Genomic DNA, 260,000 nt, shown 5'->3' with positions numbered 1-260,000 from the left:
TTTCTGCAAATTGACAAGATGCACAGTTGCTACCCTGAATAAAAAGTTGATGCATTCACGAGATCTGTTATCTCGTCAAAACGTCAATTTTCTGAATTTTGTCATGTTGCCATCTCGTCAACTCGTCAATTTGCAGATAATTGTCGATTTGTCAAGTCACTAACTCGTCAATGCAATGTCCTTTCTACGTTTTCGTAGAAATGCTCATTTTCAAGTCATCATTTTATTAGATAATGCTGTGTTGTATTTAAGCCAGAATCCAGAGTGCTTTAGGTGGTCAGAGGTTATATTTACATGGGTGCATGCAAGTATATGATTAAACACTACAGCATCCTCTTCATTCTGCAAGGTTCTCATTTGAGCACTAGTCATATATTTGTATCCCACATAAAATAGTGTTAACCTTTAGTTAGATAAGCTGGAGGAGCTTTCTTAAGAAAAGATTTTAAGACAAAAGTTGAGACTGAAAAGATCATTTGCAAACATAATTGAGTGAATAAATGTAACCAAGTGAATAACTTGAGTAGTATATATCGTGCCACTTCACCCCCCCCCCCCCGAGGCCTCTACTGGGAGCCGAAGGCCCCCGTTTTTTCGGGGGCCCCATTTATTCGGGACCCTTCGCCACCTTGGACTGGAAGCCGATTCGGAGGCTCCCGTTTTTTTTTTTTGTGATTAAGCTACGGTCAAGCGGACTAAACAAAGGCTTTTATCGGGTGTATCTACACAAACAGTAGTCAAATTATATATATAATACAGTTATCTGTTTTTGTTTTTTTGTTTTTTTTTTGTTTTGAGCCGTTTCGAGGGGCTCCCGTTTTTGTGAATAAATTATTCCCTAAAGCCTCCACCAAATTGGAAAAGAGAAGTCGTAGTACCAAACCAGCAATAGTTGCAAGACCTACCAATGCAATTAATATTCAGAATGTAACTTCCTACACACAAACTGGAGGGAATGTATACACGTACACGCTTTAACCCTAGCGCTCCGTTGTAACAGAAGTCGTAGTACCAAACCAGCGATAGTTGCAAAACTTGCCCAAATGCAGTCATTAATATCCAGGATGTACTTTCCTACGTGAACTGTCACAAACAACTAACGTAACGGTCAAGCGGAACTCAACTAAAACGCTTATCGAGAGTGTTAGATGTATAGAAGATACCGTGCATCGGCGCCAAGGTCCTTCACGGTGAAAGAGATTTGAAGCTAAACGAGTTGTAACGCGACTAGATGATATGATATGATTTCAAACGGGATCGCTAGGATGATAGCATCCGACCACTTTCTCAAATACTGAGGTAGGCAAAGGCACCCTATTCGACATCACTGCAGTGCAGCCACGATGAACAAAGTTGTTTAGATAACAAGTGAAGAACAGAAACAAACCCCTTTTTCAAGTTCACAAACCAGAAATACCAAATCCACGGAAGACTCCGCACATCCCCAGTTGAACAACTTAACAATCAAGTTGAAAAAGAATCAATCATATATGAATGACCTTCTCCGAAGATCAGAAAATAACATTTCGTGTGCATATTGTGAATTGCATTTTCATTACCATCCAAATGATTTTTTTTTGTGAGTGGCTTATACTGACATGCATAAAAGCTGCATGGTACCATACTCGACTAATGGCTGCAAACATAACATGTCTCTAGCAAATATGATAGCACAGGGGAATGCAAATAAAAAAAAGAAAACATTACGTGTTGGACACAACATTTCTGAATTAAGATCAACAGTGTATAAATCACTAATTAGGTTTATCTGATGTTAGTCTGGGTGAAGGATATCCCGTGAAATGTGAATATCTACATGGCTTGCATAAAAGTGTCTTTTTTTCAATAGTTAAATGAAAAAAAACAATCCGACTCTGTGCTAGTTCTGTTCGCGTTCCATACGATGCTTTTCGATCGCATGTAGTTGCAAACATAACTCGCACCAGCTGTGGTCAGAATCAGAAAATATCTTGAAATGGAAAAAGGCGATCTTTCTGATTCTTCCACGCTCCTCGGTGATCTTGTAGAGGCCAGAAAACAGATAGCTGAGTTAAAGGAAAAACTTCATCTCTGCAAGCAAAAAGAGGTACAACCATCTGAATTAATTGACATTTTCGTATAACCCGTCCTAACAGTAACACTGTTACAATAACATGTTGCCTGGTACTAATATTAATTAGTACATAGTTGTCAATGTCCTAAGCCCACAATAATCATCGAATTTACAGTGATTTTCTTGCCTACAGAATAGGCCTTACTTAAAGGCGTAAATACCAGGCCTAACGTTAGTATAGTTTTCACGGTCATTAATTTGGCAGTAAGTATGTATATCATTGACATTTACAGAGCTTAGCCAAAGATAGCCCTAACTAAGGCTAAGTGATTGTGATGTCAATGACACCACAGTGATAGGCCTAGCCTAGGTGGTTTGAAAGTCTGTCGCATGGATGTGGCATGTAATGGTTAATGATGCATCAGAGGTACTAGGAGGTAATTACTAGGCTACATACAGTTCAATACAAAAACCTCATAGTTAAATACATACCTTAAAAGCCTTCCTCGAAAGTCAGGTCTGTTGGGTATGGTAAATTATTAAAGTAAGAAATATTGTTGCTTGTGGAAGATTCTGTGATAGCCACGGTCCTTTTATTGTGGCAACTGCTTGATGTGGATTTTTCTTATGGAACCCTAGGCAAAAATAATGCCATGATTAATGAGCTATGTAAAGAAGTGAACAAAATCTTTCCTCATCAACTTTGGAAGAATTCCCCCTAACAGTCCCTCCTCTTCATCCTATCTCCACATTCCACCCATGGATCAATGTGCATACTGTATATAGGTCCAATCATAACAACTCACATTATTCACCTTCATACATAATCCACAGCAAAATATTATATAGTGAAGTGGCTTGCATTCCTTGTTGCCATTATCGTTGAAAATTCTTATTCTATTTGTTGACTATAGCATGCTTTTAAGCAATGATATTTCATGTGGTTTGATTAGTTACAGAATTTCCATTTGCCAAATCCTGATGAAGGAATTGACAGAGAAGGATCAGATGATGACAAAAGAAAGGTGAATGAGTTATGTAATAAAGACATCAGAAGATACAGTAGGCAACTCATCCTTCCAGAGATTGGGGTCAAAGGTAATATCATTTCCTTTCACATTCCTCATAATTTTACTAATCATTCAAGGGTCATATAAAGGGAAGTGAAACAAGTGAGCCTTCACTAGTGCACATTATAAGACATATTTGTGATACAATGCAATTCATTTCCTTTCATATCCCAGATTGTCAATCCCAGAAACATATTTAGATGTCAACACAGTTATCAAGACAGTAAGATGAAATTAGATTGTTAAATTGCTTGAGAATCATCTTGATTTGACTGTACTGTTATTAAATATTCTGAAAACTAAAGTTGCATCAGGAATAAAGTTAGCTATTGAATGAAAGTGTTATCAAAAGCATGTTTGAAATTTACTTGCAAACATAATAACTCATGCCAACATAATAACTCATTCAAAAAGACTCATGTGTAATATATGTTATTATATGTTATTGAATAACTCATTCAAAAAGACTCATGTGTAATATATGTTAAGACTCATGTGTAATATAATTTATTTAATACCATATCATTTATCTTGCCAATGAAAGTTGTGACAATTTTTTTGAGAGTCTGGTGTTTGTATTTTCAGGTCAGTTGGCACTAATCAATAGTTCTGTACTCCTGGTGGGAGCTGGTGGCTTAGGATGTCCATCAGCAATTTACCTGGCTGCTGCAGGAGTGGGTAAGATATTTTTTAACATTTTCTTTGTGTAAGAATTATTTTTTTTTGTAAATATGGGAAACACTATGGAGCAATAACTACCTTCCTTCAAAAGTTGCAAGTATTGTAGCAAAAGCTAGGTAAGGCCAAAGAACTTCAAATACAGAGTGTTATTGTTGCAAAATCCTTGAATGAGAACAAAAGAGAGGACAAGGAAATATTTAAACGGAATGAGCCATGCCAGTTCACAGGTCCAAGCAGACAACGGTAAATTCCATTCTGTTTGATTTAATTGCATGCATCTTCCTCTCCCCCATTCACTCAGCTTACCCTAACACCAGTAAAGGAGAGAGAGAGAGGAGAATGTTCTGTGTCATATTTTTGTATATGTCCATGTGCCCAGCTAGAAGATAGAGTGGACCATGATGCAATCGGTAGGAAAAGACAAAGGTTGTAACTTTATACTGACAGAGAACGAATTGTTGATTGTATGCCCTCAGTGAATCGTAAAATCTCATAGTATGGACACATACATAGGTAAGATATCCATCACTAATATTACACATCCATAGTATTTACTTTGTTTGTCCCTTCAACCTACCTTTAGGGCATATTGGAGTCGTAGACTACGATGAAATTGAACTGGACAATCTCCATCGACAGGTTCTCCACACAGAGGAGAGGCTTGGCAAATCAAAATGCAAGTCAGTAGCGGACAGTATCCATTGGTAAGTGAAACACCAGCGCAACTGAAAAAAACAGCTTGAGCAGTTCTACAGCTTTTAAAGAAGACTACTAATATAGATACTTCAAAAGTTGTACCATAATAGTTAATTTCACATGGATTGTGGAACATACTGTACTGTACCATCGATGTAACTCTTATAACTTGCACCCTATGGGAAGACCCCGGGGGCACAAGTGGTTGTGGCACACTGAGGTGCCCCAGGAGAGATTGATTGAATTGTGCACACCTTGGTGTGTAGGTGTGACAAGTTACCAATGACCAGGGTTAAGTTGTAAAGTCATGTGCGAGGGCCTTGGCCCTGAACAAGACTGTAAACCTAAATATAAAAAATAACTGCATTTTGCATTAGGTTGTTACTCTCCATCATTCAGACCAAGGCCTATATGTTTCACAAATATTTGAATATCTCACCAACTAAACAAGAGATCTGTATAGTTTCTAGCACATTTTCATTTTGTTTTCATGTACCCAAACTTATCATTAATGATCAAGTATGGTATATAGGTAGACTGTAGTAAATTCAAGTTCAAGGCAAACAGGAGCTTTGACTGTGTTTGTAATTAAAGCTGTAGTCTGTAAGCATGGAAAAGAAACTGGTCTGTAGCTATTTTGAACCACAAATTCCTCAGAAGCAAGGAAAATGACAATATTACAGAATGATTCATAAAGAAATAGACATGTCTGTGGTACGATACTGGTATTTAAACAATTGAGAATCAACTACCAACATTTCTACATATTCTCATTCACATTTTTTCAAGGTGTTTCAGGTTTCTGTTTATTCATTCCAATTCTTCATTTTGTATAAACATTTTGTGAATATATGTTTGGGCAATACTTTGCAATAAAATAAGAATGAATTATCTCTAAAACCATTAATGATTGATATAATTTCAGTGATTTAAAGATGGACAAGTTTCAAATTACTTTACTAAATGTCACCCTCTTAATTAGTCCTTGGAATGATATTTGCTTATTTTTTCAGTGCTGATATCTGTCAAAAGAATATTTTCAAGTCATAAAGGTTCATAATACAGTTCATTGTCATACTCAACAGAAGTGATTGGATATTAACCAAAGTAGACACTGAAACAAATGGATGCACATTGAATCATGTCGACAAATGTCTTATACATTTGACAAGAAATTCTTACCATAATGTGTGCATTGTGAACATGTGTTTGTAGAAAACGTAATAAAAAACAAAAATAAAGATAAATTGCACCATTTTAGTGTTGAAACTTCAGGTTAACAATATTTTCATCAAAAAGATCTCCATAGTCTCTTCCAAATGACTGAAACATTTTCCTATTTTTTTGTTCACAGTTTAAATTCATCTATAGTATGCAAGCCTCATCATATTCAACTCGACCAGGAGAATGCCTTGCCTCTGATTAAGCAATATCCTTTTACTTCCTATAAAATGCTTTCTTGTTCTTTAAAAGGGCTGGTATAACAGTTATCAACTCTGTAAAATGACTTGTCATTGGTTTGAAGAAGTATCATGTACTTTTGAAGAGTTTGTTTCATGTCAGTTGTCTGTGAGTGTCTATGGCTAGGTTTGTATTTCACACAAGACATTTCTCAACTGTAGGCTTAATAAAAGATTTGTAAAAGATCACAGATTGTAGAAAGATTAAGAATAACAGAAACATTTTGTCGGGAGTAGAATTCCAGCCATTGACCTTACAGTAGTTTGTCCAGTGTTCTGACTTCATATGACCATCCAGACATGGCAAATCAATTCATTTTTATGGTAAAGGGTGTGAAGACTTGCGCAAAAAGAAACGTCTTATGCCTGTAATCTGACCTAGTTTCGAATGAGGTGTAACAGAAGTGTTAGACACCACCATTGGTCCCAGAAAATACACACACAGCTTGCTACCGTCAGTAATTAGACACTAGTGTAGACAGGAAATACAGCTGCGGTCAATACCCACAGCACAGTGTATAAACGATACAGTGATGGACATCTCGGGTCCAGCTAAAGATAACAAGGTATCACGTTTCATTACTGTCTGCATTTTGTAGTGACACGAACAAAACGTCACTTGCAAGCAACAGAAAGTTAACTTTTTCAGATGGCCGCACGCAGTTTGGGGCGAGTCTTCAATGCCTTTAGTTGTCAGAATAACTTGCTCACAGAAGTTACTGTACCTTAACTCTTACAAACATATGACATTGTCCTGGATTGCACAGACAATGTTGCAACCAGATACCTTCTGAATGATGCCTGCGTCTTAGCTGGTAAACCTCTTGTCTCAGCCAGTGCACTGAGATTTGAAGGTCAGGTGAGTTATAACGACAAAACGGTTAAGGAAGATGAAGAAGAAGAAGAATTAAAAACAGAATATAATTGTGTGTGTATGAGAAGAAGAAGCATTACTTTGTTTCATCCCAGAGGTAGCCCACTTTTAAACACATTCCTGCTATTCCACAGACATTCCCTGTTGAATGAAGAAGAGACTATATACACAACAAGGAATATTTCGTATTAACATTTTGTTTTGGTCAGTTTGAGTTGTGTATTAGTGTCTTTTGCAAATTACTGAGAAAGGACAAAGATTCTGGGAACAAAACTGCAAGGTGTGTAGGGAATTTTGGTAAGTTTTGCATAGCCTTGTGCTATATTATACCAGATGAATTATTCACTGAATACATTCCAAACATGCCCAAGGCTCTGCTTCAAATCTGTCATATTTAATAAACTGAATCGATTATGCCACAACGAAGCCATGTGTAACATTCTTAATTTCTTAGGCAAGTGTTCAAGATTTCAGTTGCTCGTTTCTCATATTTCCTCAGCTGACAGTTTACAACCACGAGGGAGGACCCTGCTATAGATGTTTGTTTCCTCGACCACCCCCGCCAGAGACGGTCACAAATTGCTCAGATGGTGGAGTGTTAGGTGTTGGTGAGTTGGGCACTGCAATTAATCCAAAAGTGTGGTCAAAGATGCATCATGGGGCATATCTACAGGAAATAATATTTGAAAATTACTATCTCTGGTGTGTGAGCATACTTTATCAAAACTGGAAATTTTCTTCTGTTTCTGTTTTTTGTTGTTGCATGTAGCTGAATGTTGCTATACCGCGTGGAGGTACAGTATTGAGTGGGATAGTAATGTTCTGTATGTGTCGGTTCGCAACTGTTCAAACATTTCTCTTTTCGAAACATCAAGAGGGAATTGTCACCTTTGAATTATTTACTTCATGGAAAGTTCATTTACAGTAACACAGAATTATAGTGACTGAGAACAAACAATGTGAAAATAAATTCCAAAACAATTGTTATTTAGAAGTGGTGATCTGTTGTATCTAAATACTTCTGAACATATGCCAATTGATTTTGTATGTCCCAATCTTTAAGCCCATTGTTTCCATGCAGTTGTTCAAAGGTGGTTTGAATTGAGCAAATCGTTTAGAAGGTTCAATGTTCTTTTTGTATGTTTAGTTTTCTGGAGAAAAAAAAACAAATATAAATTCTAAAGTCTTAAACATGTTGCAGTTAAATAAGATTTTTGTACACTAAAGTATTTTCATGATGTATATCTCAAGTCACCATAATGTAGATATGATGTTGGTTTTGTCAATGTTACACGTTACCAATGTTATAAGTCTAACTAATGAATGTGTCTTTGTTACCACAGTACCTGGCATTATGGGAAACCTTCAAGCCTTGGAAGCCATCAAGATAATCACTGGTTTGAAAGGTAAGATATACCAATGCATACTATACTGTACCTCATGGTTGACATACACACCTTACTAATGGGCAGAATCAACTGTTTACAGCGTTGTGCATTAACTTTGTATCAATGAGGTACCCTGATGGTCGGATGGATATGCAAATTATAATTGGCCTAATTATGTTTCTTATGATCTTTGTGCATCTTGAACTACATTTGAGAGTCCAGGTAAAGACAGCGATGATTTTGCTGAGTGTTTTCTGGCAATATGTTCAGTATCCTGAAATGGCTGATAGAATAAAAAAGGTGTTTAAGGAAGATGATTAATTTTCATCATATTGCATACAAAAATATATAATTTAAAGTGATTGAATAAAATTTAATATCTGTGGCAGTTTTTAGAGACACTCATTACTGTGAACATGTAAAGTTCATAAGGCAAGCATGGTGCAAAACTGATTTGTGGAGAGCAGACGACATGAAAGAAAACACTTAGGTTCATTGCTCTGTAGTTAACTTGTCCTTATTAGATGCACATGAATAGCAGGTCAGTTGACAGGAAAACTTAACCTTGGTGGCTATTAGTCTACATGTCCTTGCTATAGACTCACAGAGGGTGTTGCTGTACTCACAAAGGGTGTTGCTGTAGACTCATAAAGGGTGTTGCTGTAGACTCACACAGGGTGTTGCTGTAGACTCACAAAGGGTGTTGCTATAGACTCACAAAGGGTGTTGCGATAGACTCACAAAGGGTGTTGCTATAGACTCACAAAGGGTGTTGCTGTAGACACACAAAGGGTGTTGCTGTAGACTCACAAAGGGTGTTGCTGTACTCACAAAGGGTGTTGCTATAGACTCACAAAGGGTGTTGCTGTAGACTCACAAGGGTGTTGCTATAGACTCACAAAGATTGTTGCTATGGACTCACAAAGGGTGTTGCTATAAACTCACAAAGGGTGTTGCTATAGACTCACAAATGGTGTTTGTTGTACAAGGAAGAAAACACTCAGTGGTTGTTGCCTGATCTCATGTCCATTTCTTGCAGGACAAATTATTCATAGCCTTTAGAATGTAAAATTTTCAACTGTTTGAAGTGATCTTTTCAATGAATTGGAATTGAAGCATCAAAGATTTCTGAGGAAAGTTGGACGTTACTGCCTTTTTTTATACCTCAGTGTGTGGAAAACAAGCAAAAATTTGAATACATTGATTGTCCAAATAGTTCTCTGCATTAAACCTCCCTATCCTCTGCAGCATCTTACGTTCAAAAGTTATTATTGTTCGACGGTTTGTATGGAAGCTTCAGAAGCATCAAGTTACGAGCCAGGAAGAAAGATTGTTCCATCTGTGGTGAGACGCCTACAGTGACTGGACTAATAGATTATGAGAGTTTCTGTGGTGCAGGACCTTCAGATAAAGTAAGACAGATTTAATTTAGTAATGTCTATATTTTGTCCTGATATAATAATTACTATATTTACATGGTTTGAAGATGTCAATTGGGGAAAACTGCTTCATAGATATATCTTAAAAGTGTTTGCTCAGTCGATTTTGATCAATGTGTCCAATGATAATTGACACTATATATAGACGTACACAGTTTGATTTGTCAGGTTTTTAAATAAAGCTTTTAATAAAGTTTTCTAACCTGCTCTTTGCATTTGATTTAATAAATAATAAAAGTGTCTGGAGGAAAAAAATGTGGAAAAAAATCGATCAAATTTGATTCTGGCTACATTTAGTTTTCAGTTTTAGTGTTACCTTCTTGTATTGTATTATTTATGTTTTGATTCTTTAGTGAACTTTATTAGGTAATAGTGCCTTTGAATATGTTGTATGGAATTGTTGCATGTTATAAATACATTTTATTATGATTTTTATTATTGTTATTATTATTAAATTCATTAATTACTCACTCAGGTACCTCAATTGTTAGAAAAATCTATGAGTTTAATCAATTGTTATTGTAGTTTGAGCAAATACTCCAAAAATCATTGACCAGCACATAAAAACCAAAGTTACCTTAGATCAGCTTGTTGCAAAACATTTATACTTGTGACATTAACGTAACGATTGACTCTGCCAATATTTTATAACGTTGCTTCTACTAAACAGATTTTATCTCCAACTGGTGAAAGAAGAATGCATTCTAAACAATCTTGTGGAAGTTTCATTCAGTGTGTACTATTAAAGTAAAACACTGAAGGAAATTAACATCACTTTCATTGTTTGACACTGACGACAAAATATTTTGTGTTTCTTTACTTCTCATTCGTCGATTTTGACCTTGAAGAGGATAGGTTTCCAACTTTGACTGAATATGATGCGAAATCAACAACATACAAATAAACTTCTTTTTTTTTCATATTCATATCCCACATTTGAAAAACAAAGTAACTTTGTAACTTTGGAAGAAAAGCAAAACAAAAAACAAACAAATATATTATGGGTGCAAATTTCACAAGGGTGCTTAAGTATTCCTCTTTGTTTCGTCAAAAAAAATATATTCAGGACAATCCATTAAATATATAGTCTTAGTGAAGAATTACCAGCAGCGATTATTCTGTAGGCAACTAAAAAGTTTATACTATATTTTTCATATTATTAAGGTAGACTTTCTTATCATAAAACCTGACCAATAAATTTCTAAATAGAAACTGCACAGACTGTTTACTTTCATTGATGATGATTTCAAAATCCTCAATCTTTTTTCCAATTTTATAATTCTCTTCCACTTCATAGTGTATGCTACTACACATTCTTACCCCGGAGGAGAGGGTAACAGCCAAACAGCTCAAAGAGCATCTCGGAAGCAATTCTCCGCCTCTCCTGATAGATGTCAGACCTCCTGTTGAGTTTGACATTTGCCACCTTCCAAATTCGTGCAGTATCCTTTTTACCCTGTCTTGTTAAAATAAAAAAATCATTTTCAACTGTTGTTTTTTTTTTTTGGGGGGGGAGGGGGGGTCCAGTATAATAATGTAAAAGTAAATATTTAAATATAGGATTTTAACAACCTGACAAAATTATATAACAAAATGGCAATTTCATTGAATTTATTCGCCAATATTCTATTTGATATTAGGTTTCCATAGTGGAGGGCAAAAACGTTAGAATGTGGAAGAAGCAAGTTGGAAGAAACTAGTTGTTTGCAAAATATTCAGTGTTTATATGTAATAGTCAGCAAACTTTGAAAGCAGTTATGTTTCTATATGGAAATTTGTAACTAAGTAACTTTGTAACTAATTTAATTATATGTAACTAAGTTTTAAAGACAATTGCCTTTAACATTTTTTCAAATGTTATGGGTAAAGGTTGGTATGAATGGTGGTTACTCACTGTTTCAAAAAAAAAGTTTATAATAAGATTAAGTAATTAATTAAGTAACTGGTCAATACATGTTATATTTCACATTATTATGAATAACAAAGGATATTACATGGTTATTTCAAGAAATGTTCTTAATTTTTCCATCAGTTTACCTGTTATTTATTCACTGATATGATATTTGATAAGTTTTCCATAGCGGAATGTGGAATTATGAGACAATTTTTTGTTGTTGTACAATTCATGTTTATCTTTAACACACTCCTCAGATATTCCATTAAATACCATAAGAAAAGAGAGCACTGAATACGTGTCAGACGCAATACGACAGTCTGCTTCTTCCAAGGGATTAAAGGAATATATTCCAGGTTAGTCTCCTTTAAACTTAATATTTAAGTTCAACAACTACAAAGTACACATTTCCATGGTTGAAAACTATTTATTTCCACTTCACCATAACATAAACAAAGTGAACATATAACATTTGAATATACAATACAAATACATTCCATAGGAATCAAACAATTGATATATACAAATGATGTGAAGTGGGGGAGACCTGGCAGAAGCAGAGCTTATCAAAGCCAGGCCACCAACAAAAAACCCACACCCCCCCCACCAAAATACACCTAAACATTGGAAAAGAAGCTTGAAACTTTACACGTGCTTAATAATAATAATATCTTATTATCAGAAGTATTACGCTTCATTGTGAAAGAGTGGTCATAAGACTTAACATTGTCTTTAAGACCAGCCAGCGTTACTAAACAAATAGGTAAGTGATCGCTGACAACATCAGAAATAATAATACCTGATGAGCTATTATGTTTGTGATCATTAGTAAATATATTATCTATGAGTGTAGCAGATGTAGGAGATATCCTAGTTGGTTTAACAACGGTAGGTACCAGTGAAAACGAATTTAACATGTTGATAAAATCCGCTACATATTCGGGTGTATCAACCTCTAGCAAATTTATATTAAAATCGCCTAAAATGTAGCATGTTTTTGAACAAATACCAGCTGATTGTAATAAATGATTAAATGTAGAGTTGAATTGATTGATACTAAGGTGGTCGATATACAACCCCTACAATTACTGATTTTGTTTTAGAGAGCCATAATTTAATAAACATGGATTCAAAACAAGTAATATTGACATTGTCATTTTACATAACTGCTGATGTCATCATAAACAGAAAAGGTTAATAAATTATTGACATACATAGCCACTCCTCCACCGGTTGAATAATTTCGGTCCCGGTGAATAAAAGTACTTTCAACTTTCAATAGGTACCAGTGAAACTGGTATTCAAATTGAAACTGGTATTAAAATATTAATACTTTTAATAGGTACCAGTGAAACTTTCATAATAGCTCGTTGGTGAACAAAAGTATACCTGCGTATATCAAATAGCTCAACGGGACTAGTGGCATGCAGCCATGTTTCAGAAATAGCTATAACAGAAAAGTTGTGCTTGCATGAAAAAAGAAGTTGCAATAAAGCTTTCATCAGTTTTTACTTAGACTCCTAATATTTACATGGAGAAAGTTCAAATTTTCACTCAGATTACCTATTGAAAAAAAGTCAGCAGTTTTATCATTATCTATATATTTACTAGATAAATCCCTAGCAGCACCCAAACCAGAAGCAGGGTCAATGTTATATGAGTTGAGAAGGTCAGTTAATGATATATCTGTGTGATTAGTACTAAACATTAAACAAGAAATTCAGAAGAAAAAAAAAACTGTAACGATAATAACAAAAATCCAGTAAGTCCAGAGCCAAATAACACTATGCAAATGACTACAAACATACAGTAACTGAGAGATAAACAATTCAAGCGATGAGTCACGATTCCATATAACAGTATATTCCAGTACGTGTTATGCAACCGTGTTGAGTACTGTTTATAACTGAAACAATTTCAGTGACTAGTCACCATTCCATATAACAGTATAACCAAAGGACTACATTCCAGTGTGTTACGCAACTGTGTTGGGTACTGTTTATAAACAATGGATAGGTTAAAGTGGTATAACGTTGCGATCAGCGATATGGTGATGATAATAACAATTTCTGTAGGTCCGATATATTTTTTATTCGTTTAACGACACTTCTGCCGTCCCTATTAATGGAGACTGACACATTCCAGTCAATTGTCCAGGCACTAGATGTAGATTTGTGCTCCTAGGCTGCCTTTAACAGGGATTGATTGATATAAGTTAGATCCTCCTTGATGACTATTCCGGTGTGTTTTAATTTTCTACGACTGTATAGGAATTGTGATCTGATTTGATAAGAGTTAAACTTGATATGACCCCCCTCGGTCGTCCAACAGATTTTGCCCCGACTCTGTGACACCGATCGATGTGTTCTGTCTGAAGGTTTACTTGAAGTTTCTCCTTGGCCAGGGTCATTATTTTGTGACTGACGTTTTCTTCCAAGGTCTCAGTTATGCCGAACACTCTGACACAATTTCGTCAGAAGTATTGTTCTATTTCATTTACTTTATGCCGTAGAGTGTCATTTTCTGTTTGGTAAGTCGTCATGGTTGTTCTGAGTTGATCGTTCTCTAATTTAAGATTATCAGTTTTGTTTTCCAAATCAAAGAGAGTGCTTATCTTGGTTTCATACCCATCTTCATATCTTCATTGGGGGATGTCAGTGACTAATAGTTTGCTGTCAAATTTCATGAATAAGGAGAGGTTGAGTCAAACTTGTTAAACTTAAATATGTTGGTGAACTTTATGTTATTTCTAAATCTCATTCAAGTGATTAATTTAAATATAAGTAAATATTACTAACTGCTCTTCAAACACAAATCCTGCTTCCATCTTTCTTTACAGTTATCGTCATCTGTCGCCGTGGTAACGATTCACAGCTTGCCGTACAGAGTCTCGTGAATAAAGTCTCGACTGACCTTGTTCCATCATTTAAAGATGTAATCGGTGGTCTGACAGCATGGGCTCATCAGGTTGACCCTAATTTCCCACAATACTGAGAAACAAAATTCATACGTAGAAGAAATATTCTCAGAGAGGTCATCGTAATGGTCATCGTAGTAGCATTGCCTTCAAGTATGCTAGGAAGTCCAGCCGTGGTCACTCTTGCCGAAATTATCAACGGGCATTTTACTGCTACCCTCCGAGCACTTATCAATCATGAGACAATTCTGAACACTCCTTGGTGACTGGGAACGATTTGGACAGTCAGAATCGCCACAAGATTACTTTTGAAAAACTTTCAGCTGTTTTTAAGCAAGCTAAAATGTCTGATCAATATTAATGTCCTTTAAAAGTCCATAATACTTTTATGTAAGGGAGGTGTTGGGTCGATTGAACTTAATGAGTGAATGTGCAATATATTAGGGAGGTTTGGATATGAGATGGTGTGGGGTGTGGTAGCTTAGTTAACTGCTTGTTTAATTGAAAGTTCAGATATGTAACATCTGCATCTGAAAACTTGTGAAATGGTGAGATGTTTATACTTTCACTGAAACGTCTGTTATTATACAGCATGTTTAACCAAACAGTAGCCCTTGTTGGGAGGTTAGAGTTCCTCTTTCTATAGTCAACACAGAGAACATATCCAAGGATATAATACAGGTGTTGTAAAACAAGGTGATTGGAGACAACATTAATTTGTGCTCAATCCATAATCATCCTGTTTGTGGTATATTTCAGCTATGGTTGTAATTCAAATATAAAGATAAAATCTGTTTTTTGCCTTACTTCTTGCTTACAGTTTGCTCAAGCTTTTATAATCGATTTCCATACATTAACCTCCCTGCATGAGGAGGTCAGTGGAGGTCAGATGGGTTAATGTCCCTACATACACCCGGACTAAAGCCAGACAAAGATGATTAATGTGAGAACCTTCAAATGCACTTGTTACAAGTTGCTATACATGAAGCTATTTAATATCAAGTTAACTTATTATTTATGTTTTTTATACATTAAAAATGATGCACAATTAATTAGTACACATGTCTCTTCCTTAGTTTTGTGTTTAATGTGTTTAAGTGTTTAATTGAGAGTTGACACATTTCTTAATAAAAAAGAAGTTGGTAGGATTTTGGTATGGACTGTAGTGAAGTGTACCCAAAGACTGTACTTCACCTCATGTCCTGTCCATTGGGGGGGGGGGGGGGGGGTTAAGTGGGGTTAAATTTCACTGTCATAGTTGACTTTGATAGACATTGACGAGGTAATCTGTTGTAAGAAGTTGTAAATGGGTTGTTGTTGGCAAACTCTACATACCTCAATTAAAAGAGTAATGAAACTCTGGTTCATATCATATTCATAGACTTTGCAAAACCAGAGTAGCTCAAGTATGATCAGTTCATCATTGTTGTATTAGCTGTGCAGTACCACATTTTACCATGATTTGTATGTATGTGTGTATGTATGTATTTGTATGTATTTTAGATCCTCCTGCATGCAGGAACTCGCGAAGAAGCCTCATTGGCTAACCAAAGCTGCAAGCTGACCGAAGTCAGTCTCTTACATTCATATTTAACGTCCATGATTATGAATTGTCAATTGTCAACAACTCTGGAACTGGACGACATACATTAATCTTGGAGTGACTCGAACCGGGGACCTTATGATTGGAAGGCACCGGCGTTAACCACTGAGCTAACACTCCACACTTTTGGATTTATGGTGCTTTCATTGTTAGTTTAGATTAGTTTAGTTATGTTTAGTTTAGATTAGATTAGTTAAGAATAGTTAGTTTAGATTAGTTATGTTAAGTTTAGATTAGTTTGTTCAAAAGTGGATCTGGAGGGACAAAATGTTGCCATCAAAGGAACCCTAGTAGAATAAAACCTGAACATGGTCCCTTATATACTGTTGCAATTCTTAGGAAAACTGTCCAAAGCATTGTTAAAACCATTGTTATCAAAGTTTTTGGACAGTCTTGTAGACCTGAATTATATCTCTTTAGCAGCCTTCTTGCTTACTTGCTTTTTGGTTATGATGGCGAACTCTAGGTATAACCTTTGCAATCGTGCTGGCGTAGGTCTGTGTATGTGTGTGGCCAGCTTGTAAACAGGATATCTCAACAAACACAAGTTGAACCAATGTCATACTAGGTAGGTAGATTCCCCATGATTATAAATGTTCCCTAAATGTTTTGGTTCTCATCTCATGAAATTTATTGTCCAATTTAGTTCATACTTAGTATGGTGAGGTAACCACATAGTAAGTACATGGTCATTGCAACAAAAGTTTTTACTTCATTAATATTCATGGTGGGTGGGGCTTATTGTGAAATTGTCAAAAACATCATATAAACATGATATCTCAACAACCACAAGTTGAACCAATGTGATACTTGGTTGATAGATACCTGATGATGGTTAGATGTGCCCTGTTGTTCTTGGTTCTCATCTCATGAACATTAAAAAGTAGGCGGGGCTTAACGTAGAATTTGGTCCATACTGGTATGGTGATGTTGGTACATTATAAGCACATTTTCATGACGTCTCCAACTTTATGTAATTAGTATTCATCAAATTGCAAGAAATGGTTTTGAATCACAACACAAGAGCCAAATTTTCCTTGGTTCTAATCCTTTACATATTAGGTTTGTCACACTAAATTCATACAATCAACCGTGTTTTTTTGTGTGTGTATATCATAAGTATTAACCAGTGAACATAAAATTCTTAATCAGATATCTCTGAAATAGTACGTCTAATTAGCTTTAAACATGTACTTGGATACTACAATGTAAGTATATAGATAGATACATGCATATGAGATCATAAACTTTGACCTCATTAATATTCACTCCTGTAGCTGTTTTTATACTATGTCACTAAATAGACCTTGTTAACATGATAACTGATTCCTGGTACCTTCCTTTATATGTCACCGCATTATTCAATAGATAATCCCTCTTCATTATGGTGTGCACAAGTTCATGAATATTAACATGTATGGCTTAACAAACTGAATGTGTTTAGGCATCGAACCACTAAACGTTTTCGCTTTCACGTTTGGTATATATCAAGGTTGAAACATTGGAACCCAAACTGGGAGCTGAATTATACCTTCCCATACCATAATTTTGCTACATCTTTGGATAAAGCAACTCCAAGAATTTCCACTAAATCACTAAACAGCATGAGCCGCAGAACTTGAACATTATTAGGAAAATAACTGGAAAAATATGACACCAACCTGTAAAACATAGAGATAATATATGTTTAAGATAAGCTTTGTTCAACGTTAAACACAATGGTAGCAAATCCCTCTCCATTTCAACACTCACTTGTAGTGCCCCTCCCCGTCTCCCAACATACCTCCTTTGCATGCACACGCCCAAGAGAGTTGAACGAGTAAGAAAATTCATCTGATAACTAGAACTGCATTTGCCTGCAAATACGCAGTATTCTAGTGCGTATGGAGTGCTTGCAGTATCATAAAGAGCTTTTTGGTTGTATAGGGGATATATTTTGGGCGGTCAACACACCGGGGAGTATAGTCATATTGTAGGTACCTACAAAGTGAGGGCGCTTGTGAGCGCCGTGACAGGCTCAGGATAAATTAGCTACGCAGCTAACCTCTGAAACTGCAAATGTACAGAGACTAGAAACTTTAAAGGGTGTGAAGACTCGCGCAAAAAGAAACGTCTAATGCCGGTAATCTGACCTAGTTTCTAATGAGGTGTAACGGAAGTGTTAGACACCACCATCGATCCCAGAAAATACACACACAGCTTGCTACCGTCGGTAATTAGACCCTAGTGTACAGTCAGTACATACAGCTGCGGTCAATACCCACAGCACAGTGTACAACGATACAGCGATGGACATCTCAGGTCCAGCTAAAGATAACAAGTTATCACGTTTCATTACTGTCTGCATTTTGTAGCGACACGAACAAAACGTCACTTGCAAGCAACAGAAAGTTAACTTTTTCAGATGGCCGCACGCGGTTTGGGGCGAGTCTTCAATGCCTTTAAGTTTCAACGTCCAGTCATGTAGGTAGGTATCGTTCACTTGGCCAAGATTGTGCGCACACGCGCACTACAATAAAAAAAAGTCTTTCTCTTTAATAAACCTCAAAAGTCGCCTTTGGAAACAACTTTTTGCGCACATAAATGATATTTGTATCTTCCAGCGTTAAACATCTGCCTGCACACTGAACTGAAGGTACAAACGTATGGCTGTAGTTTGTTAAAGACCTTCTTTTGCAAATTGGATTCTCGTGTTTGGCCATTCAACGGTATATTTCTGTCCTTTGCACTTGTTAAATTCTTGCCAAATGACACAGAAATGCGAGCTCCATGGGTGGCTTGTCAAAAACAAAGATTATTTGAGAGAAAATCTACGAGTTGCATACCTCACAGCCAGACTGAGCAAACACTGATTTCAAAATAGAACTGCATTTGCCTGCAAATACGAAGTATTGTAGTGCGCGTGACTGCTTGCAATATTAGGAAGAACTTTTCGGTTGGTCATGCTGTTATTTTTTGGCGGGCAACACAAATATAGTCATGTGATAACCTTCAAAGTGAGGCTGCCTAGCCTGAGAGCGCCGTGACAGGCTCAGAATAAGTTGGCTACGCAGCTAGCCTCTGACACTGCAAATGTACAGAGACTATAAGAAACTTTAAGTTTCAACGTCCAGTCATGTAGGTATCGTTCACTTGGCCAGTAATGCCAATATTGTAGAGCGCAGGCGCACTACAATAATGAACAAATTTGTTATTAGCTATGCAAACTGGCAAACCGTTTTTGAAGTTAAACATGACCACATTCTTTTGTGAACCCTATACACTGAACAAAACTAGACTGGGAGTCCTGACTCCAGAATCATATATTTCTTACAGTGATAAAATTAATGTAAATGTAAAATTTTCCCCCTTTATTGTCCATTCTATACTAATTTTTAACACTTGAAAGATTACCACACGAAATTGAACCGCGTCACAAAACTGCGTTTTTCCCATTCCTATTTTGAACGCGCTATCATCGCATCGCGCGTTAACGCCGTTAAAACCCTGTGACACGTATAGACATTCTTGGAAATTCCAAATCTCGCCAATTAAGCCAAGTTTTCACACAAAACTGGACCAGGTCAGGCACAATATTGTACTGTGTAGCCTAGCTGTATTATACTTTTATACCCAGGCCTAACATAGCAGTTAGGTTCAGGTAAGCGGGGGTAGATCTAGGTATAGTATAAGCTAAGTTTATGCTCCTCATTTTCACCATGCATGTAACTCAGCACTGGGTACTGGTATTAAATATACATTTGACTTTTAACCATGTGACCGATGACCTCGGTTCCCATGGCAACCACATATTTTGGTAGTATTCGACAATACCATGATACCTGTGAAGGTTTTATGTCAATTTCATGTTTCCCATTGAGTTATAGCAAAAAATTTCACTAAATTTGAACTGACCTTTTGTTACGGGAGTCTGTAAGACAAAAGAGTTTACCCTGGGGCACCTTCCCACCAAGTTTGAAGAAAATCGGTCTAGTCGTTTAGGAGGAGTTTTAGACAAGAAATTGGACATGCACCACACCCACACGGATATGGCAAGCCATGTGCGACAAACACCGCATAATATATCCGCGTATTAATTCGAATATATACGCGTATTAATTCGAATATATATTTGTTGTACATGTGTAAAGTTTCGCTTTATGAAGCGATCTCGCGAGCCGCCAAAACATTTATCGTTGGTATATGTACACAGCAAGAGCGGAGATGTGTTTTCGTGTGTATTCTCATTAATCCGTGCATATATATTTGATTTAATCCCCATATGTATTCTATTTAAACGTGTATATATTCGAATTAATACGTGTATATATTCGAATTAATTTCGAGTTCTAATCACAAGTATTCATACCTCAGGGCTCATGTTCATACTTCATATAAGGTCAGAACTTGGTAATCAGACCGACATATTACACATTTTGGACCTTCATCATACCCACATACGGAGACCGTTGATCAATATCGTCCGAAAGAATAAGCGCCAATAATTTTGCCGGTTATATAACCATTACAAACTAGCGCTAGCAACCCATGTGCATTTTCAGCGACCAATGATGCCACTCGTGGAGAATTTTCACTGCACGCATATAATAGGCCTAGTGAAACTTGTTTGTGTGGAAATCTGGGCATGTAGTGAATAAGAGTAGCTAATTTATTCATTGTATCCTTTTCATAATGTGCGGAATTATTTATTCATTTACACACGCTGCATTACTGTTATTTGTTAAACCATAGGCCCCTATAGCGTATTTCGAAACGAGGTGGCCATTAATACATATATTTCTTGGTAATTCCTACCATCAACCATCACGGGGTTGCCCCCCCCCTTAAGAAATATCTTGCCCCCCTAACAATATAAGCTGGCTAAAATATTAGTGATATCGGGTATTCACGGATGAATAATTGAAGCGGCTGCCCTATACATACAACACAGATCTATATCTCCCATTGCAAGGTTTTGTTTCCTATCAAGTCGGCAGTGATTAACATAACACAGCTGAAAGGAAATATCGCATGAGATAATCAGTAACCATATATTGTAATACATAATGAAACCCTCGTCAGGTGTGACCTTAAAGTATCAATACTCCCCTTATATTGTACTCTGGCTTTGTTTGTTTTTGCCCCCCATAAAGTAACTCTCACGAAACCTTGAGATACGTGCACCAAGTTTGACCAGTGAGTTGTTATGGACCAACAACTCCCTGGTTTGACCTGTAAACACTATAAGTCACTGATTGCTGATATTTTAAATGGCGTATAATTGGTTGCTTGCCCTCAGCAATTGTGAATATAAACCAGACAGAAAACTGCAGTGCGGTTTCGATGATGCTACATGAATAAGTATATGAATGTGACACACTAGGCTGTAGAGTATAGCCAGGATGAAGAACATACTTCAATATAAGTAGTACAGCAAAAATCATTGAGATATGACAATCAATATTCACATTGGCAGCTCATGACCGAGATGATCACTTTTCCTTGTATTCAGCATCTACTGAAATTTTTATATGGCACTGAGTCGACAATAGCGAAATACTACGGAAATTCAACACTGACGGAAGCAAAGATATAATACCGATGATTCACAATGATATCGTCCACTCCAATCGCAACGTTGTATGTACCAAGTTTATTACATACATTATTACCACAGTCTGACCCCTGGTGACTCTAATTGACCCTTTGACCTCCTCTAAAACGATAGGCTTCTTGTACATTACGTGTATGATTGTACAGAGTGCACCCCTGGTGCTTTGAATCTGACAATTTATACACAGAATTGCCACTTTTTAAAGGCAAGCCAAGCATTAAATAAGAAATGAATGTGTATCAAGTGATATGGCAGATATGTATAAATTTAACAGAGATCAACACAAGAGAAAGATTCCACTTCACGACCAGTGTCGTCCCTTTGGGATTGATCAGCCGAAGTTAGGAATGATTGCGTATACACTGGCTTTGTATAACTGTCAATATATATATATATATATATATATATATATATATATATATATATATATATATATATATATATATATATATATATATATATATTAGCCTGAGATTTTATCATCAGATTTTAATATGACTGCTGTTATTATACACGGTATTATGAAAAATGATCCGACGATTGTGTTCAAAGTTGGCACTTTATTAAAGAGTACTGTTTGGATCGGGTATTCGATAACCGCAGAGGCTGCAAATACAAGAGAAGAAATCGTGGATTTTTCGTAGAAGCAGGCCAATGTCGAGAAGAAGAAGGCTGTATAACGAAATATGCCACACGTTAAGAGAAATAACCATTCGACTTTTGTGAAGGAAAGGTCTGGCTGTTGACTCAGGGTAATGCACACTATATCAATCGGTAGCGAATACAACACACCGAAAAATATGATGACGTCGGTCGCAACACCTCGCAAATTTAGTAATCGACTCAACGCCACAGCAACACCACAACAAATTGCATCGCCTATAGATATGAGTATACCGATAGTAAATAACCCTCGACTGCCCTGCATGTCAACTGACTGATGCGACGTCAAAATTCCAAAAGGGTTGGCAATTGTCGCGATTCCAATAACACAGAAAGTAGCCATTACTATATCAGCGCACGTCATTCTTTCATTTAGAATAATCCATCCCGAAATTCCACTTATGAAAATCAAGGTTGATTTAATCGTTGTTTCGACTGCAAAATTCACGAAATCGTAAGCGATGAGTTGCAGAGTAATTGCACTGCCCCCTAGTACACCACGAAAGAAAAGAAGCAACGGCTCTGTTTTAAATATTTCAGAAAGGGGTGTTCTATCGATGGCAAGACGTATGACGCTGGAGAACAGGACGACGATCTTGGTGATTAAACTGACTCCAAATGGATTACTGGACTCGTTTATCACTATAACGGCTAAAGTGTCTGCTATGGCAAGAAAAATGGCCGATAATAGAATAAAAATTTTACCGCGTTTTAATAGAACTACACTTTGGAATGTTTTCCACCAATGGTAAATCCCCCTTGGTGTCGTCTGCTTTTTCTCGCTGTAGCGATCCTCTTCTTCGTCATGGTTATCCTCACGAATAAAGCTCAAATCTAACTCTTCGTGACCGTCATTCATAAGATCGTCTAACAGCAATGACTCCTCCTCTTCTTTCTCCATGTTTTGATGGGTCGACAAAGAAATTAGAAACTTATTTCTATAGTAATTACCGTCCATGTAATGGAAACACTTTCATATACCCCCCAGAAAAAGATGAAAGAATACGGTATACGCAATATGATATCACACTATAAGTGTTCCCTTTGAACTTCGACGTTTGGTTTAGTCAACTTCAGAGACTATAGTTTAAAGCAATAATTTTTATCGCAAACAACATACTGTATGACAACCATCCCAGTTACTGTGTAACAGCGATTGTGGAAGTGTTTCGTATGGGTTATATATAAAAAGGTAGTTGATTTGAGCACCCTCATGAAAATAACGTTACAAATCGTAACTCAGTGAAGCGATAAAGGTAACAAATTTCTTTGCGGATTAGTATGGCGCGAGAAAGTGGAATATATTACGTACAGATATATATATGCTGTACTTGCGAAATACATACATTGTTAACTTAAAAAATAAATTGTAGACATATTTATATATATGTATACACATATATATTCCCTGAAAATTATATTTATATATTCTCCAGGCGTACAGAAAGTATTTTCTTAATGACAAATACGTATTCTGTGCAAAAATATATATTCTCTTACAGTAAATATTCTGTCAAAAATATATATTCTCTAACACACACACAAAAATTCTCTGCCAAGAATATATTTATTCTCTAAGAGAAAAAAATGTATTCTCTAAAGAAGTAAATATAACCTTTTCAAAAAGTATGTAAATTCTGTTACCGAAAAATATTTTTCTCTAACAAAATATATAAATTCTGTGACAGAAAATATATATATTCTATAGAAAAAAATGATTGTATGTGCAAAAATAAATTTTTATTCTTTGTAAGGAAAAAAATCTATTCTCTAACAACAAAGTTCTATTCTGTGCAAAAAATATATTCTGTAAAAAAAATATATATATGCTAAACAAAGTACGGTGCTCTGTGAGTGCCAACTGAGATGTTTTGTTGTTCAGTAACTTCAGTGACCAGCTTATTCATTATATTGCTGTTTTCTTCACAACCACTTTCTTTCCGTTCAAAAAACTATAGAGCCTTGTAGAAGTGCACTAAAAGAATTGAAAGACTGTGGTTATAGAAGAGCGAATGAAAGTGGATTCTATGCTAAGTCTTAGCCTAGTCGGTACGGTAAGTAGGCCTATGCTGTTTAGAGTACCGTAGTCTATCACACTACCAACTATCCTACTTACGCGCTATATCTGGGCGCCATGGTTGCAGTACTGCTGCTCAGTAGCGTAGGAAGGTACTTTTGAGTGGGGGGGGGGGCTGAAGACTGATGGCCGGCCTGGGGAGGGGTCTAAGGGGAGGGGGTTTTTGCATTTCCAGGTGGCCTCAGATGCAATTTGGTGCAATATAGCACACTTCAACACCCACTCCATTTTGTAAATAATTTTGCATTTTCACCTGGCCTTAGATGCAATTTGGTGCTCCAAATGAGATTTTTTTCTCATTTGGAAATGAAAAAGGGGTTTTCTGACTTGCGAAGCGGGGGGGGGGGGCGGAATGATACTTCCGCCCCCCATATTTTTCACTGGGGGCTGGCGCCCCCAGCCCCCCGGTTCCTACGCCCTTGCTGCTGCTATACGTATGTTATACGATATGTTAATGGGACTATTAAGCCGGCTAGATACAGTAGGCTTTGCTGTCGATCGTATATCGTCGTACTATAATGTGCAATGTGATGTCGCTAAACCACTAACTTTGAACTGCATTTCGGTTCTGAGCAAGGAAGTAGGGCCTACATTTGTGCTTGTGCACTTATGGCCAATATAATGAATAAGCTGGTCACTGAAGTTACTGAAAAACCAACATCTCAGTTGGCACTTACACAGCTCCGTACTTTGTATAGCATATATATTTTTCTTACAGAATATATTTTTCGTACAGAATATATTTTCCGCACAGAACAGAACTTTGTTGTTAGATAATATATATATTTCTTCTTACAAAGAATACGAATATATTTTTGCATAGAATAAAATTTATTCTGTAGAATATATATAATTTCTGTAACAGAATTTATATATTTTGTTAGAGAAAAATATTTTTCTGTACCAGAATTTCAGCATTTGAAAATACGCCCTGTAGTATATGGAACGCGAAAAGGGTAAACTTATTTCGTTGTCTAAACTAAGCTTGTTGTTGTCTAAAACTAAAGTTGTTGCTGCTGCTTTACCACGTTGTTTTGCCACGTTGTGGCTCAAACTCACGTTGATGTCTTAACTTCCGTTGTCTGAACATACGTCGTTGTCTAAACTTACGTTGTTGCCATCGGCGCTGCTAATAATTGCTCAACCGCGTAATGTAAACCAGAATGCAAAATGCATTGAGGTTTCGATGACTTCAATGCACTAGACTTCTGCTTGTTAGTATAAGCAGAACTAGCTGTTACAATAGAAATGGCCCGAACCACCATTTTGATACAATAACACAATGGTATGATAACCACAGGTCAGTCTACTGTACGTGGCTGTACACACCTCCACCAAAAACAATAGGGGTCTTGGAGGTCCAAGTCCATTTGGGGTAACTAGAGGACAAATTGTGAAAAATTTGTCAACACGATAACTCAAAAAGGGAAGGTTGGACGAATCTCATATTAAGTATGTAGTTGTGACACGTTCAGTAAAAGATTTTATTGCGGTCAAAGGTCATTTGGAGTCACCAGACGACAATTGTGAAAACCTTGTTTTATAAGCTACCGTATCTCCCACTGCCAGCCTATCAGAAAACGTGTGCGTTACGCCTCTTACGAATATAGGAGGCTGTACGGTAAACAACTTTCAAAATGTTACAGGCTATGCATATACGTTGTGAATGTCGGAAATGTAGTATAACGAGTTTCTAGGCAAAGAACCAGCATAACAATACTGCACTTTTAAACTGATTTTCATTGAACCCCTTTAACAATGTGTAGAGATACGCTGTGGATGTCGGAAATCAAGTAAAACGAGTATCTAGACAACATGCCGGCATAAAAATACTGCACTTTAAATCTATTTATTTGAGCTCCTTCAACGATGTGTAGAGATACGCTGTGGATGTCGGAAATCAAGTAAAACGAGTATCTAGACAACATGCCGGCATAAAAATACTGCACTTTTAAACCTGTTTATTTGAACCATGATGTATGGATACGTTGTGAATGTCGGCGATCAAGTAAAACGAGTGACAGCAATATTACTAAAGACAAAAGTTTTCGTCCCGATCGAATACCGATTGCGTTTATTGTATGACCTATACTTTTACTAGTGTAGTTGTATGGATGCGATCGAATCACTGCCTGTACTTTGTGAATGCTCTACACAATATATATGGCAAATGCCATCCAGTGCCATAGCTTTGTTGTTTTACAAAGGCGGCCGCCCGACCTTCATATCGCCTGCCCTGCCACTCTTTCCTTCTCGCCAACTCCGTATATAGTGCCTCCATGCTTTGACCTTGCAGCGATTTCATCAGCAACCCCAACTCTTCAAATAAATCCCCGTACGTTTATTAAAGGCATTGAAGACTGATAAAGTAAACTTTCCGTTGCTTGCAAGTGAAGTTTTCTGCTTGTCGCTACAAAATGCAGACAGTAATGAAACGTGATACCTTGTAATCTTTTGCTGTACCTGAGATGTCCATCGCTGTATCGTTTGTATACTGTGCTGTGGGTATTGACCGCAACTGTATGTACTGACTGTACATTTGTGTCTAATTACCGAAGGTAGCAAGCTGTGTGTGTATTTTCTGGAATCGATGGTGGTGTCTAACACTTCTTTTACACCTCCTTCGAAACTAGGTCAGATTACCGGCATTAGACGTTTTTTTTTGCGCGAGTCTCTACACCCTTTAAAATTGAACTCTCTTACTATACGGTGCCAAATAACGACTAGGCGAATTGTAGATTTAAGGTTACTGTGAGCAGGGAGCTGTAGCTCCCTGCTGTGAGGGAGCTCATTACTGTCATTGGCAAATATTATATAGGCACTTATGCCATAGCCGTGTGCAGTTACTGCATGGGTGACTTTTATTACACTTTTAGTGCTTGCATATAATAAGCTACACAACGTGTTATAGTTACCTTACATGGATTAAAGAAAGTGTTATTGACCTTGGAACGTGCATGTTAGGTTATTGAAAAATCTTATTTGTTACTTACAATATGCAGCTCTGAAAAGAACCTATGTTTATATAACCATTTCGCGATAGGTTATGAAAGAGAAACGTAGGCTATTAGTTTAGTCAGTCCGTCTCGGTATTGCTCGGTGGACATACGTGTAATCGGATACAGGTGTCATTTGATTGTTTAACTTTCACGCAGAAGTTTGAAACCCACCTTGTTAGTTCACAGCCAAGGATTTGCATAAAAAGGTACATATCACGGACAAGTGTCGCTTAAAGTCTGGAAAAGTGTTGGTACTAGTCGGGGTGCGATGGAATATGTAAGGATAATCCTCAAAGACAACCCCAACAAGTTCAAACGGCCTTCATATAGTGGGCATAACATCCGTCCGACCCCTTTACATCTTTCTTAGTCATACACCAGGACTAGGTCACCTGTTGACTTGGGCTTTGAGAAATTCCCTAAGTCAACCGCCACTACCCCCCCCCCCTCCCCACCCGACACCCTGACCCGAATCAAGAGTGCCAGTCAATCGAATGATCATCTTTTAATTTTACATATCTCATAATCCTTGAAGTGTCATTAAATAGCCATATTAATACCTTGACCCAGAGGGGACATTGGAAATAACATACAGTTTATTGCTAAGTCGTTTCACGTTTTATCTCGAAATTTCGATGATTGGTCTCGAGATATCTCTAGATATTAATTATAATCTTTAACTATTGACTTGAAGGCAAAAGTCCAGGTTTCTTGATTAGAAAACTAGAAATATCCAGAATGAGTCGACATTTCAATTATATTTGCGATCTCTCTTCTGGGCCACTACAATTAGGTCCCTGCACGTTGTAAACCCTCTTCTGAGGGAAGGCTCCAAACCTTTCTGCCCCTATACCCCCTTTTTGGGGGACAGCTTCCTACATATTCGCCTCTGGGAAGCTATGCTTAGCATTTCATATAGTCTCTGTACATTTGCAGTTTCAGAGGTTAGCTGCGTAGCCAACTTGTTCTGAGCCTGACACGGCGCTCACAAGCGCCCTCACTTTGTAGGTACCTACTATATGACTATACTCCCTGCAAGTTCTTTGTAGTACTGCAAGCACTTCACGCGCACTACAATACTGCGTAGTTGGTTGCAGGCAAATGCAGTTCTAGTCTATATAATATTTCCACAAGGCCCATGAGAAAAGAATGCAGGGATATATTATGCTACACATTCATTAGGATCAGTTTCAATCATGCCGTGTGCTGAAGAATCGTTTAAAGTAATATAGGGGTGAAACTGTGTCAGCTTCCATACAATTTCTCAACCACGTTTATTGTATCCCCTGTAGGCTTTGCAGCGTTCATGAAACCTTTCAGTACAAGTTTAACTTTCACTAACCTATAGGTTATGTATATAATCTATTAAGTCACAATAACTTACATATGGATATAGATTAAAATCGGTGCAGTCAGGTGTCTTTTGGTTGTTTAACCTTGAACTGCATTAAAAGGAGCATTGTGTAGTTTCATTGTGCTTTTGTTCTTTTAAGTGGGCGTCTAAAGGCCTCATCATGCATTCAATCTCTAATTCTCAACAATATAAATAGATATAAAGATATTTTGATAATATTGTGTCATAAATAAAGACACAAACATCACGTCTATGGTGCGCCTATAGTGTAAGTGCTGAAATCAACATATGTCAAATTAACTTGACTTACGTAATTTTCTCGTGCTCCTATTCAACGACCAGTGCATGTCACATGTTATCTTCTAACGCTCTGGTTGGAAGAAATCGACATATGTCAAATTAAAATTTGCATATGTCAGTTTCTCGTGTTCTTATAGGACGATCATATAGTGCTCTGATTAGCAGCAATCGACATAATTATGTCGAATGAAATTTGTCGTGTGCCAGTTTTCGGCCATGATTAAGTTATAAATGCATATTCATAATTAAATCAGTTGAAATTAGAATAGCTTAACGTTTTATGTTCATAAGGTTCTTTTCATCGAGATTTGCATAAATGCCAAACTTGGCAACCATGATCATGGAAGATCCAGCCACCCCCCCCCCAGCAGTATCTTGGTATGGATATGAATTGGTTGTGTAAGTATCACTATCTTTGCAACTCACATCAGTGGGTTGATTTAGGATAATGCTTAACTTTTCAGACGGTACATTCTAATTTTGGTATGGTTTACCTACATGGCGTTATGTTTTCAATTACATTGGGCGAAAGTGCTGCTGAATATTCGACTGAACGTGCTGCTGAAATTGGCAAGGGACCAACGTTGTTCACAACCCTCCTATTGGGAAGTCACTGTCTAACTTTAATAAACATGGTTCGTGTACCATCCGTCCATATGCGGATGAACAATATATAGGCTAAAACCAGAATATCATGTTGACATTTCCCACGAATTCTATGCAAAACTGAATCCGTGTTTTACTCACGGAAGTACTTCCGTGGTTGTCCTATAGCTGTATCAATCATTGATAATTCGGGTTCAGCAAATGCACCACAATCGTAACAGCTCGGGTAAAGTAAAATAGAGGGCGCTACCTTTAGTGAATTTCCTCAGCCGTCTCTATATACGGCTATGTGAAATTTAAATCATAAATCGTAATGATAATGATTTAAAGTTTGTTCATAGGGCGTCCGCGGTATAGCCGGATTTGAACCGCGGTGGATGCTGAAAGTTTTTCTCGGGTCTGTATTTCTTTGGCTTTCTACGGAAGCGTATCATGTAACCACACTCACATAAAACAGTGTCATATACACACAAAATAATATATAAAATGTTTCGAAATATCGAAAATGTTTGGGTAATTTCGAAAATCGAGGGGATGGGGGGGGGGGCAAAGGGGAGGCAAGTAAAACATTTCCTATTTTGGTGAAAACCTCAGAAGCCTGACCTAGTTCTTAAATCAGAAGTGGCCCCTTTTCCAATGATAAGTACCTCTTTTCTATTTATAATTAACTTTACAAGTGTCATGTGTTAGGTAAAAAAATATATTAATATAAATGGCCATTGTGTTGGTATATTAAAGACAAATGTCATTTTACAAAAGATACTGGAATTTGTTGTACAGAATGAACTGAGGATGAATATTATAGGGAAGTTTAAAGATGATTTTGTTCGGATTAGTTTGCAACTGAACACAAATCAAAGTCACATGTCTCACTGCTCTTCGCAGTTTGTGTCCCTCCCTCAGATTGAACCCCCCCCCCCCCGCTCACTCCACTCCGTTACAAGGCATGACGTGTCTTTGCTCCATAGTTCCTTCTCGATAAAACATAGTTATTAAATCGAACATATTTTTCAAGACTTACATAAGCTTCGGCGAAATACTACTCATAGTAACATTTCCCTGCATACTCGTAAAAATGGTCATGAATAGTATTAAGGTTTTTTCACACATTGTCACAAGAACACCTGCACGGGGTTCCACCTGACCCAACGTTTGTTATTATGTTGGTGTCAAAAATACCTGTTCAGTAAACTTAGACTTAAGCAGCTTAGGCAAAATGAGAGCTACCTCTGAGATTGAAAACTGCTTACAAATTTGTCAATTGATGTTGGGTTCAACTGTTTTACTCAACTTGGACCAAGGGCGTAGGAACCGGGGGGGCTGGGGGGGGGGGGCGCCAGCCCCCAGTGAAAAATGTGGAGGGGCGGAAGTATCATTCCGCCCCCCCGGTTCGCAGTTCAGAAAACCCCTTTTTCATTTCCAAATGAGAAAAAAAATCTCATTTGGAGCACCAAATTGCATCTAAGGCCAGGTGAAAATACAAAATTAAGTTTACAAAATGGAGTGGGTGTTGAAGTGTGCTATATTGCACCAAATTGCATCTGAGGCCACCTGGAAATGCAAAAAATTCCAAAGGGGAGGGGGACACCCCTTAGACCCCTCCCCCAGGCCGGCCAGCAGTCTTCAGCCCCCCCACTCAAAAGTACCTTCCTACGCCACTGACTTGGACAGAATCGTATAACAATGGCAAAGGCTCCAAGGACCGAACTGCAGAAGATTAGGTTTCTTGTAAGTATGGTTTGTAAATAGCACCCTCTTATTTCTTAATCGAACCGCTCATTTAGGGTTTTTTCAGTAGATATAGTTGACTTTGCATTTCTGAGATTTGTTGTTCATTTTTTGCAGCAAAGTCAATAGCGCATGCACGTAAAACGTTAGACCAACCATGATCACTTTACAGGAAATTCGGCTTTGTAATATTGTACTGCATGTCTGACACTGGTAACGACACAAAAGTACACAAAAGCTTAATCCCTCATGATAACGCAAGTAAACATGTCAGGTTAAATTGCCGTTGTCCGTAGAAAATGAACGTGAGTAATGGTGTACCTGTTTCATGGAAACACTAGCGATGTGTCGCAATACTCGTATTGGTAATATGTTGCTAGCATGCATACTACGATCAGTGGAATAGAAAACTGGAGGTGAATAAGATTTCAGTCTTAAAGTTCGACTTAATGGAATACATTTTGCTACAAATTCGGACCGTATGACAATTGCTGTCATGTAACTGATATAAAATTGCCTGATCAGTCAGCAAATATTACATTTGGACGATTATTTTCTGTGGGACGAAATTTCTTCGGAAGGGTTGGATATACATCCCTACGGTAACTTTGGGAGGTTGACTAGGCTGAAACAGATCGTGTCCTAACGTGAAACTCAAAGAACAAGACTGTTGTTCGATTTCCAAAGGATGGCATTGTTGTTCGAATGCATGGTGGTACCGACTTGCTTAGCTTAACAACGTCGTAACGCAATTTAGGGCTAGTGAATACGACCCTGAATCTTTATTTCAACTACATTAACTTCAGAATGCATGAAAACCTATCCAATTGGGTGAAGGCTACAAAATGCCTATCAACATGTTGTACATATTTCATCCTGATATAGTGTGCCTCAGATGAACAGAACTCAAGATTTAACTGTTTTCAAAACTAGCCTAGGCCAACTCTTATCTCAATAATTTTGAAAAGCAGTGACTAGGCCTAGCTAGCCCCTTCAGCAATATACAGAACAACCCAAAGAAAGGGATATCAGCAGCCTGGTTACAGTACACTAGTCTAGCCTAGACCCTAATGTTATGGGTTGGGATGTTCGTTGGTAAACTTTCAGCTGCTTTGTGCCATTTTGACAAAATCCTCATCCTCAGTGTTGTTATATCAATGATGTACATACTTTACAGTGTACATGAACAGTAGAAACTTGTATTTCACAAATTGTTTGACACATGTTCACATTTATATAATTAATAGAGGCTGTATAGCGTAGGCATACAATACCCCTTATTTCGTTGCAAATTTGGAATATTATTGGATTGCCTCTGTGCTGCTGTTAACACAATGCTTCCTTGGTGAAGGAATTAAGACCATACAACCCAAAACCTCTATTATAAATTTATGTTGTACCAGCTTGCATTCATAGCAAGTTGAGATCTTTGCCAAGCATCATTTTGAACTTTGTTTAACTCCCATCCTTGGATTAAGCATATTTGACAAACAGATATCACTCGACATCCACAACTGGAGAATTAGTGAAAAGCAAATGTATTCACAATGCCTCATGGGTAAGACCTTTTGTACTTTCTTCAATCAGTGTACCTGTGAAAGGTTGTTTACACTAGTTGATATTCATTTTTTTTTAAACAGGAGAAAACATTCATTAGCCTTTGTTTTGAATCAAATGTTGTTATTTTGAAATGTATTACAAAACACTAGGGATCCTATGTAGCTTATAGCCACTTTTTTACCGAAAGTGTTATTAAGCAATTAAGCTGGTCAAGAAATGACACAAATTTATGTCCAACAGAAAGCTTCATTTGTATCACTTTTGTCGAGATTTTTATCCATAATATTCAAGATAACTAGGAAAAAGCTTTTTTTTTTTTAAAGTTTGTCTTTGCCTTGAACATTTTGGACTTGTGTCTTTCAAATTAACAGTTGTTAGGTATGTTAGTTCAAAGTCATTACTTAAAGTTAAAGACTAACATTACTTTATATAACAAAAAGCTAAATGAGTGAAATGCAATATTCAAGATATTTGTTATGATTAACAAAACTTGTGCATGTATATATGCAGCAATGTATGTAGGCCTAGCATGCATGCTGTTGCTGGAAGTTGCACGTGTATATCATCTCTGTTGCCTCTTGCACTTGAGATAATTTAATTTGTTTCGGTCAATTTAAGTACAACATTGTTCTTTTTCTTTATACTGTACTGTGCTTAATATCATCAAAGAATTATATCACCCCAAATTATTTACTCCTGCTATATATTATCCTAACTACAAGAGAAGACTTATAAGTCAACCATAAACAGTACTTACCATACACTGCTAAACAGTTAACAGTAAACAGTACCAAACACTACTAAACAATAAACAGTGCTAAACACTTAAGACATCTTGTTAAGTGTTTGTTGGTCTTACTAACAGTTTTACACTCTGCACATAGTTGTATACTGTGTGTGCAGTTGAAATTGTCAAACAGGGTTTAGATTTACATGTAGGCCCACACTACCTTCAACAGACATAAAGTAATTTGCTAAGGTCCATTTTGATGTTGAATATACTGTATGCTTTGTATGCCATCACTTTACAATAAACAATCCAGACTAGAACTCAGTCACAACCCTGGCCCCTTGCTGTGACGTACATTTGTGGATTCAATGAGAGATAAATAATCTATTCTACCGTTTAGTTGGTTCAATTTAAATCAGAAAAAAAGGCACAGTTCTTTACCATAGTACATTCAGTACTTGTATCCTCACTAGTTGTGAATATATCTCCCTCCAAGTTGTGGATATTTCCTGGTATGAAACAGCTCTCAAACCTATCGCATAGTAATTCATAGTTAGTACTGTAATTAATAATGGACTGTATACTGTGCATACTGTACATGTAGTACAAATCACAGGTAGCACACTCTGACTGCATTCATACTTACATATCATGTTTCCAGTCACAAGTACAGTTACAATTACATACATGTACAAAGAGTTAATTAGTCAAAATACCAACACTTTCACTGACTTTTTGGAGTAGTTGGGACATGGATTTTACTTGAAGAGTTGAGACACTGAACTTTTTAATTTCAATTCAGTGCATACTGCACAGCCCTCTATGTATTAATTCACAGCACTGTACATGTAGTATTTAGTAGATTCTATACAATAAGCAGATGTAGGCTGGTAGCTCTATAAGCATGACAAGTATAAACTTGACAGTATTACACTGTATTCTGAGGTGTATGATTTACATGCTACACACTTTTCACACTATATCCAGCAAAAATGATATCAGAACTGTTATGATGTTGCACGGTTTAGCAGTATTTCTCTGTTGCCTATCTAGACAGCGTGTTGTATTCATGCGAGCAATGAGATACAAAATTACTGTACTGTTCAGAGTACTTGTCGAATAGAAAATCATAGTAACTTCCAAGGTAATTGTGCCGGGATTACAAAAAGATCATGTTGTTGGTCACTCTGTGTACAGCACAATACGTGTGGATCATAAAATAGTCTAATATTAAGAAACTGCTGTAAAGTTTGTCTCTAAGATTCCTTTTTTTTGATTTTTTGTTTAGTAATTCCATTGATTCAGACCCATCATCATTCAGGAAGTACAAGCAACCGGGGCAGCTAATCTCAACACTCGAAGAAGAGTCGCCAAACCTACCTCCAAGTACACATGCACCAGTCAAGTATGGAGAGCTGGTTATATTAGGGTAAGACTAGTTACCAAATGCACTCTCCCTTGTCACATCTACACTTTCCCAGGTCTACATCGAAGCATTTTTTTTTCCAGAGGAAATAGCATATTTTTACAAACTTATAACTCAATTCATGAATTGAGTAAACAAAAGAATCAGGTATATTTCTACAGCTTACATTTTTATAGTGTTGGTAGATGAAAGGGTACAATGAAAGTTCGGCAGTATCATGTTTACCTGTACACCAAGATGGACTACTGTGGTGTGGGTACCGTCGATGTGAAAATTTCCCTGGACAGAATATTGTAAACAAAATGGTACATTTATATTTTAAAATATCAATGAAATTATATGCTGCCGACAATTCATCTCATAGGAATTGGTGTTTTATTTGGTTGTCAGAAAATAAGTAAAACTGTAGCCTCTACCCATTGTACACAATTCAATGCAACTTACTCTACCCACCCACACTCAAATGTTTTATCTACCCACATGCTTTTATTCTGTATATTTCATGCCCTTTTCAATGCCTAAATTTGGTGCATGAAAGTCTTTGAATGTATCCTCATCGTTTGCAGGGGGGCTGTTATGCTAACTTTAAGAGCTCCATTGCTGAAAGTGAAGGCGATTGGCCAAAAGTTGAATACGTAGGAACAGGGATTAAAAGGATTAGAAATGTCAGTGCACTACAGGGAGTAGAAATATTTGTGACAATTGACTATGATCCATTTCAGGCCTCAAATTCAGGATATCTACTGGCTAAAAACCCAGTGGATTTTACGATCTGCCATTACAAAAAATGGCAGTTTGCATTTTTTTCTGCCAGTAGACATATTTATAAAAGTGCCAGTGGGAAATTGATTACAGCAAGAAAGTTTTTTTTTTTTTGTCTGCACTGGCACTGTTTAGCAGGTGACTAAAATTCTGAATTCATTGGCCTGCCAATATCTCTCCCCACTGGCATGTTTGTCTTCCATTTGAAATACAGATTTAACAAGGTTGTAAAGGTTGCAAGTGGTTCAACACACTTTGGTACAACATTTCACTGTTTACTACAAACGTCTTTCATGCAGTGTATTTGTTTCACTTTAAGGTAATTTCTTTGGTGTAGAACATTTGATAATGTTGTGAATTATATAAAGTTCAACCAATGTAATGGCATTGTCTGATAGTGCACAGAGCATATATGATGCTAATTACTAAATTGCTAATATATAAACCTTAATTTTTGGAGGACCAACTTGGCTGTTCAGAATGTCTACAGTATGTAAGTTGAAGCCCTGTTTGTCCTCTCTGACCTGGAAAATTCTTCCTTGAATGCAGCCCTGTCTATATTTAAGTAAAACCGAATTATTAGGTGTTATGTCCATTTGGCATCAACTACTGCATACAAAATACAGCTACTCCTTAAAGTTTGGCGCATAATTTTAAATGAAATTTAAATATTTATTACGGCACATATACTCCTTCAAGCTAACAATGTTTAAACTGATGGTGAAATCTGATAGTTCACTTTGTAGTAGCCACACAATAAGTAATAACCTAAATTGTGTGAAAAGAGACTAAATCCATGGGATTATTTGCTTCTTGTTACCTTGAGAGCATTTCAAATGTTAGCATTATCAACCCACTTATTGACAAAGATAAGTTCCATGGAAACAAATGAATACGTTGGTTTATAGTTTGTTGCCGTTGTTTTGTCCTTTTATCAAATCATATTGATCAACTCTTAAGAAATAGGATAGAACTGCTTAATGAAAAGAAAGAAAAAAACTGGTCTTTGTTGAATTATGCTGAAAGTACAGTATATATATACTGTACTTACAGCCTGCTGATTGTATAGTAAGATCTAATAAATTATAAAATATATGAATACAGCATTATATAAAGCATTTACTTGCTAGATTGTAGTGTTGTTAGAGTCTGAAAGGTTTGCTCTGTATCAGCTGTGTGTAATAACCCCAATGTTTTAGTATTATATTTAATCAGTGCTCATTGAATTGAATAAAAGCATTTACTTGCTAGATTGCAGTGTTGTTAGAGTCTGAAAGGTTTGCCCTATCTGCCGTGTGTTACACTAATGTTTTAGTATTATATTTAATCAGTGCTCATTGAATTGAATAAAAGCATTTACTTGCTAGATTGTAGTGTTATTAGAGTCTGAAAGGTTTGCTCTGTATCTGCTGTGTGTAATAACCCTAATGTTTTAATATTATGTTTAATCAGTGCTCATTGAATTGAATAAACCTCTGGCTCAGCAGGGAAATAATTTATCCAGCCGAGTGTGAGATGTTTGAGTTTGCTGGGCATTGCCCATGATAAGGATTTTCAGGTGTTCAATTAGCTCTCAGTCTTCTGTTTAGCAATCATATAAGAGTTTCCGGTTGTGGTTGTAATATTTGGAGAATGCTCGAGGTCAGAATTTCTAAATGGGTACTGTAGTTCCTTATCAGTGTTTTTGTCGGTATCTTTTGCAGTCACAGGAGTTAATTATAATATTGTGCAATGTACTTGGCAAAATGATCATTTCATTTCGACCTCTCAGTTTCTATAATACTGTATTGCCGCATAGTACTTTAGGGTCCAAATTGATTATTTCTCACTTGAAATTTGGCACCAAGTACCCCAGGTACCTGCCTAGCACTGCTGTCACCTAGCCCCAACTTAGCAACCAAATCTAAGAACTTTTCTATCAATTTTTTTAGACAGATTTGATATTGTGAAAGTGACTTTCACAATGTCAACAACTCAATGTTAACATGGAAGCTGCACCATCCGCACAATCAATCAGCAGTAAATAAAAGAGAAAAAAAAAATATTAAGAAGAGTCATGCTTGTCTTCATGTTCCCATTAAGTCCTTTCTTAAGAAAATTGGTAATATTGATCCAAGCAAACATTTTTGGCATGCAAACCTTCAAGCTGATATTTTTCACATTTCGAACTTATGAGAGCATGAGCTTGAACCGATCAACAATTTTCCACAACTATAACACTTAACTATAAGATCTAAAGCTTACATGTGATGGAACAATCGCAAACAGGTCTTTAGAAAAATGCTAAAACAGACCAGTTAGGAGAAGGAAAGTAACTTCATGTAGGAAAGGCCTTTGTGTATTCATAACCATGGCATGTTGTGTACTGTACTGTAACTCCTTTGTGTTTTATCTTCCGCAAAAATGACTTTTCCCTGTATTCGATGACCAGTGAATGCGTGCCTTTATTATCTCCCTTTGTTCACTACTGAATGAGACCTTAAACAGCTTCTGTAGTACTGAGCCCTATAATAGTACACATACTGTATACTCAATACATCGTATATTGTTACTATGAAGGCCCGGCTACAATGCCTCAAACAGGAAACATTTGGATGATGGTCAAATTGAGTGATGTTGCCAAGAGATCAACAGTGGACAGAAAAGGACACTATATGCATATTGACATGTTTCCTTGTTTTTGGTAAACAGATAAAATTTCATTTAAAGAGTGGGGACAAAGTTACATCTGAAACAAGAACGAACACTTGAAACGTATTCGAGTGTTTAACTCAGCCGATCAGACAATTGACACATGAGTAAAGGGATGCCACAGTGGGATATGAGTATTTTGTCTAAGTGACAGACAATTCAAGACTTACGTTTTCCCCGTGCAGGTTTGCGGTTGCAATTCAATACCACATGTGTTAGTGTTTCAAGAGCTTTGCATTTCAGTCAGCTAGGTCACTTCTTTGAAAGTGGCTGGAAAACAAGATTTAGCTTGCATGTATATAAGTTATGTCAACTCTTCTGTACAGGGAGAGCTGTCAGAGAGGCAGCTCCCTGCTCGGAAAAAGCTCAGTTGTCCGCTTATTTGCAAGGAGCCTGATTTGGTGTCGAGTAACATTTAAGTTTAAAATTGTTCCAAATCTATATGTTATCAATACCTGCATAGATGGTGTCAGATTTCATACTTTTCTGACCTTAGGAATAATAATTTCCAAAACCTTTGCAAGATAGAGATCTGTATAAAGTTGACAGTTCAGTGTCTGCTGATGTTATCATCTATCTGACCAGAAGAACTGTAAGAAGCTGTCAACACAGCGCTATCAACTTTCAACTTTACTGAGCTGTATTTTTATTTTGAAGTTATCATTTATAATCTGGTTAACCAAATCACCCTCCAAGGAGAGACAATGTACCCTGCAAACGTGCTCTGTAATTTTAGTCCACTAAACTTGCACCACCAGTTATGAATATTGTTTAGTGGGACACAGATTGTTTTGCAAGTGTGCTGCTATAAATTGTTTATGACTTGCTAAGAATTAGTGGTAAAATGGCTTGTAAGTTGATATAAACCACATTGGTTTGGTTGAGTGTGAATATATACATGAATGACTTGAAAAAATCAGAGCATTTTAAATACTTGATGATAATTCTTCCAGTGAGCTGCATTTTGTTTATGTACTTTTGTCCTCAGTTAATTTTAAAAATGAAACCCAAATTGTTTCTCTCCAGATATGCTGAGTTGTTGTAATACATTTCATTAAGTACCACCTGTGTAATAGCTGCTCCAAAAGATGCCAGCTTTGTGTATTATCATAACTGTATACTGACTCTAAGAAGCTATAGTTCACACATCAAATGTGTGCACCCTTCATAGATATATTCTGAATAGAGAGACATTGATAGGCAGAACATGCTTGAGTTTAATCCCATAACAAGCTTGCCATCTGGGGAATAGTTTATGTTTGTAATTTTCATTCCCTGGAGTGTTATTACTTTGGCTCTAGATATGCTTTTAATACCCAGCTTGTCAATTACTGTACAGTAGTTGTCACAGAGAAGTTCTCATTGAACAGTTAAAGGCTAGAACCAGTTGTAGCACTAATCACCGTGTACCTGAACTGGACAGTTATCCTGGACATTTGGACAGTTGATCTGGACAGTTATCCATTACACATTCTGTTCAAAAGAAAATACAAAGATAAGACGGCTGAGAACATGTCCTGTACAATATATTTCAAGCAAAATGAACATTTTTTTAGAGGCTAAGGAGATTGATTTACAAAGAAACTTGGAGGATGAAACAGACCCCACTCCAGCTTTTTGTGGTAAAGGTACAGTCTACAGACAAAGCAGGTCTGACTATACAGTTGTTTGTAACAATTTGTTGGTTTTGAGCACTATGGATGCTACATTTATCAGAACCACTCGTTTCAAGAGAACACAAACAATCAAATAAACAAACAACCCCTCTCCCCCCTCCCCCCCCAAAAAAAACGATGGAATATTCGTCTTTCACTGTAGAAAGATCTATTTTTAAGTTACATATATATACTCCTAAGGTCAATGAAGTGGACCTAATTAAGTTCATAATTACTAGGATGAAAATCACCCAATGTTTGTTTATGTTTGTGTGCAACAATGCCTCATAAATTCTAGCTCTGTTCTAAGTGGGCAATTAATTCCTTACTTTTCCCAACAAATTTGTACTGTTCCTGTACACTATTTACTGTGTGAATTGCCCTATCATTACAGGATGTGTGTTTTGATGTTGAAAGGCAACACTGGCATGTACAGTACAGTGCATCATGGAGGTAAAAACAGACTCCATGAGTGCATAGACTTAACTGTACAAACTGCCCATCTGGATTATATTGAAAATCAAAGGCCGGTCCATTGCACATGTATGGTAACTAGTGTGACATTGCTCAACACAATGTGCATAGATTTATGGTACAGTAATACAGTCCCGTCTCTGTGAATTTTTGCTTGGCTATGGTTACAGTCCACAACAGTCTTTCATTCTAGATCATTTGACATCAAAATAATTTTCCATTTGGTCATACCTTCTGAATTTCTATTTTTAAAGCTCCTAGCTACCAAAAAAACCCTGAAAGTTCAAAAACTGTGCAAGAACTTAATAGGCATATTGATGACCAGCACAAAATTTGTGTAATGTATGAATCATTAGGATTTTATAATATGATTACTATACAAAGAGATCTATGGAATGGAGATGAGACAAATATAAGATTGCTCTAGCTAGAGTTGTTTGTACTGTTGAAGATTTGACTATGCACATGTAGTACAAGAGTACAAATTCATTGTATTACCGTACAGCAGGAGTTCTTAATTAATTTTCTGCAAGGACCCCTTTAGAGTCAAAACACAGGTTTTAGTAAAGGGCTATAAGACAGAATCAATGTCTCATTTCTTTACATACATGAAAAGGTAGTTCTTCCTGTTTTCTTTTTTCCCCCGTAAATTATATTTATTTGTACTGTATGTCCTTGATCATTTCATCTGTCTGTGCCTTATTCATATTTATATTTTTACTCGGTAAAGGCAGGCAAAAAATTTTTTGTTGGGTCTGAGTCAGGTCGGTGCATTGTCTGCTTGGTCTGAATGACAGTCACGACAGTCAGTGGAAAAAGAGCGCTAACATTGCGGCCAAACGGTGAGCGTTGAAGTTTGAATATTAATGACCCATTGTTTGATTTTCGAGCATATTTGCGACCAGTAAGTCTGTAAACCTAGTTTTAAAGAGGTCTGTCTGCATAACCGATTTGTTAAAGATTGGTGTAGACTTGATTTCGTGGATTGAAAAATTAAAATCTATGGCAGGTTGGATTTGGCCGACGCGATGCCTAATATTTAGATTCCCCGCTGTACATGTTGTATCAATTTTCATCTGTATGTACCTGTAGTTTGCAGACATGTACGCTAAACTTTTTCTTTTTAACCCATGGTCTGCCTCATGACTTTAGCATAATTTAATACCATGTACTGCTGTGTAATGTTTATGTACAGAAAGCTATCATCTTTATTACAGATAATCAGTTTGATTGTCCGGTACTGTTGCTTTGTCCTGGCCTAGCTGATAGAGCTTCTGTGCTTTGTGCATGTATACAGTGCAGTGCAGTTTTGATACAGGACTGCTGTAGTGTAGAGAAGGACACACAAACATTATTGATTTGTATACTAGTGAGACTGACCATGGCACCCTATTGCCTTTTGCATTCTTTCTCAATGCCATGCCTATAGTTTATATATCAACAGAGGCAATTCATCGGAAGCCAGTGCCGTGCAGTGTACAATTAACTAGTACAATGACTAAACTGGAATAATTGAAATTTTGACATTGATGGACCCATAGGCTACCCTGACCTGTTACCATTTTCTGTATACAGTTAGTTCATTCAACAATAAGCAGTTTGTTACAGCTTCCCCCCCTTCCTAATTCCCTTAGGTCTTATTTATGTTTTCATATAATTTAGGAATTGCTGATAAAGTTGATAGACAGGTCTAAGAAAGAATCCTGCCTTGTCTGATTTAAGATCTTCCAGGCTACACAAGTAAAGTTCAGAGTTGCACTATTATTATGGGCCTAGAGTTCCCCAATTTTAGCCACTCACTAAAAAATGCAAGTGCTTAAAAATCTAGCTTTCTCCTCCACACATTAGTTACTGTATTGCTTTGAACTTTTTTATTTTCCTATTGTATACTGGCAATTTTTTTTTATTGTTTTTATTTTGTCCCCTTCTAAATATTAGCAAACAGCAAAATTAATCCAATAAGTTTGCATCACGCCAGAGAATGGCCTAAATTTTAAGGCCTGTTATTACTGCACTTGTAACAACACTGGAGAATAAGTTTTAGCATCGGATCTGTCGAGGCTAGGAGCGGTGAACCAGCCTTGATCCACGTGGTCCCAAGTGGAAAAGAGGCCACAGAGCACAGGGTCCCCAAGTAGCCCAGTTTCAGTTTCAGTTAATATATTTCGCATATACATAGACATCATACAGGTGTGGTGTGCGTTTGATATTGTGTGCAGAAGTCTCTTGCTTACAGTAGTGGAAACAGTTTTAAATCTACAATATTTTAACTGGGCCTAAAGCAATGTCAAACCAAGTTTGTGCTCTTGTTATTGATTTTCTCAGCCGATGGTAACACCTATGCTCACAGTATTAATATAGCGTACTCATACAGTACAGTAATTCATCGGTGATTAGCCGTACCACTTACAGTTTCACAGCTGTTACAGTACTAGGTTAAACTGCTGTTCTGTATCCCTGCAGTGGTTTCTGAGTCACAGGCTCACAGCCTATTTTATATGGCATTACTCATGGACTGGCAGCAACTTGCGATATCTCCAGTTTAGGGAAATGTCACTTGGAAATGCTTCTTAGTCATTCAACTTCTAATTGAAAGAGGATTCCTTCGGGTTCCCACACATGTATCTCAGACCTTACAATTCATTTCCCTTTAGAGAGCTAAATCACTTGTCAACAATATAAAACACAATTCTCACACATACATCAGGTGAGGAGGAATAAAAGAAGAGTGAACCATTTCCTTGTAGTTTGATAGACTTGAGGTTTTTCTTTGTACCTCTTAATGGGTTCTTTATCCAACCTGTTGATTGATCATGCAGAACCATTAAAATTCTGATAAGAGAAGTGATCATCATCGGTGAGAGGATGTAATCCCTTAGTTCAATGACATTTCCTGTTGATGTTAGATCTGAATCATAGTACTAGGAGAATCAATTTACATATAAGATCAACCATCTTATAAAAGGAACAGTAAGGTGATCAGCAGAGCGATATTTACTTTTTGAGTTGTTGTTTCCAGCCATGGTGTGATGTAGAAGAAGGAAATTTCATGGTGTTTACTATAACACAATAGCATGAATATCCCTGTAGGACTTCCACGTGTTAGGTACTTACTAGATAATACTTACTTTGTTCTGACATCACCAGAGAGCGTGGGTAATGTCGTATAAAGGATATACTGTGCTGCTTAAAGTTTCTGCAGCAGTTTTGAGTGTTAATTATGACGCGATTGGTTATAAACATTTACGTCCCCATTAATCGGGGTTTTCCCATATTCTGCACCAATTTTGCAATGGGACACCAGATAAATTATTCATTGGTTTGGAGATTGTCTGGAGATTTCTCTGATTGGTAGGTGGATTTACTTATGGCTGATGTGCAGATTTAAGTCCTTCCAAGGACGTGGATGTAAGCTCAAAACTTACTTTACATGCAGGTCTAGTGACAACTCATCACTGTTGTTGGACTTGTCATGTGAAAAGTGATAGAAATCATTCCAGAGTGATGTCATGAAAACATTGACAACTGACCAAACCTAGTATATATCCTATCATTGTATCCATTGTACATGAGTATGCATTAATAAATGGACTACAACATGCAGCTTTGTTTTGTGGCCAAACCACAATAGCAAGTAATTTATCTATAGAGCGTTCTGAATTTCATAGGTACCTCAAACTTCATTGGATAGATGAATGTACGTCAGGCCTCACTTACCTGTCTCCTCACAACAACTGTACGCTCGCTCTATACTGTGTCTAGAGTGACTTGGTGACCTTTGACACCAACCTCCTCTGTTGACCGGTGTCCTCAGATCAACCCACCTCCTCATTAGACTTACCACCCAGAGTGTCTAAATTGTGGCCTCTATAGAGCTGTCAAGATCTTGGCCGTCGTGTTGGATAGATATCTATACTCTTGTGAAGTTGTCAGGACAGGTGTTTAAATTAACAGAAATTACAGAGTTGAGAGAGAGACTTGAGTCAAGGAAGTAATCATGGTACTCAGGGGTATGTGTACTAGAGAGAAGGATGAATGAGGGTGGTGAGTGGGAGAGGGGGTGTGTGTAGAAAGTTATGGTATAGGTAGGGTTGAGCCATCAGTGAACATGCATCAAGTTTTAGTAAACATTGAAAGTAAAGTGTATAAATTTTAATTTTAATTATCTGCCTATTTGAATTTGTTCCTCTCTTTTATTTAATTTTGTAGTTATAATGGATGCCTGCCGTCTGGTAATAGGGGACGGAGGAGAAGTAGGTTCATCCTGTACAAGAAAGAAGTCCCCAACGGGGTCAAACCGGATAAACGTTATGAAATTAGCGCACCGAGATCCGCTCAGGTAAGTCATATACGATCAGCTGTATATATGTGTAGAAGGACTGACAGACCTGTGATACAGTACATATTATATTATACAGTAATACAGTTTTTAGAAAGTGCCTTGCTAAGTTGCTCAATAAATAGATCAAATTATACCGTTCTATGAAACTTCCTTCAGTATTTTCAGTATCATCTCCCCATGCCTAACCTCCACTCCCCCCCTGGCCCCCCTCCCTACCCATCTTCACCACTTCAGATCGTGTATTAGAGCATTAGTGGAATTTCAGTAATATCCTTTGCAGGCTCATTGGCTCTTTCATCGCTGTTTACCTAACTATCAACTGAGCTAGCTTGAAGGTTGCTTGTATTGCCTCTGTACTTCAGTATTTGCCATTAATTACTGAATTTGGCTTCGGTTTCCTATTAACCTGTGTCCTCACAACATCAGCACTCTCAATCAACTCTCTAGAGTAAACTGATAACCTTCTTAACATTGCACACCCTTAACGATTGGTGGCTGTGGTACTTGTCAATAGCTCCCCCCCCCCCCAATTGTCATTCAACCACTTAGTTCCTATACTCACTTTTCTCTAATGGACTTTGTTACGTGCTATTTGCTATATTAATGTTTCTGGAAAGTACTTTGCCAAGAGTTCTAGTATCTCTTGGTAATCATGCCCAGATTTTCAGGAGGGTCAAATTCAGCAATTAAAAAATGTTCCAGTCAATACAAAATGCTCTGAGAATGGAATTAAATGTAAAATTTGACGTACATGGCTAACCGTTCTGCGTGGTCATTCTAGCTTGATAAGAAGTACTTCAAAATGACCTAAATGTTTCCTCCTGACATGTTTTAACGCATTATGCACCTGCTGCAGATAATACGAAACGGGGGGGGGGGAATGTTTTTTGTTCTGTACTTTTTAATTTCTTGCACACTTTGAAATGAAAGTTGAATAGTCACACCGATGAACACTGCATTGTTAATGTAAACATGAATCCAGTCCAAACTTGATCAAACTCAAAATACAGTAGAAAGCTGTTTTTATTAGAGGTTTAATGTGTCTGCGATGTGAGGCTCTGAAATAGGTGAAGGAACACAAGTACATGGCTAGTCTATGTAATTGGCACATTAGACATATATTTGTGCATATAAGTTATAGTGCTTAGATGTACCAAGGCCTAGCCTCTGTGTCAGCATATATCCACTTGGGTATGAGGTTGTGTACAGTAGTTTCATCTACATTATAGACTAATAACCCGGTAAAAACTTCAGGTTAGCCAAGAGGAAAGTACTAGATCTAGCATCTTGATGGGACAGTAGTTCAGATTATTTTACATTCATGAGTGAAAAACAGATCGATTTGGTGGTTAAGTGCGGAGGCGTTATCACTCCAGTAAGGAAAAGTAATCAACAGAATATGAACGGACGAGGATGTCGACTAAACGAGAGGAAACTTTGGCAGACGTCACGGCTCTTTTAATCTTCATCAATGTCTGATAATATTGGTGACTGCACAGTTGTAATCAACTCCTAGGTTACAGTATATTGTATTAGGGGCTTAAGTCACTACTTGAACCACATTTGCAGGAGTTGCAATGCCATGTTGTGTTTATTTCTTGACGATATACTCATCGCGTCTAATATACATATATATTGTAGCTAGTAGCAGGTACAAAACCTAGTCAGTTGGAATTTTGAGAATTTCACACCTTCACAGAAGGCCAATGGATTAATGGTTCCTGTATTGCCATTGTAACGGTATATTACAGAGTTTGTTTCTACTGAAAGGAATGTCAAGTTGGCATAACATTATCTGTGTGTACATGTTGAATGTTTTCTAGAGTTTTGAGTGCAGTAGAAAACTCATGTGCATCTTTATCATTAATAAAAGAAATCAAAGTTCTGGTCGTTCACATTTAGAAATGAATTTTCATTCAAATGGCCGGCAGGTGACACCAGTTCCCAGTAGCTGTCAGTTAGTTTTTCACTTTGACTAAATACTTTAAACATACTTAGAACTGCTCTTTGCCTTACTACATCATTCCTTCTAGTCTCATTCTTTGCCTTTCTGCCCTCCCTACTAATGTCCTTCCCCCCTAACTGCCCCCGAGCCTCCCTTCCCATTGCCTCCTCTCCCTAGCCCCCCACTCCTTTCACCTCACTCCCCTTCCTTCTCACCTCCCTCTCCTTCCCTTCTCTTCTCTTCTTCCTTCCCTCTCCTTCCTTCCTTCTCCTCTCTCCTCCCTCCCCTCCTCTCAGGAGTTCAGGCTGATACATCATGAAATTGTTGTATAGAAAAGTGAGGAATAGAAAAGGTTGGAACTGGTAGCCTGGTTAATAAATTCCAACATATGCAAAGACACAGTGCAAAGTTGTGACGTGTAGTAACTAGTTATGTTGGTCACATATTACACCACATAATTAGGGGATATTACCATAGGAATGTAATTAAAATCTCACATTCTACTTCTAGCTGCTAAATTGCAAGCAAACAATTCTACCACCAACAACATAATAACCCAAAATACCCTGGCCTTTGTTAATGACAATTAATAGCTTCCCTGTGATTTTTCATTCACCCTTTCTGAGAAAAAGCAACATGTGCACTAAACAGCAATGACAGCTGAATATGCATCAATTGTTTTAAAGTACGGCAACATTTATGGTATATGATTGACAGGAGCTGGGAGACCATCTAAGTACTGTGGAGCTACATTTCATAAAAATAACGCAGGGTTTTGGTGACTTAAGCCCAACAACAACAAAAAATCTGTTTTGGATCTTTGCATCTATCTTTTAAACATTAAAAGGAAAGTTCAGCTAGCTCAGTTTCAACTATGGCATTTTGGTTTATTGATTAATTATTAATAATAATAATAATTAAGTGCTGTACAGTTGTGATGAGATAACACAACATTTGAAAACAGCTACCCATAAAGGCAACAGGAAATTGAGTAGTCTGAGCCTAGTTTCTTTTGTTTCCCTAAGTACAGTATGTTCCTGGTTTCGCTTAGAATACGTCACAAATCTCATATTTTGTCTCATTGTATGCAAATTGTCTCGACAGTATATGACGTCCTTTAAGGTATTAAATAATTGTAATTTATGTAGGCAAACAGTCTAAGTTGAAACAGATGATTACAGTGTGGGATTGTTCGCTTCATATCAGAGCCGAGACGGTCAAGGAATGATGGTTAGTTTTTGAGTACCACGGATGAGATGTGGAATGAAGCTGTAATTGGCCCGTTTCATGACTTCATAGATAACTTTGGATGCACAAAGTTTTGAGGGAAACAGATGATTTCCTGTTTTAAGGCTTTCTTTTAATATTTTCCCAATCTGGTCACTAATAAATAAAGCATGTTTCTTGTTACATCTTTTAGCTTTTAAGTTCTTCATATTCATCTTACTGAATATGCAACTGAAAGTGACCCGACCGTCATCTTGACAGTTAGATATTGAAAACACACCATAATACTATATGGCCTATACTGAGCAACCTGAACTCATGTTTTAATGTTAAAACAGAAGCAAAAGATCCAGACTAAGTTAGCGTTGGATGGTCTCCCGTTCCAGCACCTGCACAGGTTTTTTTGGCGGGAGATATTAAGTTTGTTAAAAGATTTGTACTCCCCTCTGAGTTGCATCATTCTGATACTTGATGTTAAACTGTACTGTAACTGTTCAAAGACAACATATATTAGCAAACGAAAAGTTTTGATCAATATATTTCTCGGTTTATTTATCCTTTAGGTAACGAAAGATAATGAGAAGCACACAATAGCATACACCTTGTCTAGACACCAGACCTTCATCGAAGAATATACCACAGACTTCAAGACTGATATGTTTCAGGTGAGTACAGTATTTCAGAGCAGCTTTTTTGTGCTTTTGGCCACAGGTCGTCACTTGTGACAATTTCACCAAATGTTTGTAGATTTACTGAAAGTATTAATACAATTTCCCAGATCGTGTTCATTCATTTCAACTTTTGACTGGCAAGTAAGAAATGATTTTATTCCAGTGTAGTTACTTTTGTCGCCAAGATGGTTTTCATATTTAATAGTACTATTCATCAGTATTTTTGACACTTAAAAGTAAAAACTGGAATATTCCAAATTTGTTATTTGTTTGTAATTTGAAAAGAAACGTGTGGAATGGAGGTATATTGAAAGCTGTTGTCATGGAGATTTAGTATGAAATAGTATACCAGTACTCAACAAAAGCAGCTGCTTTAATAGAGGAAAGGAGCAGAGTAAGGGATGAATGGATTTGTATATCAGCAACAGACATGACAACAAGTCTGTCTTCTATCTTGGCTGCAAGATTCCTCCATCTTTACCGTGTGATGCAGTTTCCATTCTTTCCTAAGAGACCTGAAATAGCGACATTTAGTTAACATTAATGAACGTCATAAGACTCGTTCTCATTTGACAACGCAAGGAGAATGTGATACCTCAAGAGTGATCAAATGTGAGTATTGTGAAAGCGAAATCTAGATCGAATCCTGCAGTTGTGATCTCCCTTTTGGTAGGATCCTGACCCTGCAAGAGTAATCAAGATTTTGCAGTGTTGAATGCTGGGGTCAATCACGTGACCCTGTGTCACTTCTGCACGAACACAGACTGGTGTGAGTCTAAAAGGCAGGTGCATTGTATAACTTTAATAACCTAGTACTTGATTTGTAACCAATCATTTTGACCTTTAGTTCGCAACTGCATGATACTGTAATCTTTCAGTCCGTGTTGATCCACCAACGGTTCTCAAACGTGGACCTGTCTGGGGTCAGCTTTGTAACTGTACCTCCCTGAGGGAAAACAAGTTCTTGATCTGCCTTGCATTCTCAGATATATGCGAACTAGCTCACAAGATCTGCTATAGCTTTCGTCGTAGATCAAGAGGCACAGAGTCCTTTACAGTCTCTAATTTAATTTACACTCCAGGTATTATCATTCATCTTGTTGATATCCCCTGACCTGGGCATTGTGTTCTTCCTTCGTGATGAAGTACAGTTGTGAACTTTTGCTCTTTGGAAAGGCATCTTCCAGTCATTTTCACTGTCCATTCACTTCATCAAGTTATGCCTATAGGATATAAGCTAATGTAGCCTCTGCTCTTAGGTGTTACTTTGCAATACGTTGTTACTTCCTCTGTATGCATCATTTGATTAACTTTACTCCTCACTTACCTGTCTCCATCACCTACACACACCTATCTACCTCAGCCTATTAACTGATAACGTTCTTTCAGAGCGCCCCCAATGACCCATGTCCTCCTCCTTTCCAAATCTACCATTTAGAAGCCTATCACATGTGTTTCTATTGGAATTTTGCCCTAACGTCATAAATTTACACCTCTGGCAATCACTTTGAGTAACAAGTTTTACGGGACAAGAGAATGATCGTTACTTGTTTAGAAAATGAAACTGTATTCTATGCAAGTAAAACCTGAAATGGAAAGTTATTTGGTATTTACATCTGAAAGAGGTCTTGCTCCCGCACTAATATGGAATTGTCGTAGGGCAAACATTACAAAGTCGCTGACTCTTAAAATGACTACATCTAGCCAATTCTGCAATCAAGATGCAGTCTAAGTACAATTTCTTGTAGCTGCGAAGCCTACCTTCAGAAATCTTCAAATCCTACAAACACGAGGGGGTCATCTCTCCTAAAGATTATTTTGTCAAGCATCATTTAGCCACGTACTGGAGAACTATCAATGCAGGGTTAATTTAAAAGAAATTGTCTGTTGTGTGATTAGGACCAGTACATATGTCCTGGAATATCTTGGGATTCAGCCTATTGTTGCAGAGACCTACATACTGCACTTGACTGCAATGTTTACACTGTTTCCGTGATGTCATTGTCTATCCCATTGTTGGTACTTACAATGTTAAAGGAGCTATTCGGTTGAGGTTTATTAGCATTAGAATATGTAGTATGTAGCTTACTGTTTTGATGTTAATATCTTAAAGTATTCTATTGATTGAACTTGTGCATTTTCTGAGATGATTTTTGCTTCTCATGACAAATACTAAGTCCTGTTTAAACTAAAAACAATGACAGTTGACCCTGCCAAGATGTGGTCAACATGTTGGCATTATTAATCACACAGTTAAGTAAAGATTCAGTGGAATAGAACAATGTTTTTGTCTTGTGACTCGTAAAGTAGTTAAAGTTAAAACTACATCAGCGAAAGAACATCAAGTTTTGGCAGGGCTTTGCAATAGGATGAATGCTATTAAACATCTGCTTCACTTTGTTGGTGCTGCTATTTTGTGTATGTTGTTTATGGTTGATGGTGTGAGCCTCTCTGGTCAATCTGATCTCATCTCTTATCCCCTCTCCCTCCCCATCCAATCTCATCTCTAATCCCTCTCCCCATCCAATCTTATATCTTTATCCACTCTCCCTCCCAGTCTAATCTCGTCTCTTTATCCAATCTCCCTCATCTAATCTCATCTCTTATACCCTATCCCTCCCCATCCAATCTCATCTCTAATCCCTCTCCCCATCCAATCACATTACTTTATCTCCTCTCCCTCCCAATCTTATCTTGTCTCATTATCCCCTCTCCCTCCTCATCTAATCTCATCTCTCGTCTCTTATCCCCTATTCCTCCCTATCTAACGTCATCTCCTATCCCCTCTCCCTCCCCATCCAATCTGTGTGACCATAATTCTTTATACACATACTGAACAGCAGAACAGTACATTTTACCATCTATTTCATTTGGAATCATTTTCTCTAAGTTATCAGTGTGGTTCCAGCCACCTAACCCCATAACACTGCCTACTGTAAGTAGTGACAGCCTTTGAAACTAGACAAGTTATACTGTTGACATTTTGATGCAAAAAAAAAAAAAAATGGTAAACTGCAGATGTAACTGAGCTTCTAAATGTAAGTTCTTGTTCACCTCTCCCTTCTTGTTGCTCGCAAAATTTACGATATATTTGATGAAAATGTTAAAAAAAAAAAAAAAAAAAACCCAAGCTATCATTAGCATTTCCATTAAATGTTTTTAAAGCACAAGTAAAGTTTGATGATAAAGTGCAGAAATGAAGTCCTGTTCTGCTTCTTTGCCGAGAGAAATGAGGAGAGTAGATTTACGAGGAGTCTGGATAATATAAACAGCGTAAAATTGAGATTCCAGCTCAGCAGGAATGATAAAACATTCGTTGTCTTCATTCTTGAGCAGATAATGAATGCACTCGTAATTTAAAAGCAGTATTTATGCGTTCATTGAAAGTCAAGGAAAAAGGAAAAAAAGAGAAGAAGAAGACATATAAACAGCCTAAGCAGGGGTTAAGAATGTCAGGTACAGTATTATATAAGGACACACTCAGTAATTCAAATGAATAGAAAACTTGAAAATGAGTTAAAATTCAAAGTTAATGTTTCAAAAAATATTGCAGTACAGTACTGTACCTAGTCCTGGACTTAATATGTTAAGGACTGACAAGAAAAGATAAATGTTCTCCCTCTGAATTCTTCCCCGTCCCTCGCCTCCTTCATTTTAACAATTGTTAAGACATTTGAATTGATGAAAGTGTATAGACACTCAATGATTTTCATTAAATGTTAGATCTTACAACAACAACAACAATAACCAAATTTATTCAAACAATCTGAAAACTTGTATTTTTAAGTGGAAAATCTACTCGTAGATGGATAATATGTTTTGAGTCGATAGTTTTGAATATTTTATTACATTTTGAGAGATGCTGTCTGATGTCTGTCATGTTGTAAAATTACCTTCTAATTTCTAAAGAATTGTTATCTTTGCCATTTGATAATGGGAGCTTATCTTATATGAAGTATATATCATGCCATTTGAAAAACTGCATCTCTGACACTCGATATCCTCCAGAGAGCCTGAGATGCTGAGAGCTCTCAAAATGGAACTTGAAAATAGCACAACTGCAAAAATGGCAATTTGTGAAGGCACTGTAGTTCTATAGCGGTTAAAGGCTATCAAAGAAGTGAATTTGCTACTGTAATATACAGTACTGTAGTAGCAAATGTTGAAGGATCTCAGTATCATCCCCAAATATGCTATGTAAGAAAGACATAATGGTCACTAGTGTTTGGACTTTAAACAAGCATTTGACTATCACCCTCAGATAATTTCCCTTCATTGAATCATTTAATTGGCAATTAAGCCCTACTGAATATTTAGGAATCTTTTAGAGGGGGTTCTGTACGATAGGCATTTGCTCATCTGTTGTGAAATTAGGTAAGTCAATAGATCCAGTATGTAACGGTTGTAGTGTAATTCTCTCAGAGACGCTCTGGTTGGTCGTGCGCTAAGAAGAGTGGTTGTAGACTGGACATTACTGGTAATGGGGTTGGAACCTTACGCCAAATGTCTCTAGATTAGAGACTGTGAGATCTGTGTTATAGCTGTGTTCAGTCTGATAAGTGTGTGGCTTGCATTAAGGTTGTAAATTTGTCGAACCAGGTAACATTGGAGAATTTTAAACTTTGCTGTATAAATACATGGCCATAATCTTTCTGCCTCATGCCTTACGCCCTCCTCCCTTACCATCAACCCCCTGCAAAACAGATTAAATTTGTCTAAGTGAGAACCAATTTCATCATGACACAGCTCTGCCTCACAAATTTACTCATTCAGGGAAGCCTCCACAACAGTACATTTAAGTACCGTGAAGATATGTCTTGAATCAGGAAAGAATGAACATGAGATGACATTTTGATTGAATAATGAACTCTGGCAGCAAACTCCTGTGATCAAGGGAAGTTTCAGCTGGGCACAGTATAGTGTAATAATATTTAGTGGTTTGATAAAGGTTTCTAAGCATTTGAGGACAGCTACAGTACATGTATGTGGATCGGCAAGAAGTGAAAAGTGAGAAATGTACCATGATTAAATTGTTTCTTAAATTCTATGAGAATGTCATGATGTAGAAATGTTAAGATCAAAAGATGTTTGTTATTCATACAGTACAGTAGCTGTGCGCAGGGCATTTACGATATTCATATTCGGAACCGTCGGATGTTGAAAGCATTGAATCAATTTAGTCAGTCTTAAAGTATAGTATATGGTTATGTGTTATGATATTGAGATATGTACAGGGTATGCAGACTTTCTATAGAGTACTATAGCCTACATGTTAGCATAGTAGAGGTTACATGGAGGTACCAGAGAGGATGAAGAACCTCAACACTGCATGCAGAGTACTACACGTATTTAATCCTGCCACCATAATACATTATATATGTGATAATACTCTTAGTAAATGAAGTACATTGTTAATTTATTAGACCCTGAGGGAAGGTGTCACCAAGGTTGTTTTGATAAGGTTTGCAGCAGGATGATGAATGAAGGTATATATATTGACTATAGACATGCTACGGTAGCAATAACTCAGCGTGGATGAGTCTAGAGCTACATTTAGCATTGTTACAAATTGGTGGTATACATGTACGTACATTACATGTAAACTCTACTGATAAAGGGGCCGGGAAGGAAAGCTAGCTGAAATGATCAGAAAACAGGAAAAACTACAGGTATTGGTCTACAGCATTGAGAAGTCCCTCTTTTAACTGGTCAGCAGTTCAGACCAAAACACAGCATGCTCAAGTGTTACATGCCACAATTCAGTTGATGTTTATGCAGAGAGAAAAACACTGTAGTTTATTGTCGTGGCCTTCTCTATTCCCCTCCCTCCCTCCCTCCCCCACCCTCCTCCCCCACTGGGGGTTTGTCATACATGACCAATGTAAACTTGTTTCCGAGACGTGGGCACCAAGATTTTAGCTTGTTGTGCACACATAGAGTTTTTTGCATCTATCTGCACCGAAGAAATATTTGCTTAGGGCTCCAATCAAGATATTTGTGAAACAAGTTTGTATTTGAGTGACTCTGATGGAAGTCAAAATATCTACCTTGCATTCTCACTCAGCTGTCCCCTCGTAACCAAAGCAACCTTGATTTATTAAGACTGTTAGTTTAGGGAATTATTTTCCGAAAACTTACATTTGAAATGTAATCAGACATTTCTTTTTAGTCAAATACATAGTTTGAGATTTGCGAAGTGTTTTGCAGATTTTACAAAAAAAAACAAGCTTTCTTTCTTCCTTTCCTTTGTTCATTTCACTTTGTTCATTTCTTTGCATTGCCCTAAATTTCCTCCTCTCTCCCCTGAATGGGAAATGTACAGAACTGTAAATAAGATGATGTTTTCAGTAGATTGGCAGGGAATTCTAATACACCTTAGCAAGGGATGGAAAATGCTTCCCTCGAGGTTGGAAGGAATATTGTTTTCAATTTTACTTGATTAGATGTTTGGAAAGAATCTCCAGAGAGAAAGTTAAACAGACGTTCAGTTCAGTATGAATCGGAGGCACCTTTCTGTTTTTGGTTTGTGATCGAAACTTCAAAAATGTTACAGTTCTCCTACTGTAAATCCATTGTCATGCTTTCACTAAGAAAATATTTGACAAGTAGCAGTTGTAGCAAAACATTTGGGAAATTAATATCATTCATCTTGAGGGTGTAATTGTTGATAAAGTTTGCTTGCTTTGATTGCAGGGATCAAACAAAATGTTAATTTACTCCCTGCCCCTCTTACCTGTCTCTCCTATACATACGCACTCTGATCTACAGTGAGCTATTTCGCTGAGGCGCTGACTTAGGTTGTCCAGTATATACTGTACATACAGTATAGCAGTAATGGTCTGATCTTGTTGGCCTGAAGCATGTTACAGTAGATGCCACGCTGAAAAGTATTATCAATTAGAATTAGAAAACTGAGATACAGAGCCATGTGTGCCCAGTGTGTTGATGTTAGTAAACTGTGCATGGATTAATAATTGCTCAGAAATAACACAGTGTAAACAGGGTGTGTATATGTGTGTATTGTGTCAGTGATTGACTGACATCAATAGCAATTCATAGTATGCATTTGTAGTTTAGTAAATGTTTCCTAAAGTGGAACTTGGACTAAACACTACAGTACAGAATTAAACTATATATACACAGTTATTGTGGCAATACTTAACAAAAGTGAGATTTTCTTTCATACGAGTGATTCAGCATTTTTTGCTGCATGAGATTACTGATCTATTATATAGCCTTTGAGGCCCTTGACTGTGTGTATGGTACGTGTACTGTAAACCTGTACTGTGCAGCGCATGCAATGAGTTGTTATATTTGTCACCTGCTTATATACTGATTTACACAGTCATGCTATGGAAGAGATGATGTATACATACACCCGGCTGTTACAGTATTATAGAGTATATATACTGTACATGTTTGTGAGAGAAATTGTCCATCCACTCATTAAGTCAAAATGTGATGTTGATGTGGAAGGCAGGAGGTTATGGACACTTACAGCCAGTGAAGATTAATTAATATAGCACTAACACAGCACATGATTAGGAGAAGATGTGCATCTATATAGCCCCATTTGTGTACAAGTTTGTATTTGGGCTTTAAGCTGGAGAAATGATCTTTCCAGAGTTTTGCCTCGGTCGTCTGGGAGATATCAATCATATTCAGTCACTATAGTCTACCCTGTACAGGTATAGCTATGGACATAGGAACACTAATTAAGACAGCATTAATTAACACAGTGTGAGTGAGGTATACTAGTAGTTCTATCTGACACAGTTGCCTTATAGTCTAACATGTTCATGCATTCATGCATTTGGCTGGAGAATGGTCTGTAACAGTTGTTACAGTACTGTGTGTGGGTCAAGTGGGAAAGATCACCCTATAGAATATAAAGCTAAGCATGAACACAGTGGCAAAAGCACTGATTCAGTGAAGGTTGTATGAAATGGTCTGTAACAGTACCACAGTATAGTTGTGAGAGAGCTATCTGTGACATGTCACTATATAAAGTAAACTGTAGTTATTATGTATATATATATACAGTATATAGCCAAACTGTACTAATGTATGAGACGTTGAGTCACAGCTATCAGCATATCACTGTATATACCCTGTGTTACTGAGATATCACTATATGTACCCTGTGTTACTGAGATATCACTATATATACCCTGTGTTACTGAGATATCACTATATATACCCTGTGTTACTGAGATATCACTATATACTATACCCTGTGTTACTGAGATATCACTATCATTAATTAATATAATACCGCTACACATGGAATTCATGATTTATCACCATCCCAGCCAGCCAACAACAAACAGTGGGTCATTGCACATTAGATGGATGAATCTGTCACTAGTGAACAGAACACATCAGTGCGATACTTTATAAGAATAATGATCACATTTGCTAAGGTACTTCAGACAGCACTTGAGGGGGGTGTATAATCAAGGGTGAAAAAAAAGAGTGGATGAGGTGGGTATCATGCCCTCCCCAGTGAAAGTCATTTCTCACTATCAATCCGATACCAAAATGGTGTAATTATAAAAGAATGCTGTCATATCGACCCTAACATAACTCTCTCCTCTTCCTCTTCTGGATGTTTCTCTAGATTGGGAGATCTACGGAACCCATCATTGACTTCATCGTCATGGATACGGTTCCAGGTGCTAAATGCCAGGAAGATACTGTTATATCAGAGAGTACAATATCCAGGTTTGCCTGTAGGATTTTAGTGGATCGTGATCCGCCATACAATGCACGGATTTATGCAGCAGGGTTCAACTCAACAAGTAATATATTTCTAGGGGTAAGTTTAATAAAAAAAGAAAAAAAAATGACACTTTCTTATCAAATATGTATGAGTGACATTATAGATACGTTATAAAAGAAATCTTTCCCCAATCTGGTAATGATCATCAATTTTATTGTGATTTAAAATATTTTACAAATACTTTATAAAATTGATTTATTGTCAAATGTTTTGGTTTGTTGAGAGGGAAGAATGGGGATGAGGCATTGGGGGATTACACTAATCTCATGAAATGATTCTAACTATAATATTTCCAAGGGCTGTACAGCGTTTGCGATCAAGGGCTATAACCTATAACATACCTTAATAATACTGAACGAGTTTTAAACTAAATAGCTCTCTGCAATATTTTAGTCATTTTTAGATTTTAGTTTACCAAACTTAAGTATCAGTTATGAGGTGTAGAATCATCTTAACAACTTAAGTATGATATAAATTCATGTATAGTTTAACAAACTTAATCTTTTGTAACTCTTGCACAAAACACGGGCATTTATACCATTAAAGCCAACTATATTTCTGGCCTTTCTTTTTGGCCCTTTTCTTACTATGAGAAATGGCTACACACTTAAGGTAAGCAATTAAGATAACAATTTATTGACCTTGTGATTATTTATATCTTGTCTGTTTATAAAACATCTGTTGCCATTTGATGCATTAAACTGTCTATTAGAATTCAAAAGTGATTTGCTAGCCTCAGATGCATTCATTAAAGTCTGCTGCAGGATCTGCCTTGTATTAAACTGAGTTAATTAGTGGGTTGACATAATTAACCTAAATTAAATCTAACTGTTGATACCCTTCTATCATTTGAAGTTGATATTGACCTGTGTATCGTCTGCTATGAGAATCGCTGCATAACTGAGTTAATTAATAGTGACTTTGACAAAATTAACTTTAGTACTTTATTCAAATGTTGAAACCTGTCCATCATTATTGTAATTAGATTACATACTAGTATGTAAAATCCCTGCGTAGACAGAGACATGAGTTGTGAATACAAACGCTTCCTGCAGTTTTATTTGGAGCTAATATTGTAATTCACATCCCGACTCCCTCTCCCCAATATGCTTCTCTCAGTAATAACAGACTCGGCCATGTTCCTTCCTCCCAGATTTGACGATTTCTGATCATATTTTTGCATCCTCTCTCTCCGTTTTAAATGTTACCACAGGAAAAGGCATGCAAGTGGAGGACAGAACAAGGTATGGATGGGCTCACAACAAATGGAGTCTTACTAATGAGACCCAAAGGGGGTTTCCAGGCAACCTCTACCCCAGGGGTTTGGAGGGAAGTGTCAGTTTGTGGTAATGTCTACTGGCTGAGAGAAACCAGGTCATCTCCCCAGAGAGGGAAATTGGTAAGAGACGCTTTTGATTGAATTTTTAAAATCATTGTAAAAGATAGTGACATACCAAAGAATATTTTCATAATTTGTCACATGCCTTGGTAGAAAGAAGATTTTAAAAGAAGTCAAGAATTGGTCTAATTGCCTCTATATAAGTGTATGCATAAAAATGAAGCTAAATACATTTGTCTACAATTGAAGAATATGGGTACCATTACATTTTATTGTTGATTTTGGGAGTTTTTCTGTGGCTGCAAGTAAACAGTATGGTTCCTTTCAAAACCCCCAAAGGAAATGAGTTTACCAGAAAACCACAAGAATGCAAGTAAAACAGCTTCCATGCTGTGAATATCATGATTGTGGCGGGAATAGTATAATGTAAAGGTGCCTTGAACATTTATAATTTGTTAAGCAGTCTGTCCATAATGAACAAGCCAGTATAAAGTGTGGCTTTGATGGGGTTTTTTTCTTTTCCAAAAACTAAAAATATGAATAGCTGTTAAGGTACTGCAAAGTAGCTTTTTGTATTGATATTCAAACAATATTTATATTTTTTGATATCAAAACTCATCTTTACTTTTGTGATACTCACTTCCCTGTCTCCTCACAATAAGGGCAATCCTGCTCTGCCATGTCGTGAGCATTTGGTAACTTTGTAGCACAGTCCTCTTCCTGTAACCGGCCCGTTCGGGTATATACCTCCCTCCTTCACATTCTACCATCCAAAGTGTGTGGAACTTTTCAGAAGTATTTTTTTTTAGTATATTAAGTATAATTCCATTGGAAAACTACACCTGGCGTGGCCCATCAGAACGCATCTGAATTCGCAGTGTGTATACATTGTGAATAACTGTGTAGGTACTTAAATGTTGCTTTTTGTGTAATAGTACTGGTACAGTTTTTAAACTGTTTTATACCAAATCCCACAACAAAATAGTTCATTAGCTGACATATTAAAAAAGTTTCATATCAGACAAAGTATAACAATCCCAAATTTTGTTCATTTTTCAGTTGGTTGGTCTTCATGTATTTAATACTAATATGGAAAATTGTTAAGACTTGTTGAACCAACTGGAATCATTAATATACTTGCTGAGATATATTGCATGTACTCATATATTTGATCCAGTACATGCATATGACATTCATATGTATGTTCAATTTATCAGTACTTATTCCTGTCAGTGTGATTGGCCAGTTTCTTATACATACCAATGGCGATATTTACCTGCCCACTTACGGTACATAAATACTTACATACACACTCTGATCTACTATAGGCTACAAACTGGTAACATTCTTGCATAGCCCCCCCCCCCAGGACCCTCTCTCAGGTCACACTGCCATCTTTGCCCTGGCATCTACCATCTAGAGAGCATTTCCATTAAATAATACTCGTGGCATGGCAGCAGATCAGTGGTTCAGAGTTCATTCACATTTTGTACAGATTTGGTTGTGGTAATTTAGTATAAATCTTGGGTAACATTTAAAGAGAGGAAAGTGTACCATTTCCCGTGCCCAACCAAACAAGTTATGAAACACGCACAGACTTGTATGATTTGCAGTTTACATCCTTGGGTGCTTCATTGAATCCATCCCTATATCTGATAAGATCACTAAAATCAGGAAAAAGTAAATATTTCATTAAACTACAACGTACTGTACTTTTGTGGTCTCTCGAGAGTAAATGTACATGTTATCAATATAATTGATTATTACTGTGATGTCAGAAGTTACAGCCTGTTACAGTATTGATTCTGTAGCTTTAAAAGAAAAGGAAAAAAAAAAAAACCTTAAGTACTATGTTTAATACAAATATACTATAGTACAGTATGTAACATGCAGTGGCAGTGAATATTAAGACAATAGACAACACTGTTAAGTAGTTGCTGAAGGCTAAACCCTATGTAGTTAGTTCCTTGTGGTGGTCCCTAACACTTTCTCTTTCTGTAGTTAAGTGTTCATTAACCCAGTCAATTGTCCAAGTCAGTCTGTGTGGTAAATTCTATGTGTGAAGTTCATTAACAGTATTGCACTAACTTGAATATAGATGGGCTTAAGTACATAACTTCCGGTTTGGAATGACCTTGGCAAACAAATAAACAAAAAAAGGCCTGAAAGAAGATTGACATTACATATTATCCTGGGTATTATTTGATCATTCGACCATGCAAATACTTTTAACCATATCCCAACTGTTAATGATTACTGTATCTAGTGCTCAAGAGTAAGTCTACGCAAACAGCTGTGTGGTAGTCACATCAAAATGTTAACCAGTCACTATATAGGCTCTGTGGTCGGAGAAAGGAAATTATATTGCGTGGCATATTGGTGTGATTAAAGTCTGTGGTCTGGAATGAGGGAGGAAACATGATAAGGGATAAATAAATGTAATGAGATTAAAAAAGGAAAAATAAGACCCAGATAGGTTTTAATTGTGAACTTACAACCTGGGGTACCTGCATCAGTACTGGCATCCAAGTTTATAGAACCATGATGTTCAATAGAAAACATGCATGAAAAAACACAATGAAAGAAGACAGTAAAGAAAGTAAACATAGTGATAAAGGTATACATGTGAAATGTTCATGACCTGTTTTAAGTGTAATTTGGCAAAATGTTTCCCTTACTGTACCTAACCCAGTCTCCCAACCCTGGCGACCCCCAAGCACTACTATTGCAGGTTTCCTCGTCTCTTGATTAGCTGATCAATGTAGCTATTGCTAGAGGTTGTAGGTTACTACCTAAAAGCATATTGACATCATACAGACTTATTGTGAATCAACTTGGACTAGAGAAAGAAGACCCTTGTTCCACTAAAAACCATGAATTATTATAAAAATAAATACCATGTTTTTACTGTAAGTCCGCTCCTACTCTATTCTGCCCGTTTGTCCACACGCAGTTCCGGCTGTGATCTGTAGATATGACAGTCGTCCATAGTAACTACATGTAATTTATCTCACCTTTATTCCAGGGGACACCTGTGTGTGTGGTATTAACCCATCTAAGTAAAGTGAAAGAGAAACTGAAAGGAACTATTATAAGAAAAATATTGATCAAAGAAAGTTTATATTGTAGATGGACAAGTTTCAATATATTGTTTATTACACTGTAGATAGTCACATCAACTCTGTTGATGTTTTGTGCTTCAAAGGGAATACTATGTTTAGGGATCCAATAATTTGCTAGGCTAGGTATGCTATAATGGTCACACTGACAGGAATCCCCTGGTCACAAAGATTTGAGAAGGGGAGGGGGAAAGGAGTTTGCAGTGGGGTTGAAAATTGTTGCCTATAGAACCATGGCCACGCCAGAGTGGGTTTCATGGCTCTGAACTACTTGTGGGGCCAGTATGTCACTGAAATTTAGTAACATGAAGCAATGCTAAGCATGCTTTTGCTTCACTGGGTACAGCAAACCATAGTAGTTTGTATAACAAACTACTATGATGTACCAAGTGGGGCAATGCTTGCTGTGGCTTCACTTGGTATGCCAGGGTGGTTTGTGTTTGTATAACAAACTAACTATATGCTGTATACCTTTCTTTGTTTGTTATGTTATGATCAACAAAATTGATTAGCTTCTAGAACTGCTATGTTCTATATAACCCTAAATTATTCCTTGCATAATGTATTTGCTTATTCAGCTGTGGTGATGCTATGTTTACTTTTAATGTTGTCAGCTTTCATTTTAAAACCTAAACATCTTTCCATCTTCTGAAATAATGTATGACATCACTATTGTTAAATCCATTTCGGGCTCCTCTGGAAGCAGTGCTTCTGCACTGAGCAGGACTACCATCATTAAAGATAACAATAATAAAAAATAAAATAATAATAATAGAAAATAAAATTGCAAGTTTGTTTCATCAGATACAATCAACATTTCAGACAATAAATAGCTTGAAGGAATGAGTTTGGAGGAAGATTGGTTTTGGTTTGAACTTAAAGAGGGGTTTGACAACCAGAAAACCCTTGAAAATTAACCATGTTGTAGTTAGACACTGTACAGTTGTCACTGCAATAATACTGCATGCATGTATAGCATAATTCAAGTAACAAAGATATACATATTTAAAGGTTAATTTGTGAACAGGTAGTAAAACCTTAAAACTGTGAGAATTGCAATACAAACATTAGAAGAACATTTGATGTATATAGTTATACATACAACAGAACTTACAGAAGCATGACAATCGCTATAAGACTGATATTTGAGTACAAAGGGCACATTTTTAACTAAATAATGCATGTGGTCCTGTTGAGACACAAAAATATATATTCTTTGAAACTATTCACACCCTGTATAGAATTGATGGCAAGACACCCTCCCTCCCTCCCCCATACTCTTTAATGATAGGTATCATTAAATGGTGGTTTGGGATGGAAAGTGACCACTCTTAGGGTTTGGTATTTGTGATGGCATGTCCAGTTTGGACTAATTAGTCTCAAATGACCACCAGATTGAGCATAAGGTCAAGTATTGCCATAAATCATGATATATTTATTAGTTTCAATAGTTTTGTGGCTAACCATGTGGAAGATATAAACCTTTAATTTATAGTGTTGATACTTTTCCCAGGAATTCTGCTAGATCAACCAAAAAGTGGTCACACAGTGCTAAACTTTCACCTCCATTTTGTCCTACCAGCCACACATTTATAGGTTCTGGAAACCTTACTGCAACCTTAAATAGTTTTATTATCATATTATAAGCATGTTTGAGTAGTTTGTCATGGAGGAGGTTTTACTGATGTATTCATTTCACATGGTTTAGGCCCTAACAGTCCTTTGGAATTCTGGCCTTTAAAAACTCTTTACCAGATAGCTAGAAGCAGAGATAAGTACTTTTATCATTCAGTGATTAAGAAAAACGGTGAGGGGTAGTCGGGTCAAGGTGTCAGGAAGGACCTTTAAGAATCTGGAAGATTTGGTATGAAAATAGTGCAATTACACTGTTATACACAATTGTGGCTGCTTTCGTAAAGTATCAACTTCTGTATGCTAACAGTAAGAGTTAGGAACTAGTGTGATGATGATAATGATGATGAAATGAAGAGACATACACTCTGTAATGAGATCTAAGTGCATGTGGCCATCAATCTTGATGAGATGAGAGGTCATGGCAACATCTACGGCCAAACAAAAGTCACAATATCATAGATATATATATACCAGTGGTCCGCAAACATTTAGGCCAACAAGTAAGGCCCTTCCATGAGGACTTAGCCACAACTGACCAGATGTCCACCCCTCAAAATCATAGCTCTGCATGCATGCATGCATGTAACTGGGATTTATGGACTTGAAGTTAATAAAAATATAACTTTATCAATCTCTTCTGGACAAGCTCAGAAAACCATAGATAAAAGTTTCCAAGGTCTCGAAAAATCCAGTGATACACCAAAAAATTTGCACGACCAAAGTTTTGAGCCCCCCCCCCTGCAGTTTGTGGATGGTGGATATACTATTTTGAGATAAACAGTTTGCTTTAAATATGCACTATTGCATGTATCGATGAGTCAGTTGTCACTGTGATGCTTTAACATACAAAAGGCCCGATATATTAAAAAGGAAAACTCTGACAGTTTTGATGTACTTGTCTTTGGTCAAATGACATTGATGAAGTGTAGTCTCATCTTATCTCATGTGTTTCATTTTAGTTTTATTAACGACTCATGTTAAGGGAAGAAACTGTGCAGCAGATGTGGTTGTTATGTTATAATGTGTAACAGGTCTACACAGAATGATTTATACAGTAGGTGTTATCAATCATGGCTGCTATAATTGATTGAGTGGTGTTGCAGGGAATGGTTTAGTGTTCAAATTTGATGTAGCAGTTATTGAAGTCTCTGAATTCTCTTTTGAAATACTATGGATCCTGTTTGCCAAAAAAATGCTGACAACATTGTTGGATTTGTAAAGAAATTTGACCATTTTGTAGATAGCAGTTTGCATAGCATATTGTATACATAGCATTTTGTATAGCATTTTTGCGATGCGATACTGGCTAAATTTTACCCGGTGTTGTAATAAGACTAATGGCAGTATTTTTTCCTGAGTTGAGTTAAATGACCTAACAGCAGTTGGTCCCAGAAACAAACTGCAAAAGAAAAACACAATAATGGTATGAATAGCTTGTACTCTTTCCATGAGCACCTATTTTGTGTTGCTGACCCTCACCACATCCCCAGCCTACCCTCTCTCCATCCAAGACTACCCTCTCTCCATTCCAGCCTGCCCTCTCTCCATCCCAGCCTGCCCTCTCTCCATCCCAGCCTACCCTCTCTCCATTCCAGCCTGCCTTCTCTTCATCCCAGCCTGCCCTCTCTCAATACCAGCCTACCCTCTCGCCATCCAAGACTACCCTCTCTCTATTCCAGCCTGCCCTCTCTCCACCCCAGCCTGCCCTCTCTCCATCACAGCCTGCCCTCTCTCCATTCCAGCCTACCCTCTCTCTATTCCAGCCTATCCTCTCTCCATTCCAGCCTGCCCTCTCTCCATCCCAGCCTACCTTCTCTTCAACCCAGCCTACCTTCTCTCCATCCTAGCCTGCCCTCTCTCCATTCTAGCCTGCCCTCTCTTCACCCCAGCCTGCCCTCTCTCCATCACAGCCTGCCCTCTCTCCATCCCAGCCTACCCTCTCTCTATTCCAGGCTACCCTCTCTCCATCACAGCCTGCCCTCTCTCCATCCCAGCCTGCCCTCTCTCCATTCCAGCCCATCCTCTCTCCAACCCAGCCTATCCTCTCCCTATCCCAGCCTACCTTGTCTCCATTCCAGCCTACCCCTCCATCAAAAGGAAACTAAGGAAGTCTAATTAGGTTATGAGAAGTTGCAAGTTAATTCTGTAGGGTTTAAGATCATTCCGAAGCATGCAATTTTAGACAGGTTGTTTCTAATTACAAAGGCAGGAGAATTTCTGTTCTTTACTGTAATTTATGGCTCTATTCCATGTTGTTAAGGATGGCGTAATGTGCTCTGCATCATGAAATGTGATTACTCAATGTATTAAAGGAATGTGCTATATGTTATTGATGAGATTACATTCTACTGAAGAATGAGTCACATCTAACAACGTTTGGGGAAAAACATTGGCAAGAATCTCGACTCTTTTGAGACTCTTCAATGCGATGACTCAATTCAACTCTGGTTGAAAGATGTGAGTCAGTAACATTATCGATGGTCTTTAGCGATGAAATCATCCGCCAAGAAATCATCCGCCAATTGAAGCGAAATAGCAGGCCAAAAAAAAACAATGGATTGTTCAGCAATAAAGTGTTAACGGACTTCAAATGTGATGATTGCAGCATATATCAAGGTAGATGAGAGAGTGTACAGTTTATAGTATCTTAACATGGATTATTGGTGTCAAAATGAATGACTCTGCATTATAATTAGACAGTTTAGAGGTGTTCACTATATTTCCTGTCAACAGTGAAATACCCGAGAGTATTTTATTTGTTGAATTACTGTCACAACAGCTGCTTAGAACCTTGCAGTAAGTGTGTATGTATAGATCCAAACAAACATGGATAAACCCAGCTAGACTGGGAAGGCTTTCTTAGCAAAGATTCAGCACTGGCTTATTGTATGTAGCCGCCTCTGTGTAAAAGATTTTGGGCAGGTCAGCCTCAGTTTCGCAGAATTAGTTATTAACTTAATTAATATGGAGGGATGTCAAGCATATTCATTTAAAACTGACTGTTAATTTATAGAATGTAACAGCAGTGGTTTGTCATTAATGTATATAAATTACTGTTATTCAACCTCGTTGGGCTGGAAGAAACACATGGCATAATGGATGTAGGTCAGTGCACAATTGAGTAAAACTTACAGTATACAGTATGTGATTCTAGAAGAGGGAAGTAGGATATGGTCATGTTAGTATTAATTAAATGCAACTTGCTGCTTTCAGTGTGTCTCTCTGTTTCAAACCATCTGTTTACATAACAGCTGCTGAATCATATGATAGGTGGTTCTTGTTGCCATGTGTACATTGTTGCTGGTAACAAATCTAACAGTCAGTAGCTTATATCATGTCATTATGTTGTTATCTGGGTATCAAAAGTTGAATTATTTGGTGGATTAAAATTGGCATGAAGTGAGTATTAACATGCATGTTGTAGCATCAGCAGTAAAGAACTCTTGTTGAACTCTCTTTGATGAAACTTGGCTAATAACATTTAAAAACAGAATTTAAATAAAAAATGTGATAAAATAATTTTCCTTGACATACAGACATGTTGTAAATTATGTTAATATTGTGACAATATGTGTGTTTGTATCTGTGACAATGTCTGTGTTTGTATTTGTCAGGTTTGTATTCACTTACTATTAACTACTTTGGCTTTTGTCAAACTGTTGCTTTAAATTTTGTATATATATGGAAAAAGACAAACCTGGAATATGTCAGATTGAAGTCTCAATCCAGCTCCCAGAGACCCAGACATTCTAAGTGTATAGATTGGCATCCTTCAAGATAATGCAGCCTAATGATTACAGCACATGTGGGCAATTATAACCTGTCAATTTCGGTTAAAACCACTGAAGTGTTATGTAGTATAAAATCTATCTTCCACACTGGTGCGGCCTAACTACTTTAAAACCAAACTGTGTGATTGGCTGACTGATATCACTATTCAGCACCTAATCTGATTTTGGTTATAATTGTACAGAAAACTGTCCAAAATTCTAAGGAAAGATTTGCCTCCTTCAATCAATTATCAATTATCAACCAATTATAACAGCATATATTACAGCATGTGGGGTGTTAATTGCTAGGTGAACATACTTATTGGGTCAATGTCGATTTATTGGTTAAAACCACCTTAATAAGCGTTTATATTATATTCCAGTAATTCCACACTGGGTGATGACTAACTGCTCTAAAACCGAACTCTGTGATTGGCTGACTGATATTACTGTTCAGCTCCCAATCTGATTTTGGGTTTATTGTACAGAAAACTCTCCTCTATTCTAAGGACAGATTTGACTCCTTCAGTGGGAGGTAGCCAAAATTATAACACCATGCTGACTATTGTATCCTGTGAGGTCAATGTCAAACTAGGTCTATGTATTTAGCTCTTTGAGATGATTTTGATAAATTTTCTTTTTTGCTGTTTGATACTAGAATGTCATGACGATGAATTCCATTAACTTGTTGTTTTTGAGTTGATTGGTCTCAATTGATGTTGGAAATAATGATACTATGTGTGAATGTATTTCAATTTTCCATTTATTGTTTTGTATACATGTAGAATGTCTTATATGAATTAATCTCAGTGTGAAAAATACTTACAATTAAATCCCAATCTTATTTTGACTTTTTGAGTAAAACTTAGAAAGGTTTTGGTCAAGTTATTATTCATCTGGCAACCAGACTCAACCAGCTGCTTAATTGATACATCCACTTCTTCCCATCTTTCCCCTCGGTATACTATTGGTACCACTACTGTAGTTTACATATATAGGAAATATTCCATTTTATGTCATTTTAAGCAGCATATTTGAACAGCTGTTGAAAGTTTGATATGAATATTTACAAATCTCTGTGCATTTTTTTCCTTCTCTTGACTTGCCAGGTCGAGAGTGAAAACAATATACTTGAGGATGGTACTCTAATAGATCTTTGTGGAGCGTCTCTTCTTTGGCGGTCAGCATCTGGACTCAGACATACACCTGTAAGTCAAGTCTTCATTTGCCAAGTCTATATCTCTTCGTAGTGCATCCTGAGGAAACTGCCGATGCAGATAAACACATCTTCATATGTGTGGTATGGTAGATTATTATGTTTAAATGGCTGGTTATGCAAGGTTTGTGTATTCTATACAAGTCACTGAGATTATGCCAAACTGGGTATGTGTTCAAATTCAATGACAAATAGTAGTGAAGAAAGGCCATTGGTGAGGGAACTAGCACCTGGGGAGGAGGGGGGAGAGGGGTTGGAGAGATGATGTGGAACTGGGGGAGGGGGGGGGGTTTGTAGGGTCAAGCTCAGGTTTTCTCCAGCATGTCATGAAGGAGGTCTAGATCAGCTAAAGGAAAGTTGGTGGATTTTCATCTATGAGCAAGCCACAAGTTCCTTCTTCCAAGTTGTAAGGAATATTCCAAATTCTGTAAAAGTTAGTCAGAGCTCCTTGGAGTGAAGCATAAGCCGTAAAAGAATGTGGTTTTCTCCACAGCGTACATACATGCATGCATGCATCCCTGCTTTATACTCCAGTACAGTAACTGCCTTGCAGATTCACTATCACGTTATTAAACAGATGATTTTATTTTGATATTTCAGACGCAAGAGCTGCTAGATCAACTGAGAAAAGACATCAACAGAGCAAGACCACAGTGCCCTATAGGATTCAATACATTGGTACTACCTAGGAACAGAAATGTAGGCAGGGTAGGTACCTCTCTATCTTTTGAGTAAAGATACTTCCTAGATCGCCGGAAATGACCCTTTCCTGGCCTTGCTAATTTGCAGATAAACGAAGAATAAATAGGTGTCATCGCCAACAAAATGTGACAAATGTCAATAAGTAGATGAGAGCGCAATAAAAAAGTAAATAATCGGGAATAAGTGAAAAGTGGTAAAACGCTGAAAAGGGCGCCAGCAGTCCATTTGAGTCCGTCAGCGGGGGGCATCTAATGCCCCCCCCCTGACTGTATGGACGCTCCGCCACTGCATGTGGAGTAATTGCGACTTCAAAGTTGATGTGTCTATTGTAGTAGACAGGGATGAATGCTCTTCAGTGGTGTGACTTGACAGGAAAATAAAAAGTTGATCTTGTAAAGGATTAAAAGATTAACATTGGTTGTTTTCAAAAGGTCGTTCTAACCATTTACCATATTTGCCTTGGGCTAAAAACTTATCACTGTGCTTTCAGTGACATTTAAGTTGGCCTCCTGGAGTGTTGCTAATGGACTGAATACCAGTGTCCATGGCCCACATGGATCAGGTCTGTAAAGTAAAAAGTAGAGGGATTTGGTCTGTAGAATATAAAGTAGAGGGACTAGGTCTGTAAAATATAAAGTAGAGGGACTAGGTCTGTAAAATATAAAGTAGAGGGACTAGGTCTGTAAAATATAAAGTAGAAGGGACTAGGTCTGTAAAATATAAAGCAGAGGGACTAGGTCTGTTAAACATAAAGTAGAGGGACTAGGTCTGTAATGTATAAAGTAGAGGGACAAGGTCTGTACAATATAAAGTAGAGGGACTAGGTCTGTAAAATATGAAGTAGAGGGACTAGGTCTGTAAAATATAAAGTAGAGGGACTAGGTCTGTTAAATATGAAGTAGAGGGACTAGGTCTGTAATGTATAAAGTAGAGGGACTAGGTCTGTAAACTATAAAGTAGAGGGACTAGGTCTGTAAAATATGAAGTAGAGGGACTAGGTCTGTAAAATATAAAGTAGAGGGACTAGGTCTGTAAAATATAAAGTAGAGGGACTAGGTCTGTAAAATATGAAGTAGAGGGACTAGGTCTGTAAAATATAAAGTAGAGGGACTAGGTCTGTAAAATATAAAGTAGAGGGACTAGGTCTGTAAAATATAAAGTAGAGGAAAGACAAACAGTGGTGAACAAGTCTGGTTGGTTTCGTTCTTTGTATCTCAAAAGGCTGATCCAATAAGATACTTAGCAGGTGCAGATCCAGGATATTAAAAAAGAAGGGGTTGCAGCGGTGGGGTCCTTGAAGCCAACCTCCCAAGTAGTAAGTCTTCTCCCAGAAAAGGAACTTTAGATGTGAAATGGTGTAATCTTAGGCATGCAAGCAAGGTTGGGCTTTATATAACTACTTATATTTTGATATAGGTGGTTGAAAGGAGAGGGGCTGGGGGTGGGGGATGGGGGGGACACCGCCCCAGGATCTGTGCCTGCTTAGTTAGTCATCAGGATTGTTCACTCTATTCTTTCTGAATTCCTTCCAGTGCGTATTTAAGATACAATTTTTATCATGGAATAGAGGTGTGCAATATTGCTGTGTCCCTTCATTAGAAGTAAAATTAGATGGTTAATTCTCTAAACCTTTAATTGACTAATTTGTATTTAACAAGAAGAAATTGAATTACAATTACATGGAAGAATAGTTCCTGTTGAGGTACATTTAATAAGTAGCCGTAAGTGAATCGCATTAGTTTATTCATCATCAAAGTACCGTGGTCTTCTCTCACTCACAGCTGCTCAGTGAGAACTCGAAACAGCCTTACGCATACCTGAAATGCGGTCACGTCCACGGGTTTCATGAGTGGAACAGTAAGGACCAAGAGGGAAAGGAAGAGAGGATGTGTCCGATGTGCAGAGAAGTTGGACCGTATGAACCCCTCATTATGGGCAATGAGGCTAGTTTCTGTGTCGACTCTGAACCCCCAACTCATGCTTTCTGTCCGTGCGGTCACATGTGTTCAGACAAAACTGCAAAGTAAGTCGTAGATGTATCTACTTGTTATAGGCTGTGATATTCGTAACAGTTAGGGTATAGCCCCCTATAGTTCCTTATGAAACTGAGAGTACCTGTATAAAATGGTAAACAACAAATTAAAAATAATAAGACAAAAAGGGGTGCTGCCCTGGAAAACTTTGTTATGATCACCAAAATCTGTAGTTGTTGGACTTAATTTTTTGGTAAGTTGCTTTTAACATCTATTGAATAAGATAGCTGACCAGTAGATATTGTGTTCTTTTAATGATTTTCAGGTGATGGATTGCATATATCTTGCAAACATTCCCATATTGAACTTTTTGTTGATTATGTTTTGATTCCTGGATCTCTCATGAGATATTTGTTTTGTCTCCAGTAGTGGAGTTTCCATTATCCAGGATATGTGGTTATATCTTACAGGGTTCTGTTATTACACTAAACCTTTAAACTGGTTGAAGGGATAGCATAAATAAGAATAAAATGTATTAGCTGCCTGTGCTCCTATGGTAGGTGGGGTCGGGGGTGGGAAGGGGTCAATTGTTTTTTTTGTGGCTGGAAATAATTTAAAGAAACTGAGTGGGTGTTCATGGTAACGGTCACATAATAACTTGAATACTAAAATATATTGCTAGTGGGATTAGTGTTTCAATTTATAACCTTACTACTGCTAGCAAAATCAGTGTTTGTTGTGCCTCATTCTAAACTTTAAATGTTTTTGATTGGAGAGAAAAACTAAGATTTACACAGAAGGAAATTAATTAATTTACAAATAATTTGGGCAAAAAGATGTTACTTAGATTGTTGTTGTTGTAGACAAAATATACCTGCATGTTAGAAACAGTTTTCATTTACTTTTTTTGGATGTTGTCTGCTCTAACATTTGAGTCGTTATTTCGTTCCTCTCATAGGTACTGGTCGCAGGTTCCGCTACCCCATGGCACCCATGCGTTCCAAGCAGCATGCCCATTCTGTGCTACACCATTATGTGGCGACCAGGGCTATGTGAGGCTGATATTTCAAGACCCTTTAGACTAATGGTTGTTTACTTAATGACCTGTGGCTGCTGTTGACCTCGCTGGGGACTTTCCAAGAAACACCATTCTGTAATTCAAGTGGGACTTGAATAATCTGATGAGGTGTCGATACAAGGAGACAAGGGCTGTTCTAAGAATCACCACACCACACTCAGGTTTTGGCTTGGATAGGGGCTAAGTTGGACTTGAGTGTAAAAATCTGATGAGGAACAAAGGAGACAGGCCTGTGTATTATTCCAAGAAAGACCTCAAGATCCTCGGGTATATACTAGAAGACATACCAAGTATGTGTAAAGTCACACTTGAGTGTAAATCTTATGAGGTATGAACGAGACGCACACCTTGGTGTTGTTTCAAGCAGGGACACACAATAAATTGATCATGTACTTGAAGATGTACCAAGTTAGATGGGAGTGTAAATCTGATGAGGTTGAAATGAACTGAACCTGGGTGTTTATTTCAAGTACAAACTCACAGCACTCAAGTATGTACTTGGTGATGTACCAGGTTGGACTTGAGTGTAAATCTGATCAGGTTTGAAAGTGACAGATTTGGGGATTATTTCAAGAAACACCACTCATAGTGAAGCTAAGTCAACCCTGAGTGTAAAATGTGATGAGGTAACACCTCATCAGGTCTTTGGTATCATTTAAAATGGTGTCAAATTTGACTCCACTTCAGATTACGGTGTATGTCTGAAATATGAACACCAACGTTTACACCACACCCTGTTATAGTACCGATATAAAGATGGACCGATGCAACAGATCAACATGAGTGTCAATTAGCATATGTGTCCCTTCCTACTTGAGTACCAATTGAAGGCCAAACAGTATTCTATGAATTATCTCTTCCATCGTTTCCACCTACGAGGCTGCACCATAAACGTTAGATTATATTAAAAAAAAAAAAACAAAGAGAAGATGCAGGTATAATTACTCATTATAAAAGGATTTACATATCCTAGCAAAAAAAAGTCATTTAAATGTAGTATTCATTTTTCCTGTGTTAGTACACTACAGAATGGATCAATTGGAGCCTACACAGTGAAATCAAAAAATGATAATCTCCAAGTCAATTTTGTGATTCCTAAAGCCACATATGTCATATATTAATCTCTTTTCAAATTATGAAGTTCATGTTGTAAAGTTAAAATCTGAGAGCAAGCATTATTAATGGATCTCTGTAAAGCACATATCTTTTAACATGTGGCTTGGCTATAAATAAATGTTAAACCAAGATTGTAAAACGATATTTATTCTAATGTTATGAATGTAAATGCTTAATTAATAGCTACTGCTGACCCAATCTAACTGACATTAGTGTGTCTACATTGCATTTGTCTGTGCTATAATTACACACAGTTCTAACACCTAATATGACACAATATCTCATTACTTATACTCTTGTGTCATAGTTATCATCATAAAAGAGTCACAAAATAGCGATCATTGCAGATTGAAGAGAATATTTTGGAGGGTGAACAAAAGGTCTTATGGTCATCTTTTGAATATTAATTTGCAATTGTGATAAATATGTTGTAAACAGCCAGTGTGCCATATGTTTAGATGCTAGCTGTCTCATGGTCAGAATCAAAAGGATTAAAAAATGAACAACAGGACACTAAACTTAAAAACAAATATTTTCAGGGTTTAAAATGACACCCATATTTGCCAAACTATCCCCCTCCCCCCTTCCTGATTGTGGTAGTCATTGACAAAGATTTTTAACAATGTGTGTCACCCTACATTGTTGCCCTTTTCATGGTGTTTTGGGGCTTGCATATTTGTCACACTTTGGTACCTGTCATGGAGGTATGAAATCAATATTCACCTAAAAGCTAATGAATTTACTTTCAACAACATCTTCTTTCTACTGCATATACACTAATACCCATCACTGGCTTTTATCGAGAAGACCTTCACATCAGCCCCCTCTTTCTCAAGCGTTTATTATTATTAGCAAAGAAAGGAGTGCCTGTCAGACGTATGTGGGTGCTCTTACGACATGGCAGGTTGCAACCAAATGTGATGACGTTATATAAACAAAGATGATTCAAATATAGCCATGATTCAGATGATAAGGTTTAACTCTAATAATAAATTCGTACTGCCATAAGATATTTGATTTTGAAAAGCCTTATTTCTAACAATGGTTGTTTTCTTTATCCTGGTCTGGTTTGTCATGAAAATGTTTAGACAAGGATTTGATGGACTTGAGGGATTACTTAAAGAGAGATTTAAATGATTTATTTATTTATTTTATTTTAACTTTAATACCTCTCACCTTTTTTTAAAGTTCTATCAAGTTTTCTTTTTGCTGGTAATTTCTACATGTCATACATTTGAATGTAGACAGTGGTTAGATTGTTCCTTACTCACCTGTCTACACACTACTGTTGCACTATCTGTATTGCAGATGATACTCTGCTCTGTACATTAAGTGCAGTAAAGATGGTTTCAAGTAGTCCTTGGTTTCAAGCCCTTGGTTTAGAGTCATCGCTGTCCTTTGGAAGTTAGACTCTGAAACTGACCAGGTACGAACATATGAGAAGTTTTTTGACTTAGTATGACATATGCAAAGTGCTTGACGTCGTACCAAGCTGTCCATATAAGAACAAAACCATAGATGGCCCAGTTTGATGTATTGTTTTCACAGGATACCAAACCTGCAATCAGGAAGGATATCATCGGACTGTCACATTATGTACATGTGGTCTGAGTATTCGTTGCTCGAGTAGCACACAAGAGTTTTACAAACTTTAACAAAATTGAGTGGAAGAAATGATTCCTATTAAACTGAACTGTTTTGCTTGGTTTTTATTTTATTTTTTTAATGTAAAATTTATCATTCTTCAGAGCCTGTTACTCAGTTTGAGTTAATTATTTTTTAAAGAAAAATTGGGTAGTTATGTATTCAAATCCATGTCTTGAAGTGTACAATACTTAAAAAAAAAAGAGAGAAAAGAAAACCAATTGGCTATTTAAAATTTGAATTTAGAAGTTATTATAAAAAAAAAAATGTTTGTTGATTGATAGTATTTATTATTCTCAGTATGTTAATTTCATTGAAATAATTTCTCCAGTCTTTGTAGCAATTCTTCTTCTATCTTACAGAGTTTTTATTGGTGAGCATTGGTTTGAATTTTGTCTGTGAATATGACTTATTGTACAGAGCTACGAAAGAAATAAAAAAAAAAGAACAAATATCTGTATAGTTTCAAAGTGGTGAAGTCAAGCAGTTTGGGTAGCCACGGTTACTAAAATGTTGAGTGGCGGTTTGGAGGTATATTATTGGTTGTACAGTTATTAATAGGCTTTTGTAATACTGATGTAAAATATGAAACAAAATAGCAGTAAATATTTGTCATCTGTGCTAACTATTATAAGTAACAGAGAAACTGTATTGTCACCTCTGTGAGTGTTCAAAGAGGAAATGAAATGGCTGAATTACTGTTGGTTTATAGAGTAGAGTTAGTTGTTGAGTAGAGTTTGGCTGTGTGTAGACATTTTCTCCTTTGTCTCAAACTGTTGATGAAGGTTGTATGTTTTGGGGTCAATCTGTTTATGATCATATTTACTTTGTTTCCCTCTTCCCTCTATAAAAGTGTCATTTGAACAAAAAAGTGTTTGATGTTTTGCTAAATATGTAAGAGAATAGACAAAAAAAAGTGCTTTCTTTTTCCAGTCAGCACAATTCAAAATTTGGCAGGGCAAGGCTGCAGAGCAAAAATAGGAAATTGATTTAGTCCTTAAAAAATCGAAACTAATTAATTTTCTTAAACCTGTTGAGTGATGCATGTTTCAGTAGAAATTTTACTTTGGCGAAACTCGGATGTTATAAAGTAAAATGAATAAAAAAAACCCAGAAGAAACCTATATTTCACAGTTGGAAAGTTTTTTGGTCAAAAGCAACGTTATGGGTTGTTTGTTTTTCCTGTCAGTGTTGAAGAGGCCTGTCTGTTTCTTACTTAAAACAACAAAGTAGAATTGTGTTGGTCGATGTTGGAGAGGTCTGTCCGTTTCTTTGCAATGTTGAAGCAGCCACTCTGTGTCTGCTGAATACTGTAGAACTCCATAACGTGAATAGATTTTCAACATATTCTGATGTCAATCATACCAAGGTTTATTCAAGTGTGATGCCTGCCTCTGAGGAATTCCATAAATATTTTGTTACTTTTATTGTAAGTTGGTCAGATTATATCTTAGTGAAAACTCAACCTATACCCCCCCCCCCCCACACACACACCTTGTCCCTATCCTCTCATTCCTGATGTTATTGATGTAACACTAATGTAAATGTAGCTGTATGAACAACAACTGGTGTAATATCTATTAAATGTTTTACTCCTTACATTAATTACTGTAATTTATATAAGCCAATATTTTCATTTGTTTGTATTTCTTTATTGTTTTAAGTTAATTATTTTTGTTTTTGCAATTTTCTCATTCTGTCTTCTCAATAAGGCCTAAAGTGACCTTAGTGTAAGCTTTGACTTCTCTTGGTTTAATTATTTTGTGGTTTGTGTGTGTCCTGTTCCTGGCATTCACATAAAACTTGCAAACATCAACTCTATGTATTTCTTGTCTTCTCTACTCTAACAGACTTATTTACACATTTTATCATATTTGAGAGATGTTGATGGGTATTCAATACCTGTCTAGTAAAATATTATCCTTAAAGGGTGTGAACACTCGCACACAAAGAAACGTCTCATGCCGGTAATCTGATCTACTTTCCAATGAGGTGTAACAAAAGTGTTAGACACCACCATTGATCCCAGAAAATACACACACGGCTTGCTACCGTCGGTAATTAGACACTAGTGTACAGTCAATACATACAGCTACGGTCAATACCCACAACACAGTGTACATAACAGCAGGGACATCTCAGGTCTAGATAAAAGATAACAAGGCATGCGGTTTGGGGGGAGTCTTCAATGCCTTGAAATGTCTTCATGAAATCCCCAACTGTCAGTAAACAATGTCTTTATCTATTTTTAACAATTCCTTGTAAAGAATGTTATTACCCTCCCCCTCTGTTGCACGTGGAAATGCAGACCATCCAAATGCATCTTGCAAGGAATACTAGGAGGTTGCCTCCAAAAGACCACACTAGTAAAGAGCCTTGAGCATCCAACCCTAATACACATTTCACAGCATACGTAGATTCCTGTTGTCAAATCCACAGACCTATTTAGAACACTTCAATCTTTTGAACACTTCAGAAATGACAAAGAAGGAAGTAGATGTGGATTTTAACAGCTCTGATAGTCGTCTATTTTGATCATATACATTATAAGCTTTCAGTAGTCTTGGTACTAATTTTATATACAGATAGGGTATATTATTATAAAATGTGAATAGAATGTCTAGTGCAGAGATGGACCTATTTTTAATATTTTAATAACAATAGCTAGCAACATTACAATACTTTCTAATGTCACATTAAAAGTTTTCTTTGCAATTCTTCATTCAATACATTTTAATTTATCAGTTTTATGAACCTTGAATAAATAAATGTCAAAACAGTATCAATATTTATTTGATCGAAAGTAACTAATCAATTAGATCTAACATGAAAATTTGGCTGCCGGTTTTAAAGATATAAATTTTTTCCTTCATACCATTTTGAAAGTTTATATAAATGCAGTGGGATTTCACTTCTACTGCAAACACCATTTCCTTGAGTAAATGCATACCTCACTCATGTATCCTCAAACATTTCTACAAGACAAACATAAATAACATGGATCATAGATGAGGGTAAAGCTATTATGCCCTGTCCTCCCAGTCCACGGATACCTGATACATACATGAAATGGTACAGCTATAAAACATTAATCCAAGAGATATACGGTCTGACTTTCATTTTGTATACCTGTACCACCACCATCCCTTAGACATCTTACACCATTCATAACTGCATCATTATCTATATATATAAACAATGCTTCACACTAGGAGTCTTCCTCTAAATTTCAATGTCAGTTAGCAATGATTGTGTTAAACTTTAGTTTATAATGCAATTCATCTCTATTAGCAGTATCTTCAAAAACTGTTTAATAGTTTTGGGGCAGATGGAAGCAGTTTTAGATAGACATTCTAAGCACACAATAAATTTTGCCAAGAAATCAGGGCAATGGCATCTGTAGTTGTTGACAAAAATAACCGCAAATTCTTGACTCGACTGTTTAAATTGCATCGTCATAAATTACTATCACATATTAACTGTGCTCCGCAATTTCATTAAATTTTTTACTTTATCCTTTTCTGTTTCACTTTTCTGACATGGCTGTCGAAGACATTCTGAATTTTGCCACCGAGAAATTCATCTGATTTTGGTAAGCAATGCAAAATTGTACTTTTTTGTATCCCCCCCCCCCTGCAGTTTGCTCTTGGATAAGTTCCTGCAAATGAGATGATCTTCTCTTTTACAATGAGGAACAGGCACATAGGAATCTAGTCGTTGTTACAAAACAAATCAAAATCTTTGAATAAAGAATAAGATGACAAAATAGACGTTGTTTTTTTGCTTCATCATCATTTGCTTTGTGAAACTTGACACGACAAATGGCATTCAACATTTCATAACAAAGTAACTTATAGAAATATTTTCATTTTGCCTACTCTGTTGTTCATTAAAATCACTAAGGTTACATTTCACTACTGCAACCTTGAATGTGACATTGACAAGCATCGCCCATACGAAATCCAACAAAAAAGGTGGACAATGTCTTTAGTTTTTTGAGCTAACAAATAAAAGCGAACTACGGTTTTTAATGGTGAACAGATAATTTATACATTCTCAGCTACTAGAAAGTCAAGCTATAAATATCCATGCCATCTTTACAGGGGGATGGGGGGGGGGTTGCACTTTATAGCTGCACATTGTGTCAAATTTGCCCACATCCTGGTGGTATCACATTCACAGGGCCAAGGAAAGATCAGTTAATACCTGAAAAACATGATATGTTTAATTTTAGTCCAGAAAGTCTCAGTGGTCTACAAATCAAAGAACAATATTATTACATTAAAAGTCAAGGACAGAATATTATTTATTCCTTGCTTAAACTGTTAACAAGTCACTAAATAAGTGTAATCAAATGGTTGTACACCAATGTCATCAGTGTGGCTTCCCTTATTTTAGCACACTGACGATTGCTAGAAGCATTCAAAATTACCTTCCTTAGAGGCTCTTATTATTCCCAGTCACTGAGCAGCATCAGTAACTGCTTTTACAGTGGCAGTTAAAAAAACATGTTTAACTTTGTGAAGGTGTGACCACTATTTGACTTTCTAGCATATAATACTAGCATATAATACTAGCAAATTAATACAGGTAATACTGATGACTGGTTACCAAAGCATCTGTGACCACTGCATGGCTTGCTTGGAGTGTTGCCACAGTAACACCCAACACAGAATGCAGCTATAGAAGTAGAAATATCTGAATATTAGCTTCATATTGCTTCGTTAAGTCTTAAAGTCTCTTTATAACAACAACTTCTGTCCAATGTTTTATATTAAAAATAGGCTAAGCCTATGTATATCTGGTACAAAATAGTTGCGAGTCTAGGCTAAGAAACTGATATTTATTTAGAGAGGCCATTGAGACCTCCTTTTAGGTTGAAAACATGTGTCATGAGATATAAAGAGCAGATGTGGGATGCATTTTGTGGTCAGCAGTTCTCAATAGGCAACTGTCTACACTAGGCCATATCCAGCCCACAACAGATTTTAATCCGGCCCACGAAAAACAGCCGATTGACGATACAGGCCCTTACTACGTTAGGCTGGAGCCCCCTACCTGCATATTCTGCACAATGCTCAATGCAGGTAGGTAGGTTGGTTACTTTTCTCTGACCCTTTACTACAACAAATATTTATCTCTGGTCATTGTAGAAAGTTCATTGATAACCCCTGAACTTGATGATACCTTGTAAAACCACAGTCAGTATTAACTTCAGAGAATGACTGGTGAGTGTTCAAACCCCAAACCCCATTTCATACACAAATGAACGCTTTCCTCATCTGTAGCACTACTGAAGCTCACGAAAACCATCTCGATAATGCTTCCTAAATAGGCAAAGCAACATGAAAACTTTCTGCTGGGTATATGAGAAAAAAGGAAATTTTTTGGAGAAAATATATATTACAAAGACATTTGGGAAGTTTTAATCTTGTCAAATTGAATTCCTTCAATCCTACAGTCGTATTTTACCCACTCATATTTTTACGTGCAGTAAAATAATCTACACCTGAGGTGATTGAAAGGCGATATCAAAAGTTTGCAACGTTATGTTGTATGTCCAAAATAGGTGTTTATTCACAGAATATAATAAGAACCAATGTGGAGGTTCATATCTGAAAGTTAAACTGTTTCCTCTTTCATAGGCACACGATTACTAACAATCAAAGAGCATTACATACACTGCTGTTGTAAAGTGCAACAATGAAACCACCACTGCCTGGGAATTTCTTATAGCCTGGAGAAATGTTGCCGACAAGGTCATTGTTGAAAATACCAGTGTTGAAAATACTGTGAACGTAGACAAATGTTTCCTGATTTCAAATGATGGAAAGTGCAATGCTATTTCAGATGCATGAGAGGAAAAGTCTACTCTTCCAATAAACAGAAGCTTATGAACCCTTTGTTTTAATCAGGTTTATGCTGCCTATATAATTAGCTGTGAAGATCCTCTAATGTCTTCTACACCAAGTTCTTGGTGTCAAATGAATTTTGGCAATTTTGAGAAACTATTTTGTTTTTGTTTTTAAACCAGGAACTGACTCATGACAATTCCATAGATAGCTCTTCCAGGATTTCACTCTCAGTTTCAGAGACTCTGTGAAAAACATGGCAGCTTGAAGAACACTCCAAATGAAATGGGTACCATGACAACATGAACCTTATCAATAAGAAGGCTGCAAAGCTCTTGAAGTTTATAATCAAGAAACGTACTACAACCTCAGACTCTCTTTGAAGGAGATTACAGCATGCATCTTGGAGAGCACCACCAAGTGGCTATCCTCAAAGCAGGTCCCTTATTGATAAGAAGGTTACTTTGATCTTGTAGAGCAATCACCACACCAGCTACCCTCATTGCAGGACAATATAAATAAGGTGGCACTGCTTGGATCTTGAAGAACATCACCATACCAGCTACCCTCATTGCAGGACAATATTAATAAAGTGGAACTGCTTGGATCTTGAAGAACATCACCACATCAGCAACCCTCATTGCAGGAAAATATTAATAAGGTGGCATGACTTGGATCTTGAAGCCCTTCTTCAACTTCAATACCAACACTGTAGAGACCCGTTTCATAAGATAGCTGCTTGGTTCCCAACCAGCATCACAAAGCTGAGTACCTTAGATGCCATACTCACGAGTCATGAAAAATAAGTTGCGTACAAAACTTGTAGCTACAAGAGAAGACTGAATACCCGTTGCAAAGTACATGCATCTTCAAGGTCTGTAAGTCTGTCACGAGTCCAGGCCGAACAGTTCCACGACGAGAGGACTCAGGTCTGTCTCACGAACCTGGACCTCCATAAGTTCACTGAGGTGCAGTACCGACATGTCTCTCAAAGTGGTTAGCTTGGACATAAGGTTTGCAAAGAGTAGGGGTTTGTCTGGGTGGAAATGTTTGGTTGCTGAGTACAGTGTTGAAATTAAGAGTGTCTGCATACTTTCTGCTAAGTCACGATTCTTGAGGTCTGAACGATCTGCGAGTGGAAGACAAAAACGGTTTAAAATGTCAACCAGGGACATTTAATATCACATTGCCTGTAATTTGGAAGAACAGCTTCTACAGTCACCAATGGCCAACATAAAATATAATAGGCTGTTGGTACAACATAGAAGATCAGAAAACCAACAGGCTAAGAGATTCTGTGCCACATTTGCTATATGAACATTTTTAAAATATAACAGTACTTTACGTACAAAAATTTGCCTCCAGCAAGGATTAACAAAATCAAAGAAATTGTGACACTTTTGGAAAAGAGAACCAGAAGGAGAGCCCTCCCAGCAGTTACTTGCTTTTAAATACATTACATATGCAGCACAAGAGTACTTTGCAAGCTAACTCTGGCTAAAGTTCATACTGTATGTACCCTAAGCCGACCTTTGACCTGCACCTAAAGCAGCAAGGAGGTTCTACCACATATGGGGAAGTCAAATCAGCATAAGTTTCACATCTTCATTGAGACCTGACCTTTAGAAATTTTATAAGGTTTGACTTCTGCAAACCTTAAATGAGCTTTCACCTGCACCAAATTGTGGAGGATTTTACTTATCATTTGGGTAATCTACCATGCATATATAATCTCTTTTTAGAAGGCGAAGTTCTCAAAGATAAAGTACTTTGATGTTTTGACCATTTGGACCCCAAATGACCTTTGACCTTCACAAAAAAAACAATAAGGTTCTTGTATTCATTATAGGGCAGCCACATGCAAGATATGAGAGCCAATAAAGTTTCCTATCTGGAGATATGGTGATTACAAAGATATCAAGTATAAGCTCCTTTGATATTCAGGTTCTGGAGAATGGATACAGGATTTTTGAGATTTTCACATTTTGTACTCTGCTGACCCAAATGACAATTGACCTCCACCCAAAACAATAGGATTCTTGTACTAATTATGGCAAAGTGATTTGCCACATATGAGAACTGCAGAGGTCACCTATCTTGAGATATTTTATTTACAAGCTGGGGCGTCACATACACACACACGCACACACACCCACATGCCAACTTGATTGCATAGGTTAACTTGCCTGCCTAAGGCAAGTTACCAAAAATGTGGGGCTGTAAGGGGAGGCAAGGAAACATAAAAATTGACAGAAACCTTGCAAAATGGTACATATTTTGCTCAATTTCCTTATACCCTGCATAGAGAGAAATCATCATGATAGAAAACGTATAACATTGATAAACAAGGATCGGAATGGCAAAAGCTTTATACCTGGTGCAATAATCGCAGCAGCGGTGAGGAGTGCAAACTCTGCTTTGTTTAGGCCACACGCCTTCGTAGACCTCATGAACTGGAACGCTGGTTCTGGAAGAGCTGAAAACCCCATATAGTACATCATATTGATGTCAAACTTATCGCCATTGAAAGGATTCTCCAAGTAACCCTTCTCGAGTTCAAAGGACTCGGTGCACCGCAAGAGCAGCGCGTCGACTATGCTCGACTTGATCAGCACGGCCTGATCGTCGCACGTCAGGTCCGTGAAGCCTGGAATATTCTTGGCAAAGTGGATGGTCTGTTTCACGACCGTAGCGAACATATCCATGGCTAGGTGTAGCATCTCTTTGTGGACTGGCTCGCAGTGTTCTGGAAGTTTGATATCTTTATTGCTATTGCCACCAGAGGCACAGCCTTTGGTCAGGTACTCTGTTACTTTATGGATGGATGGTAAGCATGTCGTCCCTCCCTTATGATTTTCAGATGGGTCGGGTGTAGTGGTAATAACCTCGTCTTCCTTCTTGGGGCTGGGTTCTAGAGTCTCTTGGGTATTTTTCTCGACCTTACTGTCGTCAGTTATTGAATTAGGATGTCTGACACTCGAAGCTTGGGTCCAGTAGTTCACAAACTTCTCTGGGATACCCCTCTGATGACACAAAAAAAAGGGACAGGAAGATATAAGAAAGGATTTATAATTACATTTATTCCATTCACGGTACCACTCTATATTTTTGAAAGAGCAAAGAGAATTTATTGCATATCAAATGCACTAGATTTTCACAAAATTTGAGGGTACATATGGCAGTATGTGAAACAAAGCAATGTCGTAGGCAAGATATGGCATTTGATTAAATTGATTTTCTTATAACCATAACCATTCTTCAATTCCATTTGCAGAGTATCTGACATTTCTATTACCTATTTTGAGCTAGCAAATCAGCTCTGCCAACAACCACACCTTTAATAACTGTTATTAGTGAATGATTTACATGAAATTGTTTATTCACTGTGAAATATTTTCACAACTTATTGCCAAAGCCATCTAGTGGATATCACAGAGAATAAGGCCAATTTTGAGTCCATTTGAGATAATCTGTTTATACCTTGAGCAAATTTTGAGACCATTTGAGAAAACCTGTGGACCCCTTGAAGCTCAGAGAGTGAAAACAGACAAGGGCCAAATGAGTTTGTTTTTAAAGCACCCGACATAAGTGTATGAACTCTTTGAAGTAGATTCATTTTCTTGGCTGACTGTGTGTTCTTTAGAAGGTTTACTTAAGACCTATTGTATATTGACCCCTTCATGAAACTGAATTTGACCAGATGTATGTTCACCCAAAAAAATGATAGCATCGGTAAACTCACAGATATATTGTAGCTTTAACTTTGGAGTTATAATGTTTATGTGGATTTCAGACTTTGACACCTATTGATCTCACATGACCTTTGACCTCTTCAGAAAACACTAGGGTTCTTGTACATGCTAAGCATGCAGTTCATCCAAGTTTTACTTTTGGTGTTATCAAGTTTACAAGTTTAGACCTTGACATCTATTGTCACCTCAAATGACCTTTGACCACCAATAACGGAAGCAGCCTAGAACATTTTAACGAACACCTACATACCAACTATGAGGTACACAAAAGCTAAAATTTGTGAACTTGACCACAAATGACCTTTGACCTCTAAAAGAACTGCTGAAAGTGTAGTATTCATTGAGGGGCTCCTACCTCCTGACCATGACATTCACCAATGCCACACAGATGTTCTGTAAGCTTACAAACAAGGTTTCCACATACTTTGATCACTGGTGACCTCAAAGTGTCTTTGACATCACTCAATAACATGACATGTTAACTTTATGCAAGCTATGCTTGGTGAGTTTATATCATGTTTACAAACCAGGGTGTCACATATACACACATATACCCCAACTAACGCTATCACCATCGCATATATATATTCCTTGTGCCATCGGCAAGAAAAAAAAACACAACATTAGAAATAAAGGATTGACATGAGAGAGGAAGAAGTCAAGTGCTCGTCTAGATATTTGTGGAAACACAATCAGGTCATGTCATACTTAGACCATCTCTGTGTACCATCTCTGTAAATTGAACAACACTCTTCAAGGTCATACAGTAAATGTATATTTAATCCTCTGAGTGAGACAGGAAGGCAAATTCATTAAAACTCTGTCAATCTTGTTAATACTACTTAAGGACGCCATGTCAGATTAAACAAAGAGCGCATATGCTTCTTTATCTTACTACTTCAATATCCATGTATTTATAATTCATGGGCATTTCCAGGGTGAACAAACTTTTCAGAACCTGACATATATTTACATGAAGTTATGAAATCAGAGGCTGAGTGAGATCTGATCTTGACTACGTGTGTGCAGGTGGCTTTATACACTCTGAGCTCTTGTTACAACAAGCACTGATAAAAAAATAATTAAAAAAAACACTTCTTTTATCATGATGGTGTTCCCAGTTCAGATATGCCATGAAATGTCTTAAAAGTTTGTTGATTCAAAACAAACTTCTGTTTGGGGTTGACAAACTTTTCAAAGCACAGATCAAAGAAGCTAGCTGCCCAATATACTTAAACTTAATATATATATGTAAGCCAATTTCCTCACAAATTAATTTTGTGAAATCAAACGAAAGTGATTGCAGAAGATTAAACTCGACAGAACACTGTTATTTAGTTTAAAGGGATAACAACAGTAGCTGAGAATGATCAAATACACAACACAGAGTCTGTTAATTGAAGAACATTAATTTAACAACCAGCTTTAATAGCTTACTCCCTTGTTGAGATATGAAACATTATATTTTTATTCACTTTATTTGGATGAGTGCATTGCACACTAGTCAGTGATGTCATTCATAGACTAAACCAACAGCTGGTTTTGTTTTTTTATAAAACTGACACGATTATATCTCGCCTCGGAATATAATTCAAACGTGTGACAAGTTATTATGGATGATCGAGTGACTTCATCAAAACTAATTGGTGATTTCAATTACGTAGTGGTTCCTCATTGCATCCGTGAAAAATACTGAATTCAGCCTGTTGTCCAATGTCCATGTATAACATCACAAATTATTGCACAATGTACTCATCTGAATAAATTGCAAATTTTTGTAATATCTCAGCAAAGGAATGAAATACCAAGTTGGACAAATGCATTTCTTTCTTACTTTGCTCTGTGATATAAATTTTATATAACTAACCCTTTATTTTATATACCATTATTTGATATAACAATACAATTTGTTATCCCTTTAACTACTCTGACAATGATCAATGATGATATATCAAAATGAAACATGAAGATCGAGTAATTATTGAAACCTCATCAATCCTCAACAGTTCAATGTCTGGTCAGGTTTTCATTTCTTATTAATTAATCACATAAAAATAAAATAAAACTGTTAGCAAACTGCTTATCCACTAGAGAGCCTGTGTAGGAGAATGTGTAAAAGTAAGTTGCCCTGACGTTTCGATCCTAGCAGAATCTTCTTCAAAGGCTAAATGACAAGTAACAATAGGGTCATTCCATATCAAATCACCAAATTTTGGGGTATGTTGTAGTTTTACAAAAAAACGTTTTTGCTTGTTTTGATGTTCCATGTGTTTTGAGCCTGGATATTGTACTGTACTTCAAGGTCATTCAATTTAATACTGTGCATTTTTTAATTTCATATAAAATAACTACTATTTCCAATGTACTTGTCTGCTCCTGGTTGAATTCATTTAATTAGAAGACTTATAAAATGAATTTCAACCAGTACATACATGTATGTACAGTACATACACTGTACTGCAAAAACGTTTTTTTGTAAAAATCCCAAACTTTGAAATTTTTTGTACAAACAGGGTGGTACTATATCTCTTCCAGAAAAAATTATCAGATTTTTTCAACATGACGCGTTTTGAGTTATTGGCTGTCAAAGACGACCTCTTTTGTACATTGGTGCAACTTAACAACTTCATAAATTTATATTGAGAACAGCTAGAACCCTGAAATTTGTTTAGGTGTAAGAACTTTATACTTATAATTAAAGTATAAAACCCTGACAGCTATAACATGGTTACTTTGGTAAAAAATTGGCATCAAAACCCCTACCTCATGCTGAATCGCAGCATGAAATAGCAACTTTAGAGTTGCACAACTTGCAAACATCTTATAGGAAAGCATTGTAATCATTATTTTGTAATGTTTGTACCAGACATAATAACTTCTGAAAGAATCAAGTACCCTGAAGCAATGGTTTAGGAGCAATTCATCACTAAAAATAGCACATTTTTTAGTGAAAAGTACAAAAATCGAATATTTTGACACTTTTAAGTTGACCTAACTCCACAAGACAATATTTTTGTAGCCTAATTTTTTAATTTTCTGTTCTCTGGGATAGACTCTATAGGCATCTGTAATAGAAAGGTAGTAGAATGTTTAATTGCTGAGAAATGAGACCTCAAAAGTCAAGAAAATGCCAAAATGCCATGGTGGCGACAAATTGCGGAATTTCAAAGTGTGATAAATCGGTCAATTGTAAAGCAATGCAACTGAAATTTTCAGAATATGCTTATTTCATGATGGTCCAATCATACAAAAAATGAGAATTTTTGGAGAGGGTGCAGCAACAGCCATCCGTGATTTGACACGGAATGACCCAATAGCAGAAGGGACAAAAAACACGCACAGAAGACAGACAGGTTAATGAGCAGGGTGAACACAAAGTGATAGATGTAAGGGGATAATTAATCACATATTAACAAAGCAACGCAAACTTTTCTTTCAGAAACCAAGACGTGTGGTTCTTTATTTGAAATACAAGTTGACTTGTCAAGCTATAGAAATACACTTGTAATACGAGTTTGGCATCAAAACAAAAATCATTGGCAAAATTGAACAAACTGAACTCAGAGACCTGCTTCCAACTTGTAAGAAAGTCAACTTGGGTTCTTTGAAAACCCAGACATGTTAGTCTAATGATGCTGAGCGAGTGACCAAGTAAACTTCTTACCGTGATATTTCGGAAGAGATCTTTCGAGGCAGAGTAGCCTTTCTCCAGTCTGTCTAAGAGTTCAGACTGGTCGACAGAAAGAGGGGCCAGAGGTGAATTCCACTGAGGACTTTGGGAGACAACTTTTGGACTACGCGGTCTTTTCTTTTTCCTCTTCATCCTAACCAGAGGTTTTCTTGTTTGTAATCTCTTTGGGTCCCAAACTCCTGTGTACAAAAGTGATGTTATTTATAATATCATAGAAAGAAAATCAAGAACAAAGCAGTAAAAAAAAATGGTTCAAATAGTGGTGGACAATTGGAAGCACTATCTTCATCCTTCTGAAATTAAGAAATGTAAAAAAATAACCACTGAACTTTAAAAAAATTTTGTCAAACATTCTTGGTAAATACATCACCAAGTTATTCCTTTTGAAACAGAAACTGAGCTCCTCAGTTTAGAAGATGTAAACAAACAATACAATTTAAGAGTATGGTGTAGTTAACCAGATTAATTAATTTGAAGTAACTAATTGCATTTAATTGATTAATCTTCAACTGAAAGCACACTAGACCATACTATTGTTCACATAGAAACAATATATTCCTTCATAATTCTCAACCAAATTGATCAGCAAAGCATTTAAACGTCTTCAGAATTAGGAAAGCTCCATGGCTACTGTCTTTTTGATTGTAATCCAATTGAGTACTGTAATGGTTCGTGCTGATACGTCATGTTATATCTATCATGCTTGTCTTTGAGGTACTGTAATGGATAACCAACAAGTACACATGTCTGTTCAGTTTTTCTACCTGTTTAACTACGACTTAAAACATTTTATTTTAAGGATGCAAAGTGAACTTTGAGAAACAATTCATAACTTTTCCACCCAAGCATGTAAATCGTACAATTCTGTAAATTTCCTTTGAAAGGCAGAGGTGGGGTGGGATGGGGTAGGGTGGGGTGGGCTGGGGTGGGGTGGGATGGGGATTCACATGACATTGGATTAATGTACTGCACATTACAATTCCTTAATGAACATCTAGCTGAATTTCTAAGATTTATCTTTGTTTGTTTTATACATTATTTAGTCTTCTTATATCTTCCAAGTTCGCCTACTTAATATCTGGAATACATACCACCAAATTTAAGCTCTTCAACATCACAGACACAAAGGAGTGCCAGCATATTGCTATTTCAAGAATACTATTATTTACTGGTTATTTTCTGCAAAACTTACAAAACCTCCCTAGTAGCCATCAAAACTTCAAATCGCTTATCAATTTTCACAAAACGATATTTCATCAGTCGAGTACTCACTTTCGATATTCATGCCACACTCCAGACATCTCTTCATCCGACACGCTGGACAGTGCCTCCTGGTGTAGAGGTCCATGTCACATTTGCCACCCTGCGCACACACGAACTCTGTCTTCTGTTTGATGTTCCGTAAGAAGAAGCTCTTGCATCCTTCGCATGAGAGGACATTGTAATGGACGCCATTGGCCTTGTCTCCACAGATCAGACAAATCCTGTCCTGTCCTAAATTCTTGCTGGACTCTGGGTTACTCTGGTCTAGTATGAAGTCATCTATCTTTGAAGAGGAAGCTTGCTCCGATTGGGAGAGATCTTGACTGGAACCGAGGCTGGAGCTGGATGGACTCAGTGATGTCACAAAGTTTCCCAACTCGGAGTCATCGTCATTATCGAAACCTACCAGATCGGACATCTACGCGGAAACATAAAATTACGAACATATGTCATATTAGTTTAGCAGCTTAAAATAATGAAAGCTGTTTCTTACATTTGGCTCCTACTGTTCTTTCAACACATCATTTACTTTTGATACTAAGTGACAAGTGTTTTTTTTTTTTGGACATGGTTTATATTTTAATAAATTTATAGACTTATCTAAATCCCATACCTTACATTACTGTCTGACGTCTGTCCAGGAGATATTACCAGCAAATGACTGTCAGCATCAACCACCTAACAGGAGAAGAAGAAATACAAAGTAAAATAACCAATAACTAAAATAAGCATAACTAAAATAAGCATAAAATAAGCATAACTTAAATAAGCATAACTAAAATAAGCATAACTAAAATAAGCATAACTGAATTGAATTTTTATGAATGAATTAAACTTGTGAATGAAATCATTTGCTCTATCTAAACAAACACTCGTCACGCCTGTATATTAATTAGGGAACGACCAACGGGTATTGGCAACCACATGGTGTCCAATTTGTCAATCCTAGCTCTTACCTTCACCCATTTTATGACACCTACGATCTTATATCCTGTCTTTCACAAGAAGGTAAACCCTATGCTCATATATGAATCATCCTATAAGGATTAAGAACAATGAAAGAAACCAAAACTTTTGAGCAAGATATACTTACAACCTTATACTGACAGTCACAATGTACGCATGCACTCAAAGTTAGAGCCTAGACAATACAACCATGGTACAACTGGCCTTTGTATCCTCTTAAAAAGATAAAAAACTAAAACAAATAACAAGTGTTTAATTAAAATACTGAAGGAAGAATGTGTATATAGTGTGTAATTCCACAGCGGTGATTAGATATTATAGGACAATTCTGCCCGCATGAAAGGAGTCATTGAGTCATACAGCATGCAGTCAAAGCTTCAAGATACTGCCCTAATGGAATGCAACTGGTTATAAATTTGCTGGCATAAACATGGAATGTTTTTGACAGTAGTAGGAACACACACTGACAAGAATCATCCTTTTATCAAAGAGGAGGCACACTGGGGGTAAAAGAAGATATATAATGTGGAGGAGTGGTGTGCTGTTTGACCCCAATAACTCATCTGGTGAACCCTTCCATGTCACTTTAATGAGGGAGCCACCAGTTGGGAATTAAACTATCATAAATTGTAAGATTGTTCTCCAAACATTTGTCAAATGGATGTGAAGGTACAGCATGTATAAAAACACACAGTAGGACTGAAGTCAAATGTATTTTGCTTTTTTACTCACAACAAACAATTCATAGTGGTTGAAAGAATATGAAGAGAGTTAGTAATGTCTAGCCTACATCCTTTAACAAACTTTAATACAGGCACTTGTGTAAACAAGAACTCAGTTCACTATGGGGAATGCCACTTGGGGGGGGGGAGAGGGGGAGGGGAGAGGAGAGGAGAGGGGAGGAAAAAAGGGTAATATGGACAACACAAAGAAAAGGAGGAGGAGAAACAAACATCTTGTTAATATATTGGATGAAAGGTGAACGCTAGAAGTAGGATTGACTGACAAGACTTAAATAAATATATTGTCTGTTGATTTATGTTGGTGTTTGGAACTTGCCTACCAAGATTTATTGACAGCATAGAATGTACAACTATGCAACTTTTAAACTCAGTCTGTCTTAAAGATATGACACCTTATAAAAGTGTTAAAAATAAAATGGAGAAAACAGAAAGAATTTTGTTCAGTCCAAAATATTTTAACCATATAACAACTTCAAACTACACCTGTTGAATTTATTACAAGACTATACTGAGGGTGTTAGTGTACTTCAAACTTCCAAGAAAATATAGTCACATTGGTACTGGTAGCTTGCTTGTTAGAATATTAGTGCAATGGTACTAAATGTTTATATTGAGGACTAACGTTACTCAACTTGCATTATGGTATTTCATGATTAGCATTCAAATACAGTACAACCCAACCCTGGTAAATTTCCACCGAGATTACCTCATCATTGCATTGTTCTATACAAACTCTTTCAAATGAAAATTTTCCAATTGTCCAAAACTGATAAACTCAGTTAATGATTTGAAAGCTAAACACTTAAAAACTATAACAACTGCCAGCTTGACTCTTATGCAAATTAAGTCATGCCTAGGTTTTACTCTACTTTGCAGAGTTTGTAGATATCTAACATCAGACCAGAAACAAATTTAATTTATCAGATAAGAAGCGTATCTCAACTTCTCAAGGTGATGCATTCGCTTAAGTCCTTAAACGACAGGAAATATTAGATGGCAAATACATCCAACTTGAGATAATTCAGCACACACTATATCATACCACTTGGTACCTTAACCTTCACACTCTCCAGTAATTAACATTGTCAGGAGTCAAAGGATTGAGACTAACAACTTGAATAAACTGTAATAAAATAACAAAAGGACTTGGACAGCATTCAGTATACTTGACACTGCATCAACATGTAGGAATATTTAGTCAGGCATTTCAATTTGAGTACTGCTTCTTGGCAGCTTCAAACACCTTGCATTTTCAGTGACCTTGCAGAGACCTATGAACAGCCAGGCTATGCACACCTGGTAATACTCCTGGCAAGTTTCACAGACATTATTGTACTTCCACTGAACAAATTAAAATACAAAACCAGGCCATATAAACTAGGTACTGCCTCTGGATAACTTTTACTATATTTTGTAACTATATGTTGTAACTATTTTGTAACTTATTTTTTAAACTATATTTTGTTACTATATTCTGTGTAAATGAACTAAGCAGGAACATACAGCCAGGTCATCTTTATTGCACAATGTCCCTAGGCAGCTTACACTGGTCAGTGTACTTCCACAGTCACACCAAGCAGGATTCTACATACAGCTACAGCATTCAGACCGAATATTGATCTTTGATTGACTTCTGTGTTGTCATCACTGTCTGGGGTCTCTGGGCTTTTAACTTGTAGTAAAAACTCACAGGAGCAGTAAAAGCAATTTTTACAAATATCACAAGATAAAAACTCTCCGATATGAAAGAGAGATGAATATTTATTATTTTGTAATTTGCTCAATGTTTGCATTTTTTACTGCTGGCAAGGAACACTGTTATCCAACAATTTACACTGTTCTTGTAGCATCAAGCATGCAGCTAATTGGTCAGACATCTTCAGAAAACTAAAACCCCCAACAAAGGGGAACGACTGAAATGATGGGCATACTGTAGCTTTCAAGCTAAACTCACAGTTCCCAATCAAATATTGTTACCTAGTATTCCCCTTTTTCTATCAGCAATATTACCAGTACAAGCTTTAATTGAGATAAAGTTATGAATACTGAAAAGCCCCCAAAAGTTAACAATGGAAATGTAACCCTATTCAGAGATGCAGATGGGATAGAAGTGGAGGATTTGAAATAATTAAAATGATACAATACGATCATACCACTCTAAGACTTTGTAGCAATTGGTGTAATTTATGTTATTCACAAATTATATGAACAGCAAAAATACAGTTTGAATGGTGAGCTATAAAAGTTTATGCAAGCTAGATAAAACAGATTAATTAAGTCTCAAAAATGAGGATTTGAGCCTTGAGAAAAACTTTTACCAGTTGAAACAGTGTACCAATGTATTGTTAACCATTTCCCAAACATCCTCCTAATTTCTATAAATTTATTTTTATTGGCCTTTATTACCTGATTAACCTAAATTATCTCGCTAAGGCTGTGGGCTAACAAGCTTAACAAGATTTTGTTAATTATGAGGTCAGTGGGATGACTAAAACTGAGTGATGCTTATATAGCAATACCTATAATTGATTTTACAAACAATTAATTTATCAATTGCAAAAAAAGCTGTTCTATAAGCTAGTGGCACCTTGTATCTATCTGACTTTGCTCTGTGGTAAACAGTACAGTACTTTTTACCTTCCACAAAATACATATAATTAAACTTTTGAATTAAACTTGTACTTAGACAGCAGTACTTTACCTAACCTTGAGCAGACTGCATACACTAAATTTAGAGAAATATCTGAGCGGAGCGCCACCATCGGTTGGCGCGGAGCGTACAAGAAAATTTTTGGTTTTACAAACCCCTCAGATGGCCAGAAATGGCCCTTCCCGAGTGTTCATTCTGGTTCCCTGGCCTCTTGCTAACTAGACACCTCAATTTTTATGTAGAAAAAGGGCACATTTTTAACCTGAGGAAATGTTGGGGGGGCACGTGCCCCCTGTGCCCCCCCCCCGGTTCTGCCGCCCTTGACTCTAAAGGATCAGCAAATAACTGTTATTAAAAGCCCTAAAACACGATAAATCTAACTTAGTCTTCCATGCCCAATCTGGATACCAAACTACAATACTATACACAGACAATATCATAAATTCAATTTTCAAGATAATAATGATTGTAAAACATAGCATGACAGTTTCCTTTTTGTTTTTGTTATCTTTTGACATTCAAAACTTTGCAACACGTTTCAAATATATTTAAAATTTTCATGACCATGCAGTTACCAATTAAAAAGGAGAACTTGGATCCCGATCATCTCATTAACATAAAACTTGAGAACTGCATTACTTTCCATTTGTATCCACAGATTTGGATCATACTTACAGGTGAGACACATTATCATCATAGTAGTCCAGGTAATAGGTATACATACACTATCATTGTTAAGGCATATCTTTCTTTTCATGATATGCTTAGGCTGACATATTGACTGTAAACTGATGACTGACATCTTTGCACAAAACGTCCTTTGCAAAATCAACTTGTTGTGTTGCAACATTTGGATCGAAGCCACCTACAGATGAATGGGTTTCACAAATCAAAAATACACTGCAAAAATAAACTGAAGTTTAACTTTTTCAGAGCAGGGCACGCAGTTTGGGGCAAGTCTTTTGCAATGCTTTTAAAGGCATTGAAGACTCGCCCCAAACCGTGTACTGAAAAAGTTAACTTTCCGTTGATTGCAAGTGAAGTTTTTCTCTTGTCGCTACAAAATGCAGACAGTAATGAAACATGATACCTTGTTATCTTTAGCTGGACCTGAGATGTCCATTGCTGTATCGTTAGTACACTGTGATGTGTGTATTGACTGCAGCTGTTTGTACAGAGGTACACTAGTGTCTAAGTACCGACGGAAGCAAGATGTGTGTGCATTTTCTGGGATCGATGGTGGTGTGTAACACTTCTGTTACACCTCATTCGAAACTAGGTCAGATAACCGGCATTAGACGTTTCTTTTTGCGCGAGTCTTCACACCCTTTAAGTTATAGTTTGTTTTCCACTTGCCAAAAATCACTTCATATTTCATGAAATGTCATCAGCATCATTTTTTTCCCTGTTACCTCAGAAGGTGATAGGCTAATGCTAGGCCTACAGTAAGTTAACTTGTGCAAATAGTAATACTGAGTGACATTACACAACTTGCACTACAGTAGGGCTAGAACGAGGCCTAGTAGTAGTATAGTAAAGGCTTCATAATTGACGCACCCCCGTAATTGACACACCTTCAATTATTACTCGCAACGATACAGCAGGCCACCTAAACTTTTTGCAGTCTAGAAAAAATACATATTTCATGAGCTTGAATCCATTTCAGCTATTTGCTGACCAAATTGTGGTTCTTTTTAAGCTTTATAACATCCTCCCCCAGTTTTGCACGTTTTTTGGGCATTTGGAAATCGTACACCCTAAAAATAACCAACATTACCTCAATATGATCACACTACTCTCTGGGACTTGACCTGTCTGAGCTTAGAGGCTCAGAGCATAGCAAACAGCATTTAAAGTTAATGGATGTATACTAAGGCCTTTACTACAGTTAGCTTATCGACGAATGGGTCAATTTAGGGGTATGAAAGAACATGACACGGCAGACATTTTGTGGTTAAATTCTGCTCAATTGTACGGTGCATAAGCACAGAACCTTAAATATTTTGAGATCATTACATTTCTGAGGAAGTACACATATGAAATACACATACAGTTGAGTGATTTGGATTTTTCCTTGATAGACAGAGTTGATCAAATCCTTAAGGCTTAAGTGCGTCAATTATGAGCCCACCATGCTACCTACACTACAGCCTATGCTATTTGATAGTTGTATGCAAGGCTAGGCTAACTTTAGACTGAGTTCTAAATCCTTGGCATAGCCTAGCTAGGCCTAACATTAATTCTAGACCCACTTCTACAACTACTACCTTATGCCTAGTAACAATACTAGTACAATATTACTAAGGAGTAAGGTACTACTGTCAGTGTTATGCCAAGTCAAAACATTAGCCTAACAACTTGTATTGTAACGTAATGGGCCTAGGCCTAGCCTATATTTTTAAGAGCTATACATTACAAAACTCAACTCTGTCAAGTATGAGCCTAAACATTAGACATCTTCGCGATTCATCAATGATTAGCAGGAATCGTTCGAAATAAAACACAATCCTTCAATGGATAGGCCAGTTTTCTCCTTTGGTGAGCGCTCTTCGATGTCGCAAATATGTCAGGTTGTGTGTCAGACCCAGGCCATATCAATTCTTCTGACCTGGTTTTTCTCTAGTCACGTCTCACCTACAGTGCGTTATCTGTGGATATTGTTTAAGAACTTGTATGTCATGACTTCAGACATAACTAGTTTTGATATGTTGTTGTTTATCACTGGCAGTCCGGGTTGTATTTCTAGAAATGACAAATCTGGTGACTGGAGTAACGTCTATGTATAAACAATTCATGAGGTCAATTCCTCAGATGCAACTCAAAGCTCATTGAAAAGCTCATAGTGTAAATACAAGGACGAATGGTGTTAAATGTTATTCAAGAATGCTCGCTACCGTGGCGTATCAAGAGGGGAGGGAAGGGGGAATGCTAAAACTCCTACATAAATTATCGGGGACTAAACGGGGACAGCAAAGGGAAAAAAGGGGACAGCAAAAGAGAAATAAATAGCTATGATATATATATATACTGGAAAGGCTATTTGTATATATAGCGTAATGAGATCCGCCTGCCTCTCATAAGGTTTAGTCATTTTGCCATAATAAGCATCTCGAATGAAAGCTTGAATAATTAAAGGCATTGAAGACTCGCCCCAAACCACGTGAGGCCATCTGAAAAAGTTAACTTTCTGTTGCTTGCAAGTGACGTTTTGTTTGTGTAGCTACAAAATGCAGATAGTTTTGAAACGGGATACCTTGTTATTTTTAGCTGGACCTGAGATGTCTATCGCTGTGTGTGTATTTTCTGGGATCGATGGTGGTGTCTAACACTTCTGTTACACCTCATTCGAAACTAGGTCAGAATACCGGCATTAGACGTTTCTTTTTGCGCGAGACTTCACACCCTTTAAGTTAACTTTGAATTAGTGATTGACATGTTTGGTCAAAGTTCCGAGCGCCGTATGGAAACTGATTCAGTTGTCGTCTGTAATTATAACACACAATTTGGGTCACAGAGAAAATTGGATACCTGCCTATATCTATCCATAAGTATATAGTTATATAAATGTTTTTTCTATAACAAGCCGTAGTCACTGGGAGCATGGGGACACGCCCCCCCCCCCCCCGTCCACAAAAATACTTCCAAAATGGCTTACATTTGCAATACCAATGACACAGCCCACAGCCAATTGAGTTGGCATACTGATATCCCTTTCATAGTTCGAGTTTGCTCAGTTCTTCATTGTTCTTACCCACCCACCCCCCCCCCCGTTTCGTTATCACCTGAGTGCTGGGGTCTGGAAATGTTAAATCTCAATATTGCTTTTTGAAAGACAATATGGCAGATCTGACACTGTTTGGTGGCTATCACCTTCCATGCCAATTTGATTACGTAATTTACGTTGTCCCAAGACATATGGATACAAAGAAAAACAAGTTTTGCGTCCCCTGAGGTGAGGGGGAAATATTCACATTAATAGAACAAATTCAGTAAACATCCGGAATCCCCCCCTCAATTCACGACTGCGGAGCTATATCGATCCTTTTAAATTTTATCAAGACGTACTAAAGTGACTGGGAGAATTTTATAGCATTGAACCAAGGATCCTACAAAAGAAGAACAGAGACAAATAATAATAGAAGTTGAAGAAATGACAAAACGATGCTGATCAAGTTTGTTTTCAGGTTTTATTGTAAGAATTTCTTTAAAGGAAAGTTTAGGCACAAAAGTATGTTTTATAGGCTGTATGTTATTTACGGTTAAAAGTAGCCAGTTACGTGCACAGGATTTTCAATGGTGGCTGACCAAATTCCATATTCCCCTGGCTGATTTAAATTTGGAAGACTGGCTTGAACTTTTATGTCTGTCAGCTGTAGGTTTCTCAAAAGATTTTATTATGAGGGGTATGGTTGTTGTGTCGTGGAATGCAGCTCTCTTGTTGTTGAGGGGTTCATGGGAACTACCGGCCAGAAAGAATTCCAAGTTCTGACATCAAATGATGCATATCTGCAGCATATTAAGTCTAATCAGGTCTATTATAAGATCTGAATGCAAGGTTGTGCTAATAAACCCGTTTGAATTTAAAAATGAAAACTCACTAGAGATTAATCCCCCTCCCCCAGACTGACAAAGGTTGGGGGGGGCGGCATTGTATATGCCACTGTAGAGAGCATCTGACATCAATTCAGTTTAAGATGCAGCACAGCCTATAAAATCTTACCTTTAGAAGCAGACAAGAGACATTGAAAATATACCTGTATTCCAATACTTTATCATCTTTTTTAATACTATGACAATTAAATAAAATCATATTTCAATCAGGCTGATATAGAAAGTCAAATGATCAGTAGTTATGGAGATTATTCACCCCAAAAAAATTGAAAACGTCTTTGGCCAACCATTTGTATCATCACTGGCTTATTGTTATGAAAAGACAGCTTACAATACAAGGAGAAACAACTCTTTTGCCCTTTTGCTTTTTAGAACTTTGATACTCATGCTTAATAAAACAAGGAATGTATTTCAAAGGAAAGCCTGCACCTGACACTTGATTTGAAGAGGAGTCTTATTAACTTAGATGAGTAACTCACATTAGCATGAAAGGCAAACATTATATATTCCATTTTTCAAACATTACCACAATTTTCCTTAAAATAAATGTTGTTTGGTTACAGGAAAATTAACAAATTAATTTCAAATTAAAAGGTTCGGATTGGATGGATGGACTTTTCAAGCTTAAAAAATACCAACAAGGTAAATAAATTAGTTACAAAAATGTCAACTTTTCCAAATAAATCGTTATAGTAACTAATTTGCATCTGTTGAGTTTGATGAACATTATTTTCTATCAAGCCTTGAATATTTTTTTTTTTAAAGCAACTAAGTGTGTAATTCTGTTTACATAAATGGCTTCACTTCTACACAAAGCAAACTTAACAAGAGTGTAACAATACAGAGTGTGAGGAAACATAAGAAATAATTCAACATAAAGCACTGCTTCAATATGTATCATAAAATATAAGCAAAGTTGCTTATTTAAAAAAGGAAATGTTCCAGGGATACAGTGACCTTTTTAATCAATACATATCAGAGGAAAGTCAAAAAAATATCTGATAATAATGATTTTCTTAACTTTTGACACACTTGCCATCACTTGCAACATTCATGATTAATATCAGCCATCTTGCAGTCTCAAACATACCTCTGTGATTTGGGTCTTGGAAGCTTATGAAAGAACTTGGAACAGTCCTACTAAGTGTATTTTAGAGAGCCACAATTGGTGAGAATGCAATCATCTTGACTCATTTCAAACAGCTTCTGTGGGATACTTTGTGGATGAGTAATGGTTATCCAGACTTATCTCTGCCAAGAACATCCATAAACTATTACCAGGCAACTTTCTCTGTCAATTTCACTGCTACCTCTGTCTACACAGTATGGCATCTAGTGGGTTTTGAATTGGGAGGTAAATCATAAATAATTGGGTGAACAATCTACCCAAAGACAATTCATCATCAATAAGGTCTGATTGTTTAATTATCACATGGTGTAAAACACCAAAAAAATACAGCTGCTAGAAAGGAAAGAATAACTTTGGAGATTAAACACATCACTTAGAACCTCTACCTCTCTCCCCCTTGGGGGGGGGGGTGGATGAGGGAGGAACAAAGTTCCTTGGTGGTCATAAGGTTGTACAATATTAGTATCAATTCAGCATTTCTGTGCAGCAGGTGTAATTATGTATACACAGCTTTTTGTTTGTGGATTTAGCCACTTTGTACCATTGTGGATTAAAGTTGCCTCTTTCATTAATAATAAAATTTAAAAATATATTTAATTTCTGAAACGTTACCAGAGTACACATATATGTATATTCACTTTGTATTAAGTCAAACTTATATTGCTGCCAATGAAAAAGCAAATCTGTTGAAATTGTTTGCAGTCATTTAAATATCAGCCTGCTCTTGTTAAACTTCATGATTGTGATCAAAAGCATTTTAAGTACCAGACTTCTTAATACTAGTATTGCCACCTTCAATGTTATTTTTGTATTGTTATCAAACTTTAAAAGGATGCACAGAACTGCATACATTTATAACAGCTGGTGTTCTTTAACCTCGGTGTTATGTACTAGTAGTGCGAACACCAATTAACACATTAAAACATGTAACAATAGCCAACAAATTCAAAGTCATTCATTTGGAAATTATTCTTGTTTAATTAATCCATCAGATATGCATTTGCTGTTATTTTTCATTTTCAATGAGCCTGACCGGGATGTGATATATATTTATTTACATATAGTTGGATACTCCTAAACTAAACCAAATATATATGTATTCCCATTATATCTTAACTGCTTCATGTTAAGCAAGTATTAACTTTTCCATCCAATACAGAGCATTTTGTAACTAACAAATTTAATGTATTAGTTTTTTCATTTGCAAACTTGAACTTAATATTGCCTCGTTTCATGAGTTCATCCTGACATGATTTTTGGTTACATTAAGTAACATTGATATGTTTTCAGTTGATGTTATTTCCTTTTGTGGTCAAGTATGGTATCGCCAGATTAGGTCATTATCGCAAAATGCGACATCAGCAATGAGTTTCCATAGTGTTCTTTAAAAACTTGGCAAGAAAGTAACTAATATTCTGAATATTCTGTCTATTGACATTCTTTGGTGTAAACAAATATAGATTTGCTAAAATTGTTTTTTCCATCTCCAATAAAAATTTTCAAAATTTCCCATATGACAGTGATTTTGAATTAACTCCACCCTGCTTCTTGTCCTTTTTTCTTCTTGCTCTCTCTCTCTATGATGAAACTGAAAATTTGTAGATGGTGGTGCTTCTGTAAGCTTCTCCTGGTTTCAAGACACAATTCGGGAAAGATGGCTGAAGAGAGATGAAGAAACAAGAAATATACCAGTTACATGTATTATGGGTAGGGAGTGGGGTAGGGAGTGGGGTAGGGAGTAGGGCAGGGAGTGGGGGTAGGGAGTGGGTGAATGAATGATGGATTACAGGATTCCAGTTATGAGTTCAGTTACATATATTATGAGGATGGAGTGGGGTAGGGAGTAGGGTAGGAAGTGGGGTAATGGATCATGGATGACAATAATGAGTTTAGTGGTTTAGTACAAATCAGAATTAGTTACCTTGTCTGGTGTACTTCATAGCCAAGTGCTTGAATAATTGAATCAGATCAAGTCGTAAAGTTCTGAACAGATCATATCAAGTCTTGCAGATCAACATCTTAGCTTCAAGCTACCTAAACTGACACCAAATCTCATGTCACTGGCACCAAAAGTCACCAAATCTCATGTCACTGGCACCAAATCTCATGTCACTTTTTATTTTTATTAATTAACTTACAAAGTGAAAGATATGAGCAACTATTGAATCATTGAATGGACACATTTCATGCCAGCTAACTCTCCAAACAGTCAAAAAAAAACAAAAAAAAAACAGGGGATTGGACATTCTCATTTTATATAACCAAAACATGAAACTAAGAAAGAAACCAAAACAACAAATGTTTCACTTTGTGTTGTCCATTTTGCTCCACTCACTCACCAGATTAATAGCATTTGGAAAGTTCTGCATTTCAAGACAGAGGGCGGAATGCTTGGGGTAGCTATGGCCTTGTTTCCCCGTCAGACTGGCATCTAAGAAGTTCCCAGTATAAAGGTGGACAGCGGGTTGGTTGGTCATAACTTCCAAAACACGTCCCGAATCAGGATGTTCCACTCTGTGAGAAAATTTACAAAATCGCAAAATTTACGAGAAAAGTTGTGACACAAAATGCTTTGATGCTGAAAGAATTGTAATATCAAGTCTCCAGAAATCCAATTAAGCTACTGGATCAGTAAGTCAAAATAACAAACATGAGGTCTGGATGCCAGATTGTAGCTTTCAGCTTTTCAGTCACTGATTGAGTCATGTTTGTTACACTGCAGCCTACTGAATATTATGTACATTTGTTAAGACACAAATGCATTTCTGCTCTTTATTTTATGGAGGCAGATGATACCAAGGGCGTAGGAATCGGGGGGGGGGCTGAAAAATATGGGGGGGCGGAAGTATCATTCCGCCCCCCCCGCTCCGCAAGTCAGAAAACCCCTTTTTCATTTCCAAATGAGAAAAAAATCTCATTTGGAGCACCAAATTGCATCTAAGACCAGGTGAAAATGCAAAATTATTTACAAAATGGAGTGGGTGTTGAAGTGTGCTATATTGCACCAAATTGCATCTGAGGCCACCTGGAAATGCAAAAAAATTCCAAGGGACACCCCCTCCCCTATGACCCTTCCCCCAGGCCGGCCATCAGTCTTCAGCCCCCCCACTCAAAAGTACCTTCCTACGCCACTGGATGATACCTTTCTGATCACAACCAGGGGATTACAGGTGACTAACCTTGCACAAACGTAGTCTAATGATTGGTTCGGATGTTTAAAGCTGACATCAAAGCCACCTCCTGGAATGTCATGAATCCTCTCTCCGATCACGAGTCTTTGGCGTAGATCAAAGATGCTGTCAGTCACAGGTATCAGTCGACCTAAAAAGGAATAATTTAGGGAAGAATGATTCAGACTTTTGTACCAAACAATTTGTCTCATCAACTTACACAGGTACAACTTACACAGGTTATTAGGCCTTGCAATAAAGTTGGACAATGGCACAACCCTCAGAAAACTACTCTGCTGGCAGTTTTGTAAATTTTGGTGGCAAATATGGTGGCAATTTCTGAGATTTTACTAATAGTTAAGCCAAGCACCCCTTACAGGAATAAAAAAAACCCACTTGAGCTTGTACCATACACACTATAAATTCACACATCAGGCAACCGAGTAAAATCATTAAAAGATAAAAATAGGAACAAAAATCAATTTTTCTCAAAACTCACGACCTTGTGAGATATTAATCATGGAATAATAATAATACCCAGGTTTCGAGTTACAGTTATAACACCATTTAAGACACACATACATACTGCCCTATCACTAACTGTGAAGCTTGGGTCAACATGGTTCATGATCAATGGAGTAAACAACTTGGCACAATTGTGCTAACTTTTAGAAACAACATGAAAGGGAAAAAAATCTACAGGTTATCTCAATAAGTTGACCTATTGAGTACTTCAGAAGAAGTAGTAAAGAAAAAAAGTACAAAAAGTACAAAAAAATAGCTGGCTGTCATCATGCTATCTGGTTCATCTGCTACTATGACACTAACAGGGGCACAACATGCATGCTTTGTATGAGAATCAAGTGGCATTGACAGACAGAATATTCCAAAAGTTACTAGTGTAGAGTGCATAAAACATATGTATAAAACATGTATGCATAGCACAACTTAAACAGTTGACAATTCTCCAACATTGTTTCAAAAGTTGCAAGATAGAATAAAATTTTGCATCTAAGCACCATCAATTTTACAAAAATTTATCAATGGGGATGTGAAAGTGTTATTTTTACCGCTCCTCCAGGATGACATGGTGGTTATACACCCATGGACAACCAATTAACCAGTGCTGAAACACGTTACGAGACAAGTCAATAAAATTGAGAAGTGATGTGACTGCAACAAGTTTGTCAGCTTTTCCACCACAGAGATAAAACAGTTATTCGATCTTCAAATGAAGAGACTTTTAAAAATGTCGTTATTAGGAAGTAATATCTTTTCGCTCAAGGCTTGTGTATTGTGGGAAATGTTACATTGCAAATGCAGCAGCTCCTATGAAAGAAATAGCAAAACAATGCAAGGCATGGTAATTTACTTCCTATGAATGAAATTACACAACAATGCAAAGCGTGGTTATTAATACCTGAGTTGAGTAACGTTTTGAGGTCACTTTCAGCATATTCATCGGCCAATATTTGAAGAAGATGATCGTTAATGCTCCCTGCCTCCTACAAGAAAAAGAGAGAGAGACATATTGGTGTGGAAGTTATTTATCAGAAATCAAGTTTGACAGAGAGATAAAGCTCAGAACTTTGAGACCACAGGTTTAAGTCCTGGTCTTTCCCAAATATATTGTTGATCTTTCAAACATGTATTACTTTCTTGTCAGCTGTATTTTGCTAGAAAGTTCTCAGCTAACTGAAATAATAACTGACCTGAATTTCCGAAAGTTTCCACTTCTTGTCAGTGAAATAAAGTCATGTTGGTATTTATACAGAAGCTAGGAATACCCTAAAAAACATTTTGATAATCTACTTGGAACTGAAACATAATGTCCTCATATTAAATTACAGAATATTATTTTTGCAAATTTCTTACATGGCCTGCTAGGTTGAAATAAGAATGATTGGTGAGACTGATTGGTGTGGGCTGGTTTGAGGTAGCATGGTAATCAACAACAAGCCCATTGTCATCCCTGAGTGTGTAGGTAACTGTCAGAGTCACTTCTCCAGGGTAGCCCTCTTCCCCATCTGGACTGACATATACAAGTTGAAGGCTGTCATTCTGTACAGATGCCTGGAATATTTTCTGCAAGAAGATTAGAATAAAATGATTTTTTTGTACTGTACAAAATCAAACATTGTATAAATCAAGACAGAGAAGACTTGAATACTTCACTACTTCTCACGCTTCACATAACAAAAAGTACTCAGAAATCACAAAGTTTAAATTTTTGTTCCTGCTACAACATTGCCATATAATGCTTTGGTCTCACTGTTTACAATAACACTGTCACAATAACAACCCCCCCTCCCTAACCCCCCTCCCCCCCAAAAAACACAGATTTTACTTTAAATTGGCAAGCCAACTGTTGTGATATTATGTGCCTATTTATCATTAATCTGTCCATCTAAGGTGATGGATGTTCTCAACAAAAATGGATTCCTAATACACACCTCATGTCAACTCTAAAGCAACCCCTTCAATTTGGTCATAAATTGTGGTGTACTGCCCACCATATATTTTCAATAATAACTAGAGACTGTAACAATACTGGGACTCTAAACTGACATAAAAATTCATCCTAGACAAGTTTAGACGTAACCAACCTTCTGGTACATCAAGGTTTTATTTAATGGAAATGTTTAAAGGTACCATGAAAAATTCTGTAATCCCTAATTTAAAATCTTTTTGTTTACACGATTCTAATAAATTGACATGGAATGTAATTTCAGTTAACCAGATAGCAATTTTAACATGAAGGGCCTACAATGGTGAAACTTGTACAAAAAATTAAATCTTCTAAGACGCAATTCAAAGCTAAATAGATCATGGTACAGTGAAATGATTAGAAATACCAACCATACCTGTGTCACATGACATGACATGACCTAACCTACACCAGCATTGTATTAATGTAGTTTACACGACATTGGCTTTACCTTGTCAAATCCTTCCAACCCTCCGTGCAAGTGGTTCGGTCCATTGTTGATGGCAAGTTGGTAGGATTCACCATTCAGGGTGAACTTTCCTTGGCCAATCCTTCCACTAACTCTGCCGACAGTAGCACCAAAGTATGGATTTTTGGCTTCATATCCTAAAAGTAAGAAAAAAGCAATATATACAGTGACATAGCACTATCAAATAAGGAAGTCTACGGAAAACTCTGAAAGAGGATAAAATCATCTACTGCTTTATAGATTAATTGTTGCATTGAGATATGTAGCGTTTCCAAGATTTAATTCTTTCTAATTCTTATCCTAAATATTTGTTTATGGACCCACGAAGGTTAGACTAAGTAAAAAAAAAAGTTGGTCAGACAAGAATTTATTTCTATGCAAATGGGGAAAACAAAAGATTAATGAAAGCTACGACGCAAAATAATCTGTCTCTTTGTTGTTTCTGTGAAATGATTTGTTACAAAAATAATAATATTTTCCTCGACCATGCAATGAGTGTCATAAAATACATTTTATATCTCTTAAGAGTCATGTGACCTTCGTTAAGTTGTAAGAAAGACTTAAGTTTCATAACAAATCTTAAAACTTACATGTTCAACTAGTGCACAACAAATGGACTAAATTTGAGCAAAGTTATTTGTCATCAAATAAGAGGACCAATTCTAAAATAAGTTTTCTGGAAAAAAAGACAGAAATGGAATGATGGCATAGAATTTGGCACAAACAATTACCTTACCCACACAAGTACTTTAAAATCAAAATATAATAAAATAATGACCAAACAGACCAATTAACTTTAGTATGAACTAATGAACTGTACAGTTTCTTGCATAGTACGCTTGCATGATATATATTGTAGCAACCATCATTCTCACACTGCTGCTTAATTGTGAGTCCTATTTATAGATCTTGTTCCAGAAGGTGATTTACACAGATTATAGACGCCAACCTTTGACACTGTCAAACCCGAGCACAACATCGGATATTTTCTTGTTCTTGTCAGGTACTTGTATGGACACAATGGTAGCACCGAACGTACTTATTTTCACGGTGACAGTGTTGTTTGTCAAGGTAAACAAACTGACACTCTGACCCTTTGAAGTGACTCCAAAGTCTGCCTGTGTGATCGTCATCTTTATCTTTGAGAGAGAAAAAAAAAAGATGTGACCTAGCTTGCTCAGTAATTAACTGAGGTGAAATGCAGTTCAATTGAATGGTTCACATAGTTGATGGAAATAGAAGCATTATATTTATGAATGTTATAATGACCTACACAAACTACTATACGTACTACAGAAATTAGGCATACGGGTTTAAGTAACAAAAAATCTGTTTAATAGCTTAATAATGTACATAGCAACTCTAAAAGAGTCAACCTTCTTTTGGGGGTGAAAACACAGTATAGTCACAACATGTGTATACTTGCCATTACATCTACATATTTTAATAGACCTTACATCTAGGTAAAGTTAACCAGACGATTCTCCACGATGTTCGGTGCATGTGCACCTCAAAACAAACCTTAGCACCTGAGACTTACTGCTGAATTTAAAACCTGTTGATCCTAAATCTTGACCAAAATGCATCAGAATTGTAACTACGCCTACGTTTATTTTTTCTCCTGTCAGACGACCCTCTGAGCCCTTGTCATCCATCCTGGTCTACCAAAATTACGCTGTTTTCTTCCATGCAACCTACGAATTCATCAATACAGAACTAAAAATTCCAGTGAGACAGCTCCATGACTCAGAGGCACTCATGCCTTCCATGAAATGAAACCAATCAATATCCTGAAGTTATTTTTTCAATTGCTACCCATATCCTGTTTTGAAAATATCAGGGTTCTTTTCCTTACAAGCCGAATTGTTAAACTACACCTTACATACAAACAATGCACCTTAGTATTAATCAACTGGGTTCACTGCTCAAGAACAAGAGTGTTAATTGTCACCCCCTGTAGGAAAAGAAACATATTGATGTGAAAAGTCACTTCTGACTATGAATACTACATGAGAAATGTTGAACATATAGCAATCATCACAAAGTGAGTGCTATCAAAATACATAGTTACAATGGCAACTTAGGCCAAAGCTCAAGAGATATAAAGGCAAATTCTGCTTTTTCAGTGCAGATTCATTAAGGGCGTGAATTTGCAAATGCCAATTTATGTACGCTATGATCAATTGTTTATGGAGGGTGTTTGCGGTGTGATATGCAACTCTGTCGTCGATTATACAGTCTTGATAATATTTTTAAAGGAAATGTGACCATTTGTGAGGGAGGGAAAATATTCCACACAGGTTGCTAGTTTAAAACTCCAGCTTAATATCTCGTTACTAAACTTTGTTTATCAGATAATAAACCCAAGCTTTCTTACCATCCTGGAAGTGGATTAAAAGTTGGTGATCTGTGATGTCATTGTGGTAGATGTTCTTGAAAAGCTTGAATCTTTCCTTAAAATATTTTTGGTAATTATAATCCTCTCAAATGTTAAAAAGTGTTTAAGTTCAGTTTTGAATGCTTGCTTAGTTGACAAGGTTCTCTGTACTTAAAATTTCATAAATATAAAACTGGTGTGTAAAAATATGAAGAAAATCTAGCTTTCAGCTTAATTGCCATAATGCCACAATGAACTCGATTATCAGATGCATGCAAAAATTGTCAAATTATGTATGTAAATGTTTTTGGTTTTGACCTAAAGATGCAGAAAATATTTTAAACAGCAATTTTTCAAATTAATTAGCCTCACCCTCTGGAGTATCCATTTAAGTCCATGAAGTACAGTACGGTACATGCTTTTGTGAAATGGATATATAATTTCCTGAATTTTGGCATATTTTTGTTATCATTATTATCACTATAAATTTCCAGTCATACCTACAAAAATAATCATGGTTTCTTGCTGAGAAAAATATCGAAAATGAATAATAAAGACATGTTATCACAAATTGTTTTGACTTTGATGCTGCTCTTGGCTTGGGTACATTGCATTAGACTCGGTTTATAGCTAAGTATGAGGTTTCTACCATGGCTACAAGGAATTTGAAGTCGTACATGTGTTAGACTAAACTTTATATCGCTATTGAAATCTAAGTTAAAGTACGGTAGCCCAACTTACTGCAAGAAGTGAATGTAGCCTACATTATAGGCTACACAAAAATGTAACTAGGTTAGCCTTAGTCCTAACTCTTAAGTTAGGTCCTGGTATAACTTACTAGTCTTAGTAGTTACAGTCGCATCTGTTGGGTGCAGTTAGCCTAACTGAGCCTTACGCATGAAGTTATGCTAGTCATGCCATGGTCCCTGGACAAAGTCTGTACAACTGCGCTCAAGCAAATAAGACAGTTTATAACTTTATTTATTTATCCTTCGGTCCTTGGCCTAAGTTACCTTCTTTCTTTCTTGTTCGTGGGCTAACTCTGCATAGTACAGTGGTATTACCGAAACGTTTGGTAGGGAATGTCAGACACGTCGGCTTTGACTCTTGAATCTAGTAGTACCTGAATGTTGACTTACGTATTTATTTTAGCTAATTTCACATGAACGGATACCACTGTCATGCATCACGTAACCTGCTGTGATTCGGTGTCACGGTTACATCTAGTCGTGGTTATTCTGTCGCTACGTGCATGCGACAGTATTTAAAAATGTAAAATAAATGAGCCGCCCGATGGCGAGACGGAGTGGGGGTTTGAGAGGAGAGAGGATAAAGCTTTTCAAAATATGCTTACACTGGTGGAGCTTGTGTTAGTTTATGGGCAAATGTATACAATCTCTTCTTCAGAGAAGCATGAAGGCAATATCTGAAGAAGATCTTGATAGGAAGATCAGCCGAAATAAACACAGTTGGACGCTATGCGCTTCATGACTACATACGGCTTGGATGTTTAGTTTTTTTTAGTTTATTAGAAATAAAGGACCGGGTGGGACCTATCAGGACCCCATGGAAGAGAAGGGGAAAAACCGAAGACACAAAAACTCAGACCCGATTACAATGCATAAAGTGCTTGTCCAAAGCATTCTTAAACCCATTCACACTACTTGCAAGTACAACTTTCTCGGGCACACAGTTCCATTCATTCACAACCCATGATTAGAAAAAAAAGTTACACCGAATATTAACCCTACTTTGTAAATTCTGGAGTTTAAGATAATGACCTCTGATACAACCCAGTATCTGTTTATTGCGCAATTTGACCTGGTAGGTCAAAAAAAGTTTGAAAATGTTATCTTTAGAAATTTGTTCATTTGTTCTTTTTTAATTGTCATTTCCCTCCATTTTTTAGTGTTTGAATTGATTAAAGTACCAAAATTTAAGACCAAACGATACTGCTTCATTCGTAATTTTTCACTCTTAATGTTCGTCGGAAGAAAATGCTGTTTTACATGAGGTGACTATTACATCATTCAGGAAAAAGATCAAGGGAGGCATAAGGAGAATTAAATACAGATCAGCAAAAATTAGCGAAAAAATGCTGTTTTCTAACATTTGTGAGGGTCATTTATGAATGGGGATAAAAACGAGGGTACCCGGTCTTAAATTTGATTTGAGACCTCTGATGACGTCATCGAGAAGGGCAGCGGACCTCGGCTATCGCCTCGGTCCGCTCAGCCTCCTCGATGACGTCATCATCGGTCTCAAATCAAATTTAAGACCGGTTCCCCTCGTATTTATCCCCTAATTAATATATAAAATTGCCAAGCTTTGCAGGCAAATGAAAACCAACCGGACAGAAACATGACCAAAACTAATACAAAGTTGTAACGCAACACTATCACTCCACTGAATTGAACATAGACTATACTTTCCAGATGCTGGAGTCGTGAAAAGCCGGACATCACTACTCGACATTACTTTTAATGTTCTTGAAATTCGGCTTGGTGCAATCTATAAACCATTTGATGTGAAAACCAGTTTAAGTGCTGTAAAATGGTGCGGAAATGTCCAAAAAATCTAAGAAGTGGCAAATGTTTTTATTTAACTCTTTGACATCCATTAAACATTCAACAATAGTTTTGAAAATGGAGGGGCGAGGCATAGGGGCAGGGGGGTTGAGTTACCAAGCTGTTTTTTTGTCAATTATATGTATATTTATAACTAGGACTACTGGAAGATTAAGGGGGGCGATTTGGTCATTGACAAAATGTTCCTTAAGGAAGATTGACCATCGTTATAAATTCGTAAAAATGGAATTGAAATACTGCAACTGTTATGCATTATTAATCAAGATAAGTCAGTGAATAATTCAAATTTACGTAAGATTTATTCCTCCTATGTTTGCAAATACCAATACTCCATTTGAAATAAGTGAAATAAGAAACATATTAAATGCACTAGCAAATAGTTAAAAGAAGTTTAAAAGAATAAACCCTCAAAAACAGCTTTTACAAGAGGAAGACAAAACATAAATAAATGAAAGCACCAATGGGGGCAGCAGTCACATATCCTCAGTACAAACTCTATCTATGACATTAAGTAATTTCAAATGACCTCTGACCTTCAATTCGTGAGCAGTACAATGCAGCTGTACCTCAACATTCCTGCTAACCAGTAAGGTATGTAAACATTTAATTCCTGTGATCCATCTAAGTATTTTCAATCTTTACCCTTATCATGATGTGACTTTCTATGGTCCATTTATCAGCAACAGATCTATAATAAACTTAATTTGGTCTATATGAGCACTCCATTTCTATGTAAGAAGCATACAGAGTATTCAATGACCAAATATGACCCTTGAATAACCTTTTCACCATCAAGTTCTGAACCATACCACGTTAAAAACAATTCAAGGATTACGATGGGTTGCAATACCCACAGGAACATTTGATTCATAACAGAAATCTGAGCAATTTGACAGAACTTTGGTTTCTTGATATCAGGAACAGTCATCTCCAAACTATTTTAAAAAAATAAAAAATTTAGATTTGTTTGTTTCGCCATTGATTTTACATTAAATCACTAATGTCTTCCCGTCCACAGCCTTACACCACACTCGTAGTTTCAAACGTGATACTGGCTCTTAAAGGTTGCAACCCTTAGGCATTCAGCAAAGACATCAGGTTCCGCCCTTTCCCAGCATATCATCCTTTCTGTTAAACATGGATCTCAAGAGGCAAAGAGTTAGTCTTGTTTTACACTCCTAGTGGATACCAATGGTAAACTTCTCTCAAATTCACTGCCCGTTTCTTCGTTATTATACCATCTTCTTCTTTGGCATCACGGCTTGCTTTAGAGATACCAGACTTTTCTTTTTATTTGGAGACAGAAAGAGCCGTCATTTCTTTCGCTTTCTGTAATTTCCTTTGCAGGTGGTGATTTTGACCCTTAGAGAGCCACGTTTCCACTTTTTGAGCAAATTTACAATCTGAACAAATGATGAATATGGAAATAAAAAATAGTGTCAGAATTCTAAAAAAGAAATAAAAAAATTAGTCTGACACAGCGATCAAATGTACAAACAGAGCATCTCTTGAATAAAGTGAGAATCCTCTGAATCTCAAGATAGGAAGGTGATCATTTTCAAAGAATTTGGATTTATAGATATATTACATTTTCCCCACCTCCCTGTGCCACTCACCCCCTTCCCCCTCCCTACTGCAGACTTTACACTGCATGTATACTTCACATGGATAATCTAACTGATAGTACTTAAACAGTCAATTTCAATTCACAACACAGTGCTCTAAGTTCTTATTTAGCCAACCTGTTCTTGTTTTAACCGACATAAACAGACTAATATGCTAAATGGAGTTTGCTTTGGTGTTCACATGTTCATCAAATTTCACCCAAATGGCGTTTCTTACACAGTGGAATGACTCGTTGTGTGAACTAATGTCGCTGGTGGAAGCCAACACTCCTATTGATCGATTCTAACGGAGGTGGAACTTTCAAATGACTTACCCTTTCCTTGAAGATAAATAGCAGATATTGCCCTCAATGTTTGTAACTGCGGAGATTTTGTCGTCTTTAAGTTTCTTCTTGAGAAATACTGTGCTGGCCACCAGCTCTCTCTTTCTGTCCAACACTCTCGAACACTCACGAGCTCAGATTCCTCCTTACTGCAACACAATATGAAAAAATAACAAATAAATAAAACTTTAACTAACAAGAAGAAAATGATGATTTTATCAAGAAATGAACTCATTTTCTGGCATATAGGTTAAACTAAAAATGGAATGATTGATAGAAACTCGTTACCACAAATGGGAACATGACATTAACATTGGGGACAAGTATTAAATTAATCATTGTAAAATCGATGAAAAGGCTCTAAAGTATTATTTCTTTCCCTGTACAGAGAACTAACTAACCATTGCAAGGAAATCTAGAACTATTGTTTCAAACATTCCTTGCTTTAATTTACTTAAAGTGTTCTCTACTTGTATTTTGTGCAGTCATTTGGGCAGTCACTTACTTTCAAGGTTTCCTTTGATGTTGGCGGTTTGCCTTGACATTTTTAATTAATTATATTAAGCTTCATCTCTAAATTTGTTTTCTTTTTCATTTCTATTCAGGATTATTTTAAATTTGTACAAATTAAAATACTTTTTTGAATGGCACTAGTGGGCTTCTGTAAAAGTAAATTATATACACAAACGCAATTTGATGTGTTATCAATGCACTGTACCACAAAGTAGCGGGCAAATATATTATCCCAGATAGAGAAAAATGAATTTCAACAATGTAGAGTAAATTTTGCAATGATCATGAAGATGCAAACTGTTGCAAAATGTAATATTTTCAATCTGTCCTTTATAAAACATCTGTTTAGCTTCAGACTTATGCTAAACCTTTCACAGTCCTGGTGAAAAGGCATTAAGAATTGTAATATAATATCATGCAACAATGTTTAAGCTCAATTGAAAGAGATATGCACTTCTCACTTGTGCGGACATGAACTTGAGGTTTGAGACGACCCTGAAAGCTAGTAGTGACGACCAAAAAGAAGACTTACGAAATAATGAAATTTGGCACAAAGAGTGGTATGTCTGTAAACAAAGTTGTAAGCCAAGTGGCCGCTGTGCTGACGTTATATGGAGATTTCTCTTTAATTATTTGAAAGTTCCGTGGGTTAACGAACGATCAACAGATGTCGAGAGATGGAACGAGGAGGACACTCACCTATTGAGGACAGATTTCAAGAGATTCACAAAGAGTTCCCAGGGTGGTAATTCCTGACCAGAAGACGGGTAATCCAGCAGTCTGAACAGATGACGGAGACAGACTGAGTGGCTGGATTCAGGAGACTGAGGGACACTCCCTAGCAACAGCTGGATGTAATCCACTACCAAACTATCTGATGGTTGCTTGGTAACGATATCCTTAGAAAGAAATGAGATAGTAAACTTGAAAGAGAGATGTGGTATTCACACTTCTTAGCAACAGCTGGATGTAATCCACTACCAAACTATCTGATGGTTGCTTGGTAACGATATCCTTAGAAAGAAATGTGATAGTGAACTTGAAAGAGAGATGTGGTATTCACACTCCCTAGCAACAGCTGGATGTAATCCACTACCAAACTATCTGATGGTTGCTTGGTAACGATATCCTTAGAAAGAAATGTGATAGTGAACTTGAAAGAGAGATGTGGTATTCACACTCCCTAGCAACAGCTGGATGTAATCCACTACCAAACTATCGGATGGTTGCTTGGTAACGATATCCTTAGAAAGAAATGTGATAGTACACTTGAAAGAGAGATGTGGTATTCACACTCCCTAGCAACAGCTGGATGTAATCCACTACCAAACTATCGGACGGTTGCTTGGTAACGATGTCCTTAGAAAGAAATGTGATAGTGAACTTCAAGAGATGTGGTATTCATTTGTAATTTTAAAAGTACTATAAGTCAAGCAAAAGGAATCATTGCTTGTTGACACTGAAGTTGATGCCTTTGTTCAACTTGTTTCACTTTTAACAACGTTTGGAACAGAAGCATGAGTATTTTTAAAATAATTGTTCTACAACCATCAGAGAAACATTCAAAGTGTATTGTTCAATGTAAAGCATCCCGGCCATTTTTACACATTTTATCCAGCAAGTTTGGAGACACACTAGAATACATTTAATAAAGTTGGATGTACCACCTTCCAAACTACATAATACTTATGTATAAGTTTAGAGGGTCTGACGTTTTCATCCTATCAGAATCTTCTTCACATGTAGATGGTTTACCTACACAGGCAGTAGATGCAGCAGTTAGCTAACAGTGTTTCCCTCTCTTACATCATATTTAGAAAAGCCATATTTACCATCAAATTCACGAAACAAAGTAGAATAGAGAAAAGGGGTGAAATTGATACCTGTAATTCCAATCAACAGAATAGTATATACACAATGGAACAAAAGCATTTAAGGAAACTATCAAGTAATATTTGAGGTCCAAACCGACCTTTTATGATTTTAATCATGGCAGCCAAATTTCAGTTGAATGAATCAATTTCAATCAGTGATTTATTATGGATAAAAGTAAAGTAAATTTCAGAACACTGCTTGCATGAAGAAAAGACACTACAAAATTCTTTAGCCTACAAAATTTCACCAACTGCTTACAACTACTTACTTGCAACACTTCTATAAGTTTGGTATGAGACTCCCCAGATGACTTTAAGAAGTTGTACAAAAACTTGGGTGCATTCGGATTTTGCGGGTTCAACTGCCAGTATCTTCGATACGTTGCTTCAGCTTTTTCTGGCTGATTCAAGTACTGGTACAACTATATGCCAAAAGGAAAACAAAGAAACATATACTTTCTATATAAAATATCAACATTAAGGTAGAAAGGTCATGAAAAAGTTGTAGTTCAAATTGGTGATCCTTAAATCATACGTGAATGCTACAGTTATCGCTTATCCTTTTTATCTGAAGCAGGATTTTGCACTAAATCTAAACATGCTTTTCATACCAAAAGCACACATCACAACAGTTTTAATACCTGTGAGATGCTCAGCACCACCAGGCTTTCATATCAATCTGATCTATCATTGTTCTGCTTGCCAGTGTTGTTCATTACCAATTTGTCAACTTTTACCCAATGCAGATAATAATTTGATTCAGATTCATGACTCAATTTTGAGTCAGGAAAATCACTGGCGATGATTTGTCTCCCATCTTAAAGGCATTGAAGACTCGCCCCGAACCGTGTGCGGCCATCTGAAAACGTTAACTTTCCATTGATTGCAAGTGACGTTTTGTTTGTGTCACTACAAAATGCAGACAGTAATGAAACATGATACCTTGTTATCTTTAGCTGGACCTGAGATGTCCATTGCTGTATTGTTTGTACACTGTGCTGTGGGTATTGACTGCAGCTGTATGTACTGACTACACTAATGTCTAATTACCGACAGTAGCAAGCTGTGTGTGTGTATTTTCTGTGATCGATGGTGGTGTCTAACACTTCTGTTACACCTTATTCGAAACTAGGTCAGATTACCGGCATTAGACATTTCTTTTTGTGCGAGTCTTCACACCCTTTAAAATGGAGTGACCTCTTACGACTCTCTTGCTCTCATATTATAAATAATATTCTATTTTTCCTATATGATACAGGTAAACCTACTAATAATATACTCTCAATTTTATCACATAATATATATTCTAGCAAGAAAGTCTTATGTATATTATTTACACTATAGGTAATATATTCTCGCATCATCTGTGTGTCTCTACATACCATGAATAAAACTCCTTGATCCTTCTTTGGCAATCAAAATAATTTTTGGCAAAGTCCCAGTAACAACCATACATGGTTTGGTGCACTACAGACATTTAAGTTTCAAGATAGGATATGAACTGCTAAAAAAATAAATGTTTTCCCAATTAGGAAACATACACATGAAGTACTCTAAAGTCCTGAATTGTATTGCCTTTGGAATTTGTAATCAAATCTGAAACATTCTCAAAGTTTTCATTGCTGTATACAGTTTTGTACGCTATGAATGCTGTTAGACCAGGAACACTATGAATATGCTCTGATCAAAAGGTGATCCATTCTACATCTTTACCTCTGCCAGTTTGGTGATAAATATATCCCAGACACCAGGCTCATTTGTCACACGCACAAACTGGCAGATAGCCTGCATGGCAAGGTCTGCTTTTCTGGAAGGTTTGTCTCTATCAGGATGTTCATCTATTGATTTAAAATTGAATGATAAAGCATATTTGATATATATATATACACTTGAAATTAATCGACAGGAAGAAACACAAAAACAATTTCTCAAATTGCTCATTTGACTAAACCTAGGAGTACGGTGAGGTTACGTCCAGTGAGAGACTGCGTTTAAAGAGAACACAAAATCCAACCATTATCTTTGGCTTTACTAAACAACGTTTGAAGAACCAGCCCCACTCAGCCTCTAAACCACGAAGAAAAATCTTGCTCCTTCTTAAGGAGATATCCTAGTTTAAAGGTTCTCTTTGGGAGCTGCTGACATTTTGTAAATCTGTGATGTCATAGTGTCATTAGGATCTAAAACCTTTTTCTTTCTCTCTTTGTTATTCTTGTCAATTTTTTCAAGACGCAGAATGTTAAGTTTGTTAACAGTGCTGAAACTGGAACCAATGCCATCATTTGGTCATGATAAAAGCTCTCTCTCTACTCTTTTAGAGTAAACTTTTGCAAAATCCATCTCCATTTGCTGAAAATAAACATGGAAATAATTAAAGAGAAACAATGGAAAAATGAAACACATGTGGCTCAGTAATGATGTCATATTTAGACTTGATCAAGTCTCCAGCCTTGTGTGTGAAGGAACATTAAATCTTCCAAATGGAATGAGGATAATTCTTGCTGTTTGGGGAAAATTTGTTCATGACAATTAATGCTATCACAATGATTGATTATAATGGCTGGGGCCATGTGTAGAAAATGTCACTTTAACTGAAAGGGACTTTCAGGTGACAACCAATGTGAAACTTATATTGAAGACAAAAATATTCCACACACTGCTAGTTGAAAACTCCATCTCAATATAGCTAACACTAAACTTGAGATATGGTTGTTTTGAATGCAACCAATTTTGGCTCACTAAACCTTTGACTACTCCAGGAGACTGAACCACAGCTGGGTAGGGGGGGGGGGTGTCTGTGATGTCATCTGGGCAGATACCCTTCAAAAACTTCACTAACATTATTTTACTACTGTTGTTAATTTATCCTTATATTGAAATCAGACACATATTGGCTTGTCAAAAGTTCTCTGTACTTAGAATTTCCTCAAAATTGATCTTTTGTGTAGAAATATTCTGTTCCTCTGAGGGGTAAATGATCGACATTTACAGCTGAAGTTCCCTGAAGACATCATCCATTCTGATGTTGTCAGATGCATTTTATAAATATGACACAATAAGGAAGATTCATTTTTTCCCAATACAAAATGCTATCATGATTTTGTTTTTTATTCCCAACAGAAGCAAACCACAAGTACATATTCTCGGCCATGTAGGCGAATTAAACAAATGACTCAATATTCCGAAAAATCACAAACAGAGCAGGAGCAAAAGCAGAAGTGAAGGAGACAGTTCACATTGTTTTGTTTTGGTTGTCTTACAACAGTTGAGGATCATGGAAGATGAGTGTTTTTTTTGGGGGGGGGGGGTGTTAACTGGTTGGTCAATTTCAAATGTTTTGCAATGCTAGATGAGTCTATTTACAAAATGATTTCAAGAGAATATTAAGGTTCCATACCCTCTTCATCTTTCTCATTCTCCATAGCAGTTTGGTCATCGGTTTCCTTCAACCATTGTAAGTAAAGCAACATACCAGATAAAGCAAACCTTCTTAATTCCCATTCCGTTTCTAGCTCAATGTGAAATTTGTCGGCCAGGTATTTGAATGTAGGCAGAGGGGTCCTTCTCAGATCTTGTGCTTCATCTAAGTTACCATTGGCGATGAGATACAGGATATACTCCGCCGAAACATGGTTTCGTCTGAATCTGTCGTGCTTGCAGATTTCTCTTCGGAAAAAGAAAATTAAGGAGAGCAACCATTTTATCGACTGGATGCCTGCAAACTTATATCTGTTATTCTGAATGTTCATGTCCCAATTCTATTCCAATTTTTTGTATCCATATAAGTTGGTCAATTACTTTGACTCGAAAACTGAAAATGTCAAACGATTCATATTACAGTATATCAATTTGTAATTTTCCATAATGATTCACTATGATCATTAAAAATCTCAGATTATTCATAATACACAGATGCAAAAGCAGAAAACTATGTTTAGGGTAGTTTTTTATTTACCACAACACTTAACTGTTGATAAATGAACTTACCTGTAAAACACAGATCTCTCAAACTCGGTCTTATCTGGCAGTCTGGAAAGGCATTCTGCGCCAACCTAATCGTGAATAGGAAAAGAAAATGAATAAATGAATTTAATGCATAACTAAATCAATCAATCAATCAATCATAAACAAATGTGAATATAAATAAGCTCAACCTTTTCATAAGAGTTTGTTTGCTCTATTGGTAAGTTGGTCTATTTCCACAATATCTCCTCCCAAAGTAATATAAAATGTTGCCAACAACTAAAGGCAATTTAGACTAATTAAAATTTTACTGATGAGATAGGAGCAAAGAAATATTTGGCTAGAATGGAATTCAAAACCTGCAGTGATCTCAGGTCAAAGTTCAATGCTCTATTTCTTCTCTTCCTATCTGTATTTTCCTTTACTCTTTATTTACAAAATATTTATATTTCGACTGCTCAGACTGTCTTCTACACCTGGCAAAAAATCTCTCCATAGAAAATCATAACTACGTAAGTGCCTTCAAAATCTATAGGTGGCACTTTGGGTAAAATATTAAAAAGAAACATACAGTCACTTTCAATGTCACTATGACAGGCTTTTCAACTGGACCTTAACTACCAATCATTCAGCGTTGAGATCTAGATAAGTCATGTGCACAACAGCACATACTGCCATCTCATTCCCATTATGGTACCTACTATGGGAAATGATTGATACACCTGACCCCTCTTTGCTTTCGGTGGGAAAATTCACTGTGGCATATTGGGTTCTTTAATGTTGGAAAACAATAACAAATATACAAAGCTAATGTAGTATTTAAACTTTACTTGGCAACGTCCATCTTGTATTTTGAATCATACAACTTTAAATCAGGTGAACAGTAATAAGGAATGCCAAGTGTGCAATAATACAACAAATCTCTACGAAGGCTACACGAAGTCTGTTCCTGCTTTCATCCTCCTACAAGCCAAAATCTCGCCCCCACCCCACCCCTTCCCTCCACAAAATGTGAAAACCATGAAAATCAACTTGTAATTTGTGAAATGTTTCATTTAGTCACAGAATAATTTAATAACCAAAAATAATATAACTTGCCTGCCATATCTCACACCATTTGGGTTTTTGTTCACAAATAAATTGACAAGCCTTGGCATGGTAGTAAACCTGTAGACATTTCCATACCTCCTGCCAATCCCCTTTCATTACACTTTCCAACAAGTGTCCTTGAACTCTGAGTTGAGATATCTTCATATCATCCTTGATAGAGGTGCTAACTGGCAAGAAAACCAAAAAAGCATTAATGATGTATCTTTCTGTGGTGCTTCTCCAACGGTACTGAAGTTTTTTAATATTTTTTTTTATGGAAGTCTTGGTTATCTAGGGTTACAAAGAGTGTTACACCTACAATGCAGCTAGCCTATTGACCAAACCTCATTGTTTTACTACCAATGTTTATACTACTGTATAATGAAAGTGACAATGCTCACCATCTATAGCATCCCTGAGACCAGGTAGGACTTTAGTGTATTGTTTTTTCAACTTTTCCTGTGATGGCTTAGTTTTATCTTCAACTTTATGCATGGTTGCTGCAATCTGTAGGATCTGCAAAAACAAGAGCAAAAGACAACGAATGTAACTGTCCATATAAGCAGAGTTAGTGGCACGACCATGTAATATAACAATAAGGAATCTCAACAAGATTAATAAAACATAATCAGAAAAATGAAGGGAAAAAGACAGGATATCCATCAAGTTTACTGAAATCAAAAATATTGCTGTTACGAAGTTCTGAATGGTTTTTATCGACTTGGTACATGTTAGTACCAATAGCTATAAAAAGATTTCCCGTTTTTAATTTTGTAATGTAAATAATTTACAGACCTACTGTATATGCAAAAATACAGAAGAGATGGAAAAGCATTATGAGTCACGAAATGGTTAACAATAGTAGTTCTGTTTTTAATACAATGCCATATTATATCATTTTGGGGCTTGTTACTAATTGGTTCCCTGAAGCTCCAGTTTAAGAAGGATGCTCAGTCACAATGGAGGCTAAGCTGCAAGAAGCTACATAAGTGCGACTGAACACTATAGTGGCAACACTATATTTAAGAAGTACAACCGATTTTTGAATACCCTCATACTATGAGCTCACAGCTTTACAATGAATGCTTTAATATGTATGAGATGTTTGGATTTTCATTCACATGGCTTCCAAGATAGGTTTTATACATATAAATGGGAGGTAGTCTTTAATTCCTCCGCAATAATTTACCAACGGTGTTGCATTCCGATTATGCATGGTGTAGCGGTATGAGTGTCCACTTCATTAACTTTAGATTCCTGGTTTGACACCATACCAGAGACCAGATTCTGTTGACCTTGTAGAGGACTTCACTTTTCTTAAATCGGAAGTGCGCCCTCATTTTTATAAGATTAATTATGATCGATAATCACTCCATCAATGTCATGACTAATTCTAGGTCAAGAGACATTGGTTTCGATAGAACAATGGATGGTTTTATTCCGACGAACGATAAGCGAAATCTGTCACACAACGATAGAATATATAGCTACTTACGACTTACGACTAGGACTTGGATTACGATATTCAACGGATCGACAACGCTTATACTTACGACGAAATTACGCTTAAACGGAAAACTTTTGTTTTTCCCGACTTTTATTCAATATCAAATCGGATATGTGTTGCCCCCGCTTCCGGGCGAATTGTTTTTATGGATTAGGATTTTGATAGCGGAATTTGTGTTTGGATTTTTAATTGGATCCTGTCTGTAGGATTCGTACGAGACGGCGACCTAGCGCAAATAGGACTGTAGTGTTTGAGGTGAGTGACGTACTTTTATATTTCATATAATTTACCACCTAATAACCCTAGCGTCCAAAACCTAATGAAAAATGCTGCTTGTTTTGGAAGTGCTTTGAACAGAGTCTTCTGTGGAGTTAGTTATTCAGGTTTGTGAATTGGAAAATGGGGTTTCAAACAACTTTGTTCAACCATAGAAACAGAAACGGAGAAACAGAAACACTTGTTAATCTGGGACGAAACATTGGAATCAGGGACTGTCCCCACAATTCAGGGGCATCTGGTCACCTTAACCTAAGCATCTTCCTCAAGACTGCCTGTTAGTTTTCCAAAATACACCAACGGCAGATGTGTTTGCATTAGGCCTAAATATAGGCTAGCCACCAGTAATATGTTTCGCTAAGCGCAACAACATTATCATATTTTGCGTACTGTAGGCTGATTGAAAAGGCACATGCTTTAGCCTAGAGGCCTAAGCCTATACTATTCTCAGTGTTGCTATCGTATGCAGTGACTGTAGGCCTAGTACTAGTACCTGTTATATCCAAAACTTAGCTTGATTCAAGTGATGACGGATGGGATACGGAATGAAAAGCAGTTAAAATTACCAGTCCTTGAAACGTTTAAAAATAATAACACTTAGGTAGATCGATCCCTTGGCTCGGCACAACAACATTAAAAAATAAAGCTAATTTCACTTTCTCGCGTAACACCTCACAGTATTTTGTTCTGCGTGTCTGAGGAACGTGCACGTTCACGTAGTATTCGGCCTCCGTCTGTGAATATAGCAAATTGGCCAGAAACACTGGATATAGCTATACGTCAGGGCCGTCTTAACGCATGGGCCCACTGGGCCATGGCCCAGGGCCCCGCGATGTCAGGGGCCCCGAAATCGTAGTAACCCCATGTCTTAATCTGGGAGGAAAACTTATAGAATAGGCCATTATGCCTGATTGAATTCGATACCTGACAACTTGTGACGAGAGTTGGTGAAACACTTGAGAGTTTGACATTAAATATTCGAATCTGAGTTGGCAACCCTGGAATATTGTTAGGGAAGGGATGGAGGGCAACTGGAAGATTACTCTTCTATAATGTATTTCAGCTTTTAGATATATCACGTATGTTATTCAGCTAAAGTTTTATGCTTTATGCGCGATATCTGAGAGAGGGGTGGTAAATGCAGGCATGTCTATGCTTGAGCGATTGTCAAGGATGTCAATTTTTCACGCAACTTTTTCGAACTCACTTGATTGAGAGGCCCCGCTCCATTGCTGGGCCCAGGGCCCGGTGATCTCTTAAGACGGCCCTGTAGCTATACTTCCACCAAATCAGATAAAACACTATCAGTGGAGAGAGAGTGTCTTTGTCGTATTGTTCACGTCTAGGAATCGCACGGTTTGAACAAAAACACATTTTTTTCCTTCATGTTATAGTGCGTTTTGATTACCGATTTGTTTGGCACAGGTTTGTTCCACAAACTCTTTGTTTGTTTGTTTTATTCGCACTCAGATTGTTCAAAATACAAAATATAACAGATCTGGACATTATAGAACGGAACAGATAGAAAAGAACAAAAAGAGTAACAGGAGCTAAACCTGGCCATTGGGCTACAGTACGTCGGCCCATGCATTTCCATTGGTGCCCTGGAGACAAAAAATTGCACTTTCAAAGGTAAATTCTAATAAAACCAATAAATAAGACTCTATAACAACGCACATATTGCACATCATTCTGAAAAGTGCCTCCCCCCTCCCCCACACCCAATATTACATGAGATGCTTTCAGGCGCATAGCCAGGAATTTGCCAAGGGAGGGGCGAAACTGTAGATTCGGCATTGCTAACTATCTAAGCGTAGCGCCACCATGATTGGCGCGAAGCGTACAAGAAAATTTTGGCTGAAAATACCTCCCACATCGATCGCTGGAAATGGCACTTCCCAGGCCTTGTAAGTTGCATCTTAGCATTTTCTCTTTTGAATATACTAGGGATATCATAAAAACATTTAAAAAAAAATTAAAAAATATGCTCAAGGGGGGCGGCTTCCCCCTTCGCTCCCCCCCCCTTGGCTACGCGCCTGGATGCTTTAAAAAGACGAGAAGGCTTGATGGATTTGATATGATTTGGAAGAGCATTCCATTCCTGAATTGCCGTGAAGTAGAAATTAGAGCTATAACCACCCTTAGAATCAACAGTAACATAGAAATTGTGATGTCTTGAACGAGTCCGCTAATTATGAATAACGGAGGTTTTGGTGAAATTGGTGGTGAGGTAGGGAGAACTACAGATTTTATGTGCATGAATTTAGCTCTACGTACTCTCTACGGATAAAAATCCAAGACCGGGAATTTCCTCCTGCCCAACATGGAATCTTTGGCGCTGCATAGGCTAAGTATGAAGCAAGCCACTTTATTGTGTGTAATTTGAAGCTCCTTTTTAAGAGTTGTATTGAGGCATGTGAACCAAGAACAAGAAGAGTAGTCAAAAAGACATTGAATAAGGTCCATGCACCGTTGGGCAAACTGCAAACAGCACCGGCAAACTGCAAACTGCACCATTGGGCAAACTGGGCAGCCTTTAAATCTTCATCAGCTGTTCTTGTGTAAACTACACGTAATGCTTACCTCCTGCTGATAACCTCCGAGTCCGACCTTTAAATCTCGGTTAAAAAACCCGATATTCCCTGATCTAAAGTAGAAAGGTACATGGTATGCTTCTTATCACTCCTTAGCAGCAGTGTATTTCCGAGAGGATCACTGCATCTATCGCGTTGAATTTACTGAAACACGTTTATTATTGTTAGCCTAACGATGTCAGATAAAACCTAGCCTACTTGTTAGTGTTATATTGTTATGTATTAACACGTTACTGTAGTGTACTTTATTAACTCAATACTAGGCATATGTCGGTGTGTGGCCCAGAATGGATATGAGGCCATGAAATATTTCAAGCAGGGTATGAAATACTTTCATACAGGCATATGCATATGTTTCACTCTTGACTTCAACAGTAATCCAGTATGTAATACTAATACTTCTGTACTACTAGTACTAGGATAAGTTGCTTTCTAAGACAGAATCTTCTAAGCTTACTGTACTGTAGATGTAGATGGTCCAAAGTTACTACAGTGTGTTTTACTAAAAAGAAATTATGATGGATTGCTCCTTGTCCAAACAGGTGCTGTTAGTTTGCCTGAACAATGCAATTAACAGCTTGAGCTCAGATTATTGTACAATGATAATATTCAAAGTTTCTTTCGCTAGCACGAGCTCTGAAAACGTGTAAGCTAGCCTTGCTTCTACATGTTTGCGTTGATACCTAACATAAGTACTTTTGAAGTAATAAACACCCTTTGTGACATAAGTGTGATATGTAACATATCGTATAGCAAGTTTCCATGAAAAATAAGGTTGAATGTGGTGAGGTTCTGTGGTAACCGTCTTTAATTGTTTAGTTACGTTAATATATCTTGCAGCTCATTTAGTATTTTCACCGTTTTTGAAGGTTGAAGAAAGCTTTGTTACAGCAATGATGAAGGTTTTCTTCTTTGTGGTTGCCACAATAGCCATTGTGGCAGCACAAAATAATGAGGTACCTGTCCAGCAGCAACAAGGTGTCCCAGTCCAAAACCAAGGACAGCAACAAATCAAGATTGATCATTTAAATCAGGAACAGCAAGTGCAATTACAACAGCAGCAAATATTGGCCCAACAGCAACTACAACAACAACAACAGCAACAACAAATGGAACAGCAACCTCAGGGACAGGTACAATATACAAGATGTCATTTTGAATACATGTATGAAGCATCTACCCTGGCCTTTATCAGTTACTGAACTGGGCGGATAATAATAAGTCGTGTTATTGTACAAATATATTTTGTACTATTCAGATAAAGACTTCGGTCACTTGTTTTAATATTTATTTTGATATGGATGATTGATTGTCATATAGTTTGTATTGGATAAAAACTCCTTCCATGCTGTAGGACGTGGATCAAAGTAGGTGATCTGCAATGTCATCATGACATATACCAAGAGGTTTACTTTTCTATCATAATCTTGCTGATTTATCATTGGAATGTGATACAATATGTATTTGGAAATGTTTGCTCAATTCTCATAGTTCACTGTATTTAAACTTTCGTCATTTTTTCGCGTAGAAGTATGATTTTCCCTTGAGGATGAACGATCTAAATATTTTAAAGAAAGCCAGGAGATGTTTTAGGCACAATTGCGAATATGACATCATTTCCCAGCTGTTTCGAGATGAATTCAAAAAAATTGTAAGATTCATGAATATCTCTTGCAATATGCAGTTTGGCGTAAAGATGCAGAGAATTTTCAGCAATGTTGTTCAGCTCTCAGATTCAGCCAGCTGAATATCCCTATTAATAATGACAGTCTCAACAGTTTTAAAATGCATCATTTGAAGTATCATGCACAGTGTTTAACTTCTTAATCTTTCATATCTATGTGGATATTATTAAATATGTTTGTTTTGGTCTGTGAAAAGATGTCTACAAAGTGAAAAGATTAGAAGTTTATTGGCCAAACCATCACATGATGATTACATAGATTGCAAACACGAGGTGAAAATTTCCTGGCGCTTTCTGCAAATATCATGTCATGTTATATCATTTGTCCTATCTTCAACAGTGTTTTGGGAAGGTCTTTTCCATGGGTTTCCACCCTCAAAGTGGAGGAACCTAACTTAAAGAATTTAAGACTCATTAATTTGGGATCTTATGTTTGTTCTTCCCTAGCATGGAGTAGTTAATAATGTAGCCGGTGGCGGTGGTCGTAATCTTATCAGAGACAAGACCCACATACAGGATAGAGAGTAAGTAACATTTATTATGGTTTTCACTATAAACTAGTCATTTTTGGCCCTGCTTCACCTACTTACTGTATCTTCTCCTTTGCTTTTGCAAATATGCCCTTGCTTCATTTCATAGCTCATCGGACTGTTTAAATCAGTTGTAACAACAATTTAAGGTCAGTAATTAGGCACACATGAGGGGTACAAAGGCATCCATCACCTTTAGCTTTCTACTGTCACTTTATTTTGCAATTTCATTTGGTGTCCACGATGTTACTGATAAATCATACAGAACTATATCATCAAAGCTCTTCTTTACAAATTCACTCTACTATTGACCTGTTTACAGTTGCACAAGACTACCACATTAACACTTGTATAGTTCTCCATAACACTGTTCATGTATTTGTTCTCGTACGGGAGGTGGGGGGGGGGGATTCTCCATGTTTCTCATTTGTTCGCTTTCATTCTCTTTGCTATTTTCTGCATGTCTTGTTAATGCTTCTTTACTGCAAACATCTTTCTTATCTTTATCAAATTGACAAGATTTCCCCAATTCCTTAGTACTGTCACTTTCATAATCTAAACTATAGCATTCATTAATAAGGTGTGTTATTTTTAAAGGCAATTTCTGCAATTTCAACCATCCACTCTCGATCTCTGAGTATGAGGCATTTCCATGTTAACTCCATGGTTACCCCTTCAGACACATGATGCACGATTTGCAAGGAGTGGCCGAATTCGGAAACTTCCTTCAGGAGATGACGGATGACGAGTTACAATTCCACTACTTTAAAATTCACGACACTGACCACAATAACCGACTGGATGGCTTAGAAGTATTGCAAGCCGTGTCCCATTATGATAGCTCTCATGATGCAGACCCCAGCAAAGAGAGGGAAAGCCCATCTGAAGAAGAACTCGAAGACATGGTAGACACCGTCCTCTATGACGATGATCGAAACCGCGACGGATACATAGATTACCTTGAATTCTCAAAGTCACTCCTTCATAAAACTAGCACATAGGTTAGTAATTTCTGTGTGGGTACAAACACTATAGTAGTAAGGAAGTACATAACAAAATGAAACTAAACAATAGCCGGCTGGGAAGTAAGGCACTAAGTGTCCTAACTGTAGGTCATGAAGATAAAGATGGTATTTTCTTGGCATATGTGATCCCTATAGAAGGATATATGTCGTGGATGCAATATATGTTTTTGCCAGATGTATCCTGTGTGGCCACCATTGTGGAATGAAGGTCTTGGCTGAGAGATCATATATTTTTTTGTGGAGGACATGGCTTCTTTGACTGCATGTGGGAAGCAGGAAAAGTTTGTGACTTCATACATCTTCATGCATTTGTGGCTGGACTAAACTTGAAGGTCTTTGCCATTATGGATCCATAGGTTAAATTTGTTTGAATGACACGGCCCTTAGCAGAACCCAAAAAAATGATGCAAGGTGGAACAACACTTTGCACTTTTCTACTAGTTTGTAAGGTGGTATAGGTTAGAATTTCCCAAAATATATATTTTTTTATCAGGTTGAGATCTTTAAAATCATTTTTTCAGCATCAATAATATTTCCTCTCCATCTGCATTTGCAATACCTGTTTCCAAATTCATCTTTAATACACTATTTCATACATCTGGTGGTGGGTGCACATGCTTGTGAAAATCATATCTGCTAGTTTATACTTAATGTAATCTTGTCTTTTCCCACAGTGCCTGTTCTAATCATTCTGAAGACAGTTTTCTTTTAAATGTTAAAAGGGTTCACACAGTGATGAAATATGATGTGTGTTGGAGGGGGTGGTGGGGGGGGTAGGGAGTAGTGTGGTGGGAGAGAGAATGTATGACCTTAAAATCCAAATTCATTTTCTCACTGAAAGTTGAAATTTTCTGAAAATTTCCAGAGTTAGCAATTCTTTGTGTTTTTGAAATGTGTTATTTAACTACATTTACTTGCGATGTAAATAGTATTGGAAATTATTAAAGTAATTAAGAAAGCTGCTTTAGAGCTGATTGTGACTTTTTCTGTTTTTTTTTTGTTTCTTTCAATACAGACACATAAAGCTTCATTTGAATGGTGTTATCGATCAAGATGGGCAAGACATGTCAGAGAAGGAGCTGGAATTACATTACTTCAAAATGCACGACTACGATAACAACATGAAACTAGACGGCCTGGAGATTATGCAAGCCGTGTCTCACTTTCACCACGAGGGCGCATCCGATGACTCTACGCCGTTAGACGACGATGAATTGATGCGGCTCATAGACCCTATCCTGGAGGAAGATGACAAGAACAAAGACGGTTTCGTAGATTATCCAGAATTTGCAGCCAACAAAGTATGATAGATCACAACGTTTGAAGCTTCATGTAGGTTTTTGGAAGAAATTAGATAAAAACAAATGCACTGTATTGCAGAAACTGTTACACATCAATATTTAAAAGGAAAGGGTTTCCTGCTGATTGTGGTTGCTACAATGGTGTTGCACCCACAACAACTGCACCTCTTCATATGCTAAACAGCTCGCTTTATCGTTTCCGGATACTAAGCTCAGTCAAGTAGGTCTTCCATCTTAGAGTCGGATATGGATAAGATAGGAACTAGAGCCAGAGGCATGATATTATTAGCCGTATGTTTAATCAATGTAAGCGGTATCAATGCGAGATACCGGTAACATTTATTCACATTGAGTAAATTCTTGGTGTGTTTGGCAAATAGTGTTGGAAATTGGGTGAGTGCCAAATGCAAGTTGGTTTGTAACTCTGTGCCATTCTAGACAGCCATGTTAAATAACTCTCTGATGTCAGATACCCCGGCTCCTACCCCCCTCCTCCCCCTCCTCCCCAATCTGGCTCCTACCCCCCTCCTCCCCCCTCCTCCCCAATCAAAGAATCTGGTGTGGTTGCAACTATCTGAATCCTGGTCCTCATCAGCAAGTTGTTAACATTTTAATCCATTCCAGGGTATTCTGCTTCAGTTGTTAAATTTATGCCCAAATGTCATTTTTCCTGGTACAAGTTTAATGAACCTATGATAGTAACATGTATTGTTTGCAAATACCTCTGATCTCCTCTGAGGGTGGACTACTGAACCACCAGATTGTGTTTCTCTCAAATTCAACTCAAAAGACATCTTTAAATGTGCTACAATTTTGATCAGATTTTTCTTCCTTTGTAAAAATATGTGTGTTGTAAACAGTTCACCTAAGTTAATAATTGACAGAGTGCCTATATCACTATGCAGTCACAGCCGTGCCTTACCAATATTTCTACATTGATAATTCCTTTCATACTGCCACTATTACTTTTGTCTTCCATATTTGTTTTCCAGTGGTATCCAAACATTTTGACAATAATTCCTTCTTTTTTTTTCTCTTTTTTTACGGTAGCAGAGATCGACTGTCACAATTTAACTAAATCTTTAGGTTAACAAAAACTCATGACATTTACATTGTAGCATCTCCCACCATGTAATGTAGATGTCAGAGAGTATATTTTTTACTATGTTTACCTGACTATTACAACAGCTGCGTAGCTTTGAGAAAGTCAGTATGCTCTTTCTCTATTTCTCTCTATCTTCTATAGTTATATTTACATATTTGTAGCCTAACTGTCAGGCAAACACCATTGCTATAGTAGACATACTAGGCCTAGCCTAATTTGCACTTTCCCACACCCAAATCAAATTTGATATTGTCATCAAATAATCGTGGCAAATGTCAGTTGATACATGGCATTCGTATGGAAGAATGATGTTTCTACATCGCACATACCTAAACGTCATACAATATATTTTTTCCCCTATGTTGTTCTGGTTGGGATTGCACAAGGAATGAAGTTAAGTACTGAAAGGGTTATCAGTTGATTACAAAAGTTCATCAGGTTTTGGTACCAAATATGCTAGAAAATCAAATAATGGTCACTCATATCCAAATTGAAACCATTCACAAATTGAACTTCATTTATTAAACACCTTGATGTGTGGCAATAATTGGCAGTGTCAGGATTTGCAGGAAAAGTATGCTTAAAACCTTGAAGGAAAAGTATGCTTAAAACCTTTAGAGAAAGTATGCTTAAAACCCTTATGGAAAGTGTGCTTCAAACCCCTAAGGGAAGTATGCTTACAACCCTTAGGGAAAGTGTGCTTAAAACCTAGAGGAAAAGTTTGCTTAAAACCCTTATGGAAAGTGTGCTTAAAACCCATAGGGAAAGTATGCTTAAAACCTAGAGGAAAAGTATGCTTAAAACCTTTAGAGAAAATATGCTTACGACCCTTAGGGAAAGTGTGCTGAAAATCTTGAGGGAAGGTATGCATAAAATCTTAGAGAATGTATGCATAAAATCTTAGAGAATGTATGCTTAAAACCTTGAGAGGAAGTATGCTTAAAACCCTGAGAGAAAGTATGCTTAAAACCTTGAGGGAAAGTATGCTTAAAACCTTGGTGCAGTTTTCCGCTTGCTGTAATTCAAAGGCAAATGCTAATGACGTTCACCAGTCGTAAACTTTTAAGTACACAGATACCTTACTCAAATGGTGTTTACTAATATTGAAGTATATGGTTCCACTAAATCAGTGTGTGATTGATCTTCAGTTTGTGTAGCAATGTTTCTATGTGGGCCATATGCAGACCTGATAAGAACAGGTCAGGGTTGCTACAGACTGGGGCCTTGGGTCAACAAGGGGGTCGGGGAAATATGGGATAAATAACAATGTATTCTCATTTTCATAATATACTTGGAAAAATGGGATCCTTTGACATGATTGTCCCCAGGGCCTGACTTGGCTCTTGATGTCCCTTGCTGGAAATATTGTTGATCCATGTGTAATTATTCATATAATTTCTTGTATTTAAAAAAAAAATGGGCTGTGTATATTTGACAAAGCTCTATTCTGTATAGACAAAACTCGATAAAATCACAATAAGCCGTTCAATAACTTAAAAGATCTGTTTAAACCTTGACTTTTAATTTTAAGTTCTTTCATATTGCATGTGGTATTATGGATAATCGTTTGGTTCTATATCTTCTGAATTAGCCATTAAATTGCCCTCCATTAAAATGTTACATTGATATTACTTAAAAAATCATTTATGAGAATAGTGTTATAGTTTTCTATAAAAGAAATCTCTTTTTTACTAAAATATAATATCATATGTATGGAGTATTTTGTGACGTGGTCACTTGATCTGAAACCGAAATTACTAGCTGCAGGGGAAACAGAGAAGGAAGTATAACTTGAAAAATAATTATTTCAGATATAATATAGGTCTTGAGGAAATAATAAAAAATTAGTGGTTTGTTCAGTTCATAAATGAAGAATGTTAGTTTGTTTTGCCGCCCATATTTCATTCAGTCAAATAATGCCTGTCGTGTCAATGCAGAGTATCTATTAATGGCCAAGAGATAGGTCTTGGTCTTGGTTCATGAGGTCTGCTGTTTCAAGTGTTAAACAATGTGACGTGAAAACATATTTCAGTAGTAGACAATAAAGGTCATTATATCTTGCATTTTTATTAAATATTTCTAATGACGCTATGTTTGAATAACTATGAAGAAAAATTATACATATATAATGTCTAATGTTCAGACTATGAAAGCCTGTAACCGCTATCTTAGACTTACAAACCTTATCGTAACTTATCCTATTTTCATTTCATCAATTGATCGTTATTATAAATTGATGCCAAACCATGCATTCCAAAACTTTGTCAGTTTAAAGAATTAGAGAGAGGGATTTGAGAATATCTAATCTTAACTTTGATATTTCCTTCCTCTCTGTTATATTGACTTCTCTCTGGGAGGGATATACGTTGAACTCTTTGTAAATGAATTTATGTCAAGAATGTTGTAATTTGTGTGATATTTCGTAGGGATATTGACATCATACTTGCTCATCTCTTCAGTTTATACATCTTGTAAATTTGATGCCATCTATCGTTTCATCATGGAATAAATGATTTTGCGGGAATTTAAATCTATGTGTTCTATAGCATTTTGTTTTCAGTTCAAAATTTGCCTTCATGATGAAAGCGATACGAAAATAAAATGATAGTTAAAATTGTGATATTCATTCATCGTCACATTGTACTTTTAGCAAGGCAAAATGAAAGATGCCTTCAGTCGTAGCCTGTCCTGATCACCGTAGGGATTACATTGGGTGACAAAAGCGAGTGACCGGGAGGGGAGGGGACGTATTTGAAATAAAAACACGGCATGAAAGTTTCCAAATAAAGAGGAAAATGACGTCTACTCAGGCGTCTACGAATGATCGACAATGCGAAACTTAAGGCAACCCCAACTCCCTCCCCATAAACTCCCCCTCCCCGGCCCATGCACCCCACCCTCAAAAAGGGTTACACGAATTACGATAGAGCCCTCAATTAAGCAATTTGGTTTTTGTCTGAATGCAGACAAGCCACAAAGCGTAATTTAGTTTTGTTTAATACGCCAGAAGTAGTATTGACACGCAGACAGGTTATATATATAATATATTGGCAAATGATATATACAAGAGCAGCAATCGTGTTTGAGTGGCCCGTAGTTTGGTTCGGAGGGTTCAAGAACAGAAGTTATCACTGAGTTATGATGTTTTATAAGTATACCCTACATTCAAATAACACAAATAACAACAAACTCACACCCAAAGACAAATATGCGCTAAAAAAACACATAAAGGTTACATATGATTGCGTGGTCGAGAATCTCAAATGTGTCCCAATTTTTCAAGTTTATATATTATATCACATCCACGGATTCATTATGGGGAGAATAGAGTGTAGCTTAACGACCCCCGGGACTACACAATCTCATTTAAAAATTCATAAATCCGTCCCTGCATCCTGTTTTTCTTTCAAGACATTTTCCCTTTCTCAGTTGTTAGAATTATTCGTCAGTTAATTAACTTATCTTCACACAAAGAGACTACGTGAGTCTTCGCATTTTTTTTTATTAGTATTTGATAGCAGATGTTTTCTAGTTTTACCAACAATGGTCAACCAAGCGGGAGGCGAGCTCTTATTGTTAATTATGATGGTCATTTTTCTTTTATTTCGTTTTGAACCCTTTTCTGCTTATTCTTTTTTTTTTTAGCTTTTATCGTTTAGTTTTCTTCTTTCATAGCTCCATATATTGGCATTTAGCGGTATTACCGTAAACCTTACCTTGTCGAACGATAATCAGGTTATCGAACAATAGCCAATAAATTGCGGGAAAGAAAATCACAGTTGTTTCAATATTACAAATTTTCAAGGAGATGTCGAAGTGTGTAATTAAAAGCCTATTGTTACATTTTTTTTCATCTACGACATACTTGTTTTTCTTTTGTGATCTAAACATAATGGTCCTCAATGAAGGTGATACGATGTACGAAGTTGGATATTTGTATGCACCCAATCACGTGAGCAAAAAAGACACCCACACAAAATGGATATAAAGCTACAGCTTTGGTGGAGATGGTGCCATACAGCAGAAGAGATGATAACTAATATTGTTTTTTAAGACCTTAAAAAACTTATAGTTTGTAATGGAGATATCAAATTCATTAATGTTTAGTTCTTCCTTGCTGAATGATAATGCTAAGTGTTCAGAACGGATGCCATTTGCCTGGAAGGACCACCATCTTGTACAACCACAACAACCTCACACAACAGGTATGTCATTCTAATTTAGAGATTACATTTTATGGTCTTTAGCCTATTGGATGAAATTAAGGGCAAGGGCGTAGGAACCGGGGGGCTGGGGGAGCGCCAGCCCCCCAGTGAAAAATGTGGAGGGGCGGAGTATCATTCCGCCACCCCCCGCTTCGCAAGTCAGAAAACCCCTTTTTCATTTCCAAATGAGAAAAAAATCTCATTTGGAGCACCAAATTGCATCTAAGTCCAGGTGAAAATGCAAAATTATATACAAAATGGATCTGGTGGGTGGAAGTGTGCTATATTGCACTAAATTGCATCTGGGGCCACCTGGAAATGCAAAAAAAATCAAAAGGGGAGGGGGAGACCCCCTCCCCTTAGACCCCTCCCCCAGGCCGGCCATCAGTCTTCAGCCCCCCCACTCAAAAGTAATTTCATACGCCACTGAGTAAGGGTATAACATACAAAGGTTTATACTACAAAACCTTTATCACGGTGTGGTCTTAAAAGTACAAGCATGTCTATGAATTGAGTGTGGGCCGGGGGGGGGGGTAGTGCACCCTTTTCGCTGACATGGTTATCTATTGGTGACTACACACAACCCCCTTTATACGTAATGCAGTATAAATATTTTCAGATGGAGGGATTGTAGTGTGTATGGGAGTGAGATGGGCTCACTTTCTACCAAGTAATATCATGGTCTAAACTCATTGTATGATTTTCGTTCGAAATTCCATAAAAATAAGTTGATTTTGTTCTCTATATTATTACTTTCTCTTCATCAAAACTTATGAATTATGATTCTATTACGTAAGGTGGGTTGGTGGGGGGATGCGTAAAAGACCATGTCAATTACTTTGCACAAGTTGTTCAACTATCAGCTAGTTTATACTCAATTTTATTATGTTTTACAACTAACGAGTTCCATTCAGCAACAATTTCTTCATAAAAAATTACTTTTTTTCTATCGTTTCTATAGATCTATATATTTATTTATCTACTCGTTCGTTCGTTTCCCTTTTGATTTTCGTTCATTCATTCATTCTGACACACAGCTACTGTATTTTACACCTTTGGTAAGAAAAGTGGAACCTCTAACGTCGCCTACATACGCACACTATTTTGCTTTCATTTACAAGTTACTTCTTCATTCCTTTATATTCAAGTTGGCGATAAAAGTCAATATAGCGGCGACACCAATAGAAGGCAGCAGCATGTAGAAACGGTCATGGACAACGGAATCCCGGTTGCGGAGGAGAACAAGTTACTTCAAGTGAAGCAGAAAAGAGCCCGAAGAAGACGACGAACTTCTTTTTCAGTGGGACAACTTGTAACACTAGAGAAGGTATTCAAACGCTCACCTTATCCGGGAATACAAGAACGAGAAGAACTTTCGTTGGATTTAGGGATCCCAGAATCCCGAATACAGGTACGTGTCATCAAATACAAAGAGGTACCCCTACCACCTGTGCTCCCACCTCTGTTTTCCCCCCTCCCACCCCTCTCTCTCTCTTATAAAATAGGTGAAATCTCTCATAATTTGGAAGTTGATTCTCGGAAAGAAAAGCTTCCTTGGATTAACAATTTCAGCCAAAAACTAAACACAATGTATACGTCACACAATGACGTCACACAGGGACGTTACTTGCATCATGTCGGGGAAATAGGAGGGTCGATGTTCGTTGTTGATGGTGCGGGTGGTGGGGCTTAGATCTATGTTATGGGGGCATACTGTACATGTACATACTATTGAGCAATAACAGACAGTAACTTTATATTTATTGTAAGTGTTCCAAATCTACAGTCACTGTTAATGAAAATGACCTTAAGGCCAATGCAAACGTACTACGTAAATGCGTCAAATTTGTAGATAAATGTTAATCAATAAGTCTTTGTGGCTCTGTTTACCTGAAAATAAAACTACATATTTTATTCGAGTTGAAGTTGTATTTTTAACTTCAAGTCTTCACTGCTTGTAAATCGGGGCGGATCCATGATTTTTAAAGGGGAGGGACGTGGCCTTGAGGTCGTTGAAACCGACTCCTATGTACAGGATCTGTGGTCCTTCACCAGAAGAAAAACCCATAACATTTTAGACGTCCAGTGGTGCCGATTCTCAGGCATATTTACTTAGACTATATAAGTTAGTATCAGCGCAAGGTTTCTTCGGAATCTACATGTGAGGTTGCCCCCCCCCCCCCACCTTGTATCAGCGTCTGTTCGAACCCGAACTTCTGCTTTGTTTGGTAACTCCTCGGTAATTTGAATCTTCGTGCATTTCTAATGTTTTCCTCTTCAACAGGTTTGGTTTCAAAATCGGAGAGCTCGTCACAGAAAGAGAGATAGACTGACATCATCTGAACTACACATGAACCAAACTTGTACCAATAACTGGTGTGCATCAGGAATCAGTACCACGCATGTGGACCCGATGATACCACTGAATCCACCTAATGTACCACAGAGGTGGATTCCAGCCCACCCGGAGTACAACTATCGACACAATCTCCCCTGCACCGAAGGAGGACCTTATCATGACGGAGGACAACACTTTTGATGTATGTGACGTAAATATGACGTAAATGTGCAATTTGAACAATGGTATATTTTGGCGATATATATATATATATATATATATATATATATATATATATATATATATATATATATATTCATATATGACGTTAATTGTTGCGAAATAACTTAATTTATTTATATGTTGAATGTACAATGTAATAGATCAATTATACATATATTTAGTGTTAGTGTTTTGTTACTAACATATACTGAGATATTAAGTCTCATGTAAAACTCTGATTTACCTAAATTGTAAATAAGACTGAATGAAACTAAATTTGCATGGATGCCATCAGTTTTGTGTGCAATGTAAGGAGGTGACAAAGAGAGAGACGAAGGTAGGATATGAACAAGAAAGCTAAACATTTATAAATTCCTATCAGTAAACCTTTCGGTCGGAACAAGAACACCAAAGTCATAGTATCTCAGACACTTTTCATACAGTGATCATCAAATGCGTCAAATTTCGAACTTTTCTTTTCATTAACTTAATGCAATGCTGCCAATAATTATGCTTCTACTTATCTACATTTTGGTATTGAATAATACCAGAAAGAACTACACTGCACTACTTTCTGTTTAAATAAATAATAAATATACATGGCTTAATTATAAATAGTTTTATTTTTTTTTTCGTTTATAACGGAATGGAGCAGAATCGGTCATGCACTGACCACCAAGTTTAAGAATACTTGACCCGCCTGTCTTAAAGCACTGAAGTATAGATCAGTGTGGTGTGCATTAGCATCGATTTTATCTCACACGGCTATGGAGAGATTTCTATATACTAAGTTACTTAGTTGTTCACCTTTTTGTACGTTTATAAACATAGTATTCTTGTTGCATACAATTAATTTAACAATAACATTATATATATATATATATATACATATATATATATATATATATATATATATATATATATATATATAAATATATATATAAATATATATATATAAATATATATATATATATATATATAAATATATATATATATATATATATATAAATATATATATATATATATATATATATATATATATATATATATATATATATATATATATATATATAAATATATATATATATATAAATGCTAGCCTTCTAGCAAGTTGTCTGACTGGTCACAGACATTTACGAATAGAAACTTGTCATAAACAAGTTACTCTCGACATAGCTTACATACGTAATCTGCAAACGGCATTCTTTGACCATTTATAACCTCTATTGTTCGATTTCAACATCTCTTGTCCCGATAGGTTTACCCAATTGGAAAAACATGGCGATCCTTTAGTACTATACTTGAGTAGGATTCTCTAATCTCTGGGTTGTTCTTCAAGATATTGTCAAAAGTTCTTGATAAGATAAAAGAGAAAAGTGAACAAAACTATTTGAAGCTATTTACCCTTCTGTTCGAATCCTTTCAATACGTTCAGAGGCAGATTAACAAATAACTTCATGACGGTTAGTTTTAGTACACGTCAGAAGATGATGAAGCCTATGCATGGATTCCACGGTGTAAGTATCTAGAAGAGATACTTAAATTTCGCCTCAGGACTTGACTGTATACATATAGCCTATGAATGCTCTGTGTATTCGTTGGTGGTCCGACATGAGATTCTAAGTACACAGCGCCCTCTTTATTCAATTCCATTGTTATCGTCAATTGTTCATTTCGGATGGGATGAAACTGGTGGCCAGTTTCCGAGTTTCTAATTTGATAGCTTTTAGGATTAAGGAACAAACGTCTTGAGATTCTGAAGGAGCCTTAATAGTATCTAAGGATTTTAGCAGGCCTCTTCAGGGAGATGGTAAAAGGGAACGAATAAACACCATTTTCAGAGCGAAAACAAGGTATTATCTTGAAACCAGGTGTGTTATTCTGTTGCCTAGATCTCTGCAGAGGGATTGTTGTTCACCAGATTTGCAGTGTAAATCGCATAATGTAGCACGCTTCACGAATAATTTGGTTTATGGTATGGCAACAGGAGAGTGACTAGTCAGAAAACTTGACGCAATACTTCGCAATACTTCCCTAACGTGTATGGTATTGTCAGCATTTCTTATGTTGTGAAAACCTGAAACATGAAGGCTGAGTAGAATATATTTGCCGACTTAGCTTGTTCATTATCGTATTTTGTTATTTAGTAAGAAATTTCACGAACATCAGAATGTCATTTATATAACTATTATAACGCTTAAAAGTGATAAACTTCATATGGATGTTTGCTAAACATATGACCTAGCAGCAACCTCGTAAGTGTACCTGGACATTACGGTACATCCGTACTTAGACATACGTATGGTACCGATATATATATATATATATATATATAAATGAAAATCGTAATGAGTTGGGAATATATATATATTCAAATCTGATCGGCCGACTCCCTCTAATTTGACATTGGTTGGAACACTGACATAAAAAGTAAATGGGCGGATGGAACCTATATACTGACACATTGACTCGACACCAGGTGCGAAAATTTTGAGGTGCTGAAGTATCGAATTTGTAGCTAGTTTTGTCCGATCCGGCAAATGCCCCAATTGTTTCAATGCCCCAGGTTGGGGGCCGACTGCGTCGTTATAACAATTTATGCCCCAGTTTGCCCTGCACGTATATGAAGAGTTAGCTATTGTTAATCGTCTTTTCCATCTTAGTAGTAGTAGTAAGTTGAGTCTCGTCTATCCGACATGCTGCAGTGATTAACCTCCGCCACGTATCACGATCTTGTCCATCTTATAATGGCTTGAAAATTGAGATCGAAAAAGTTCGTCGGAGAAGATTTAATGGACCCAAATAAGTTGGTAATTTTGTAGCCTAATATGAACTTTCAAATACTTTCAAATATAAATAACGGCGGAGTGTATAGCCTAGTGGTTAACGCCGGCGTCTCCCAGTCATGAGATCCCCGGTTCGATTCCCCGCCGACAGCAATGTGTGTCGTCTGGCAAGGGTGTTGTTCAATAACAACTTCCCGACATGGACGTTAAATGGATGTGTGCCGAGAGATTGGCTTCGGTCAGCTTGCGAGTCTATAAGCCTCCATGGCTTCTTTCGCGAGTTCCTGCTTGCGGGAAGATCACATATACATACATACATACATACATATCAATAAACCATACTCAGGTCTATTTTATCAGTTAACACACAGGGTATGTGATGCTATTCAAGGTGTACTATAGTACAATTTAATTTATCTCCGTATATCCCTAAAGAGGGAACAGGTTATATTTATCAAACTCTAATGAATAAATGATTTCTTTCTTCCATTAGCTCTCTAACAAAACTACACACGGCTAGCAGCATGCATTTGATGTCGAGAAAGTCAAGATACTAGTTTTAAATTAAGCTTCAAAGAAATCTTTTCTCTTTGTTTTTAATGAGTTCTTTGTCAGTTTTAAGTATACCTCTTATGCTCTTAGCGGTAGTACTTATTGTATTTCAGTCACACTTAGTAAGATGATCAACACATAAACTGGTAACACCAGTTATAGGTTTAATTAACTTTTACGGTTTAGGTCGCTATACTTGAACGTAGCTTTAATCCCTCTTCAACGGTGTGCTCTTAGACCAAGAAGCTTTTAGAGCGATCAAAAGAAATCTTGACAGACGACAAGATCACAATAATTCCGTTGTACCAATCTTTTTAATTAGTTAGTCTGCAGCAGTTTTGAGACAATTAGAGGTACTTTGACGTAACATATCGCAAAGTATACCTTAAATATATAGTTTTTGTGGACGAATTAAAGGAGCTTAAATGTGGCCGGTTGTCTCATTACTGAGAGAGATTACGGATGTAGTCGATTTTGTTGGGGGAGAGTATAGGTGACAGGGAGGAAGGGGAGAAGGGTGACTCGGGTTTATAATCTCAGACATGAGGTTGCGTTGCAAGGCATGAAGCTTTAGCACCTATATATGCACTTTGAGGAAAACATTTCTTAGGTTAGGTTTCACACATGACCTTCTCCGTAACGGCTAGAAATATCAGTTAAATAGAGCTTAAAAAGTTTCCGCTCTTGGCTATTCTGATTCACTGCCGTAGCTTCAATTATTGTTTAAAAGAATATGTGCATATAGCATCCAACTACTATAGCGTAATTATTAAGATATGCATGAATTAGTTCCTGTATTTTATAGGTTGACGTCATGACTGCTTTAAACATTGCACTGGACTTTCCGGAAGACGCTCGTTATACATTTCCATGAAGGAACTTCATGTGGTATGATGATTTTACGGAGAGCAGTTTCAAAGTGCGACGAGTGAAGGTCATTTAGAGGTCCACACAAATCTCCATATCAATTGTCCTGCTCCCATCCTAAATTTCGCTACTTTAGCAGACAGTATAGGGTATCAAATAATTTGAGTCTGAAATACTAAATTCCAAAAATGGATCCATAACTGATCGGGTGATTGCTGCGGGTTTTTTGACCCATTAATACGGATGATTTATCTCACTAAAATTTTCACACGGACCTAACTTTGTACTGAGCTAACTTAGCCTATATCATACAATAATGTAGACTGAAACACAAGTAAGTTATTTCAAGCACGATAAGAAAAAAAAAATGACATAAAACTTATCATTGGTATTGACATTATAATTTTTTTTTTCATTTCGTTCACATCATGTAAGAAATATTATACAAAGTATAAAGGAAGCAACATAAATTTGTTTTTTGCAATAAATTTCAAATCAAAATACCAAAACTTCTTAAAAAAGGATTTGTTTCTTTCATAACGAATAATTTCAAAACAAAAATACTTTTTCAAAAACTTCCTCTTAGGAATTTATAACGTTTAGCAATGTATTACACGTAAACAGATAGCACGTCAATAATGTGTGTAAACCGCTCAAAGTATATTAAGGTGAAAATAAGAAGTTACACCACAGCAGCATTTGTGATGCAAAACTGTTCAATCCAACAGCCCATGTGCGGTTAAGCGACTAGGCCCATACGATTAGGCGAATGACATGAACAATATACCAGCGCAGTGTGATGTCAGTTCGTAAATTTATATAAATGTCAAACGTGTCCTTATGGTTTCACAAAGTACTGATCATAAAACTGGTCAAAGGTACAGTAAATATCATCCATACGTCTGACGAAAAACGTTGTGGCTTAGTTGATCTTACATAAATCACAAAATTGGAATGTTTAGGGCTGAATTATCGAAAGTTATGAAAGATGTTGCCAAGGTCAGGTTAAATACCCACAAATGTATTGATCTGTATTTTGAATCTATTTAGATGAAGAAATTAAAGTTTTGATAATTTGATTGATACTTAAGGTGATTTATTTAGGGACTTGGTCAAATAAAAGAAAAACTGAGAAAAGAAATTCAATATCTCTAGATTGAGAGTCTAAGTGTCGACTTTACAAGCCGATTAATCCAGAAATTTCGATTTTTGTCATTTCGACTTTTAACTCCAAATTGCGAACTTGTTACGATTTAATCTCGTAAAACGTTGAGAATTAGAGAAAAAATTTCAAGATTTGAAGTAGAAAGTTCGTCGGAATTTTGACTTTAAGAGTGGAAATGTATTTTTCCATGTTTTTTACGTGCCCCTAATTATCCACCGTACACATTAAATTGCTCTAAAATAAAGAAATAATAAAAAATAATAAAATAATAATAATATTGCACTGTTGAAATGAACTCTCAGAAACTTAAATGTGTATATAACGTAACTGAATGTAATAAACGTTACGTAAAAGAAAAACTATAGAACAGCATCTGAACTGCATTATAAATAATCTGATTACTTAACAACGAAATAGCAGTCACTGGTTCTTATAACGAAATACTTAGCAACCCACCATGTATACTGCTGTGAGAAACTCATATCGTTCAAAGATTTAAATGGTGTGGTTACATACGCATTAAGTTACACATAGTCCCGTCCTATAACTGAGATTAGACATGGTATGCGATACTTCAATGAACGAGACTGTATGGTACCACCCTGATAACATGGCTATTGAGAATGACCATAAACTAACGGTAAAGGACTAACCAAATTTCGTATTGAGTTGATTATTACGTCATCCTATTCCACAAAGATCCAGTTCTTTGTATATGCTATGTTAGGTGGCCTGTGATTATTTCTCGATATAATCAACTTTTAATGCTACAAATTAGACCTATACAGTATGATTATGTATATTACGTGTAGTAGATGTACCACTGTAGCCTACCGTGCTATATAAGTTACCACTATTCAGAGAGTATTTTTCATAGAGAGTACTAAGATATAAGCTCAAAGCTGGGGTTCACTTATGTTCATCATCATCATCATACCAACTTCATATTTATTCAAGTAACAATATTCCGTACAGACATTGCATTGTTTTCAGATTCATGATTTGCATTCATGCAAATGATTTAAAAATTCATATGTTTTCTACATATTTCGACACAGAAAACTATTACTGCATCCTTTCACATCTTTTCTTTGAACTACGTTAAAGCACTTTTTATTAAAACTGTTTTTCCTTACTTGAGAATATTTATAAATATTCGTATCGTTTGGTTTTAGTTATTTGGTGAAATTATTTGAACAATCATCCTAGCTTTTCTCAGCAATCACTGTACAACCTTTAAAGGTCATTTGTATTCACCCGGAATTTATACAAAAATAAAAATGCTACAAGTTCCATCTCTATATATCTTTTCTCGAGGTTTTCGTTCTCCGGATTATGTCTATAAATATCGAAGACGGTAATTTTTGACTGATAAGTGAAGTACCTTACTATGCTAGACGGAAATATTCCGTATATGTGGCAGTAGACCATTGTGTAAACTTTTTGATCATTGGTGACCGGTTCAAATTTTTCCACTTTATATGCGAGAGAGGTGAAGAAGGTCATTATTGAAACACACACAGTAATGTGGGGTTCCTCTCTTGTATCAAAAATATTGTCGCGACCATTCTACATTTAAGATTGAACTTTAGATTAGATTACTTTTATTTGAAAAAGGTAACTGTCCACTTGAACCGACCCAAATCGACCAAATACATTTAAGCCTGCATGTGCGCTATAGATATTGACCACACCAAAGCTCATGAACATGTTTCATAGGCTAATGGCTTCTAAGCAGCATCGAGTTTATTCTATATCATGTTTTCCTGCTGCTTTTATATGGAATGCTTATGCTAATGTTTGTTTCCTGATTATAAGAAGAGCCAATTCTATCCTACGACTCGTCTTCCGAACCGCTATCAGATGAACAAGATGACAAAGCATCATCTGTATGATTGTCCTGTAAACTGGAGCTAACTTCAACCCGGTCGTGTTTAATATGTTCTAATGTTTTCGCTATGCTGAAATCTGTTAAACGAGTTGCTTTTCTAAGAGGTTTCTGTGATGGGACTTCTTCGACCGGGCAATCTTTCTCAGCGGCCTTTTCTTCTCGATCTCTCATCGCTCGATCTGCCGAAGCTGCTGCGGCGGCCGCAGCCGCGCGTTTCGTTGCTTCTTGTTGTTCACGTTTTTGTTTCCTCCATTTGGCTCGCCGATTTTTAAACCAAACCTGGAACGATAAAAAAGAATAAAGTCATATTAATTAGTTCTGATGAGAAGCTTAAAATGATGTCCATAATAACTTTATATAAATATATATATATATATATATTTATATATATATTTATATAAATATATATAAAAATATATATAAATATATAAAAATAAATATATATATATATATATATACATTTACATGTGTGTGTATATTTATATATGTATATATGTAAACATATCCATGGTAACACTACAACCTTGGTAGTTTTCCATTTAGCCATAAATAAAGATGAGTGACTAGGCCTCGGTTTTTAATCCTTTAATATCTTAAGCTCTAAAAGATTTCGGGGCAAGCTAGAGTGGCAAGTCAGTCGCTTGCACAAATTGTTGAACAAGATGAATAGAAAGCTAGAGATGACGGCTGAATGTTCAAACACTAGGCAGGTTTCCCTATTTTCGCAACGATTTGCGCCTTTTGAATATAATTCTTTAAACACCGGGAATTTATGAGGATTCTTCGAACAAATATATGTCCCATTAAAGAAAAGAATCGGAGGGTTATACCAACCCAAGTAGATTGGGGATTGCTTCAGGTCTTCAACTAGTAAACAACTTTAATACCTGAATAAATGTTGCCCGCTCGTTAGTCGGAGAAATTGGTTACGATTAAATTGTATGTTTAAAGAGATGTCCTCGGCTATAGCTAACCTGAAATTACAGTACAAGTGAAGCCAGATTAGTCAAGTATGTTAATTTGTTCAGTTTAGATTACCAATTGAAAAGCTTAGGGAAATAGAGAATTGTTTATCGAAATACGATCCACGATTCGTTTCAACGTATGACTCTTGTTACTCAGTGTCAGTACTGATATGTAATAATTCTTAGATCGTAGCTTTGTTATTGTGATTTATTAAAAGTTATTTTAGCAATGTTGGTACAAACTTATATTGATAATAAAATCAAACCAAGGGCGATAATATAAATTTTAGTTTTATTGTTTGAATTCTACTTCTCTCGAAAAATCAATCTAATCAACAGTACAATTATGAGTTTTGTTGTCCGCAAACGTAACGTGTGTTACTTTAGTAACCCGGTCCAAAGACTTAAAACGTCGCGGATGCAATTTATTACATCTGTTTTGTTTCAAATAGATGACATCACCATTTCTTTCAGTGAATACCATATATGGGTAAAATATTACAATATTATTTTATGAAACTCATCCGATTGCTTTAAAATTTGTCATATTGATATTTTACCTCAACTCGTTCTTCTTTAAGATCAACCTTTAAAGCAAGTTCTTCTCTGAGCATCACATCCGGGTAATGTGTCTTCTCAAAAGTCGCCTCCAGTTGCTCCAACTGCTCCTCGGTGAAGATTGTCCTGTGACGTCGCTTTCTCTTCTGATTGCGGCCCATCATCAGGTCTGCAGGTTGGTAACCATGATAAGCATGGTACGCAGCTGAAATATATCAGAAATAACATCTTGAAATAAAAACAATATTTTAAAATATACTAAAAAGACTACCAACTACCCGAGAATGTGTCTATAAAGAGACATTGATTTGTTTTCACGAACAGTTCAAAATAAATACCCAAATTATCACATTGACGGTGCATAATATCTACTCAGTGAAGCTATCAGCTTATGTTGGCTACCAATCACATTTGCTAACGTTAATACTCAGTACCTAAAAAAAAGAAATCTATTTGGTAATTTATATGAGAATAAATTCCCAGTCAATTTCCCATTGATTATTTACTTGAATAAGAAAGAGCATGTCAAACACGAATAAATAATTGATAATCCTAATGGACCATAATCCGTGCTAAGATATATGTATTTACCACGTTTTGTGACATATTTGTTAAATTAGTTAAATTATTTCCATACTGTACTGTGTTGAATGGATACGTTAATTTTGTCACTACCCTTTTATTTTTTTAAAAGTACTTTTTGTTTTCTAAAGTAACAAGCATGGGGCAACACCAAGAGTTTTGTAATAAAAAGAAACGAAAAGCCCTCTTCAATGTGGATGGGGGGTTGGGGGGGCGAGAGTGTAGGTCATTGGTTAACAGTTAAATCTGTAATTGCTCTGTAAGTGTCTCTAAGAGATATAAATACTTCCTGCAGTGAAATGGATTTTTTCGTCTTTTTATCAACTCTGTTTTTTCATGAAGTATAAAGGTTGTCTTTGTGTGGCATTCTCTGGTTTAAGTGTTATCACTTAGGTTTATCTACTTCAGAAAAAAAAGTTTATCCATTCCTCTCAACGTTTGTTAGGATAGAGGCAACGTCTGTAGAGATTAAGTTTCTTTTTTCAATATATACGTTCAAAGGTGGCATTCTCTCTCTTTTCAAAACAATTTGTTAGAAGATCGTCCGTTTTTTCGGCCTGCGGGGACTTCATCAGAAGCAACGATTGTTATTTAAACCGAGAAACCTCAAAGATTGTATCAAACGTCCTTTTCGCCAAATCTTTAAAACTGACTCTAGGGGTGAAGCTGACATATTGAAAAGAGTTTAGATGATTAAAACGACTGGTTAAGTGGTCTCGCTAATACCCCCGATTGCTCACACCGCACAGAACATTTTATACAGGACAAGTGAAACGGTTCCTTTAGAGAAGGACCTATTACAATGGACTTTGGGTTCACGACCACAGCCCACGATCCCTGGTCCCATTGTTGATTCTTTTGTGTCTGTTTAATGGTATCTGGGTCTCTTGTGGTGAGTTTCCAAAAGCTCTCCACTTAGGAGATACAGTAAATACGTTCATCTTCTTTATACTTGATTGTTAGATTGAGTAAGTAGATTGTTAAAAAGTTTGTGAAAAAGATTCAAAAACTATTTCTCATGATGAGGGATAATTGCTTTCGCTTGTTCTCCTATCAAGGTTTCCTTTGAAGATTTTAGTCCAGATCATCTATACCCTTGTGAAGAGTTTTCAATAAATCGAAGTTTAGAGACTAGTTAGTGAGATGTGAGATGGAGTACTTGGTAATCTGCTTTCCTTCCAACTTCAAAATACTTTCTTTTTTTTAAAGATTGGGGTACGTTTAGCCTAATAACGTAAATTAATGAATAATTATGATGTTTGTCTCACCGATATATTTATTGTAGAAAAGAAATTTCTAGTAGATTTTCTACCTATGTCATATATGGCCTATTATCAATACTGATTGGGATGTTTTTATGATTTATTTATTTATATGTTTAGTGTTTTTTTTTAGCACGGAGCACAGCTTATGAACTACGATATGGATAATGTTCATTTATCATAAATTGCTGTTTTTCGTTTCCAAGAATGATTGTAATCGCGAATTCATAATTCAGACGTAAGCGAGATATTTTTTTTAAGAACCGTATTTCATTAAATTTCGTTACTATAGGTGTAGACTGAACCCGACTCAATCTTAAAACAGAATAGCAGTTTGGAAGGAAAGAAGAATTTTACAGCAATATAAGTTAATATTGAAAACCTCTACGAAAAATTGATGTAACATTATTTAATAAGGGAAAAGTTTACTGTATTGGTGTCAATAATGTAGATTGAAAGGGAGTGAACAACCTATACGCAACATAGACAAAAGAAAATATAGTTGAAGAACATCAATTTTACCCGGTTTAGTGACTTAAATTTAACTGTTGCGAACCTGGCGGCCGTGAAGTAAGAGTATTAGCATTGCAAGTTAAACGGTGTCACAATTTTTTAACGTCGACATTTGTAATCTTTTGCGAAAGAGAGTAGTAACAAATTTAATGGAACAATCATATCTCCCCTTCTTAGGAACACACGCTTCAGTCTTAGCTTCATAATAAGTAATGGTCCTTTTCCCCCAGCCCATCATCGCCCATCCACCATGCACTATCCCACAAACAAGCCGATTAATTCGTATGGGTTCTTTTACACAAACTCAGAATACTTTTGACTTTAACCCTGCACAATCTTAGATTCACTTTATCATTACATCGGCTCGACAAGTGATGAAAAGGGTTAGTAACTAAGGAATAAGAAACTTGTGTTTGATTCAGTAATTGCGAAGTGAGATTACAAGCTAATTGTCATGAAATGATCATTAGTCTTAACAATAGTTCTCACCAACCCCTACTGATACACGACAGGTGTGTATCAATACAAACTCATCAGGTAGAATAGAACTCAAGCGTTACATCGATAAGAATTACACTTCGGTTATAATTGATGGTACTCTACGTTAATAGGGTTTATCCTCAGGTTTTCTATAACGTTCGATAAACCACAACTTCATGTATAAGTGATCTCTATACTCTATACTAATCGTTAGGGTTAATGTTCTTAACTTTTAATCCTCAAAAGAGACAATCAAAACTAAGTGAAAGCTAATGGTTTCGAGGAGTCAGTAAGAAAGAACTGGCTTGCTCAATTTGTGACTTTAGGTGAATGTTGTGTACAATTTATGTTCTAATTCGAATCTATGGTTAACATGCAAATAAATATCAATAAAAGAGCATTGAACTCTCCGTCGTCTTAACAAATCTAGCAATTTGAACTGAAATTGTAATCCCCGTGTAGCATAACTTTTAAATGTAAAAAAGGAAAAAACACGGGTCATAGAATTCTATATCAATTTCATTTTAGTAAAATAATGTTTGTAATCAGAAAGGGAAAAAGGGGGGGGGGGGTAAAGCAGAATTCCTTGATAACTTTGTTAACGGAACTCAAACTTATTTGCAATCATCCACGTGAATTTCTCTTAGCCTAATACAGCAGGGGTATAATAAAAATTAGCACATAGAACACGTGAATTGTATAATAAGACTCAAATCATAGAAAATATTGTAATATAACTTTTTGTAAGAAGCGAATGTTCATTCAGGTTACAAGTGACCTATGGTATCTTAATAAATCAACCTCATAAAAATTGCTAACATTTCTACCACATTCTTTGGACAACAGCAAACGCATATGATACACTTAAGTGCGGTTGCAAAACGTATGATTTATCTAGTCATCGAATCCCTTAAATGACATTTCCGTGCGAATATTTTCCTTTTTTCCAAAGAAAAACATCAACTATAGTGTTTTTTTCTGAATTTAAGAAAACAATTATAAACTAATGAATTGATTATTTCATGCATATTAAGATTTGAATATATTCACAACATCACGACAAAATGTTCAATTTTTTTCGGTCTTCATTCAACCGTATCCATATTAAAATAGAACTTTGCAGTTTGGTAATTAGTTCAAATTACTAGGAGTCTGTAAAGAAAATTGTACAGTCCAGCATCCCATCTCTTTAATAATTTATACAAATTGCTGAATTATGCAACATTTTGAACGAAATGCTAATTAGATAGATCATAAGATCCAAGAAGAATCATTTCAACATTTGTTTTACTATTTCTCTCTGAGTAACATATATAATTAGTGTATTAGTGAAATTTCTGGTATATCTATAGATTTCGAGTTATTTTTCATGTGGTACCTTTCAGCTAATCATACCATATACTTAATTGCTTTACAATATTGATTCACTATTTACAACACAAAATGGTATTAATCAATAAGAAGAAAGTTAATTTGTCAACTCTTCTTTGATAGCAAATTTAATCAAATGATTGGATCACGAATCGAATCAAATGGAGCTTACATGGGCTTTAACTCATTCGAAGCAAGGCAAACTTGAAAACATACAACCTTATCCACTATTTATTATAATTGAAAAGGTTCTATCGAGGATTTCGAGCAAAGAGAAAATAGAAATAAGAGAGAAAATAGTATTTCATATTTTTCAGAGCTACATGGTTTTGTTAGATATGATTCGAGGTTTAATGGATTTGTATGAAGGAAGACAACAAGTTAAAATTCTCTTCCGTTTGGATGATTTTTTTTTCCCTTTCACACATCAACAGTTTCCCAAATGAGAGTTTACGATGACATAACGTGCAAAAAAATGGAAACTATTACATTCATGTGAAGGGCAAAATGTAAGACTTTAACATATTATTATTATTTTTTTTTTCATTGAAGAAACTTTTAAAGTCAAAGAAAGATGACTTTACCTTGAAAGTTTAACGTTTTCATTACAGTCCACATTTTAAGAAGTACCGGTTTATATTACTTTTCGTCCGCCAAGAAACCAAGGGACATACTTTTTCAGTTTTGTGAATAATCTTTACAGGACCTTGGTGACAAAAGTGAACAACTTATTAACCCACTTTGTTCCATATATAATAATGCAATCTACATTGCTCCTGAATTGATTGTATTCATATTGTCAGTAATACATAGGGATAAAAACATGCAGAAATATAACTCATATAACAGTATAAATAAAACATCGTTTTAATTTTGAAATGTTGGTGACGACGAGGAGAAACTTACCTAAGTGATATTCCGGAGGGAGCAAGGTGGTGAAAGTCGGGTGTGGATGGGGAAACGGAGGAAGGTAATGGTGATGTCTGCCGGTGGTACCAAGAGGTGACGAAGGAATGGATGCTCTGTTCGCGAGTATGCTATCGATGGAGAAGGAGGATGCTGCGGGCATCGTCGTCATTGAGCAGGACGAACAACACCCACTAAATAAACCAGACCCGATGCAATGATGAGGTGTCTTCTGTAACGCATGCATCCTAACAACGTAGCCAAGGTCAGGATATCCAAGAATCTTTTAACAGTTCAGACTTACGAGTCAAAGAAACAAAATTCGTTTCTTGGTTTGAAAAATAAAATGTCCGGTTATCCTGTTTTTTATCGCTATATAGTCCTTCAGCAGAAATCTACGCGCAAGTAGGATATCAACCCACAATACAAAGTTGGGTTTTACTATACATATATATCAGCGGAAACACTTGTTTAGAGTTGTGTCTCTTCCCGTTCAAGAATTCCAGGTTAAAAAGGAACTATACGACAAGGTGCTCTTAAAGTAATTGGCAGATTTGGAAGTCAAACCCTCTGTCACTTACTGGATTAGACACACATAGCTGCGATAGTTAGACAGTCATTACCGTAACGCAGGTGCAACCCACAAGCCCCGCCCTTCTGTCCCTCAAAAGAAGAAAGAAAGCGTGTGTGAATGTCACGCATGTAATGCATATTCATTGAGCAATTATTATTCTCAAGTGGTCTGTTTACACGATCTATTTAGTACAAGTAGCCTAGGCTAAATCTTACTTGTCATAATCGATGAGGAATCCGTTATGTCGATGTAGTCTTTGTGGAATAAATATCATTACCAAGAGGACATTATAAATCAACGGTATGAATACGATTGTGTATTATAAACACATATATAGAGACTGATATGATCATATTTCGTGTATAAACATAACTAGACAATACATAACTCGATGTATAACATATATAATTACGAATAACTATAACTATATACATATATATAACTGTAACTAACCTATAACTATTACTATAGCTATATGTAACTATATATATATAAAATTATATAAAGATATGTATGTATAAGTATATATATATAGTTATATGTAAATATATATATAGAGAGAGTTATATATAGTTATCTATATAGTTATATTTACACACACACACACGCACACACACACACACACACACACACACATATATATATATATATATATATATATATATATATATAAATATATAAATATATATATATATATATATTTATATATATATATATATATATATATATATATATATATATATATATATATATATATATATATATATATATATATATAGTTATAGTTATGAAGTACAGAAACTTACAAGTTACCACTATCGCAACATTGCATGTTTTACAGAGTTGAAACAGGAGATACCAAAACTATATATTCGACATAAGAAAAAGTTAAGCTAAGTCAGGTAAGTAATGAAAGTCGTTACCGACTTTTATTTCCATAAATCAAAACCGATGGGATATACATAATCATGCAAATATTTGCTGCTTTTACTAGCATGGGGTTATCAGATCAACCGTAGCAAAATGGATATTAAAGGCTTTGTTAAACGATTTTTGAGGAAGATTAAATCAAATCGAATCATAAATTATATATCAAACTGCGGCGGTCATTATTGGTTTAGTCTTTAGTCTTATGTCTCACGTCATATTATTATTGTAAGATTATGATTTATGTTCAAATCATTCCATGCTCTTGCTACAAACAGCAAGGGGTTGCCTAATATTGTATTCAGAAACATATTAAGTCTTTTTTCTTTTGTTAAGCAAGATATATTTTCCCCGTCCTACGTGGTCAATTTCGAATTCAGAGCGAAATCATATAGATATGTATATAACTTTTATATTGTTTGTATATAAGCGGATCGTTACACTGCTGTTATATATGTACATAATGCGATCAGCAAATTTCGCGAATGAGATGGAAGAAAACTAATAATTTTAGTTATTGTTGACAAAGCCGGACATTTATATATCTCCAGAGGCTCAGTAGCAAAACTTATAAAAATAAATATGTAGATATTATGTAGGCCTATATAATCAAGTCAAGTCAACGGCCTGCAACGCCCTTTTCTTCACCTTTGAACCGTTACTGCTTGTTTTTTGCTTTTATTTTATACCGAATTCATTCTTTTTTTTTGTATTCGACAGTAGGGGTAGTAGTGGAAAGGGTGGGTTGGGTAAGGGGGTAAATGTAAAACAGTGATTTGGTAAACATTTCTCAGCTTTGTGTTCAACAGATAAAGATTTAATAACTAATTAATAATAGTTAAAAACAACATTTAATATATTACTAAAAGTTAATTATGTAATAGTTACATTAATATATCAATAACGTCAATGGTAGTTTATACATTCTTATCAGGCATGTCCATTACTACATTAATAACGTATTTGAGATGATATATCAATAATGTTAGTCGGCTCCCGGCAAAGTTACTATCTGGTAGTTTCGTCAACTTCATTATCATTTACATTGATTTAAAGTATTTTGATTAGTTACGGTGATATGAAAGCTATAAGGATTCGTCTACATACGAAACGTGGCAGTATCATACAAGTACATAATTTTTATTGCAATAACCGTCATTTTTTCCCAAAATAAATAAGAAACGGAACATCATTTTGATTAGTTACATTAAAGTATGACTAAGGGTTCGTCTCAGCTCAAGAATCACATTATGAAGCCTGGGCTTTGCTGTACTACATAAGTAATCAACATTATTTGGTATGTCAGCGAAAGAAATGCATGTGTGCAAAATAAGTTAAAACTAAAATTCGCGCGAGACAGTGTATTATATTTTGTAGTATTTTCCCCCTACTTTTAGGTCTCGATGAATTCAGTAGTTTGATGTATTTCCTTACCTTTTCTCATAAAAAAAAATGAAAATATATAAACAGAAAGTAATATTGCTTGCTAAGATTTCAGAACGCAGGAAAATAGGTATGTCATTAGAAAATCCAGATCTGAATCTTGCTAGACAGCTTCAATTGAATGCAATAATAGAGCAACAATATAAGACCAAAAACAGCAAGAACATAAATAACAACAACAAATTAGCCATAAAAATACACACAATATCCTACTTTACCAAACGCCCCCATCCCCACTTCCATTCTCCCAGAATAGCTTTGTGCACTAAAAGAAAATAGCTAAATGCAAAATTCGACAGTTCGCGACTTTATTTCGTCTTTGGCGTAAATAGGTAAGAAATATTTATTTAGTTTTACATATGTTCAGTCTCGTGTCATTGACTTCAATGTTGCAAATGTGAATCGTTGAAAGATTAGAAAATAAACAAAAAGAACAAGAGTTTAATTTGCATCTAATCTCATCATCTTAAGATTATATTAAAAAAGCTCAGGTTGATCCCAAAATAAAACTACAAAATCTACTCAATCAGATTTTCCCCCATTTATTTATTATTTGTAAAACTATCACCAATGTGTATTAAATGATGAGTGATTTCGTTATACCACCCATCGCTTAATGTTATTATTCACAACCGTATATATTATGTATAGCTGGGGTTTTGACAATCATAAGATCCTCTTAAAGACTCTGCCCACTGTGAGACGGCGATCAATATACGATCTTTTCTGAATCTTTCCAAAAGCAGAGAAAAACATCCTTTATTCCCAGTCTGCCCCCTGGCAGAGATTACCTCTGTTTGAAGACTTAAGCATAGATTACACAATACCTCATTTTTATTGATAGTTTAGTTCCCTGTTTGTAACGGCTTGATCTTCAAGAGGCAGGTCCTTTTCAAGATTCTTTTGTCGCAAAGAGGGTTTAGTTAAAGAAATCACTCGTCGTGATACTAAGTGAAGCTTAATGTCTCTTCTGTAACTCAATTGTGTAATGATCAAAAACCTCATTTGCCAACAAAATGCGTTCCTTTGTCTCATGATCAGTAAGATTAGTGCTGAAGAACATCGCACTCCTATGCCAGTTATTCAAAAGTTGTCTAGAATTAATTTACTTTAAGGATTTAAGTGGAAAAAATGTCCGTTTGCTTAAATCTTTGAAAACAGGGCCAACGTACAGGTGAGAAAAGTGTTTAATTGACAACTGAAAATCTTGAATGATTGAGCATTTATCCATAGGCTTGAATTCTAGAAACAGAATGGCAAGAGGCGGCCCAGTCCATTCATGACTTAATGTAATGAATCAGCCCACCTGCAAATGGGACACTGTCCACCTACAATTATTAATTCGAGATTAAGTTACCTGCAAAGCTGCCCAGAGAAGAAGAAGAAAATGTCTAAAGTCCCGATTGAACTTGCAACCACTGACCGTTCTCACTGCGCATGGATAGCAGAAAAATGATCGACTAGAAACAGGAAACAATAGAGAAATAATATTCTGTTGAAGTGTAGTTTTTTTTTTTACAGTGTTTGTTTCCAGTTCCGATCGTGCGTGTGGATGTAGATGTATGTGTGTGTGTGGGGGGGGGGGGGGTGCAGTTGGGTGTAAACGGTAGTGTCTTATCCAAATAGGATCTGATACCCATATGGTATAACGTCACGTGCGTATAGGTTAGGTTCATATATGATATTTGGAAAATACATTCAAAACGGCAGGCGCGGCGGAACGGAAAAAATATTGGGGGGGCTAATGTGTGGAGACTATCTAAGCGGAGCGCCACCATCGGTTGGCGCGGAGCGTACAAGAAAATTTTGGGTTTTTTCAAACCCCCAGATGGCCGGAAACGGCACTTCCCGAGTGTTTTATGCTGCGAATACCTAGCCCTAAAATATGGGTCTCAAGCCTGCAATTTCTCAGATTGCACGTAAAAGTCTGTAAAAACATTGTAATTTGTATATTCGATGGTGTTTTAAGAGAGTAGCTATTACTCGAAGTGTACTCGCAAAGACGTTTTTGAGTGTAGTAAGGGCAGTGGCGGAGCTAGGGTATTGGTCAGGGGGGCAAGAATGGTCTGTAGGGGCGCTTTCGACACTATCTAAGCGGAGCGCCACCACAGGTTGGCGCGGAGCGTACAGAAATTTTTTGAGTAAAGTTACTCCCTAGATTGCAGGAAATGACCCTTTCCGGGCCTTGCTAATTTGCAGATAAACGGAGAATAAATAGGTGTCGTCGCCATTTTGTTAGAAAATTACACCAACAGAATATGACAAATGTCAATAGGTATATGAGAGCGCAATAAAATAGTCAATAATCGCGAATAAGTTAAAAGTAGTGAAAAGCTGAAAAGGGCGCCAGCAGTCCATTTGAGTCCGTCAGGAGGGGGGGGGGGGGGATCCGCCCCCTGACTGTATATATGGACGCTCGGCCACTAAGTAAGGGGATGTTGGAGAACTGGCTGAAATGAGGCAAGTCATTGGCCTAAGACGAAGTTGTGTTACGCTTACCGGTACTCACACTAACTGCTTCCACTTTTCACGGGGCGTGAAGACGCGGTTGGGGTGACAATGTGGTCTATAGCCAGGGGACGGTCCGAGGGACCAGGGTCCCCCAGCAATTACTAAAATTATTACACCTATATAGTATACGTGTGCATCGGACAGATCGACAAGTATGCATTGAAAAATGGGCAGATGCACGTTTCGGAGCCTTGGTAAATATTGGGGGGGCTTATCATGCATTTGCCCCCTCAACTTTTTCATTGGGGGGGCTGAGCCCCCCAAGGCCCCCCCCCCCCCGGTTCCGCCGCCACTGCAAAACGGACAGGACAAAGAAAAATAAATGAAGCATAATAAATTTATAAATACATAAATAAACAGACTTACAATAAGATTATTCGTTTCGTCACAAAATATATTAATATCTTTAATTTATAAATGTGTTGAATGTATGGAATACCATTGCCAATTATTAAGCCTTTCTGGAGAAAAAAAAACACGATGAAAGAGAAACCAAGATTAACATTATTTCGTGCTTCGGAAAATGACATTTATGCATATTGCCGATTATTCCTTAAGTAAAACATGATATTGGATTAGGTCTAGTTTTCATCCCATATTTAGACAGGCATCCTAATTGACCGCGGATCTGGGGGATGTGGTCCACCGATCCCATATATCTTCAGATCTGTATAATGAACATACACATTTATTTGTGTGAAAAATGAAGCATCAGACAGTTACTTATCCTATTTATGTGGTATTTATGTTTGTCGTTTACGCAAGCAATTATCCCATGTAACACTACAGAGTTGGCGTGAAGTTTGAATGAAAATGAAACTGTGGTAGTACTGTGAAGATATTATCTCCATACAGACGATGTGTGACATTATTGGACGGATGGGTCCCCACTTCCATATTACACCTTACCGGTATCAAAGTCGACTTTTGACCTTTATCGTGAAGTACAGTACTTCCCGTGAAAAATTGCGAATTTGCATTTTCAGAAGTCGAGGACACTTCTGCAATTACTGCATGAACATCTGTTCGCATTCACTTCCTGTATATATGACCTCCGAATAACTTTCGATTATAATGTGTATGTTTGTCGGGTATCCGATGCAAATGCATGCTTACAAACTCATACAAGATTCTCTGCATTTAACTATGTTTTATAGCTATCAGAATTGTTTTTGTTAAAATAGAACAAAATAAGTAGCGCTGGTTTACTTTGTAGATTTATCTTTATTTTCAAGACATACATCTAATTAAACTTGAATAGATATATAAAATGCTCTGCTAACGCAAATTTTAAATTCTCATTCTAAGCTTAATCGAGATGTTTGATATAGACACTTATATGATTCTTTTTCATATATCAACTATAAACAACGGGACAACCCGACTGGAGGATAAATTTCTCTATATTTGTCCAAGTGTTCGTAAATGTAAACACTGTATTTCATATAACAATGTTCTCATTGTTATATGAGAACATAATTAGTTCGGTAAGTTGCATGTGAAGAGCCGATGGTGTTGTATGCTGTGCTATGCTGTATTATGCAGTCCAACCAATTTTATTCATTGATGATTCTCTTAAAAAAACATAAGTTGTATTACAAGTTAATGATATGTATATGTGTTTAATGTTTTATAACATTTCAATTTTAATTCAATTTCAACTTTATTTCAACCAACAATGTTCAAAGAAATTACAGTGATGTGTTCAGACAATAGACTTAAAACATGATAGATGGTTGAGGGGATTACGCAAGGAAGCTACTAAAAGCGTGTGGAATGTGAATCCCCTTTTACAGAGAAAAAGAAAACATACTCAGGACGGGAAAGAACAATACGGTTAAACAGAATATAGGACAAAACATTTCCATTGTAATTTTCAGCCTAACACTATCCTTCAAATACGTCAGTGTAATAACTTAATCCACAACTCACATATATTTGATACGCATGTATAAAGTTAACGCAAACTACGCATTTTAAAGCTTACAAAAAATATAATGGTATAGATGGTCATTTGGTGGACTAGGAATTATTCTATATTGAGTATTTGCTTGTTTCACATTTCAGTCCTTTATATACAAAATATCTTTGCTAATGTTTGTATTGCTTCCTGTACACGGGTTTCTATTTTACCTCTTACCAAGAATGCTTAAAAGTGTTTGAAGAAAAACGAATGTTTGTCTGACAAGTCAGGTAGGTCTAATGAGTTATAAATTTGATGGACAAGTCCCACAGCTAACGAATAGATACAGATTCCACAGTCTGATCTAAAAATCTGCAAACAAAACTTATTTGAACTCCTTCGTCGTGGGAGAGAGCATTTTATTTGTTCAAAGCTAAAGGCTTTATTAACACGTCCAAAGTAAAAATGTTAGGTGTGTGACATCTCTCCTTGAAAAACAGTTCAATACAGCAAGGAAACGATTTAATATGTTCAGGGTACTTGTCAAAGTATCTGCAAATTTGTAACTCGCTTAAAGGTGCAGTGAACCTTTTCTTGCAATAGAGAGGGCGGGTGTCAATTAAGATCGGCATCCGGTGTGACATGTCAATCACTAACAGAGACTGAAGATTTCTCTACTTCGGACAAAGTGCCGATTGGTTGCAGCTTTTTTATTTCAATATGTTGTGAGTTAGTATATAGATGAGTGGCGAGTTGCCAATTTACGCCACCTGGTGGTGTCATACTAATTAATTGCGCTAAATTATTCTTTTCTTTTAAAGCTTCTTAATACCCACCCAATGTGCCACACCTCGAGTACGTAACCTCCTTTTTCGCCAATGCATTTCTAACATGCCTTAAAATCATCATTAATTCGTAATGAATTTTTATGATGCTATTATCTAATTTCTTACTTGTCAATATCCGAGCATGAAAACTAATGATGTTTACGGAATACAGGAAAACAAAAGGAGGAGAGAGAGACAGGGAGTATGAGGTTTTCGGTATATATCATCACCCACCCCCCCCCCCCTTTATTGCCTGGCGCACCATCTTGTTGCCTGAAATGGTTTGCTCCCTCTGCCATCGTTCCTACGTATATGCTATCCTAGTAATATTGGGACTATAAACACTCCCTTCAAGTTATTGCAAACTATACTGACCAATTTCTCAATACCAAAAGTGAAACTGGTCACGTGTCATGTCGCGAACAGTAAACCGAACTTCGTTCGCTAACAGCTTGGTTGCGACTTAAAAATGCAGTTTTATCAAAGAAGGTAAACATTATAAATAGTTTAGAATGTTGATGTTGCTCGTTTAGTTCATAAAAGAAAGGTAAGAACTGAAACACAACAATGGCGGATGGTTTCTTAAAGCTTTTCACAAATTTTTCAAAGTTTTTGACGTTATTTGAAAGTCACCAGAAAGGCAAAAAACATGTCATGTTTATAAAAAGTTTATTTACCTCAGAATCTTGCGTGTTCACAAAAAACGAGGCCAGCCAAATCTGGAAAGCTGTGAAATCATCGTCAAATCATGATACCCTAATGTAACATTATCTGTAATGTAGGACTGGATGTTACAAAACAGTTTACTTTATCGTGTCGGTTTGGCACAGAGTGTCAAATGATTAATTATACCTTATTATTGGCTCATGAAATGTATCCAAACGTATCACGAAAAAAACAAACGCATTAGAAAGCAAAACGTGTTGGAGAAGAGAGATTATATTTTGACATTTTGATGAACTATATGGAGCTATTTCTTATCTTTGGCCAGGGAATAGTACACACTGAGAATTTGTTAAAGACCTACAGTTAAACTGATCTAGGTCCAGGTGAGTTCTTGCTCGCATATTTCGCAAGATAACGTAGGTATTGCTTTCTCACATACAAAATAGGCTTATCGTAGTATATGAGCGGTTTACATAGATGGAAGAATATTCTATAGCTTATCGGATTTCGCCCAGCTGGTGCATTTGTATGTATGCCAGGAGGTTTTTTCCCAAAATGCAACATTTGCTACGGTTCAAAACAGAATTTTGATATCATTTATATAGAGTTTTGTGTCACGGTAACCAGACGTGGAACGGGAGCGACGTTTTAGGTTACCTTGGTATATAGGGGTAACACTGGTATATAAATAGCACTAGTACATATAAAGGTAACTATTATATGTTGGTAACTTGGCAACGTAGGCAAAAAATCATGATATTATTTCTTAATATAGCTTGAATTTTACCTTGGAAATGGCGTCATCACGAAAAGTACAGAAAGAACCGTTCAATATCCGTCTCTCGAGGAGTAGGGCTAATGCGACCGTCAGAGAGAGACAAAGATTGGCTCAGATAAATAATTTATTGAACAACTTAAGCCATACTGTTCCGCAAGAGTTTCAAGGTCTTGCGACTAAAGTGGAGGTGATACGTGGGGTGACTGATTATATCAGGACACTTACTGGGTTATTGCAAGAACTTAGAAGCAGAGATTCGGCGATGGCAAATACTACGAATAATGGAGGGACGACAATGAGAAGGGTGATCAAGAAAGGAAAAATAATGAATATGTTTCGTGCCAATCCCATAAGTGTAACCATTGATAGACAAGATAAATGGTGAGTATAGGTTCTTTTCTTTGTTTGTTAGGACTCTAATCAAGTTTATTTCAATTCTAATGAGTAAATTACGTAATCGTTCAGATTTTCATTTACTTATTACATAATAGTTTGTAAATGTTTAAACTAACGTATAGAATGAATTTACAAGCAAAACAATAGAAAAGAAAAGGAATGAAGAGAGACATCCAACAAAAAAGAAAAAAAAGAGCAAAGCGACTATAAAGAAACAAACAGAAAAGTTGTATAGCGCCACCGAGAGGCAATCTTTTTTACCTTTTTTTTCGAGAGTAATGAAGGCAAATAGTTTGAACATTTCGATGTTTGGTTTTTCGCCTGAAAGCAATTCGTCACCATAAAATATCGGCAAATCTCTGGCTTTATTTATCGTCTAAACATAGGGTAAAACCATGGTGATTTTATATGGTATCATGATGTAGATTTATAGGGCCCCATTGGAAATGGGCCGACGTTCAGTCAGCCTAATGAGTTTAGCTCCTGTTACTCTTTTTGTTCTTTTCTTTTCCGTCCTTTTTGTCCATTTTGTCTTTGTAATAGTTTTGTATTTTGAACAATCTGAGTGCGAATAAAATCAAATCAAAAATCAAATCGTAGACTAGATAAGTAAACATATTTGTTGCATATACACAACACAATCAGGTGACTGTGCGATTCCGCCCATGGGGAGCGCTTTAAGCCACAAAGTATTTACAAATATATACAATTTACATGAGAATGTCGCTATATCCAGCCTACTTTATATATATTTTTTATTATTTTATTAACATTTCTCTTTGTTGACTTTCCTTTTAGTCTCATCCCGAGGGGAAAACCTGTGTTCTCTACGAACAGTAGGCCTAACTGTGCAGAGTCATATTTTCATTTGGACCCAGAGAGTACGTATGTACAAAGAGATTAAATATACAGACAATGGCATTTGAGTATAACGTGGCCACTGTATATATATACATGTGTACTATAGATTGCGTAGAGACATTGTAGTGAATAATGTAAATAGAAAATACGTCAAGTGTGTCCAAACAAAACAAAAACATACAGGAACTTTCACCATATGAGACAACATTTCTACTTTATGAAATAATTTGAATGCTTATGTTTTCACGAGATATTTTTTAGTCAAACGAGCTAGCGCGGATTATAACATAAATATGGCTGAGATACCTATGGGGGTCGGTATTGACCCAGGTCGGGCCCCGTGCAAGGGTGTCAGCAGGCGTCCTCTTTGAAATATTAATTTTCCCTTAAGTATATGTTATGTAAAATGAGAATATATTATTCTTTATCACGTGATTGCCGGGCCTCCTAATTGAGCAGATGTTCGTATTGTTACTAGTATTTATAACAATATTTCCTTCAGAATCCAGTTTCAGCTCATTATAAAATCACTCATGTTTACTATTTTTACTTCCCAAGGTCACAGTTCTCTCATCCCACCAGGCGTTGTCAAGATGAATGAGTCACCCCCGTCGGTCATCATAAATTGGAACCCGCCATCAAATCTGACGTCATATCCTACGTCATACATCCAATCAACAAATCCGACTACATATCCTATCTCATAAAACCAACCATCAAATGACGTTAAGTACTAACATTTATAGTAGTATATCACGATCACAATGGGTTATGAAGTCATGTGATCTTCTTATATCGGCTGACCAATGCACCAATCACCGTTCTGCAAACATCTGTTCTTTTCGTTTTGGAGTTATTTAATGAATCTAATATTTCTTGGCGTAATTTGAGCGAGCATTGTTGTCATGTAACCTAAAACAGTTCTACGAGTACAGAAGCTCTTAACAGTGATTTTATTTCTTCGTTCTTCGCGGATAACACGGAAAACCGTGAACAAACATATGCTTCTATCACCAATACTAAAAATCGACAGCAACGCCACCCGACCTGAACAGAATACGAGGACCATAGTCTCGAAGTCGAAAGGACCGTACAGTTCTGATTGTGTTTCAGTGTGTACATACGTGTGGAGGGTATGGGAATGGTGGAAGGGGTGGGGAAGGGGACGGGGTGGAGGTGTGTTTTTAAGCACACACATACACGTCATAAATGGAACCGTCTTTAGATGTATGTGAGCAGGCTAATGTGACGCTCTCATATCATCAAAATATCTCCAACATTGAAAATCCGGAAGCATGAGTCATTTCACATGCGGATATTCTTGGCATTGAGAACAGGAAACCATGACTTTTTAAAGAGTTAAATAAAAGGTTAATACAGGCGGATGAGGTAACAATGTGAGCAAGAAAACTTACGGAAGGAGTCCTTGCCGTCATGGTGGGTAAATGTCACTGCGCAATTTACCAGAAACTATCAGCTACCTTAATAATTATAATAATTAGTCTTATATAGTGCAGAATCCAACAAAAGTTGCTCAATGCGATTTACAGGTGATGACAAAAAGAACACATGTAATAACTAATGTGAAAAAAAGATGAGTTTTAAGAGGAAGCTTAAACTGGTCAAAGTGAGTCCAGGGACCTAATATCTACTAGATGTGAGTTCCACAAACAGGGGGGCAGCATGATGAAAGCTGCGATCCGAAATCGTTTTCATTCGAGTCACTGGAACATGAAGTTGGTCAAGATATCGTGATGTAGATGGCCTATTTTTAAGTTTGTTGATGCAAGAATGATATCACACAAGTAACTTGGGTTATTAAATTTAATAGCATGGAAGGCCAAAATGTCAGTCGAAAAATCATATCTACGCTCTACCAACCAACATTAATGTGAAAGTCAATGGAGCAAGAAATGGAGATACAACGCCTATGTAGGAACAGATCAAATTCGCCAATAGAGACACTTTAGAGCAGGGGTTCCCTAACTGGGGTGCATGAACCCCCAGGGGGTGCATGAGTCTATCCCAGGGGGTGCGTGAGACGTTTCTGAAAGTCAAAGCTAGAGTACATTTTGTTGAACTTAAATCTGATATATCATATAATTTAGTAATGTAAAAAAGTTGTACTTATCGACAAACTCTTTTCTTTCTTTTTTTTTATTACAATATTGCACTATGAACTTGATCTTTTATAAAGCACTGTTTATGCGTATTATAGTATAATAATGACTCAGATCGTGTCTCGAAAAGTTGGGGATTCGTGGACAACTCTGACATCCACAGGGGGTTCGTGGGGGGATAAAGTTAGGGAAACCCTGCATTAGAGTCTGATTCAAACTGATAAACTGAAGGGCATGTTAGTTTTCAAAAAAAAGATTTTTCTTAGAAAACGTAAGGAAAAGGAGAGAGAAGGGCGTGACGATCACTGTTTGTCAAATCTGTCATTGTTCTGAAGTGAGGAGGGGGAGGGAAGGGGGAGGGGGAGGGAAGGGGGGAGGAGGAGGGTGGGGGCGGTTACGATCATTGCTGTTATAACACTTTCCGTTGGGTGTCTTTGATGACGTCAAATCACCCTTATACTTGTATTTCTTGTACCGTTTTAAATTGAGTATTTCTAAAGTGTAGAAAACAAAAGAATCAAGCATTGGTTTCTCAATTTAATTATAATGAATTACTGAAGAGGAAATATCATTGTTTTGTTTAAATATATAACCTTGTAAACATTTGTAATAGGTACTTTATAAACACACCAATGATAAGAGAGAAACTTGAAAAGGTGATGCTTCTGACCCGCGCCTTTTCATTGATTGCGGAGTAAAACACTGCCTTCAAGGAGATGCTGTTCAAGGCAAGATAATCAATTTGTGCCATTGCATTATAGGTCCAGAGTAAAGGCTTTCTTCTCAAGCAACATCAAAATAAATAAATTCTGTCATAAATAATGAATAAAAGGTAAATAAAAGCATAAACACATGTTGTTCGTTTGTTAACGCAGATCATGTAATAAATAAACACATGTGACGTAAATAGTTTGAATAACAAGGTTTCATTTGATTTGTGAGAAAACATGCATTCCCAGTGTACCTCCCATACAACACCTTCCAATCTGCTCCACCCCCCTCACCGCACCCTCTCCCCACACCCATATCTCAATGTTATATTATTTGGGGTTTCTCTAGAATCTTTCAAGAATGCATATTAGAAGTTTATGCTCAAAACATTCCCACCAGATTCAAATGCATTACAGAGTTGAGAAGGTCAGCATACAACTTGAAATGTTAGAGGAGAAGGATGAAACTACACACCAGACAATATGCATTGTATGCTTGTATACAACAGTAGTAGTACCTTGGTAGTTAAGACCACATATATAACTGCGTCTCCATCATGTGTGTATTAATCAAGCCTCCAGATCTTACTGAATATTCAGAGCATTGTCAGCAATGACTAGATCTTAAACATTACAAAACTGGAAAAAACAGCAATAAAACAGTAGTTGTAGATTTGAGATTCATTCTGTTTAAACCTCATAATCACTAAACTAGTGTTCTTAAGTATCTGGCCACTTCTCACAATGGTCGACTTCCATGCCCCACCCCTCAGTGAGTCACCCCCTCGCCAAATAGTCTGATAATATGGCAACTGTCATCTTGGATGTCCCAGATTGTTAACTCAAACGAGTGCTGATATTTTCACACCAGGCCTTTGTCCATATGACATGACCTCTTGACCACAGATGAGATTTAGAGTCGGATGGCTTGAGGAACATACCTCCTGAAGAAATAGCTGAATGATTGCCACCTATAGCATCCATAAATTCATCTTGTCACCTTGGTGATGTCATCTTCAAAGCTCTTCTCTTCAAACAAGGAGGGAGGTTTTCTATTTCTTGTCTGAATCGGTCGACGTGTTGCCATATCATCTCGTAGCATATCCTACAATGTACGAGAAAATGAAGAAGAAATTAGGAGAGGAAGGAAAAAAGAGGTGTAAATTTACATTAATAACGAATAAAGCTATGGTGTTCAAAATGTCCTGGATTTATTGGGTAGATACCACCACAATAGCAATGGCTTGAATCTATACCTTAATTCCATCATTTCACACTAAAATCCAATTAACATTAATCCATATCTTACTCACAACGTGATTGTACCATCAGATTTACACACTATGTATGAGTGTAAGGAGAATGCCATACTTGAAGAGAATGATACGTCCTAATGAGAATTATGTATGTCTGAAAACTCTGAAGAAGATCCTGCTTAGCATTGAAACGTCAGGCCAACTTACCGTTACACATTCTCTTACACAGGCTCTTTAGTGGATAAGCAGTTTGCTAACAGTTCTTGTTTTATTTTATTTTGAGAGTTATGTATGTGAGTATTGTGAATTCGCGGCGTAGGCTGACATCGGGAATGGATTAGGGGGAAGACTTTTCTGAACCTTTTCATCAGCAAAATTAGCTGCAAACATAATTCTTGCTCAAAACAAGGTACACAGTAATGTCATTGTTTTACTTTGTACAGTTCTATTCTTATCCATATTTGGGTAGTTATTTTGGTAACTAACGATACTCCTCTCATCCGTCCCCTCTTAATACTAATTAGTCGACAACCTCAGGGATGGAAAGTTATCTGTTTTAGGTTTTGATTTGGGTGCTAACTACAAGTCATAACTGTAAAACTTTTCATCAAATATAAGAAAATATTAAGATAAATGAAAAATAAATAAAAGGGCCAAACAAATTCTCCTTCTAAATTAGCCAATCTGTGTAGGTATCTATATGAAAAGGTTCAAGTCACACCTTTTTTATCCCAGTTTGGTATTCTTCAGATGTTATTTACCTATGAAGAAGATTATGCTAGGATCAAAAAAATTCAAAGACAAATTCATTCAAAAAATAAATAAAAAAATTCAAAGAAAAGAAAGAATAAAGAACATATCGATCCTCAGTTTTGCTGAGATCAAAGGGTGTTTAAATTGATCAAAGAAAGAATTACCTGAGTAATGGTTTTGCGGTGACTGATATGTGTAAAAGACTGTTAGTGTACACTGTATCTTCATGTCTATCTAGTATATTGTTGGTGCAACCGCCAAAGATGACCACCTCTCCGAGATGCAGGCCTGCCACAGCTGTATGCCACAACCTTTGATCAAAGAGAATCGATACTGTATGATGGCAGTCACATTATCTGTAAGGAAAGTTTGTTGTCATTGGGCTGTTCTTAGTCTTTAATACCTGCCTCAACAATCACTCTTTGCTGCAGCAGATAAACAACTTAAAACTTTGTCACATTGTAATAAATTCATTAAAATCGATATGTAGTCAAAATCAGTTTGTTTCTGAGAACCAAATACGTCTGGCGTATTACATCTTAGGCTCATTGGAATTGAAACAGTTTCGATTAGTCTCTGATGAACTGAAGCAGGACCCACTGCAATTCACGTTTTTCACATTATCATAATTATGAGGGAATAAACAGAACACTGATGGGATGGAACAGCTCAATGTATTTCTTGCTTAATATTAAACAAAGGCAACAGCATTTATGTGAAATGATCCTTGCAATTTGTTAACATTGTCAGGTTCCTTGCTTTTAGTTAACATCGGCAGGTTCCTTGCTATTTATTAACATTGTAACGTTCCTTCCTATATGTTAACATTATCACGTTCCTTCCTATATGTTAACATTGTCATGTTACTTGCTATTTGTTAACATTGTCAGGTTCCTTGCTATTTGTGAACATTGTCATTGCTCAGAATTGCATTTGTAAACATTTAGTTCATATGCATGATACCTTTTCAAGAAAAGTCACCCAAGGTAAAGGTTGGCCAGTTTCACTGAACTGACACACTCTTAGCCCCAGTCCGTGTAAACTAGGACTGTGACGGAGTGATCAGGGTGACAGTGGTGACAGGGTGATCAGTGATCAGGGTGACAATATTTTATCCAAACGGCAGAGAAGCATCGATACTTACCTCGGTGTAGGCAGATCCCATTCTAATCTTCTCCACAGTAACTGTTTTGTGTCAAATAACCACATATCATCTGCATTGTGAAGTAAGGAATGTTGGTAACAAAAAAACAAAAAGACCTAATAAAAATGTTAAGTGCAAGCCGAAACACTAACAAGCATCTGCACAGTTAGAATGGCAACATAGTGGAGATTAAATGTTGCCAAGGTAGATGGCCAATGTTACTTTCTGTTTCAGAGAAGCTATAAAACTATCAAAACTCTGACAACACTGAGTGCTAAAACTCTCAATCCAAATATTTGCACCAAGTTCTTCCAATTCTCCAATTCTAGTTAAAGTAGTATCTAGCATAGATAAGCAAGTGTTTTGCTATACTGGTAATTTGTATCAGGCCAAGAATTTTTTTTTTTTTTTTACTTCCTCAAAGTTTGCAAAGATACCCAAATGCTCCTTGTTATTAATTTTTATGCAAATTGCAGAAATTTGCCACTCTGCTGAAAATTAGAAAACTCAATTGTCTGACTGCTGCTTTAAATGAAGGCAGATTTAAATAAAATTACCTAATGGTTTGCAGGTGGTGTTAAATCCTCCACACAGGAGTAAATGATGAGGTCCTACGGTAGTCAATGAGTGCCATGATCTACCCTCTGGCATAGGACCCTGGATCGTTAATCTGTGACAGAAAACAATAAAAATCACTAAAAAAAGTGAAAAGCTACAGTGCAGGCAAAATTCTTACTCTGTATTTTATAAATGAAATCAACGTTAGATCACAAAGTATAGTGATACTTTAAATAATGCAGCAGGAGTTGAATGGATGAGAAGAGAAGCTGAGAGACGGATGCAACTGATCGTATGGATGAAATGATAAAAGGATGGGGTACTTTAATTAAGTAAGCTTACCTGCCACTCCAAGTAAATGTGATAAGATCAATACAGTGCATGTCACTTCTCCTCTTTTCCTGCAAAAGATAAAACAGCAGGTCTGACGATATAAATATCAGCCAGGACAAATCTAAAAACAGTCATCCCATTTATCAAGACGACCGAATTTCTGATCGGACGACCAAAATCAACTCTGGAGGTTGTCGGGTGGACGACTAGTTGTCTACACCAAATTCAGACTGCATTGGCACCCCTAAACAGGTTAAAAGATAAATTTGTATCCCTCTCCATCAAATTGGAGATATTGAATTCACCTGAAGAGGAGGTTTACTGGCCCAGAGCTTGTTTGTTCTATTCAGACTGCATTGGAACACCTAAACAGCTTAAAAGATAAATTAATACCTCCCTCCATCAAATTGTAGATATTGAAATCCACCTGAAGAGGAGGTTTACTGGCCTAAAGCTTGTTTGTTCTATGCAGACTGCATTGGAACACCTCAACAGGTTAAAAGATAAATTTGTACCTCCCTCCATCAAATTGGAGATATTGAAATCCACCTGAAGAGGAGGTTTACTGGCCCAAAGTGTGTTTATTCTTTTCACCAAACATTTGCTAAATATTTCCTGGACAACCGAATGTACTGTGAAAACTACCAAAAGGTTAAGACATCTCCAACATATTGAGGCAAAATGGCAATGATTGATATGAAAACAGGCATGAATGTAAAGTGACACTCAATGAGAGAGATGGAAGACAGCCTAGAGAGCAATGTTCCAAAAATTCACTTCTGTAAGTTCCCTTTAATACATGATGAATAATCACAATGACATATTTCTGTAGCCCTTGATTTGGATTTGAATACAAAAGAAAGAAAGAAAAAAAAGCCAAACTACACTGAATACTAAAACAGCATTCAATATTTATAAAGTACACCAGGGATAAAGTCCAGATAGATTTTGTTCTTTTTGTTATTCCTGTTATATTTCATATGAATAACTCACCTTAAACCTGCCTCCAAATATAAAGCCTCTTTGCCCAATAATTGCACCTGCATGAGAGGCCCTGGGACATGGAACTGGACCCTGCGGACAGAAATGAAGAATGCAACACAATACAACCAATAAAATGAACTAAAAGCACTCTTTGAAAGAGAGCATGGATTTGGTCATAAATAGTCAAAAAAATGAACAATGGATTAATTATCATGCTAAAATTATTATTATTTTTGCAAAATTATTAATCGATCATGGTCAGCAAACCAGACTATCTCTTTAATTTCAATCAAGTGTGCACAGTGGCGTAGGAAGGTACTTTTGAGTGGGGGGGCTGAAGACTGATGGCCGGCCTGGGGGAGGGGTGTAAGGGGAGGGGGTGTCCCCCTCCCCTTTGGAATTGTTTTGCATTTCCAGGTGGCCTCAGATGCAATTTGGTGCAATATAGCACACTTCAACACCCACTCCATTTTGTAAATAAGTTTGCATTTTCACCTGGCTTTAGATGCAATTTGGTGCTCCAAATGAGATTTTTTTCTCATTTGGAAATGAAAAAGGGGTTTTCTGACTTGCGAAGCGGGGGGGGCGGAATGATACTTCCGCCCCCCCCAAATTTTTCACTGGGGGGCTGGCGCCCCCCCCCCCAGCCCCCCCGGTTCCTACGCCCTTGAGTGTGCATGTATTGAAAAATGCTGTTAAAGGTTAACAAACCTAATAATAACTCTCTTGTAAAAAATAATGATTGTCTTTAAGGAGACAGCGAGGTTAGCGATACTTACCTTAGTTTTCGGTTTTCTCCACCTATTGGTTTCAATGTTATATTCAAACAGGTCGTTGTTCCAACCTCTTGACTGAGGCTGAGAGTGAAAAGCAGTATTAAACAAAAATGAACTAAAATACCAAGCATAATATTTGAAATGGGATATGGACGAATAATCATTTGGGGATTGCATAATATTCAATTTTTATATAAATTACAGATCAATTAAAATATTTTTTTTATGTTTTCGTATCTTTATTCTTGAAATTCCCCATCTGTTAGAATAAGCTAAGAAACATGCCTAATGAACAGAATAATATGTCTTACACCCTTCTACTCTGTTCATTGGTCGGCATTCCACTTAACTTGTCTGTCCCATATATCTAATTAGCTTGTTTCCTCTGTTTTTATTTTAGTCTGTCTCTGAAGAAGCTCCCTTCTAGGATTGAAGCCTCAAGCCCACTAACATTTATACTCTGTAATACATCAGTTTCAGGTACTGACTAGGCTCCAACAAATCAACAGGGGTATGCAATCGCGCACCATTTTTGATTGTGACTTTATGCGTCAGAATTTGTATTGATTTTTTAGCCATTCTAATGTTGAAATATATTGCGCTGACACCTTTTAAATATTTGGTTCCATTTCATAAAATCTTTATCTGATCTAATCGCTACAAACATAGATTACTTACAAGTCCTTCAACTATGCTACTTGGATCCAGCACCCAAGAGTCCTTGGTGGCGTCAACTGGTTGAGGTCCAAATCCACCAAAGACTATCAGTCTGAAAGAGATGATACGAGCCAGAAGATGGTTGCATGCCTAATGTACATGTGACTAACATTAAACCATCTTCAATGTCAAACACATTTTATCATTTAGAGTAGCGAGAGAGAATCTTGACATATCATGTCAACAAGAATCTGTTACATTGACTTTTGGTGATGTACATACAAAGTTGTAACTAACATTGCCCAAAGGCACATGGACATTTATCGGTAATAATTGGCAAATTGCTTGGCACGAAATTGATGAAACGCTGAAGCTTAAAATTACTGACTATTGCCCTAAATATGTCAGAAATACTGATCCAGCTTTTGGTCAACCCACAGTCTTATTTCTTTACATCGATAGGAATTTGTTTTATTTCAACCTCGCCACGTGTTTCTGAAAGTAGGAAAATTCACCATTCATTTCTCATCGATGTGACCTGTTGCAAAATGACATACAATGTCAAGAATGCAATTCAAGCCAACCAAAGACATGAATTTAGTTGATAATTAGCATTGATAATCACTAAATAACAGCTAACTAACAGCTTCAACCTAGTTTCATATGCAAATTAAGGTGGGACTGAATACATCTCAACCAGTATTGTGTTGAAAATTAAACATAAATGTCCACATCACTCTTCAAAAATGAACAACACTTTGTACTTTTGCTTGTTCACAGCCAATGACATAACAATTGTAAATGCAACTAGAGGACACCAATGCCAAATATTTTATGGCAATTTATATTCTAATGAAACAAATTCATTGTAACATGATAGCTTCTTCTATGCAGGAAGAAATAACAGTAGAAATTCAAATTGGTTTTTGACCAGTGGCCAAATTCAAAATCACCTTTCATGATATTGCCAGGAAACGAATTTATCTCTGTACTCTGGGACTTCCCCTTCTGACTCTATGGTCTGCCAAGAAATTCCAGCTGTATCAAGACAATATACCTGAGAGAGAAAATTCAAAAATTGTAACTTGAGCAAGTAATTGTTGCTTTATTAATCTTTTGTAACAACTGTTAAACTATCAGCTATTGATGTACTACTGACAAGTTTGGTATGTTCTACCAACATATGCATGGCGAAATTTAAAATTAAATAAAAAGGGCAAAAGAGGTTAAAATTGAAGTCTAGCAGGTGATAGGGGGTACATTATTTAGTCAAACTCTCCCTATTAAAAGGTGAAAAACTATTCTCAGTAGTATCTACTGTATGTAACTAAATGAGTAGAGGGTACAAGACACATTTGTATCACCAACAGTATCTAGATAAAATGTTAGTGAACTCTTGGGACATAAAACATTCGACATAGTAAGTCGTGCCCAACTAAACATACTTGAACGGAACAACTTTAGACAATATGTTTACGTAGCAAGATACTACATTAAAAGCATTCCCTGACAGATGAAAGATGGACATAAACACAATGAGAAAAACTGGACAATCAAAATAGTTGTAGTTTTGGTACCTCTTTTGTATGATTTGGAAAGCCTCCCCAGACATACATCTTGCCTCTGTGACTGAAACATCCACTGCCTGATCGACCAATCATATTCAATCCAGGAACTTCATGTCTGGTCCTATGAATTGAGGTGTGAACAGATTTTGTGATAACAAATTTATCGTAATATGTGGGTAGATTCAACTCCCATTAGATAGAGCGTATTAGTTATGAATAGCATGGCACTCTGAATGAAACGGCTTTACTCAATATTGTCATATAAAAAATTCTTCTTAAAATATACACAAAGCACTGGGGAAATGAACGGCAGTGTATATTCTTTATGCAGACTTCAAATAACTTAACTATTGATGGAGTAAATCTGACATTTCTTAATTATGATGGCAAACTGATTAGTCAAGAATTTGGTACATGGTGATACTCCTTGAATTTAAGGTAGATTATTGAAATATACAGAACACCAGTTCTCTAATCCCCACGCCCACACACATTTCAACAGCCCCCCCCCTAACCCTCTCTATTTCTGCACCAGTTTTTCATGTTTGCAAGACGATTCATTTTGTGAATATATACAGTACTAACTCACCATTCTTGCAGTTCAAGATTGTACACCCAGAGGCTTTCACAGGGAACATACTTCTCTCCAAATCCATTATCAGCTTGCTGTAACAGTGAATAACATAAAAAAAAAATAATTAGGTAAAATTACACTTAAACAGCAACATCAGGGTCCCCAAATGATCTTTAAACATAATTCAAGGACTTTTCAAGGACAAAATAGCCGAGGGGGGGGGGGTTTCAAGGACTATCTGACACTATTTTGACTGAGATGAACTAGTCCTTGCCACAATTTACTATAGACGTGATAATCTAACTAAATAAATTTATAAAACATTTAATTGTTATTTTCAGCTGATTTATCGTTATATTGTTCTTCCCTCATAGAAAATAAGATTTTCAACACAGGGTTGTCAGATCATTAAGATGTCCAAACATACGTTTGTCGGAACATAGGGCAGACACCAGTTTCACCACATGATGGTCTGTGGATATATAAACTGTGTACTGTAAGGGACTTATATTAGCTCTGGCAACAAGGGAATGCTACCCCCTTTCTTACTTCCAATTCTTTAGCAGGTTGATGCCCATTACAAGAGACTATAGATACATATACATGTAGGTCTCCAATATGAAGGAATCACCAAAGAAGGAATATAGGCCCTCACCAAGGAATGGAGAAGTAATAGCTTACAGCAGGGCAGAAGTAACTAAACTGGAAGACTGCCATGGCTTTGGACAACCCCACAGTACATAACATAATAATGTAATTCAAAGATTTTTCCAGTATTTCTCTTTACACTTTTAAGAACTTTTTGGAAAATATCAGAATTTATGCACTTTTCAGGGACTTTCAAGCACCCATGGGAACCCTGAACATGTAGTGATGTCATGCGCCAAGTGGACAATTTTCATTGGTCAATTTTGCTTACAGATAGGGGATGTTGCAGTATTTAATAGCTGTTGCAGTGGACAGAGGTCTCGAAAGTCTGGCAACCTAGGTGGTCTCAATGACATGTAATCTAACAGGAATCAACATTCTCAAAACAGTCATACTTTTAAAACATCATCACTGTAGTACTGTATGGTACATGCTTTAGAAGCAAAAGGGAATATTCTTATGAATCATAGCTTTCAGATTAGGACAATATTACGATGCGTGAGGAGAGTTAAAAATGACATTTTAGCTCCTTGTGTTTGTACTAAAAGTTCTTGTATTATGTAATAACATGAAATTTAACAAGAAGTTGCCATATATTCGTGAGCTGTTGTGAATATTGTCCAATAGGAAGAATGAATAAAACTCACCCAGTAATTCTTTCTAAGCCTGTCCTATGTTACTAATTATATTTGCATTATCGCATAGAGCAGTCATTGTTACACCTTAGAGACAGACCACTTTAAAGTTTGATGCATTACACTGATTAAATTAGACTGTTACATCATAGCAAAGGCTATAGGCCTACAACAAGTGGTATGCCTACAACTTACAAGTGAAGTGAAATTGCCTACAGTTTCAACAACAAAAAACATAAATATATGTCTGCAAATGGAGCAAAATTATTGCGGAATTCACATCACTTTTGAGAAACTAGCTTGGCAATAGGTACAATTGTCACTTCATAGTACAAAGCTTGCCATAATTCAATAAAAATATGTTACACAATAACAAATAGCAATGTTGATAATTCGCACTGCCATTTGTCGCGAAACTGGTTCACATGAACTATTAGTACTTAAAGCGGAAATACTACATGCAAATAAGAATAATTACTCCAAATCCACCCCATATGAGCATATTTCCATTCACTGCACAGGCAATGTGACCAGTTCTGGCGACAGGAAAGGAATCATCATCTTTTAACGACTGCATTCTATCCGCCTAAATATACTTCTCGTAGCATTGTCATCCGAGGCTGGCCACACGGTATTTTCATATTGAAGTTAGTAGCACCAAAGTACGGAAAACATGTACGGCCATACAAAAGAATAAAGTTTCATGAAAAGAAAATTCTCATAGTACTAAGTATATACTAGCAGAAATAATAAAACAGAAAACGAGACTGAACCTTAAGTTCAAAACAACGCTAAAAATTTAGCACTACCAGAAATTGTTTGCCGTTGGGTCAGATCATCTTGCATCTTGTGATAAAATAATGACGTTACAATTGTTTTTTATATTCAGGGCTAAGTTCCATTTCAAAAGCTTTACGTCGACTCTGAAACTCGACCATTTATAACAATATCTTGACTCTTAAGATTCGCAATGTTTAATGTCCACATGTGGGCGTTTTAGATCGAATTTGGATATTTGTCTCGAAATAAGGCTTTTTATCCCGTTGAAGTATCATTTCCAAATTGATAAGTTTCATCTCTAAATGGTAACGTTTCATTTCAGTAACAATTTATCCAAAAATTTGGATAATTCATCGCAAGTTTTGGCACAAAGTTTATATATATATATATATATATATATATATATATATATATATATCCGCGGTCTTCTGAGTTTCCGCTGAGTTTGGTCATGATGTAAATAAGTTTTTACAGATGACAAATTGGCCTAACGGATGCTTCGAAGTTCTTTTTATATACCAACCTTCACTGGGAGACACTCGTCTGTACACTGCTTCAATAAAATGTATAAAATATGTCACATATAGTCTGCGATTGGAAGATATACAAAGGTATTAACACACCATTCAACATAAGTCATAACATTTTATATGTTGACGCATATAGTGTTAGTTCCAACTTAGTCGAAGGCAATATATATATATATATGACATAATTACGTACTGTTACTAATATATCACCAATTTAACATTCGGGTTATAGCTTATGACAATCTAATTAACCAGTAAAGTAAGGAGACTTGTGTACCCCTGGAATTCAAAAGGAATTTGCTGATGGCAGTCACTCATCGCTGATCTGTTTGATAACCTTCCAGTTCCTAAATGCGGTAACCGCAGGTCAAATAGATCAACTGTCCGTAATACGCATGCAAACTACTCGCAGGGTTGATGATACCGTATCGATTGGAACGTATGATACGGTGCAGGTTTATACAGGAACTTAAACTGTATCGTACAAACACGTAGTACAGTGTAGTCATTTTCAATGTTTAACTTTAGGCGAATAGTCATAGTGTAATGTACCTGGGTTGACTTCCCCGTTACTGAATATCATCGCAGTTCGTGTTTTCGAATCAGTCTATCTTACGGTATTGCGGTTTAGAACAGTTGAGTGGGGTGCTATCGTGAATTAACATAGGCCTATTGTGAAAGCCACGCGTCGGTCGGTCTGATATATACAAACGGTGAAAAGCGTTCACAAATAATCTCTTGTCTCGGAATAAAAGAGATATATATTTGGATACGCAGTGGGATTTTCTTTATATTCTGAAGATTTTCGATTTGGGGATCGTGCCAGACTGTCTGTACCATAGAGTCGTAATTTTGTATTGTGTCGCCTGTCTACAGTACTGTCTATGATACACAGTGTGTGTACAGACTACTCACACGGAATATCTTTTCAGCGCTGAGCTTGCATAAAAACTTTGTTTCAGAATATCAAAGACCACTTTTGGCATTGGAATTGAAATTGGAAAATAAAAAATGGTGAATGGAAAAGCTGCCTGAAATTTTAACTGTAGTTTGTCTTTACTTTCAATGAGTTCTTGTCGAGTTCTGACCATCAATACCGGTACGTGGCTGCAAGCTCTTCATCCAACTGTAAGAGTTGTTAGCCATAGTGGATCAAGGCTCTCAGTAAAGTGTTCTATTCCCTATCTAATTTACCATCTGAGCTAGACCTGCAATAGAGAAATAAACCGGCATATCTTGCAGCTAATTGCAAAACTGGTTTAGTCTGTAGGAATTAAAACTACTCGGAACTAAGAAACTTATAACACAGCTTCAGCTTTCTTCCAAGTCAAGTATAGGACCACATTACGCACTTAGCTACTTAGATTGCGTAACCGTGCTCTCGACTTGAAGTGTTTACTTGCTGGTTCAGTCTGGGAATATCTCATTAATTCGCTGGTTATTGTTTTAGCGTGTCGTTATCATACTGCTACAGTGTTTCGAGCAGTGAGAGCAGGGACTTGTTCCCTTCATTTGGTTAATCTCTCTGTGTCGACCGGGATTAAAAGATTAAGATTGTTTGTTTCACCTTTCTCTCTTTACGTCATTAAATCTAAGCAAGGCTAGAATTTTGAGACTTTGTTTTGCACGGGTTGTCTTACCGTTTATGGATATGGACATACATACATAAAAAGTTAAGAAACAGTTGGATAAGATTTACCAACCATGGGGAAGGCTATGGGAAAACTATCGGATGTTCTTAATGTGGATTATAAGTTTCCAATCTCTGGAGGGAAGGAGTCGCGGATTCTGATGCTTGGATTGGACGCAGCTGGTGAGTAAAGTCATCCGTTAAGAATAACAAACTCGGAATATGATATTTGCATCTTGGTTAGGCCTGACACGCGTCGAACTTTCACTAGACGTTATCATTTAATTTGTAGTTTTCTAAATGCAAGTCAATGGTCTTCATGCATATAGGCTGCTTAGAATTTCTGCCATATACTTGAAATTTGCCTGCATATTAATAATGTTTGGATATTAATTTCCAATTCAGGAATTTTAATGCACTACGTAGTTAGTGGGTCATCGTATATAGGCTATGCAAAAAGAGTCCCGATCATATTCAGCAACTGTTAGAATTCTAAAAATAGGATTTAGAATATACCAAACAATGGAATGCCGACATTAACATCAGTCATGGGTCCCATGCTAGTCTGTACATCAAAGTCAGTACCTTTAACTGCCATGGAATGGAAATGTCGAGTAATGTAAAAATACAAAAATAAATTGCGTGTTACTTTACAGTTTTAAACACAAAGCAATGTGAATTTTGCAGCATCGTGCATCGTTATATATAGGTATAGAATAAAGACCCTTGAATATAAACGTACAGTTTGAATGCTATAGCAAGATAATAATTCAGGTTAAATGAGAAAACTCAGGAAAGCGTCCCCTTCCTGTCTATAAGGTCCTCTGTCATTCTTCGCCATCCCTTTTCTTCCTATATTTCCTTCCCTTCCTTCTCCACTCCTAACTCTCCATCTTCTTCCATCTCCTTCCTCTATCATTTCCCTTCCTTTCCCTTCTGAGCTCATCATCTCGGTTGTCCCCCTCCTCCCCCCCTTCTTCACCAGGCCTTCCTACATCCCCCTTCCCATATTCCCTTCGGTTTCGCTAACGGTCACATTTATTTAGTCGTTATAGACCAACTACTCGAATTGCCAATTAAATTCATTCGTAGTCTTCGCGAAAAGTTCCTTAACCCTCTGCATGCCCTTTTCGACTCCATTTCGACTGCCAAGGGTCCACATATTAGTCACCAATGAGCACCAATAGCTCGAAGGTCACTAAACTGGGCGACATTGGATCTATACAGTAGGTGACCATCTTTTGTCGATTATAACAAATATTGGGAAGAACCTAAAATTCGAACAAGGGTCATGTATACATGCATTGTTTGTTGTGAAGGGTTGCCGAATGATCATTACCAAGATAGCAGCTGTGTTGTGAAGCAGAGGATTTTAGACGGTCGTCCGTAAAAATTTTTACTTTTGGAGTCGATAACTAAGGTAGATGCCTCCAATATGTTGATTATCGGCCAGAATGTTGTATTTTTTCAGATAGTTCAAGCCTGAGGTGGGGGTGGAATATACTGCTTTAATTAAATACTATTAAAAACCATTCTTATTTCAAACTCTGTACATTCATGCATTTCATAACAACCCAATGATGTAATAACAAAATGATAAACATGATGGATTACTTTATTTGTCATTTTAAGCTATTTTCTGCCGAATCTGCTCACCTCTCACCTTTCGTTTGCCTTGATAGCACCGTTCACCTTGCGGTGATTTCCGGACCTCGTCTCTCTCGATTATATATTGTTATCGTTTTGCCTACTAAGCCTATACGTAGTTAAGTATTGTAATAGTTCCATGGTATAGGTACATATGTATATGCATTTGTGTTTGTATATGTATATGTATACCCTACAATATGTGTATATCTGTCATCTATTCCCGGTTTTTACCACTTCCAATAAGGCCCAAATACTCTATTCAGAAAACGGCATTTGCTTGTGTTTCCTGCACCGCAAAGTTCGTTTCGATAGATATAGATATATATATATATATATATATATATATATATATATATTTTCATGGTGTGAAATATTACTAGCTTCTAATTGTCCCTGCATGGTTGAATCACTTTTTAGTGGAAGTTAACCTTTCAATTGTACAACCTTTCATAGAATTCAGTCTGTGTGATTAACGGATGAAATGGAAGTCAGCAAAATACAATGAAATGGGAAATGTTTGTGGGTGACTTTGCCCTTATAATAAAAGTTATATTTTTCTTTCTCGAAAATTTGTCCAAGTTTTTATTTTCATAGAACAAGATTATATATAATCCTTGCGTAGGTGTGATTACTTTGTATTATATGGTACATACAAAATAAGTCTTATTGGCCGATGGTGGTAAGATACGGCCGTTGAGTCTACTGTATGTATACACTGAGTAAGAGAGGGGGAGGGGGCGGGCGGCAGGATACATTAGAATGGGTAAATGCCATCGTATTGTAAGTTCTCATGAGGGGTATAGGGTCACGGGGGAGGAGTGAGGAGCGGAAGGATGGGGGAGGGTTTGAACGGAGATTGTGTGACCGTGTGTGATAAAAATAAGATAAAATGAATGCTGGTGTGAAAATAACAGTGAATTACAGTAAGTCGTTTCAATATATGCATTTTGCACCACAGTGTACTAAAGTTGCACTAAAAGTGCCCGAGCCTAAGTTCACGGAAGTGTACTAACAGAAGAGTCCTGGCAATGTATACACGAATAACTTGAGTCACCACTCAGGGTGTCAGGTTTTTCACACCCCTCGTTCAGAGAGGTGTTTCGGTGTCTCAACTTTCAGTGTGTACAGTAGTTCATGTAATCTCGAATGCGATTGCTCTGCCGATAAATTTTGCCGATATTTTGATAGCGGTACGGTCTTAACATTCACATTGGCTGTGCATAGTGCAGACAAAGTATCGGTTCGAACACTGTTTTCGCACAATGATTGCAGTTGTATTGATCATTCGCAGAATAGGACTACAATTCTTAAGTGTATAAAGCCTTCCCGATGAGCTATACTGTACCCACACACACTGTAGTACTACATTGATGTTAATTGTACAGGAAACAATTGAATTGTTCGAAGGCTTTTCGAAACAGAAGAAAAAGAAAGCGTTAATGCATAAATTCCAATGCGTCATTGAAATGCTATATAGTTAATGACTCATAACAAAGTTCTTGAAAATGAAATTTGAGGCAGATTGAAATAATAGAGTCAAGTGTTTATTTGAAGAGAAATTGTCTGGTCTAGGACTTTGAAAAACAGCAACAATCTCTGTCCTGAAAGCTATTGTTGGCAATATTTGATATAGGCCCTATACTGCATTGTGTGTATTGAATGGAATATATGTAGCTTAATGGAGACACAAACCCATCAGTTATCACTTGCCTACATATTTAATTGAGATATATGTAAGTGAACATCTTCCCCAAAACAACGATCACAACATTGAGCCAATTGTGGTCCAAATTTAATGTTTTTCCCCTTCATTCTTTATTAGAAATGTAGTTATTTTTTGTAATGGAGATATATTTCGCAAATGCTAAAAAGCTCCTAACATCACTGGTTTCAGTATCAATATTGTTAACAGTCATACCTTGAAAATTATGAAAGCAAAAACAAAGAGAAAGTTAACTGTTCAAATCCTAGTGGCACTATGACATCACAGACTTACGAAATGACAGCCCCCCCCCCTCCGCCACACGACATACCTTTATAACCACGATATCTCCCAAATGGAGCAAGATTTCTCTTAGCTTATTGGGGGAAGTTATTCATCACTCAGAGTTCTGTTGTATCATGGAGCTATAAACCTGTTTTACCTCCATGGTTGTATAAAGTAAAGATGATGGTTGGGTTTTTATCTCCTTCAAAGCAGTTGGTTTACCGTATCGCTAAACTGGTTCCACAACGCACGAATATATGTGAGCAGAGAATAATAACAATATATAGTTTGTAGGCTACTCAAACTATTGCGTGCCGAATGTCTTAAATATAGGCAATCGAAGTACTTGAAACTCTTTCACCCAGCCTCACCAACCCCATCCTCCCCCTCCCCAACCTCCCCAACCCCAGCCTCATCATACCCAGTCTCCCAAACCCCAGCCTCACCCTCCCCTCCCCCAATTGAAAATGGCGAAAAGGGAACAACATCCACTTCGGATATAATGGCGGTGTTGGTTAGCTGAAATATTTCATCGGCTTGAAGGCGAGAGTTCGATGGTAATGGCACATACTCACTGCCCCTAACTTCAAGAAATGCTGACTTTGATTTCTGCTCGAGCGCTGAATTGTTGTTATTGTTGTTAGTGCTTTTTATTGACTTTGTATGTAGATGCACCACCATGTTGCGTTCTCGGTTGCTATTGTTTTTGTCTGGGATCAAAGGTGATAATAGGTCACCAGATGTTAAACTGAAAACCTTGCGAACACGATAACTCAGTTTCAAGTATTAAGTTGGAGGTTATCACAAATGGTCTCAAAATTGGGTATTTTCTCTATGATTTATACTAGATGACTTTAGCTTTGGCGGTAAGTTGTGCAAATATTTCACAATGTATAAACAATGTCATGTATAGCTCTCTCATTCATCAATAACAATTATTTAAAGGGATAGTTGTAATTAGGTGGCAGAGCTGATTGGCTATAGCTCCAAACTGATGGTAAGTTACAGAAAATGTTCTTTTATTCATATATTTATGTGTCTAGATTTCACGTATAGAAAGACTGTCCTTTCTGTATATTGAAACATTTTGGAATAAAAATTCTATACTGCAAAATCCTTACCAGTGAATGAAATGGTTGACGCCCACAAGAGGAGGGCTACAAATGAGAGCAGACGGATGTCTGATCTTTTCTGGTTCTCACTTAATTCCTGGACAAGTTTTAATTCACTTGCTCTACATTAGTCAGATGGTTATTTGGATTTTGAACAAATTATATGGCCAGGAATCACAAAACATACTGGTTTTCTGATTTAGTTCATATCATTGTCTTTTCTATCTAAATCTTCGCACGAACATTGATTTGTCACAGAAGTGGTTTAAATTATACCGTCGAAGTATTACTATAGTTCTTCTCCCTCTCTGTTTCATTGCACGTGAATCATTCAGAGAGAGAAACAGTGCCTTTGTTATGGTCTCTATTCTTTGAGAGCAAATGAAAAAAAAAATTGTTAATTTAATAACCCATTTTTTTTTAGTTTACTGCTCTTGCCGTTGTTCATTTTTATGGCAACTGATGTATGTTGAAATGTAGCCACGTTGGAATTATGACTCGCTGTCGTTCATTAAAGTTTCAGTGGAAGTTAAGATTAATTATTATTTACTATAGTTGACCCGTGTCAGGGGAAGCAGCTTGAAAGCTGATTTGAAAGTTAAGGGTGGTGCGTCGTTTATCGATATCTACAGAGAGTTTGAATGTCGTACTACTGTAGCTATTAGACCTACATGTCAGTGCATAGACGTAGGAGCCCAATTTGATCCTACGCCTATATGTGTCAGTGCATGTTAGAAGTATAAAAGGTATAAGGGATAAAATATTCTAGGACATCCATCCTCTCCAATTTATTTTCAGACGTTAAGTAGGGTGGGGTGGGGGTTGGTTTGGGGGGCGGGCGGGTTCAATATTGACAGTAAAATGTCTCAGTGTGGCAGGTTACTCTGAAGGTATTCTTTGTAAGTTGTGATTAGGCGAAATTGCCTTATTCCTACCTCGACCTTCGCCTCATCAAACGTGCATTAACACTAATTATAATGGCTGCTCCCTCTGCTCAGCTGTTGTGTAAATGTTTCCAAAGGGGTTGAGAAATATCTAACGAACGGTAGCAAGTGATACTCAGCGTACCGAAGGAAATTAACAATGTCGGATTTAACAAGCTCAGTAGGCTGAGACTGATGAAAGTCGACAACATGGCTGACAGTTCTTGGTCTCTCTACCATATTTTGGGGTTAATTCAAATGAGCGACAGTTAGACTACTTATCGTGAAGCCATCATTTAGTACCGTATGCAGTACACACACATCAGAACACGTTCAATGATAGTTAATGCACAGTAATTTTCAATACAGTGACGTCATGTGACCAGGTGACATGTAGTTCTCAATGGCAAGTAACCGTCAAATGTCTTTGTCAAAACCATGATACTGTAAAAGGGTAATGCTTAATGAAGTTATGAATTGTTAATTGTAAACACGAGAGGCTTTGTACGTAGCAGACCTATACACAGTGTGAACTCAGCTGTGTGAATATAGTTGGTGTCTTTTACAAAGGTTTAACCCCATAAGCGAGAAATTTAAAGTATATATTGGGAATTTTGGGTTGTATCGGGAATGTCCTGTAGTTGCTAGCAAGCCAAATGTGTGTGGAATTTTGACCCCAAAAAGATTGTCGGTTACTCTGTTTTCAAGTCGTGAACATTACAAATATCATAGATATTGAAGGTGATAACGGTCTGTCGAGGAGAAACTCGGCAGCCAGTTTGTTTTGAAACGGACAATTGTAACAAAATATGTCAAAAATAGATTTGAACTTTAGTGTCCTAATACATAACCGAATAAGAACAGAAATTGGAGAGAGGGGGGAGAGAGAAAATGAGAAAAACAGAAAATGCATCACTCATGTGTCGTACCAAGCGCGTAGCCAGCCTTCTTAGTGTGAGGGTGCATACTACTAATTTTTGTCCTCATTTAAAGTTTCGTGCCAGTGAAAAAAATACACCCGGTGATGCGTTTCAACGTTATATCGGTATAATATTATCATAAAATGAATATACCCTGACATAGAACTATTATTACTGTAACATGAAGGCGTGATGAAACCAATGACGTCACGGTCTGAATGTATCATTTCGTATAGGAAAATTGCAATTGAACCGCATTTTACCACTCCTACCCAACATTATGAGCCTTAACATCTGCCCGAGTTACGCGCCTGCCTCTTAACGCCTCTCCACCCCGAGACACCATACCCACACTTTTTTGTTTTCATTTCTGAAGACCTCCAACATCAACCGGTATACCAGAAAAGTGAAGATTCCATACCATATATTTGCATACTTCCTCTCTCCACAGCTTCCCCGAGATCCGATTCTCTCTCTATTTGCGCCCTACACCGTACCCCACCTCCTCCCCCTGGAGGTGTGTCTTGACACGAGACATTGATAGGTAATTACAGTTCATGTGGGTCAAAACTGAGTTTATGTTAGTGACATTCTTATCATTGGTAGCCACACTCACACAAATAAACTACTTCAGGAAAACTAGTCCCGCAACAAATTAGGGAAAGGGAAATATTAATTTCAAATCCAGATCCAATTATCTTCACTGGATAAAACGGTTACTTTCATTCGTTAACAATCGAGGCCATCAACATGAAAGCATATAGTTCTAATTAGGGGGCCTATCAAGGGTTCTTGTACGTTACATACTGATATTGTATTATAAATTGTCCATGGTCGAATTGTGTCTTGAACCAAGTATCGAGACAGACAGACAGACAGGGCCGGGACAAGCAATGTTTCAACTATGGAACGCCGAATGACTCATTCAGGATATGACGATGTTCTGAAAAATATATGTCCATGTTCTAAACGACATGTCCATATGGATCATTTATGAAGTGATATGTGACTGATATATATATATATGTATGTTGCTTCTGTGAAAAAAATGTAGTTCTTCATTGTTTTTGCAAAATTTCTGCCAGTGAAATGCTGAACATATTCTTGTTTGCTTGATATTATAATCCACGGGAGGATATTATGCGGTGTGTGGGGAGGAAGGGGAAGGGGGGAGGGGGAATTAGCAGCATGACTTTGGAATCTGAGTCAAAGTATGATTCCTGCTCTAAACGAACAGATTGCAGAAAAGTTACGTTACGTTACGCATGGTACACGTCGTTTCACTTCATGTTGAACTTTGATCAAGTGAGGGGAACTACGATAAAATCAGATTTTGTGGCTCTTACATATACACAGTCTATACATTGGTGTATACAGCTGCCTGGTAACCAAATAAAGTACAGACCATAAAAAAAAATAGTACAAATAAAAACTTAACTCGAAAACTTGCTCACAAAATGTTTCTTTGTGTCTATTTAAATAGTTTAAGTATTCACAACTTTTCAATACTTTCAGATATTGCTGTCGTCTCATTTTCTTGCACAAAACTGTATTGTTTTAGCCTGTCAATGATTCTGTTTGTCGATTAAAGTCTATTCATGTACCTGTATCGACTTGTATACTTCCTTGTTGCGATAAGAATGTTGTAGTACTTATAACCTAAGCTATGCGAATAAAACATTATCTAAGCGTGCATGTAAAAGTGACTATCGATGGATATCTTTTTTTACTCTCGACGGGACGATTGTGTCAGGTAGCTAGAATTGCAGAGTTGTTGACATAAGCATCATGCACCTCCACGTTTCACATGCAGATATGTATATGGTATGGAAACATCAGAAAAGCGTGGAGCTTGCGCCCCGTTAGTTCACTCGTTGAACAAACGCTTTAAACTTTTCGTTGAAGTATTTGGCAATCACGTATCAAGTTGATTAAGTGTTTTCTAAGTATCCTTTTCATGAATAAGTGGAGTGGACTAAAGTGGTAAATGAGCACACAAATGGGAAAGTTTATGAAGAACAACTCCCCCAAGCAGCTGAGAAATTTTGTTAACTTATGGGGAGGTTGTTTCTTCCATAAAGACATAAGCCTGGGGGCTGCCATTTTGCCTATTTGTGACGTCACGCATATTGTCACTTTATTGACCCTTTTTATGCTCTCCCTTTGTTTTACCGTTTTTGATATTGATCAAAAGGAAACAGTGTCGTTACCGTAAAAAAAAGAAACTATCGCAAGTCATTTAAAAAGAAACAATAATTTAGAATCAGCATTTGCAAGCACCATCTCTCTGAAGAAATAATCAATGTAATAAATAAAGAAATATAAGGAAAAGAAAATAAGCACAACATAAGACCACACAGCTGATGTCCTTAACCTGATGTGAGCATTGCGTGATGCGGTCGCTTTGTTTGTTCTGTGTATATATACTTCCTAGAAATAATGTGTGTATTTATAGATCTACACATATATAGACATCATATGATACCACCGGTTATTGTTATTGTTCAGTTTACAATTATGTACACACTCTGGTATTGATTACACAGAAATATGACTGTCAGACTGTAGCACTGGACCAACAAAATCACTTCCTCATTGTCAGAGTTACGTCATAGATAAGGTGGAAGTTTGTTTCCTCCATGCAGAGAGCTTCTAGCAACTCTCTGTGGGCTCCTTGCTATGGCGGGCCATCCGTAACAGATCACTGGGAATCGAAGTATATACCGATTGAAGTTTGGTATATATATATTGATTTATATTGGTCTTATATCGATTCACCTTGATATGATACAGACGGCCCGCCATACCTTACTTCCACCAACGTCACGGTTGTCGCTGTTTGCTTTTGTCAAGTCCCGGTTATCAATTGACTTACATTTCATAACGATTATTTACAATTATTTTCTGGTAAGGAACATACATACTTGAACGAACGGATCATGTATCCATCGCACAGAATCTGCTTTATGAAAAGTGTACCCTACGTTTCGGCACTATACGTATATGCTTCATAGTTCATTTTCATATACCCGCCGTTCCCATGGTGACAACACTGCCTCAAGTATCTGATTCATACCACGCCCGCTACACTTCTAACAACATCTGATTTATACTGCGTGTACCCACTCAGTGTGTCGAAACTGCTATCAGTATCTGCGTTATCTCACATACTCAGAATCCATGGTGGAGACAGCAATTAATGTGCAACACAGTAGTTTGGGTATACGTGTGTCCGTATCTGTTTTTCAACAGCACTAAGCATATATTGTTAATGGTAAACTGCTTACAACGTATCTACCTCATATCTATACCACAGTACTACTCTTTTCTTCTGAAAATCATTATCACGTATCTTTCCTAACCACCAATTTGCTCCTGTGCATTATTTTTAAATTATACGTATAGACTCTCCGTGAACTGTTTAGTTGAATGAAGTCTCTTTCTGCTTTATGTCCCTAAGTTGTTGATGTTTTCATGCGACCAATTTTGCCAGTCTTTCCATCAAAGACAAGACTATAGTTAGACAGAGTGTACATACAATCATGAACATCATGTACAAGTTGTTGTTGTCGTTTTATATTACAAAGCGAAAGAAGAGACTGCCGTTGACGGTTGATTCCGCGAACTGAAACATATATTGCTTCCTCTGAGCCATAATATGGTTACTCAATCAGTGGTTACGTAGATGGATTTGTACATTTGATATTTTATACTACCCGACAGGATGCATGTTCTATGTATATCGATAAACAATTTTGTAAAGTTATCTTTCTCTGAATTGCTTTGACGTCTTTTTTCTTAATTTTAAGTTCTTCCCATGATATAATGTCGTTCTTGTACACAAACAATATTTAAGCAGACAACACCCTAACACAGTAAGCACTATAGAACTTGATAACCTAGTTTCTTGGTATCGCTCATTACGGTGTTGTTTTCTCTTCTCATCTCCAGGTAAAACTACAATCTTATACAGAATAAAATTTAACGAGACAGTGAATACCATTCCCACCATTGGCTTTAACGTCGAGACGGTCTCACCGGTACCTAACGTAACTCTATGTGTCTGGGACGTTGGAGGACAACAAAAAGTTCGATCACTTTGGCAACATTATTTTTGTGAAACGCATGGTAAGTTTTGAATCGTAATATTCATCCACCGATCTACAATTATGTCATTTGTTAAAGCATTTCATGAAGTTACCACACACCGTTGTTATATAGACGGTAAATAAAGTTGCTAGTAATAACCATAAATAAAACATTATATAGATACCAATCAGTCATATAAACGTCATCACAGAACGTCATACGATAAGAAATGATTAATATAGGCCTACGTATATTTTGCCAGAAAAGATGACCCCCCCCCCCCCGTTGGTCCCGCTGATTCCTTGGCTCCAACCTAAATCTGTTTCCATATACGTTCGTTTTAATGTTATTATCAAGCAGTAATTTTTCGTCGGTTTAGGTAATATATTATTTCTGTGAAGTTCCCCCGAGTAGGCCTAATGACGTTCATTTTCCTATACCTGTTCTTCTTATTCTCATGAAATGCTACAGCCGGCGTCACTGCATCACTTTAACGGAAACACAAAACGAGCCATCATTATTATAAGTCTGTGTGATAGAGATAACTGTCGTCATAAACAACTTCCCTATAAACAGCTATGCAAAGTTTGGGAGATCTCACAGATGTCATATTCCATCGAACACAAGGCTGAAGACTTGATGAAGTCTAAATATGACATCGTCAAGCCACATACTTTTGCTTTAATTATTGGTTGTGCCATACTTTATTCCTTACATTGCTTATTTTCTGTAAAAGGAGTTGGATTTTGGAAATGTTGATTATAAAATATTGAGTCAACACGACCTCATGCATAGCATAAATCCCAGTATCAACACTGTATATAAATATGAGAAACATGAAAATGAAAACAGAAGGAAACTAATACGTTTCATATCCTAATGCAAATTATTACATTACAGATTTAACAAATGACAGCTCCCGGACACGACTCTGAACCTGCCAATCCGTGCAACATATTTATCTTAGCTGTTTAGGGAAGTTATCCATAACAATGATTTCTGTCGTATAAGCTAAAGATGGTGATTGGGTTTGTGTCTCCTGTAACTTTGATATTATATTCATACATAGAGTGCGGAAAGTGAGTGAGAGATGTGGAGCGGCGGGGACGGAGGGGGGGGGGGTGTGTGGTTGCTACAAGGTTTCGTGACGTTTGTATTGTGCGTTAATGATGTAGATCTATTCAGTTTTCGTATGCAGAAATATGCCTCATATGAAGTGTTGGTATTGCTCATATACACGTTTCACGCCTATACAATTATACTTCGGCTTACGCTTGTTTATATCAAGTAGGTCTTTAAAAGCCCTCAAAAAAGGACGAATAAATTGTTTGGAATAGCCCTGGGTGTGCGTAAATTAAGATTCAATCAAAGGGATACTGATATTACATATCATCGTATGATAAACAGTACACAGTTCAATGCCACAACTGTGTATCATAGCCATTCATAGATCCATGCATGGTTTATAGTTGGTACCGAAAAACTTACCGCCAGGTTTATTGTGTTTGTGAAGATAGAGTGCAAGGCAGCTATATATTTCGGTGTTCATATACAAGCAGTAATTGGTATATTGCAACCAAATGCTTATCTTGTTGAAAATGTTATGGAGCGTGTAAGGTATTTCCATACACCCATGCAGCAAAGTGTTTACCTAAAGCCCGATGTGTCTCCTGCATAAGGAATGGCGGTGCAATGATCGTTGACTGTTTGAATATGAGTGAACTTTATTTCAATATCTAGCAAATTTGAGGGCAATACTGATACCGTTTAATTATATGGTGGTGTGCATTGGTCTTAAACCCAACGTGTAATTATTGCATATGGTGTATACGTCGCATATGCATTTCATGGCTAAAAAATAATGCGGTGGATAAGTTGTGTCCAAATAGGGAGAAAACGTATTCCACGACATTCAACGTATATAGGCATTTGTACTCACTGCAGGGGGTCGCCATGTTTGCTCCCCATGGGAGAGTTTGGTCAAACCACAAAGCATGATCGTTGCGACCCTCAAAAATGTGGAACTCGTGCGGTCTTTTCTATAGTATACGCCTTTATCTATATGTTGTATAAATAATAGCGAAGGCGACAATTTTTACAGCAGGAATCATGCATGGGTTTGCGCAGAAGCACTTACAATATGATGATAGTAATATCAAACTGTAAATATTACCCCCAAAAAACTTTTGTAAACTACGTGAAGAATTCACGAACTTGCAGGTTGTTTCTATATGAATAGGCTAAATACATAATATGATATCCTTATTATTATATGTTCCACTATATAAAGAAAAGACCTCTGAGGTTGACTGAACTAATTACTCTCTATTTTGTAATTGTATAGTTCATTGACCGCTTCATTTTTCCGCCCTTGGTATTCAACATGAACATGGATATTTATAGACCGAATCAGTAGCGCCGTTTGTGTATCATTATTCTCTTCCCGGTAAAGTCTTTTCCTTGTAAGTGGCTTCATCCTGTTTGCTGACCTTACGATGTGTATATTAATATAAATGGTAGGGCGGGAACAAAAATGTGGTTAGTCTACATGTTGCAATTGGAAGGGAAATGAGCTTAGTAATTACCTATTTACAAGATTTCATTTATCTTGAGTAAAACCCCCAAGCAAAATCAGTAGACATTTGAGACAAAGAAACTTGATAAAAAAACACTGACTCATGTCTAACATCTTTGGCGCGAAAATGTAGAAAACATATGTCGTTATCTTGGTCGATATAATTGGGTGCAACTTTGAGCATGCGCAAACGAATTTCGCCAGTATCGTCTGCTGACATATGCATAGGGAAGTTGTCACTAGTACAACAGTAAACATATACAAGTGGCAATTATTACTAGTCATCAATGTGTTTCCAGAGATATAAAAAGGTGTAATGACCAGGATGTAGTGATTTAGAAGTGTAAAACTTCCTTTTTTTTTAAACACATAGGCCTTTAGGTTCAAAAGTCAAAAGCGCAGTGATTTTTCCCGAAGTTCCATTCTTGTATGACAGTCTAAGTAATTCCACACATTCTTCGTTTTTGAGTCGTCATTAAAATTTACAAGTAGATGTATCGCTCTCCAACCTTTGACGAAGATCATGTGTATTGTCTCTATATTCCCTTTCGAATAGACACGTGAACAAGGATATTCCGTGTTGACTCAAGTTGATCGCTTAGCAAAATTGCAGAAAATAGACTGAATCTGTAGGCGAAAACCACATCATCATTGCATTTTATTTTACGAAGATTCAGTTTTAATATGTCGTGATATTTGTAAATTGTCTTAGTTTTCTTTAATATTTGCCACTTCATTTATCCACAGAGGAATAGAATACAATATTAGTATACAATATATAACATACAATCATTTTCCGTGTTGTTACCCTTCCAGATTGGTTAGAATGATTGGGCAAGTCGTTACAATAATATTGATCATAATAATATCAGTTTAACCATTGAAAAACACATTTCAAATTATAATTTTTTCAGTAGGTGCCCGAACAATTCTCAGCATATTGCCCGAATTTTCCCAAAATGTTGGTTGGGGGGCTGCAGCCTCCCCCCCCCCCCGCCTCCTACGCCTATGGTTATGATCATACAGTTACGTTGTAAGGGGACTTGAGTTGAGAGTGGATAAGCTTGTTCGCTTTTCGTGTTCATGTTCTTTCTGTCTTTGGTGACTTACTTTCAATGCGCTACAGATTTTTCAAGCCTACACATGGTGTCAAGCCTACACATGGTGTTAAATGCTATCGGATTCATATGTTGTGCAAATGAGAGTACATATGTCTTAGTAAGTGAGTAAAAAAAAACAGTAGGGTATAAGTTATAGTAATACCACGCCCTTAAATCCGACCCACGACCACAGCGTGGTACCAAAAGCCTTCCCTCTTATGTCGTATTTTTCTTACCCACAAAAGAAACCGTGAACTACTTGCCATTTGGCCCTTGGATATTGTGAAAGTTAATCCGCTCTTAAGTGAACACTTTTTGACGACGTTTCTTCTTTTCTATTTAACTCCATAATATTGCGGCATATAACGCTAAAGAAGCGGTCATTTGGCGGTTTTCCGGGTGTTTTCATTACGAAGTAAGAATAGATCGTGGGAACATATAGCGGACGTCAATAGAAATCAATGAATAACCAATGAATTGCATGGATTTATTGTAAGAATGAACGTACTTGAACCAGGATCGTCAGAGGTTTGTCGTAAACTTTGAACTTACGTAAATCGTAATCATAACGCAACTGATGTATTGAAAATGCCCCCCCCCCCACCAATGCAAGGTTGGAGGGGATGGGAGGATGGAGGGGGGGGGGAGTTGAGGGTCGCTTTTCATATTATTGTTTGAAATTCCCGTCTGCTGACCAAATCGCTTTATTTACTCCGTACTGGTACATCCAGTGCATATAATATATCCGTGTCGATGACAGTTTCCAGGAATTGTTATTTCGAAAATCCAAACCACTAATAGTAGTTTTTTTCTTCATAAATGTGATTATGCGTATAAGATTTAATCAAACCACGTGTTGCGTTCCAAATAATTGAATAGCCAGCAATATTTCAAAATATATTTCTAGTAGAGCAGTACATATATTTGAAATTGTGAAATTGACTTCCACCAAGAATCTATTCCTTTGGGGATAATCGTAATTTGGTGGTATTTCTGGATCTTTATGAACAGAAATAACATTTGCGTATTAATATATCCAATTCATTAGACCCATATATAGGGCCACATTGGGCCACCTATTCTTTCTATCTGGTGGGACCTATGCAGAAGAAAATTTGTCTTGCATTGGCAGTTCTTTACTCTGTGGAAAGTTCCTTTGCATTTGATATTGGTTTTGTGTGGTACCAACTATGATTGATCATAGCCCATTTGGAGGCCCTTTTTTAGTGTGTCTGTTGGCCCTTTGTAGCAGAAAATTTGTCTGGCATGATGATTTCCATAGTCTGTAAGATCAACCCGAACATTCCAAACCGGTTTTGAGTGGTACCTTGCATATTTAATCTGGGTCAATGCTACGATAATGGGCATTTGGGCCATATTTGTTGGCGTCTGGCGGGCCCTTAGCAGCAGAAAATTTTTCTGGCATGGGCCATTCAGTACTTTGTGTCATTCATGCATTAAGTTGACATTGGTTTTAAGTGGTACCTCGTTCGTTTGATCAGATGCATTTTTAGGGGCCCTTTTGGGGCGTCTGGCGGGCCCTTTGCAGCAGAAAATTTGTCTGGCACGGGCCATTCAGTACTATGTGGCATTCATGCATTAAGTTGACATTGGTTTCAAGTGGTACCTCGTTCGTTTGATCAGATGCATTTTTGGGCCCCCTTTAACCGGCCCCAGGGGCCACATGCAGCAGAGGGACCACGGCAGACATCCACTTTTGGATATACTGGGTTTTTCCACAAATGTTCTAATACTGTCACAGTCTGTTGATTGCTTGTTGTTTTGTGGTTCTTCCACCCGTGTTACAGGGGGCGCTCTCCGGCCGACTGCGCATGTCCGTGGGAGACAACGTGTATTTGCATGGCCGAATTCCTGCACCTCGGGTGCCTTTTGTGTTTGTTCATGCCTGGAGAGTGTCCCCTTGTTGTTAGTCTAATTCGGTGTACGACCCTTACTATAGAGGGACATTCTTTACTTTGTTGGATTTTGGCGTGAGATTGAGTTGGGAGTGGAGAAGGGAGTTAAGAGGAAAAACGGAAAGAGAGAGGAGGAATAAACCTGGTCACCAATTATTACTTAATACTTGTTACTGTTATTACTTTATTACGGTACCGGACCCCGTCACAAATGGTGGAAGTGCAGGGCACTGATACGTTGCAAAAATTCAGCAGTTATGTCTTATAATTTGCGATCAAGAGCCAAATCTTTTGACAATTTAACAACCGCCGTCGAACTTGAGAAAGGTGTCGTAAAATCACCTGATTCGCCCATAAGCAGGAGAGCCGCTGTTAATTCTAAAATGGCGTCAAATTTGCGCCCTGACTCCTTTCATGGTAAGCAAAGTGAAGATCCGTATCTATGGCTCAATAAATTTAAGTCATGGACATTGCTGTCGCAACTCCCTCGAGAGCAAATTGCCGAAGCAATGAATATGTTGCTCGTAGGGAGTGCTAACATCTGGCTAAACTCCTTATCACCTTTAACGAAACAAGATCCTGATTTACTCTACGCATCATTTGAAAGTCATTTCAGCTCCATTTATCCAAAATGGCTGCAAGAATACCAACTATGGGACAGGAAGATGGAACACGGAGAATCGCTGGATTCATTTATTTTGGACGTCGAACGCCGATGCAGTAGGCTCAAGAAAGTGGATAAAGAAAGAACTGCTGCGCTGGTGAGAGGGTTAACGCCACCCCTAAGGATGTTCGTGATCCAACGGAATCCGAAAACCTGGGAGGACGCCGTGTCGGCAGCACGACTGGCAACCGAGGCCCACTCTATCAACAACGCCACGGTGAGCGCAGCGACTACTCGACATGCTGACCAGTACGATGAAAAAACGGACAATTTGGCTCAGCAACTCTATGAACAAAGGAAGGAAATACAAGACCTTACAACGAAGGTGTCGGCGATGTCAACTCAATTGTCGACCCAGCAGATCTCACCTTTGGATAAGGTAACATGTCAAATATGTTCTCGGGAAGGTCATACCGCCCTGCAATGTTATTCTGTTCAAAGTATATTAGATCGAAATCATAATCAGTTCCACGTTGGTGATACCGTTTACCTATACACCCCCACTATCAAACCTGGCCAAACAAAGAAATTGGCTAAACCATGGAAAGGCCCATATTATATTGTGGAATTGCCATCTAAAATTCATGTTAGGCTAAGGAGACCAGACAATAAAGCTGTGCCTGGGTTGATACATGTGAATCGAATAAAACAAGCCGTGGTTCGGCCTAACCAAGGACCGGATGATACCACCCCTCCGGTTATTCCGAACCCTGCCCCTGGTAGAGATCTAGTCACTATTGATACAAAGGAATCCTCCCCCACGAACCAGACTCCGGCACAAAATGAGTATATTGTCGAGAAAGTATTAGGCAAACGTCAAACTCGTGGGGTTTGGTCTTATCGGGTTAAATGGCAGTCCTTTCCATCTCGTTTTAACTCATGGGTAATATTTGATGACTTGAACGACGCATGTAAACAATACGTCAAGAGATCACATAATGTCTTACCTACTTATAAGAAAAGACGATTTTAAGTGTTAGCTTACATTTAATATATTTTTGTATGCGTAAACAATTAAATTTAATGTTATATATTTGTTTGTCTTAACTATTTATAAGAAAAGACGATGTTAAGTGTTAACTTACATTTAATATATTTTTGTATGTGTATGTGTAAACAATTAAATTTAATGTTATATTTTTGTTTGTTTTTTAATGTTGGTGGTGGGTTTGGATTGGTACACTGTTGGATTTATTGTGAACTGTATTTTTGGTATTTTGCTCAGTGGCATTCGCACTTTAGGGGGGCGGGTATTGTCACAGTCTGTTGATTGCTTGTTGTTTTGTGGTTCTTCCACCCGTGTTACAGGGGGCGCTCTCCGGCCGACTGCGCATGTCCGTGGGAGACAACGTGTATTTGCATGGCCGAATTCCTGCACCTCGGGTGCCTTTTGTGTTTGTTCATGCCTGGAGAGTGTCCCCTTGTTGTTAGTCTAATTCGGTGTACGACCCTTACTATAGAGGGACATTCTTTACTTTGTTGGATTTTGGCGTGAGATTGAGTTGGGAGTGGAGAAGGGAGTTAAGAGGAAAAACGGAAAGAGAGAGGAGGAATAAACCTGGTCACCAATTATTACTTAATACTTGTTACTGTTATTACTTTATTACGGTACCGGACCCCGTCACAATACTCAGATATTGGTACCTCGTTCGTTTGATCAAAGTGCACTGGGCTGCCGGGCTATATTGTCTTATACGTTTGTCTTGGAATGCGCCCTGCAGCTTCCCGTGTTGCACCGTATAACCGAGCATGTCATATATACAGTTAGATGGTAGGTTCTGGTTCAAATACGCATATAAGCGTATTACTGACCATATGAATATATATGAATACATATATATGAATAGAAATTGAAACCGAGTGTTCAGTGATCTGATATAGTTAAGTGACCGAAATAACGGTTACCTCATTAAGTGACCTAGTTGAATGACCCAATAGAGTTTTCCACGTGCATTGGCAAAGGCCAGAGTTTGTTGAAAGATAAAAACTTGAAAGCACTGTTAAACCAATATAAAAGGGGAAGGGGAGAAGTCTGAGAGGGGAGTACGAAGGGGGATATCTGATAAATTTGTATAAGAGGGAGAAGTCTGAGGAGGGAACGGAGAGGAATATTTGGTTATTTTTACCGGGGGGGGGGGTGTGAATAATCTGAGAAGGGTACGAAGGGGTATATTTAGTTATTGACTGACGGAAAAAGACAATGATAATACATGAATTATAATATATGCTACGTTGTCTATACAGTTTAAGCCTGCTACAGTTTTTATGTCATTATCGTAACAACCATTTGTAGTAGCTGGGCACTGGGGCCATAAGTAAATACAAAATACTGTACACCACATGTGGGAAACATATCCTACCTATCTTAATACATTAACCAGACCATTGGAGGATGTTTATTGAGTGTGTCTTTCATATAAAGGAGAGGGGTACCCGGGTCATGGGTATAATGTAAAGTACAAAACTTAATTCTGTAGATTACCTTTGTCTGATCTCATCAATCTGTTTGTGATGAGTATATGATCCCATTGATCGTTTCCTTGAGTGTTTTAAATGAATCATTTAAACAATGAATCGTCATTAAAAACTCACAGTGTTGCTTCTTCGATTAGTTGTAGCATGTAGATCTCGAGAATACAAACCTGTCACATCCATGACTCGTAGAATTCTGATTAAGCTATATCAAGCTCATGGGAATGAGTTGGGACTGTGGGGTGATAATGGGGACCCGTTGACCTTCATGTGGCACCGACGATGGGAACAATTGTAATGCTGGAAGATAAATGAAACAAGTACTCTTCCGGGAAGTCGTATAAGTTGACCGAGGCTATAACGTATTTCTTCTAGATCGTTATACATATATCTTATCACCTGTATACTGTATGCGATGAACGACTGTTGGTCAATTGGCTTCAATAGCTCGTACAGTATTTATCTACGTATTTATCTACGTATGTATGCAATAATGCATATAGAAACGGTGTCTGCTGTATATAGGGCTATATTTTGGGATGCATTGATCATAATATATTGTTATCAAGAGTGTAAATCTCGATTGCCGATCTCGAGTGAACGCCCCAACGTCTGAGAAAATAGAAATGAAAATACACAAGTTATTTCCTGCTAAACAATAAAGAAGTAAACTTGCAAAACCATCAAATGAAAATTACCACGAAAACAACGAGTCGGGGAAATTTTGACATTTCGCCATTTCCTTATGTTTTCAACAAGGAAGTTTCGTGTGTTTGTGTTTACTTGATAACTCTTCAGTTGTCACGGATCTTGCATGTTTGTGGACTAATATTTACTTGTTGCACAAATAGAATCTTGAATCGTATGTGTTCACGTTGATTATAAGCATAAACAGAAGGTGTATTTGACATGACATTTTCTACAAACTCGTATAATCATGAGAAAATTCGAAATCATCATAACATAACATCGAACTCTAATAATTGCAAAACTTTGTATGGTATGTATAACGTAGATTTATTAAGAGCTGGGTGGAGACTTTATACTATTGATTTTAATCAAATTATTTATTAATATTAGAATTTATACAAATTGTTTCTTTCTTTCTATTGGCGGGTGGAGCATGTACAGTAGCTATCTGATACCATGAAGTAAGATAGGTATTGGTACGGTAGTTTATAACCAGGAAGAGAAAACCTAGAACGGACGATTTAAAAATATAATGACAAGTGTCAAAAGTAAATAGTTTTACGGTTGTGTTTATTCCTATCTTTGTGGACAAACTTCCCTTTCTTGCGGTTCCTTTGATTCACAAGACCGTCAGTTCATAACATAAGAGAAGAAGGAAACTACTCTGTAAGATTTAGTCATACCTACAGGCCGAACTGGTTTATTTTGGTTTTTATTTATTTATTGTTCGATAGCACTTTAAATAAGCCGAGTAGATACTATTTAAAGAAATCACTTCATGTTCGCACACCTGCACAAGGAAGTTCAGTACCGTACGTCAATATATAACTCAATCCGATACAGGAATTACGTAAAAGTAATATTAGGGAAATCCAGAGGTCTTCTAAATAATCAACATATAGGCTTATATAGGATATGACATTATCTGAATCATGTTTTTTTAACCGTGTCGTCATGCTGGCTGCGTCGCCTTTGCGTGGAGCTATACAGCTGCCTCTGTATATCTTTCTTGGACCTCAGACTTTACAAACAGCTATTTCGATGAATTTTCCCAATCATAAATCGACATAACCATGTTTATCACAGACTGTATCGCATGAACTGCGAAAAGGATCACAATATATTACAGTGTATGAATAAAGATATTCTGAAAGATATATACATTATCGTATCTCTAGACCCTTTTGGCGTTCCATACTATAGATGCATGGTAAACATCCATCCATACAACATCAACCCTCACTGTTACTGCATGCACGCCACAGAGGTTGCATAGATATGTATTGTGATATGTAATTTAACGGCAACTTTTATAACATAGGAAAGTCACAACATGAAAACAGAAGTTCGTTTTGTTGATATTCTATTGTGGTTGGTATACGTTAATGCGAGTTGTACGTTATTATCATTTCTACAGCCTAACCTATACCTGCTGTGTGTATACTGCAAGTGTTTTATATTCTTTAGCTGAAGGTTTCACTTGTTGAGCTGGTTACCTCACTATTGCGAGACTTTAGTTGGTATCTAAATTTATTGCGATGAGTAAGTCATGACTTTGACAAAGTTTGGCATTTTCAAAACTTTATGCCAATTTCCGTAATACTCTTTACGTCAGATTGTCATGACCCACATCGTAAAACTCTGTAGGGGTGTCTCTTATACATTTCTGGGTGTGTCATTGACCTTTGACATTTATGGTAAATACAATAACAATCTTGATACCGTGGGAAGGTCATGACCTACCCACCGGAGGCCTATATAGTATAATTTGTAACCTGTGGTATGATCGTGACGTCATGCAGAGAGAACGTCTGCGACATGAAATGAGACTGTGCTGAAGAGTAAATCCCAGACAAGAAGCTAAAAAATTACAGCGCTGAACTAAACCAAAAAAAATCACGAAAATGCTTTTGAAAAGTAATCTTCTGAGAACGATTTCAAACAAGTCTCTGCAAAGTCACAGACAAGTCTATTTTAGGAACGGAGACAGTGGGGCGAAATACAAGCCATCTAACAAAGTAAGGGTTGTGGTCGTGAGGTAGCTGAAGCCGACTCCAATGTAGGGGAGGGGTCTGGGGGCCTCTCCCTGCCCCACCCAAAAATAATCGAAACGGAAAATGGTGCATTCTGAGGTTTATTTAGGTTATAATTAAATAAGTTAACCAGTTAGGCGTCGTGTTGAAAAAAAAAATGGGTACATGTCAATTACTGGTCGTATGAAGCTGACCACAAAGGCTAGCACGTAATTGGGACACCAGTTATAATGGATAGCATCGTCTTTACCTAATTCAAATGTACATCCATGCACGGTAGCTATAGAACAACTGACCACAAGCACTAAGCCATCACTATACCTATAGATCAGATATGACATAAATCAATTTAATACTTCATGTTTTATTATGTAATACGGTTATAAGGATATATTAATTTAGTTCAAGTAATAAAGTCTTATTCTGCAATGTGTAATGTCCGCGGAGTTAACAATATACAAGGCTGACATTGTATTGCTCTGTTTTGGGTGACAATTGAAATGACCTGACATAGCTTAATATTTCCTGGGTGGAAATGGTTTTATTTGGATTACCGTTACATCAACAAGTGAAAGCAAGTTTTGAATTCATTGCAATGTAGTTTCTGATACAAAACGATGAACAATATAGTCAAGTTCTATATATATAGTACTGTTTACCACACAATGAAATATCAATATAATACAACGTAATACATATACATCTGTAGCGTCGTAAGTAATATGGGATGTACATTAGGATGACGCATTGAAAACTCTATATGGTTTCCTTTTGAATTTCTTCTGAGGAGCTGGTGTAGTGGTATATGTGTGGTAGAATAGGTAGTCCAGTCGCTTTGAATAATTAATCCGTATAGGCCTATAGGTGTCGTACCACAATTAGTTACTCCATTTTGACTTTCACACTAAAACTAACTTTCCAAGGCCGCTAGAGCATAGATAGAAGTTTTCAATTGACATGTCCTACCCACCATATGATAGCTGATGGCTTCGGCTATAACAGCACATTCAACTTTTGCCACCAGGCCGTTTAGATTATGAGCTAGAAGAGCTCCAAGGTTATAAAATAGAGCTCCACAACCCATCTGCCAGCAGTCTGGCTGTGGACTATGCTTGTTTCACCCAGGATTTCCTAAAATGCCTTAAATCACTTTTAATCCTCCACATATTTTTAACCATCAGTATAGATTATTTTATCCTCTTCAACATCCAAGCATCAAAAAGAATAATGTCTCAAAAAATGCCCCAAAAAATCATTACAGTAGGTCACTTTAGGACTATTTTCCGACAATGTGTTAACCTTTCAGGCGGACGTACACTATATATACTCTAACCAGGGAGTTGTTACCATAACAACTCCCTGCTCTTACTGTGGTACGGTATACATAAACCTATGCTTAAGTACCGTATGTAGTTAACAAAAACAAAAAGGCGCCAAGAAAACTAATTGACATTTTCTCGAACGGCTTATGAGGGGGAACGAGAGGATTGCGAATATAAATTAAGTGCGAACCAAATTTTCGAGAGAAGCCTATACTTTCCTATGAATTCATTGTGATATTCTTAGTAACTTACGATTGCTAAAATATTAACCCTCGCTCTCAAGGGCGTAGGAACCGGGGGGGGGGGCTGGGGGCGCCAGCCCCCCAGTGAAAAATGTGGAGGGGCGGAAGTATCATTCCGCCCCCCCGCTTCGCAAGTCAGAAAACCCCTTTTTCATTTCCAAATGAGAAAAAAAATCTCATTTGGAGCACCAAATTGCATCTAAGGCCTGGTGAAAATACAAAATTAAGTTTACAAAATGGAGTGGGTGTTGAAGTGTGCTATATTGCACCAAATTGCATCTGAGGCTACCTGGAAATGCAAAAAAATCCAAAGGGGAGGGGACACCCCCTCCCCTTAGACCCCTCCCCCAGGCCGGCCATCAGTCTTCAGCCCCCCCCCACTCAAAAGTACCTTCCTACGCCACTGCTCGCTCTTATGTCATTTGCGAATGTCATGTGTAACTAACTCGGCATCTCTGGGCTATACTTAAAAGAGTGTCCAATGTGTCGGATAAGTTGCGTATATTTCCTCATGACGAAACAGCGCCTTACCCACCAGTAATGCATACATAATAAACCATAGCAACAATAAACTTACCCTCTGACAATTTTTTTTGTAATGCTTGAGGAAACAATTTTTTTTGCATCGAAGATTGTTTTCCAAAAATAAACCCTAAAATACTGCTTTCATTACATGACTGTTATGTCTATTTCGCAGTTCACCTGTTCAAGGAAGAAGCTTTATTGACTTTTGCACAGACGCAGCTATTCAGGTGTAATAGCCCATTAATCATACCTTCATCTGGTACTTCGATTTCAAGTCAAATTTATCGCATATTAATGATAAATTCAAGTTAAGTCATATGACATCCACATCGCACTGCCGTTATATACAAAATGTAAAAAGGCGATCAAAATATAAATAATGCAAACTTATATACAAGACTATACTATATATACTTCTATGAGATGAAACCCGTGCACTCAGTTCATATTTCGTTAGTTGTTGTCAGACTTCAATGACACTATAATATTATACAATATGAGAACTCAGAAGATTTCACTCTTGGACGTGGAAAATTGGGCCAAATTGCCTCTGTTTTCTAAGTGAATTTAAAACAGCAATGCCATTCCCCCAAAAAACAAAAAACAAAAAAGTATTTGCTTGTTGACCGCATATAGCCTATATAGAAATAGAACAATGACCGTAGAAGTCTATTTGGTAAGTGTAAATAATTGTTGAGGGAGTCGTGATTGCTAGACTAAGCATTTTAGAAAATCAGTGACCTACTCTGGAATGTGACAGTAAGACAATGCCTTAGAACACTGAACAATATTTGTTGTTTTTTGACTATATTGCAATAGATATCTGAGTATCTTAGTTTATAGAAATATTTGTCAATTGCAAATATTCTTTTTGGGAGGGGAGACACGTAGGAGGCGGGTTGAAAGGGTGGGGGGGGGGAGATAAAACCTAGTGACATCACCAAGATTATCAATCTGTCATGATGGTAGCGAAATAGATAATTTGTCTTGAGAGCTAAAATTTTCTTTTTGCACTTTCAGAGATTTTTTTTCATTTTTAGTATAGTAGTAATGAGAGTTGGTTCCTCAATGGATCCCCAGTTTTCGTTATCATCGCCCCATCCTCCACCCGCCTCCGCTGCAAAAGAACCCTGGACATCTCCTGGGTCTTTCATCTCTCCCGAATTTATCCTCATCCCAACCTGTACTCCATCCAGAGGGACCTTGCTGTTTCTTTGGTTCAATAGACTCTCTTTTAAAAAGCTGTATTTAAAAAGTTTAACAACAGTATTCTGAGGTAGGCAAGAGGGACTATACCTAGTGGTTGCAAATATTGTTTCATATTACAAGTGACTAATACCATACTTTAATTTACATTCGGTGTGGGGGGGGGGGGTAACTCCCCATTTACCGCTACCCCTTCGTCCAGCTGTATATAGTGGAAACGCTATCCCGTCTACTACACCCCACCAACTGAAATATCAAAAACCTTTTAGATAAATTCTGGAGCAATTCAACTTCATGGCAATAGGATGGTTTCTGCCAAATCGCATTTATGACGTACTCGGTTGAATCGAGACGTGAACGGTTTTAAAAACCACGTGATCTACTCTCTGAGGAAACGAGAAAATTTTCCTCTTTGTTATATGATCATTATTTATCATTCTTGTATATAACGTATTCCCCGTACGGTATAGGGTATTGCTATATTGGCAAACACCATATCTTGTTTCAATCTAATAAGCAGCTTAGCTTTACAAATAAGCTTCCAAAAAAATAATACGAGCAAGAGGATGAAGTTCAGTCATGTGAAGTGATCCATAAAAGGTCAGAGGTTAGCGGTTTTTTCAACGAAGGATTTGCCATTATGTTCCTGTTAACTTACTACTTATAGCTCAATATACGTCATCCCGTAATCCGAAACGGCGTGATGTTTTAACCCTTTTGTTTGTGTTGGCTTTCGATTTTGGTATATACGCACTATTCCTGTAACCTATACATTACCATGTTTGGCAAGTAGTAGGTCACGGGTGTGGGTGGAGGTATAAACAAATATCTGGTACGCTCCATGTTGTTTAATGTAGAGGGGGAGTCTGGGGAGAGGAGTCAGAAAGGTGAAGGGTGAAGTTTCAATTTTCACTATTATGTTACAGATATTCCGGTGAATGCAGATTGCAGAACTGATCCGATGTACAGACCCCTTTTCCTCCCCCTCCCCAGTTTACATATTAATGTCCACAAAGTATGTCTGTCTTGGTTCCGCTTAAACAGTGGTCTGACCAGATAGTTGTTGTAACGACTCTACCTGGTCTGACCAGGGAGTTGTTATGGAATTCCCTGGTCTGACGGTGTACTGTGTGAAACCGTGAAAATGCAGTTACGTGTTCGTGTACGTTTCAATCAAAGGCATGTAGGAAAGTGCGCGCTAGCTTCAAATTGCCGTGATAGCCGTTTTATTTTGCGGTCTGCACGGTATTCATGACGGTAGATAATTTACGATTTCTGATAGTTACATCGTTGCACGTGCCTCCTCCGTCATCGATAGTAAAATATTTGAGCTTCACGCCTCCACAGTTTATGCACCAGCGAACTTGACCTTGGTGAGGTCACCTGTTTAGTTATGACTGCACCAAAGAGCGTGACCTACAATTTGCTGAATACGGTCGAGTGTGCGGATAATTATGCACGTTCTCTGCTCATGATCGTGTTAATCTCGCCTGAGCCATGCATACTCTTTGGTGTGTGCATATCAGTATTACACTGGTGTATGATTCTATGACATCCAATAAGTCTCCCTATATAGATATTGACTGTTTATTTCAAATAGACTACACTATAAAGTGGTTCTCTCTGTCATGTCAGGCAAAGAAAGCAGGAATGCTACGCATGTGCCGATAATGGTGAAGAACAAACGGTCATGTGCCTGCAACTTATTCCATGCAGTGTCATGTAATTATTGGTTACCAGACAGAAATGCATACTGCCTCCAACAAATAGAACTTTAAATTTAAAATCGAAACTTAAAGCAGTGGGTTGTTAGGGCAAACGCGGTTTACAGAGTTGTTCGTATTCTACAATACAGCATAAGCAAAGAGAATACCCTTACATGTGTGTACATGTGTATAAATGTATGGTCTGGGACTTCTATCCTATCGCCCACCCCCCTCCCCTCTTTCGCCATCAGGAATTTAAAAGATAACAATGATTACAATGAGTATCTATATATATATATATATATATATATATATATATATATATATATATTTATATATACCATTGTAGTTTAACACCTGGTCTTTGTGACAAAGTATAGAAAGCTAACGTATATATGCCATGTAGATCTTATATGGTAGAAAGATGTGAAATTATGCTACAAACAGTGACCATAAATGATTAGGATTCGTGGCGTCTGCTCATTGGCCACATGAGAATCGTTTCATTCTTATAAGACTGAACTGGTTTTATTTTTATGTCGTTAAAACAAAAGTCTTTATGTTGTTGTTGGCAGACTTCCTACCGGGTCGTTTGCAGTTGAACAATGAGTAACAATATGGAAATGGTTTAAAAACTCTCTTGGGTTGCCTTTGACCTTCCGAATGTATTTGGTGACTGGAGCCGAGTCATCGTCATCGAGTTGATCAACTGATGACAGTAAAGTCTCTGTCGTATAACTTCGGCATAGGCCGATGTCTGATTAGTATATGGAAGTACAGTAATGTTTCCTTTATAGCCCTATTTTAGTCGGCTTTCAATTAATTGATTGCATGACCATTACGTATTCCCGTGGAATTACTTTGGGGGGGGGGGGGGGGGGCTTGGGGATAGTTTCGAAGAGAGGATGTGTCCCTGGGCTGTATGTAGTATTTCACAGAGGCTCAAGTAAGGGGCAGAGCGGTTTCGGAGAGGACGGTTTTCCGTAGTCTCACTGTCGCTTCGTTAACGAGCAGGATGGTTACAGACAACACTGCACATATAGTCTGTTTATTCTGGCCCGGTAGACTACCATGCGTACGTGTGCACTATTTTAACTTATTGGTATAGGGGTGGAGGGTCCCTGGGAATTCCAAGTGAATAAACCAAGTTTACTGTGCACATTATAGCCTGACTGATGAAGCATAAAACACTAACATGTTTACATAAGGCCTAATACAAAAGTGTAAGCATTATTGGCTTGATGTAACCAGCAACAAAAAGTTCCCAAACCTGTCTCGCTCGTAATTAATTACCTTATGACATGTTAATTGCGTACCTTTGCTTTCACAATCTTTGGTAAAAATTTACGCATGCTGTAATGCTGCTGATATATGCCTATATATAGGGGCGACGAGCCGTCAGTAAGTTTAAATTCCGTGTGAACTTTCCCTGTCGTATCGTTTCATTTTCGTTTGTTTAGTTTAAGGATATATTGTTCCACACATTTTCAATTGACATTCTGACAATATAACAACACACGAACGTGTTTTTTTAGAGTCATATCAGTATATATAGCTAAATCGTTTTGTAGTTCCTTGTATGTCTTTGATAAAGAAGAATGACTAAATTGGAACCCGAGAATTTATGAATAAAGGAGAAGGGAAAGTAAACGGTATTCAATCGTTATTTTCACTCTCTCGTGGACTGTCATAATATAATTACATGACAAGTGGAGGCCAAGAGTTCTCAGAATTCATGTCGCTGCTGACAGATTCAGATTCAATTCATAATTTCCGTAGACGTTAGCATTAAACAGGAGTTGGTTTCAGTTTCTTCCAATATACATATAATACGTATATTACAATTGTTTTTTAACGAACACACATACGGACAGAATGAAATTTATAGTTATACAGTCAGAGAGATGGACAGGGTGATAATGAAAGATCTACATTGACACGATATCGAATATACCAATATAAACAGCACGCATACATTAATAACGAAGCCGATTTTAAAAATTTATTCATATGCAGGATTAAAACAATGAGAATAAGTCAATAAATCACATCAAACATGATTTATTCCCATGTTTTTCTTTATTCATTCGAACATATAAATGTGACTTCATTCTTTTATAGATAGGCTATTGCAGTTGTATTATCTAAGTACTTTATTTCTAAAGTGATTTATTAGTTAGGCCTATTAGGACTTATTACTGCACTGTGATGAAATTTACGGCATGTCTTACTTTCACTGAATATAGTATAAACGAAAAAGAAGAGGAATCCTTTTCTCATCCTGTCACAAATACATCACAAACAACCACTGGACTAGGGTATAAATTGCTACCGACAGTCACCCAACCGGCGTCCTTGCAAGGGGGGGGGGAGGCGGGGGTGGTGGGTGGATTAAAACAAGCGGCGCATTTGTCACCTCGGACGAAACTGGCACTTTTCGTGACCAAAGGGACCCAAGGGGGCATCGGTCCCGAGCCGGTATACGTCGGCAGGCAAATCCTCCCATCTCCAAAATATTGCAGGCCATAGAATGACATGAAATGTTGGCTATGTCGCAAACGAGCATTGCCTTTTTGTTCAATGTATATTTATCGTTGATTAACGTAGCAAGATGACATTTGAGATTTGTCTCATGTATGTTATAGCAGGATTCAGGGTTTGATTTGCACTTACCAACAATTTGGTGGTAGTTATGTTGTATTGATTGTAAGCTCTCATTATAAAAAAAAACAACAACAACAACTTAATATCATTGAATGCAGAGGTCCTATTTTGTGAGACAATCTAATATACGTTATACTACTTCATGACTCGACAAACTATAACAGTATAGCAACATACTCTGTATAATGTCTACAAATTTGGTTATATTTGTTTGTGATATGCAGATCGCAGGATATATATGTTCACTGTATTTGATATACTGTCATGCTTGCCGGCGCGGATCAAAGGGTGTGTGACTGTGTGTCTATAAACTTTCCCCCTACACCTTCTTACTTAAACTCATACATAAATCCCAACATAGTTATTTGCACAACCTACATGTGCTCAAAGACCCAATTCAAATATGCCTCACAATGCACCAATTTGATAGTCTAAAAACTGGGGGGGGGGGGGGGGGACCTCAGACCTCAGACCCGGCTTCGGCTTCATGGATCTTGGATACACTCCTGGGTTGCATTTGATTCTTCGAGTGATTCTTGTCATCGGTTGAAATTTACATACCGATGTACGACAATTTACGGGTTTCATTTTTAATTTGTAAACTTAATAGACTTGTTATTTTAACCAGTGTGTTGTATAAAAAACATTAAAATGCATGTCTATTTTATTACAGGTTTAATATTTGTGGTCGACAGTTCCGACAGAAACAGATTATGGGAAGCAAGGGATGAACTATTCCGAGCGTTACAAAATCAGTACATGACCCCTGGGATACCAGTGGTTATACTCGCGAACAAACAAGATCTTCCTGGTGAGTAAGATTATTGTCTTTTATTGGTTTCGATGTAACAGCTAGGTCATCATGTCTGTGTTTCCGTCTGTCTGTTTGTCCCTACATTTCAGCATGTTTAAAAATGTGTCTATTGTATATACAACCCACGAAAATAAGTTAGCTCACTGAGACATTGAATTATCTATAACTTGAGCATGTCCTGTAATAATTAGGAGGGTAGAAAACTCTACAAGAGAGATAGAGAGAGGTAGCCTAATTTTGAACATTTGTTTTAGCAAATAGAAGCAGCATGCATGACTGAGAATTTGAGATCATATCCAGTTTGAGGAACATCTTCAACTATTTATCATGAGTTTGAGGTTGAGCATGGAGTTACAGTAACCATGGCAACATATGACATATACCGAACTTTCTCTTCTAAGAATTCCTACTCTTTTGACGCTAAGAATATGGCGCTGTTCTTTAGGGGAGTACTCTCTCCAACTGTAAATACCCGCAGCATCTCTGGCATTGACCTGTAGGGATAGACCGAATTGACAATGTCTATACTTAAGAGCAGGGAAATCGTTTTCCTGCTGCATTTGAAGATAAAAGAGCGTCCAAAACTCAGAAGAAGAGCTTGTGTTATAAGTTCATTATCAATTTACCGGACATTGTAACAGCTGTACAAATAAGATACCCCGGTCTATAAAGGGACCGTTAACAAACCCATTTTGTTAATGAGGGAAGCGGATACACAAAGGAATCATTATCCATCAAGTTACGGTACTTTAATATCAAATTCATGCAGAAATAGACGTAGCACACAGTATACATAGGATCGATGAAACCGGAACCTTCTTACGGTAGTTCTGAAGGGACATGTGAGATGTAGAATTACTGTGTCACTGCTGACTTTCAGTATATACGGTAAGCTTATACACCCTTACACACTGTGGTCTCTTGGAGATCTGGTTATGAGTTTGAGCGTAGTTTAGCACCTCCACCCCTTCCCATCCCCTGTATGCCATGCCTTTCGTATTATACCCATTATGCCCTTTAGACTATATTAATACTTCATTACCGCCATTTTGTCTAATGAAGATATTTTCTTTCTCATAAAGGTGCAATGAAGTCAGATGAAATCTCTGAGATATTGGAATTAAAGCGTCTTTCCCCGCAACATCCATGGCACGTTCAGGAGACGCAGGCACACGAAGGGGACGGCCTTACGGAGGCCTTTAAGATTCTCGCCAGAATGGTCAAACAATTCCATAAAGAGCTGTCAAAACAAAACCCTTCAATAGTACAGAAGGCAGCTAGCTCTTCCGTTGATGCTACCGAAGTATGATCCTGTACAACAACGTTTAACACGTTTGAAGATACGTAAACAGCAGAACTTCTGTATGGAACTTTATAGCAAGAAGCATCCAACTTCTGGCCAAAGAGAAATGATATCTAAACCGCATTTAATGTGGGGTATGATTGCCAGTCATCCGAGCATTGCCATTTGTTTCCAAAGTCTGTGTTACAAACAAAATATGTTTCAGGACATGGGTATATAAACAAAAACTGTCAACATTATGTCGGCCATCATGGAAGTTTATTACGCATACTTTTGAATTTCAATTGCGATGGAGTTCAGTTCAACATTTAACCTATGGGAAGCCCTGGCTAACACTGACAATGAAAACTTGAGAAAATAGTTGTTGTATATTTTAGCAAATAATGATGACGCTCGCATCTGTATGAATAGTCATACTTTATATTAACACATATATTTAATATTAATTTTCAAACCGAATCAGTCAAACTGAAATAATTGTAAGAGTAAGCTGCAGGTCGATTCTTCTGCAGCCGGCAGAATTCTATTTAACAAACAGGAACATCCAGGAAGATCAGATTGGACGACTATTTCCGCCCAAACATATGTTAAAAGTATTGCATAGGACATACGTGGCCTGCTGAACGGACGATCATTTACTTCGATATCTCAGAATTAGTACATAGTATATTTAATGAAATTGCTTCTCGGCCTTTTGGGTAAGATCATGGGTAGTATCTGTTCCCTTTCGAGGGGAATGGTGATGCACATCCGACGATGATCACACAGTCACAGTCTCGATGCAAGGGGACTGGGGTTGTCAGTTGGTTCGGTTGTTTGGTTTTCGTGCCCAGGTTCTTTCGTGGGTGACTTTTCTTAAAAAAGTATGATTGTAAAATAGCAACGCAGGCTAAGGGATGGTCTTCTATATATATCTGGCTGACAAAACATTTGTCTGGTATGGGCCTATATTTTGGCTTAGCATTCGATGATACATGATGAAAATGTGTAGGCTATATATAAGTTTGTAGAAGTTTTATACAATGATTGGTATTTAAAGTGTACATACATATGACAACAGTTTCTATGCATATATTACAGGACAATCAAAGCCCGGTTGTTTTGGATGTGAGTGTTCTCAACATTACATAGATAAGAGAAGGGACAATGATTGTCTCTCTTTACTGCTATAGACGAAGTATCCCATACCTATATTTGTTAAGGGAGCATACTACATAGACTTTTCCCACTTACACACGAAATGGTCAAACTGACTTGGTATCTAAGCCAGCCGTTTTGATTAGGTATAAAGCTACCGCCTCACTGGTAACTGACACGATTACCATTCATGGCACCTTCAAACTTCCGTATCTACAATGTAGACCGTTAGCAACGAGTGTCCAAAGTTTTTGTTATTTGTCGTCTTAACTCATCGGTCAACAAATTTTCTTTACTGCTCTTTTGAAGGCCCTGAAATAGAGTTCTAAAATGGTCTCAGTTGCCCCAATTTCACATACTTTCATTCAAAAGCATCAACATCCAACCACAAAGAACCAAGTCCTATTTGAAGGTATATACACAACCTTCCGTTGCTTTTGGCACCTATCCTAGGAAATAGAGCATTATGGTGGAATGCTCTGTATGACGTTAAAAAGCTGTTAAGGCCATGATGATAGAGGGGGTAAATACAAATTGATATACTTGACTAAGGCCAACTTGGAACTGTTCATAAGGACGAATTAGCACTCGTCGTAGATTGGTTAGGTGCTAAGTGTGCTTGAAACCTTAAACATTTAAATACTTGTCTGGACTCGGAAGAGTGAAGCTCTATCCATGTAGTTTCTCTGAATAGCTACACTCAGGCCTTATCGTACCTTTGTCCTTCATAAAAGTCTATTCATTAACTTCCCAGTCAAGTTACTTCTTTGTTTTACTACCAGAAATCAATTATTAATAATAACTACATCACTTCCATGTTCCGTCAGCTATATAGTTTCTGGGCACGCGCGATACCGTATACAGATACGATGTGTAAGAAAAAACTAGCCTTAGGTCAAGTTAGGCTATAACATTGCTGTGTAAACCAGATTGAAGAAGTGTGTCGTGACAGTTAAAGCCTATCAGCGATACGATACTTGATTATAGGTTCGTGTTGTACACTGCAATTAAGTTATCAGCAGAAATACAAAGTGAAATCAAAAGGTGAAAGAAATTTCTTGTTTTCAATTCCAGTGGGTTGAAAAGAGTATAGTCTTTATAAAGTCTGCATGAAATTATACGTGAATAGACGTTTAATAGTCCAATTCATAATAATATTCAACACCGTTATGCCCAAGTTTATTATAACCATTAAGTCAGGATTAGACTAAGAGAAATGCATAAAACCGAAACCGATCCAAAGATAATTGGTTTTTAATGATCATTACTTAATGATTCAAGTTTTCCATGCATCAAGTCGTTGCTTCAGTTTTGATTTTATTTCTGGATATGGATATGCTGCAAAATACTGGAATCTTTTGAGTATTATTCACTTTGCAAGTATAGCTTTCATATACTTGCGAGAACGGGTGATAAAATAACCACGCACCGTTTATCTGAAAATACGTCACATTAAATACTCTTATTTGATTGGGTAATGCCTCCCACGGACTCATGGGCCTACTGCAGCAACAAATATCTCTGTACATCGATATAGGCCATCAGCCTACCCCAATTGAGTATAGGCTAGGACATGAGCTATACTTCGATAGACTTACATGTGGTAGCCTAGGTCACATTGTTGCTACGACAATATGTAGATTTGGGAATAGAAACAGTGCATGTTGACGCAATTGGCTCGTTCGTTGCAGGAGTAACTTTCAGAATGACGTCATACTTCCATGAACTTATACAGTGATATTGCGTCATATCCCAAAAACTTTGGCAATTGTAGGCTACAGAGCATTGTATACCGACGCTTTGAGAGCACAATTTCAATTTTGTTGAAGTTAATATTTCTGTCGCAATTGCCAAATTTACTGAATTTTCGGCGTCGAAGCAACCACTGTAAGTTTAACTAAAGGACATACTAAGTGGTAGTGATATGCAACTATATAGTATAACGGTGGTTGCTGTCAACGGTCGGTGAAGTGCAACTAGCACTAACGGTGGTTGCTGTCAACGGTCGGTGACATAAATCAATAAAAAAACTTTGCAATTACGTCATCCAATGGCGATGAAGTATATCAGGATATGCCTGTTATACTCCTAAAAGCAAGCCAACTTTATAATATTTATGTAACTGCGACGCATTTGTAAAAAAAAGTGTAGCTAGTTTGTTTTTGTTTTTGTTTCTTTTTGTCTTTGTCAGTGTATTGCGATTATTTTAATTATAGATACTGCGAAATGGCTCCAGCAGTCATCATGAAGATATTGGTATCATGTTGGATTAAAGTAAAATCGTGAAAAGTTAATTAAAAACAAGAAGAAAGTTAAATGTACTACATAAAATGTGTATATTTTCTGTAAATAGTCAATAAATCTTAACGAGAGCAAAAATTTCATTAGTTCTAAAACAAATTGTGTCCGTTTTGTCATTTATTTTGGTCAAGGAGTTGTTATTGGTTTTCTTGGCCTATTCGCAATCACAATCACGTTCATAATATATATATATATATATATATATTCTTTTCAAAACAACCCGCCGTATTGGCTAAAATAACCATACCAATGGCCCGGTATAGTCACCTCCCGTGAAAACAACGTTCAGTCCCCGGATGTATGTCACACACGGCCCTTGAATTAAACTCTCTGATAAATTCCGCATGTTTACCCACGAAACCACAACCTATATATACATCACTGTGTAACTTATTTCCCTCGGGGAAGAGGGTGGTGAGGGAAGAGGTGAGGGAGGTGAGGGAAGAGGGTGGTGAATGGGATGGGGAAAGAGGTGGGGAAGAGATTGAAAGATCTTCTGTGACAGCATAATTTCACGCTGAAGTTTCGCATAAGTATACACACAAATATTACAGACCAGACATCATGAGACATGTCTGTCACTTGAGACATGTCTGTCACATCATGAGACATGACCAGACATCATGAGACATTGCTTAGGGTTTTATACAAGGCAGAGTCAGGCTGCAGCGCTCGTCCGTGATAATATCTATTGACCACTGCGAGTGTCCAGTACTACATATATAGCCTTTAATATACACGCAGGATCTAATTCTACTTGACCTCGACCAAAAAACCTTCAAAGCTTTACACAGAAAGCTCTCCCGGTAATTTAGAAACAATACTAAACTAGGTTTTATCCGCGTTACTTTCGTTCAGGAAGTATATAACATATCACAGAACACGTACGCTACTATAACAAAAGTAATAGCTAATCAAGGGGACTTGTGTCGTTGTTACAATCTCTGGTATGTTTCACCACAAGTGCTTGTACACATTAACGTTTTAAGTTCTGAAGTAGGCCTTTAATACTTGAGAGCCCATAACAGTTCAGTGGACATTTTTATATCGTGCAAATATTTCACTGGATCGTAGCGCCAGAAAGAAAGTCAATTTGAATTGTGAGGACAACAGAAAAGTGTTCTCTGAAAAGACATGATTATAGATTCTGTCATTCACCATTTCGTCAACATATCGTTTAAAACATCTAACAAATAATAATAATAATAACAACTACAACGATGATGATGATGAACCCGCATCCTCCACAAACACACCCTAAATAGGAGACGGTTTCAACGACCCAATGGCAGCACCCCCTCCTTTGGTGGTTGTTTTGGACTTGTTGGATATTTGCTGACAAAGTAAACTACGCCATATTTCTGATTTCCTCAGGATAAAAATTTAGATTTCATTATTCAACAGAGTCAACACAAGAATGATCGGTTAATCAAATACGGAGGAAATAAGGGAACCGTGTTAGCGCACAATACTGACCAAGTTATAGTGGATTCAAGTTACATATCAGAACCTACACTAATGGATAGAGATGTTGGTAGTGGAATTACATTGTTTACAACAGTGCGAAAGATGTTCTGCTTTTTTAATCGAAGCCACATAGGGCCTACTCAATATCGGGGTTGCCAGTTTGGCGTGTTAAACGGGCAAAAATAAATAATACATAAATTGGAGTTTCCGAAAATTTGTTGGCTGGAGGAAAACGAAAGGTCAGCTTAACAAGCACAGAGTCAGATGTCATAAATCACAATAAATTCGTATCTGACATTTATTGAAAACCCGATATGGACGCCAATTTGGTCGGTTACGTCACAGAAAAAAGTAGCAATTCGTGATTCTGATAGTATCTTAACGCCGAAGATATGAATTACTCTTCAAATTTAGTGAATGAATCTGGTAACAGCTGAGTGAATGATGCCATCATAATTAACCTGTAAATGTAGTTACTTTTCTTAATAACAGCTGATAAAGCTGAAAATAATATTCTACAAAAACTTAGCTGCATTTTGATGAAATTCCAAATACATAGAAAACTGACAGCAACACAAACTTTTCAAATACTTTTCAGAATGAATCAACAAGTTTGATTATAACAAGGAAGTAATGCTTTTGAGTCTAGCTTCACAAACTATTAGTCACTTTGATACACTTGTCTACAACATGATAGGGCCTAGCCCATCAAATAGGTGACATTCAATGAACCATATCTGGAGTTATGAACAAGAAATTGAGATGGGCTATTCAGGTTACAGTTGTAGAATATTTTCTCTCCTTATGATAAGTGATACATTTTCCGGCACCGGAATATTCCTTTAACATTGAATATGGTCGGGTGAAGTGTTGTAAAGAGTCATTCCCAATTCAACATTATCATAGAGACAACAGATATTATTCAAGTCAATGTGGATGGGCGAAATGGTTAGTGGAGGGTAGTAGGGAACGGGAGGGGGAGGAGGGGTGAGGTGAGGTGCACTACAACAATTCTAACATGTTGTGTACTCTACAAAAAGGGAGACAGAAAAAAAGAAAACAGTTACTGTTTTTATTAATTCTTTGATATATTGTGTATTAGAAGGAATGTGACAGCCTTAAAATTGTAAAATGGAAAAATACTAAAAAATTAAAGTGATTAAAATAGGAGAAAGATAACAGAATACATATATTGTGGCAGAATACATGGCAGAATGTGTAAGTGTGAATAAATGGCAAGAAATCAAAAGTTATAAATGGTGACAAAAATGAAGAAATACAACACTATCTTGGAAGATAATATTTTCAGGATACTAATTTAGCTTAGACAAGTTTGTATTGCCTACACAAATAGAATATATTGTGTAATAGAGTATTTGTTATAAGGTAAGTCTCTCTCAACTCCTCCAACTCTGTCCCCCCTACTCTCCCACCGTCCCCCTCATCCAATCCCAAATAAATTCTATACATACATCTGCATATCAAATAAGAGTATGTCAAATGAGAAAAAAAAAAAATAGAAATAGAGTAAAAATAGAATAACAAAAATATAGTGACATAAAAGATTCACTTAAGGAAATAATCCCTCAGTAAATGGGAAGAAAAGGCAATGATGGGGCTGGACTGATACTAAAACCAAATCCAAACAAAAAATAACATAATTTGTCTGAGACAAAAATTAAAAACAAACAAAAGACAAATATAAATGTCTGAAAAAAAAATTAGCATAGTGAGTAGCACTACCTATGTATGATCACTCTCTGCGAGCACAGAAGTCCACGTTACTACAGTTTTACAGAACAAAGTTTAACATTTCTTAATCCTTGGAAGCATTAGAAATAAAATATCTCATTTCTTTTTGAACTCTTGTCATAACATAATATGTTTTTCTTTCATACAAAAATACCCTGTACATAATGTGAGTTTATTTTGAAAGTTGCTATATTAATACACTGATTCTAAATTTTATACAACCATTGACAAAACTCTTGTATTGCAACCAAAATTTGGTTCTGAAACTTCTTCATATATACCTCTTACCTCTTAAACCAGTCATATATATTTTCTTGGAAAAAAAAATGTCAAAAATTTGCCTAAAAGAATTTCTTTGAAGGCTTTTACATTTATAATGTGAATGTCAAGACTTTTCCTGGTGAATAGGGTAACATTTGATTTTCTTAAATGAAACACACTTTTTTAGAGAATGATTAGTAAATAAAATAATGCCAGCCTTGTAGATAGACAGACTTAAACTTAACTTGTATTTATAGAAGAGATTATTAATAACAATTTCATTCACAAAACAATCACTTCAGCAATGAATGCCATGTCCAGATTAACTAGCAGGAAGTTTTTTTCCCCCTTGCCAAAACATGAAACCAAAATTAAGATCAAAATTTTCCTACTGCATTCATGTGACTTTGGGTAAATTGAGTCGTGCAACAGATATTTCGGATAGTGTAAGCAGAAAAATGACGCATATTCTTGGTAGTATATTATTAAGCCTAACTAACATTGAAGTAAACATTTCAAGAACTGATGCTGAAAAAAAGCTAATAAATGCTGGAAAAAACCCTCAAAATATTTTACTCTATAAGAGGATTGTTACAATCGTCTGCCACCGAGGATGTCCTTCTTAACACAGAGATGATTTGAAAACCTTACAATCTGATGGGAAGCAATGCAATCATACAACATAGCAAATATGAACTAGTGAAGTAGAGTAGGAACTAGGGATTAATAATATCAGTTCCTCTTACAAAAACATTCCTCTTACAAAGACACTCCTCTCACAAAGACATTGTAGGAGTGTTAGCTCAGTGGTTAACGCCGGTGCCTTTCAATCATAAGGTCCCGAGTTAGAGTCACTTCCAAGATTAATGTATGTCGTCCAGTTACAGAGTTGTTAACAATCGAAAATTTATAATCGTGGACGTTAAGTATGAATGTAAGAGACTGACTTCGGTCAGCTTGCAGCTTTCATAAGCAATGATGGCTTCTTCGCGAGTTCTGCTTGTAGGAGGATCTAATATACATACATACACATTCAAAAGCAGATAAGCTGGTGGGCAATAATGACAGGGGAGTAAAATTAGCCAAAATAAGAGATTCAGCCTTTACTTTTGGAACGAAGGGCAACAGAATTACAACAGATTTACGAGGTCATGAGGAATGTAACTACATACTTCATATACAGAAATGGGTAGAACTGTAACTCTGAAGACAGACATGGAGGTAGCTTTGACCTCCCACAAATAATTGACCCTCTGCCATCGACACAGGTGAAAACAAAAACTTCTAGACCTAGCAGCAAAACATACACACGTACATACACCCACAGAGCATCGAGACAATTTACTTTGTATTTTTAAATCGATAATCTGAAGTAATCACTCACCATCAGAGGTAAATAGGGTCGGCAAGATACTAGTATTTTGTCAGCTAAAAGCTACAACATTTTAGGCAAGATGTATAGGACAGGCATAACTTGGCACCTTTAGTAATAAACTAAATGGATGAAAAATATATATATATATATATATATTTAAAAAAAAATAGTACTGCATTATTAGTTATGTTAGTAAGATGAAATTAATGAATATTTACAAGTACAAAATGACCAGCGGACACACAGAGAGACAAAAGCTTCTGTATTGATCCAAAATATCCTGTTTGTCTCTCAATCCTCATTAATGTTGACAGGTATTAAGAAAGTAATATACACTAGAGTCTTAACCATCTCAAAAACGACAATACAATACAGGTTATTGATAGTGTACAAATCTCACCATCAGATGGGAGATGAACAGATTGAAGCGTTTGAACAAAGCATGATTCCCTACGGTCCTTTTAACCGTTCCCAAACATAACAAATTTCTCTTGAAATTTGCCCGCCCCCCCCCCCACCTCCGCCCATTTTTCATCTCCCTGTTTTCACAGGACTGTACAGCTGCATATTCCACGTTTTGATCAAGAATCAGTGATTCTGACCCTCCAGAGTCACTTGTTAATTATCACATCTGTAAATACATATTCAGCTTCTTTGAGAAAATTGTGAGAAGAAAAAATGAATGGAAGAGGAAAAAAAAAATGAAAATAAAACAGAATCACCCTGATACGTTCATGAAAACAAAGGTTTAGACCTGCAGGTGATTTTTCTTCAACAGTATGATGTATTTCTGTTCGACAGAACTGTTGCATTCCTACCAAGGTTTACCTCCGACAAATCGTACCAGCTAAGTACGCAAACAATCATCACCTGTCTTGTATATGCTTCCTTAAATCTTTTATAAAGATCACAGTCTGAAAGAGCAAAAGTGTATCAAAGAATAATTTCTCTTTCAGCAAGTGACGATGTAGGGTACCTCACCGGAAGTGTTTACAGCTGGGTCCTGGAACTGCGGCTCAGCAATTTTACCATCATCTTGCGAGGACCCTTGGTACACAGGATTGGAGATTCCATCATCGATGTTGACATCTAACCCTCCTCCATCGTTGTTATTGAATTTGACTCCATCTGAGCTACCTCGAGATTTGAAAGTTTTGATGTACCTTTAAAGGAACGGATTGAATCATTCTTCATTGTAAACGTTTTACTGACAATTCAAATTTCGATTTATTATAAAGAGTCATGATTGACTGATGGGGACCCATGGAATCAGTTCATGGAAAATGTCTGTTACACAGGAGTACTGCACTATAGGAGAACCGTACAATAGGAATATTGCATAATAGGGGCACAGTACAATAGAAATACTGCATAATAGGAGTACTATACAATATTGGTACTGCTCTATAGGAGTAGTAATACACAATATAAGTACTGCTCTATAGTAGAAGTACTACAAAATAGGAGTACTGCATAATATGAGTACTATACAATATCATTACTGCTCTATAGAAGTAGTACTACACAATATAAGTACTGCTCTATAGAAGTAGTACTACACAATAGGAGTACTACACAATATGAGTACTACTCAATATGAGTACTACTCAATATGAGTAGTACTACACAATAATGCATAATAGGAGTACTATACAATATGAGTACTGCTCTATAGGAGTACTACTACACAATATAAGAACTGCTCTATAGAAGTAGTACTACACAATAGGAGTACTACATAATAGGAGTACTGTACAATATGAGTACTGCTCTATAGGAGTAGTACTACACAATAGGAGGACTGCTCTTTAGTAGTACCGCACAATAGGATTACTACACAAAACATAGTGTACATTGATACATTTTTTGTACATAGTAAATGCAGAGGTTATGTTCGATCTGGGTAAGCTGTCTTATTTGGGGGGCAATTTTGACCCTTGGTCTTGCTACAGCATTAAATATTCAAGTTCAATCCTGATGTAAATTCTGTTTAAAACACCCCGAGCTCTGTGTACCATCCAACACCTGGTGCAAAGGTGCTCTATGTGAAGAGAATGTACATTATCTTTTGTTCAAGGTTCCTGGTTGAAGGGGTTACCAAACGATATGTAGGATATCTAAATTGAAAGCTCTCTACTGTCCCTTTCACTTGAGTGAAATTATCACAAGTTTAAACGAGCTAAACAAGCTAAAATAAATTCATGTTATAATCTAGACAATATCATATACAATTACGATGCAATTTTCCAGTATGAGAAATTGTACACACTGTATCAGAGTATAAAGCACTGTTGCAATGTCTTTAGTCAAGAACAAAGAAACCTGAAATAAAGTCAGAAACTGCTGATCCAGTTCATCAAAACAGATTTTGGTATGCAAGATGTCACTCTAGAGATGTGTTCTGTATTACAATTTTCTCAAAATATCAATTGGTGAAACAAAAACAAACAAAAAAGAATCCCATTCCGTTAACTTACAGCATTTGTAGGTCACCCCGGTACAGACGAGCAACCATGACAATGATAATTAGCAAAGCGGACATAACCACAACACCAAGAAGAGAGAGAAGAATGCCACCGACTGAAAGAAAAATAGATAAAACAAAAAACCAGGAGGTAGATTACATGTATATCAAATCTATTTGTTGTGGATCATGCGACCTTACTGTGTCCTACCACAAAAGAACTTGAGTGCGACATATGATAGTCTGTTCGATTGCGTCACAATAAATATTCTTCATTCCTCAAGAAAAATCTACTTACTTTTCAAAATAAATATGAATATTTAAATTTACATATTGTTACTTTTCAAAATCTTTATATTGTATTGGTCTAGTCTAATTTTCACACAAAGCTCTGGGATCAACACGTTATTGTCTAAATGAGGCTTTAGGCCAATAACCCGGCTACATTGTGCCTTCCTCAACAATGAAAAAAATAAATAAATAAAAAAACAGACAGACAGTCGAGCACATGTGCTTTAACAGAAATTAATTAACTAATCTTTTAGGCAGCCTTTAGCTCCATGTCTAAAAAGTTTGCAAATGATCCAACTTATTAAACGAATCCTCCGATTTTAATAAATTAATTTTCTGCCCATATTGAGCATAACAAGCCCTTCGTCACACCTTTTCCTTTTCTCTGTAGCCGTGGGCTTAAGATGCAATGAGTACAATCATCTAACAGGAACATCTGGTCCATGATTGTAATCGTGGAATTCTCTCGGATGAACTTTTCAAAGGCCTCTACGATGCTGCGTCCCTGTCTCTCATCCAGTGCCATCAAGAGAGCTTCGTATACAACGCTGCCCTCGTAGAGAATTTCATCTGAGGGTATCACAAATAAAATTGAATAGACATAAGATGGTCGTCAAATATCTCCTGCATCGTGATAATCAGGTCAACATTTCGTTTTCGTTACACTCATAATGCAGCTTTAAGGTTACTGCGAATGAATTCTTTATCTTCAGATTGGCCTGAAAATATTACTTATACCCTACAGAATGACAGAAGGCAAGAATATTCTCCAAATTTTCGCCAAAGTTTATGTACAGTGGCAGTATATTACAAATACCGTGTCACGTGAGTAACGGTGTACCAGCGAAACCTATGAAATTGGCCCGCCCTCTAAAAAATTCCTAGCTGAGAGAATGCCTTTAAGTTCAGCAGAGGTCTGTATGGGATGTGTGGAAATTTTGAGATCAGATTTCACAAGGAAGAAGAAGCTTAGGCTGTCCTTCATAAGGTTACCAAGAAAATTATTCTCTTTACACACAATGGCTACCAAGGAAGAGAAGCAGGGAGGAGGAGGAGGATGAGCAGGGAGGAGGAGGAGCAGGGAGGAGGAGGAGGAGGAGTGAAAGAGAGTGTTGAGTTAAGAAGGGTTTAAATATAGCTCACCACTAAAGTAGCTTAAAGAAAATCCACATTGACAGTTACTTTCAACTTCTCTGACCAGAGCTTCCTTGAGAAACATTTGCCAAGCAGCGTAGGAGATCCATTGGCTGTATATTGCATTACTCAATCTGAGTTGAATAACAGTCCCATCGTCTGCAGAAGGGCAACGGTTAGGCTTGTCAGGAGTCCAGGAGGATAGAGTAAAGACTGAGTTATTTCTGGTACTACAACATCCACATCTGGAGAGAGACAGAGGTTGTCTACTGGCCCAGCTGTCAGTGGATAGAAATACCAAATAATATTTCAGTTACAATGCCAGGTTTTTTTTAGAGAAACATATAAAAGCTTTTAACCGAGAGAATTGAGAAAGCTTTCAATTTTTTGTTAATAAACTGGTCAGGATGATGAAACTTTTTGTTTTTGTCGACTACACTTGTCATAAGACAGTCTAGTGTGATGTGATGTCATAAATCTTATTGTCATATAACCAATCACACTGTTATATTATAGGCCAATCAGATAAGATGCTGGTTAGCCAATTACATCCCATGTTATCTCACTAAGTATGTAAGTATAAATACTCATGTACACTACTGTACTATCACTCCCCATCCTGCTGCTACTCCTTACGGATATACCCTACGCGTCATTGCTTATGGTTATTTACGTTACGTGAAATATATATTCAAGAATCAAGAATGGCTTTTCCTTCATTATATTGACGTCTTCCTGAACATATAATATGACATCTAGTGACTATGTAATGCAGATTGGTCATTTCCAAACCTGAACAAAACTTTGCTGTAATCTATGCATTCATTGGTATGTGTTCTATACCACAGCAGAATCATTATGGTTGGCTAGCCAAGAAAATAATCTACTTTTTAACTCTTTGATATTTACATACAATTCATCTGAAAAGAATTTTTTTTCCCTTGCATATTCATAAAGATTGAATTCACTAGCCCCTGAGCAAATATGTGAGAGCCACATTTGTAGGAGGAACTTACAGCAAGATCAAAACAGGATCTGAAAACCTTTTTGTTTGTAGAACTATATATATTGTCCTGATATGAAACATTATGCCCTGGCATTTATATTGATACAAAGAAGATATAAAAATGGGGTTTCACATAGAGACTTTTGCATAACAGTAATCAGATGGATGTGAAACTCAAATTCTCAGTCAAGAAATGTCTCTGATAATTAATTATTCTGAGTTCTCACGTTACAGATTTGAATTGTGAGGCTGCTTTTCGTCTCCTGAGGTGTTAAAGATTGTAAAAGAGCAAAGAAATTTATGGCTAGGACAGGATTCGAAACAGTCACCAACTCTGCCTCTACAGACTGAGCCATCCAGCCCTTAGTGTTGATCCCTGTAAAGGCCATAACTTTGCTGGGGGCCACGGGTCAGAAGCTTCAGTACCCTGAATACTGTGTATTAACCAGGGATCATTTACTGTGCATTAACCAGGGATCATTTACTGTGTATTAACCAGGGATCATTTACTTATATACTGTTATGTGATGGTTAAATTTACACATTGCTAAAGATTAACTGAAGTGATGACACGATTATTAGAGCTACTTAAGGGCTCCTTCAAACATTTAATATCACTCACAAATTCTTTGCACCAACAGAGGTCACTATCGCTGGTGTAGGTGGTGTCAGCACCGTCTGCAAAGGTTTGACTGTGTCGTCTATCCCGTTGCTAAAAGTCACCGCATCTACCAACCCAACATCAGTGACCTGCATATTATACGAGTACTGCCCCATCCTCCGGTCGTACAGGGCAACTGCCTGCACCCCTCCGATACCGCGCGAATGTTGCAGCTTTTCCATCCGAGAGGCCTTGTCCTGTGTGAGGGAGTAGTAACCGTCTTCATCTGTTGCCTCTCCTGACAGAGATAATATCAGGTAGCTGCTTGATCCAAACTGATCCGAGGTGTAGTATATGACCACGTAGTTGTCTAGTCTCCTCCGAGGTGATAATGACAGGATCTCAATCTCCATCGGCAATAACCCTCCCTGCTCTGTAACCAGACTGACTTCACTGATGACAATATACCCATCTTCTTCTTCTGCATCCGTTCCAGAAATTAACTCATTGAAGGTCATGCAGGTGTTGGGGCCCCGCGGAGATGCCGGTCCCAACCCGAATTCCGAAGTTTGCATGGCATTGCAACACCGACAACGAGATACGCTCTCTTCCCCTTCCAAGAAGAATTTCTCTTCCACTATTTGAGACTGATCCGGCGACAAGGCCGACGCTAAATGCGTGGCTGGATTGTCCTTGCTGCCGAGAATGACAACATCGATGAGATTAGTGGTGGACGGTGCCATACCGATTTGGTAGTCTAAATGGTTACCTCTGTATAAAGCAACTGCTCCTGGATATCTTGCTAACATTCCCCACGTAGCAGCAGAATCGATGGTTAAGTCAGACCCAACGTCGACCCCGCCAACAGTGAAGTAACCATTGCTGTAAGATGTAATCCAGATAAAAAACGATAAAAAAACACAAGCTTTCAGAAGAAACAACAAAGCTCTCAGACTAATATGAAAATAATGCTACATTATACATAGAATGCGAAAAACAAAAACACAAGTACCACCGATGCCAGAAATCTGGTGCCATCACTAAGATGTATAAAGCTGAAATTTGATTAGAATCTTGTCGCAGTGTCCCTGATTGTGCCAAGGGTTGAATTGTTTATGCAATGTAAACTACACAAATACACATTTAGTACTGACTGGACAGAGAAATGTGAGATTCAAAGAATATCCAAAAATAGACAAAATCACACATTAGGATCTGGCCACAAAAGATTGCTGGTCATGTTTTTTATGATTTTGAATGATCCACACAAAATAAAAGCAGTCCTTTCTCTATTTGCTTTACATGTAGGCTGAGTTTAAAGCATTCGGCTTAGCTAGCCTATTAAGGAGGTCCTTACTTGGCTTTAACTGGGTAGTGGTTTTACCATTAGCTAACCAGTATGGCTGCCTTTATGACAATCACTATCAACCACTGCTGCATAACAGCAGCATTTATGCCGAGGACAAAACAAGTGCAGCATATCTACATAGAAGCATGTTGGGTTACTCTGAGGGTTAGCTTATATTCTGGCTTATATTAAAAGTGTGACAAGGTATATATTTTTTGGAAAGGGGGGGGGAGGGGTGGATTTGTACAATTATCTGTAACAGTTTTTGACAAGTTGGCACAACAATTACTGCTAAGTACTTTCTTTTTCGAATTTTTCTTTTTGTTTTTACTTTCTGTGCAATCGTTCCCATAATTACACATGGATGATAGGTGTTCTTGGTATTTACAGTGAAGTATGTACTATTTAGTATTTACAGTATAGTATGTACTATTTAGTACTTACAGTGCAGTATGTACTATTTAGTATTTTACAGTGAAGTATGTACTATTTAGTATTTATAGTGAAGTATGTACTATTTAGTATTTACTGTGCAGTATGTACTATTTAGTATTTACAGTGCAGTATGTACTATTTAGTATTTACTGTGCAGTATGTACTATTTAGTATTTACTGTGCAGTATGTACTATTAAGTATTTACTGTGCAGTATGTACTATTTTGTATTTACAGTGCAGTATGTACTATTTTGTATTTACAGTGCAGTATGCACTAATACAGTGCAGTATGTACTATTTATTATTTACAGTGAAGTATGTACTATTTAGTATTTACAGTGCAGTATGTACTATTTTGGTAATCCAATAACCTGATTGTCCCTATTAAGATGTAATGACTTGTCACTATAATGATTTAATGACATAAACCTCACATGTCTGTTTGGTTATTTTGTAGCGGCAGGGATTTGAAAGCAAAGCTGCTGATCTCACTGAAGAAAACCAAGACCAGAGAGTCCAACGCTGTGAAGCCTTTGCCACCGTCGTATAATTCGATGAAGTCTGAATTGTCCCCGTTTGTGGTAACAAAATTAATCTCATTAATGTAGATTGGAAAGAGAGTGCAATTGTTCATGGAACCTGAAAAAAAAGAAATGAAACAAGGAAATTAATCAATTAAAATGCCCTAACTAGCTGGCTTTGAAGATTATTCAATACCTCAGTAATGTGACCTCAAAGTTATAAGCATGATGATATTGATCCAGGTTTTAAAAGGTTCTTTAACTGAAAGTTATAATTTCACTAACTTCAGGTTTCAAGATCGAATAAAAAAGCACATCCCACAGCAACAACAGCAATCATGGACGAGAGACTTACGGGTCTCTTCAGCATACATTGTAACTGAACAGACATTACTACTGACCATGTTTACTTCAGCAGTCAAAATCTACACTACAGTGTTTTCTGCATGTGCCAGATCCCCCGGCTCCCATCCCCCCTCACCCCCTAAACAAAACCCTGTCATAGTTACACATTTTTTCTGTCCAGAGCTAGCACCTTATAGGCTAAGAGTGACCCATGTTCTAGGAACGGCAGGCCAGGGAAGGAAAGAGAACGGGTCATAAGGAAGTTGGGAGAGGGACCGAAGGATGATGGGAAACAAAGCTTCCCTACCTGGTGTTAAGTATGAGGTTACGAATGCAGACTGGATCATAGTTTCATTAGAGAGGCATCTAGATAATGACCCTTTCCCGTCCAGATGGTACTGCTGTTCGTTGATCTGAATCTGACCCAGAACCAGTTTCTCAATCAAGGTCGACGTAACGTCACTGTTTGATCCGTAGACAAGAACATCCACAGCCCCCTCAAGGGTGGCAGTAGTGGCTCTGGGAAAGTCAGAAATGGACCTGAGGTACAGAACTATGGCATCTGGACCATCTTGCAGGAAGTTGTAATTGATGACTTTGTCTGGAATGTATACGGCATTAGCTCTGCCGATCGTAAAGAATCCATCTGGGTTCGTTCTGAAGGTCAAAGACGATTTAGGTCACATAAGAAATGAAACAAAGAAATTGCTTAACCCTTGCTGAAGTCATCAGTAGGTATTGCAGTAGACTATTTTAATGTCGATAATTTTATTTTACAAAGTCAATGAAGACACTTCATGAACAATTAAGCAATATTTATCTTGTCAATTACACAATAAGTATCTTGTCCCAGTTTCAGTTTGCCTAACAACATTACCTCAATGAGTCACAAGGTACTTGCAGTAACTTAAAACATAAAAGGAGAAGAAAACATAAGATAGTTAGAAATAATATAATTCAGTCCGCAGAAAAAAAAATTAACAATTGGGAGTATTGTAACACATTCAGCAACTAACGAAACACATGAACACGACCGCTGCACAACAAGCTAATGCAAGTATCTGTCGAGACAAAGCAGTAATTCAGTAATATTACATGAAGGAGCAGAGCCTTTCTAGCTCATATTTGTTGTTAAAGGGAGGAGAGGTTGTTTGATGGGGTGGGGGAGGGAGGGGAACAGGGAGTGGTGGTTAAAGTGGGTGTGCCTTTAAAATCCATCTTTCATCTTCCTGACAATGAAAATGGAAATTCTTGATCTTGTTTTGGTGCACATTGAGAAGTCTAGTCCAAGTAGTTTGATAAATATTCTGCTTGAACTAGGTTCAAATCTAGAAGACAAATTCCCAGCCAATAGCTTTGCCTCATGAGAGTAGGAAAAAGAAAAAAGAAAAGATAGAAATAAAGAAAGAAAGCTCTCAGGTAGAATTGTAATTTATCTCTGCTACTAGTGAGATGCTTTGTCCAACCAATCTGTATCTTGTTCATAATGATATTTTAACTCAAAGAAAAGGTTTGAAAAAAAAAACAGGCCATTCAGGAGCTGAATAATTATTGTATCCTATAATCAGTTGGTTATTTCTCAAGTCTGCATGAAACAGCAAAGAACTAACCTTCATATCCTGTACAAGGTTAGCATTCTTGGTCTGAGATAGGTTAATCAATGACAAGATAAACAGGGATATGCCGTGGATTACAACTACACTTAATGGGTTCAACAGGCGATAACGGATGGCAGATATCTATTTCGGGGAAAAACCATTGTTTATCCGGAAAGCAACTTCACAAAGATGTAAATACTCTTATCTTGACAATGATACTTATCTCTGCCAAGTGTTGATTCCTTTCTTGATAAAGTTTTGAGATTAATTGCATATTTATATACCCATATTCGATTAACAGGGATTTCCCCATACATCTTGTGTACATAGATATCACATTAACTTGGTTAGGTACTACTAATAGTTAACTCAAACATTTATTAACAGAAAATAAGCTGTTCACCGAGAATTTCTTTCCGGAATAACGAATTAAGGTTCCTATTATAAAATTAGAACAAAGTATATAATTAACTTCATGATATGCTGTTAGCTTTCAATTATCAAGGAATTTGTTTGTATATGGATCAAAGTTCCAGTTAGACTTTTATGTTATTAATCACTATTGTAACATCAGGTGTCTGGCTGGGAAAATCCCCAGAATGTGACAGAAACAGTTTAAGGAGACATAAACCGGCCAAACAGCAATAATTGTCTATGTGACAGAGATAACTGTCATGAAAAACTTCCCCAAGAATGTAAGAACCCATTTAGGGAAATACCACAGATTTCATGCTTCTGCAAATGCAAAGCTGAAGACTTGAACAATTCTTAACATGACATCATCAAGCCACACATGTGCGTCAATATTTTACTTTTTTCATTCCTTTCTGTAATTTTCATTTTCTATAGTGGAGATGGGTTTTGTAAGTACTGAATCTAAATAATTGAAGCTGGTGATATGACTTGATGATCACATTGGTCTAGGGGGTCAAAAACTGTTCACATTCCATCTTGAATTTTCTCAGTTGTAGGGAAGTTGTTTCTCACAAAGAGCTCTGTCATGTAAGTTACAGAGTTGGGATTGTGTTCCCTTTTAATTACTTGGGGAAATTGACCACATACATAGGTTACCCAGGTGGCGTTCACTTCGGACTAATGGACAATGCCTGTAATTTATGCTACAATGACTTTACCCTTTACGTTCATTTGAACAGTTGTACAATTTGAATATTCAGACCTCAGGATGAGATGGAATAATGAATTTATACTTGAAATTTGGCTACCTTCATAAGTAACCTGGAGGTAAGTGCTGACTTGAAGCTAACAGACAATGCCTGTAATTTATACAAAACAATGATCTACCTTTGGGTTCACTTACTTGTTGATTTATTGCATAATATGAATGCATAATATGAATATTCAGTACTAGATGCAATTGTTTATTACTTGATAATGGTATGGTTACCTTCATAAGTTACCCGGAGGAAAGGGGTGACTAGAAAATACCTTTAATTTATGCAACAATGACTTACCTTTAGGTTCATCTGAATTTTTGTATATCTTGAATATTCAGGTATCAAGATGGGATGGAATGATCAATACCCTTGATAATTGGCTACCTGAATAAGTGACCTGTAGGTAAGTGTTGAACTGAGGGTATAGTTTAGTTTAGAGAACTAAGGACCAGGAAGCCTTACAGTAGCTTATTTGAGACCCTATCCATGTTAGATCATGGATGAACACTGGCTTATTTCAAGCCTTCTCTTTTCGATAAGTGTTCAGAGGATAACAAGGCAGGGGTGTGAATTTGCTCCCATTCCTGCTCCCGTGACCCCCATTTAACGTCCCCATCCGATGGACAAGAGTGTATGCCCCAGCATCTGACCACTTTCTCAAATACTGAGGTAGGCAAAGGCACCTCATTCTACATCACTGCAGTGCAGCCACAATGAACAGAGTTGTTTCGAAAACAAGTCAAGAACAGAAACAAACCCCTTTTCCCAAGTTATAAAACATTGCCTACAATATATGCAACTATGACATACCTTTTGGGTTATATTCACATGTTGTACAATGTTGAGTTTTATTCCTTTCTGGACAGCAAGTCCAGCAAAAGTGAGCAGGCCCCTATTTAGGGTATTGGGATATCTAGCTACAATGTACCATTGAAGTTAACAAACATAATTACATCCTATTTTGATATTTGATGAATCAGAACCACCCATTTCTGCATGCTACAAACCTTTCTCCATTCAGGTCAACTTCAAAGTAGGATCTGTCTTGATTATCTCCATCAAAGAAGATCAACGATAACCCATCCAGTGATGTGCCTCCCACACCGAGGTCATACAGCTCAATGAATTCAGTGTTGCTGTTTTCGCTTGCCTGCTCTATGTTCACTTCGTTGATAATGACTGACGAAGAAGAAGAAATCCAAATCATGGATGAAATCAATCTTTGAATTAGAAGGAAAAGCAAACTCACTCATCATCTTTATGTTAATATACGGTAGACCTGTTTTCCATGTACAATTCCTCTAAGTATGATATAAAACATAAATATCAATTCAATAAAATATATGTTAAAATATGGTAGACCTGCTTACCATGTACAATTCATCTAGACAGGATATAAAACATATATATCAATTCAATAAAAATATATGTTAAGATATGGTAGACCTGCTTACCATGTACAATTCATCTAGACAGGATATAAAACATATATATCAATTCAATAAAAATATATGTTAAGATATGGTAGACCTGCTTACCATGTACAATTCATTTAAACAGGATATAAAACATATATCAATTCAATAAAAATATATGTTAAGATATGGTAGACCTGCTTACCATGTACAATTCATTTAAACAGGATATAAAACATATATCAATTCAATAAAAATATATGTTACGATATGGTAGAACTGCTTACCATGTACAATTCATTTAAACAGGATATAAAACATATATCAATTCAATAAAAATATATGTTAAGATATGGTAGAACTGCTTACCATGTACAATTCATTTAAACAGGGTATAAAACATATATATCAATTCAATAAAATAAAATATATGTTACGATATGGTAGACCTGCTTACCATGTACAATTCATCTAGACAGGGTATACAAATTTATATCAATTTTTCAAAAAAGTCAAATTACCACTTGTATTACAAAAACAAAACAATATACAAAAAACAAAACAATAGGTATTATAGGGAAAAAACACAACAATTGCAGCACTAGTGACTCTGCAGTGTCATGTATGTATTGACATGACTAATTTTTCAGTATCGCTACTATATGAGGCAAACAAAACATGAAATCTCCAATCAGAATCCAGTCTTGTGAGCTGCTTGGGAGCAACTGTTTGTCATCAAGCATCTCTATCGTGTGTAGTAGTGTTACGATGATGGTGGAGTGCTTTTTACCCCTTTTAATCATTTACTAACCAAACTGTATTATATGTCTAAATATGACAGAGAGCATTGCTGACAGGATCTGATGTACACCGACTACGGAACCACCTCTCATACCTCTCTTTATTCATCTTCAAAGAAATGACAAATGACATCACTTTCATAATTGTATTTATTAATTTGCCTTCTGACTAGCATGATCCCTTTAACATAGACTGAGATGGTTCACCTGTATAAACAACACACATAGACACAGTAAAATGGATAAGTCGCTCAATCAAAGATATAAATATTGTCATTTATTTAATCTGTTATTTCTCCTTCCAGTCCCCTTAGAACAACTATGGAGATTTTCCACAGGCTTCAAGGAATCCTTGGGAGTTTGTGTATTTCCAAGTTTCTCACACCTAGACGCAAAGAACAAGTTAACAAATTGTTTAACCATGTCCATGTTCTATGATTAAGCTAACGCCAGGACTTTCTTTATCGATGGTACGCTTGCAGCTAAAGCATACAATGGAAAGTCCCCACCATCACTTGTGATTGGCTCTTGGGAGCAATTACCAAGTACTAAACAATTATTAAAGACAACTTTTAATCGTCTAAGGTAAGAGAATTAGTATCCTCCAATTGTATAGCAAGGCATAAGCCAATATCGTTGCTAGGATGTTTGATCAGATCTTGGGAGACAAAACTTAACTTACTATTTTTAAATATCTTTGTTGCTGAGGAGCAATTATTTGGTTTCCCTGGTGATGGATCTGCTAGGCCAAACTTAGTTGGGTTTCGTCTGTTATTCCCATAGCAACGGCTAATACTGGATGATGAATAGTCTGATCTCTGGTGGAAGGTAGGATAACCTGTATATGAATAAAAGTATCGACGATTAGTCAGATTTAAGCAAGTACAAGTGTAGATGTCTGTTATATTATGTCTCACATTTACCTTAGGTAATCCAATCTGATGGCCCGGAGTCCGTCACAAATCAATCCATCATCTTTCCATCATCACTAAGCAACTTCTTGAGTCTATTTTACAGGTTCCATTCCATACATGTCGATATTAAAATCTCTCCACCCAGGGGTTAAATGGGTACCTGTGAGGTAACTTGTCATTGGGCGCAGTATATAACTGCTGCCGACTGGAGGGATTGTCTCTGGGACAGGTTATCATTGACCAGGGGTAATACAACGTCTGTAAAGCGCTTTGAGACCTATCGCTGGTATAAAGCGCTATATAAATCGAACATTATTATTATTATTAAAATCCCATCAAGAAAAAAACAGTTCCTAAACATGACTAGTCATTTTCATTTAAAGGGAAAGACAAAACAAATGCCAGCAGACTTAGTGATTCCATGCCACATTTTTATGAGAACTCACTGTACTCACTAAAGCAAATCTACCTACCATGTGTGAAGTCCATCGCAGATGTAATTTTGGAATTCTCATATTTACAAGGTTTCAAACTTTTCACCTTTGTTGACCTCAAGTGACCTTTGAATGCCCCAAAAGCAATAGTGTTCTCGTACACACTAATTGGAGATCTACACACCATGAATGTCATTCAAGATTGACAGCAAGATTGGCAGCAATTTAAAAGTTCAATATTTTTCTGAAACTTCAGCCATAGCTTGGAAGTAACACACCTGACAAAATCAGATGAAATCTATGATAGGGACAAATCTTTTCACGTAGACAGATAGTTCTTACCAGGAGTTAATTTAGTTTCCAGGGTTACGGCTGAATCTTCTGTTAACGAGTAAACAAGTGCATCAACAACACTTTGTGGTTCTGCGATTGATCCATAGGTGAAGGCCATGCTAGGGGCTCTGTAGATAGCAACACCATCAGGGCCCCGGTGCAAGAACCCGGTGGATGGCAAGGAGATGTCTGGATCTGTAAAGTGAACAAAATGGGACACGTTTGATAAAGAGTTTGATGCACAAATTTTTTATTTTGCAAGAAAATGTCTGGATATGTTTCAGTTGACAGAAGATCAAATTCAATGAGTTAATTGCAAGAATCATGTGGGCAGCAAGATGCATGGATATGTAAAAGTGGACAAAAGACAAATTAAGAATTAATCGCACCAGTTTGGTAGATGGCAGTTAGTTGTCTGCATTTGTGCAGTGAACAAAAGACAAATTAAAGAGCTAATTGTACGGACACAACATCTGTAAAGTGAACAGAGGACAATTTTAATGAGTTAATTTCTTTAAATTAGAGAGCCAGTCTATCTTAAGATTCACAACAAGTCATAAAACCCTGATTCTATATGACTGTTCCTGGTGGGTTTGTAAAATTGCTCTTATAAACTAAGTATTTAGTATTTATTGTAAGCTTATTTCAGCATTCAGTAGTAGAGCATCTATAGCCATCAACTAATACCAGTGATGTTGTAGCCCAATCAACTATTGCATGGAAACTTGTGTCACTCGCCAGTAAATATGTACCCAGGCAGAATGATCATCTTGTACCACTCATTTACATTATATCCATCAACAGCCCAATAACCTACTTTAGAGTGGAAAAATATTATGTTAGTGTACCAGTAACAAAAGGTACTCCATTTTGAGATCTCGTGTTTTGTCTTCACAATACAACCATCTGGCTGATGGGAGGTTGGCTTCAACTTTCAGTAGATTCACTCCCTTGGAAGAATCACAATTCACAGGATTTTAGTGTATATAACAGGAACCGGCAATGGAGTATAGGCAAGCTAAAACCACTAGCAGCACCATATACCGGAGGAAGCCCTGCAATGCTAAATTCCTTAAAGGTATGGGTGGGCCCTATGTGGAAGTATCAGACAGTTTGATGAACACTACTACAAAACAAGTTTTATCCACTAGCAGCACCATATACCAGAGGAAGCCCTGCAGCACATTACTACACTACAATGTTGAACTCCTTAAAAGTATGGGTGGGCCTTATGTGGAAGTATCAGACATTAGTTTGATGAACAAATACTACAAAAACCACAAAATATTGAGTTCATCATTTCCATGTCACAACATTTCCCCCAAAAATGACTTTAAGAAAGATGTAAATGTGGGGATGACCAAAGAGTGTTACAGGCACCTCAATGTTGAGATATTTTGCAATATTTTGTGGGATGACAATCACTTACTCTCCATGCTGGTAGATGCACCAATAACAAAATACCCCTCAGCATTAGTCCTGTAGCCATCCAGTCCAACCGACATGTAGGATCTATCAAGATGCCCCGCATCAAAGAGCACCAGCGTCAATCCATCCAGAGAAGAGTTCCCCTTTCCGCCGTCGCAAAGTTCGATGAAGTCGCTAGAGTCCGGCGAGTCTTCCACTTGGTCCACGTTGATTTCGCTGATGATCACGTCGGTTTCGAAGATGGGGCAGTCGTTGAGTGACTTGGGCGTGTTCGGCCTCACAGAGAAGACATCGACGGTTCTAGTCTGGTCTGAGAAGCATCTGCTGATGGATGCATCGTCTTCTTGTAGGAGGAGTGAAGGCAGCTGATGTAAGGAGGAAGAAGGAGAACAGCTTTATAACAATGAGATGTATGTATGTATTGTATGTATTTTAGATCCGATCCTGCAAGCAGGAACTTGCAAAGAAGCCATCATTGGCTTATCAAAGCCGCAAGCTGACCGAAGTCAGTCTCTTAGATTCATATTTAACGTCTAATCTAAAATACATACATACTATACATAGATGTCACAATACCCATCTTTGTGTATTAATCGCTCTCTCAGAAATATGACAATATTTTCTTACTGGAGATGACTGCGGTGTCAGGGTCTGTACCAGAGACCCTGCGAGAGGTTCCCTGGGATCAGCGTAAACCATGGCGTCTAGAAGACCGGTCGTTGAGATGCTGCCATCTTGCGAGTTATAGCCATTGGCTGTTTTGTAGAGGGCTACTGCTCCACTCGATGTGTGAATGAAACCTTCAATTTCAAGAAAACCATACTTAAGTTTTGTAATACTGTATTTTCAATTGAGAAATATTGAATATTCTATTCATCAGAAATTGATTCCTTTTACAAGTAAGCCACTTTATTGACTTTTTTTTTATTTTTCTAAAATGTAATTTATTACAATGACTCCCTTTTGTGACTAATATTGGTCATGAAATACTTCAAATTGTGACAGAACAACGATATTTTAAAATCTCCCCCCCTCCCTCAAAAAAAAAGAAAAAAAAGATTGTGTTAAAATTCTACTCATACAACCCCATTTTTTTTGCAACTCAATTATGATCACAAATACTAAGAAAGAGTCGGCTACTTAGAAGTAGATAAAAGATGCACACATGAGCAAAAAAGAGCTGAACAGTTGTACTCACCAGAGGCAAAAGTGTTTAGATATTGAGACCTCGGAGTAACTGAGGGAGTTCCAATCACAAAGTAACCCCCAGAGTCTGTCCTGTAGTCGTTTAGGGGGATCTCCATGTAAGATAGGCCGTCACCATTGAACAGGACGATTGAGATGTTGTCTAATATTATGTAGCAGTAAGAAACAAAACACAGCAAATCACAAATATGCTATGGGTGTTTCTTAAAGTGTTGCTCAATGACAGAAATATTTCATAAAAACTGCTTCAGAATATTTAAAAATTTGCAAACTAACTACAAATTAGTTTGTGTTCCATCTCCTCAAATGACTAAATGCAATCTGGTATCCTCTACTTTAATCAGGTCTTTCTTTCAATTTGTATCAAGGTAAAACAAGAAAACAATTTATACCAGTTCCAGATGCAGGCCATCAAGATATCAATACTTCTCTTTAGGTGGCAGAGGTGGGAGAATGACTTTATGTTTCAAATTAATTTTGCACTTATTTTTTTTATCCACAAATTTTTATCATTCCCAACGAGCCACATCTCCACCCATATATATCACCTAATCTGGGCAATGTGTTTTAACCGCCAAAATGCATTCTAGTTTCATTTCAAGGTTGGTGCAGTGTATGACACTTATATGACTGCTGCATTACTTGAAATGAATCCCCTGAACATCCCTGGTTGATGTTGACAGCATAATCAAGTTGTTGGTTAAACAATTACTAATACCTATTCATCAAGTACTTTGTTCGTCCAGCAAAAACCTATTCCAGGATCGTGTTTCAAGGAATCGATGGGGCCAGAGATCCTCCTCCTGTGCAGCCGCAAAAGTGTGGAATAACTTACCTCAATCAGTAAGACTTGTCAACAGCCATGGAACCTTCAAGATCAATCTAAAAACTTACCTGTTCCAAATTTCATTTATGTAACCTTTTTTACTGCTGTTTCTGCAAAGCGCCATGAGCACCTTCGGGCGGATACCGGCGCTATACAAAGTGTCCATTATTATTATTAATATTAATACTAAGTATTCAACAATAGTTTTAAAAATGAAATTAACGAACAGCTGATAATTGCCCTTACTCAGGGATGACAGACTAATGCCCATGTCCCAGATTTCGATGAACTGTGTCTCCGGATCGAGACTTATCTCGTTGATGACAACTTTGACTTCGTTGTACGGGCAGAAGTTAGGAAACTTAGGTGAAATGTGAGCACTTCTATAGACTGCCACACCTTCCTCGACACAGCGGTTGATGGATTCATCCGCCTCACTCAACGAGGAAACCTCGAACGCCTGCGGCTTCCCAGGTGTTAGAACATCTATGAGGTCTTGGGCGACAACGTCGGCATCTACACCGTACACGACCGCATCGATTAGGTTGTCGTCTGTCATTCTGGATCTCTGGGGAAAGTCATTTGCTGTTCCCCGATGCAGGGCTATTCCGTTTGGTCCATTCTTAATGTAGTTGCCATTGTAGGCGAATACTGACATATCAGGAGCAGGGAACTTCATTCTGTCATACCCAAGAAGAAACAGTCCATTACTGTCGGTTCGCCTCCCATTAATTTCATAAGTTCTGTAGATTTTCCCTTGTCTGCTATATAAAACCTGCAGGAGAGTGCATGTAAGACAAAAAGTAGTTGAAAAATATTGTACCTTAACTATGCATTATATGTCTGAAATGAAACATACTTTCTGAACAGTCAACAGATGAGTGAGAATTCAAGTGTGATGTTGGTGGGTATGAAAATATAAGTAGTTTAATTTTAATTTAGTTGGTATTATCAACCAACATAATGACGATACTTTATTAGTATTTTCAACCAACATGATAACCATACTTTAGTTAGTATTATTAACCAACATGATGACCACACGTTAGTTATTATTTTCAACCAACTTGATAAACATACTTTAGTAATAGTATTATCAACCAACATGATGACCATACTTTTAGTTAGTATTTTCAACCAACACATTGCACGATTACCATACTTTAGTTAGTATTATCAACCAACATGATGACCATACTTTAGTTAGTATTTTTAACCAACACGATAACCATACTTTAGTTAGTATTATCAACCAACATGATGACCATACTTGAGTTAGTATTTTCAACCAGCATGATGAACATACCATAGTTTGGTACTTTGCTGATTTTGAAGGTATTGGGAGGGGGGGGGGGGTGGGCCCATCTCAACAAATCAATGAAAAGTAGAGAAAAATGTTTACATTAAATTGAAACAAAAATCTTTAAGCCTGACATTTTTAGCCAACATAGGAATTATTTGCATTGAAGAAGAAAAAACAACCCTCAACTGCTAATTGAATCGAAGCACAATAATTTGCAGATAGCAAATCGGTACTTTTATCTAAAAGATGACAGAAAATTCAGAAAAAAAGTTAGAACGAAAAATCTGGTTATTCATTTCTAACTTTCAGAGTGTCAGGCAACTAGAATTTGAACCTTGACAATTTACCACAGTGACACTATTTATTGAAAGAGCGTTACCCTTGACAACGTTATTTTGTGAGTGAATTTATAATGCAGACTTTAGTTTGTGATGATGATGATGTGAGTCAACTTCCTCACGATGACATTAGTTAATGAGTCAACTAATGACAATGACATTATGTTGTGAGTCGACTCACCACAATGACGTTATTCAGCGGGTAGCTTGGAACACCGAGACTAGATATTTCAAAAAATTCTCCCAGGTCGTACCCAAACGCAATCACATTGAACTCATTGATGACAATCTCTGGCATCGGACAGTTGTTGATGGCACCAGGAGTTGGAACAGTAAAACTGAATCCAAGTAGGTCGCCAGATTCTCTAGAGTGGCATCTGCTGATTGAAAAACCACCTGTAAGGAAAATCAGAAAATTTGAACAATTATATCAAATATTATATCAATCAGATTAAAAGGGGATACTTTAAGGACATCTTAATAGAATAGCTTCGAGGGACAACTTAGTTTTAACTTGCAAAGAAGGAAATTAATGTGAGTACCTTGGTGAAACTTACATGAAATTGGCAAGATTATTGCTGGTATGGGTTGTCACTTTTTTATCAAATTAAACTTAGAGCAAGCAGGTGTGTTGTCATTGATACACAATACAAAAATACACAATACAAATGTACACAATATAAAATACACAATACAAATGTACACAATACAAAAATACACAATACAATACAAATGTTTCTACTTCTTTATTTGGTACTTTATTCTTTTGACCTTGGGTTGTTGGGTGTGGTTCTGACTTTCATAAGAGTTTTAAAATATAATTAATACAACACTGGTGAAAATAAATGTCTTCACTATATTCCGATGCATAAAGCCTAATATCATAATCTAATTTGTTAAACCAGTATTGTCAATGTGAGTGGTTTTTGTTGTTGTTCTTTTTTTTAGTATCTCTGTGTCACAGTTTTGTGTCATCGTGAAGGTCCCCTTCATGAATAGTATCAAACAAGGGATACATGTACATTCTGTATGCCAATCACAGAAATTGTGCAGAGTAAGTTAATATTTTACACACGGTTCAGTGAGGACATGACAGTATATGTCATTATATTCATAACTTCTTCTGGTATGTTCAGTCCATAGCTTTTTGATAGAAAATGATATAAATTAATATTATTATATAACAACTAGAAGTTATTCATAGTGCAGAGAATTTATGCCTTGTCATTGGAACTTGAGAATGTTATAAACCCTGGATTTTGCTTAAGAGCAGATCTATGACTCACCTGTCATGAATGTTGAGTTGGCTGTCAGATTGGCCTGACTGGAGGTAAACATCTCTAATGTGCGGAAATCAAACAAACTGGAGTCGCTGAAAACTACGGCATCTATGATGTTTTCTTTATCTACAGTCGCGGTGCTCGTGAACTCGCCCTGTTGCTGCTCATCCTACAAGGGACATCGAAAAGGAAAGTTTGAAGACACATGGACAATGACTACACAGATGAGTAGGTATAGATACACACACACACACACACAAACACAGGCACTTTAGTAAACAAAAGGAATTCATGATCACTGCCCTCTACATACTTGTAAAGATTTGATGCAGTACTCTAGGTAGTAGTGTGGTCCAGGATACCAAACTATGAAAATTGATGTATTTTGTTAAAGTCAGCAGCAGCTAAACATTGTGGAAGTTTTAAACTATTGTAATAGACCACACCTATGACTGGAATGTGCAAAATAAGCTAAGCACTCTTTCGTTGGGCCCTGATTGCAAAGAAATGTTCTCTTTGCCATTACAGTGCAATGAAATGTAAGGTCATTTATATGTATAAATGTTGTGACAATGAATATTTAGTATTGCCATAAATTGATTCCATTAGCAGTACTAACGATATAAAAGAGACAGACATTTCCCAGTTGCAGTACCCACATGAGCTCTACCCACATTAGTGGGTTAAGCTAATAAATTTTGGCCCATCTGGCACAAAAATGGGCCCAGAATTATTTGGGCCCAGATGGTCGCAAAATATTTAGACCTTCATGTACCAGCTATTAACCAACAACTGTATACCAAGTTTGGCTACAATTTGACTTAACTTTTCAGAGTTATTGCAATGTACAGATTTTTCCTTTTGACCCGATAACCTAATAACCTTAATATTCATAAAGTTTGCACCAAAAACGAAAGGGCACACCTTCTCCCTATACTACATCTACGCAGCAAATATGACAAATATACAGCACTCTGTTGTTGCGTTATCACGGACCCAAGCAACTGTCACGGACACACACACACACTCTCACACACGCCAACCTGACTACATAGGTTCTGTTGCTTCCCAGCAAGGAACCAAAAACTATTGTTTTTGATTTATTATTGGACCATATAATATTCAGTGTAATTGTAAACAATCCTGAAAGATGTGTTCGTTGAAATTTCTCTCAGTTGGCTTCAATTGTCAATATATAATGCAGAGATTCTGGAGGCTGAGTCTCTAGGACCCTGTCAGCAACTTGACCATTTGACCCTACCAGGTATACAGGTCCTATAAACAGGTCTAATACACAGGTTCATACACACAGCACGTTCTTAGATCAATTGTTTAGCACTTTACCATAACAGTTGAAGAAACCTCCTACTCTTGTCAAATTTATTTGAGAAGGTATATTTAATGGAAATTTAGATATTGACGAAGTGAAGGTTTTAGAATTTCTTCCTTTGTTCAATGCTTATGTACCGGATTTACATCAATTCATGGACCTTCCATTTACGCTGAAGCTGGAAAGACAGGAGTTGTTGGCGTGGATACCATGTACAGACGAAACCCCAAAACATTAGGAAATGTTGTTACCTTCCACAGCACAATGGCATTCGTGGTTCCTCGTAGCAGACGTTCACTTTGATGAACTTCGGTGTTCATGGAAATACCAGCCAATGGGGTTCCAATGAAATAGAAGCCATTTGCATCTGTAACACCTAGCGGTTCCTCTTTTTGCAGAGTGTAATGACTGTAGAAGCTATAAAATGGAAAAAAAATGGAAAAAAAAAGGAAAAAAAAGGGGGGTTCATAAACTAATGTTGGACACAGCATCAGAGGATAATTGAAGCATACAATCTAAAATGCTCATGATTGATGCCTGACTCGCTGTCTGTTTAGATTGCCTCTCTCCTTGATGGACCTTACAAGCTGGCAAAAGGTACACCTGCCTTTCAGTAACAAGAGTGAAGACTCCACCAGCAGCTAACAGTTGACATGCACACAGAAACAGATTGCCAGGTTGTCTCTTACTCATCATCAATACAACACCAATGCTTACATACCAATAGCAGTGGCGGAGCGTCCATACAGTCAGGGGGGGCGGATGCACCCCCTGACGGACTCAAATGGACAGCTGGCGCCCTTTTCAGCTTTTTACTACTTTTTATTTATTCACAATTATTGACTTTTTTATTGCGCTCTCATCTACCTATTGACATTTGTCACATTTTGTTGGTGTAATTTTCTGACAAAATGGTGATGACACCTATTTATTCTTCGTTTATCTGCAAATTAGCAAGGCCCAGAAAGGGTCATTTCCTGCGATCTAGGTAGTATCTTTACTCAAAAATTTTCTGTACGCTCCGCGCCAACCTGCGGTGGCGCTTGTCTTAGATAGTGTCGAAAGCGCCCCATACATACCATTCTCGCCCCCCCGACCAATACCCCTAGCTCCGCCACTGACCAATAGGGATCTATCTAGGTGCTTGCTGAATATGTTTCCAAAGATCTTGTCTTCAGTACTTAAGAACCAAATTGAATGTACCACTAGTGATCAACTAGGAATCGCATGTATAAGTCCCGTATAGTTTGGAGACTTCGATACAAATATTTTTAACTTCTCAAAGCTACATGCTTATTACTCAGTTTAGCAGACGTGATTGAGAATACGTCAAAGCTTGTGTAGGTTGTTGACGATCAGAGGTGTCTAAAGCTGCCAAACGAACATTTCGTTGCTAAAATGTAGTGGTTGCGAGTGATACTAAGTATAGGCCATTGTCAGCGCAAATACGTCACTCTATGTGCTAACTCGGGAACGTGCAGGAGTAGTTTGCCAGCCGGAATGTCTGTCAGAGATTCCTGAAAAGAACACTCAGTGATTCCAGAGAATGAAGCTTGCCAAGTGTCTGACAGATCTGACATCACCCTCTGTTCAATTAGGGCGTGGCATGAGATCCCCATTATATAACCTAGAGGCAAAAAATGTATCTCAAGGTAGCAAAGGCTGTCAAAATTTCAACTGAAGTTAACAGTCTTCTGGGTTTGACCCTGTTGAAGTTTGACCTCCATTAAATGGTATAACCTCCTGTGAGAGTACAAGAGCAACCTACCATCACAATAAACCCTTTTGTCAACAACATTGTTCTAAAGATAAATGTGCATTTCTCTTTGGCAAATCTGCTTAAACCATGTGTGGTATGTCTGGAGGGCTGTCTTTAGAGCCCATTATAGCTAGTTACCATATGATGGAGTCTCTACCATGTATTAAAGGTACTGAAGACTCGCCCCAAACCACGTGCCGCGCTCTGTAAAAGTTAACTTTCTGTGGCTTGCAAGTGAAGTTTTCTTCTTGTCGCTACAAAATACAGACAGTAACGAAACGTGATACCTTGTTATCTTTTATCTAGACCTGAGATATCCATCGCTGCTATGTACACTGTGTTGTGGGTATTGACCGTAGCTGTATGTATTGACTGTACACTAGTGTCTAATTACCGACGGTAGTAAGCTGTGTGTGTTTTTTCTGGGATCGATGGTGGTGTCTAACACTTCTGTTACACCTCATTTGAAACTAGGTCAGATTACCGGCATGAGACGTTTCTTTGTGCGCGAGTCTTCACACCCTTTAATCCAGGCATAAATGGATGATGTCATTTTGGTGAGCTATCAGTGTATACTGTCCATAACACCAAGCATAAATGTTACAACAAATTGAACTCTGACAATGTGATTTGTGTTACACTATTGCATATCAATATGATTAATTGACTATATGGCTGTGTGGTAAGGCTGCTGATCCAATTCAATGATGTTCTTCCTTTCATGGACCTTCATTTTAGTGCCACCTTAAGAAGACCTGCATCCTAATGAAGAAAAAACAATGGTATGTTACCATTGGTTACAAACCTGTGTGGTGGTAAACATGAGAGGAACAGATTTGTTGCTCAGATTGTAACAAGGCTTGATCAAGTACCACATTTCCGACATAGGATTTCACAATTACAGCCACTTGCTTTAATGAAATGCAATTCCTTGAAAAAAAGCAAAACAAAATTGCCAAATCAAGTTCTCTCTTCCTGAATAACATCAGTTATTGTACAGGCTTATGAGAGCTGCCGAAACTTATTTTCAACGATAATAAGAAGTTAATATGGGCTTATTACATGTACGGAAATCACGCAGATTCCTTAACAGACTGAGTGTTAACCCCCTCATCAAGTTTTCTTCATGTCTACTGGCAGAACCAAAAAAAGAGGCAAATACTTGTCAAATGGCATTTAGCAAGAAAGCAGCCAGAATTTTGAGGGCCTGCCATTGAAAGCCAAATAAAAGAGTGACTAAGACCACGGTCACACTTATAAAATTGCATCCTCCGACCATCGTTTCTGAACTATAGTCTGACCATATTAAACTAACTATGGTAGCGTTCACACGTACTCACACGGCTTTGTACTATATTCGGAGGATCGTAATTCGCAGCCACATGCATCAGTGAGTTATATTATGCTTTTGCAAAGCTATCATGCGCAGGGGTCATGGGTCATGGTTTTGACGATGTTTCGCGGGGTTTTAGTTGTAAGTAGTAGATGATGTCAGTGTTTATGCTAAAATACATAGTCGGACAACGCAATTGCGGTCACACGCATGGTTGTTACTGCTAACGATGGTCGGACCATGGTTAATTCGGGGCTAACGATGCTAATTTCCATCTTTAGTGGACGATGGTCAAACCATTGTCAGACCATAGTAGAGAGCGGTCACACGCAAAACCGTACCATGGTCGGACCATGGTCGGACCATCGTTATGGCTGATAAAATGTACGTGTGACTTACTTATGTTCGGATGAATAGAGACTGAGCATGAGATCATCCATCCTGACACCGCTGTAGCCCTCGTCATACAGTTCAATGTACAGACCGTTCCCAGCAAACGTCGTGTACACTTCATTTATCCTGAGTAAGGTCTGATGGTATTGCAGGGATTCTGTGATGACGGAACCATCCGCAGCTCGACATTGTGAATTGATTGCCCCAGGAGACGGCGGCCCCGTACCGAAAGATGCAGAATTCCGCTTCTCACAACAGAGACAACGACTGATGGAGGTGGCATCGTCTAAGTCATTCATCTGTTAAGAAACAAAAGTCGACATCAAACTTACATTGAAGGCCCTCGAGTTTTTCGCTGTTTGTCGTCGAGGACCTATACTGTGAACAGCAAAAACTAAAGAAGCAGTCTTTTGTAGCTTTGTGTTTAGTTGGCAGCATCCAACCGATACACCCTTCCGGACATCTGTCAAATTATCGAGTAATTAGCTACGATCTGAACCTAGACTTTGGTCTCACAGACACAATTTCTTGATGGTATTAATATCGCAGAAGATATTCCAAAGTTAATTAAGTAAATTAACTATTTGATATCACCCATATATCAGTAGTTTCGCCACATCCAGCTATCATTAATGAACTGCATAATTTATTATCACGACGGGATTTTACCTCATATTTAGTACCGATGATTAGTGAGGACAAGTTGCGAAATTCAGTTCAAAGTAGCGTTTCAAGAATTTAATTTTGTGGGGGGAAAAAGAAGACAATATTACAACTAAAATGTGATTTTTATTAGTACAATACATCAATACTACACATGCTCCAGTATATAGAAGCAGCACTGTATAGAGTGGTGGTCGATAGGAACATATATGTACTCATATCACTTGCCGGTTCACAATGGGGACAGTACTAATAAAGCTTCTTAGAAATGTGTCATTTTTATTAGTACAATACATCAATACTACACATACTCCAGTATATAGAAGCAGCACTGTATAGAGTGGTGGTCGATAGGAATATATATGTACTCATATCACTTGCCGGTTCACAATGGGGACAGTACTAATTAAGCTTCTTAGAAATGTGTCATTTTTATCCACAGAACATTACTCCCCACTAGCAAACATTCTTCCCAAATAAAAGTATTGGTGGCTGATACTTTTGAAATGATTCAGTACATATACAAAGCCCATGCACTCAAGCCCATAGATGCAAACACCAAGTTGTCAACACTGAAAAACCAAGTCTCTCAAGGCACATTGTTGTAAAATATTAACTGTGCAGCATTACAAGCAATGTATTTTGTAATCCTGATTCAAGTGTATGCGAGTTGGGAGGATTGTAACTTTTGCCAAGATTGAACAAGTTTGACTTCTCTACTAGAACATGCTGCTGAGACGTGAGATGGAATTTTAACTATAGATCATGTACTTACCTGGTGTTGGTGTGGGGTCAAAACATTCATCAAATTTAAGTCTGGATCTCCCCCACTTGAAGTGATCACAACTGCATCCACAAGACCCTCATATAAAATCGAAGATAAGTAATCAAACTGGTTGACCGATCCAAGATAAATAGCTACAGCGCCGACGTTCACGGTCCAATCAACCCTGTCGATGACTCTGTCGATGTTGGTTCCGTTCTCGTGCCCGATGGTGAGAAGACCCGCTTCATTGGTGGCATAATTGTCCAAACTGGTGAAGAAACTGGGAAACACGATGCCTCTTTCATAGACCACCAAAACAATACCATCTAATGGAAGGCTACCTTGATCACTGGAGAGCAACTCGACAAATCTACCCTCTGGTGCTACAGTAAGGTCAACTTCGTTAATGACGAGTTGGGGTAGAGGACACTCGTTTCTACCTCCTGGGCTTTGGTCTGTCAAGAGGAAGGAGGAAAGTTGCATCGGGGCCCATCCTCTGCATCTGCTGTAGGAATTTGGTGCAACTAAGATCTGGTCCATACTAAGAGGGCTGGACCCTGGCAGCAGTACGTCAGTGAGGTCCCTCTGACGGTTGACTACCATGTTGCCATATACAACTACGTCAACAAGGTTTTCGGAAGTAACTATGGACCCTCTCACAATGGTATTGCTGTGCTCTTGGAATAAAGCTATGGCATTTAAGTCAATGATGGATATTTCCTTAAAAGAGACTTCACTATCTGAAGCAAGATCTTTATGTTTAACCAGGAGGTAGCCACTTGGGTCTGTCTTGTAACCGGTCAAGCTCACTGGATCTGTATATGCTCTCATGGTACGCGAGTTATACAACACAATCAACAGACCGTTAAGTTCAAAGTTGCCGATACCGCCATCGTAGAGCTCAATGTATTGGTTGGATACTTCTAAACTGAGTTCATTGATAACCACAGGAGAGAGATAAGCATTAGGCATGTGACTTGGGATCCTAGAGGAACGCCCAGGTGAGTCGCAGAAATTGGATCTGCCATGACTTCTCCTTTTGTTGATAAACTGCGACGAATTCCTCGCGTCTGTTCCCCAGCACCTGCTGAGACTCTCGTCGGTACTTAACGCCGTCCAGTCTTCGTGGATGGTCATTTCTCCGGGGGTCAATACAGCAGTCAGAATTTCACTGTGACGTCCCCTTACATCGTAAACCAATGCATCGACGAGTCCCACATCTGTGAGTTCCATACCAACGTAGTACTGAGACTGGTTGGAACTCTGATAGAGGGCTACTGCGTCAGCTCCGTTCTGAAGTACTTTGAAAACTCCTTGTTCAAATATCTGATCTGGATGGGGTACGAGACGGTAAGAGCCCAACACAAAAACTTCTCCCGGAGGAAGAGTGGAGTTCACTAAGTTGATAACCTTGTATGCCTGATTCGTTTCCCCATCGTAAAGGACCACTGTATAGTTTCCCAAATGCACAGACATAGATGCTGTATTCAGGAACTCCACAAACTCAAAGCGGTCATTTCTAGGGCTAGCAGCATTCACCTCATTTATGATGACATCAGGGATCTGATAACCCTCAGATGGACATGCGTTTCGATTTCCAGGAGTTGGACGAGCAATCAACTTCTGGAAACGCCTGCAAAGACTAATTGACATATCAATTTGCGGAATTTTGTATTGGAATTGTCTGTCGCGAATGAGCTCGGTGTTGATGGTTGGAAGTGGGCCAGTGGGATTTTCCATGGTGAAAGAAAAAATACTCATTAACCCATAGCTGGTGGCTTGACTCCCTACCGTCAGGACATTCGTACCATCATTATACAAGGCCACAGCACTGGGTGATTCTAAATGAATCACAAAATTACCCCAGTCGATGGTGGGGTTCATTGCAGCAGGTCCAACAGTCAACAACTCACCGACTGACATGGCTGGTCTTTCGGGAAGATCGATGATTTTATAGAGTGATTGAGAATCAAGGAAAGCAAGCTTGTAGGTATGAGGCGGAATTTGGCATCTTGAAGTCCAACATGCTATTTCTACAAACTGACTAGCTCCGATGGAGCCCTCTATTCTAAGATTGACTTCATTAAGAGTTAACCAACTAAGGCAGAGACACGGGAATGTTAATAAGATGACAAGGTAATGGAACATGCCGGTACATACAGGTGTATGGAAACTCACCATCTTGTTGAAAGTTTGCATAATCTGAGTAGAAAAGGAAAATAGTACATCATTTGCAACACCAATATATAAAATAAACTAACAAATATAATCATCATATTGGTAGTAACATATATTTTGTGTTTTGGGTTAATTTTTAACTAGCAGTCACACAAACACTGTTCACGGTAAATACTTGTGCATTGTTACACTAAGTCACAAGCACCTACAGTAGTGCTAAAAGTGTTATACATAAAGCAATTTTGTCCATAAAGTAATTCCAGGATACACTGTCTATAAGGTTTTGAGATTTGACCTTGTAATGATATACAGTAAAATGGGTTTGAATGTTGCCCTCTTGGCATTCCGAGGACTTCCCTGGAGGCTGCCAGAATGACCCAGAACTTTCTATTTCATTACTGCAACTTTTGCTATGTTAGGGAGTAAAGTCTTTCACAAAGAGCCTCTTGAAACTTGAGGCACACAGCGTTTCTAATTTTATAAATCATTCAGTATGCAAGAAACATCCAGAATAAAGCTGAACTGGTATGCATCATATCCCAAGCAAAAGGAAAGATAAATTAACATCACTGTCACTTTCCTGTTTTGACAAGCCCCCTGTTGTCTCCATATCATACAGGCTGATACAGCCTAAATATTGTTCAGCCTAAGCCTGATTTCTAATGACGTCCCAGTATTAATAGATACTTTGCCTATTCTTATATATTCAACAGCCAGTTGGACACACTGACTGAAGTGCCCCAGCATTGTCGGAACAGAAGCTGGCCCTCAACTAAACTTGTCTTACAAGGATACTAAGTCTTTGCCAAGAGCTACCAGAAGATCTGTAGACCAACCCCTTCCCCAGGCTGGTACTTAAGTACTTTTAACTATATAAACGTATCCTGAATCTAAGCTTAATTTAAGTGTAAAATTAATTACAGCAATTGATTTTACCCTAACGATTAATATTGTACAGATTGAGGAAAGCAAGTAATTGCATGAACGTGAATTATATTTGATCAAAACATGAAATATTTTTAATTAATATTTAATATAATTTTTTTTAACATAATTTATTGTCTACCTCAGGCGCGGCGGAACGGAAAAATTATTGGGGGGGCTAATGTGTGGAGACTATCTAAGCGGAGCGCCACCATCGGTTGGCGCGGAGCGTACAAGAAAATTTTGGGTTTTTTCAAACCCCCAGATGGCCGGAAACGGCACTTTCCGAGTGTTTTATGCTGCGAATACCTAGCCCTAAAATATGGGTCTCAAGCCTGCAATTTCTCAGATTGCACGTAAAAGTCTGTAGAAACATTGTAATTTGTATATTCGATGTTTTTTTAAGAGAGTAGAGCTCTATTACTCGTAGTGTACTCGCAAAGATGTTTTTGAGTGTAGTAAGGGCAGTGGCGGAGCTAGAGTATTGGTCAGGGAGGGCAAGAATGGTCTGTAGGGGCGCTTTCGACACTATCTAAGCGGAGCGCCACCACAGGTTGGCCCGGAGCGCACAGAAAATTTTTAAGTAAAGATACTCCCTAGATTGCAGGAAATGACCCTTTCCGGGGCCTTGCTAATTTGCAGATAAACGGAGAAAAAAAGGTGTCGTCGCCATTTTGTCGGAAAATTACACCAAAAGAATATGACAAATGTCAATAGGTATATGAGAGCGCAATAAAATAGTCAAAAATCGCGAATAAGTAAAAGCGTAGTGAAAAGCTGAAAAGGGCGCCAGCAGTCCATTTGAGTCCATCAGGGGGGGGGGGGCATCCGCCCCTGACTGTATAAATGGACGCTCCGCCACTAAGTAAGGGGATGTTGGAGAACTGGTTGAAATGAGGCAAGTCATTGGCCTAAGACGAAGTTGTGTTACGCTTACCGGTACTCACACTCACTGCTTCCACTTTTCACGGGGCGTGAAGACGCGGTTGGGGTGACAATGTGGTCTATAGCCAGGGGACGGGCCGAGGGTCCCCCAGCAATTACTAAAATTATTACACCTATAGAGTATACGTGTGCATCGGACAGATCGACAAGTATGCATTGAAAAATGGGCAGATGCACGTTTCGGAGCCTTGGTAAATATTGGGGGGGCTTATCATGCATTTGCCCCCTCAACTTTTTTATTGGGGGGGCTGAGCCCCCCCAAGCCCCCCCGGTTCCGCCGCCACTGGTCTACCTTGGTACGTAAACTTTTTGCAAGCTCTTTTGATGCCATTCCATAACTGTAACCTCCACAGAAAACAGTAGAGTTCTACTACTGCATAATTATAAGGTACATCTATGTACTACATGAGGAGTTCATCGAACGTCTACTTTGTGAGTTAACGTTTACATGGTTTTCGGACTTTGACCTCTACTGCATGACCTCAAATTACCTTCCACCTCAACAGAAAGATATAAGTTCTTCTACTCAATATGGTGCATCCACATGCTAAATATAAAGTTAAGCCACTGTATGATTTTTATGCTGTCCTGTTTTCAAACTTTACAGACTTTGACCTCAACTGACCTTTGAACTTGGCAGGCAACTATATAGTTCTTCTACTCTATAAGGTGCATCCACATACCAAATGTGAAGTTCACCCACAATATAGTTTTTGCGTTATCGTGTAAAGTAAACAAAACCACAGATACACATGCCATCACTACTATTGCATAAGCTTCTTAAGTTTGCCTTATGCAAGGTTTGAATCGATGGAGAGGTAACAAAATTTGTTTGTAAGGTTCATGATTAATGAAGCACAGGTGAAATCACAGGCTACTATATTTAAACTGGACAAAAAGGTGGTTAACTACTGTATGTACTACATTTTTGCATTATTTGGATACTTGCACAAAGCTACACTGCAAAACATTTGAATACAATCCATGAAAATAAATTTCCAAGAATTCTATACATACTGACATTTCCTAATCGACTTTTGATCTTTGCAATCCATCATGCCAACTCTTTGAAGAGCCTTCCAAGATTGCTCAGAATCAAGGCCTCCATAAGGGCAAATACTGTACCACCATCCAGTACCTGCAATAGTGCCCATATACAGTGGCGTCGCCAGACATTTCAATCTGGGGGGCACAGGGAGTGCACAGCCCTCAATTAGGGAGCACAATGTTTATTTGTGAATGCTGCCCTGGGGGAGGGGTATAAGGGGACGGGGTGTCCCCCTCCCCTTTGAGAACTGTTTGATTAATTGAGGGTCCTTAGATGCAATCTGGTGCTATATTTTGAATTTTCGGGCTTAGTCTGTCTGATATGGTTTTACCTTAGGCAAATAAAATAGTTATACAACCAGAAAGACAGTGGGCTTATTGTGATTCCTTGCCAATTGAGATTATAATCCCAAGCTTTTGTCATTGTTGATTAAATTGATCAGCAAGGTTCTTTCACTGACTGTGGACCTACTGTACCTACTAAATATGTTAAAGGATTGGTTCAGGTGTTTGACATGTCTATTTTGTATGAAAGAGCACAAAAAGGCCAAAAGAGCAGTGAAGAAACTACCATGATAGCATGCTCTGTTAAGGAGATATAACACTTTGAAGATATCAAAATTTCTTTGAAAACGACTGGTGTAGAAAGACTTACTGTGAGGGTGATGTCACATCCTCACTTCCTTAACATTTGTGAATATATTTCTTTAATTTTTGAACACATTTGAAAATAATATAATCAAAAATTCTTCAGATGTTCAATCTCAAATACTTCCTTTGACAAATATGAGATCTATTGACATATCTTTTGGTTGAAAGTCATGAAATCTCACAAAATATTTAGAGAAAAAAACAAAGATTTTTCAGGAATGTGAGGATGTGACATCACAGCTAGTCAGATTTCAGCAGTTTCTACAAAATCTGATAAAACTTTACACTTGAATATCTCTTTAACTGAAAAGATATTTGAACAGTTTTTTCACCATTGTGTTTCTTTTTATTGTCCTCTTTCATATAACATAAACATGTATGAAAACTGAACCAATCCTTTAACTTACCATGTTTACAAGCTATTTTTAGCAAAAATCAACTCAAGCCCTGCCCCCTAATAAATGTACATAATATGACATTGAACATACATTATCATGTACCGGCTATCTACCAACACCTTCACACAAAGTATGATTCAATTCTGAAAATATTTACATTTGACAGGGCTGTGACCTCATTAATATTCTTGAGATGAGCACCAAAATCAATAGGGCTCTTCTACTCACTATGGCGCATATATGTACCAAGTATGACTTCAATCCAACTTCTGGTTGTTCAGTTACCATGTTGACAAGCTAATTTAGAGAAAATAAACTTGAGCCCGCCCCTAATAAATATGCAAAATATCAACTTGAACATAATTAAATAATTAAATTCTGACTTTCGTTGCGGAGTTATTAGCATTTGAAGATTTCTATGTTTGACCCGGCCCCTCTTTATTATTCATGAGATGAGCACCAAAATCAATAGGGTTCTTCTACTCAGTATGGCGCAACTATGTATCAAGAATGACTTCAATCCAACATGCCATTGTTGAGTTATATGTTTACGAGCCAAGGGCATCATACACACACAGACACACACACACGCAATCACCATCGCATAGATTCCTTGAGCCTTCGGGCAAGGAATCAAAAAGTGGTAATAAACCCTTTTCCTTTGTTGTTTTTAAATAAGAGTGTTGAAATTGAAATTCATGCAGGGTACTGTAGTGAAGTTTAAGCACTAGCGATTCACGCCGGGGCTTCTGTGACCTTGTTAGTGAGGAAACAACTGGTTATTGTAATGGTCAGAGGAAAGAAGTTTTAATGAAGAACATAATTACATAATATGTTTCGTCCTTTGTAAAAATTGTTTTTGTTTGATTAATTGTTTTTAACACTACAAATCGCATCTAGGAGGCACCTGGTAGGGCACGATTTTTGTTTGGGAGGGTACATGCCCCCTAGGCCCCCCCCCCCCCCCTTGACGACGCCACTGCGCATATACTGTGCAGCTAGTCGGAATACGTTACAGCTCTGTTTTATACTACTGATGTATGGAACATACAGTATATAATTATCATCCATGGATAAAGATACAAAATAAGTCAAGAATTAAATTTAACAGGTATTTTCACTGAACTGTAGTCACACAAGATCCGACTGATACAGAAAGTATTAGCTACAGGTAATATAAGATCAGAGGAACATGTTGTGCATTTGCATTATGTCTCACGATAATCATTTCTAGGAAGTGTAGAACAAAACAACAGGGCTCCAGCTTGAGCAAAGGCTTCAAGAAATTCTGTTCTATATATAATACTACACAAAAGCTTCACTGGATTAATATGCTATGGCCACAAGAGTGTCCTCCGGTCATAACTGAACTCTTTAGTCAACTATTAGTCAGATGAATTTGACTCCAAATATGCATATCCATTAACCTCTTGACATTTTGTCAAATAGTCGTGATCCTGCCTTTCACTCGAGATGATTCATTTTGATGATTTGTATGTCATTCAGCAATGATATAATGTATTCAAAAAGTCAGGTCATTCAGCAATGATATAATGATATGTGAAAAGGGAGGAATGAAGATTAAAGACTTCATTTTTCAAATTTTTCATCAAGAATTGAGATCCCTCAAGAAGCACAACATTAACGGTATAAAATATTCTGTATATTTCACCATCTAACCTTTTGCAATAATATCTAGTATTTACAGTACTAAGTAAGTTTATTATTTATTGTTTAAGTGAAATGCTATAAACTTCAGTCAGTTCAGTACATCAGTATATTATTATGTACTGTTCAGTATTATTGAGCCTACAAAACTTTAGAAAAGTGGTTTCAAATCATTTTCATATATGCTGATTTTCCCTCACAGGTAAAGATATTCGGAATATTAATGAATACTATGGTCAATATTGTCTGTTACATTAGATGTTACAAACAGTGCAGAACATATGGATACAACTGCAATGCCATTTGGTAATGAAAAACCCTGAATTCAAGTTTCAAGCTACAATTACTGTAGCATAATATTGGATCATGATAGGAGGTAAGGCTCTACATGACATAGGCCTAATCATGTATCTTGCAAAACAACTTACCTGTGCGAGTTCAACTATGAAATCCCTGGATAATTCAGCTACAATTTCTCTGATTCATGAATCTGTATCACCTTCAATGCCACAAAATGAAAGTAATCTGTGACAATAAATCACAATTTATCCCTCAGAGTCTGAGATCTGAAGCAGCTCCAAGGACATATGTCACAGTTGATCTACTACTATGCTTACACTAAACAGCAAGATGCTGAACATGGCTGGCGAATCACAGTCCAACTCAGGCTTGTACTCCCCCTGATTCTACTCTACAGGGTCAAACTGATGAATGAAGAGGTACCAGACACCACCAGCACTCACTACCAAATGCAAAACAATTGGTGTGTAGAGGAGGTCACCAGAAATGCCCTTGGCAAGTAAATGGAGATACTCAGATCTGTTAGGAATACTACAGATATACAAGAGAAGGAATTTAAGCTGAATCCCTCCAGGGAAGAACTAAATCCTGTATGTATACACCTACCCCAGTCAGGAGCCTCTGTTTTCATGCCTCCATTTTGGCAAGTATCCAGTAGGCCCTTTAACCTTGCAATTTTTCAGATATAACGCAGTACAACGAAAATGCCAGAAAAAACATTGTGAGGGAAGTAATTTAATTGGCACTTGTTTTTCACCACAGGTAGCAGGCTCACTTTATCCCTACATAGTTGCACATGGATTAAATGCTCAAAGCAGAACTAACCAGTAGTAACATGAAGGAATTGTGAATAAGAGGCAGATCTACATTTTGTTGCAATCTAGAACAAAGTTTGTCTCAAGTTATCCTCACTTTAAAGTGATTATGTGGGTATCGAAGAAAAAAAAAGGGAAAAACAAAAAACAGAGAGACATTGTGAACATGATCGAAGGTCTGTGATACCAAGTGTAGTGACCCATAGGCTAGGATTTGCACACTCATTACTTTGCACACTCATTACTAGTATTTGCGCACTCAGTCTGCCTTCAGCAATTAATTTGTTTGATATTTTTTATCATTAATTTCTCAGTTAATGGCTTTTGGCAAACTTAGCTTGGTGAAACCTCATTTTCATGGTTTGTCAGATTTAAAACAGCTTGAAGCTTCATTTTTTTGAAATTGAACAGCTTTATGTATTTCCTTTTTCAAATGCACAGAATCCCTTTAAAGTAACCTTATGGGGACATTGTAAACTCTCCAAAATGTACTAGTGGATGGCATAGTCTACTTGATTATTATAGGGTGGGAGAAACAAAGAGAGAGTTGGAGAAAAGAGAGGGAGCAAAGGGAATGGTGGGAGAGGTGAGGGAGAAAGGGAGGGAAGGAGTTAGGTGAAGGATGATGGGAGGAGGAAGAAGAGAAAGTAGGAAGGGGAAGGAGGGGAAGGGAAGGGAGAGGGAGGAAGGAAGGTGGGGGGGGCTAGGGAGAGAGGGAACAGTATTAGTGGAAGGAGAGGTGGGAAGTAGCAGGGAGGGTGTCAGGTTAACATAAGGGATGGTGGTAAGGGATGGAAGGGTGGACTATATATTGTACTAAACACAGCATCCAAAGAATTTATTGACCGAAACATGTTCTTTTCACTCCATATGAACAACAGAACTGCAGTCTTGATTGATCCAGCACTATTTAGCATTGCACTGTAAACATGTTATTTGAGGCAATAAAAGTCTTATGGCTTTCCACTAAGTTTAGGGTTGCGCCTGAGGAATTGGCCTAATGGTTTGTGAGTTAGGCTAATTAAGCCAGCCACTTTCATTGATGATCCTCAAACGTTTAAAGGATCATTTCTAAAAATATTTAAAGTGTCACAGAATTATATCCTGGACTGCAACAACAAGTCTGCAACATTTAAATTAATGCCTAAGATGATCCTTTAAAAGTTTGTGCTGGGAAAATTTTAATTTGGAAATTGCTTGGGCAAAAACATGACCTGTTATTTAAAAAAGTAGGCTAGATAATTTAGCTAATTATACCAGGTTTTTACATACAATAACTCACACTCACACAAGGGATTGGAAAATTTTCATATGAGGAGGGACGAGTAATTTTGGATGAATGTTTATTAAAACACTAAAGGGATATTCCCATGCCAGACAATTTAACAGTTGAAATAAAGCCCACCCTGTTAATTGAAAATCCCAACTAAATATCTTGTTCTAAACTTGAGATGTAACTTTGATTGAATGCAACCTTTTTTTCTTGACAAACTGAATCCTCCATTGTTCTCCCCGGAAGTGGATCAAAGGCTTGCAATATATGTCAAGATCTCAAATTTTAATGTTTAATCCCAACATCTTGACAATTGTATAAATAAAAATTTTCTTTCTGCAGAGGTCAAAGGTCATTTGATGTCAATTTGTGGTCAACATTTGAAAATCTTGTAAACACAATAACTCTTAAAGCAAAGCTGGCATTTACTTCAAACTATATGCATCCACCATATTGAGAACAACATCCATGTTCCTTTCTGTAGTTTAAAGGTCATCTGAGGCCAAGCAAGTGCAAAAGATTGAAGGCTTGGATTTATTTGATACTTGAAATGCAGATCCACCTTTTCAAGTGCAAGATCCTATTTTTCTTCAGACGTCAAAGGTCATTCAAGGTCAACATTGATCACAGTTTGACAACTGTCCTTGTAAACAAGGTAACTCCAATTCAAAACTTGGATGAATTCCATACACAGTATGTGGCTCCACCATAATCAGTACATGATCTTGATTGTTTTCTGCAGGTCAAAGGTCATTATAGGTAAACATAGGGGGAAAATCTGAACAACTAGTAAACATGGTGACCAAAGAAAAGTGAAGCTGAAGGGATGAACTTAATTCATACTTCCGGTATATGGATGCACCTTATTAGGCACAATTGTAACAACCTCATTTTTTTTTTGTGGAGGTTACAAGATATAATGTTAATAGAGGTCAAATCTGAAAACCTTGTAAACTGAATAACTCCACAAGCAAGGCTCGGGTTTACTTCATACTTGATATGTGGATCCACCTAACAGTACTAAGTGCATGATCCATACACTTTGGTGGGAGATAAATGTCATTTGAGGTCAACAGTGATCAAAGTCTGAAAACCTTCTAGACATGATAACTACAAGTTTGGATGTACTTCTTACTTGTAAGTTATGTGGATCTGCCATAATATTGAGTACAAGATCCCTACTGTTTCTTGCAAAGGTAAAATAGAGATCAAAGTCTGAAACCTTGTATTAAAACAGGATATTCAACAAAAGAATTTAGATAAACCAACTTCACACTTGGTTTGGGGATCCAACTAACTTTAGAAATATAAGATCTGTGTCTAGTTTTCATTAATTGTTTTCATATACTGAAAGTTGTGGCAATGAATCACCCAGTCAATTGTCTTTCTGGGTTTAATTTCTAGGCCCACAATATCTGACAGGCCAGGCACAGAGTTGAGCAATCTTTAATGTTTGCAATAGCAACAGAGATCTTGGGAGACTGCCATTGAACTGTATAAATACTGGGTGTTACTAAAACGAATGACAATTGCGTTACACATAACGAATGACAATATGTTGTACACACTAAAAAATTGCGTTGACTAAAACGAATGACAGTAATGACAGCACAGACATTTGCTTCAACCGGATATCACAGTTCAGACTTTGTCGGTATCTAGATCTAGTAAAGTACGGACAAGATAAAAACGCACCTCATAGTAAGCGAAATTGTAAGTCTGATATTAAAAAGTAAATTTAACGTCATTTTTCCGATAATAATTGTTATAGAAACTAACAATACTATAATCTTGAAACGGCTTCAGTTATCTTTCTATATAAATCTACATAGGTAAAAAGCACAGCACTCAAGCGCATTCTCACACAAAAACTTTCCCTGTGGTTTCTATCCGTAAATTACACCAAAACCCTGCAACCACGTAACATGCAATTTTCCTCAAATCATTTTTGCGCAGAAAACCAATAACCGCATTTACTCCACTCCGTTAATCATTCTATCTCTTCTCAACACTGTCCTTCGTTGTCATTCGTTGTCATTCGCTGTCATTCGCTGTCATTCGCAAATGATAATTAACCCTGTACAAAGTCAATTGTCATTCGGTCATTCGTTTTAGTTTGTCCCATAAATACTGTACAGTATTAAAATATCTAAATCAGTATCAGTCTGATGAAATGGGAAACTTTCTTACAGAGATAATTAGATTGAGGCTTTTTACACAAATCTGTAGGTTCTGTCTTAAACTAGGGATTGGATATATACTTTCAGTAAATTCAGTGTCAAGGACGACACAGTGTGATGAAAACAGCAGCTGTTCAGTGGCAATGGGCAACTAAAAATGTTGACAAAATACTAGCAGCAGCATTTCTTCTCAGAAAATGTTATGTTTCCAATTGAACTTGAAAAGTAAATCAAAAAGAATATTTTTTTTATTTTTTTCTTCTAACACATTGTAAAGAAATAGTTCGAGCAGGTTGTTGATAGAGCAATGATTTTCCTCTCTTTTTTTTCAATTTCCGTGCTTTCCTGTCCAACCCTTAAGGCAGTCACATGATATAATAGCAAACATGATGCATTACCGAGAAATTAAATGTCATGGCGATAACAGAGAAAATGCAACCCTGGATATTTATTATCCTTGTGACTGCAAAAAAAATCTTTTGACACTAAATAATAATCCACTTGGAAGGTATACTGTGGTTATTCATGTTACATTGTGAGCCTTCCCAATTGCCCGCCCAACTCCAATCAGAGTGCTGAGTTTCATTGCTCGAAATCTAACTGCCTTTTTCCACTAGACCATGATGGTGACTGTGTGATGTAGTGGTCAGTGTGTCTCCACTTCCACATGCCACCCCCATCTCCAGAAAAATCAGTACTGTTTCTGGTTTAAAATTGATTCTCTTGACCCAGCTTTTTATATGCTGATAGGTTGGAGCCTAAAATCACTTTCTTTCCACAGCTTTGCAAGCTAATAAACTGGAATGCAAAATGAGATGGAAAGATGAAGAAAAAAATAGAAAACAAACTGAGAGTGTTAATTGTTAACTATTCAAATTAATTTAATGAGATGCAGTATGGGACTTAAACTTTAAGGTTAGGACCTGACACCAATATTTCCATTAAAGGTATATATATATGCAGAACCAACAAGTTTCAGCACTAGAACCTAACTTGAAAATGTTTATTGTTCATATTCCATTGTTTGACAGTTCAAAATTGTTTAGACAGACTGAAGTTCTGAACTACCTATTACCACCATGTCGCTTGGGTCTCTGGGAGCTTCTCAAACCCCATAGGCGTAATTTCTCTGTTTTTATGGGATGGAATGTTACATCTCTCCTGTCCAAACATGCAAAAGTGTATGCATTAGAGGCATGTAAAATTATTAAATTATAACTGTGGAAACTGTATGCTAGGTTTATTCAAGGTGGCCAAACAATAACACACTCCTAAGCCTTAAAAGCTGAAGCCTAACGGTAAAGTTGTTGCTTGGTTTATCTAGTAACTGCCTAGGCCTAATCTAAGTTAGGCTCCTGGATCCTAAGTTTGGCTTTACCAGCCTAGCCTACAGGTACCACTTCATTTTGCAATGACAGAATGGAAAAGGAAATCTACATGTGATATGAAATCAATTGCTCCCAGTTGGCATATTTATGATGCCTTTCACACTCCGCAAAACGGAATTAGTATGCCTACTGAAATCTAATGTCAGCTTGGCTTGAGCTCTAACTCCTAAGTTCTTACTTTAGCCTACGCCAATAGGCCTACATATAGCCTAGCCTGATTCTTACGCATGCCTGATCTATTGGTCATACAGTAGGCCTACTGTAGTGTAGGCCTGTATAAGTTAGCCCTAGCCTATAGGCTATAGCGCAAGCCTAAATTATAACCAAACAGTGTAAGCCGCTAAATTAGCCACCAAACTTACTGTGATACGCATGGTGACAACTGGGAATTCTTCTGACAAGTTATCAGCTTACATGAAGCAAGTAACACGAACTCATCATTGCTGTCGCTCACTTGTTGAAACACAGGTAGAGCACAGAGCAGAACAGTAACATGACATGTCTGTCAAGTATCTGTTGTACTGCCGGTGTAACAGAATATTTTGTCTCCTGTAGAAAGGGTGTCGGAGGACCATAGTTGCTAAGGAAATAAAGTCCGTCGGCGCTGAAAATCCTTGAAACCTTGTTTCCGCAAAGATATTGTAAGAGAATGGAGATATGGTCCTTTGCTCGAAAATTTCAAGGGAACGGAAGTTTTCATACGAATATTTCAAATGAGGCTATGATCACTACAGTATCTTACTGATATGAAAACTTGCCTATCTGGAATTACTCGGCGAAACGACCCGAGAATGGTGTGTCCGCTAACTGGGTAATTGATTTAACAAAAATCTGCACTACCATAAGCTTTATTCAGCTAGTTCCATTCGTAAATTGGTGTGGGAAATGTGACTCGCTTGGCAAAACACCGGACTTTTTAGTGAATTTCACATGAAATGTGCAAAGGGCCTTTGCAATTATAGGGAACGTCGA

General features: G+C 37.1%; 13 protein-coding genes across 26 annotated transcripts; 7 read left to right on the top strand and 6 right to left on the bottom strand.

The window, feature by feature from the left end:
- Positions 1-1,896: 1,896 nt before the first annotated feature.
- On the top strand, positions 1,897-15,524 carry LOC139971319 (adenylyltransferase and sulfurtransferase MOCS3-like). 2 transcript variants are annotated; one of them, XM_071977668.1, is made up of 12 exons: positions 1,897-2,086; positions 3,013-3,151; positions 3,709-3,801; positions 4,388-4,508; positions 5,855-5,933; positions 6,706-6,819; positions 7,334-7,442; positions 8,178-8,240; positions 9,471-9,634; positions 10,959-11,103; positions 11,813-11,911; positions 14,395-15,524. In XM_071977668.1, the coding sequence occupies exons 1-12, from the start codon at positions 1,976-1,978 to the stop codon at positions 14,547-14,549; spliced, it is 1,392 nt and encodes a 463-aa protein (XP_071833769.1). In that variant the 5' UTR covers positions 1,897-1,975; the 3' UTR covers positions 14,550-15,524. The 2 variants fall into 2 exon arrangements, with proteins under 2 accessions (XP_071833769.1, XP_071833768.1); XM_071977667.1 differs by having other exon boundaries at positions 3,007-3,151.
- A 16,211-nt stretch (positions 15,525-31,735) lies between these two features.
- On the top strand, positions 31,736-77,068 carry LOC139971326 (E3 ubiquitin-protein ligase pellino homolog 1-like). The gene is made up of 10 exons (XM_071977678.1): positions 31,736-32,953; positions 34,974-35,114; positions 44,903-45,032; positions 48,771-48,872; positions 57,499-57,696; positions 58,874-59,059; positions 68,633-68,731; positions 69,340-69,447; positions 71,223-71,464; positions 72,373-77,068. The coding sequence occupies exons 1-10, from the start codon at positions 32,943-32,945 to the stop codon at positions 72,497-72,499; spliced, it is 1,344 nt and encodes a 447-aa protein (XP_071833779.1). The 5' UTR covers positions 31,736-32,942; the 3' UTR covers positions 72,500-77,068.
- A 684-nt stretch (positions 77,069-77,752) lies between these two features.
- Positions 77,753-96,983, bottom strand: LOC139971325 (vitamin D3 receptor-like). 3 transcript variants are annotated; one of them, XM_071977675.1, is made up of 6 exons: positions 96,596-96,983; positions 90,424-90,488; positions 89,820-90,228; positions 88,521-88,726; positions 83,479-84,127; positions 77,753-82,233 (listed from the first exon to the last, which is right to left on the bottom strand). In XM_071977675.1, the coding sequence occupies exons 3-6, from the start codon at positions 90,226-90,228 to the stop codon at positions 81,992-81,994; spliced, it is 1,506 nt and encodes a 501-aa protein (XP_071833776.1). In that variant the 5' UTR covers positions 90,424-90,488; positions 96,596-96,983; the 3' UTR covers positions 77,753-81,991. The 3 variants fall into 3 exon arrangements, with proteins under 3 accessions (XP_071833776.1, XP_071833777.1, XP_071833778.1); XM_071977676.1 differs by lacking the exon at positions 96,596-96,983 and adding an exon at positions 90,904-92,610; XM_071977677.1 differs by lacking the exon at positions 96,596-96,983 and adding an exon at positions 90,767-90,866.
- A 1,980-nt stretch (positions 96,984-98,963) lies between these two features.
- On the bottom strand, positions 98,964-109,604 carry LOC139971315 (galactose mutarotase-like). Of its 4 annotated transcripts, none has more exons than XM_071977663.1 (8): positions 109,427-109,604; positions 106,986-107,175; positions 106,019-106,173; positions 104,955-105,164; positions 104,500-104,584; positions 103,089-103,230; positions 102,249-102,423; positions 98,964-101,567 (listed from the first exon to the last, which is right to left on the bottom strand). In XM_071977663.1, the coding sequence occupies exons 2-8, from the start codon at positions 107,167-107,169 to the stop codon at positions 101,487-101,489; spliced, it is 1,032 nt and encodes a 343-aa protein (XP_071833764.1). In that variant the 5' UTR covers positions 107,170-107,175; positions 109,427-109,604; the 3' UTR covers positions 98,964-101,486. The 4 variants fall into 4 exon arrangements, with proteins under 4 accessions (XP_071833764.1, XP_071833765.1, XP_071833763.1 ...); XM_071977664.1 differs by lacking the exon at positions 109,427-109,604 and adding an exon at positions 109,252-109,391; XM_071977662.1 differs by lacking the exon at positions 109,427-109,604 and adding an exon at positions 109,309-109,344.
- Positions 109,605-111,281: 1,677 nt separating this feature from the next.
- LOC139971314 (TATA box-binding protein-associated factor RNA polymerase I subunit A-like) lies at positions 111,282-122,953 on the bottom strand. Of its 5 annotated transcripts, none has more exons than XM_071977655.1 (11): positions 122,738-122,953; positions 121,578-121,683; positions 120,790-120,904; positions 120,398-120,576; positions 119,324-119,388; positions 118,734-119,002; positions 117,050-117,174; positions 115,606-115,758; positions 114,162-114,361; positions 112,941-113,098; positions 111,282-112,404 (listed from the first exon to the last, which is right to left on the bottom strand). In XM_071977655.1, the coding sequence occupies exons 2-11, from the start codon at positions 121,602-121,604 to the stop codon at positions 112,292-112,294; spliced, it is 1,404 nt and encodes a 467-aa protein (XP_071833756.1). In that variant the 5' UTR covers positions 121,605-121,683; positions 122,738-122,953; the 3' UTR covers positions 111,282-112,291. The 5 variants fall into 5 exon arrangements, with proteins under 5 accessions (XP_071833756.1, XP_071833757.1, XP_071833760.1 ...); XM_071977656.1 differs by lacking the exon at positions 122,738-122,953 and adding an exon at positions 122,212-122,537; XM_071977659.1 differs by lacking the exon at positions 121,578-121,683 and having other exon boundaries at positions 122,665-122,952.
- A 1,721-nt stretch (positions 122,954-124,674) lies between these two features.
- On the top strand, positions 124,675-131,649 carry LOC139971313 (multiple coagulation factor deficiency protein 2 homolog). 2 transcript variants are annotated; one of them, XM_071977653.1, is made up of 5 exons: positions 124,675-124,831; positions 125,635-125,898; positions 126,897-126,973; positions 127,659-127,980; positions 129,020-129,160. In XM_071977653.1, exons 2-4 carry the CDS (start codon positions 125,659-125,661, stop codon positions 127,978-127,980), a joined length of 639 nt encoding a protein of 212 aa, XP_071833754.1. In that variant the 5' UTR covers positions 124,675-124,831; positions 125,635-125,658; the 3' UTR covers positions 129,020-129,160. The 2 variants fall into 2 exon arrangements, with proteins under 2 accessions (XP_071833754.1, XP_071833755.1); XM_071977654.1 differs by lacking the exon at positions 127,659-127,980 and having other exon boundaries at positions 129,020-131,649.
- Positions 131,650-134,337: 2,688 nt separating this feature from the next.
- On the top strand, positions 134,338-137,191 carry LOC139970620 (retinal homeobox protein Rx-B-like). Its single transcript, XM_071976466.1, has 3 exons — positions 134,338-134,615; positions 135,764-136,026; positions 136,900-137,191. Exons 1-3 carry the CDS (start codon positions 134,489-134,491, stop codon positions 137,152-137,154), a joined length of 645 nt encoding a protein of 214 aa, XP_071832567.1. The 5' UTR covers positions 134,338-134,488; the 3' UTR covers positions 137,155-137,191.
- A 4,574-nt stretch (positions 137,192-141,765) lies between these two features.
- LOC139971309 (uncharacterized) lies at positions 141,766-151,724 on the bottom strand. The gene is made up of 3 exons (XM_071977650.1): positions 151,074-151,724; positions 145,962-146,164; positions 141,766-144,715 (listed from the first exon to the last, which is right to left on the bottom strand). Exons 1-3 carry the CDS (start codon positions 151,318-151,320, stop codon positions 144,380-144,382), a joined length of 786 nt encoding a protein of 261 aa, XP_071833751.1. The 5' UTR covers positions 151,321-151,724; the 3' UTR covers positions 141,766-144,379.
- Positions 151,725-160,362: 8,638 nt separating this feature from the next.
- LOC139971310 (uncharacterized) lies at positions 160,363-164,433 on the top strand. Of its 2 annotated transcripts, none has more exons than XM_071977652.1 (3): positions 160,363-161,083; positions 161,897-161,983; positions 162,518-164,433. In XM_071977652.1, the coding sequence occupies exons 1-3, from the start codon at positions 160,719-160,721 to the stop codon at positions 162,558-162,560; spliced, it is 495 nt and encodes a 164-aa protein (XP_071833753.1). In that variant the 5' UTR covers positions 160,363-160,718; the 3' UTR covers positions 162,561-164,433. The 2 variants fall into 2 exon arrangements, with proteins under 2 accessions (XP_071833753.1, XP_071833752.1); XM_071977651.1 differs by having other exon boundaries at positions 160,387-161,083; positions 161,897-161,979; positions 162,518-164,431.
- Positions 164,434-165,159: 726 nt separating this feature from the next.
- On the bottom strand, positions 165,160-175,339 carry LOC139971308 (kelch domain-containing protein 2-like). The gene is made up of 12 exons (XM_071977649.1): positions 175,154-175,339; positions 173,408-173,484; positions 172,828-172,939; positions 172,204-172,307; positions 171,272-171,362; positions 170,597-170,674; positions 169,827-169,907; positions 168,843-168,901; positions 168,500-168,612; positions 167,943-168,012; positions 166,963-167,109; positions 165,160-165,894 (listed from the first exon to the last, which is right to left on the bottom strand). The coding sequence occupies exons 1-12, from the start codon at positions 175,250-175,252 to the stop codon at positions 165,786-165,788; spliced, it is 1,140 nt and encodes a 379-aa protein (XP_071833750.1). The 5' UTR covers positions 175,253-175,339; the 3' UTR covers positions 165,160-165,785.
- A 946-nt stretch (positions 175,340-176,285) lies between these two features.
- LOC139971307 (ADP-ribosylation factor 6-like) lies at positions 176,286-213,065 on the top strand. The gene is made up of 4 exons (XM_071977648.1): positions 176,286-177,798; positions 188,159-188,335; positions 208,085-208,222; positions 209,308-213,065. The coding sequence occupies exons 1-4, from the start codon at positions 177,690-177,692 to the stop codon at positions 209,532-209,534; spliced, it is 651 nt and encodes a 216-aa protein (XP_071833749.1). The 5' UTR covers positions 176,286-177,689; the 3' UTR covers positions 209,535-213,065.
- LOC139971306 (uncharacterized) lies at positions 188,342-200,535 on the top strand. The gene has a single exon (XM_071977647.1). The coding sequence runs from the start codon at positions 194,145-194,147 to the stop codon at positions 195,522-195,524; it is 1,380 nt and encodes a 459-aa protein (XP_071833748.1). The 5' UTR covers positions 188,342-194,144; the 3' UTR covers positions 195,525-200,535.
- A 3,282-nt stretch (positions 213,066-216,347) lies between the features above and the next one.
- Positions 216,348-259,547, bottom strand: LOC139971304 (uncharacterized). 2 transcript variants are annotated; one of them, XM_071977643.1, is made up of 20 exons: positions 259,391-259,547; positions 245,271-247,463; positions 243,839-244,131; positions 240,599-240,764; positions 239,024-239,186; positions 237,919-238,133; positions 236,343-236,871; positions 235,263-235,412; positions 234,692-234,864; positions 234,066-234,429; positions 232,646-232,831; positions 231,638-231,793; positions 229,748-229,919; positions 226,275-226,624; positions 225,536-225,740; positions 223,339-224,199; positions 221,720-221,988; positions 220,949-221,146; positions 220,299-220,401; positions 216,348-218,984 (listed from the first exon to the last, which is right to left on the bottom strand). In XM_071977643.1, the coding sequence occupies exons 1-20, from the start codon at positions 259,400-259,402 to the stop codon at positions 218,774-218,776; spliced, it is 6,969 nt and encodes a 2,322-aa protein (XP_071833744.1). In that variant the 5' UTR covers positions 259,403-259,547; the 3' UTR covers positions 216,348-218,773. The 2 variants fall into 2 exon arrangements, with proteins under 2 accessions (XP_071833744.1, XP_071833745.1); XM_071977644.1 differs by lacking the exon at positions 259,391-259,547 and adding an exon at positions 253,501-253,885.
- Between the last annotated feature and the right edge of the window lie 453 nt (positions 259,548-260,000).

The sequence above is a fragment of the Apostichopus japonicus genome, chromosome 8 (assembly GCF_037975245.1).
Source record: "Apostichopus japonicus isolate 1M-3 chromosome 8, ASM3797524v1, whole genome shotgun sequence".
NCBI classification, from domain to species: Eukaryota; Metazoa; Echinodermata; class Holothuroidea; order Aspidochirotida; family Stichopodidae; genus Apostichopus; species Apostichopus japonicus.
The sequence above is the reverse complement of the archived record's forward strand: the minus strand, read 5'-3'. Positions and strand labels throughout refer to the sequence as shown.

What these genes read in the sequence shown, in the direction of transcription:
- LOC139971319 (XM_071977667.1), top strand. Translation starts at nt 1,976, where the DNA reads ATGGAAAAAGGCGATCTTTCTGATTCTTCCACGCTCCTCGGTGATCTT. An exon ending in CCACCTTCCAAATTCGTGCA is followed by an intron (nt 11,104 to 11,812) that starts GTATCCTTTTTA and finishes CACACTCCTCAG; the next exon opens with ATATTCCATTAAATACCATA. An exon ending in ATTAAAGGAATATATTCCAG is followed by an intron (nt 11,912 to 14,394) that starts GTTAGTCTCCTT and finishes CTTTCTTTACAG; the next exon opens with TTATCGTCATCTGTCGCCGT.
- LOC139971326 (XM_071977678.1), top strand. An exon ending in GGAGAGCTGGTTATATTAGG is followed by an intron (nt 35,115 to 44,902) that starts GTAAGACTAGTT and finishes TTAATTTTGTAG; the next exon opens with TTATAATGGATGCCTGCCGT. An exon ending in CAAGTAATATATTTCTAGGG is followed by an intron (nt 57,697 to 58,873) that starts GTAAGTTTAATA and finishes ATGTTACCACAG; the next exon opens with GAAAAGGCATGCAAGTGGAG.
- LOC139971325 (XM_071977675.1), bottom strand. Translation starts at nt 90,228, where the DNA reads ATGTCCGATCTGGTAGGTTTCGATAATGACGATGACTCCGAGTTGGGA. An exon ending in GTGTGGCATGAATATCGAAA is followed by an intron (nt 88,727 to 89,819) that starts GTGAGTACTCGA and finishes TTTTGTACACAG; the next exon opens with GAGTTTGGGACCCAAAGAGA. An exon ending in TGCTGCGATTATTGCACCAG is followed by an intron (nt 82,234 to 83,478) that starts GTATAAAGCTTT and finishes TTCCACTCGCAG; the next exon opens with ATCGTTCAGACCTCAAGAAT.
- LOC139971315 (XM_071977661.1), bottom strand. Translation starts at nt 107,691, where the DNA reads ATGGATGACAAGGGCTCAGAGGGTCGTCTGACAGGAGAAAAAATAAAC. An exon ending in TGACAGGAGAAAAAATAAAC is followed by an intron (nt 107,176 to 107,643) that starts GTAGGCGTAGTT and finishes TCTCTCTCAAAG; the next exon opens with ATAAAGATGACGATCACACA. An exon ending in GGTTGGAAGGATTTGACAAG is followed by an intron (nt 105,165 to 106,018) that starts GTAAAGCCAATG and finishes ATCTTCTTGCAG; the next exon opens with AAAATATTCCAGGCATCTGT.
- LOC139971314 (XM_071977655.1), bottom strand. Translation starts at nt 121,604, where the DNA reads ATGCATAATCGGAATGCAACACCGTTG. An exon ending in AATGGTGTGAGATATGGCAG is followed by an intron (nt 119,389 to 120,397) that starts GCAAGTTATATT and finishes ATTCACGATTAG; the next exon opens with GTTGGCGCAGAATGCCTTTC. An exon ending in GAGAGATCTGTGTTTTACAG is followed by an intron (nt 119,003 to 119,323) that starts GTAAGTTCATTT and finishes CTTTTTCCGAAG; the next exon opens with AGAAATCTGCAAGCACGACA.
- LOC139971313 (XM_071977653.1), top strand. Translation starts at nt 125,659, where the DNA reads ATGATGAAGGTTTTCTTCTTTGTGGTTGCCACAATAGCCATTGTGGCA. An exon ending in AACAGCAACCTCAGGGACAG is followed by an intron (nt 125,899 to 126,896) that starts GTACAATATACA and finishes GTTCTTCCCTAG; the next exon opens with CATGGAGTAGTTAATAATGT. An exon ending in ACCCACATACAGGATAGAGA is followed by an intron (nt 126,974 to 127,658) that starts GTAAGTAACATT and finishes TTACCCCTTCAG; the next exon opens with ACACATGATGCACGATTTGC.
- LOC139970620 (XM_071976466.1), top strand. Translation starts at nt 134,489, where the DNA reads ATGGAGATATCAAATTCATTAATGTTTAGTTCTTCCTTGCTGAATGAT. An exon ending in ACAACAACCTCACACAACAG is followed by an intron (nt 134,616 to 135,763) that starts GTATGTCATTCT and finishes TTTATATTCAAG; the next exon opens with TTGGCGATAAAAGTCAATAT. An exon ending in TCCCAGAATCCCGAATACAG is followed by an intron (nt 136,027 to 136,899) that starts GTACGTGTCATC and finishes CCTCTTCAACAG; the next exon opens with GTTTGGTTTCAAAATCGGAG.
- LOC139971309 (XM_071977650.1), bottom strand. Translation starts at nt 151,320, where the DNA reads ATGCATGCGTTACAGAAGACACCTCATCATTGCATCGGGTCTGGTTTA. An exon ending in CCCTCCGGAATATCACTTAG is followed by an intron (nt 146,165 to 151,073) that starts GTAAGTTTCTCC and finishes GATATATTTCAG; the next exon opens with CTGCGTACCATGCTTATCAT. An exon ending in TTAAAGAAGAACGAGTTGAG is followed by an intron (nt 144,716 to 145,961) that starts GTAAAATATCAA and finishes TTATCGTTCCAG; the next exon opens with GTTTGGTTTAAAAATCGGCG.
- LOC139971310 (XM_071977651.1), top strand. Translation starts at nt 160,719, where the DNA reads ATGGCGTCATCACGAAAAGTACAGAAAGAACCGTTCAATATCCGTCTC. An exon ending in ATTGATAGACAAGATAAATG is followed by an intron (nt 161,084 to 161,896) that starts GTGAGTATAGGT and finishes CTTTCCTTTTAG; the next exon opens with TCTCATCCCGAGGGGAAAAC. An exon ending in TTTTCATTTGGACCCAGAGA is followed by an intron (nt 161,980 to 162,517) that starts GTACGTATGTAC and finishes TTACTTCCCAAG; the next exon opens with GTCACAGTTCTCTCATCCCA.
- LOC139971308 (XM_071977649.1), bottom strand. Translation starts at nt 175,252, where the DNA reads ATGCAGTCGTTAAAAGATGATGATTCCTTTCCTGTCGCCAGAACTGGT. An exon ending in TTCCAAATCATACAAAAGAG is followed by an intron (nt 172,308 to 172,827) that starts GTACCAAAACTA and finishes TTTCTCTCTCAG; the next exon opens with GTATATTGTCTTGATACAGC. An exon ending in TCCTGGCAATATCATGAAAG is followed by an intron (nt 171,363 to 172,203) that starts GTGATTTTGAAT and finishes CATCTCTTTCAG; the next exon opens with ACTGATAGTCTTTGGTGGAT.
- LOC139971307 (XM_071977648.1), top strand. Translation starts at nt 177,690, where the DNA reads ATGGGGAAGGCTATGGGAAAACTATCGGATGTTCTTAATGTGGATTAT. An exon ending in TTATTTTTGTGAAACGCATG is followed by an intron (nt 188,336 to 208,084) that starts GTAAGTTTTGAA and finishes ATTTTATTACAG; the next exon opens with GTTTAATATTTGTGGTCGAC. An exon ending in GAACAAACAAGATCTTCCTG is followed by an intron (nt 208,223 to 209,307) that starts GTGAGTAAGATT and finishes TTTCTCATAAAG; the next exon opens with GTGCAATGAAGTCAGATGAA.
- LOC139971306 (XM_071977647.1), top strand. Translation starts at nt 194,145, where the DNA reads ATGTCTTATAATTTGCGATCAAGAGCCAAATCTTTTGACAATTTAACA.
- LOC139971304 (XM_071977643.1), bottom strand. An exon ending in GTTGACCTGAATGGAGAAAG is followed by an intron (nt 226,625 to 229,747) that starts GTTTGTAGCATG and finishes TTTGACCTTCAG; the next exon opens with AACGAACCCAGATGGATTCT. An exon ending in TTCTTTAAGCTACTTTAGTG is followed by an intron (nt 221,147 to 221,719) that starts GTGAGCTATATT and finishes TGATACCCTCAG; the next exon opens with ATGAAATTCTCTACGAGGGC.